The following is a 243,793-nucleotide window of genomic DNA, read 5'->3' on the forward strand; positions in this document are numbered from 1 at the left end:
ATATGTATGATAAAATGTATACTTTAGTTTTTACAAAGAAACATTACACTTGAATTGTTGTTGTAATTGTAACCTTTTTAATAAAAAAATATATTTACAAGGTAGATGTAAACAAACTATCAAAAGGTAAATATAAGCCTTTTCTTTAAATAACTTTTATTGTGTTTTATTATTGACAAATTTGGGGAGAGGATAAATATTCCAAAACTGAAAATACAGTATGAGAATTAACTGCACAATTACTAGACATGTTTTCCTTGGATATTATAGGCCAAATTGCAAGCACAATATGTGAAAAAAAAAAAAAAAAAAATATTGCTTCCAACTGTTGCTCTTGCATTCTTGTGGCTCAGTGACTCACCTGAATGAATGGCTAATTAAGTATGCAGGCCCCATTGTCTCCTAAGGTGCGAACCACTACATATACATGACCGTTGACGCCCACTCCGCATATGGCCTTTCCAAACAGAAAGTGCTTTGCAAAATTCAAATCAATGTATTGTGTTATGTGAATGATAAGGCAGGGTGATTTTCACTTTATTTTGAAGAAAAAACACTAGGCGATGACATCTTTTCGACAAAAGTCTTATTGGCACATATTTCGAATGTGTTTTATGGCCTAATTTCAGAAACTTTAGTTTTTAGTTTTTTCAATAACCATGCATAAACATTATTCTCTCAAAAATGCAGACATGTACATTCTTGTTGCTCACATTTCATGGTAGCCCTGTTTGTGCTAAATAGTGTGTAATTTTTTTTTTGCCATTAACATGTTTATAAGCAACTGAAAAAAGCAAAAATGTCAGGGCATGTCAGAACATCTCAAGGACCCCAAAAACACCTTAGACCCCAGAGGGTTAAAGGACAAGTTCGGTATTTTACTCTTAAAGCCCTGTTTACAGATTGTTTCTGATGAAATAGAACGGTTAAGATTAAAATTTGGACACATGCTGCTGTCCCGAGAATTTTAGGTTTATTTCGCTTTCCCCAAAACCTCTAGAATGGGTGTATAGGTGCACTGGAACAATCCTTCATAAAACGCATTAAACTTTCGTTTACAAAGACCTGAAACTCACCGAGTGGTCAGGGGTGTTCACTGATATGCTCACACAAAAATCGCTGCAAAAGATGCTTTCCAACAGGTTTTATCGTAGTTTTTGTCCAACTCCATTGACTTGTATTGAATGTGCTGTGTGAGGTACGGAATTACTCCTCCGCTTCTTCTTCTGCTTCTTCTGTGTATTCAATGAAATGCCAGTGGTTTGCTTGCAATTGACAAAGGTGCATTATCGCCACCAACTGGGCTGGAGTGTCTATTATTCAAGCTCTCAACGGAAGAATCTACGGGTGTGAGTCGTTTGGAAAAATAGGTCCACAGTTTTACAACGAATGGTAAAACACCTGTTGGAAAGCATCTTTTGCAGCGATTTTTGTGTGAGCATATCAGTGAACACCCCTGACCACTCGGTGAGTTTCAGGTCTTTGTAAACGAAAGTTTAATGCGTTTTATGAAGTATTGTTCCAGTGCACCTATACACCCATTCTAGAGGTTTTGGGGAAAGCGAAAGAAACCTTAAATTCTTGGGACAGCAGCATGTGTCCAAATTTTAATCTTAACCGTTCTATTTCATCAGAAACGATCTGTAAACAGGGCTTTAAGTGTAAAATACCGAACTTACCCTTTAAGTACATGAACTACTGACATATAAATCATCATATAATGTTTGTTAAAAGACCTGCTATTTAAAGTCAATATAAGGTGTAGCACTGTCTTTTTACAGAAACATGAATCAGTGTTTTGGACTATACGATTGTGAGTGATTCAATGACTCCCTCATAAAGAGTCACTTGTTTCATTCTAAAAATTAATCAGTGTTCTAAAAACAAATCAGTGAAGAATTCAATGACTCACTCACTGTTTTGTTCCTGAATGAATGAGTGATTTAATCACTTAAACACTGATACACTGATAAACAACTCTTTGTGAATGAATCATTGAATCATTTATTCAGTGACGCACACATAAAGAAAGTCTTTTGTCGCACCAACTGGCATAATGTAACTTGCCGAAAGAATCACTGAAAGACACTGACTGTGTGAAAGGAAGACAGAAAAGCTGAGTGATACAAATCAAAACCATTGCATACTGAGGTTTTTATAATGTTCTTGAATTCAGAAAATCACAAACCAGTATTCTAAACCAGCAGAACTGACCATACCACAGCGGAGATTCAACCTGCTCATTACACACACACACACACACACACACACACACACACACACACACACACAAACTGATATGAATTATGTTCACCTAATAGTTGCTTGACTGATCGGAATCCTGTTCTCTGGGTCAGAGAAAAATCACCCCGTGAAATAGACTTGGGATTTTCATTAATCTGATATGGGATGACCATTCCAGCTTCATGCTCCACTACACAACAAGCTTCAGCTCCACATGGTCAGTCAGCTCTCTGTTCACAAATCAGCAACAGAGAACACATTTGCCTGTTATCACCTTAAGTACAAATTCAGTGTTTTGTTTATCAGACAAACGTCAGCGGCTTTTTTTATCCAGTTATTTAGAGAGCTTACCGATCATAAACTAATCAGCTTGCAATCCGACAAACCAGGATCAAGTCTTCCAAATCACACCATCCGTAACATTAATCCTAAAAACCATTCCGACCCCGAGATGCCCTCTGTCAACGTTTTGAGGAGGGCTTCCTTAGCGTCACTAGATGCACCGCTGCACTAATGAGACTACAAAGCCTATTTTAGAATCTCTTTATTGCTGGAGAAAAGAGAGGAGAGCAGGAGAGGGCAGTCACAAAGTGTGCTATAACAGGGCTTTGTGGGTAGATATTTACGGCTAAAGGCCAAAGAATGCAACGCTTACATGGCAGTAAACACATCTAGCTACAGAGGCCACAAATTTACAGAGAAATGGAGAGAATGAGGATGAACATATCTGCAAGGGAGGGATTGGAGGAAATAGTGACATAATATGCCAATATGAACAGCTGAACGGTGTTGAACTCGGCAGAGGGAGGATGAGGAGGGCTTGATGAACTGACAAAGGCTCCCAGGGGAAGCAAAGAGTGCCTGTGGGTCTATAAAGATGTGAAAACCTGATCTATGGATCTATAAAAGTGATACACACATGCACAAAACCCACAAATGCACTTGCCATAGTGATTGGGAGTCCTGAAACTCAAAATTACTCCAATCCAATTTCATTGTTATCACCGCATCCAATCAAATATGCAATTATGTAGGAAATCGACCTCATATTCAACATAAACTTGGCTAGGAGTACATTGGATATCACACAGGTGAGCCTGGATTGATGTGCAACTTAAGGCAAAAATGAAAACATCAGATCGCTCCTCTGCACGCTCCGATTTGGTTTGGGCAAATCAAGCATGAAAACCCATTACACTAAATGTCAAAACAAACACAATGAGTTCAGTGAAATCATTACAACCGTTTTTAGCGAGGGAAGGATTTAAAAGGAACAGAGAAACCAAGAAGCAGAGATGTTTTCCTAAGGGATGTGACACTTTCGTTTGCGGTTGACCCTCGTGTGATCTGCCATCAGATCTTCTGTTGTGTTAAAAAAGGACTCAGGTGATGTAATATCCCATCTCTGGAGGTACAGTATAGTTCTAGAGGTGCTACACTGACAATCTAAATCAATAGATTACAAAAGTAATTCTGATTAACAGACAAATCGAAGGTCCTTTCATTTATGTCTATGGGATTTATGTGTACATCTGATTGGTAAAGTAAATAGGAAAAGTAATGAATTTTTTGATAAATACTTTCAGCAAGGCTGCATGAAATGTATCAAAAGTGACAGTAATAAAATATATCTATTTGAAATAAATGCTGTTCTTGTGTATAAATGTACTATATCATGGTTTCTATAAAAAAATATTTTTAGATTTGATGGAAATATTTATACTTTTACATTTTCTTGTTCACTAAATCCAATAATTTATGTTTGCAAGGCATAACAATCGATGTACAAGATCAATAAATCTTACATTTTTAGTGGCAGTGTAGCACTGGTTCTAAAGGGCCAATTTGTCAAAAACTCTCACATTTAACTTTTTAACAATTTTTTAACAAATTGTTCAGCCCTGCTAACAAAAACACATGACTGTGATGCTATATGTTATTAAACATATTATCAACCATAGCCAAATAAAAAAAATGAAAACAATTCTACTGTATCCTTGGAATGGCATCTTCAGGAAAACAGAATACAGTTCACACTTTGACATTTTGCTAATCATTACGGGGTTTGTTTGTTTGTTTAGATTTTTTTTCGATACTCGTACTGACAGACACATCTTCTTTCTTCATTTACTTATTTAATCACAAAGGAAAATTGATTCATGGCAAGATCTAATGATAGCGGAAATTGAAATGATCCAGCACTAAATCTCCTTGTCTTTTGTGGTCATTGAAGACCTTCTGTAATAATCTCTTGTATCTGCCTCAAATCTTTCAGAGCAAAGCCACCTCTTCCATAGGAGGAAAAAAGCCCATCGATTCATCTGTCAAACGATGAATAAAGCATTCTGCGATTCTGTCAAGATGCTGCTCCTCATTATTGGTTTACAAATTCAGAAATGACAAGGACCTCATGCATATGAATGTGAAGATTACATTAATATTAAATATATTCTTCAACACAGTTTTAGCCATTTAACGTTTTTATAAGCTAGAGTCCATTTTTAATGAAAAATATGTTGTTATATCTTGTGTTATAATACATCTAGTTTCTATAAATGTTTCAAAGTGCTGTGGTTGATTTTAAATATAATACATCTTTCTCTGATGTCAGGTAGAAGTTCTTTCAAATGTACTGAATGAGCGATTGTAACCATAACAACCACCCATAGGTTAGTGGCAGCAGAGCACAATTGTTTAAGTACTGTTTTACGCAAAACCAAGGGACCAAACACTCAAGCTCTGACACTCAAAGAGAAGAAAGGAGACAAGATTAGACGAGGCAAGACAAGATCCCATTCTATGTTCCACTATTCAATAAAATGGTAGCGCAAATCGATTTAATTCTCCTTTTCACAAATTCACACAGAGAAATGCACTTTTTATAAAGCCTATTCATAAAAAGACACATTCCAATGTCTAAGAAATAGCACAGTCGAGTCTAATCCTCTTCTATGTATTCTCTCTTTGTCTCTTTCTTACATAGTAGATTGTCCTGTATTCTCTCTCATTGAGACAGTTAGTAAGTGTTTGAGTTCGTCCTTGATATTTAGAAGATTGTGTGTACATTAGCCGTCTTCAAAAAATGGGTTCTGATGTTGTATTTATCCTCTGAAGGTTGTATTGAATTTTTGAGACTTTGAGAGCAATTTTAACATGACAACCAGGGCCTAAAACTTAAGCCTAAAGTATACTTCAAAAAGAATACTATATGCGCATAATATATTAAAGTATATGCGCACGCTAACGATAAACCATTAAACTATTGTTTATCTGCAGTTTTCTACAGTATTCCTCACATTAAGCCATCAAAACTAAAGTATGATCAAGAAAATCATGAAGGATTTTATGTCTTAGTGACAGGTGCAGTCTTAACCATCACAAATCACTGGTCAGGAATTCAGCAATAATTGCACAAAAACTGTAAATAAACTAACTTGCAGACATCTTTTTACAGGAAGAAGAGTCATTGTTGTTCCACTCAATGTTAATGGCTTTAAACTGTACATGAGTAGTTGAAAAATATTTCCCAGTTTGTTTAAGTTAAACGTGAGACCAAATATTCACTATATGGTTCAAATCTAGACTCTGACCAGTCCAAAACATGAGCCTGATGGACTTGTTATCAAGCCACATCTTGGTTGTCTTTGCAAGTTTGGCAGGAGCATTTTCTTGTTGAAAAATAACATTATCATTTCTCTATAGATAACTTCTCATTTGTCATGGGAAGCAAGTCATTCTGCAATATTCTCCTGTACTCCAAAGCATTAAATGATTTTTCACAGTGAAGTAGCTTGCCAATACCAGCAGCACAATGACACCTCTTCCTCCATGCTTCACTGTGCTAGAGATGCATTTATTATTATATTTCTCCGCAGATTTTTGAAGAGACCGCTCTGGAGCAACACCATGCAACTCGTGTTTCATTGTGATTCATCACTCCACACAGCAGAATGGCAATACAACTCACTTGACATTACTTGAAATAATGAATTCTGTAACTTAACATTTCGGACAAATTAAAGAAAATCTAAAAAGGTGTCTGTGAGGGTTAGATTTCAGTCAATAGAAAGTCCCACCAAAATAGAAGAACAAACACAAGAGTATGTGCATTGAATTTAAAGCATCAATTGCAAATTCAATAACAAAGGTTTCTGAGATAATGATAATGATAATTTTACCTGGAAAAGCATGTGCATACACTTACTCGCATGAGTATTATTAAACACTATGTTCAACACACACAAACACACACACATCTTGTGGTAAGAGGATCTAATTTAATCTTCCGAACACAGTTTTGAATCTCTGAGAGACAGCTTAAACTTCATGCTAAACATGCACAGTAAGGTAGCAATATGTAATCTGTGCTTTCCTTCCTCAACCATAGATGTTTTATTCATGAATATTATATGCATAATGCAGACATTGACATATGCTTAAGATACTACAGCTCAGTATTATTTAAGGTGCAGATATGTTGCAACTAATGAGGTAATAAGCAAGTCTTGAGTGTAGGCCGGTACTGCGTTTAATCCTAGTGTGTGTCTCTTTTACTCAGGCATAAAGAAGTTCAGTTACACCATTGTTAAAAGAGTAAAAAGTCAGTAAGATATAATTTGTTAATGGTGCAGAGACAAATACGTATCTTCTGCCAAGGCGTTTCAGAACATGCCAATATGGTGGACAGCCAACAGATATATTCCATTGAAAGTTGGAAGAGGGTTGTTCATAAAGTCAAAAGGTTTCAGTGATTCTCCCCTGCTGCTGAATCTATGCTGTCGCTGCTGAATCTTCAGCTCAATGGAAAAAGAATAATCATATTTTGAGTTGTGAAAACTGAACCCCGCAGTCAGTTTTGAATATAATGCAATAAAATGCTGCATGGAAAAAACAACGCACAACAACTAGTGTTGTCTGATTTACAAACAAATGACTTATGAATACATTATTTTTAGAGAATCAAAAACATACAGAGAGCACATACAGAGCGACTAGTGCAGCTGATCAAACACAAACACACACACACACAATGTGTGTGTGTGTGTGTGTGTGTGTGTGTGTGTGTGTGTGTGTGTGTGTGTGTGTGTGTGTGTGTGTGTGTGTGTGTGTGTGTGTGTGTGTGTGTGTGTGTGTGTGTGTGTGTGTGTGTGTGTGTGTGTGTGTGTGTGAAACCAAATGGAGTGATCATTGTAGCCGAATTCGAATGAGTTTTGTGAACCAGGTCTTTCATTGAATCAGAAAATTACATCACAACCAGTGTAGCCTGATTCCCGAAATAAATGATTTGAGCCATTTCTTTTCCTTCAGTGAATCAAAACATACACATACACCTAGAATGTACATGTCCAATGTAGCTGACTTCCTGAAACAAATGATTTTTATGAACCGGTTATTTCAATGAATCAAAAATACAGCGTGACCAGCGTAGCCCGATTCCTAAAACAAATAACTTATGAGCTGGTTCTTTTAATGAATAGTTTAAAAGACAGGTTCCTGATTTGAATCAGTCTGAAAACCTTTAGAATTATTGGTCTCAATAGCAGAGAGAGAATCTCTTTAATATGCAAGCAAAATTGTAACAAAAAAATACCCAAATAAATCAGTCCACATCAAATTGAGAGCTTGTGAATCGAAATTGCATTGAATTTGGAAATCTGTATCCATATCTAATCTTAGGTCATTTTGAGACAGTACCAGGCTGTCGCTTCACACTTGCGGTGTTTGTTTGTCTTTTCTTGTTTTTCTCTTTATCAACTGTATTCCAATTTGTATCCTACAAATCAATAAAAAACGACATTTTCAGGCTGGATCCAACTGAAGCTTCCTTTTGTTATGTGCCTCCAGTCGAGGAAGAAGATGTTCCACTGGCCTGCCATGGGCTCTCTCCCAGCTTCCTCTGAAGCGTTTGCTGAGTGGCTTCTGCCGACGGGCCGATCGTGTCTCGGATAGAGGGCTTCTGTTGCATGGTAACTGTTACCACTGGGTGTTCACACTTACCACTTGGGAGCTGTGGGTCATCTCGGGTTGCTTGCCGCCCCCGCTGCACTTGTCGCTCCGGCAGGGAAACTTCATCTATTCCACTCTCATTCATTCTGTTCGGACTGGTGAATTGGACACAGTCGGATCAACCCCATCAAGTTAAAGACCCGACATCATGCGGCGGCCTATTGCACTGAAAATCCAGACCTGCAATGGTTCACAGTATAATCTCCATCTCCTATCTGTGTTTGCCTATTTTCCCAAACTCTCGGTGAGTCACACTACAGCTTCAAACAGGACTTAAACAGGTAACTGAAACAGACTTTTGAATTGCAATGGAGAAGTAGAGTGCACTCGCTAATAGCGCAAAAACACTGCTATGATCTTGGAGAGAATAATTATGAATAATTTACATAGACCCAGAGTTCTCAAAGAGACGCAACAATGTCTTTTCTCTCCCACACATTTATTACCGCGAATACGATGTTCCTCAGCCAATAGAACTTCTATAAATCATTCATGTTGCTACAGTAAATCTTTGTCACCTCCTGTATGCGTTCTCTATGGGTTTCTAAAGAGCGTGGGGTTGTTAGGGGAAAAACACACTTAACAAAACTACAATGCATCAATCTTTTATCCTAACGTGCTCTCAAACAGTGCATATGCAAACTGCTTTTGACAGCCAAGAGGTGTACACAGCACATGGCACATTGTTTTAATGAGCACGTCTGGCGTCCGGTAAAGGAGGCATGCCCTTAGCAAACATGCACATTTAAGAGGTGAGATGCACCTGACAGGGTCAAGGGTTCTGGTGGGGTTCTGTCACCCAGAGCCATATTTTTGAAGACTCAAAGAATCTATTTTCACCTGGTTAATTACTAATCCTGAGTTAGAGGACACTTTTATCCAAAGTGACGTTCAGGGACACTTAGTACAGGGACGTTCCCCTGGAGCAACCTGAGTATAAGTTTCTTGCTCAGTGACACAATGGTGGGTTGACTTCTGTCCGACTTCATCTAGTGCAAATCATGGATAACCCTTTTGGGGTTTACTACTACAACAATCTTTTGGTTAGCTGTACAGATTTCGACTACAAGCTATAACAGGAGAAGAAAGGGATGGCCTGAATATGAGTAACAACTTCATTAGAATAACAGAAAAAATATTTGTTAGCCTGATTATCCAACACGCACAAGGATAAAGCAATATTTTTTGTTGCGAGTGAAACGGATTATTGAACGCAGAGCTGGTCTTGGTTCAGTCCATCTGTGGTGGATTGGATGGAGGCATATCTGAATTCAAGCTTGTATTTGATATTAACAAAGTGGCGGGGTTTAAGAAGACTGAATGATTGGAGAAGTCCGGTATATGTCACAAAAGAGCAGTCTATCGTTTCACAGAAAGATCGATTTGTTATTTTTGATTAAAATGTCATAAGGTCGAGAAAAAAAAATGAAACATGCATGGACGAATCATTTACAATAAGATTTAACATGCATTTCGACTTTAAAGGGCACCTATTATGCAAAATACACTTTTACATGGTGTTTGAACATAAATGTGTGTTGGCAGTGTGTGAGCAAAACCACCCTAGAATGATAAAAATCCACCCAGTGTTTTTTTTACAATCTCAATAAATCATAAGCACTGTCTCAGAACGAGCTGTTCTCAGATTCAGCGCAATGTGACGTAGAATTGAGCAGGCTCCTCCCACGACTGTTGAGTGACACTTCAGTTTGAGCATAGACCCGCCCTGAGTGAGCTGGTCACAGAGTCCGCCATTGTTCGACGCTTGAGCAGTTGTAGACAAGAATGTCTCCTAAGCGATTGAGGTGTGTTGTTGTTGGATGTAAGAATGAACACAGCAGTCTTCTTGATTTACTCTCGTTGTTACTCAAGGATGGATCTGTACTGTTTGTGATCCAGCTTACAGTCTCCGGAGCGACAGGACTAACGTTACTGACCACGGCAGAAATGAAAGTGAGAGCGCGCTCTTTATGACAGCTCATCGAGTCATTTTACGGATATAAGGTTAACCAGTTTATTATAAGCACCCACTGAAAAGGTGTGTATATATTTGTTTACTGTTAGTTCTAAGGAGTGTTTTTTGTACTTCGCTGCGTATGTTGATGATAATGAAAGGGAGAGAGAGAGAGGGATTATGGATAAGACTTTAATGCGCACTTCTTATACTGTGATTATTCAGCTCTTACTGTGATTCTCTGGAGTAAAACTAACGCTTCATCTTTTGTGTGATGTACAATAAACTACACTGAACTCGTCAGTATATTTTGGTCATCATTTGGACGGGGTTTGCTACAGCAGGCTTGTATTAGTGGATAAAGCAGATGACAAATAAGTTATAACCATAATTAAACTAAACTATACCTGTTCTATCTCCATACAGCATATATTCTCTGGCTCTGTGGGCATTATTGTCCGACTCCAAGTCGAAATGAACACCGCAACTGAGAGTTTCTGTTCTGATATTGTCTTGGCTCTGAGCGCGAGCTCGTGAGGCTCCGCCCCCTGGGCCGGCAGCAGCAGTTCATTTGCATTTAAAGGGCACACACTAAAACAGCGTGTTTTTCTGAGCCCCAAAAAATGACAATTTAAACATGCTGTAAAAAATGATCTGTTGGGTATTTTGAGCTAAAACTTCACATGCATACTCTGGGGACATCAGAGAATTATTTTACATCTTGTGAAAAGAGTCATAATAGGTGCCCTTTAATGAACATCTAAAATTACAACTCAATGGTGGGTCATAACCTTTTTTTATTTTTTCATAATCTTTAAATTAAAAATGTATCATTTTAAATAGTACATAATTTTACTTTTATTATTTATTTGAATCATTTTATTAATTATATAAGGCATATTTGCTATTTGAAAACAATAAATGGAATAGAGTAACATAAAAAATGGTCTTTTCAGCATAGAATCAGACACTATTTTAAGCACTGCCCACATCCTGTTCTATCCAAATACAGATACAGACAATTTAGTCATTACATCAAATACAGAATTATATACAGATAATGGCTTCGCTGCACAAACCTATTAAGCAGACAGGTGCTGTGACAGGTGTGTATCATCAGCGTCTCAAGTCTGCGCTGAACTGGAGTCTGCGTTGAAACACATTCAAATCCTTCATCTTTCAAATTAACTGTCAAGAGATGAAGGTATTAAAAAAAGAGATTTGGTGGCAATTAAAATATATTAATACTGAAATGATAGACAAAAAAAGGTGATTTAGAACACAGGGCTTGAGACTCTGATGATATTCATCATGACATCGCAGATCAGACGGCCATGTGAGAGAGCAGATGGCATCTGTGAGAGGTGTCATGCACAGACGTGACACTGCCAAAGATCTGTAGAGTCATGTTGATTGGCAGGTTTTAGCTCCATCAAGCTCCCAAAACTTCCCTCATTTTCCTTTTTCTACATTCCATCAGTCAGTTCAGTATGTTGACTGACTGGTGGTGGCTGTGACCAACATAAGTTGTACATATAATTGGCCTCTTGTTCTCTTTTAAAGCTTTATGATGTTTTGTGATGCCAATGTATTAGATTTCTTTTAATAACACATACAAATAAGTAAGCTAGACCTGTGGGCCTTTTGATCTTATGTTGACCTTCTTAATCCTCACCCTCTCTAAAAAAAGGGGGGGGCTATGCTGTACATCGATTACATTACTTGCCCACCACCCCACCGTCGTTTTGCATTTTTATAGAAATAAGATAGTTCAGTTGGACAACGGACGCTACAGTTATAAAGTGAGGCGCGTCTGCTCCATAGAGCAAGAGAAGCAGCGCAGAGCTGCAGGAGTCACGTTAGTTGGGTAGTTAGTTAGTTAGTATACTTTATTGTCCTTTTTCAGGAAATTTGTCTGGACTAAAAGCTGCAGTAGTACACAACATACATACACACACAACCAAAGAGAGCAAAACATACATACACACACAACCAAAAAGAAAGAAGGAGAAAAAAAAGAAGAAAGAAAACGTGACGAGAGTGACAAATGTTTTGCCAAAACATACAGGGTGATCTCGTTGAGACCTCCTGAGATAATCACTGAAAGTGGGATCTACAGGAACATGCCAAGAAGGATCTTCAAATACTTCTGAAGATAACCCAGCCAACAGATCAGTTTACAAACACAGATTTAATGCAGATTAAAAAAAAAAAACTTTTTGACTTACATAATCCTTCAATATCCTGATTCAAGCATTAAAATGTGTCCCCACTGACTGAGTTTGAGGAGATAACCTGATCAGAAATGAATATTATTTGAACCTTTGTCACCCCCTTGGACTTTTCCCGGTGCCACCATCACCTTCAGTCTCTGTAAAGCTGCTTTTGTAGCAAGTGCCATTACTTCAAGTGTTGCACAAATGATTCAGAATTGAATTGAATGCATATTTAGCTGAGGACTGTGACTATAGAGGTTGTTTTACTCATTTACGCAGCAGAGTTTGAGTGCAGAGAGTAGAGCCTCTCACAGCCACGGTGAATGAGAATGACGTAACCCGCTGTAAGGTTTCTGAAAGCTGCACGGCTTGATTGGCATGAGAGATTTTGGGATTATCTACGAATATTTCTTTTTCTTTTTTTAAACTCTGAATTCCATTAATGTCACTCCTCTCACTTCCTGAGTAGCTAAAACACTCTGTCTCGCTCTCTCTGGGGTCAAGTAAACAAGCAGATAAGAGTGGAAAGAAGATCAATAGGTTAGATTGCTGAACCAAATCTTCCTGATGAGTTTGACCTAGGAGTCAAGATTACATCTATTCAGCATTATATTACTCACACACTCATGGCATGAGAGTTCAAGAGGTCAAGCAACCAAATGCACAGAATTATATCGTATCATAACAAATAAAGTTTTGACCTTTTGAGGTACTTAAGCTTTATGTACTATGAAAATACACCGGAAATTTCAGACCTCAACCTTAATTCCCAGTCTAAAAAGAGCTTTAATTAAAACCAAACATTTAGCTTAATCAGAAATCCTTGGACTTCTGTCTTTGGAAACCCGAATACATCAGCACAAGTTAATGTGTGTGCAGATCCGTAGAAAACTAGACCCGTTTCTCCCTACACATATGAAGGTGTTTCTTAAAGTCATAGCAGCAAAACCAGACTAATTCTAAGAGTCCATGAAAAGGTGAAACTATAGAAAAAATAATATAGTATATCAAAATAATTTGTAGGAAATAAAATGCAAAAAAAAAAGTCCTGAAATGTATCCAACGCCTCAGGGGGATCATAATAATAATCCTGACTTGAAAATGATAGAATCTGTTAAAATATGACCATATGGACTGGAGTTTAAACACTGATATTGCATCTGCAGGACATATAAATATGTGTCGGGTAAAAAAGAGGGGGAGAGGGAGAGAATTTGCTTCGGTAATGCAAATGTAATTGTTTGTCATGCCAATTAAGCACACTAAATAGAAAGTGAAAATCTAATTGAATTAAGAGAAGATTATTATAAGATCATTATGACAAGAAAGTTTGTGTTCATATTTGAATCAATCACAGCCAATAACACTGTTCATGATGCAAGACATAGGACTGGCATGTAGTATTTCTCCTCCTTTTGTCAAGCTGAGCCCAGAAGTTCAGCGAGCTTAGGGCTAATGCAGGATATAGCAATTACTGTAGGAGGTCTAGTTGAAATCCAAGCTGGTGGTGACATTTGGAGAGGAACTCTCACATTGTTCAGAGCTGAAATATCTCCAATGATTCTGCAAAAGCAGAAAAGGAACAAACGCATGGCATCCGTGTTTGAACAAAACTCCAGTTAGTACAGTATATTCTGAGGATCTCCATTGATTTTTTGAGATGCATACTGCACTTTCCACAGGCAGACTTGAAACAAAGTACAATCAGAACATACACTACAGTTCAAAAGTTTGGGGTTGGTAAGATTTTTTTAATGTTTTTTCCCCCCATCAATAATATTATATTATTATAATTTAAAATGGCTGCATTCTAATTTAATATTTTTCAAATGCAATTTATTCCTGTGATGGCAAAGCTGATTTTCAGCATCATTACTCCAGTCTTCAGTTTCACATGATCCTTCAGAAATCATTCTAATATGATCAAGAAACACTTATTATTATTATTGATGTTGAAAACAGTTGTGCTGCTTCCTATTTTTGTGGAAACCATGATATTTTTGTCAGCATTTATTTGAAATTAAAATCTTTTGTGAAATCAGAAATGTCTTCACTGTCACTTTTGATCATTTTACTGACTAACGGCAATGAATAAATGGCAAAAACACTAAGTGTAAAAAGCTAAATGCTTATTAATTGAGATGTATCACTCTGCTTTGAATTTGGGCAACATGTTGCTACTCATAATGTCCATTACAGACAGATTTTCCACTGAACTTCTACTTGTACTTGTAATGAGTTGAGTATTTCAACGTGAGTATTTGACCAGTAGCTTTGTAGGAAAGAGTGTCTCTCTGTCCCATCAAATCCCTTTGCGGTCTGAAAAATTCTGAGCAGATTTGCCAATTTAGGCTCTTCCCCGTCAACAAACAGATTTGAAGTGCACCAACACACATGCAAAAGAAAACCCAGAGTGTATTACCTCATAACCACAGCACGAGGCAAAATGATGAAATATGATGTATTCAATTTAAAAATCACCCAGACAGCCCATTATTCAATGCCTGCTGACAAAATCATCAGAGCATCTCTCAAAACTACTGCACTGCTATAACAGACAAAAAGCACAGCTAAATCCGTTTCAAATCCAAAAGTCCTGTAGTTTTCTCTCTTTAGAGCTGAAAAGAGCGCTGCATTGTGGAAGTTCTCAAACTCAGCACCATTATGCCATTACCCGTGTTGGCAACAAGATTTTAGATAGACAATACATGCAAAAAAAATATTACAATAGCAGAGTTTCCATCTACATATTAATGGCAATTTTAGGATCTTACATAAAAAAAGCTGGATATAAACGAGGATCAAATTTAAAACGCTCTCACTTGAGGTGGATTTACATTCAGTAAGAAGAGTGTAAACTATAATAGAAACCAAAACTACCAAATAAATCTTTAGATGCGCTTCAAAAAACCTCATGTGACTTTGCCTCAACAAGTTTGTCTACATGCTCTAAACCTAATGTCATTTATTACATTCGATAAATGAGCAACAGTGGCTTCAATTTAATTTTACTTTTCAATTTTGCACCAGTTTCCACAGAAATTACTATTTATTCATTTTGAACCCATGGAACCTCTGATTCAAAGTGCTGTCACATTAGTACATTTCAGAAAAATTTTGTGGGCAAAAAAGGGTCCATTATCTATTGTCAAAAGTGGAGCAATGTATGAAGCACAGCTCACACAGAAATCAAACCAAGCATCTTTCTTTTGCTCAATGTTGTGTATGTTCATGACCAACTGAACCCAATTCGAAATCTGCACTGGGAAATATTTTATATCTCATGGATTGCTATTGAAATGGCTGGATTTCACCCTCAAAAATTCACAGAACAACAATAAATGTGACAGCACAAAAAGTTTTTTTTTGTTTGTTTTTTTTTTTGTATACACAGAAATTGATTTTGCAACTTGGATGAAAACATCGCAACTATAATTGCTTTTGTTTACTGGTTAACAGCCCTGATCACACTCTCACATCCACATCTGGATTCTCGCAACGCCTGTTTGCACGCTCTTCCAGCACTTGCATCACTGCAAGGCCATTTCAAGGACAATTTCCTTCATCTTGTAGAATGGAGCAGCTCAAACTCTCTGACCATTAACTCTCCCAGCTGTTTCAAAAGAATGTCTTATAAATCACATGACTCGAACCGCAAGCTTACCCAGACCACACCACTAGAGAGACAACCATAATCCTTTTAGCCTAATAACCATGCAATGCAAATCTGCTTAATGAAAGCATATCAGGATACTGTACTTATTAAATACAGAGTGAGTGAGAGAGAGAAAGATAGATAGATAGGGGAGGGGGACTGAGGCAGCTCTTTTCTCCAGGCAGCTAATTATCTGATGGTTGTTTTTTATTCATTGTAATAAAATTGAGCAGTTCATGGCCAGTAACCTGGTCACTCGACAATGATAGGAGAGGCTCTAGGGCCCTGAGTGGATCTAACCAACCGTTCTGTCTCCAGAACTCGCACTTATTAAACAAGGTTCTATCCATATTCGTCCTTTAATCAAGCATGCTGTTTACACAGAGATCATGGTGCCGAACGCCACGAGAGGCATGAGCTTTGTCCTCGCGTGCACGTGGCCTCTGTGAAAAGCAGGTGATTAATACTCACTCCCTAGTGTGTACTCGTGATGACCCCATTATATTATTCCCAGGGCACTCATAAACATCTAACACAGAGCACTCAGATGAAAATATTCATAAGCGATGTAAACTGAGACAATATCAGTAATGATTGTGTATATTGTTTTCATTTAATATAAGAGTTGTACTGCTGTTAGCTGTAACTATGTGGTCTCTTAGTCTGGTGACCACTAGAGGTACACAAGGGGATGCTTAAAAATGTGGTCAGTGAAAAAAAAAAAAAAAGGCTGTATATGTGTTATTTAGGGCTGTCAAAGTTAACTTCAAGATATTTGTTAAACAAATTAAACAATATGTTAAATTACCATTCTTTCTGTCATGCGATTAATCATGGTATTATTGTACTGACAAGTTCATAAAGGTAGAATAAGTAAATAATATTATAATAATTTGCTTCAGTACATAAAAAAGCCAATTATGGTATAACGAGACTCTGTAAATATAATTAATATCTGTAAAATATTTTATTAAAATGTCATCTGAATATTATCAGGAAAATATTTACTTTAATAAATTAATTTGGAAAATATATTAAAAACATTTTTTATTATTAATTTTATTATGAAAATCATTTAAAATCTTTTTACATTTTCTCAAATTTTCTATGGAGACCATTGAGGCCCCCAAGGGGTTTGAGGATCACAGTTTGAAAACAAAGCACTTTATCTAAAATTTCTCCAGGGGAGATGTCCCAGTAACACAAAAAAATGCTATGGTTAAAAAATATGACTAAATCAGAGTAGACCATTGAAGGTGGGTTGTTAACATGAGCATTAAACAGAAGAATTCGGTGGTACTTGTGAAATCAAAAGGTCACTACGCCAAGATCAGGATACACTTCATGCCTTAGCAAAGCATTGCTCTCACTTAAGGAGTCTTCAGACTATTACAACAAGCAGCTCTGATTATTGAGACCCATATATAACCTTGTCATTGTTGTCAATTAGTGCATTTACATGCACCCTCATTATTTAGATTATAATGTTTTTTTGGCAATATTGCGATTAAACTTTACCTCGCGTAAACGCAATACTTCGATCAAACTAATGCGATTAACCAGTAATAGTAACCATATTTGCATTAAACTATGTGGTGTACGCCGATTTTAATTGCAATAAACAGGCTTGTATACACCTTAAACTCATTATTATCGTTCTGACCATAGTGCGCTTGTGTTCGGTTCTACACTGATTCCGTGTGTTGTTTACACAACTTCATGGATGAACTGTGACAATATTCTCAAGACAACTCGCTGCACAGCCTCTGCTCAGTATCTTCATCCAGACGGTGCAAAAAACGAGACGGCAGCGTATGCAAACCCGGCATTGCAATGTTCATCATGACGCAGAATAATATCCAGTACGTCTATAAAAAATTATTTTGAATTTGATGTGAGTAGATTAAAACAATGGCCAGTAACATGCATACTGTATGGCTATATAAATGGGGTATTAACCATACTTATTGAAGAGTTCTGCTCGTGTTATGTAAACATCTTATAGCGATTAAGACATCACTTTAATTATTAGAAATAATTGCATTTTTGGAGCACATACAAACATTGTTTCCCATCTGAGGCAACAGATATTTGAGATCTGATATGAATGAGATGTCCAGTAATTTGAGGCTTAAACTACATTAAAAATGAAACCGAGTTCCTGACAGTAGCCATTTTGTATCTTATTAATATGAGACACTTGCCGTAGCTGCACTGGGGACCCGGAGTAGACAAGCAGCCATTTTGAAAGGGCACGTCAGAATGTGAATTGCCAACTAAGACCACCTCCTGACTCAGCTTTAGATAAGACACAGTGAAAGCGCAAGAGCGTGAGCGAGACAACTTGAACCCATGGACCGTTCTTGTACAGCCGACTAGGAAACTTATCTCTAATAGTTCAGTTACCAAATAATCTTAGGTGTCATTTGAATTTATCTGTGTGAATACGTAAGAAATAATGTGTGTGTGAGGACAGGTTTTCATCAAAGCCCATTTCTGTCTCAATTCTAGAAATTGTGACTTTTCTGTATATCTGACAGTAATGACATTTTTGTCTCTTTATTCCTCACAATTGCACATTTACAGTTCATTAAGAAATTATGACTTTACTGTGTGTCTAGCAATTGTGACTATTGTTTTGAAATTGCAATTTTATTCCCCACAATTGCACATTAATCATTCGAAACTGCAACTTAACTACATATCTAACAATTGTGACTTTTTTTAATTTCGAATTGTTTTCTCACAAATTCCACTTTATATCTGACAAGTGCAACTTCATAGCTCACATATCTTATAATTGTGCCAATATGCCCACCTTGGTGAATGCTGCATTTTACTAGAATGAGGCAATGTGACAAAATTTGACCTGTGACGTTTAGCCAACATGTATCAATTGTTACTTACCCTCACACTCAGTAGCGGCTCCTGACCGTAAATTTAGGTAGGGCAGATTCTGGGTCTTAGTGCTAGTTTATGATAAACATTTTGTAAGCTTTATATTGTATTCCCTGAACTCACGCAATTCTATCTTAGTAATTAAGCCGTAATTTAGTATTCTCATTGCCTCTGAATGTTGTTTTAAAATATTACAAGTTGTGGAGGAATTCCAGTGAGGAAAAGAAAGCCATGTCTATTCTCAAACAAACACAACAGAACTATATAAAGGCTATTCACATGAGCATGTAAACTAAAGGATTTATGCTTTCATTAATTTGATACGCTGCTCCACATAGGAAGAACAGACATGTTACTAACCTAATGCAGTCTAATATGCACATAGCTGAATCGGACTGATGTCGTCTTGGTCTGGAGCGAGGTTTACGTAAGGTAACATGAAAATTTGACTTCCAAAAAAGGAAAGCACCACAAACAAGAGCAAAGAATTAAGGAGAAATCTGTGATCTTTACAAGGGAGTATCAAACCTTTTGAGCAAAGAAAGATCTTACAGCATCCAGGATGACCATTTCTCTTTCCTGAAGCCTAGAAGCCAAATAGTTCAAATCAGGGCTTTAGAAAGGCTTAAGAAGAGAGAAAAAGCAGAAGGGGTGAGAAATTGAAAGGGACAGGATAAATAGAAGAAGAAATAAAAAGAGCCGTTCAGAGGACTCCAATGTGACGCTAAAAGTTGTTTTCACGCAGGACGTGACCTTTTTCAAGTGATTTCCCCTTCAGGTGACTCTATTTCTCCATGTCAGCACTTTTTCCCCAAAAAGCACAGCAGGACATAAGGACACTTTTGCCTCTTGTATTTTAGCTTGACTCGTCACAACAGGAATCTGCTATCTTGCATTATTGTCTCTCTCACAAAAAAAAAAAAAAAAAAACTGCACTGGTTCATTGTTATGCAGTAGCACAGTCTCTCTCACACACACCGGGGGAAAAAAAACCTTCATCCTCTACTACACACACACACACCTCTGCACCCACACACGCACTGACCTACTGTGTGAGATGTCTGTGTGGGTGAATGATTTAGTCACACAGCTGTAATGAGTAATTAGACGTAATGCCCATAGCGGCACAAATGCAAGTGAGATAAACACACAGCTGAGTCCTCGCAATACACACTCTCACCTGAGCCTCAAGCTCACGCTGTGTGTCATCTCTCGATATACAGGATCTTAAGTCATTTTATTGACTGGTGGGTAAAAGCCTGGAACTATGCTTTGCCAAAAGTCTATGTGTGTTGCTGATAGAGAAGATTAAGTGGCTGTATGTGACTGTGGGTGTGCACTTGTGTATTTTTGACAGGTGAGTTTCTTCTCAGTAGGGTGAATGTGAGCTAAAGAGCAAAGGGAAAGGTCATCACCACTCAACTGTCACTCAAAACCAGGGAGGCTAATCGATCCCAGAGCCCCTGGAAACAAGACAGAAGAGCAATACTCAGTGTCCTCAGGGTGGCCAATCATTCCCATTGTCATCTCTAAACACTCTGGAGCTGGATTCAACAAGCATTCTCAAGAACAGAATTCTGCTATTTTCTTATTATTTTCTAACTTAAAAGTGCCCCTTACTATGCTTTTTCAGATATTGCTTTTCATGTATGTTATTGTCAAGCGGATTCAACAAGCATTCTCAAGAACAGAATTCTGCTATTTTCTTATTATTTTCTAACTTAAAAGTGCCCCTTACTATGCTTTTTCAGATATTGCTTTTCATGTATGTTATTGTCAAGCGGATTCAACAAACATTCTCAAGAACAGAATTCAGCTATTTTCTTCTTATTTTCTAACTTAAAAGTGACCCTTACTATGCTTTTTCGAATATTGCTTTTCATGCATGTCACAGATGTCTGTAAACGTAAAATGTCTGCAAAGTTTCAAAGATCAATGTGCACAAGAAGTTGAGTTATTTTCTCCCAAAAGAAAGAACCGAACTTCCTGAAACAAGTTGTCAGCAATTCCAGTCCTTCCTGCATGAACCTACGTAGGTTTGTAACACATTTGCATAATGCCAGCCAATGGTCTTCATTGGCTGCCCGCGAACAACGTCTACTTTGACCTGTCCTCAAACACTGTAGTTGTAACTGAGGCCTAGAAGAGTTTGGTTGGTGTTGTCGACAAGTCGAGAAGACACTGTTTTCTGCACTGCGAGAGCTAATCCACTTTGCATTCACTTCCACTGGATGAGGACTCAAGCTCAAATGGATGCGGTAAACTGCTCAAGAAGCCTCTGGAGCAGAAATTCAGATAGTGGGCGTTTCGTTTTCAACATGCGCCGTAAGCACTAAGCAGTAGACTAATCAGACTGGGCCATCTGACCAATGAGAGGAGAGTAGGCTCTCGGAAAGTGGTTTAGAGAGCAAATCCATGAACTAACTGTTTCAGACAGTTTCAAAGTAGGTGATGCTGCAATGTATATCAAAGAAAATGCAAGGATTTTTTGACCTTGGATGCATGTAAACCTATTGTAGGAGAAAGTAGCGAACCTTGACTCTTGTACCTCTCACCCCTTCCCTCGTCTGGAAAAAGTAAATTCAGCCTAAAATCAGCCTAGCTTACTGTGTCCTCTTCTGTAGTGCTGCATACATTACCTTTGACAAGTAATGCAACAAGCAAACAGCACAGTGAGTGTGAGAGTTTTCACCAAAATAAAACAAAATTTAATAAAATGCAAACCCTCATTACAAATAATTGCATCATCTCCCAATTGTTAAGTGCATTTCAGTGCATTCAGAATATGGTGACAACTGGCTGGGTTGCAAAATGTATGACACACAAAACCAATAAAATATTATGTAAGCTGATACAACATGACAGCGATCAGAACAGACACTTCTGCATCATAGACGGTGAACAGCGATCGTGGCATTTTGGAACCCACCACAACAAACAAGCAATGTTGAAAATAAATAATATCATAAGACTGGCACAGCAGCCGGTTAAATGTATGTAACAGACGGTAATAAACTTATGGTTTATTTGGGAAAAAATGTAACTATTATGCAGATTTACAACAAAGGGTTGTTGAGTTAATAAACTTACAGATTGACCAGTAATTCCACAAAATCACTGTTTTCTCATCTAAAATAAAGCATAACATATATAAAACAGTGGCAGTGGCGGCCAGAATAAAATCAGTTGGAATATGACCTATTAGATTTTAAATAACTTACTGCTTACAATTCAAGCAGTAAAGCTTTAGCTTCTTGGCTAATGCTGTCATCCAGGGATCTCGCTTGTTATTGCTGGGGTTGAAACAAGTGTCCCACACACGTCCTGAGATCTGAAGCCAAAACATTTTGGTCGCCCCCTGGTGGCTGGCTACAGTATAGGTCTTAAACCCCGCCCTCTCAATGTAATCAAATGGGACACTAGCCAAACTAAAGAATCCAATTACACTTCAAATCACTTTTTTCCAAAGATGGCTCCTGTCATTTTAGGTACTTATCATGCAGATGAATGTGATACTTATCACTTATTTTTCCAATTAGTTTGGTTAGTTAGTTATTTGATGCTATAAAAACAGGGTATAACGTCATGTTTGACATCTATGCTTGCGACTGAGTCTACGGGTGCGGGAGTGGGGGCTGGACCAACTCATGCCGTTCCAACTCAGGCTTACTACTGTGCAGACTTGGGCTCCGAACAACATAATCCGCAAGGACCGTTACTGGATATTTTGGCTTCATTTTTCTACAGTGAAGAGAAAGCAGAGAGGCACAGACAGTCCACCTTTTTTTACAGTCTATGGGTTGAAATGCTTTCAAAAGCTTTGGCTTTCTACACCAAATTAAGCTCTGGTGTATGTCTTCCTTCAAAATTTGCATTTAAAGTTAATCTTGAAAACAGCATGGATAATAAATTAGCAACAATGTCCTTCTCACTAATGTTATGCATTTTATCAGAGTCCCAGCCATTTAGAGGGACAATTCAACTGGTCCATTTTCCTGTCATTTGCGATTGTCTCTCATTGACTAGCTATTGCTTGGCCCTCTGTATTTTCATTGCTGGATCACCAATCACTGAGCTAAAAACGTTAGGCAAAACGGGCATCTTTCATTTAACCCTTCACATTCCAGCACAAGCTGAAAAGGCAGATTTGAAAGGTTTATTTCCTCAAGAAGATTTAGATGTCAAATAATGAATTCCTAAAATAACATTAGAACTGATGACTTTTTATTAAAAGTTTTTCATTTTTAAAATGTTTAATATAATTTTTACAATAATGTAATGCGCTCTTTGAGGGAGCTGACTATTCCCCTCTGGTAGGAGACCTCCAAAACAAAACTAGGAAGCTTAATAATAGGGGCACTTGAAAAAAAAAGTATATTCCCAAAAACATTTCTTAAAAATGTTCTTATCGTTGTTTTTAACATAGTTCTAAAGACAAAACTAATTAAAAAAAAGTTATTTAAAGGTATTAAAGTTTAAAGAATTGCTTGGGTTGTTTCAAATATGAAGCATTACAACATAACAGCTACTTATAATAAATGTCTTCAAGTACTCTATGCAAACAATGATCATCATTACTATGCGTGACATAACTTACTCAATAGCGACCTTGTTTTAAATTTTATAATTATGACATAATTTACTCATAAACAGTAGTAGTGACGTTTGGAGATACCGGACACATTCACTCTAGAGAGAGAAAGGGAGCGCAACTGAAAGCAACAGACCACTCCAATTTGAGGCTCTTTAAAAAGAAGTATTTAAAATACACGGCGCATTTAAAAAAATGCAATGTCAGAACTCCCACCAAGCCAATTGCGCCAAAAGTAGTGTGCGTAATTATAATGATTACTATGATAATCTCAAGGAAGTGCAAAAAAATGGCCTTTGAGGTGTTTTTTCATTGAGTTTCATTAAGTTTGACAGCAATTTTGCCACATAATCAATACAAGCAGTCTATTTCTCAACTTCTTCAGAAGATTTTCATGAAGCCGGACCATGGACCCTTTCTGTAATATGAGAGAAATTTGTTGTGATAATATCTGTTTTTAAAATTAATCTCAGGTAGCCATGATCAAACTGAAGATTTGCTTATATGAGGAAGGGAATCAAAATTTCTGAACTGGACAGATGAAGACAGCTGGCCTTCATGCTTGATAACATAATCAAGTCCTGCTACATTCATACATCACTGTCTGTTAGTGGCACTGCTGATCCAGCTTGCTTGTGTGACACAAACACCCTCAGCATGTTACCTCATATGTTCTCAGCACATTTCCACATGGGTACACTTCCACTGGATTCTGATTCCAAGAGGTGCTTATTTAGTTTGTTTGAAAGGCAAAGAAAAAGATTTCAATCGAATTACAGACAGAAAGGAGGAAATCAACACTTGAAAGCCCTGGAGATGCATAAAAATAAATGGAAATCCCACACTTGCTGCTATTCTACTTGTTGACGTCAGAGCCCGAGAAGGTCTGACGATATCGGGAAACTGCTCAAGCAAGCGGATCTGACAGAAAGAACGGTGTAAAGTAGAACGGTGTGGTTAATCAATTGTTGAGAGATCCCAGTCACTCACTCACCTTCCTGTACTGCCTGGAAGGGGTTGTTGGGCTCGATAAGTTTGATAGAATGGGTAATCCTCTCGCTCTGTAGGATGTCGTCATTCAAACTCAGGTCTGAAATGGCAAGCTGAAAAACCTCGTCGTCCCGTACGGCGTTTTGTTCAAAAATAGCTCCTGTTGAATGAAACAGAATGTATGTAGCTATTAATATATCATTCACATTGGAAACCATTTCACAGTTATTACAAACTTGCCTGTCAATCTCGAGGTGTAAAGCTGAAGGGGGCACAGATTCATAATGTGCATTAAAATGTTCAAACTATTTTATACCCTTTCAGGTTATAGAGACTGCACCATATAACCATCAGACACAATTTACAGCAACTTCTTCACCTGTCATTAGCCAACAGCACTTTAGGAGTGAGTTCAGCACCATGGAGAGCGCAATCACTGGAAACGCTGTAAATATTCTATACGCATCCTTAATTTGTCAAGGGCGTTTTACAGTCTGTGGAAACACAGTGGGTTGTAGGCCTACGGGAAGATATTTTATGTCAAGGGGATCTTATACATGATAAGGTGCATCCGTGGCAAATTTGAGCTGTTTTTTATATGTTGTTAGAGATTACAGAGTCCTTGAAAAGTCATTCAAATTCAGAAAGTGGACAGGCCATGCAAAAATCCTAGACAGATGAATGAAATGGAAAAATAAAGAAAAGGATTGTGCTCTTACTGCACAGCTACTTCCAAAATACATAAAAAACTTGATATGAAGTATTGATTTGAGAAAATTATTTTATTATCTTACTGGTAGATTACCTTAAAGCTTCCATATATGAAAACAATCAGCCTAGCAACAAGACAAACACTGATGCAATATTAATTTAGATACCATTAATTTGCAATCTAAATGTTTTCAATTGCATGATTATACCAACGTTCAGAGACTGGAAATAATACAATATACATGGTTTGAGCACTAGTTTTTTGCCATGGCCATTGAAAATTGCCATTAAATATCCTGTTTAGAGGTCATTATACAAAATTGTTCTGTTCAATGCCACGACTGACCTATCAGATTCAAGAATTTCAGAGGGCCATGTACTAATAAGCAGGGCGATTTTTTTTTTTTTTTATGCAGCTGCTTACAGATTAATACTAAACATAATATTGCACAGATCAATTTAAACGTTGCCTGAGTAACCCATTCTGTTTCACTAACAAGACCATGACACTTGGAAATACAGCCCAGTATTAAATTAAAGTGTGTCTGGATGCAATCAATAAGGCTGATTTGTGCAGGACTATAAACAGTGACCCATCAATGATATGACACATTGAGATCAAGGCGACAGTGATAAAATGCACAGAGCAGCCGGCCTGAAGTGCCAAAGGTGTAGGAGAAGCAAATAGGGCTTTATTCAAGCCATGCACTGAGGCAACAATAGCACGCTCATTTTAATCACTTAGCCAACACATGCAGGTAAAAGACAAATAAGATGTTTAAGGAGAAACCTTTTCAAAACCTAGTTAAAAACACATGCGTTAAGCTTTTATACTGCATGCAAGCTTTGCATTTGTATAGATACATACATATAATACTTTCCTTTAAATGCAAGGTCATTAAACTTAATTATTTTATTTTATTTTTACAAATTAAGGTATTTTTTAACAAATATCCTACATTTTTTAATCATGAATAGAAAGACACTTTCTTTAAGTCACTCTATTTGACATGAACAAAATGTCTTGCAAATAGATCAAAATACACAATCGTGAGGGTCTAAAAGTGAACTCTCTATTTTAGTTTTCTTGTCACATGACAACAAAATGGCTTCATGCATGTCCGTTACACCAAACTGACTTTGGCAGACAAATAATATTTTAATACAAAATATATTTACTTCTTAATTTTAAGGATAAAGGATTATAGGTCAATTTGTGCCAACATTTTCTTTTATCTTTTTTAAATTGAATGCCTTTTTTAATAACTTAAATGAAAAAAAATAGGGTTACCTCATTTGCCTATACAGTAGCCTAGAAAATTAGAAAATAATCGTCCATCACCTAAAACCACCTATAGCCAGGATAAAGTTATAATCTATACAAAGGATAAACAGTTATTAAAATAGTGTAGACCAAACCTGAGAAGAATTATAAACAGGTAACAGGTATTAACTAAAAAGGGGACAGTTTAAAAACTCAGTTTTTCTTATAACAGTGTCTACGCTACAACATAGGGGACTTAAATCCACCCTTCTTTAAACTAAGCATCAAATCCAATTTTGAGTGATCTTTGTGGTGAGGAGCCAAGAGCCAAGCACACCGGATGATGGAGAACATCCACTGCATACAAAAGAGAGCTTCCCTACCAACAGAAGAGCACCAGAAGCACCACATAAATCATCAGAATACGGCAAGAACCAGTTTTATTTATCCTAATGCTAACCCACATTTCTCAAAGTAACACATTTACAGGTGTTTTGAGCCAATCTATACAAGACAGCAAGCAAACCAATTCCGTTCCCAGTGTAAGTTACCGGAGAGGACCGAATGCAGCATCTTGGCTGCTAAGCTTACTAATACAAACGATTGATAAAACAAAAGCGTCTGAGAAAAAGATTATTCGATCAATAATAATTAGACACTAACACAAGTTGAAGTTCAGTTAAGAAACGCCGAGCAAACATGCACGAGAAGAGACTTGTCGCGCGCTCATACCTCACTGAACGGAATTAAAATTTCCGTCACGTTCAACAGAAAGTTCAGGCTTAAGGGTGGGGAGGGGTGGACTGGAGTCAAAACTGAAAAAGACTGAGAATAGACGTCTCGATTTGATTTCGTCTCGTGTAGCTAAAATCACTACGCGTTCGCCACCACCTGAAATGCACTTTGTGAACCTGTTTGCTAATGTTTCTTGGCAAGTTAAAGCCATTTCTCAAATGACAAACTGTTCAGGGGAGTGAATGTGTCTTCTATCAAGTCAAATCTGCACGCTTTAGACTTTAAAAAGCGATGTACTGAAGAAAGTCTTCTGTGCATCGGCGCATCTGTCCACCATACTTACCGATGTGAATAATGGAGTCCGCGCGAACTGAGCGGCACTGCAGGATCCATAAGGAGAGGCTGATCACGAGCAACTCCATCTCCAGTTCTCGCCTCGGTGTATCATCCACGCGTCCACGTCTTTTCAAAAATCCAGTTCCAGAGAAAAAAAGAGCGTGCGCGAGAACGACCACTGTGGAGGAGATCAAGGATGCGTCACTTCTATCTTTCTCCGAGATCTATTAAAATTGAGAGTGAGAAAGGATATTTCGCGGAGGGGAAAAGAAGCTCTCAAGGGAAGGAAAGCAGAAGAGGAGGGGTAGGAGAGCAAGGGAAACGACGGGGGTACCACGGTCAGAGGCAAAGCAACGGGTCCGCGCGCTCCAGCTCTCACTGTGGTTTGGATACTGCTAACTGCAACGCAGAGAGTCCCCCCTCTCTCCCCCCTATCTCTCTCTCTCTCTCTCTCTCTCTCTCTCTCTCTCTCTCTCTCTCTCTCTCTCTCTCTCTCTCTCTGAAAGCTCGCAGATCTTTGCGTTTCGCTCCACCACGTGACCTAAGAATCGAAAGATCGGGACGGTACGGTAAAAACCAAGGAGAAATGAAACCTGCGCGCGCCAGAGAGAGTCGGCACAAGCGGAGTGGCGGCGGGAGGTCTAGCGCAGCCCTCGGCGCGTGAAGTTCAACCGACCACCAGGAAGAAGAATTTCCTCAAATATTTCATTCTAAACAATTTTTTCCTATTGAGAGACAGACACAAACCCTCACTAATTTTGAATTAGGGCTGCTGGAGGGAAAGAAAAGTTGGTGATACGGACAATTAAAATCCTCCACAGAAGTTCACCGAACAGCAACTCCAGAAGTGGTAGAGAAGAAAAGGGCGACCTCGGGCTGGATGGTGGATGTTTTGTCCGGTACTGAATAGACCCCGCTAGCACACTGAAAAAGAAAAGAGGTCTGTAGCAACCACGGAACGAAGAAAAACACGGGAGATGAGGCTGAAATGACTGTGAATAGTATGGTTGACTAACGTCAAATCTATACTATGGCATATATACGCATGTCACGTTATACAAAAACATTGCACCGATAATCAGGTGAGTCGTTTGAACGAGTCTGGCAGCTCATTGAACACATTCTTTATCTCCAACATTTAAAAAACATGAAAATGCGACTCTTAAGTTTTTTTCCAGCATATGTTTCTGATATTTTCCTCTATATAGGATGAAGAATGATAACCTTCACCTTACAATTAAAGGATATTTCTTGAGACGACACTAACAGAAATATCTCTTAATTGTTTGGTGAAGGCTATCAGATCGTCAGCTTGGATCACTCGGACGTGGACAGCGCCACAGCGCCCCTATGGTGACTCAGACGAACTGCTGTCGCGAGGCTCTGAAAACCCTATGATTAGAAATGAGTTCATCTGTTTAATAAACTGAGCAAAATGTAAACTTTTGTATGCAGTGAATGTATTATAATGTCATTGACGTGATTTTCAGGTAAATTATTTAGTTTTTCTTTTCAGTTTCGTTTCCTCAGGTAATTCTTAATCTTCTTTTAATAAAAATAATTTGCCATTTGAAATACCATATTAGCTAAATGACAGAAAATGAATGATGATGTGTAGATCTAGTTCTAGTAGAACATTTTCACTCCCACAGAATTATTCTTCAATGTGCTGAATCTATCATATAAAAATCTAAATATGTTGAATGGAATTAGAGGAATGGGAACTAAATTGACAGCATCTGTGGCATAATAAATAATACAATAATTTCAATTCATCCCTCTTTTTTTAAATTGGTGGTTGATTATGATTTCACTTATCTAACTTTAGTTAGTGTGTAATGTTACTGTTTGAGCATAAACAACATCTGCAAAGTTACAACGCTCAAAGTTCAAAGCAAAGGAAGATATTTGCTTTTGAAATCGTTTTTTTTTAAGGACTACGACAAACAGCTGGTAGGGACTACAGTACATTCCACCTGGGTTAGTGACATCACTAACCCTAATATTTACATAAACCCCGCCCCCAGGAACACGCAGTCCATGTTGAGAAGAGGAAGAGTTGTTGTAGTACACCACATTTGTGAGTCTGCTCAAGCTGTCGCATCCGTCTTTTCAGATTTATTGCAACACGTAACACATCTTGAGTCTCTCCATTATTGTCCGACTCCAGTTCAAACATAAAAGGCAGAACAGTTTCTGACATTTTAGTGCTTGTCTGAGTGAGGTAATCAGAGCTGCTAGAACACATGCGCTGTTGAAGCTCCGCCACCCTCTGTGCCGGGAGCAGCAGCTCATTTGCATTTAAAGGGACACACACGAAACTAGGGCTGAACGATATATCGTTATCGTATCTATATCGAGATATGAACTTTCAAGATATTACTATCGAAAAAAGCAACGATATAGACGATATAGATTTTCCCTCTCCGCGCTCGCCCTGCATACAACTCTGGCAGTCACAACAAACATCAGTTTTACGATTGCTCTTGAATGCACCGCTAAAGCCAGCGCGCACACACTACCAGGGACGTGGGAACTATATTGTGAGAGGGGGGGCGGCGTTTCCATGGTGACGCGTCATTGCTTGTCACGTGACACACCGCAGCAGCGCTGAATGAATGATGATCTTCCTTTATGTCATTTTTCCTTTTTTATTCAGAATATTCACAAATGTGTTAGCTATGGCATGAAATATCTGATATTCCGATTGTCAAATACATGCAAGTGGAAGTATATTGTTGTTTAAACACCTTTATAACGATCGCGTTAGTTGAGCTGTATGCGCGATGGGCGCCGCCGTGTTAGTTTGTGCCGCAGACGCAGTTCAGAGAATCGGATCTGTTGGATTTACAACCTCTATGTTTACAACACGTGAATTCATCCACTTCTCCCGAAATACTTAAAAGTAAGTGGCTGGTGAACTGGGAATAGAATAGAGTAAACATTGAACTTACACAATGTGTATCTGATATGAATAAAACGTGTCGAATTATAATGGAAAGGATCATTATTACCTCTTCCATAGACATCGGTGTGTATTTTACAAACTCTAAATGTATTGTTTTTTTAGTACTTACATAGGCATATAGTATTGTATCGATATCGAGATATCTGGCATGAAAATCGAGATATGAAATTTTGTCCATATCGTTCAGCCCTACACGAAACGACAAGTTTTTACTGATCCTCAAAAAGGGACAACTTTAACATGCTGTAAAAAATTATCTGTGGGGTATTTTGAGCTATTTTACATATTGTAAAAAGGGGCATTATACCACCCCTTTAATAAGGCACTTATAATGGAAGTAAACAGGGCAAATACATGCCTCACGTAAACATAAAACTAGTGTGAATAAAATCACTTACTTCCAATATATACTTATATCCAATATAATTCAACTTTATTGTCATGACAGTATAATACTGGTGACATAACTTCCTTATTTGTATGGAGCTGAGCAGGTAGTCTGTCAGACCGTTGTCTTGAATCAGCGAAGGACATCAGCTTGTCTCCTTTTTGTTGCCTGCACATATTTGAAATATCTGATGACAAAAACAAGACATGCTACATCTTTACCTGACACCGGTGGGTGAAGGCCTCTGTTGATGTACTGGAAACACCTATAGGAATTACATCAGCGATGAATATCTAGATGAGCTGTAGATCTGGATACAACAGTAGTTTCACTGCAACAAAAAGAGAGAGAGAGAGAGAGAGAGAGAGACAGAATTTAGACTTTACATTTGAAAAGCATACAATACTTTGCATACAAAAATTTGGGGTCAGTAAGTAATTCAGTAATTCAGCAAGGAGGCATTAAATTCATCAAACAAAATATTTCTAACTTTTTTAATAAAAAAAATAAAAATAGGTCATGGTTTCTTTCCACACACAAATATCAAGCAGCATATCAAGCTTTTTTCAACATCAATAATAAGACATTATGAAAGATGTAAGTTTTATTGTAAAAGATTAAGAAATAAATAAAACAAACATGAACATTATATAAATTATGTAATATAGACATAAAGATGAAGTAACATGCTGACAGAGTTTACTTCCAAATGCTTCCAAGTAGGTATAGCTGCAGACCGGAGATCTCCAAAATGGGGGGTGAACTCCAAAAGTGGGAAGAACCTCCAAAAGGGGCAGAGTCTCCACGCACAAAGACTTGCTCTATTTGGCTCTGGTTTCAGCCAATTGTCATTGACTTACATTTCAAAATAAAAATTTGTACATGAAACATTGTTTCTAGTTGATCTAAAACAAAACATAATTTTTACATGTGGTAATGTTTTAATCTGTTGCTTTGTTCTAATCAACAGGGTGTCCCGGGGCTCGAGATTCACAGGGTAGAAGAGGGCAATGACACTGGGAGCAAGGTCCCATTGTCTGGTGAGGTCCGGTTGGGGAGTTACAGACGGCCTGGCTCTGCGATCTCATTTCGTATGATCTTATTAACTGCTTAACTCCTGAACTGGCATTTTCTTTACCACACTATTCAGTGCAAATCCCGACATGCAGTCAGTTTCATTGGTTAAGGTTAGGGTGTAAGGTAGGTTTAGGGTTAGAATTTGTTGAAGCATTGTGTAGGAAATCAGCACTGTGACTGACAAGACCAATTAAATCTTTAGAATCGGCTGTGGGCGGAGTTTGCACTGAAATGGTTTGGGGGGGAAACTTACACATGCATGGCATGTGTCTGTCTGTCAATAGCAGGAAGCCACGCCCTATTATGGAGCTCCCACCCTGTTTTGGAGTTCCCACCCGATTTGGAGACCTCCAGGCTGCAGCTATACCCTTCACAATGCTTTACTCTAATTCAGATTTTTTTCTTTGAATCCTGAGTTTCTGTGGAAATAAACATTATTGCAACAAATGCAGTCGATTAGCTTAACTTGTGTTGAACCGGGAGCATTCCTTTAACATTCCGTTCATCCCTACATAGAAAAGACCTCTCTCATCTTAATTGAATTGGCACCTGATACTTGTACAGATGAATATGTGATTGTATTCTGAACTAATGATAATGAAGAGCTTCCCTGTGTTTGCTGAAGCATGTGGTGAGTACTGAATCTGACTCAGAGCTGCTGATTGTTAATGAGACCCTCCATCCTCAAGCCTCAAGGTTGGATTAGTTCACTATTCTGAGTTTTGGCTCCACTCCAGCAAGACTCTGGGTGTTAACCTAACAAGATAGAACAGCGTGTGTCACAACTTTTTTGGTCAATACTAGACTCCTGCCACTGAAGGGACTTTGTGAGAGGGCAACGAGCAGAGACCAGTCAACAATACACCAAAAATAGGATTTGTATGATCTAATTTATGTTCCAAAGGATTATGATAATTTTAATTGCTGAGAGAAAGAACAGCTTAAGATTTATCGTTGTTCTGTGAATTTTCACCGTCAAACTCCAGTCATTTCAATAGGAATCACACGATTGGAATTTCTTGAGGAAGATTTCGCAATAGTTTCAAATTGGTCTCTAGGCATTGACCAACAGAAAGCAGCTTGATTTGAATGTGACTTTTGTATAAGCTGTGCTTCATTCATCACTAAACTATTGACAATAGACAATGGACCTTTTTGCTTAAATAATTTTGCAGTTCTAAATTGTGTAAATATGTAAAAAGACGAGACACTACAGGGGGAAAAAACCTGTTTTTTTTCATGCACCTGTCAATATTGAGATTTTGCACTTTTTGGCTTTTCATAAAGTGTTTTTTTTTTTTTCGGACTGGTGAAAAAAACATCCAAAATACACTTTCAAGTGTATCTTTTATAGCATTTTATCTATTTGCATCTGTAGATTTCAATTGCAGTAAATTTCTTTAAAGGCCATTTTATCAAAATAAGTTTTTTTTTCCTGCACTGAGCCAGACATTTCCACTTCAGTAGCACTTACATACAAACTTTACCGTTTATTCCTATCTATATTCTGATGGTTTTTACAGAGGGGGTTGTTCATAAATAATTTGCCTGATTTTACATATCATTTTATTCCTTAAAATCCTACTTTTCTCTGGCTGTTGACAGTATTTTCTGATTTATGGAGTGCTAAAAAGAGATATCCAAAATCTCCGCTGTTAAAACCTTTAACTCTAATATGTCAAAAAAATGGATCAATAATTTTAAACCTGACTTCATCCAATATTCATTTTTTTTGTTCTAGAAAATTATGCAAATTATGCCTATTTAATTAGATAACACCTAATTTGCATATTTAAACATAACATTTCAGAAAACTTGTAATACAAAAAATGTTTGCAATTCTTAATGTAACCAATCAACTGGGGAAGTATGGTGATATCAGTTATTATTATTTTTTACCCTATTGTGGTGTCTTGCCTTAAGATGATCAAACCCTGACAATCAAAGATAATCAAAAAGACAACAAGAGCATGAAATCAACAAGACGTAAGAGGGTTTAAAGGGTAAGATCAACGCCTCGAATTCAAACCCAAAAAAGGGACATGAGAAAACAAGCCGCGAAGATGAAAAGAAACGGAGAATATGGAGGAGATGAAGTGTGTGAGCTGCAGTCTGACCACTTGTCAGAGATCTCACGAGCCGTGACATGTAAATAATTAAAGCCGATCAAAGGGAAGCAGACATGTTCAGCTCCCCTCCAGCTGTAGCCTCATTAGTGAACTACCATTACGAGAGAATGAAAACATTACAGTGCATATTACCATGATTACACAAAACACAAGAATCTCAAACAACACATTAAACAGTCACAAAACGCTGGTTAAAATTTAATTCAGGTCAGACGGTGACTAAATTTTAACATTTGTCTTATTTGGGGCGAGGACGTCACACATGGTTTGAGGGAACAGAAAATCAAAACAGCGGAAATCACTGCAAATTACAAAGGAACACAACAACAAAAACATTAACATTGCTTAATATAACCTTATGCAACAATGTGGCCATACAAAACTCACCCCAATTAATTTATTGTCTGGGCCACTGATTATGCGAATTATGTGCTTGACGATATTTGTTCAATTAAGCCTATTATTTTTACATCTCATCATGCCATCTGTAATATAACGCCACATTTTTTTGTCCCACAATGGTTTCAGATAGGTAAAAATAGTAGAGAAACACAGTTTGTGTCACACTTCAACCCAATCCCTACCGGACACTTAACTGAGATGCTAATTCACAGATAAGGCCATTATTTGATTTTAGTTAGACTGGGAATGGGAATGAATAGTAAGTGTAGGAATACTGCAAGTCGCACTGTATGGATAAAAGCAACTGCCAAATTGCATATTAGTAATTAGAACTGGGGTTAGCAACAGACAACCAAGATTAAGTACTTCCAAACACTCAAGTTCTATGGAGTCTGTTTAACAGGAAGCCTGTCAGCTCTTGTTAGTGTATAAGCGTACCAGCACAGCGGTTCATCCACGCACGAGGCAGGAGCAGAGAGGAGATCGTTGTCACATGTGCTCCAGTCAATGACCATTCAGCACTCAAGCAGCCGTTTGAGAGAGAATACATAGTTCCTCTCGGTCTCATCTTCAGACGAAAGCGCGAAGTCGTGATTTAGATGAAGAGAGACTGTCACTTCAAGCTCTCAAGATTTCCTGGAGAGAGTAAATAAAACTGGCATTTGAATAGATCAAACATGCATGAACGACCGCTTCCAGGTACCAGGGCCATTTTTCCCAATGATATGTCAAGCATTCTAGCAAATGAGCGCTGCCTTGCGCATCCCAAAGTCTCGAAGCAAGAAGGCTGCAAATAACATTAACTGTCATGAAGGTGAACTTTTTAGAAACAATGGCAGATTCCTTTTTTATTCTTTGAACATCTCTGTCTGAAACTACTCTTTCTCTGTCTATCTCATCACTAGTGCCTTGTTCTTGGCTTCTGAAATACCTTGTAAATCGGAACTAATAGCAATATTACCATCAACCACAATTCTCATAATACTACTATGATGACAAAGAAAAAGAATGGATGCAAACACACAACTTGTGTTTTTTAAATAATAAAAATGGTTTGTTTAAAATTGAGATGCTCCAGTTGTTCAAAGCTGATCTGAGACACAAAAATGATTAAACTGAACAGAAAGTTCTCCAGAACAGAAAGCACTTACTGTTATAACTCTTAAATGCACAGTATACGCCTGTACTTCAGACATTTGTTAGAGTTTTTTTTAGAAAATGATGGTCTTAAATGTTCTTAAAAGCACACAAATCAATGGCAAGCTCATTCTTTTGTATTTGTGGTGCAGTGATTTTGGTCTGCAATACTGTATCCCTTAAACACTCAATATTAAAAATAGGTTTGCAAAAAGGTCAAAAGTCATAAAGAAACAACATGTTCCTTTTTTTTTTGTCTTGTCCATGCACTTGTGTATTTACCCTGAGTTTGATTTCACAGCGGAATAGTGTGGATGAGTTTCTGTGACATGCCAAACACATCATTTAGAAGTAGCAGCAGCCAACCTTAAAATCCTCCTTGTCAGAAGTGTGTCCAGAGCACACAGAGGCAGTTCACCTGTACTGTCAGGTCCGTAACAGAATCTGACAGAGATCAGATTCACGCACAGCCCAGCAGGGGAAGATTGACGCCCATATGTTATTATGAAACTAAAATACATACTCATAGCCAGTCATTTTTCTTCCTTAAAGGCACATATATAGTCTCCACAGACAGAGCAGGATGATCATTGGGCTAATTATCGTTTATTTTCCGCCAAAGCGACATCTAATGAATTAAAATGAGCACTTATTATAGCTAAGTAAGGCTTTGAGAGTTTCTTTGACTAATTTCTAATGTCTAATGTAAGAGACTAATTAGTCATCTCAGTCTGGGAAGAGGCCAGGCCTGCAGCTAGACACAAGCACATCAGCAGGACAAACCCAAATGGACCAGTGCTCTGACAGACAGTGAGAGTTTTAAGCAGTATTAATTCCTTTTTCAGTCAATAATTTGTTTTATTTGATCATTTTTCTTCTATTTTTGGGGTCTGTCAGCTTAAAACGAATTACATAGAATATAAATACAATTACATAAAAGCTAAAAAAAAAGGTCCCATTGCAATTTATTTATTTATTTATTTATTTTTTGATTGAGCTTAACCTAAGAACATACACTACTATTGAAATGTTTGGGGTCAGTAAGAGTTTTTAAAAAATGTTTTTGAAAGATGTCTCTTATGCTTACAAGCCTGTATTTAAAATATGCAATACACTAAAAATACACTAAAATGAATAATATTGTGAAATATTATTACAAATAAAATTTAAAAACTTTTCTATTTGTATATATTTTAAGATTTCATTTATTCCTGTAAATGAATTATTACTTCAGTTTTCAGTGTCACAAGATCCTTCAGAAATTTTTGTAATATGCTGATTTGGTGCAATTAGCATTTCTTATCATCATCAATGTTGAAACAGTTGTGCTGCTAAATATTTTCATGAAAACTGATACTGTAAACTAAAACTGATTTTATTACAGTTTTATTAATGAATAAATTAGAAAATAGATGTTTAATACACGCATTACACATTTATTAATGTAATTTTACTGCACATTACTGTTCAAGTTAAATTTATTTTAAATATATATTTAATTTAACATAACAAAACATGTATTTGTATAGTAAAATATTGCGGAAATTATTTAAAATTAAATGATAAATAATGATTAAATAATTAATTTTTAAATAAACAATAATTCCAACCTAAATGACATACTCATTGGACAGCTTCGGGTTACTTCCGTCATCTGTCCTCCGTCCCAAGTCTCTCCTTCATTCTTAATAGTTCATGTCCATATAGGGCCCATCGAACGATAACTCATGGACAAGCCACACTTGTCAATCTTTTCCTCATTCTTCTTCCACATTAACACGGACGTGAGATGCTGCTATGAGATCAACCTTTCAGGCTCGCACTCGAGGAGTGATTTACAATCCGAGATGCCGAGGCACATCTGGTGGGACATCTATAAAGGGAAACGTGACCTTGACGTGATGATGTCAGAGACTGCATGTTTGACGTGAGTTCATCTTTAGCGTTCCCTACTCCCTCTTTTTCCCTCTTGATGCCACTAAAACTCATCTCCTGCTGATCCCGCTCATATTTTGCACACTAATTTCATTTCATGTTTGTCTTTAAACATGCTTCCTTCTCTCTCCTTCCCTCTTTCTCTCTTTATGCATAAAGAACCCCGACAGCGAGAGGAAAAATGACAGTATTTCATCTGTATTGTTGCTTAGGCTCCCAGCATGCATCTAAATAAAATAACAGTAGAAAACACACACAAGAGGAGTTTTGCAGACAGTGTGAGATGAGGTGCACCTGACGCTAATAGCACTTTGTCACTGGCGCTTCGGCTGTTCTATATTCTGTAAGAACAGGATACATTTCAATACATTTCTGCACTCAATGCATGTCTAAGTGTGTGGCATGCTCCAGGTTATGATTGTTTATGAGCTAATTTACACTTCATTGCATGTCATTTCATGCATATTGTAAACAAACCGCTGCCTAAAGCAGGCCACACTCAACTTGAGTGGTAAGCCAGAATTAAGCCCCATTACCGGGCACTTCATTAATTCACCATGGAAACTCGGGCAAGAAGAGAAGAAAGTAAAGAAAAAAAGAAGCCAAGACTTTGTTTACAATGGCAAACTGCTGTTTTATCTCTGTTAAAACTGTTCTGAACTGAACACTGAGGCAAGACTCTTCTACATTATTGATGAGGTTTTTGCTATTTTCAAAGAAAGCACATGAAAAATGAGATCTAAACACCAGTTTCAGTAATCCCAAACTCTCTTTAAAATTTCTGGGGATAAAATGTTCTCACAGTTTCTAAGCAAAATGCACTAATATTTAGAAAAATCAAAACTAACCTTCTCTTTTTATGAGAGCTGAAGTCTACAGAGAGTACCTTTGCTACCTTCACAACCTGCTAATTTGCTCTGCTCATCTCTCTGAGGCCACGTCTCATTCTCAAACAGTCCAGGGGCTGCTGTTGCCAAAAAGTGCTAGACTAAAAACCTGTTAATTGGATAACTATAATTCAAGGGCAGTACATGTAATTATTCTGAATATTTCTGTAGAAAATGCTAAGTATTTCCACCTTCCTAATATCGTGTAGGTCCCCCTCATTCTGCCAAAACAGCTCTGATGTGTCAAGACACACGAGACTCCACAAGACGTCTGAATGTGTCCTGTGGTATCTGGCACAGAGACATTAACAGCAGTCCTGCAAGTTGCGAGGTGGGGCCTCCATGCATGGAGAGAACATTACCCAGCAGGGCATTGCCCAGAGCGTAACACTGCCTCCACCAATCTGCCATTGCGGAGGAGTTTACCCAGCTGGTGGAGGACTGGATGGCAGTGCCAACCGGACCCAGATTTTTTTTCCCTTTTCCTCTGTCTCCTCTGGTCCCTCCTTATCCTTCCGTATCCTTTTCTTTCGCCACGTCTGCCCTTACCCCACGGTAATGTGGCCACAGTTTTGTTTATTTTTTTACCTTATTGAAATCAAAAATTAGGGGTTTAACAATATATCATGTCACAATATATCGCAATACAAAAATGCAACTATATGTATCGTGGATAGTTCACCCAAAAATAAAATTACTGTGTGTGAAAAAATTTAAGTTTACAGTTTTAGTGTCAGTACTACATTAAACTACTATATATATAATATTGAATATAATGTAGAATGAAGCAATGGGGGAATATCTGTGGGTCCTGATAATGCCAAATGTCTGATGTTACCAGTAAAAAGTGGCCTAGATTATTTTAAATATATCTAGCCAGTGACAGAGTACAAGCATGTTTGTCTAAAATAATTCTGTTTTCAGCTTCAGCTTCAGAATCATGAATATTTTTATTCTGGTGTCACTATTGCCCCTTGCATTGGGTTATCAGCACCAAGTCCAAGCCTACTCATTTACACAGCCAATGTAATACCAAATTTAGCATTTTAATCAACAGTTATTTTTTTTTAACCATTTATCATATGTCATGGAGTATCACAATAATATCGTATCGTGAGTTCAGTATTGTGATATGTATCGAATCGTGACATTAGGGTATCTTTACACCCCTAATGAAAATTCAAATGATACCCAACCCTAGTCCTGAGTACGGAGGAGCTCCGAAAGGATAAAAGGAGGAGTGATGACAGTGAAGGACGAGAGAGGACCAGGCCTGGGACATTTATGTTGGTGTTCTGTTTTAGTTTATGCAGCAGTCGTCTGTGAGGGGCTGCCACTTTACATTCATTTTGTGGTTAATGTTTATTTGGTATTAAAGTTGCGCATAACGTGTGCCGGTTCCCGTCTCCTTCCCTTATCAACAAACCAGTTAAAATGTTAAAATGTTAAAGGTTGTATCAGCGATTTCAGGCCCAACCACCGACAGGGGTGGGTGTTGTGAGGTTTTGCGCTCGTGCACGGCTGCCTATGACGGCTGCACGCGAAAACCTCACAACACCCACCCCTGTCGGTGATTGGTTGGAACACTATTTATTTTGGTTTTGAGTGTTGGTGAAACCAACTGTTTTTGTGTGCAGATTTCAGAGCCTAGGCTGCCTACAGAGACGCGGTTTTTTGACGACCTGCTTATGGAGCGGGCAGCTAGCGGATCGTTAGGAAAGATTAGATGAATGTGATCATTTATGTTTAGGCCTGAAATCACTGATTCAACCTTTAAGGGCCGTACACACCGGGACGAATATCGGCGCGCGTTATTCGCCAGCGTTTTTCAACGCGTTTTTTGTGTTCACACCCAAGCCATTTTCGCTGACGATGAGCCGAGTGAACATGCAAATTCATTCCCTGACATTAGATGGCACTTAATGTAAAACAGAAATACCCCGGTACACAAGGTGGCGCTGCGCAACTTTACGCTTCTGACACTCGCTTGTCACTCAGAAGAAGAGAGCAAGTATTTACGCGCTTGTCAAAATCATACAAAGAAAACATGGATATTTCAAGCACCAGTAGCTCCAGCTCCAGCTCCAGCTCCAGCGATGAAGAAATTATTGTTCTGTTGAATGAGGAAAGACGTCGGAAAAGACGCCGATATTGGATACATCCCAACGAGACCAGCAGCTCTACATTTATCTTGCCTTGCATCTTCCTCGTCTTATTTCTTCCCGGCAGTGTAGACCATAGACAGTATAAGAAGTGGACCGAGCCATCTCATTGGAACTCAATTGAGACAAGTGAAGCTATTTAGCGATTTTTTAGGACTTCCATTCCTGACGCACAGACTCAAACCGACTCAAACAGAGCTTGACGACGTAGATGTGACGTGAGCAACCCGTCTGTCTTCTAGTGGCTGTGGCATAAGAAATCTGAATCATTCCCTTCCGAAACTTGCAGAGACGGAGAGTGTGAGTAGGAGGTGTCCATGAGCTTGGAGCAGGAGAAACTTTTGCTAGGTATTCTGATTAATTATTTTGTCATTTTCCTTCCACATCTCCCCGATTGCACGCGAGCTTCTCCTCCCGTCCATACGGTAATCTCTCTACTGTGCGACAGAGAGTCGCGTGGTTATGACGGAATCGTTAGCCTACTTTTACAAAAACTGCTTCTACGGGGCCATAACATAAGCTACAAGGTAATGGAGCATTTTATACATTGTCGTGTTTCTTTAGAAATAAATAATGGAAAAATGGAGTCTTCAAACGCCTCAGATGTAAAGTTATTCGCTGTCAAAGGGACGCCAAAATGAATGGGAGTCAATGGGATGCTAACAGCAGGTGAAGTTCTGCTACAAGATGGTGGCACACGGCCGGCTTCAACTTCCGGTCGACTTCCTTCCCGCTTGGTCTAGACGCTACTAGGCATATATCTTCTTCGCCGTTACGTATGTGTGCTCGGCAAGACCGTTTTGTGTTTGAGTGCCCCCAAGTTGTGTTTTACTGTAACTTCAGAAGCTCCAGACACGTGAACAAAAGCACCAATCTCATTGGTCGGATAGTTTTTGACGCGGCGTGTAAAACCAAAAAAACGAACCCGAGGCGTTTTTTAAAAAATGATCACGTCATTCACACGCTTTCATGTCAGTGTGCACACTCACATTGGCGCCCTTTGTTTAGTCACGAGGCGTTAAACGTCGGCGAATATCGGGCGCGAAATTCGTCCCGGTGTGAACAGGCCTTTATTCACTTTAACTGATGCCAAAATGTCATCCTAAAATGCCTGAAACATTGTCACCACCATATTTTTATGGTGTATTTCTGGCAATCACAGTTACCCATTTATTTTTAAAGCAAATTTCACAAGGTTTTTTGCAGGGTTTAATCATGCTTTCCTTTGCTCTCTTGTTGTATTTGACCTTCTCTCCCTGCAAATGTGAGGCTGCTGTTTGGACATTTCTTCTGCTCTGCTCTAATGAGTGTGAAATGAAAATTACACTCAATGTGATTGATGTATGCGTGACATCAAAACTGTGCTTAAAACTGTGAGGAAAGAAAATGTGCAATCAGATCACCCAGTGACTAAAGCAAGAGAGAAATGTTTTTCTAAAGAAACTTTATAATTAATCAAAGCATTGACCTACATAAACACTCAAATATGAATGTTTAATTGTATTTACATACGCACTGCAACCAAAACTACATTATATTTGCCAAAAACACACAGCCGAGATATGTGCTAATATACAATGCTATATAATAAATATATTACCCATATATGGTGTATACACCCATGGTGAATGTGATTTCACCAAGTACAACATATTCCTGCATGGAACAACATTTCAATCAAAACCAATCAGATCTGAGGGGCAAGTTTACAGTTTATGTCAAGTTTAGGCTTACAACCAGTGTTAGGTGTCATTCACCTTATTCACCTATCCCTCTGATTTTAGGGATAAGTTATGGGTAGGGTTAGGTTTAGGGGTAAGGATATGGTTAGGACTATATTTTCGGACAGGAATGTTGTTCCAGGATCAACAAAATATGTTGAATATGCCTTACTTGGCCAAATTACGGTGACCATACACCCATAGCATATATTATATATATATATATATATATATATATATATATATATATATATATATATATATACACACACACACACACACACACACACACACACACACATAAACAATGACTCATATAAGAATGTTGTAAGATATTGGACAAGACACAAATAAACCTGACATTTCCTCTCTGCAGGCACAGAATAAATACATCCGGTATAGATCCTATATATTGTTTTAATAGGGTTATGCTGCAGTTTTTAAAAATACAGTGCACACACATGCACACACACACACACACACACACACACATACACAAACACACACATACACAAACACATGCTTGTACCATATGGCCAAGACAGCACATTGCCTCCTAAACTTTTTAAAACATTTATGATTGCAGACTGCATGCGCTGTAAAACACTAAACACAGACGTGAGCAGATTCTAGGACATTTAATCTGCTTCTGTGACTAAACAAGGTAAATACATTGAAATAAAGAATTCTTCAAATATGTGACAAGATATGTATATCTTATTCACAATATATTAAGATTATGACAGGTTGTGACTCTTATTTGCTACAGCATAACATACTACATGTTATGAAAGGCCTTATAGTAAGTAACTATTATTAATACTTTCAACTCAAGTCAAATATGTTGCATAGAGCCGAGTGTGAGTGGTGTGTTCATTTTCTCGGAAATCAAAGAGATCCTCAATTTAAAACTGAAGTAGAATGCTTTAAAGGAGCATTGCGTAGGTTCTAAAATTTCTAACGGTTACTGACACCAGTGGCCGTTAGAGGAACTGCAGCCAGTCTCATGCTCGTTCTCGGTGCGCACACGCGTCGCTCATAGAGCACGACCAAATCAACCAGGGTTGCCGTAGCAACCACTGACGGCTCATCGAGATTCACCAGCATAATGTTTGAGGTAAGAAAACACCATTTGAAAACACTACCGATTGCCGCTGCTTACTAATAATGGCTGCCGTGCCGTACGGATGTAAGCCCAAGTAGACAAGAACGCGCATGACGTCACATTTTGTGAATTTTCGCGCCGATTCGGGCCCGACTCCTCCACACAGTTGAGCCTACAGCAGGCTGTTAGAGGCAACCGTGGTGGACAGTCAAGGTGTCATTCTTTTTATTACATCATGGTTGGCCCATACATGTACAAATTAAAACTCTATCTTAAAGATTTTTTTAAGTAAAAACCTCCACATAGCTCCTTTAAGAATAAAGACTTTTAAAAAACAGAAATTAATTAATTGCATGTGTGTAAGATGTTGGATTTCTCTCTCTATGTATACATCTAACTTTATGTAGGCCTATTATAGAGTGAAAACTATTTTTAAAAAATATTACATTTAACAGTACATGTAATTTATAGAATATTACTGTAAAAAATGTATGTAAAAAGTATGGACTACCTCATCATTTATAGTAAAAAAAAAAAAATTATATGTTTATGTTTGAGCTCTAAATAGCATATTAGAATGATTTCTGTAACCAGTTATTTTAAAGCAACACTAAGGAACATTTTAAAGGGCACCTATTATGCCTCTTTTTAGAAGATGTAATATTGGTCTTGGGTGTCCACAGAATGCATTTGTGAAGTTTCAGCACAAAATACGCCACAGTTAATTTATTATAACCATTTGAAAATGTCATTTTTGGGGCCTGTTTTAAAAAGAGCTGTTTTGGCGTCTACCACTTTAAATGTAAATGAGCTGCATATCCCCGCCCTGCTGCTGGACCCAGATGATGAAGAGACTCCAGCACAGAATAAACACGAATGAGAATGGACTAAACGTCTCGGAATGGTTATTTGATACATTTCTGTACTTACAAAGTTTTAATCGCGTCCCTTTTGCCATTATGGATGTGCAACACACACACACACACACACACACACACACACGAACTGTGATAACGTTCGCGCAATTTTTTGAAACTACACACACACACACACTACTGTGAAGTACAAACGAATTTTTTTATTTATTTCTTAAGGGGAGGGAGATAGACGTTTATATAGCCTACTGTCTATGGAGATAGAGCAGACCTTAATTTATTTACATTTGTAAATGCTGCAAAAAAATGCCTACGTGACATAAAACTGTCTGACGTTGTTTGTTGAGACATCCTATGACGAGTTGACGACGACAATAAATAGCTTTAGACGCATTTGTTGTTGAACTTGCTGACATCGATTGAAATGACTATTTGCTCAAAAATCATAAAATACACTTACTTCTTCTGGAGGTGACGTTGGATCGCGAACTATAGGCAACGATCCACACTCTAGGATTAACTTTGACCCTCGTTCACTAAACAGTCAGTCAGAAAATGAATCTCGTATTTAGGAAGTTTAAGTGGTGCCTTTTCTTCATAAATAAAATCCATCCGCTGCGTTTTCAGTGGCTCTGATGTCAGTGAAGACTAGTATGTCCATTCTTACATCCCACAACACACTTCTTAGGAGACATTACCGGCTGTCGCTGAGGATGCAGATCACCGAGGGCGGGGTCTATGCCAAAACCAGATGTCAATCAAATCACGTCGGTGGGGCTTAGCTCATTTCTACGTCACAATGAGGAAAATCTAGAACAGGGTGTTCTGAGACAGTGCTTATGATTTATGGAGATAGTAAAAAAACTACTGGGTGGATTTTTATCATTCTAGGGTGGTTTTGCTCACACACTGCCAACACACATTTATGTTCAAACACCATGTAAAAGTGAATTTTGCATAATAGGTGCCCTTTAAAATAATGTTTCCAAAATCGTATCAGTGGTTCATCAAGTCGTAACAGGGTGAAAGGCACTTCTGCATTCGCTTTGCAGCCCTATATCTGCTATAACCGCACTATGCAAGTTTGCCAAACCGGGTCGCGTTTCTGTAGTTCGAATGAGACATAAGAAAACTACAAATTTGACTTGCTTTACGGCAAACATTACAATAGTCGTTATTTAGTTTTTCTTCGTTTCTGATGTCGCAATACATCATACTTTCATGAAATCATGCAACATACTCTAGGCAGCGGGCGGCGAAATTATTTACGACAGCGGTAATGGACAATTCCCCTTCCAACCTGTAGGGGGACCGAAGAGGAAAAGTTCCTTAGTGTTGCTTTAAATTGTAATAATATTTCTCAATACTATTGGTTTTCCACTATAGTTTTGATCAAATAAATGCCTTTTTGAGCAACCTTGCCAAATATCTTTCAAAATCATTAAAAAAAATCTACACTTGTTAATATTTGTATTATTTTATCCATTTATTTTAATCTATTATTACATATAATATCAATATGGCATCAGCAAACAATCGATGCCAGGACATGCTTCTCATATACCATGTCTGAATATTCTGTACTAGTATGCCAAAAGCAGTGTCAAATAAGTATGTCTGAATATATAAGACAGTTGGTGAAAAATCCACAGAAATAATCTCCCTTATTAACAGTCAAGAAGCAAATTCTTCATGAAATTCAGTTTACACAAATAAAAAATGTGTATGCTGCTATGCTACAAAATCTGAAAACGTACTCGGTTACTAACGTAACCTCGGTTCTCTCTAGAGAGAGGAACGAGTACTGCGTAGAATACGCTAGGGGAAAATCCTTTTCCACGAGAATACTGAAGCCAAAAAAAATTATCCTTTAATTTTGTATTAATGTAAAACGCGTTGCGGCAGCATACAGACATAGGCGAGGCAGCTCGCGCGCCTATTGGCTGGTCTGCTGGCAACTGCTTAAGCCTATCGAGCGAGACCTAGAGTGACGTCAGACCCAATGAGGGCGCTTCGCGCCCTCTGCGTCACGTCCCGCCGAAACGGGCGTGGCTTAGGTCTATAAATACCGCTCGCAGGCATTATTTCTCTGGTTTTTCATAGTCGAAGCAACCAGAGCGCGTGCAGGCACGGCAGGATACGCAGTACTCGTTCCTCTCTCTAGAGAGAACCGAGGTTACGTTAGTAACCGAGTACGTTCTCTTACGAGAGATACTCTCGTACTGCGTAGAATACGCTAGGGGAACCTACTGTAAAACGCCGTGCGTGCTGGGATCTGATACCATAGACTCAAGGGCGACAGCCCGGAGTTCATACAGTACATAATCACCCAGGGGACCCACAGGGAATCCTGGAAGAAAGGGGGGTTAGCCACTATCTTCCTTATAGCAGCATAGAGCAAGGATTGCAATACTCAATAGCTGCATAACTGACAGCGCCAGCTATGAGATTTTGGCCATACTAGACCGACAGTAGTCTGGCCTGTAGTGCGGGAACCTCTAGGTTGTAAAACCTTATAAATGTAGACGGAGAGGCCCAGCCTGCCGCCATACAAATATCTTGCAAGGCAATCCCACTTGACCATGCCCACGATGAAGCCATGCTTCTCGTGGAGTGCGCTTTGACACCCAGCGGGCACTGCATGCCCTTGGTTGTGTAAGCTAGCGCTATCGCGTCCACTACCCATCTGGATAGGGTCTGTTTCGAAGCGGCTTGTCCCTTAGAACGTCCGCTGAACGAAACAAATAGCTGCTCCGTCTGTCTGAAAACAGACGAGCGAGACACATAAGCTCTTAACGCCCTGACTGGGCAAAGGGAGCTTTCGTCCATATTTCCTTCAGTGACCGGCAGGGCAGACAGGGAAATGACCTGTGCTCTGAACGGTGTATTGAGGGATTTAGGAACATAACCGTGCTTAGGTTTGAGTATAACTCTAGAGTCATTCGGCCCAAATTCCATGCACGTCGCGCTTACTGAGAGCGCGTGTAAGTCCCCTATGCGCTTCACTGAAGCGAGAGCCAGAAGAAACGCCGTCTTGAAAGACAGGTGTTTAAGATCAATCTCCTGCAAGGGCTCAAATGGATGACCTTTCATGGCTTCCAGTACCGTAGAAAGGTCCCATATAGGGACTGTGGGAGGTCTGGGAGGATTCAGTCTCTTAGCTCCACGAAGGAAGCGAATAACTAAATCATTCCTTCCAATAGACTGGCCGAGCGTGGTCGAAGAGAACACTGCTATGGCCGCTATATAGACTTTGAGCGTGGAAGGGGACCTGCCCTTATCCAACAGCTCCTGTAGGAAGGAAAGAACCTCCGTCACACCGCAATACAGGGGTGACACACCACGAGCTGTGCACCAGCTAGAGAACACTGACCATTTTGAGGCATAGAGACGTCGCGTAGACGGAGCTCTGGCCTGTGTGATAGTGTTTAGCACTCCCTGTGGGAGGTCAGCGGGTACCCGTTGATGGCCCACACATGGAGGGACCACAGCTCTGGGTGAGGATGCCAAATCGAGCCGTTGGCTTGAGAGAGGAGATCCCTCCTCAGAGGCACTGGCCACGGGGCGGTGCTTGCTAACTGCATCGCGATTGGGAACCAAGGTTGGCTCATCCAAAGTGGGGCTACAAGCAGCACTGAGCATCCTTCTTCCCTGACCCGTTCTATCACCTGAGTCAGGAGGGAGACGGGGGGAAAAGCGTAGAGAGGACGGCGAGGCCACTCGTGGGTCAGCGCGTCCTTGCTCTTCGAGAAAAATTCTGGACAGTGAGCGTTTTCCTGAGACGCGAACAGGTCTACTTCCGCTCTGCCGAATTTCTTCCACAGCAGCTGGACTGTCTGTGGGTGCAAAGACCATTCTCCTGTCGGAACTTGGTTCCTGGACAGTCTGTCTGGTCCTATGTTTAGGAGCCCTGGCACGTGCGCTGCTCTCAGCGAGAGCAGGTTGCTGCGGGCCCATATCAGGAGGCGCCTGGTTAGCCTGTACAGAGTCAGGGACCTGAGGCCGCCCTGGCGATTTATGTAGGACACCACTGAGACGTTGTCTGAACGTATTAGCACGTGGTGCCCCTGTATGAGGGGACAAAAGCGCGTGAGCGCTTTGCTCACTGCCAACATTTCGAGGCAGTTGATATGTAAGAGCTTCTCCCGCTTTGACCATAGGCCAAAAAACGGTCTGCCCTCGAGCAGCGCTCCCCATCCCGAGGTGGATGCGTCCGTGGACACCACCATCACTCTCGAGGAAGTCCCCAGGCTTACACCTGATTGGTACCAGTCTTTTGCCTCCCAAGGTTTCAAAGCTGCAATGCATGCTCGATTGACCTTGACGCGAAGCTGACCGGAGGCCCACGCTGAGCGTGGTACTCTCTTTCTGAGCCAGAACTGCAGTGGGCGCATGCGCAGAAGGCCCAACTGGAGAACTGAAGATGCTGAGGCCATCAGGCCGAGCATCCTTTGAAAGGCTTTGAGAGGGACTATCGCGCCGCAGCGGAACGCGCCGGCTGCGCGACGAATGTCTAGTGTGCGCTGAGATGACAGGCGTGCTGTCATTAGCAGCGAGTTCAGCTCTATTCCCAGAAAAGATATAATCTGTCTGGGGAAAAGTGAGCTCTTCTCCCAATTCACTGCGAGACCGAGATTCTCGAGGTGATCGAGTAAAATGGTCCTGTGCTCTACGAGCTCTGAGTGAGATTGGGCTAGAATCAGCCAGTCGTCCAGATAGTTCAGCACTCGTATGCCCCGTAATCTGAGGGGTGCGAGCGCTGCGTCCATGCACTTCGTAAATGTACGGGGTGCCAGGGACAAGCCGAAAGGCAGGACTGTGTACTGATATGCCTGGCCCTCGAAGGCGAATCTCAAAAATCGCCTGTGACGTGACGCTATCTGTATTTGAAAATACGCGTCTTTTAGATCTATTGACACAAACCAGTCCCCCTGGCGGACGTGCGCGAGGATTTTTCTGGTTGTGAGCATCCTGAACTGGCGCTTCATAAGCGCTCTGTTCAACTGCCGCAGATCTAGTATGGGTCTGAGACCCCCGTCTTTTTTGGGCACCAGGAAGTATCTGCTGTAAAGCCCCCCCTCGCTTTGAGCTTGAGATAGGGGTTCTATAGCCCCTTTGCTCAACAGTTTCAAAATCTCGGCTCGAAGTAGATGGGCTACTTTCGATTCTACCGTGGTCTCGACGCGCGCCATGAAGCGGCGAGGGCGTCGGCGAAACTGCAGCGAATAGCCTCCTTTTATGATGTTCAGCACCCATCTCGAAACCCCGGGAAGCTTTTCCCACGCAGGTGCGCGAGTAGCTAGGGGCCGGATGCGAAGCGCGCTCTGATCGGCTCGCGATACAGCGGCTTTTGTGTGCTGTGACATAAGCGTCGCGCTCATGACATCTGAGGCAGGGGGCGCGCTGATAACAGCGGGCAGAATGCCCGCGCTCGACTCCTCCGCAGTGTTTAGCTGAGAGGAGGAGGGCTGGGCTAGTTTCATGTCTGTGTGTGGGCGTGGGCGCGGAGCGGCGGGCACGTACACCACCTTTACAGCATTGCTCGCGTGAGCAGAGCATATGCATACGGGTCCTGTATTCACAGGGACCGTGAGACATGTGGGAAGTAGCGTTAGTGGGCACTGGGTAGTGGGCACTTTTGCTACATTTGAAGCGCAATCGATCTGAGTCGATTTTATGTGCGCGCGCCCTGTGTGAAGGGCTGTGCTTGTGTGTAGGAATGGGCGCTGAGTAGCGGGCATTTTTTCTACACATGAAACACCGTCGGCCGTGGCCGGGACACCAGAAAATACACTCTTTAAGGGATTTATCTGGGTAGCCGTAAAAACGGCTTTTGTGTGCAGGCAAGCGGGTAATGGAACCGGCTTGTTGGCTGCTAAATACGCTGGACCAGTCACATTTCCTGGAACTGGACGAGCGGCAAGCTTTGGTGGAAGTCCGGCCGCAGCGGGACTTGGACACCGTCGCTTTCCTAGGCGTGCTAGGATGATTTCGGGGCCTCTGGCTTCAACACAACCTTCTGCCGCGGGCCACGCGGTGCGGGGCGGCGGCCGGATGAGCGAGAGCGCGGTCTCGAGCTCTGGGCTTGGCGGCGTTGAGAAGAGGAGGCGGCGGGCGGAGGCTTAGGCTGTGAGCTCTGAGCAGACGGTTTCGCACGGCCTGCTGCAGAACTGGAGCGCTTCGGGAGGAAGTGCTTCATGGCCTGGGTCGCTTTCTGCACCTCAGCGAACCTATCGGCGAAATCTTTGACCGAGGTTCCGAAGAGGCCGGCAGGGGAAAGCGGCGCGTCGAGGAACGCGGTGCGCTCCGACTCAGACATGTCAGAGAGCGTAAGCCACAGATGTCTCTCAGACACGGTGAGCGAGGCCATGCTCCGTCCGATGGCCTGTGCTGCTGACTTGGTGGCGCGAAGAGCGAGGTCTGTAGCGCTCCTCAAGTCCGGCACACAGATTGCGTCAGGTCCTTTCTCGTCCAGCTGGCGGAGGAGATCGGCCTGGTATATCTGAAGCGTGGCCATGGTGTGCAACGCTGACGCGGCCTGCCCGGCGGCGGAGAAAGCGCGGCGGAGCAGGGTTGACGTCGTGCGGCAGGCTTTTGAGGGCAGCGCCATCTTAGCACGCCGTCCAGCGGAGGGCGGGCATAAGTGCGCTGCGATAGCCTCTTCAACCGGCGGCAGGGAGTGGTAGCCTCTGTTCTTTGCGTCGTCAACAGCGGAGAACGCCAAAGAGACAGAGGACCGAGTCCTGGCCGAAAAAGGGGAGTTCCAAGATTTAGCGACTTCTTCATGAAGCTCAGGAAGAAAGGGCGCTGGCTTGGATGCAGGTGAAACGCGCTCCCCAGGCAGGAAGTAGCCGTCCAGCCGGTTATGAGCAGGCTGCTCAGGCGTAATCCACTCGAGGCCGAGGCTCGCCGTGGCCTGAGTGAGCACGCGCATGAGCTCCGCCTCAATGCTCGCTCTCTTTCCCGTAGAAGCACGGGCAGGAGGGGTGGGGTCCTCAGAGCCCGCCCAATCCTCACTGCCTGATGCTATGAGAGAGCAGGAATCCTCCTCTCGAAGCAGCGCGTCGATCTCATCAGCGTCATCGACAGAAGCGGCGGCAGACCGCGGCCGCTGTCCGTCCGTGAGCGAAGCTGATGAAACCGGAGAAGCAGGCGGGCGCACCGGCGAGCTTTGACGGCTGAGAGAGGGCTCCGGGATCCGCTGAGCGCGGCGCTTCTTACGGCGCTTCTTACAACAGCAGGTGTGGGCGCAGTCTCGGTGAACAGTGCCAAGCGAGTCCTCAGAGTCGCTAAAGGCAACAGCTCGCAGTGATGGCAGCCGCCATCAGCGAGCGCGAGAGCTGCGTGTTCTTGACCCAGGCAGGAAGCGCAGATGACATGGCGGTCCCCGTCGCTGAGTGCGGCTCTGCACGAGCCACAAGCAGGCATCTTGAAAAAGACGCAGCTCTTTTAGATAGTGTGAGTCGCGCCGGCGAACACACACACACAGTGCAATGAAAAGGATATAGGCGCTGGATAGCGCAGCAGGAAGGCGATGAAGGCGGCGCGGCCAGCAGCTTCTTCGACTCGTCCCGCTGAGGTGCTCCTTCAACAGCGCGGCTTCTTCTCGGATCCAGCGATGTGAGTTGCTTCGCTGAAGGATGAAAAATCAGAGAAATAATGCCTGCGAGCGGTATTTATAGACCTAAGCCACGCCCGTTTCGGCGGGACGTGACGCAGAGGGCGCGAAGCGCCCTCATTGGGTCTGACGTCACTCTAGGTCTCGCTCGATAGGCTTAAGCAGTTGCCAGCAGACCAGCCAATAGGCGCGCGAGCTGCCTCGCCTATGTCTGTATGCTGCCGCAACGCGTTTTACATTAATACAAAATTAAAGGATAATTTTTTTTGGCTTCAGTATTCTCGTGGAAAAGGATTTTCCCCTAGCGTATTCTACACAGTACGAGAGTATCTCTCGTAAGAGAACCAGGAAGTATCCAAAAAGTTTATCTCAACTTTGAACATTATATCTGATGTTTTATCCTTTAAAATCCACATTGTTTAAATGTTTTGTTTGAAAGGTCTTCTTTTAAATAAATGCCACTTTCTTTGCTATTTTTACCAGTTATTAAATGCAGTGACATTCACACATTTTAAGTGTGACTGAAGTGGTCGAACTCTTTTTGGGACAACTGCATCTGAATCTCACAGTTCAAAGGTGGGAAAAGATGACAGAAAATGTATTTCTACAGGCTGAGAAAATATCAACCCATCATTCACAACTTTTGCAGCAGCTGAAAGTAGCCATCACAGGGTCTCTAATGTTGTTTTTAAGTTAGATTGTTTCTTTTCCTTTCAGAGTCCAGCTGAGATAAATGGTACGCCTGTGCCCAGCATGCGACTGAATTGCGAGCCAAAAATTTTTATAATAAATGCATTAATATTAGGCTCTCGTTTCAGATGCAGGAAGCTGTTTGTCTATTTCTTATAGAGAAATATAGCTGAAAGTGGCAGGCTGTTAACGCTATTGAATTGCAAATCTACTTTCAACAGCCCTGGATTATGAAGTGATATAAATCTTCACTTTGAACAGATCTGTGATAGTTTAGGCTACTCTTAACATACTGTTGAACCCTGAACTGCACTTCCAAAAGACCTAGTAACCACAGAATAACAAATGTACCTTTAATGCTTTATTGTTTTATGCATCTGAAAGCATTTTTGTACTCACACATGCAGGTTCCTGTCTAATGTTTTACCCGAGGGTTTCATTTTATTTATAGAACTGTTGAGTCAGGTGATTTTGTATCTCCATACCACTTTTCACTGCTACCTCTTTATTGTGTATTAATTTCTTTCTCTCTCATTCATTTGACCTTGCCTCACTGAGCTGTTTGGCCTGAAGTCCCAATAAAAGTTTGTAAAGGCTGATTATATCTCTCCTCTCTCCCTCACGTTCTCTCAGTCTCTCTGCCAGTATACACTCGGGATCTCAGTCATTAATTTCCTCTGATGGAATTCCTGAATCAGCTAAATGAGCAGAAATATTCCAATCACCATCTCCACACGGTTATTTACATAATAGCAATTTGGCTCGTGCATTATGGCAAAATAGCTTTTTTGCATAAGTACAAAAGGAATAATCTTAATGATTTTGCAGGCAAACAATTTTAGACTTAATTGTTTGGTGATATCCTCAAATTTCAGTGGAAAAATGTAATTGCTTGCAGGGAATATAAATGTCCTTTCCACTTGTCTTGAGCAGTAAAATAGAAGCCCAGCCAATCACACTCACATATACACATACGTACACACATATGGATACATACAGGTGTTTCTTGAACACCAAATGAGCATATTAGAGTTACACTGAATAATGGAGTAATGGCTGCTGAAAATTCAACTGCCATCACAGGAAGAAGTTACATTTTACAATATATTAAAAAAGAAAACTTTCTTTATTATAAATGCAACAATGTTAAAACTAATATTGTGGAAAAAATGTATTAAATATAAAATAACAGGACATTCATTAATTAAACCATTAAAGGGTCATTTCACCCATTTGAACATTGTTTTTTATTTAAAGTGGGTCATATATGTAGTCGAAATGTAAAATAATTTTTGAATTTGGTGCCTTCGTGACCGAGAAAAGACAAAAAATAACTTCAGAACGCATTTGTATGAAAGACAACAACTCCCACAATGCACCACATTGCACAGCTCCGCAAGCCACTCCCACTAATCCAGAAAGCGCATATCTGCCTATAAGAGAAATCACTCTTCCGTCTACAAGGCTAGCTACTACCAGAGCTTGAAATTCATTTCACATTCACACAAAATGTCTAGTTAGTTGGCGAACTCATATAGTGCATTACTCCTCGTTTGTATTTCTTTCGAAAAGGTGAATTATTGCATGGTACCTGGATGTTCAGTCAGAACATATGCGGTGCGAAACAAGGATAGTTCTCAACACAAACGTCCGTGTCCTCGTCTGATTCAGAGATTTCGTCCAGGAGAAATTGTCATCGTTGAAATTCTTTGCCGCAGACGGACTCTATCTCTGTGTTCGTAGCGGTTCGTAGCTGCATAGTGAGATCACCGGCGCCGCCAGTCCGCCCTAACTCGAGCCAGTCCGGGCTCCTCGTCCGCGGCAGGCAGGTCTTCTGCCTCGGCTGCTCTTCGCTATAATGCGGCTTGTAAAGGTAGCCACAAACACCTGATTCAAGCATCAGACTTCCGAAATCCTCTTCTATATCATATTGAGCACTCTCCTCCGCTATTGTCATAACTTTACATCTGTCTCCACAGCGCCTGTTAGCTTAGCTTCAAACAAGATGGAGGATATTGCTTTCAGTTTCAGAGAGTAAAGTCCCACCCACTGATCTGTAATAGGCCTGTAGCGTGAGCGGGTCCCGCCCCCTGGGAAAGATGAGAAACTAGTGTCTGTAGTCTTAACAGAAATCCCCCCCTCTAACACTTCCTCCTACAATGACGCAAAATGACGATTTTTGCGTCATTGTAGGAGGAAGTGTAAGAGGTAAATAACAGATTTCTCCTGTCTCAGGGGAAAATGAGAGAGTGTTGCACGACCATTCAATAGTATGACTGGGTTTCTAACAATGCAAAGCTTAATGCAAATGGGTGAAGTGTCCCTTTAAATGTTATAACAGGAGATTTTTTTTTATGCACAAGGAGTCTGACAACAGCCGGTATGATCCACACAGATTTCTGATCTGACCATCATCAAGTCTGTCTGTGATTACATGAAGAACTGTAGCAACGTCGCAAAACGCTTGAAGAAACCTTCCTGCAAAGCAGTATTGTGAAAAGCTTTAGGCACTTTATGCTGTAAAGTGTGGATGCTTTCCAAAATAAAGCCATAAAAAGATTTTATTTATCAATTAACTTCTATTAACTAAATCAAATCAATATTTAGAGTGACCACCCTTCGCGTTTAAAACAGCTTTTGTCATTAGTACACTTGCACATAGTTTTTCAGGTACTTTTGCAGGTTGGTTTAAGCCTCTTGGAGACGTTGCCTTTAGTCTGTCTGTCTCTGTCTTTTCCTGTTTTTAGATGTAATCCCAGATGGGTGTGATGATGGTGAGATCAGATCTCTGTCTGGAGCAAAGGCTGTTGTCAGAATCCTTGTACATACAAAAATCTCACTGGACTATTACAATTAATGGGAAAAGGAATGTTTGGAAATGTAAACTGGTATACTGACTGTTGTCCCCTATTGTATTTTGTAAATAAATTGGCATAAATGCAACAAAAAATAAACCAATACAAAAAAAAAACGTGCAGTGGAAGGTGGGTACTGTACTGTAGCTGAAGACCAAAGGTTTTGATGCATTGGCTTCTCAATGAGATGTTGAGAAAACAATATACCAACAACAGGAACGACAATGGACAGAGACAGAACAGTGTGAAAAGCTAAATCGATTGCTTCCAGAAGATTCATTGTTCTGATGTGTCATGAACAAAATTTCAACCTAAACTCCTTTTCCAAATGTCATACCAGTCTTTATTTAGAAATGAACGGTTAAAGCTATTGGTTTTTACAGTTGAGTGAGTTCACCCCACAAAAAATCTTTGTGAAAGTGCAGCATGTCGTGTCAAAAAAAATGGATTATCCTGGAATCTGTACACCCAGCAAGCTGACAGCAGCGTTTGAGCGCGTGCCCTGATCAATGTGACCTGATCTTAGAAATGCCATGGCTTTCTTTCCCCACAGCACACAAATATCTCTTAAACAAATGCCCCTGCTTCGGCTCATCCTCACAGCATCCACATTTTCGTCTAATTGTCACTTATTTGTATAATATTCCTTTGAGCTCCTCCAAATGAATTGTGAAGTAATTGCAAACTTGACATTTACCTTAATTAATAAATCATATGATAAACGGACGGGTCACCGTTCTGCTGTCAGCCAGACCCTGGGCAGTATTTTTCAGAGGTAAGCCCTGTCACTGAAGCACATCTAGAAGTGTTGGAGTTTTATGTTTGCAGTGTCTCCGGTCCTGCTCTTGCTCTTGGTCAGTATGCAGATCGATACAGGAAGGCTCATGAGAGTCATTTAATGTCTGTGTGTCAATTATGTTTGACTGTACTCCAGTGGCTGAAAGTTGTTTGCGACGATAATGAAATACATAATGCATGTTAGGAAGGGAGAAATAAAGAAGCTACTGTTCCCTCTAAACACCGTGCCCTAACTACACGCGACGCGCGATAAAAGGTATCTTTTGCATGTTAAAGGTGGTATCAGCGATTTCAGGCCCAAACATAAATGATCACATTCATCTAATATTTCGCTAGCTGCACGCCCCATAAGCATGCTGTCAAAAAAACGCGTCTCTCTAGGTAGCCTAGGCTCTGAGATCTGCACACAAAAACAGTTGTTTTCACCCGTTTTAGCCAAACACTCAAAACCCAAACAAATAGTGTTCCAACCAATCATCCACAGGTGCGGGTGTTGTGAGGTTTTCGCGTGCAGCCGTCATAGGCAGCCGTGCACGAGCGCAAAACCTCACAACACCCGCCCCTGTCGATGATTGGTTGGAACACTATTTATTTTGGTTTTGAGTGATGTAAACCGAAAGGTTGGTGGTTCAATCCCCGGTTCCACTTGACCAAGTGTCGAGGTGGTCATGAGCAAGACACCTAACCCCAGCTGCTCCCGACGAGCTGGATGGCGCCTTGCATGGCAGACACCGCCGTCGGTGAATGAATGAGTGAGTGAATGGGTGAATGTGAGGCTATGTAAAGCGCTTTGGTGGCCGTAGGTCTGTGAAAGCGCTATATAAATGCAGTCCATTTACCATTTTACCATTTGATGTTGATACCAACTGTTTTTGTGTGCAGATCTCAGAGCCTAGGCTACCTAGAGAGACGCGTTTTTTTGACAGCATGCTTATGGGGCGTGCAGCTAGCGAAATATTAGATGAATGTGATCATTTATGTTTGGGCCTGAAATCGCTGATACCACCTTTAATCAGAGTTTTTGTCCTAACCAGCCGCGACGGCGACACGCGACAATTCTATTTTAGAAACGGTTTCTATTTTTCTCTGACGTCGTGGCTGGAACAACAAACACAAAGTGTGGCAATGATAATCTCAGGTACTGTTTATGTGCTTTATTTAATGTTAAAAGCATGCAATGTGACTCTGAATATCATTTAGTGCTCCAGCTTTGTAGCTGTAAAAGCAACAATAGATAATTCACCTCAGATCTTGAAATTAAACAAACTAGTGCAAAATGCCCATGCAAAATCAGTTTTTAAGTGTGTTTTTAGTAATTGTTGGTTTGGTGTGTTTGAGTGCTCATTGTTACAATTACACAGCAAAAGTTCAGTGACATTTTTATTTGTGCATGGTAGAAAGCAAAAACTGATACTGACATAATGACAAACAATAAATGTGGAAAATGTAACTACATGATTCAGGGAGCAGGCTACACTGTGAACTCCGAGAAAACGCTAGCTCCGCTGCTTTCTTCGACCCTCTCTGTCTCAGTCCTGGGCTGTGCCCACTCAGTGTCAGTGTGAGAGGGGGAGTGGCCAGCGGCTAGAGCGGCAAAAGCCAGTGTGCTTCTTTTACCGATATATATTTAACAATATCTTTTCCATTTCTGATCCAAACAACGTCAAACTTGGCACTGCACTTACTCATGCCCGTAGCAAGACACCTGTCAATTTTGAAATCCATTGGACTAACGGTTCGAGAGATATGCAAATAACACACACACAGACAGAAAGACGTTCCGTAATGTACAGATAGATATAATATACAGAAGTAAATAGCGTAGGTGACTTACAGATTCAGTTAACATCCACAAATGAATAAGCGCGACGATTCAGGGAGCAGGCTACACAGTGAACTCCAAAAAATACTCATATAATAAAATATAATATTTAGAAGTAAACAGTGTAGCTGACAGAGTGTTTATATCAGAATGTTTATTTTTAAACCACAACCTTCTTGGGGCTTCTTTGACCGATATTGTCATGTATTAGAATGATGGTCTGTATCTTTAAGATGTGAGTGTACTAATATGTATGCAAGACCGGATGTAGAAGGAAGTTCACGTTAAGAGGCAGAAAAGTAAAGACGCCATTTGGAAAAGTTATCAAGCGTGTGACTGATTTAATTCGGCAGAGTGTGTAAGAGATATCTGATTACACAAGAAAGCAGATATATAACATTGGCGACGAGGATGCAGCAAAGTGGGTGTGAGCACTGATTGCACGCGATGGAAAAGTCTGGTATTCCTACGTTTGAGTGCTACAAAGATCCTGCGACTCTTGGTTCGAGATGGACGAGGTGGCTGACATCGTTTGAACTTTATGCGGACGGTAAAGGACTTATAATTGAAGAAGATGTCGCTGCTGCAGTTCGTCAGCGGCGCAGAGCACTTCTTTTGCATCACGCTGGACCTGATGTTCAAGATATATTCTCCACTCTGGCGGATACGGGAGGTGCTGCCGATTACGACGCGGCCGTTGCAGCTTTGAATGCATACTTTGTGCCACGAGTGAATACTGCGTATGCAAGGCAGTCTTTTTATAAACTTTCCCAAAACCCAAGTGAGACGATTCAACAGTTCACAACACGTCTCAGACAGGCAGCAAAGGACTGTGCATTTGCGGATGACATGACTAATCAAATCCGGGATGCCATCGTAGGCAAATGTTTATCAATGTACGTGCGTCGTAAACTTTTGGAGGAAGGACCTAATCTCACGCTCGATCGTGCGTTGGAGGTTGCTGCCCTCTGTGAACGGATAGAGGAACAGATGGCTGCATCATCGGTGAGTGACATATCAAAGCCTGACACTGAGTCTGTGAATCGCGTCTGGAAAAAAGGGGGAAAGATGAAAGGACAATTCAAGGGAAAACAGCAAGCTGAATGCAGTAAGTTGAACAAACAATGCAACAGATGTGGAAATACAGATCATTTGGGACGAGATTTAAAATGTCCTGCGAGAGGCCAGACATGCCACAAATGTAAAGGAAGAGATCATTTCTCAAAAATGTGCAAAACTAAAAATGTGAAGCAGCAAACAGTTAACCATGTTGAAGGGCAAGCTGAATATGCATTTGTCATTCAAGACGACTACATGGCTGATAGAATGAATATCTGCTTGGGAAATGTCAATTTGAAAATGCTTGTAGACTCTGGTGCGACCAGCAATATCATTGATGAAAGAACATGGGAGGAACTGAAGGCAAAGAATATTAGATGCCATTCGTACATTCCGGAAACAGAGAGGAAATTGTTCTCTTATTCGTCTAATCAGCCATTACCACTAAAGGGAGCTTTCAAGTGTGAAGCAAGAATGGGCAGCCGGTCGGTATATGCTGAATTCATTGTAATTAAAGGGATAGGAGAGCCACTGTTGGGGAGAGACACTGCCATGAAACTCGGAGTACTGAAGATCGGCACAAACGTTGAAGCTGTAACAGACCTCAAACAGTCGCTCCATTCACAATACCCAGAAGTGTTTCAAGGAGTTGGTAAGCTGAAAACCAAGCAAATTAGTTTATACATAGACCCGAAGATTCAGCCAGTTGCCCAGCCTTTAAGGCGGATTCCATTTAATTTAAGGGTTCCTGTTGAAGAAAAGATAAAAGAACTCTTAGAAATGGACATTATTGAAGAAGTGAACGGGCCTACTCCGTGGGTTAATCCGGTTGTGATTGTTCCAAAAGCAAATGCTGAAATTAGGCTTTGTCTTGACATGCGACAAGCCAATCGAGCAATCATTAGGGAAAGATACCCCATTCCCACTGTAGATGAGCTGCTACAAAGTATGAATGGGTCTATGGTCTTCAGCAAATTAGATCTTAAATGGGGATATCACCAGTTAGAGTTAACGCCAGAGTCCTGCCAGATCACGACGTTTGCAGTTCACAATGGAGTGTACAGATACAAGCGGCTCATTTTTGGAGTATCTTCCGCAAGTGAACAATACCAACATGAGATCGCGTCTGCCCTTGCTGGAATAGAGGGAGTTGAAAACATCTCTGATGACGTCATTGTGCATGCGCCTGACCATAAAACACACAATCACCGTCTACATGCTGTCATGAAACGTCTGAGAGAATGCGGGCTAACTCTGAATCCTGCAAAATGTCAGTTCAGTATGGATCGCTTAAATTTTATGGGGATTCTACTCACACAAAAAGGTATCGGGCCCACTGATGAGAGAGTCAGGGCTGTGGTGGAGGCTCGAGAGCCACAGTACGCCTCAGAGGTTCGGAGTTTTCTTGGACTTGTCAATTACAGCAGCAGATTTATTCCACAATTTGCAACCTTGGCAGAGCCCTTGAGACGTCTTACCAGAAAAGACTCCAAATTCATCTTTGGTCCTGAACAAAAAAGTGTATTTAAGGCTCTGAAAGGAGAACTTGCAAAATCAGGGACCTTAGCATACTTTGACAAAGATGCACCAACCCAAGTTATAGCCGATGCCAGCCCTGTAGGGTTGGGGGCTGTATTGACACAGTGTCAAAAAGGACAAATGGTGCCAGTGTGCTACATCAGTAGAAGTCTATCAGATTGTGAGAGACGGTACTCCCAGACTGAGAAGGAGGCCCTTGCCCTTGTATGGGCCTGTGAGAAGCTTCACCCATATGTCTATGGAAGACAATTTGATCTGGTCACGGACCATAAGCCATTAGAGACAATCTACAGTCCACGTTCTAAGCCCTGTGCCCGCATTGAGCGGTGGGTTTTGCGTCTTCAACCATACGACTTTAAGGTTGTCTATGTTTCTGGAAAAGAGAACATTGCAGATCCCTTGTCAAGACTTCTAGGAAGCACAGCAATGAGAGAGAAGCACTTACATGATTCGGATGAGTATGTGAGATTTGTAGCCATTAATGCCACCCCGAGAGCCCTAACCACAAGGGAAGTGGAGGAGGCGTCAGAAAAAGATCCCGAACTAATAGAGGTGAGAAAAGCTATTGAAAGTGGACACTTTGAAAAGTGTATGACATACGCAGCTGTTGCTAGGGAGCTATGCGTGGTAGGTTTTTTAATACTACGTGGAACACGCATTGTTCTTCCAAAAACATTACAACCACGAGCAATAGCACTTGCCCACGAGGGACACATAGGTATTGTTGGGACCAAACAGCACCTGAGGAGCAAAGTATGGTGGCCTGGCATGGACAGAGCTGCCGAGAGATATTGCAAATCATGCCATGGCTGTCAAATTGTCTCTCGTCCCGATGCGCCAGAACCATTGCGACCCTTACCGTTGCCAGATGGACCATGGCAAGATCTAGCAGTAGATTTATTGGGTCCTCTGCCATCAAAACACTCAATCCTAGTTGTGGTGGATTACTACAGTAGGTATTATGAGTATGACATACTGACCTCAACCACAGCAACAAAAGTGATTGACAGCCTTGAGGACATATTCAGCCGACATGGACTTCCTGCCACACTAAAATCAGATAATGGACCTCAATTCAAATCAGATGAATTCAGGAGTTTCTGTGAAGAAAACGGGATCAGACACCTGAAAACAACGCCTAAATGGGCTCAAGCGAATGGTGAAGTCGAGCGCCAGAATGCCTCCATCATGAAACGAATCCGCATTGCACAGTCGGAAGGACTTGACTGGCAAAAGGAACTCAGGAAGTATGTTACAGTGTACAGAGGAATTGTACATAACACCACAGGCAAAAGCCCCGCTGAACTTCTGTTTAAAAGAAAAATGAGAGGCAAGTTACCTGAACTCACATCAGTAGACAAAGATCTCGAAGTTCACGACCATGACGCTGAGAAAAAAGGAAAATATAAACTGTATGCAGATGAACATCGCAAAGCAGATTTCTCAAATGTAGCTGTTGGAGATCGGGTTCTGATCAGGCAGGACAAGACGGACAAGTTTACCACACTGTTTAACGCAACACCTCACACAGTGGTCAGCAAAGCTGGGAACAAAATAACTGTCGAGTCACCCACCGGAGCCCAGTACAGTCGCAACACAACATTTGTGAAGAAATATGTAGAAAGCGAGAAAGGGAATGCTGACTGTTCCACAGATTCAGATCAACAGACATTGTCAGAGGAATCAGAGAGACTTGTGCCTATGGTTGAGTGTCACCAAGACATTACATATGTCAAGCCCCAAAGACAAAAAAAATTACCTCAAAAATTTGCTGACTTTATCGTTGGTTGAACTTTTGGATGCAGATTAAATGCAGACAACGTTGTTGATATATTCATGGTTAATATTATAAGTGAGTTTAAAATAAGTTGAAGAAATGTGAAAATCATCAGTTAGATGAACATGTTATTTGTTTGGCAATACTGAGACAACAGTCAAGTGTTAAAGGTCTCTATCCGACTTTGGAGGGGATGTCATGTATTAGAATGATGGTCTGTATCTTTAAGATGTGAGTGTACTAATATGTATGCAAGACCGGATGTAGAAGGAAGTTCACGTTAAGAGGCAGAAAAGTAAAGACGCCATTTGGAAAAGTTATCAAGCGTGTGACTGATTTAATTCGGCAGAGTGTGTAAGAGATATCTGATTACACAAGAAAGCAGATATATAACAGATATATTTAACAATATATTTTGCATTTCTCATCCAAACAACGTCAAACTTGGCACTGCACTTACTCGTGCCTGTAGCGAGACACCTGTCGAGTTTGAAATCCATCGGACTAACAGTTCGAGAGATATGCGAGTAACAGACACACACACACACAGACAGACACACAGACAGACGTTTCTGTAATTTATAGATAGATGGAAACAAGAACGTTCAAACTGTGAACAAACAAGTGTATTCTTTGACAAAGATTGTTTTAGTAACTCAGTAGCCTATGTATTTTTCATAATGTTTAAATGGTGTAATATTTGTGAAATTGATTATTAAGCCACTTAACCATTTTTCTTGCGAGTGCCGTCAAGATTACTCTCTGGTGCTGTGGACGTGCCGTGAGTTCTGTTCTGACGCTGTTCTGATTGGCTGTGGGGTTTGGTTGATTTTGACGCATCTCGCAGTCGCGTCGCGTCTAGTGTGGACAGAAAAATTATTTGTCGCTGGAATCTTATCGCATCGCGTCTGGTTAGGACACGGCGTAAGCTGTGCGCGTGCGCGGCCGCACACTTCTGATGTCTCAACCGCGCAGAAGTAATAAAACGCCGCGCAGAGGACAGACGAGAATTGTGTGAGGAAATCCATTTGATTGTAATCTAATGAGAAATAATTGTAGTGCTCTGGTCAGCCACTATAGAGTTAGTGTCGCTATAAAGTTAGAACCGATGAATACGGTTAAAGGGTTAGTTCACCCAAAAATGAAAATTCTGTCAGTAATTACTCACCCTCATGTTGTTCCAACCCCGTAAGACTTTCGTTCATCTTCGGAACACAAATTAAGATATTTTTGATGAAATCTGAGTGCTGGACCACTCCTCCTGCAGGCTTATGGACACTAACTTGCTGGCCCAGAAAATGTATTAAAGACATTGTTAATATAGTCCAAGTGACTACAGTGGCTCAATCTTAAGTTTATAAAGCGACGAGAATACGTTTTGTGCGCAAAAACAAACAAAAATAACGACTTTATTCCACTTTTCATTTCCTTCTCTCTGGACCTCGAGTCTTTTTACGTAGTGTTTAAGCGTAGCGTGTCTGTGTTGCACGTCACCACGTAGGCTCACTATTGGGCGACTCTGGTCATGTGTGATACGATAAGCCAATAAAGAATTGATCTTACAAGTGGATTGTTTAGGGCGATTTCCATTAGAACGTTTGAAAACCCCTGATATAGACAGTCTTGCAAATTCTAAAAAGTAATGCAAACACCAATGCTAAATTTTCTATTATATCCTAAACATTTTGTTAACAACATTACTTCAATGAACTCACTGTTTCTTCCTTAAATTAATACATTGTTAGCTAAATGCGTGATTTGTTCATTTCTGAAATAAATAACTTGACAGCCACCTCTGACAACAGATCACTCTAAATTGCAATGTAGACATGCATTTTCTGTAAAGCTGCTTTGAAACCATATGTGTTGTGAAAAGCGCTACACAAATAAATGTGAATTGAATTGAATAAGAAATAAACCAACATTTTGATGATTGCATGCTGTCTGTTGCCAATAATTGACCGTACAAAAACATGGCTGTCTCAAACCACCTCATTGTAACTGCTTAATTGTTATATTATGTTATATTATATTATAAGTATTGAACTGTTCTGCCTGATATATATATATATATATATTTATATTAATAGAAATTCTTGGTTAACATGCTTAATTTAGTGATTTCTGAATTAACTGCTTGTTTTAAAAAATATGATTTAATATCACCAAGTCACATCAAGTGTCAGATAGAAAGAATAGAAATAGCACATTCAAGTTAAAAGTTACAACTGCATGATGTAACCACTTTTTGTGTGAACATGCGTTGTACGGGTCTGGTATAAAAAATGTTTTTGCTCAGGTGTTCAAAATGTCCACTCAATATTGAAAAGTTTTGCTCAGCAAGGAAAAAAAATAGAGGGAACATTGATGTGGTCTCTTACAAGAGAAGAAAGAGCTGGAAGGAGAGTGAAAGAATGATGGAGAATGCCATACTTCTAATCGGATGTTAATAATGTCTTGAGCGAGATGAGAAATGCAGACACGGATCAATCTGTTCTTAGCCATTTGTGAAGATCACAAAATGAAAACCGATACAGAAATTATATTACCGAACACGCCAACTGGCCTCCATCTGTTCGCATTTAATCATTCTCACGTTGCGTTTTAAAAAACGAGCAAAATAGTGCAAAACCTCATAACACAATTGAGCTTCCTGTGCTTTGAAAATGATTAAATATTCTTTTATTCTCCTTGGAAGACATCTGCCGAATCACTCTGTCCTCATGTGACCTCATTTAGCCTCAGGGCTCTGAATCCTCTGTGATTTGTTTGCTCTGCAAGGGATTTGATGTGTTATAAATTAGTCAAATGCTAATAAATATGAAGTTAAAGTGTGACATATTGTGTTTTTGCTGCATCTGAAAAAAGTGAAAGATCGTAGACGCATCAGTTTCTGATTCCTTTGGTATTTAATGCTATCTTCGGGCAATTATATTTATTCATTTGTATTGTTTGTTTATCTATTTATGTATTCAGTGTTGTTTTTCTTGTGAACAATAAGGGAATTAACTGATGTGCTTTCTTATATGTCTGAGGTAAATGCAACAAACCAACACAAACACACACACACACACACACATTATAAACTGTCTCAAGGGAGGGAAAGTGAGAGGAAACTAGAAGAGAGGATGAAAGAGAAAATTTAGATTCCCCCCTTTTGAAATCCCTATCAAAGCATATTGGTTTAAGTGAAGCAACTCTAAACTGCATGGCCTGAGATGATCCCCCAAACCTCTACTGGGCCATGGAGAGAGAACAGGAGAGATGAGGGGATTTAATAGACACTGCAATTAAATTAGGGCTCCCTTGTGGCACTGGTTCTCAATTTTTTATGGTGATGCCACTTTTTAAAAAAGTAGAAATATTTTTGCGGCCGGCCCCCAGAATTTGAAATCTTAAGAATGTTGAATAATGAAAAAACACATCATTGACATCATTAATTTGGCTGATACTTACAAACACACACACACACACACACACACACACACACAACTGTGAAGAAAAATGTATGGCGAGGCTTGATTTTGTCCATCAGGAATTGATTGAATCATTGGATGGTTGCTATTGCTGTGATGATCTTATGCGAGTGACAGGGAACGAATTCCAAACGGCGTTTTTGCACACTTGAAGGGAACTTCGGGAAGGGGACGCCATTTGTAGGAGGCAAATGGGCCCTTCCACAAGTCCGTTAGAGAAAGGAACACATGCGATGGTCACTTCAAGAAAGAATTTAATCATTTATGGTCATGTGACCCAGGGTGACAAGTCCTCCCGATTAATTTTAAATTTAGATCTGGCAGGAGAGTTGGAGTTAACGTATAAAAAGAATAATTTAAGTAGTTGTGTTATTACACACATTTTCATCATGCATTTCATATTAAGTTTAAAACAGTTTCATAGGTAAGAAATGTGTCTAATGCTTAACTTATGAAGTTAAGGGCAGATAAGGAAACCACACACACATATATATAAAATATATTTCAAAAACTTCACTAAAAAATTTACATTTATTTGTATCGTATTAACACCAATAATAAGATATTCCTGATGTCGCTGCACAGCCGCGTTGTCCTGGTTACATTCCATGTGAAGTTAATGAGGAAATTACGTGGTCTTTTATTGCTCCCTTCGCCAAGTGTGTTCCAAACTGCTTCATCGTGACACACAAGTGCCCTGCTCCCTCCAAAGTCGCCACTTCAAGGGCTCTGCACTTCGGAGAGAGTAGGGCATAAGGATGCTCACTTCCGATTGGAATTTGCCCAAGTTGTCCTGCCCTCGCAATAGTAAACACGTCATCAGAGAAGAGAAGAGAAGAGATGTCGTTGCAAGATGGAGGGGAAGTCATTTTGATTAGGGATGCCTGTATCGGCCAGCATATCGGTATCGGCAGATATTCATTTGTAATGTTATCGTTATCGACCCGATAAGAAAATTTGGCCGATACATTCAAGTCGATAAAAAATTTATTATTTCCTTCAGCTGAGACACATCAGATGTGCACTTGTTCACCATCATGGTTTTGAATTGCTTAAAATATGATTAGAATCACTTTGAAAAGGAAAGTGAAAAAAATAATAATCAAAAATTAGATTTTACACACAGATTTAAAGGGCTTATATTATGGGTTTTTTTTTTTCACTTTTTCAACTTTTGAGTAATGTTGCTGTTTGGGCATAAAAAAGATCTGCAAGGTTACAAAGCTCAAAGTCCACTCAAAGGGAGATATTTTATTTAACGGAATTCACTTTCCAAGAACTACAACGAACGATACATTTGGACTACAATGCATTTTTTCTGGGCTTCATGAAGTCAAAATGTTACTCATTTAAATAATCCTGCCCCCCGAATATGCAAAAAAGGGGACGAGGCCTGGTTTTGCTGCTGCTATGTCAAAGAGACGCTGTTTTTTCCACCGCTTTTCCAAAACTCATTTGTTTGACCTTCCTAAGGCTGACGAACTAGAGGTTAAAATTTATTTTAAACACTGTTCCTGAAGATTATAACCCCAACGTTTATCTGTGTGCAGCACATTTTACAGAGAACATCTTCCAGAACCTAAGATGAGTACAATGCAGGCTATGCACAAAAGCTTCTCCTGAAATGGAGCAGTTCCCACTTTGTTGGGACAAAGAAGTTGTTGTTTGTGGATCACAACTTGTAAGTATGTCTTATTTTTTGTAGTTGAGTTTTCTATTAACAGTTCCAATTATAATTTTTATAATTGCTAAGATGTAAACAAAGGGCAAAGCTGTTTGCCTCCACTAGCCTGCATGCTAAATAACATTACAGTGTTGATGTAGTGGCGTTTGTAAGTTCTCGCTTTTGTAAGACTGTTCACCGCCCCTTTGGAAAATTAACCATGATTTTGTGATTGATTACTGTTTGTATTACCATTGTTTTCCGCCAAATATCATGATCAAATGGTGTATAACATCTCATCTAAATAGCATTCGAAATTTACAGGGGGAAAAAACTCCCACTCTGAAACGTCCTGTGAAATCCGTGCTCGCAAAGTCTGTGGATGAAATCTGCCTCAGTATTCCACACTTTGAGGACCACTGCCCTAAGGGTTTTATATTTACACTCCGTAATATTACAAGAAAGTTACACTACAGGACTGCTGAACCGGTTTTATTGCCATTTATTGTCAAGAAAGTTCTATCGCCCCACTTGAAATATTTGGATACGGTACATAAAATAACATTAAGGGACAAATGCAATTTTCTGTTCATTTATTTTTAATGCACAACCTTTAACGTTGCTCCTGCTAACAGATTAAAAGATATTTGAATTTAAATTTTATGTTTTTCTAATGAAAAACTCTGTTTGGGTGACATATTTTTATGGTGAGGGTAATGTCACTCTCTTATGTAGCGTTCCTCATGTTCCATTAAGGGCCAAGTTCTAAAATTACATACAGATGTTTCTGAGAATTAATGATCTCATTCAGTTTAATGCTCATAAGACCTTCTTTGTTTCTTAAGAGCATGTATAAATGATAAAGTAAGATTGATTAAGCTTTAAAGTGTGTGTGAGTAAACGAGTGTGTGTACTTTTATGTGTGCTTTTAATGGTAGATTGTTAGATAATATCTTTTCATAAATGAAAGAAAATGGATGGAGGGGGAGAGTAATAAATAAATGGATAGTTCCCGTTGAGAGAAGAAGAATGCTTTATGGCTAAAAAACAATCCAATATAGACAAGCCCCTGTGATGAATGCATACTCACATACAACGTGCCTATATATATATCGCCCCACTTGAAATGGAATTGATAGTGGAAGGAGGTAAACTGCAAGTTATAATGTATATAATGTAGTATAATAATATACACTCACCTAAAGGATTATTAGGAACACCATACTAATACTGTGTTTGACCCCCTTTCGCCTTCAGAACTGCCTTAATTCTACGTTGCATTGATTCAACAAGGTTCTGAAAGCATTCTTTAGAAATGTTGGCCCATATTGATAGGATAGCATTTTGCAGTTGATGGAGATTTGTGGGATGCACATCCAGGGCACGAAGCTCCCGTTCCACCACATCCCAAAGATGCTCTACTGGGTTGAGATCTGGTGACTGTGGGGGCCATTTTAGTACAGTGAACTCATTGTCATGTTCAAGAAACCAATTTGAAATGATTCGAGCTTTGTGACATGGTGCATTATCCTGCTGGAAGTAGCCATCAGAGGATGGGTACATGGTGGTCATAAAAGGATGGACATGGTCAGAAACAATGCTCAGGTAGGCCGTGGGATTTAAACGATGCCCAATTGGCACTAAGGGGCCTAAAGTGTGCCAAGAAAACATCCCCCACACCATTACATCACCACCACCAGCCTGCACAGTGGTAACAAGGCATGATGGATCCATGTTCTCATTCTGTTTACGCCAAATTCTGACTCTACCATCTGAATGTCTCAACAGAAATTAAGACTCATCAGACCAGGCAACATTTTTCCAGTCTTCAACTGTCCAATTTTGGTGAGCTCGTGCAAATTGTAGCCTCTTTTTCCTATTTGTAGTGGAGATGAGTGGTACCCGGTGGGGTCTTCTGCTGTTGTAGCCCATCCGCCTCAAGGTTGTGCGTGTTGTGGCTTCACAAATGCTTTGCTGCATACCTCGGTTGTAACGAGTGGTTATTTCAGTCAAAGTTGCTCTTCTATCAGCTTGAATCTGTCGGCCCATTCTCCTCTGATCTCTAGCATCAACAAGGCATTTTCGCCCACAGGACTGCTGCATACTGGATGTTTTTCCCTTTTCACACCATTCTTTGTAAACCCTAGAAATGGTTGTGCGTGAAAATCCCAGTAACTGAGCAGATTGTGAAATACTCAGACCGGCCCGTCTGGCACCAACAACCATGCCACGTTTAAAATTGCTTAAATCACCTTTCTTTCCCATTCTGCATTCAGTTTGGAGTTCAGGAGATTGTCTTGACCAAGACCACACCCCTAAATGCATTGAAGCAACTGCCATGTGATTGGTTGATTAGATAATTGCATTAATGAGAAATTGAACAGGTGTTCCTAATAATCCTTTAGGTGAGTGTACTGTATAATGTAGTGTCAATTCCATAACAATATGCATGTTTTGCAGTACATGTGAATCTGATGGATATTCTCCTGACATATAATTATTAAAGCAGAAGAGACACTACCTAAACATATGTTTGCAAATATGTTTATATATTTGTGTTGTGCCAGCAATTTAAGCAGTGTATGGTGTTTCTTCAACTACAGGCACTTTTAGGGCTAATTATATTAAAAAATAACTAAAACCTAATTTCAGTTTTTAAGAAATTCATACTTTTATTCAGCAAGTATACATTAAATTGATCAAAACATTTACAAAAAAGATTTCTATTTCAAATAAATTCTTTTTTTTATTTATTTTATTTTTTTACTTTTTATTCTTCAAAGAATCTTGAAAAAAAAATGTATTACAGTTTCCACAAAAACAGCACATCTGTTTTAAACATTGATGATAATAGGAAATGTTGCTTGAGCAATTTTAAATGATTTCTGGAGGATCATGTGACACTGAAGACTGGAGTAACGATGCTGAAAATTCAGCTTTGCAATCACAGGAATAAAATATATTATAAAATATATTAAAATAGAAAACAATTATTTAAAATTGCAATAACATTTCACAATATTACTGTTTTTATGTTCTTTGATCAAATAAACGCAGCCATGATAAGCATAAGAAGCCTCTTTTAAAAACATTAAAAGTATAGTTCACCCAAAAATGAAAATTCTGTCATCATCATTTACTCACCCTCAAGTTGTTCCAAACCTGTATGAATATATTTCTTCAGTTGATGTGCTCCATTAAATCCCATAGTATTTTTTTTCCACACTATGGAAGTCACTGGGATCCATCAACTGTTTGGTTACCAACATTCTTCAAAATATCTTCTTTTGTGTTCAGCAGAAGAGAGAAATTCATACAGGTTTGAAACAACTTGAGGGTGAGTAAATGATGACAGAATTCAAATTTTTGGGTAAACTATCCCTTCTAAAAAAAAAAAAATCTCACTGACCAAACTATATGAAAGCATTCAAATCCCTTGTTGGTGAGTAAATAATACAATTATTTTGTGTTATTTCCAGTCCAGATGTGACTGTAAAATTATGCTAAAAGTGTGAAAAACATTTTTTTATTTTTTTATGTGCATTAGGAAATTTGATCTAGCAAGATAAATAAATGTGCCATTTATTAAAAAAAATAATAATAATTTCCAGCACAGAATGCTATTAAATATTATACATATTTTGAGACGTGGTGGAAATAAAATTTGCTGGTTCAAAAAAAAAAATGTTCCTCTAATGCATGTATGTTTAGTCTTATATTGTTAATTTGATAGTGGCCATGTGATATTGTAAAAAGTGTGGTTTCTTTTTTCAAGAGTTCACACAGCCAAAAGTGCCCATTGTTGAAGAATCCGCCGCACAAGTGCAGTGCCAATCAAATCTGACACCTCCTCCTGCTTGTGCACCTGTTCGGTGTCAGTCAAGTTGTTACAATAGAGAAGATTTTCTGCCACTGACACCTCACACATTCACATAGGCCTTCATACATAAGTGAACACCAAATGCTTGAGTGCAAAATATAAAGAGCATAATTAAAATAGCATAAATGCACAATGCATTTTTATCGCATCTAAACCAAACCTCAACATAGCTGCTGGAAAAACAAGGTTATACTCTCTTCTTAAGCTGGTTTTTGTAACATGCAAGCTGGTAAAACATATAAAACCATCAGGTGAGGTTAGTTAAAAAGTTATAAGAATGTTTTAAGTTATAAGCAAGTTATTAAAAATGACTAAGAAAAATAAGCCAATTCTCTTGCATTCTACCTAACCAGTTGTTAGCTACAGAAAACAACGGGAGAACAAAATGGCATGAACTATAAAATTATCCCATCATTCTCAATTGTCAACAAGTCAATAACACCAAATGCACAGAATGAAGAAAATACTTAGAGAAAATCAGAAAGAGGATGCTAATCAAACAAATGTAGAGTGAGAAAGCAAAGTGTTGCGTATGTTACATCACGTCTTCAGATCTTCTTCACCCGAATGTCACATCTACCTTTGAAACATGCTTTTATCCAAAAAATTTGGTTTATGAACACAAACAGTTTATACAATCTGACTGCACGAGAAAGTTATAATTATCTCAGAAAGCTCTGCCTTCTCTTCCCGCAGAAGTAGAAGCATCTGCACTTGCTTGAAATAAACAGACTGGACAGATGAAAGTGATGTTTTAATCAGGACACCTGCAGCTGTCACATCTGTGTGATTTAAAGAGCTGATATGCGGATCTGGACGGAGGGGGAGGGAAGGCTGAGGCAGATATATGTGTGGACACCACTTCAGTTCAAATGAGGAGACTGAAGACAATATCTCAGTCAACTGAGGACGTCAGAGAAAACTTGTATTCACGATGTACTTCGAACATGTATTCACCCTCATGTCCGGTATGACTTTCATTCATCTGCGGTACACAGAAACAAATTTATATTCTGAAGCACTGTTTGTGACCATACAATTAAAGTCAGTGGGGTCCAAAACAATCCAAACCCTACTGGCTTATTTTAAAGACTTTAAGCATATGGATTTGGAACGACCTGAGTAAATGATTAAATTAACTATTCTTTTAAAGTGCCCCTATTATGGATTTTTGAAAATGACCTTTCATGTAGTGTGTAACATAGCTCTAAGTAAATGTAAACATCCTGCAAAGTTTTAAATCTGAAAGTGCACCTTATATAGAGTTATTGTCTTTCAAAATAAGAGTCGACTCTGAGTCAATGAAATGAATTGTTTTTCAAACGAGTCATAAGCCGCTTCGTTGTGACGTCAAGGCGAAACATTAGCATATTGCCAGCGCAGACACCAGGGAAACCTTAAACCTCAAACTGTCAGCTGATTCCTGTGGATACTGGATAGCATCATGTCATTTTTTTTTTTTTTACTGCCAAAGGACGAGCATGTGAAGAATCAATGGTTAAAATTCATCTTTACCACGATATCACAGCAGTATAATCCTAAACTTTTGCGGTGTTCCCTTTATTTCACTGACGACTGCTTCTCAAATCTCAGAGTTCAATGCAGGATTCGCATATCGCTTGCTCTTGAAAGATGGTGTTCAAATACTTAGTTTTGAGTTTTATATTATGTAGGTCTCCTGCTAACTGGCTAACTCACGTTTCTTCCGGTGTTTCATCATCGGACTCGCGCTAGCGATATATGGTATATATTATATATTATATGCCATATTATATATGGTAGATATATTCAATATATGGTAAAATTGACTTCATTGTTCATTACTGTCTTTAGTTTACGGTGTAGGAAGCCTCAGGACAGCTGACGTTGTTATGGCAATGGGCGTTTTTGTTTTCGACACGCGCATTGTACGCAGTAAACCAATCACAACAGACTGAGCTGTCCGGCCAATCAGAGCAGAGTAGCTCGCAGAAAGGCGGGATTTAGAGAGATTGATTCATTTGACGAGTCGTTTGAGAATCATTGAAAATGTGGTGATGTGCAAATGTATATTATGAGGAAATTAAACAGTTTTTTGACCTTTGATGCATGTATACCTGTTGTTAAAGACTCCAAAACAACATTAGGCAACTTAAAAATAGCATTATAGGGGCACTTTAAGTCCATAAAGTGCAGAAGCTGAAATCATGTCAATTAATACTCTTGCTGGTTCTGTGCTTTGTATTTTAAGTCTCTCCATTATTCTTGAAAATTTCAACAGTATAATTTGTACAACCTTGCACCCACAAAATTATAGTGTTCTGCCAAACCCCTGTGGTAAACATTTGATAAACTCTCACACATATTCACATGTAAATGAGCTTTTATAGAAAACTCTTTGGCAGAAGCGGCAATTCTTGCCAAAGGTTTGCTGCAGGTTCACTGCTAACGCTACCTGAATGCTTCTGGCAATCAAATTTACCACAAATTCCATACAAGTTTGTCTTCACCAGCTTTTATTTGTCTGAAAAAACATGTGGTTTGGATTATTGATTAAATTAATGGAACATGAGTATTTCCTGAGAGTAGCACATTGTTTCCCTGTAGTCTAATGCATGTGTGAGAGAACCGTGTTTGGCTCAATAATTTCACAGTGAGCTGAAATTTGTTTAGTGTTGATGTCATAGTGCAAAATAGCACACTGTTCACTAGAAAACCTCTGGAGGTGTGAATGTCTCTCTAATGAATTTATTATCTTCTTTCTGCTCCCTCCCCTATATCCTTTATTACTCCCTTACCTTCCAATTTAGAGAAGCAGTATTGGCAGGAGAATCAAAACGCAATAGTGTTGAAGCAAATCAGACCATACTGAAAAAAAGAAAAAAAAGGAAAAGGAGGAAGCAATGAATAGTTCTTATTACATTCATAAAACATTGTGCATAAAGGAGAGGATAAACATTATAAAGCTGCCCAAACAAAAATAAAACATCAATTTATTTGAGAAGTACATTTGCATATTACAAACAGAGAATATATTTTGAATATATATGAATCTCCTACCCCAGTGGCAAATTGTTTTGTTATTACTTTAACCGTAATCCTTACAAAATTTTGTTCGATTTATCCTAAAACAAGAAAGAAAAGTATGTTTAGATATCTTCTACTGGAAAACAAGTAATTAAGGATTTTTTTTAAATGTTCTTCTGGTTCTTTCAGTGCCTTTGTGTTCTCAGCTCCATTTCTAGACTGCATCACAAGCCTTATTTTAATTAATTTAATGGTTTGGTAACTTGCCATTCTGTGGACCTGTTCAAGGTCTGCTAACATTTGAGTTTGTTGGAGGTAAAGGGAAGGTCTAATTCATTTTTCCAATATTACATCATCATAGTTTATCAAGTTTTCATTAAATTTGTTTAATTACAGTTTTGAGGTTACATGTGAGGTCTGCCTGATTGATTATATCACTAATTAAAACATAAGACCACAAGAGACGTGACTCTTTTCTGAATTCTCATATTAAGATCCAGTTCTGTCTTGCAGGCTTGCAGTTTATTTCTCCATGCCCTTAACGCAAATTTGTCTGTTAAACTTTGACCCAATTTTGAACATTTGAATCTGACATTAGATTCATTATTACTCAATTTACTTTTATGACTGAATTAAATAACTGAAAACTATATTTGTCCAAGATGCTTATGGCCAGCTCAGTGCTATAATCCTTCTTAGAAACACCTTTCCACATGCATGCACTGGTCCCCAACCCATTGCCTACCTTCGCATTTCTCCCCAAACAGCCACCCGATCCCTGCTGTTTGCTGTGTCTGAGTGTGGTCTGACTCCACAGCTCTGTGTGTGTGTGTGTGATACGCGAGCATGACTGCAGTGGAGAGTGCTGCTGCCTGTGGGAGGTCAGAAGCTGGAATCTGGTGTCATGCCATCAGAGGCTATTAAAGCACTGAGTCCTGGAGCGAGAGAGTCAATGAGCCCGACACTCCACTGTCAGCCTCTGCTCATCAGCCTGGAAGGGACAGAAATACTGCTGGGATTAACACACACACACACACACACACACACACACAAACACACCTGCAGTAGACCATTTAACACACACACACACCTGCAGCAAAACGTTTAACTCATAAGCACACGTATATACACACACCTGTAACATACCGTTTAACACTCACACATACCTGCAGTACACTGTTTAACACACACACACACGTAAGTAAACATGTCCCAAAAAATTCACATTTTCTGTTGTGCATATTTTATTAGTTGGCACGCCTGTATTATATATATATACAGCACGTTTCAGACAGCACTCGAACACCAAATCGATTCCTCTTTCGCGCTTACTTGCGCTTGAATGGACACATACACACAAAATGATATATATAGGACTTAAAGGGATAGTTCACCCAAAAAATGAAAATTCTGTCAGTAATTAACTCACCCTCATGTTGTTCCAACCCCGTAAGACCTTCGTTCATCTTCGGAACACAAATGAAGATATTTTTGATTAAAGCTCCAATATGTAACAATTTTGTAATAAAATTTCCAAAAATAACTTGCACAGTGTGATATATTTCCTCCAGTTGTGTACTTACAATATCTCAAAAGTCTCCAAAGATTTTTTATTTCAGAGAAATTCAGATTTTAAATAACTGTCCGTCCCGGAAAAGAAATGTCGCCTTTCAGTGACGCAGTGTCCGCACTATCCTTTTTTTCCGGTGTGGACCATGTGATATTCCACCACACCGGAATATCACATGGTCAAATGCGGAAGTGGTGGTTATAGCGTTATATCCAGGGATGTAGTGGAGGCTAAACGCACGTAAACGCCGTTTACGCACCTCCCAAAATTTGGAAATAGCGTTTGCCCACCTCCAAAGTGCGTTTATCCACCTCTAAATTTCACGTTATTTGAGTGGACTTTGCTTTTCCAGTGCGTGATCGCCGATCGGCACATGATTCGAGCATTTGGGCCATTAACAGAACGCGCAGCGCGTAAACACGGAGCAGAGAGCGCAGCGCGCCGACACACACACACACACACACGCACGCGGAACAAAGAGATTGGCGCACACACGTAGCAAAAAACACACGCTCGTGAAGTTACTAAACGAGCTGCGCGAGAATGAAACTTGATCGCAGCCGCAACAGGAAATCATTAAATTGATGCAAAAAATGTGATTTTTTTATTCATTACAGGCAGCTAGCTGGTTTAATGTAGGGAGCATGTCAAAACCCAACTGTACAAGTCAAGAGATTCAGAGGGAATCAAGCCTGCACCAGGTTAAAGACTTTTCCCTCTACACGGAAACACTGATCCACATTTTTCTGACAGACCAAACAACTAATCAATTAATCGAGGAAATATTCAACAGATTAATCAACTATGAAAATAATCCCAAATCCCTAATCATTATGCACAAGTGCATTTTATTGGAAGCCCTGGATATAAGCCTCCCTCTCGATCTCTCTTAATAGTCATTTAATCTCTCTGTTTTGTCATTTAGTAAACTTTATAGATTTCAACCATATTATTCTTTTTTGAGTCTCTTTAACAAGAACTTAGATTAATGTATGAATTGAATAGTGATTGTGTGACCTATGATGAGGGCAGGGCTGGACTGGGACAAAAAACCGGCCCGGGCATTTTGGCCCAGACCGGCCCACTATATGATCATAAACACCACCCATCTTTGCACGCCCTTAATTATATGCATACCAACTCCTATTCTTTAAAACCACTAATGCCATGTAATGAGTGAGTATAGGAACGAGTGAGAGTTAACAGATGAAACAAGTAAAAATTTGACATTTATTAATACAGTTGAACTATACTACACAGTGATGAATCCTGAAACAAGCTATAAGCTGCATTGGCATGGCAATACAAGTGTTTCTTACAGGATTTTTGTTAAAACTATGGTGGTGGGACCTCGGTCCTTCTAGGGGGATTCGGGGGCATGCCCCCCCGTGAGAAAATTTTGTGCATTTTAATGTTAAATTCATCAATCTGGTGCACTTTGAGAGTTCAAAATTAAAAGCTCCAACCCATAGGCTATTCAGTGTGCATATTAAACAAAGAAAAATTCAAACCTCTTTTAGTTACAGTGTCTATTTACATTACACCTACTACATAATAATAGTTATAATATTAATCCAATGACAGTAATAGTCATATTTAGTAAAACAAATGCAGTCAAATCCAGTGTCAATCAAGAAAAGAACCAATGGGCCGCTGATCTACGTGTTTCATGGGCTGGTCTGTCAGAAAAGAAAAAAAAACTAACACTGACTTTTTTTGACCAATGCATTACACCGCCACAAACCCAGCAATTAAGCAAAACAAAACAAATCAAATGGGCCGCCGATGTACAAATTTTATGGGCCATTAAAAATAAAAATTACAATAATAAAAAGTATGTATGAGTATGAGATGTATCGGCCCAAAAAGCACGTCGGCCCACCGGGAAAATGCCCGGTATGCCCAATGGCCAGTCCAGCCATGGATGAGGGAACAACCAGTGATACCCTTGGTAGTACCATCAAATGATAGCCTATAGCGATGTCATCAGGATACACATACACCGGTAGGCAGTGGCCCACCTTACCGGGTGACCAAGTTGTGGTCCACCAGAATTTATAGTTTACCCACCTCTTTTTTTACCACTACACCACTGGATATAGCCATAGACTGTATGGTTATAGCTGTTATGGATCACGATTACTCTTTGGCGAGTATTGAAGTGCCAACAAAACGAAAGCGTCCATATTCGGATAAAACGGAGGAATAAAACCCGGTTAAATATCGGCCAGGTGTTTTCGAGATGGAGAGAGCTGCGCGACAATCTTGGACTTGACAGAGACTCTGCTCTCGCGAGTGTATTGATAGACAGGTAAGCAAATCAATTTTTGTGATGCTACATTCCTTATATTCTTAGGAGGACTCCAGGTCTCATCTGGATTTGATAATTCCAGTGAGGATGTATCTGTGTTTCCCTGCAACACATGCAACTGTCAATAATAGCACTTATAAACAAAGTTATATTGCTCTTTGTACTTCGGTAAGGCTTTTTATCACGTGTGGTGACCGAGATTATGGCAGTACAATTAAATACAATCGGATATGTGTTGTTAAAAAAATATATTTAGTCATTACTTGCAAATGTTCGTTCAAATTTACTTTTAGAACGATTGGTTTGAACACGTTAAACAACACGGCATTAACCATAAACACGTAAAACTGCACAACATTAACCCAACAAATCATTTGACAAATAGCTGTAAGTTGTAACGGGATAATATAGCATTCACGTTCCTTGCAGTTCATTAATTATGATGACATAAAATAATACATTCAGACATACAGGTAATACAAAAACGAATAAATTACCTCATCCGTGATCATGATTCATTAATTCCATTTAGATACATCGCTAGATGGTGAAAACGCATTAAAAACAACATCTGCGCCCTCTTGTGGTGAAAAAATATTACATATTGGAGCTTTAAATCTGAGCGCTGTATCACTCCTCCATAGACTTCTAAGGGACTGAAACTTGCTGGCCCAGAAAAGTTATTAAAGAGATCGTTAATATAGTCCAAGTGACTACAGTGGCTTAATCTTAAGTTTATCAAGCGACGAGAAATTCAACGCCGACGCTGGTCATGTGTGTGACGCGCTGCGCAAAAACACTACGTTAACTCACTCGAGGCCCAGAGAGAAGGAAATGAATAGTGGAATAAAGTCGCTATTTTAGTTTGTTTTTAGCACGCAAAAAGTATTCTCGTCGCTTGATAAACTTAAGATTAAGCCACTGTGGTTACTTGGACTATATTAACGATCTCTTTAATAACTTTTCTGGGCCAGCAAGTTTCAGTCCCTTAGAAGTCTATGGAGGAGTGAGACAGCTCTCAGATTTAATCAAAAATATCTTAATTTGTGTTCCGAAGATGAACAAAGGTCTTACGGGGTTGGAACAACATGAGGGTGAGTAATTACTGACAGAATTTTCATTTTTGGGTGAACTAACCCTTTAACACATTCCAAAGTTTGGCTGAAATAAAGAGGAGCTGATTTTTATTTAGCATAATTTAAATTAGGTGTTAATAATCCAAATCACATGCCTCTTCATGTTCAACACCACAATATTTATCCGTTAATTTAATAAATCAATAAAAGTAGGGTTTTGGCTTAAAACAAATAATATTAATTTAAACCTACAATAAATATTTTATATAAATTCATGTGTAATATGTATGTAATATATTCAATTAATATTCTCAAGTATAATAATTTACTTACACAAGTATACATTATGTCATCATACCCTGGCCTAAACTCCTAATCTGCTTTGCAGAGCTTTGGACTGTGTTTAAAAATTACCCATGAGCCTTTGCACATTTAAATGTGCTGGTCATTCAGGACAAATCTAACTATAATCACCCAGACCAAGCAAACAAACACAGAAACACTAATTAGCCTTCAATAACCCATAAATTATATAACCTATAGGCCTACACTACACATTATAACAGCACATTTATGTCCGTCTACTGACTCCTCCTCTGTGTAAACAACATGTGCAAGTAGCTACAAGGATTTAATGTGTGAACCCTGTTAAACACAGCCAGCACAGAGACGTGAAGATGAAAACAGTAGAAGGATCTCAAGCATTTGAAAGACACCAGACTGAGTAAGACCTCAAGTAACTGCCCTAATGCAGAAGAAGCTCATCCAAAGACAGACAGACAGAGATCTTCAACTGGGAGAAATGTGAGGATCTAAGGATTGTAGAAAAGTGAGGAACATGAACAACATAAGTATGTCACTTATGAATAGTTTTTGAGTGGCATAAACCTGAAGAGGACGATATTGTCAGAACCTGCTGAATCCTCCATGTCTTCAATTTTCTTAATTAAAATGAGCTAATTTAGCACAAACATTAACTATTGCTGGGAGGTAGCCTACAGTCCCATACCGCTTTCAATTTCGGAATCACAGAATCCAATCACTAAAGGAACTTACGGTATCTATAAAACATAATGTCACCGAATTTTTGGATGAATAAATCAAAAGTAGGACTGTACAATAAATCAAATCAAATATATGTACTAGTGTCTGAATATTAAAGCTCAAAAAGACTGAAAAATCTGAAGTTTGCATGTTCTGCGTGTCTGTGAATGCATGCTGCAGTTTCATCTATTACACACACATACTGAAGCATGTGTGACGCTCGTGGTGTTTTCAGCATCTGCTATCACACATATCCACACAGAAACTCAAAAGACTTCACGACAACCCTTCAAAACAAAAGTTTGGTTTAACTTAAAGAATGACAACATAAAATATATATAGCGTACTTATTCAAGTAGTAGTAGTAATAATACTACTACTTATGCAATATATTTTTTCTGTTGTCATTTCTTCAAATTAAACCAAACTTTTATTTTAATACTAAAATAAATTTAAAACTAAAAGTAGTAATACTACTACTAATAATAATAATAATAATGCAGTTTATTAAAACACACAGAAACTCAAAGGTCCTCACTACAACCTGCCAAAATAAAAGTTCAGTCTTACTTGAAGAAACTATGAAAGAAATATATTACTATTGCACAGCAGAATGTACTTATTAAAGTAATAATGATAACATTTATTAAAACATTATTTTTAAAGAATTGAATTATAATTTGATTACATTTTAAGAGGTAAACTAAATTGTTTTTATTAATTGATTCGATTTTTTTATAAATTTAATTTGAAATATCAAAAAAAAAAAAAATTTAAAAAGTAAATTTCTATTTTATATTACGTTTTTATATTCTATATACGCTTGACAGTAAAATAAGCCACTGCAAACTTTCATAAAGGTCCAGTGCATGAAAAGAAATCAAATACTGTGATATAGAATCTGAAAAAATACTGTGTTACAGATTTTGGTCATACCAACCAGCAGCACTACACTGAACTTAATTTCATTGTGTACAATCCACTTTTCTTTTTACTTCATCTATTTGTGTTAGGACTACATGAATAATTGTTGTTGTTCTTCACTGAACTAAGGAGGGGACTTCTTGTTCACAGCATGTTTTGCAAGAAGCTGAATGGGGACAATAAATGTTGAAAGTGTTTTTCAACAAGATGAGAAACTTGTTAGCATTTAATGTTCTGTTATGTTGGGAATTACAATTCTTTCTGTTCATTTATGCCTCTAATGCAGGGGTTGTCAAACACATGTTTCGTCATGTGGGATTGGAATTAAAGTCACATCATTATTATTATTTTTAATTCATGTGCCCTCATAATCTTTAATCAAAAGCAATAACTTTCCCTTCCCCGTCAGTACTGATAGCCTCCTGGGCAGAACTCATAGCCTATAGCTCAACTGCATTACTGGGGACCAGAGTTCGATTCCTGGCTCAAGATCCTTTGTCAATCCCATTCCCTTCTCTCTGCACCTTGCTTTCCTGTCACATCTGTAACTATCCTTTCCATTAAAGGCATGAAAAAGAAAAAGCTCTCCCTCTCCCTTGCAACAACATCTCAACCGCACAAAAATAAGTATTTATTAATCATTAAGCTGCTCTTAATCCTAAAAATGTGTGAACAGGAATAAAAGTGGTTGGTTTCTCATTCCCTCTAGAGCTAATTTCAGCCGGAAACTGCAATGTATAGGTGTGTTTTTTGGAGTTTTGCAAAAATGTAGGTAGTGGCACGTCCAATTAGCCTAGGTTTAAATTGTTTGGACATGATGCCTATAACTCATGCCTATATTATAGCCTACATGAGATTGATGACCGAGAAACCAGGCCAGATTTGTGAATAAATCTACCAGCACCAGTAATGTCAGATTTAGCTTATTAACGGCCATCGTGTGACTGTGAATCTCAATCATCACACACACCTCTACATTTGCCTGGGAAGCTGGAAAATTCCCATGCGTGAGAATTAGTACACTGAACTTCCGCTGAAACCTTATTGTCGTAAAGCCTGCAGGTGATATTAAACTAGGACAGGAACTCTGCATGAACTTCCTAGCTTTTTATAAATGAGCTGATTCATTTCACAAGAAACAATTTCCTAAACTGTAATGAAAGTACAGCCATCTGTCACAGCCTGAGTTGTGACAGCAGTATACAACACGGAAGCAAACAACGAACCTAAGTATGCAGTTTATGAAACTTGCATGAATTTATTTGCATTTGTGTGTATGTTTGTGTAAGGGCATGTAGCAAATCATTTTTATCTGGGCAGTTCTGCTGAGAGAGAGAGAGAGAGAGAGAGAGAGAGAGAGAGAGAGAGAGAGAGAGAGAGAGAGAGAGAGAGAGAGAGAGAGAGAGAGAGAGAGAGAGAGAGAGAGAGAGAGAGAGAGAGAGAGAGAGAGAGAGAGAGAGAGAGAGAGAGAGAGAGAGAGAGGATGCAGTAAGATGGAGCACCTTTCTTACAGATTTATATTAATTCTTCTTGAATCACACACCTTAATATAAATATGAGAGCCTTCAGTCCCCAACCACCGCTCTGTAAAAACCCCTCTATTAACATCACTCACGTCTTATTTCACCCGCATTTATCATCATCATGCTCATTGCTCACACTCTCTCTCTCTTCACTCTACCCTCCTCTTTAGACCTGCAGTATGAGAAACAGGAGCCATTGCAGCACACAGCAATTGTTCAGAATTGTTGCATTTATTCAGAATTTACTCAGTATTCATACCATTTTAAACATTTTTGGAGGTATTTTAATGCATTTTAAAATAACTTTTTAAATAAAAATAGTTTGATTATGACTGTTTTCATACCATGTTAAAACAAAAACAACACGTTTTTGTGTTTGTATAGAATTTTGACTATCTTCAAAATACTATTACTTTAAAATAAAAAATTTCTTGAAACTTTGTGATAAAGCTTATGATAGTATTTTAAAACATCATTACTTAATTCTAAAAATCCTACATTTTTTTATTAATGTGGCATTAAAACAGCATCATTTTTTTTAAACCACTGGCACTCGCATTTTTGTTGTTTACATGGAGATGATAACGGTATCGTTTTCAATAACGTTCTTTGAAACACGATTTCAAAAGCTTGTGTTTTCAGGCCGCCAAAACGCGTTGTCGTGTAAATGAATGGGCAAAACACAAAAAATCCGTTTTTAGTTGAAAACAGTGTCATGTAAACAGCCCCTTAAAGTCGCAATGTAGAAGAATAGTGACAGTTTTTTGTGATGTACATCTGAGCGAAATTGATTACCAAGAAGAAGAAAAAAGTAGATTGGGGACTTGGTTATATTCATCGGTTGTCTATTGGATAGAGGCAAATCTAAATGTGAGCTTAAGGTTGATTGTCAGAAAGGGGCAGGTTTAAGCGAACTAAATGACATTTAGGGTGTGTTCACACTTGTAGTTCAGTTCTCTTGGTTTGTTTGATCCAGACCCTCTGAAAAGGGTCTCTGTCCGCTTATTTGGTGCACACCAAGGCATTCACACTTATTCAAATGAACCGCACTAACAGAGCAATAACACCAGAGTGTGTGACCCTAGAAGTCCAGCATACGTAACCAGAGAGAAGTCTTTCATTTACAATAAGATGGATTTAAAAAATATATGTGAATTTCCATTTAATTCCAACCCTTTTAAGCCCATATATGCATAAAACTAGGGCTGACTTCTAATAGTCGAGGATTCGACGATTCGATTCGGAGAGGTCTGATTCGACTATGAACCTCATAGTCGAATACATGGGCGTCAGTTTGGTTTGAAATGTGCTGGGGACAGAGATGCATTCGCATTTTCAGAAGGGCTGGGTACCATTTTTATTTTATTTTTTCAGGTCATGTTTTGAAAGACGATATCCTGTAGCTTACTAATAAATAAATAAAAATGTATTCAAAAATCTGCTTCACATTTTCAGCAGGGCTGCGGAGCGGCTGTGAGTTGACTCCACACGGTTCTCATGTGCGTTAAAAAGCTTTACATGGTTTAATGTACCTAAACAATGATAACCAAATTCCCCTCTCATGTTGCTCCACATAACCACTTAAAATGATAAAAAAAAATCGAACCCAGAGTCCAATTATTATGGACGTTATCTGATATTAAGCGTTTCTGCTTCACATTTTCAGCAGGGCTGCGGAGCGGCTGTGAGTTGACTCCACACGGTTCTCATGTGCGTTAAAAAGCTGACTCCACACGGTTCTCATGTGCGTTAAAAAGCTGACTTCACACGGTTCTCATGTGCGTTAAAAAGCTTTACGTTGTTTAATGTACCTAAACAACGATTACCAAATTTCCCTCTCATATTGCTCCTCATAACCACTGAAAATGGTCAAAAAATCGAACCCAGAGTCCAATTATTATGGACGTTATCTGATATTAAGCGTTTCTGCTTCACATTTTCAGCAGGGCAGCGGAGCGGCTGTGAGTTGACTCCACGCGGTTCTCATGGGCGTGAAAAAGCTTTACGTGGTTTAATGTACCTAAACAACCATCACCAAATTTCTCTCTCATATTGCTCCTCATGTTTATGAAATGTTATGATATATGTGTGATATATATGTGTTTTTTTAGCTCTTTTGTTTGAAATGGAAAAAATCTAGCTGCTATCTAAAAAAAAAAAAGAAAAAAAAAAGGTTCGACTATCAGTCGACTACGGCAAAATCTAACGAATCAGATTCGACTATGAAAATCCTTAGTCGAAAACAGCCCTACATAAAACTGCTCAAATTAGTACCACATCAAGGAAAAAATAACAATATTAAATAATAATAAATATTAATGCATTAATAATATTCCTTTGAGATGTGTTCTTACTTGATATATAGTGAGATTGTACTACAATTGCCCTGAACCACTTAAAAAGACTTATTAAATACTGTATATTCAAAGCACTATTACTTATAGCACATATGTGTCTTACAGCAAAAGATGCCATCTAGTCTGCCCAGCCTCCCCTACATAGTGCGCTCTGAGGATTATTTTACTTCTGAATGCTATATAACACAGCTGAAGGCTAGCAGAGGCTTCAAACGCCCCTCTTCTTCAAAGATCCTCTAATACTGCCCCCTCACACACACACACACACACACACACTCCTGACCACTCTCTCAGAGATCACACACTCTTTAGGAATGGAGAAGGAGATTCGTCTCTTCCTATCCCCCCCCTTGGTCTCTTCATTAATGTCTCTCACTATCTCCAGGGCCCTTGTTCTACAGTGTTCATTTTTTGTGCACTTGTCCACTGTGTGTTGCTCTCCTCCAGTGATAGTCATCTTTAAGCTGTCCACACAAAAACCCTGTTGTTCCTTCTGTCATATAGCTTGCTCTTTACTTCCTGTCCTTCTCTCTCTCTTTTTCTCTACGCTCCAGGGTTGCCAGTAGTCTCCATTGGGAACGGGTGACTCACAGATGAAGGGGGGCTCATGGGTACAGGAAGTAATGAGGGAGCTGGCAAGGGCAGCTGATCAAATTAATAAAAGAAAGGAGTGAGACAGAGGGAAAAAAAACTACCAGCTGTGATGGAATGACTACAAATAATCAAGCACAGAAGAGACCGGGGCTAGTTGTCACAGGGGCTATAACTCAGTCAGTAACCACACTAGAGTTCACAGAGGCAAAGGATATATTGCAAAATAGCTATTGAAAATAGATTTTAACCCAAAAATTTGTTTTTAGTTTTTTTAATATACTGTTGTATTTCATATTATCGTTTATATTTCATTAAATTAGTACTTTATATTATTTATGCTCTTTATTTTATTATGTATATGTATTAATAAATTATTAAATATTATAAATTGGGACATGTTGTCACAAAAGGTCTACAGCACCACTCAAAAGGTTGGGGTCTCAAAAGAAAATTTTATCAAAAAAGAATAAAAACTAATATTGTGAAATATTATTACAATTTAAAGGGATAGTTCACTTTGAAATAAAATTTTGGTATGTTTTAGCTTACCTCAAGGGCATCCAAGATGTAGGTGTCTGTTTCCGCAGTAGTTTCAATTTTGATATTTTTAGGTCAAAACCGTTCTTGTCTGTCAGTCATATAATGCAGGTCTACGGTCACCACCTCAAAGAGCATGCACAGTGAAGTCCAAATTAAACAATTCCCCATCGTAAGTACACATTGATGGCCTAAGACACGAAACGAGCAGTTTGTGTGAGAAAACGAACAGTATTTATATCTTTGTTACCTCTTGTACACATCCGAGATCACTTCCGGCGCTTGCGCAGACTAAGCCAGAACGCGCGCACACGTCACACACCAGGAAGCGTGCGCGCCCTCAGATCACTTGGACGTGGTTGTGTACGTGGTTTTACAGAGGTAAAAACGATATAAATACTGTTCGTTTTCTCACACAAACCGCTCGTTTCGTGTCTTAGGCCATCAATGTGTACTTACGATGGGGAATTGTTTAATTTGGACTTCTCTGTGCATGCTCTTTGAGGTGGTGACCATAGACCTGCATTATATGACTGTCAGACAAGAACGGTCTGACCTAAAAATATCTAAATTCTACTGCGGAAACAAAGACACCTACATCTTGGATGCCCTTGAGGTAAGCTAAAACATACCAAAATTTTATTTCAAAGAAATAAAATTTCATAGAAATCATTCTAATATGCTGATTTAGTGCTCAAGAAACATTTCTTATTATTATCAATGTTAAAACAGTTGAGCTGCTTAATATTTCTGTGGAAACTGTCCCCCCTAAAAACATACATACAGGAAGAAAGAAGAGATACAAAGAACGAGAAATAGTAACCACGGTTTGACTACCACATGAAAGAAAAAAGTAAAAGAGTACAATACATATTATTTTTCCAATTGAGTTTCCATCAATATACACACTAAAGCAAGCTTGTCCCCAAGTTGCAAAGATCAATACAACCTATTACCCCCTCCCTCTCTGTCTTTTTTTTTTTCTTTTTTTTTTTCTTTCTTTCATATGGCACCCCCTCCATTTGAAGATAAAGTCCTAAAGAGTTTAATTTCTGCTATTTCTGGGGACCAAATGTTCCCACAAGGACAATAAAACCTCAAATTACCATTGTGTGGAGCAGGCAATGGTGCAACAGCTTAATAAATGTAGTAAATAATGTCTTAATGAAAATCTAAAAATGCAGAAAGGTTTGTGTGAAGGTTAGGCAATAGAAAATATAATTAGCTTGATATTAAAACAACAGAAGTAATGGAAAGTCCCCACCAATGTGTGTGTGTGTGTGTGTGTGTGTGTGTGTGTGTGTGTGTGTGTGTGTGTGTGTGTGTGTGTGTGTGTGTGTGTGTGTATCCCTGCTCCGTTATGGTTTACTTCAATATATCCCAGAGGATCTTCTGCTGCCAAGCAACAAAAGCTGAACAGAGGGTCATAATAAGGTTGAGTTATCAGTCACGTCTAACGCTATTAAATACCTGCATGCACTGAAACATATGCACATAACCATACAAACTTAGTTATTCTCAAAGACAGACAATGGCTTCCAGTTCCTGTAGAGCCACACACACATGGAGTGAAAGGTATCTAGATGGACATCTTTGATAGAGAGCGGGATATATTACAAGCAGGGCAAGTCATGGTAGAGCTCTCTCCTTTATGATTAAGCCTGTGAGACATTGATTTGAAGATTTTTATCTGCTTCAGAGCTTCAAATGAAGCAGGTTTGTGTGAAGAAGCTGTGATTTCTGATAGACATGGCATATCTGTCTGGACAAGCTTGCTCATTTTTGACAACCTCTGCTTCATTCCACTCATCTGCATTAATATTTCACTATATGGTTATGAATAGAATCTTTACACGTTCTGTTACTTAAAATTTGGTATCTGGAATGTAGTATTCCAGTAGTGAGCTGACAGCCAAATAGTTATCCAGTGAGCCCTATGGCCTACAGAATAAGGGAGCTCTGTTTCCGCAACCTAATGAGCTGCCCAGTGCCAACCAACATAACTTACCTAGACGGCAATATTATGGCCTACGTGCGCCCAGCCCAGACACGAAGGTTGTGCCAAAACATGCATCAAAATTGCGTATCCTTTAATAAAACAGCAATTCTAGTGTTCTAACAAGTTGGATATATTTGTATTTACATGGTAAGTTACATCAAAGTAACTTGCATGTCCAAAATAATGCCATACAATTTGGTGAGTTCGTGTAGGGACAGGGCCTTAGTATTCGATGATGTGATGGAAAAAAAATGTTTACCTGCAGTATTGAGTCGTTGCTTCAGACGCAGTGCAAATTCTTCATCGCTGATACGATGTTTTTTTAGGTTTATTTCGGTTCGTTGAAAAAAAATATACACTTTTACTCATTGTTCATCGTGTTCTGTGTTGATTTACTGACAGCGTTTACTGAGTAAGAAATCGTTCCAAACGATTCAGTTTGTGAGTGAGTTGTGTGAATGATTCTGAATCGCCAGCGACAATTCATTGCAAAGAACCGACTCAAAAGAGTGATTCAGTCGCGAATCGGGCATCGCTAGTTCTGATTCTAAAACAGTCGACAGAAAATACGGACACAAAATTTCACTTGATTTAATAAATGTTGTCATGGAAAATGTTTATCTGCTGTGCCCCTCGACAAACATTGATTTGTGAGTAAAATCACACTGGGGTACCAGACACAATTTGAACGACACGTATGCTTAATTTCTGATTGTTAAATCACCGCGCCAACCAGATGGCGCTAGGCGATTCTGCACAGGTAAATGCCGTAACTGGCAAAATCCATGTTGCGGCTAGACCCTTAAAGGTACAATATGCAAGAATTTTTTGCCGCTAGAGGGCGCTACATTCCAAACAACAACAACGGCGTAGCTTGATGACGATATGAAGGAGCGTGGAATGATGGGAACTGTCGTTTTAAATTCCACCGTGGATGTAAATCAGTCAGACGGGAATCGAAAAATCCTGTTCATGGATGGGGTAAAGTTCTATTTTTATAAATGTTGCGTTTAATGACATGCTTTTTGTGGCGAGGGGGGCGTGGTTCAGCGCGGTCTGTAACGGTAGAGAGAGAGAAACGAGACGAGCGGGACTCAAGTAGGTCAAGTGCAAATGACGAACACCTGTCTTATTGCAGTATTACTGCCGTGGAGAGACCGCTTATAAGCCGCGCTGGAACGAGAGAGAGACTGGAGAGAAAATTGGAGGAAGAGAAAGAAAACCGGTGGATCCGAGCTCTCATTTTTTAACGGTTTTGTGCGTCGCGGTTGCCACGGTGAATGCGCATTGTGCGCGACTTTTGTTTGTTTTGTTTTATTTTAATAAAGTTTAATAAAGTAATTGAGTCCCAGTCACGCCGACCACTGTCTTCTTCCTTCCTGACTCTTGAACCTCATCACACTTTTATTTCATTAAAATGAATTAACAGCAATAAAAGTAAGGTTTAATACTACATTGGTTATCATAGATGTTATTGTATGTCGAATTCATTGTTGTGATAACGCTGCGCAGTTTTGCGTGTTCTAAACAATTGTTGTAAAAGTACATTCGAACATACCCACATCATTTGCCAAAATACCGATTAATCTTTATGTATAACACATGCTATATTTATTTACATTGCCATAAACACCAGATATAAACAATGTCAATAAACTAACGTTAAACACAAATCTAAAGCAATAATACTTTCCTTACATAAACATAACCGAATGCTACATGTGGAAAATATAAAATTAAGTATGCTTTGTCGACAGAACCAGCGCTGCAATTGGTAAAGAATATTTGTGTTCCATAACGACTGCACGAAACAAGCTAACGTTTGTTGCTTGATAGACGCTACAACTACAACTTCCGCATTTGTCCAGGACTCCACGCAGTACGAGCGGAAACCAAGGGTAACGCGGATATGACGCAATTGACTGGCGACTCCCAGCTCCCCCCTGCTCTAACGCCCCGTTTCCTTGGTTAAAATCTCAATTTTCTCACGATTTAAAAATAGTTGGAAACATTTGGGATATTGTAAGTAATCAACTTAACAAAATATATAACATTGGCCTTGAGATTTTGGGATATTTTAATGCAAAATTCTAACATATTATACCTTTAATATTACTTATAAATCATTGTCTGTGCCCCAGTAAAATATTACTTTTAAATAAATCCTTGTCTGATTATAGATTATATAGTTTTTAGAACTTCCCTTAACGGAAGTTAGGAAAAGCAAAACAGGCCTAAATGTGAGCCAAATCACTACACATCATAATGACATTTGGATTTATTTAAATACAAACCATTATATTTCAGGATAGACATACATCGCTAGACAAGTAATGAACATAATTTAGCTAACATTTAATTCATTTACGGCTGAAATGTTGCACGTATAAGTATTTAGCGTAGGCCTACTTTAAATAACAAACAAATAGGCTAGCCTACTGTCAGTAAGATATCATAGCTGATGTCGTACAGTTGTGCTAATGATGTTGTACAATGAGGATGTTGCAGGAACAACATGACAATCTTACAAGAACCTTATTGTCCTTACCAGTGCCCAAATTTGTGTAAGCCTACGGATTGGGAGCTGATTGAGACGCACCCATTCTTCTTTGGGCTTGTGCGAGTGCTCTGGGCCCCGCGCCAAATGAACGCTCCTGAAAGTATCCATACACTGACAAAATCACAACTTATAAACACAAAATAAAACACAAATATTTCATGATATTATAGCAGATGTTTTACCAATGACCATGGACTACTAGAAACCAGCTACTTTTTCAAAACATGTTCCAGATACCAATTTGAGCTGAATTTTCCAGTAGGGTAAAATAGCCTACTGAAACAAAATTTGTATGTCTCATATTTTAACATCTTTTACCCGTGTCCAAAGAAAGACAGGAAAAAAGGATGGTCAAAAGGACTGATTAAATCAGGCTGAAAGAAAGATGGCTATGATAAGGCTGGACTGAGTGAGTCTGTTTCTGTTTCTTCATTAAAGTTTCATCGCCAGGCTGCTCTGATTTATTCCCTCCTGCAGGACAAACAGCAGACAGCTCCATCTCTCTCACATACACACACACACAAACAAGCAAGCTTCACCTGTTAAGCAGCAGCATTCACGTTTCATTCCCTTCTGCCATCCTTGGGGAGACTCTGTATAGTCTTCATTAGACACGCAGAGAAAGGCCGGACAATTATTATGACTGTGCTCCTGTTGCGGATACAATATCTGCTTTCTTCATCTTAATGCAAACTCTAATTATTACACAATAAATATCAGACCTGCCCACAGATCAGTCATTTAGCTCTTAAGCTGAGGACACACTTTACGACTGTAAGGCCGATTATGAATGTAATTTGATACTTACAACTGATCATGCCCAAACGCGCCTAGTCAGAGACAGTTGCGTTCAGTCGGTGTTTCAAATCTGCTCCAGTCGTTGAAAAGTCTGTGTTTTCAGTTCAGTCTTAGAATGTTTCAGCTAGTCGTTATGTGACTAACATCACTTGACCAACACACATGGCATTAGAGGTTGCAGAGGTATATTATATAAACACAAACTTATGTTAGATAAGATTAATTGATTTGACAGCACTATAAATTATATTATCAGTATAACCATTTGAGTAAAAAATACAAATAAAAATATAGCTGCGAGCAGCGATTACGGGCCCAAGCCGGTGGCACCGCAACCCCGGTGCCTTTAGTTACCTAAAGGCACCGGGGTGGCGGTACCGCCGGCTTTGGCCCTCCATCGCTGCTCGCAGCTATATATATATATATATATATATACATACATACATACATACATACATACATACATACACACACACATACATATATATGTGTATATACAGTATATATATATATATATATTATTGTTCAAAAGTTTGGGGTCAGTAAGATTTTTAATGTTTTTAGGAGAAGTCTCTTCTGCTCACCAAGGCTGCATTTATTGATTAAAAATACAAACAAAAACAGTAATATTGTGAAATATTATTCCAATTTAAAACAGCTGTTTTCAATTTTTAAATATTTTACAAAGTAATTCATTTCTGTGATCAAAGTTGAGTTTTCAGCATCATTACTCCAGTCTTCAGTGTCACATGATCCTTCAGAAATCATACTAATATGATGATTGATGCTCAATAAATATTCATTATTATTTTCAATGTTGAAAACAGTTGTGTACAGATTTTTTTTTTCAAAATGCTTTGATGAATGTAAAGTTCAAAAGAACAGCATATATTTCAAATATATATATTTTTAACATTATAAATGTCTTTACTGTAACTGTTGATCAGTTTAACTCATCCTTTATAAATAAAAGTACTGATTTATTTTATTTATTTCCCCAAAAAATACAATTTTAATTATTACTAACCCAAAACTTTTGAGCGGTAGTGTTTAACGTTACAAAAGCTTTAGATTTCAGATAAATGCTGTTCTTTTGAACTTTCTATTCATCAAAGACTGTACACAACTGTTTTCGACATTTAAAATAATAATGAATGTTTCTTGAGTATCAATCATCATATTAGAATAATTTCTGAAGGATCATGTGACAGTGACGACTGGAGTAATGATGCTGAAAACTCAGCTTTGATCACAGGAATAAATAACAGTTTAAAATATATTAAAATAGAAAGCAGCTGTTTTAAATTGGAATAATATTTTACAATATTACTGTTTTTGTTTGTATTTTTAATCAAATAAATGCAGCCTTGGTGAGCAGAAGAAACTTCTCTGTTATGTGCGCGCCACAGACTGCACGCACGTCCGCTTAGAGTTCCGCCTTTTGCCTTCCGTCAATATTACGTTATTAGAAAAATATTTTTTTAGAGAATCGATTTTTTGACATTTGTGAATCGATTCAGAATCGTCCACGTCCGCATCGCGATGCATCTAAGAATAATTTTTTTCTCCCACCCCTAGATTTCATACAACAGGTTAATAAACAGTTACAATTAAGTCACTTACATTTTAGATGCAATGTTGACTGTTTTTGTTCTGTTTCAGCAGCGAAAATAGTTAGACAAAGATCACGGCAGAACCATCACGCATCACGTGTTTTCTCATAACTGAACAATTCAGCATTTTTAACGAATCGGTTGACTCAAAGATTGAATGATCAATCCATAAACATCAATCTTAATCATGATCGACTCATTCGAACAAATCGTTTGAACGAATGAATCAATGACTCGATTAAGATGGATGCCTGGCGACACCTAATGGCGGTTTAGTGTTGTTTAAAAGCATCATTCTTTCCCACATGTGTGTGATTTGTGTGTGCAACATTATCATTATTTTTCTTACACTATTATATTAGCGATTTAAAAGCACCCACTCGTGTCACACGTCGATTAACCGGTGGGAAAATATCCTCAGACACATACCTAATAAATGTATATTTAAATACAATATTGGCCTACCTGGTAAAAAGTTTTATAACTATTTTGATGTCCTTTTGGACACAAGAGGGCAGTATAGCCCTATGTTTGCTTTTTTGTTGAACCAAATAGCACTAAATAGCCTGTTTTAACTTTTTCATTCTTCTTGAATTGCAAAAACAGAATAAAATGGGTTTAGTTGTGATATTTGTATACTTTTATATAGAAATAAATGGTATATAATTACATTTTTAGAAGATTTTTAGTGTTTCCTTTTTGGACATTATTTAATCCCTCGCCATAGCAAAACCGTTTGAGATATTTATTATCCATTCACAATTTAGCATATTTAATGTAGTTTCATCATGTTGAAAAAGTTTGGTACGAATAAAATAAATAGTTTAAGAGGAGTGGCTAAAAATTCAGAGGCTGATTTTGCAAAAAAAAAATCACATTCAGACCAAAATATCTGACTTCCTGATGGCCAGAGCTATTGAATGTAAATTAGAAAGTTGTCCGGCTTGATGAGAACAATATACAAACTATTTTTTCTTTACTGTAGTTAAAACTAACCCCCCCACTTTTGTCAAAAGCATGTTGAAAGTGACACACTTCCTGCTGCCAGTTGGTGGCGCTATAACTTTGACTCACAATAGCTACATCCATCTGATCGGCCTCTTACCACGAACACACTGCTGAAGTTTCATCAAGATCAGTTAATGTATGCAGAAGTTATTCCACTTCCGTGTTTCTCTTTTCTCGCCATAAATTCGATTCCTCGCCACAGCCAAACCGTTCGAGATATAAAAAATCCGTCCGCAATTTAGCATCCTCAAAGTCTTGACTACATGCACACCGAGTTTGAAGGGGACACGGTGAATTTTCTAGGAGGAGTATTTCACATTCCACAGCAAGCGTTTTCCAAACAACCCATAATAGCCGACTTCCTGTTGGGCTGGCGTAAAACTTGACCGGGGTAAAGTTGTTCGGCCCGATGAGATCTATATGTGTACCGAGTTTCATATTAATTCATGCGAGCGTGTTTGATGTATGGATCAAGTTTTAGAACCCCGTTCAAGGGGGCGCTGTTGAGCCCCCCAGCCACGCCCGGGTACCAGCTTCAGCCCGGCCCTGATGGCCGTGGGTTCTGACCTGTGTGCAAAGTTTCAAGAGTTTTTGAGCACGTTAAGGACCCCAAAAGCCCCTGAAACCTTGATTAACAATATAAAAGCAATAGTCAAATCCCCCCCCCCCCCTCACACACACACAGACACAGAGAGAGGGAGAGAAAATTCTTCAGAAAATCCATATTCAAACCAAAATATCTCTCTTCCTGTTGGTCGGAGATGGTTCATGTAAATTAGAAAGTTGTCCGTCTTGATGAGAACAATACACATACCAAGTTTTGTGATTCTAGGAAAAACTAAGCCCCCATTTTTGACTAAAGGTGGCGCTACTGAGCCATTCCACCACGCCCGTTTCTGAAACTTTGCACATGTCTACGGGCTAATAAATGTGATGTGTCTGTTGAGTTTCATGCAATTTCAAGTATGTTAAGAGTCTCAAAAGCATCAAAAAATAATATTAAAGTTTGATGCGTTGCCACGGCAACAGTATCTAAGATATCAATAATCCTTTCACAGGTTTACATCTGCCGTGTGTCTACATTGTACACATAAAGTTTGAAGCAAATCTGGTAAAAATAAGACAGTGATTTCAAAGCATTTTAATAGTGATGTACTTCCTGCTGCCTGTTGGTGGCGCTATAACTGACTCACAATAGTCACATCTTTGCGATCGGCCTCTTACAACGAACACACTGCTGAAGTTTCATCAAGATCAGTTAATGTATGCAGAAGTTATAACACACTTCCTGTTTCTTTTTTTCGCCATAAATTCGTTTCCTCGCCATGGCCAAACCGTTCGAGATATCAAAAATCCGTCCGCAATTTAGCATCCTCAATGTCTTGACTTCATGCACACCGAGTTTGGAGGCGAATCGATGAATTCCCTAGGAGGAGTACATTAAATTCCACAGCATGCGTTTCCAAACAACGCTAAATAGCCAACTTCCTGTTTGGCTGGCGTAAAACTTAGAGCACGAAAGTTGTTCGGCCCGATGAGATCTATATGTGTACCGAGTTTCATATTATTACATGCAAGCGTGTTTGATTTATGGACACGTGTTCGGATCTCGTTCCAGGGGGCGCTGTCGAGCCCCCCTGCCACGCCCGGGTACCAGCTTCAGTCCGGCCCTGATGGCCGCGGGTTCTGACGTGTGTGCAAAATTTCAAGAGTTTTCGAGCATGTTAAGGGCCCCAAAAGTGCCCGAAAGGTTGACAAAATAATAATAATAATAAATATAGCTGCGAGCAGCGATTACGGGCCCAAGCCGGTGGCACCGCAACCCCGGTGCCTTTAGTTACCTAAAGGCACCGGGGTGGCGGTACCGCCGGCTTGGGCCCTCCATCGCTGCTCGCAGCTATATTTATATATATATATATATATATATACATACACACACATACATATATATGTATATATTAGTGCTGTAGCGGTTCGTCGATGACGTCGACGCGTCGACGTCAAAATTACGTCGACGTCATATTTTTTGCGTCGACGCTTCTTTATTATTTATTTATTTCTTTTTTTGCACCATTCCCGGAGGTACAGCTCGCCACACTCACACCGCCCGCCGTGTTATTCTGCCATGTTTTCTCCCTTTCTTTCCAAACCGCGACAAACGCCAGTCTCCTTTCTCTGCAGAATGCCATAAATCCGCTCAACCAATCACAGCGCACCATTCCACGCATTGTAAACAGTAACAGTGGCGCTCTGACACCCGACATCCTAGTTTTCCTTATCTACTTTGCACTTTTTGATCAACAAACAAACAAAAAAATTAATACATTTGACGGCATTGATGAACCTGTGGTGGATTCTGCCGTAGGGAAGAAACGTAAGCCATCGAAATCTAATCATTTACGTGAGGAGATTAAGAAGATGAGGCACGCGGGAGGAAGAGAAATGCCGACTGTTGCTTGTTCTCACACGACAGCGTCAAACTTCTGTCGAATGCTGACACGTTAACCCCAGGGGATCTTTCAAAAAACTTTCAATTCTTGTACTAAAAGTCAACGAAAACCGAGCAGGACCTAAGCCATTTTACAGATGATCGCCGTCAAAAAAGAAGGTCGCCGTCGTTCAGAAGGTATTTCTTAGCGATGGCTTATTGAATGTAGCCTATGTTTAGTCCAGATTAGTATTGACCGAGTTCAGAGGCTGTCATATGTGGATCAACTTACTTTGTTGTGTATTTTCAACAGTTTCAATGTGAAAAATAACTTTGATTCAATGGATTAATTGCATTAAAAAAAAGGATTTATCACATTTATACTATTATTCAGAAGTAAACAGTGTGTTTATGTCAGAATGTTTATTTTTAAACCACAACCTTCTAAGTGCTTCTTTTACCGATATATTTGACATATCTTTTGCATTTCTCATCCAAACAACGTCAAACTTGGCACTGCACTTGCTCGTGCCCAGACAGCTGTCGAGTTTGAAATCCATCGGAGTAACGGTTCGACAGAGATATGCGAATAACAGACAGGATAAATAATTCCAATTAGTCGTTAGATTAGTCGACTAATCGATAAAATAATCGCCCGACTAATCGTTTAATTAATAATCGTTTACCCCAGCCCTAGTATATACAGTCAGGTCCATAAATATTGGGACATTGACACAATTCTAATCTTTTTGGCTCTATACACCACCACAATGGATTTGAAATGAAACGAACAAGATGTGCTTTAAAGGAATACTCCACCGTCTTTTCATATTAAACTATGTTATTCCCTTAACTAAGATGAGTTGATACATACCTCTCTCGTCTCAGTGCGTGCACTCAATCGCTCTGGCGCGCGGCGAAACTTTGTTCACTCAGTTCATTCAATACGGGCCAAGCAGAGAAGCTACCAAACACCTCCACGGTTTCCCTATTTAAACACAGTTACTCGCGTAGTGTAACTCGACCTAGGACGGTGACACAAAACAAAACGTTGCGCTTTTCTAAGCGTGTAAAATGGATAACTATATTGTATGGCGGAATACCATAGCAAGGGCTTGTAAGCACTTCGTCTTGGCGGAGTAATATCTTCACCAGAGGGAGCGGGGGCCGGTGAGAGGATTTTTCACGAGTGAAGATATTACTCCGCCAAGTCGAAGTGCTCATAAGCACTTGCTATGGTATTCCGCCATACAATATAGTTATCCATTTTACACGCTTAGAAAAGCGCAACGTTTTGTTTTGTGTCACCGTCCTAGGTCGAGTTACACTACGCGAGTAACTGTGTTTAAATAGGGAAACCGTGGAGGTGTTTGGTAGCTTCTCTGCTTGGCCCGTATTGAATGAACTGAGTGAACAAAGTTTCGCCGCGCGCCAGAGCGATTGAGTGCACGCACTGAGACGAGAGAGGTATGTATCAACTCGTCTTAGTTAAGGGAATAACATAGTTTAATATGAAAAGACGGTGGAGTATTCCTTTAACTGCAGACTTTCAGCTTTAATTTGAGGGTATTTACATCCAAATCAGGTGAACGGAGTAGGAATTACAACAGTTTGTATATTTGCCACCCACTTTTTAAGGGACCAAAAGTAATGGGACAGATTAACAATCATAAATCAAACTTTTACTTTTTAATACTTGGTTGCAAATCCTTTGCAGTCATTTACAGCCTGAAGTCTGGAACGCATAGACATCACCAGTTGCTGGGTTTCATCCCTGGTGAAGCTCTGCCAGGCCTCTACTGCAACTGTCTTCAGTTCCTGCTTGTTCTTGGGGCATTTTCCCTTCAGTTTTGTCTTCAGCAAGTGAAATGCATGCTCAATCGGATTCAGGTCAGGTGATTGACTTGGCCATTGCATAACATTCCACTTCTTTATTAACAAAATTAACAAAAACTGTTTTCGACATTTAAAATAATAATGAATGTTTCTTGAGTATCAATCATCATATTAGAATAATTTCTGAAGGATCATGTGACAGTGACGACTGGAGTAATGATGCTGAAAACTCAGCTTTGATCACAGGAATAAATAACAGTTTAAAATATATTAAAATAGAAAGCAGCTGTTTTAAATTGGAATAATATTTTACAATATTACTGTTTTTGTTTGTATTTTTAATCAAATATATGCAGCCTTGGTGAGCAGAAGAAACTTCTCTGTTATGTGCGCGCCACAGACTGCACGCACGTCCGCTTAGAGTTCCGCCTTTTGCCTTCCGTCAATATTACGTTATTAGAAAATATTTTTTTAGAGAATCGATTTTTTGACATTTGTGAATCGATTCAGAATCGTCCACGTCCGCATCGCGATGCATCTAAGAATATTTTTTTTCTCCCACCCCTAGATTTCATACAAATAAACAGTTACAATTAAGTCACTTACATTTTAGATGCAATGTTGACTGTTTTTGTTCTGTTTCAGCAGCGAAAATAGTTAAACAAAGATCACGGCAGAACCATCACTTATCACGTGTTTTCTCATAACTGAACGATTCAGCATTTTTAACGAATCGGTTGACTCAAAGATTGAATGATCAATCCATAAACATCTGTCTTAATCATGATCGACTCATTCGAACGAATCGTTTGAACGAATGAATCAATGACTCGCTTATTAAGATGGATGCCTGGCGACACCTAATGGCGGTTTAGTGTTGTTTATTCTTTCCCACATGTGTGTGATTTGTGTGTGCAACATTATCATTATTTTTCTTTCACTATTATATTAGCGATTTAAAAGCACCCACTCGTGTCACACGTCGATTAACCGGTGGGAAAATATCCTCAGACACATACCTAATAAATGTATATTTAAATACAATATTGGCCTACCTGGTAAAAAGTTTTATATACTATTTTGATGTCCTTTTGGACACAAGAGGGCAGTATAGCCCTATGTTTGCTTTTTTGTTGAACCAAATAGCACTAAATAGCCTGTTTTAACTTTTTCATTCTTCTTGAATTGCAAAAACAGAATAAAATGGGTTTAGTTGTGATATTTGTATACTTTTATATAGAAATAAATGGTATATAATTACATTTTTAGAAGATTTTTAGTGTTTCCTTTTTGGACATTACTTTAATCCCTCGCCATAGCAAAACCGTTTAAGATATTTATTATCCATTCACAATTTAGCATATTTAATGTAGTTTCATCATGTTGAAAAAGTTTGGTACGAATAAAATAAATAGTTTAAGAGGAGTGGCTAAAAATTCAGAGGCTGATTTAGCAAAAAAAATCACATTCAGACCAAAATATCTGACTTCCTGATGGCTGGAGCTAATGAATGTAAATTAGAAAGTTGTCCGGCTTGATGAGAACAATATACAAACTATTTTTTCTTTACTGTAGTTAAAACTAACCCCCCCCACTTTTGTCAAAAGCATGTTGAAAGTGACACACTTCCTGCTGCCAGTTGGTGGCGCTATAACTTTGACTCACAATAGCTACATCGATCTGATCGGCCTCTTACCACGAACACACTGCTGAAGTTTCATCAAGATCAGTTAATGTATGCAGAAGTTATTCCACTTCGTGTTTCTCTTTTCTCGCCATAAATTCGATTCCTCGCCACAGCCAAACCGTTCGAGATATCAAAAATCCGTTCGCAATTTAGCATCCTCAATGTCTTGACTTCATGCTGACTGAGTTTGGAGGTGATTGAATGAATTCTCTAGGAGGAGTACATCACATTCCACAGCAAGCGTTTTCCAAACAACCCATAATAGCCGACTTCCTGTTGGGCTGGCGTAAAACTTGACAGAGGGAAAGTTGTTCGGCCCCATGAAATCTATATGTGTACCGAGTTTCATATTAATTCATGCAAGCGTGTTTGATATATGGACCAAGTTTTCAGACCCTGTTCAAGAGGGCGCTGTTGAGCCCCCCTGCCACGCCCGTTTCTGAAACTTTTCACATGTCTACTGGCTAATAAGTGTTATGTGTCTGTCGAGTTTCATCCAATTTCAAGCATGTTAAGAGTCTCAAACGCATCCGAAAAGAATATTAAAATTTGATGCGTTGCCACGGCAACAGTATCTAAGATATCAATAATCCTTTCACAGGTCTACATCTGCCGTGTGTTTACATTATACACATAAAGTTTGAAGCAAATCGGGTAAAATTAAGAGGGTGACTTCAAAGCATTTTGAAAGTGACACACTTCCTGCTGCCAGTTGGTGGCGCTATAACTTTGACTCACAATAGCTACATCCATCTGATCGGCCTCTTACCACGAACACACTGCTGAAGTTTCATCAAGATCAGTTAATGTATGCAGAAGTTATTCCACTTCCGTGTTTCTCTTTTCTCGCCATAAATTCGATTCCTCGCCACAGCCAAACCGTTCGAGATATCAAAAATCCGTCCGCAATTTAGCATCCTCAATGTCTTGACTACATCCACACCGAGTTTGAAGGGGGCACGGTGAATTTTCTAGGAGGAGTATTTCACATTCCACAGCAAGCGTTTTCCAAACAACCCATAATAGCTGACTTCCTGTTGGGCTGGCGTAAAACTTGACCGGGATAAAGTTGTTCGGCCCGATGAGATCTATATGTGTACCGAGTTTCATATTAATTCATGCGAGCGTGTTTGATATATGGATCAAGTTTTAGAACCCCGTTCAAGGGGGCGCTGTTGAGCCCCCCAGCCACGCCCGGGTCCCAGCTTCAGCCCGGCCCTGATGGCCGTGGGTTCTGACCTGTGTGCAAAGTTTCAAGAGTTTTTGAGCACGTTAAGGACCCCAAAAGCCCCTGAAACCTTGATTAACAATATAAAAGCAATAGTCAAATCCCCCCCTCCCCTCACACACACACAGACACAGAGAGAGGGAGAGAAAATTCTTCAGAAAATCCACATTCAAACCAAAATATCTCTCTTCCTGTTGGTCAGAGATGGTTCATGTAAATTAGAAAGTTGTCCGTCTTGATGAGAACAATACACATACCAAGTTTTGTTGCTGTTGATAAAACTAACACCCCCACTTATGACTAAAGGTGGCGCTACTGAGCCCCTCACCACGCCAGTTTCTGAAACTTTGCACATGTCTACTGGATAATAAATGTGATGTGTCTGTCGAGTTTCATGCAATTTCAAGTATGTTAAGAGTCTCAAAAGCATAAAAAAAGAATATTAAAATTTGATGCGTTGCCACGGCAACAGTATCTAAGATATCAATAATTCTTTCACAGGTTTACATCTGCCGTGCGTCTACATTGTACACATAAAGTTTGAAGCAAATCTGGTAAAAATAAGACAGTGATTTCAAAGCATTTTAATAGTGATGTACTTCCTGCTGCCTGTTGGTGGCGCTATAACTTTGACTCACAATAGTCACATCTGTGCGATCGGCCTCTTACAACGAACACACTGCTGAAGTTTCATCAAGATCAGTTAATGTATGCAGAAGTTATAACACACATTTCTGTTTCATTTTTTCGCCATAAATTCGTTTCCTCGCCACGGCCAAACCGTTCGAGATATCAAAAATCCGTCCGCAATTTAGCATCCTCAATGTCTTGACTTCATGCACACCGAGTTTGGAGGCGAATCGATGAATTCCCTAGGAGGAGTACATTAAATTCCACAGCATGCGTTTCCAAACAACCCTAAATAGCCGACTTCCTGTTGGGCTGGCGTAAAACTTAGAGCACGAAAGTTGAGCCCGATGAGATCTATATGTGTACCGAGTTTCATATTATTACATGCAAGCGTGTTTGATTTATGGACACGTGTTTGGATCCCGTTCCAGGGGGCGCTGTCGAGCCCCCCTGCCACGCCCGGGTACCAGCTTCAGTCCGGCCCTGATGGCCGCGGGTTCTGACCTGAGTGCAAAATTTCAAGAGTTTTCGAGCATGTTAAGGGCCCCAAAAGTGGCCGAAAGGTTGACAAAATAATAATAATAATAATAATAATAATAATAATAATAATAATAATAATAATAATAATAATCCTACCGAAAACAATAGGGCCTTCGCCCTTTCAGGGCTTGGGCCCTAATAATAATAATAATCCTACCGGAAACAATAGGGCCTTCGCCCTTTCAGGGCTTGGGCCCTAATAATCCTACCGGAAACAATAGGGCCTTCGCCCTTTCAGGGCTTGGGCCCTAATAATAATAATAATAAATAATCCTACCGAAAACAATAGGGCCTTCGCCCTTTCAGGGCTTGGGCCCTAATAATAATCCTACCGGAAACAATAGGGCCTTCGCCCTTTCAGGGCTTGGGCCCTAATAATGTCAAACCAGATGATCATGTGTGACCAAATGTGCAAAAAGCTGACCTTCATTAGCTTACCTAAATTCTGTAGAAATTTTAACGTTTTTTAATATATATCATAATATTACAAAGTGATCAAAATTTTATGTGTATATTTAGGTTTAGAATCAAAAATCAAGAGTTAATATCTCAAAATCTTTAATTAATGAAACAGCTTCCCTAGTGTTCCAGGAATGAACTGCAAGGCACAACAAACTCACTAAATGAGAGACAAAATGTTTGATAGAAGGCCTGTAGTCTACTGTGATTGACAACTGTTGTAGGTAAAATATTGTAAGCCTATTATTTATTTAAATTGACAATTATTCATGTTATAATATTTGTTACAGGGTTTCTCATACTATACAACGGCCATTATTCAGAAACTGTCTTGAGAGGTGAAACAACGATACAGCTCACATTATTATCTGGCATTCAGCGGAATGGTAATGTTTCTCAGCGCTACTTTAATGTCTATCACACCATGGAGTTGCTTAACGATTACTTTAACTTAGCGATTATGTTAAGTAGCTTAATGATTGCGAAAACAACCTTAGAGAACTTCAGTATTAAAGTCGCCATGAAACAGAAGTTGCAATAGTCTTTTCTTCCCTATTGTGACGGATATTGTGACGAGTGAAGTGGTTTCTGGAACAAGATAATCAAGGGTGGGATTTTCCAGATTTTGTCCATCAGGAATTGACTCGATCATTTGATGGTTGTGGTTTGCTTTTGCTGCGATCTCATCAACGTGCGTTTACGCCATGTAATTACCGTAACGATTCTGAACAGTAAAAAGCCTTCACGTGCTGGATGAACTTGTAATTACAACGCGCAAACTCGTAATTTGCTGAGAGCTACAATTTGCACCACCTGACCACTGCAGATTTAAAGTGAGTTTGACTTGAAGCGGTGCTGTGCAGACCGATCGGTGAATGACATCAAAGTACCGCGAGAGCGATTCGAAAGCAGAGCTTTATTTACGGTAATTACGACATGGCGTGAACGCAGCATTGTCTCGCCCTCATGCCAGTAAACACGTCATCAGAGAACAGATGTCGCTGCAAGAAGGAGGCGAAGATATTTTAATTAAAGATTATGAGGCCACAAGAATTAAACAAATTATAATAATGTTCACGGTTAAATCATTTATAATGAATACTGCAATATTCCATAAAAAAATAAGAAGTGTCCGTTTTAATTTCATGGTGACTTTATATATTACTGCAGTTGTTGCTAGTTGTTCATCTTGTTGCTTGGCAAGTTTTTACGTTATGTTGTATTGTACTGTTTTTCTTTTTGGAGTATTAAATACTACAGGTATCATTTTAAAGCAATTATAAACTGAAATCACTATCATGTCAACATATTTATTTATTTATTTGGCAAGTACTTTCATATTGATAGGCTGATCACCCTGTCTGGGTTTATTTTGCGATAATGACCGGCTGACTGTACATGGTCCATATGTAATTAAAAAGCAACTTTGAATGTCAAGTAGGCCTATTGAAACAGGCAGAGAAACTGACATTCCAGCCTTATCTGCCCCAGTTTTACCTGACATCCCCCTACATAAAACGATTTCACACACACGAATATATTTCACAAGAATATGCCTAACAGAGCTCTAGAAATCCATACACGTCACTGCTACGAAAACACAGCGCAGCCGCTACTCCCCGCAGACTTGTTTAAATTCACAGAGAGAACAAACAGCGCCTGGGAGAACTTCTACTGTTGAACCCTGGAGTAGGTGACCCTCCAGTGAGAAGCAGGGCAGAACAAGCCTCTGGCCCTGCAGCACAATATCTGATCCAAACCAGTCCTGCTGCTGAGTGTCACGCTGTAACCTCAGCCTCTCCGTTCTGCACAGCGATGTGGAAGGTATTCCTGATTCTCCCCCAACAGACATTCTACTGACTATAAGCAACTACATGTCAACTTACATTTATTCATTTTGCAGACACTTTTATCTAAAGTGAACTTAATAACCTACCAGTCTACTAATACTCGACTAACACTCTAATGCGAGTTAGTACACGTGCAACGTGAGTCAACAGAATGTGTTAAAGGGACTATCAAAACAAAATGAAACCCTTATCAGGACTAGATGCTTTCAGAAAATGAACATCAGTGCCCTCACTGACAGCCATGAACTCCACAGCACTGCCAGGTAGAGACGAACATCGCTGTGGAATAGCATTAATCATCAGCGTCACTGTATTCAGCAGAACAGCATGAGAGACTTCAAAAGTTCTTCATGGTGGGCATATCAGCCATCAGCAGTAAAGCAAAGAGAACACATTTCTTAGGACATGAACCTGAGCAGTAGTGCCCTCTTCTGGAAACCAGCTGTGGCAACTGTCGAAAAACAGAACTTAAACTGAGAATGTCACAAGGTGAAACAGATTGTTTGGCAAACTTGCATCGTGACAGAACCAGCAGAAATCTGTTTCTCGCAGATGTGCTTTAGGACAAAAATATTCAAACTTTTTTAAAGGGTGTCAATACAATTCTGACCTTCAAGTTGAGCTGTCAGAATATACACACACACACACGTAGCGCTCACAAAGCAGCACATATTATAGAAAGGCCTTGAGCACATTAAAGACAACATTCATTCAGAGATCACAAGATATGACTTTCTTATGATATGACAAGATATGACTTTTTTTTTTTTTCAAAAAGGATTTTGCTTTTTAAATGTGAATGTCTTTTCTTTTTTGTGGTAAATCACGGTGGTCTTGCATAAAGCCCCAGCATGACACTTGACAATTTTTTTTAAATCTACATTCGATTTAAAATCTTTATCTACATTTTAAACAAATTGCTATGAACATAAAAGTATTTTATAACAAGGCTAAAAAATATATCATAAATTAAGGGTGGTACGGTACACAGAAGTCGCGGTTCGGTTCATACCTCGGTTCAGACATCACGGTTCGGTACGAGTTCGGTACAATGGAGGGAAAAGCAAAACAAAAATGCAGAAGGCTTGTGCATGTCTCAGGCTGTACCACCAAGGGAAAATAAATTAAGTAATTTATATAAGTTTTATTAATAAAGTAAAGGCATAGAACCAGTTTATTTGTAGTGCACTGACAATAGTTTCATATAATTAGTTTATTAATTAAATTAATAAAAAGAAAAAAAGACCTTGAGATATGTTTGGTAATTGTACCTGAATGAACTGAAAATTAATTTGCTACATTTCAGATTAATAAATTTGTTTTCCTTAAAATTTTAATTAACAGTAACTTAAACACTTTGCAGTTTGAATGATGTCCTGTATAAACAAAATGACGGAGTATGTTTTTTATGTTTCCACTGTTCGATCGCGCCCGCGCCACACGCACACAAATATAAGTAAACACTTTGCGACTTTTCGATCGCGCCTGCAGAACACGAAATCCAGGGGGAGGAGTTGGATCCGGATCCAGATACTGTGTATTCTCCGTGTAAATTTAAGCACCGAACCGTGACGCCCGTACCGTTTGGTTCAATACGAATACATGTACCGTTCCACCCCTATACATAAAAAAAATAAATAAAAATTACATAACATCCCTGGAGGTTGTAGGTGGTATTTAGATTATGGAGAGCATTTAATCTGACAAAAATCTTTGTTGCGCAAGATGTCATCATCAGTATTTTTGGTCTGATTTCCAAGCACAAATTTGTCTATATATCTACTGCAGTGAATTTTGTCAGTACACTAAGATACTATAAGTAATGACTATAAGTCAAAAACCTTATATTTAGATTTCAGGGAGTCTCTAAACATGGTTGTATTTTCACCATGTAGGTTGGAATCACTCAGAAGACGTTATAAAACAGTCAACAAGCACTGAAAGTAGCAAGTATTTATTCAAGGTAAAATTATTTACATTGTAACCAAAGACAACATCCTGGAAAATGGTACAAATTGTTTGTCCTTTAATATATATATATTTATATATAATATTTATATATTTCTTGTAATTGTACTTTTACCTTTATCTAAAATAATGCAATAAAGGTGGGTGGGGGGGGGGGAGAAGTATAAAATAAACAAAATTCAGGTTTGGTGATTTGGAAGTATTCTTAGCAGTCTAACATCAAATATGTACAGAAATATTTACAATTAAAAGAAAAAAAGAAAACTTCAGATCTGTAAATTAACTTGTCGTAAAACTTGCTTCAGTTTTACAAAATAGAACAAGCTCTATTCCATATGGCTCTGCTTCAGTAAAAGATCTGAAAGGAATAGAGGACACTTTTGCTTAATTCAGTCTGAAAAATGATGCACTGCTTTTTTTTTTTTTTTTTTTTCTGTCTAAGACCTTTCAGCAGCTTCCAGCCATTCTGCAGACACACGGTATAAAGTAAAAAAAAAAAAACAATGGAGAAACATTTTCCTGAATAACATCAACAAGTAAAGAAAAACAATTATAAAACAATAAATCTCAATTGTTCTATTATATTAAAATCAGAGTATAATTAAATTAACAGAGGATGAGTCATTCATTAACACGCTAAAACACATTGAAAACACTTTTCAAGTGCTGTCTTTTTTTCCTTTTTTAACAATAAAATAGGCCTCACACAGCCCAGACTACAAAACTAAAATAGATTAAAAACGGAAAAAAATTAATGTTTTTTTTTTTTTTTTTTTATCATTGGTAATGTCAGGTGATTATTCTTCACACAGAGAAAAACTAAAACTACAGAAGCCAGAGGATGATCAAAGAAACCAGAAACCTCTACAACCCTTCCCACATATCCAGGTAAATTCATCAAAACTTCTTGCTTACTGTTATCACTGTAATTTTAAAAGAAATTAATCATAATAGCTTGGTTTCAGTACATGTGAAATTAACAATGACACTGTCGTAAAACATCATTCTTTAAGCAGGACACGAAAATTCAACTTGTTTTCATGTTTGCGTTTATCTTTGGATCATCAGGCATCTTAGACTTTCTTCAGACCGGAAACAATATTTTTCCTTTTTTTGCAGTCAAAAACCTGATCTACACCACATCCATGTGGCACACATCTGTCTGAACGGTCAGATCGAATCTGCACTTGGAACATATGTCATTTGGGATACAACATGTACCGTTCAAAAGTTTGGGGTCCGTAAGATTTTTTTTTTTTCTCCAAAAAAAATTAATACTTTCATTTCTCAAGGATGCATTGAATTGATGAAAAAGTGACAGTATTAGCATTAAGCAGTAATTAAGCAGCACTACTGTTTTCAACATTGAGAATAATAATAAATGTTTCTTGAGCACCAATTTTCTTCTTTAAATTATCACAGTTGTACTGTATTTTTGATCAAATAAATGCAGCCTTGGTTAGCGTAAGAGACGTTTAAACGGTAGTGTATGTAACACCAGATTTGGGAGCAGTATATTCATCAATTATGCCCTGAGAAGAGGCAGAGTATCCAGTTTCTACAATTATCAGTTACTGTATGAGAAAGTTTTTTTGGATTGTGCTAACGCTTACATCATTACTGATGTAAATGCATCGGATACCGACTGCACTGTCTGAACAAACATCATGTGCAAACAGTCAGTCCTAAAACTGTGAACAATGCTTTAGACCTCAGTGTTTGAAATATCAATAAGTTACTACGTTTAGTGTAAATCTTTACAATACAAGCAAGGGCAACTAGCTTAAAATCGCTTGTTTTAAAACAGCTTAGTTTTTGTTTTACATGGGGATCAGTGCTTCAAAAACCAAATATCATGCAAACACACCGCTGAGTGAGTGTGTGAGAGAGCATGGGAGAGAAAGACAGCATTTGAAAAACACACAACGTAAAAACAAGCAAAAAGAAAGAGGGGGAAACAAAAGTCTCTGCAGTGAGTCGCTCAGGCAACGTGACCGTAGCGACGCTTAACCACCTTTACCACCGGAACTGCTGCCTCTTGTCCTGAAGGGCCTAAGGCACGTTGCCAGGTCCAGATTTATCCCACGGAAGATCTGCGACACCTCTGCTAACAGTGCTCCAAATAATCAATCACCCGTGAGATAGATTTCTGTCCTGTGGTTCCAACAGAACACTGGTGTGATGGGAAAGAAAAGAGAGAAGTGAAATTCTGATTTCAAATGTCATTGGCCAGACATCAGAGCACAGCCACACATTTTGTATCAATAGTCACCTGGCATTACATTGCTATCCAGTTGTGATCTGGTCACATTAAAGGGGTCATGAATTGAGAAATCAAATTTTCCTTGAGCTTTTGACATATAAGAGGCCATCATACTATGAGAATATCCTGTAAGTTTCAGAACTGAAAACTCCCTTGTTAGTCCAAAAACAGCTTTTATTGAAACCAAGCCCAGAGAACGACTCGGTTTGGAATTAGGGCTGTCACTTTTGTGAAAAAATCCTGTTCGATTTTTGAGACATGTGTTCATTGAATCGATTGTAAAATCGATTTTTCATGTCTAAAGACGTTTCCATTTTAAACGCCAAATACAGGCAAATCCACGGACAACTAACAGGCATTAGGACGAACGTAAAGAGGGCGCTTGAGACGCGCACAAGTCAGCAAAATTCCTGTTGATTTATTGGCGTGAAGTTTCGTGCACAATGACAAACAGGAGTGCAACATTCTCGAAAAACAATAAGCAGAGTGGACTGCCATAACATCAATGAAAAACATTACTGCAGTCTTCAACGTGCCTGTGTTTACGGTTAGAAAAGTCAAACAAATGTTGCCTACGTAGGCGATTGTTGACCGTAGCCCGAATCTGTATCTGTATGCATGAGACTGTCTAAATACCGGCAGAATTCACATTTTTGTAGTAAAAATAGAAACATTATGCAGAAGTATAATGTGTGTTTGTCATGGTGTGTTCACAACGGACGCGAATAGCGCGTCAGGCGCGAGTGATTTCAATGTTAAGTCAATGCAAAGACGCGTTATGCGCGTAAAAAATTCCTGCGGGAATGAGGCGTCAGAGTTGCTGTGTGACGCGCGTTCGCTGCGGGCGTATCGTGACGAGCTGGACGCGTTCCGAGAAAAGACCGTTAAAATCGATTCCCTATTTTCGTTTTCGAAACTTGTGTTGGTTGGTCCGATTGATTGTGCAATCGATTTTCGAACGTAAAGTGACAGCCCTATTTGGAATGTGCCCATTTATGACGTCATATTGTTACCACTGTAGCCCCGCCCACTGATTCTCGCAGGACAGGTAGTAGGTAAATAACATACGTGGCGCTAACACTGTATCCAGCAATAAACATGCCTTTGGAAAGTGCAAAATGTTGTGCAGTGCCAGGTTGTGGAAAAACAGTCGCTTCTTAATATTTCTGATGCTGGATCTGCAGCATCAGACTGAAAAAAAAAACAAAACAATGCTGTGCCTTCTATATTGGATTCTACAGGTATGGCGCAACACTGTGAGTAAAATTGCTTTGCTACAGATCATTTGATATATTATGTTCCGATTATGTGTGCGTGTCTAACCCAAATCACCAGTAATATGTAACGATTAATGTACAGTCAGATGTTCTTTGTCTCAAAATAGTTTATTGTGGTTTATGTGTCAGAAACAATGTGAAGTTGACCGTTTAGTCACTGGTTTGACTTACTCTTAAAGGGTTAGTTCACCCAAAAATGAAAATTATGTCATTAATGACTCACCCTCATGTCGTTCCAAGCCCGTAAGACCTCCATTCATCTTCGGAACACAGTTTAAGATATTTTAGATTTAGTCCGAGAGCTTTCTGTTCCTCCATTGAAAGTCAATGGACGGCATACTGTCCATGTCCAGAAAGGCAGTACAGACATCATCAAAGTAGTCCATGTGACATCAGTGGCTCAATCTTAAGTTTATAAAGCGACGAGAATACTTTTTGTGCGCAAAAAGTAAACAAAAATAACGACTTTATTCCACTATTCATTTCCTTCTCTCTAAGCCTCAAATGAGTTCACGTAGTGTTTTTGTGTAGCGTGTCTGTGTTGTACGTCACACGCATCACACATGACCAGCGTCGGCCAATAGTGAGCCTACGTGTGACGTACAACATAGACGCGCTGCGCAAAAACATTACGTGAAATAGCTCGAGGCCCAGAGAAAAGGAAATGAATAGTGGAATAAAGTCGTTATTTTTGTTTACTTTTTGAGCACAAAAAAGTATTCTCGTCGCTTTATAAACTTAAGATTGAGCCACTGATGTCACATGGACTACTTTGATGATGTCTTTATTGCCTTTCTGGACATGGACAGTATGACGTCCATTGACTTTCAATGGAGGAACAGAAAGCTCTCGGACTAAATCTAAAATATCTTAAACTGTGTTCCGAAGATGAACGGAGGTCTTACGGGCTTGGAACGACATGAGGGTGAGTCATTATTGACATAATTTTCATTTTTGGGTGAACTAACACTTTAAGCTATGTTCAGATTGTCAGTCCAAATCCGATTTTTGGTTTGTGTGAATGGCTAAAAAATTAGTTTTGAGCTACAATCATATGTGGTTTGAAATCCTATTCCTATACAGTCTGACTGCTCTGATCGGATTTCTCGTAGTTTATGTGGCTTTCACACGCCACGTTAAAGTCAGACGTTGTTACAGGAAACATGCTGAAGGTCGCTGCAGAAACAATGTTGTGTTGTTGCAAAGTGCCAGAAGAGCAAAAAATGACAATATAACGGAGACATGTTTTGAAACTGGCAGAGACGACAGCATGGAATTGCGTAATAAAGCCACGCATACCAGCCTACGCTTCTCTGCCGCTGCCTCAGAAGACAGTAGTCCAGCACGGCGGCTATTTCCATGTTGTAAATAAGACAACATCTCAGTGCAAACCACTCCATGTTGCGGTTGTTGTTATTGGCGTATACCTACCAACCATTGCCATAGAAACCAATGCAAATATTAAGGAAAACGAAAGAGCAGCATGGACACACAAATCGGATTAAAGAACGCTTTCTTTTCAATTGGTGGAGCTGTCAATCAAACAGCGCAAGTGTTTTGGACTCTCACCAAAACTCCCGTTATAATCAACAAATCTCTTATTTACATTGTGTTTGCGTTGTTAGTTATAATGAAAGCATCCGTTAGTGTGCAGAAATCGAGTAGCAAAGACGAGATCACTGCATTCATGTGCACATCATGTTTGTGATGCTCATCACTGCAACCTTTCATGCCACGATCTAAATATGATGCTATAGATCTAAATGTAATGCTATAATCAACACTTTTCACGAATAGTTAACCTTGAGAGCTGTAATATTAAAAACATGTTCAAAGTTGAGAGTTCCACATGTCATACTTAGCTATTTCATATGCAAAGATGTTAGAAGTCTCACAGTAGTCACACCCCTTCAAAGAGAGTGTTCAAATAAGGGGGCTAAGATCAAGGTAGGAAAAATGCCTTTTATTTCTAAATAATTACCATTTTTGATTTAAAGGGCATATTGCAGTGAGTCATCTGCCAGGCTCTGCGGTCTCGTATCTCTCACGGAGGAGCGGAAGCATAAAGGAGGAGCGGCGACAGTGAAGATCAAGAGAGGAACAGGCCTGGACTTATGTTATGTTTTATTATATGTGACAGCAGTCGTCCGTGAGGGGCTGCTGTCTTTTACTTTCGTTTTGTATTTGTTTATTTTATTATTAAATTGTGTGTTGAACTTTCGCTGGTTCCCGCCTCTTTCTTCCCACATCTAAATGTGTTTTGTGCAGGTGAAGAGACGGGACTTCACTTCTGCATCTGCTTCGAAAAACACAGTAGTGTGTAGTATTCACCATAGACCAGAGGATTATAATCCCGGCGATATAATGGGGTTCAACATGGGATGCCGAAGCAAGAACCAAGTGAGACTCCGGGCTGGTGCGGTTCCTTCGGTGCACACTGTCCCAACTCCTTCATCAGGTCCGCCGTCAGCATGTGGCTCGGCCGGCGGGGAACTAAGAACTAAGATCACTTAGTGTACATCTGTTTTACAAACTGTGCCTTGTCTTAATTTAATTCATGAACATATCCTACATAAACTTGTAGGCTAATGTAATGCATTTATGTGTTTGTAGTCTGCAGCCAAAACTTATTATCATAAAAAGTTCTATAATTCATTTTCAATCTGTACAAAACCACTTTAATGTTTGTGTTGGCTGTTTCTACATATAAAGTTTGTATACAGTAAGACAGTTGTGATTGTGATTTTTTTTTTATTCATTGTCACCAAAATGGGGCCATTCAAAGCCTTTATAAAGTCCCTCTTCCTCTGGAAACTGTCTCCTAATGGCTGACACAACACATGGAGGTAAGGGTCCAATATTAGCTTTGCTATTGCCTGATACATGCTAATAATCTGTACAATATTGTGATCTGATAATAGCGTTTTAGAAGTATATATTTATATTTAAATCTAGTTCCTACATTATTTTTCTATACATTGACTCTCTGTATAGTGTACTCTAACCTGCAATATGCCCTTTAAAAATCTTAAAATATTGCAGTTGATGATCCCTGAAACCCTTTTTGGATGCTTTTTTCATGATCCCCATACAAGCAAGTAATGTGCACTACAGAATTTGCACTACAATTACTCTTTTACTTACAAACAGCTGTACATTTTTGTCATGCTGTAATATTCAAAGGTCAGTAAAATATTGGAACACTTGCCATTTTTAAATGTGGAATGCAAGGTGCAAAATGTTTGATGTCATTGTAACACTTACCGTCAGGTTCATGAAATTAAGGAATTTCTTCAGCATTTCTGCCATGATAGAGAAATCTCCCTTAGGAAGATTTTCCCGTACGGTTTTCACATTCATCTAAGAAAGAGATAGAAAAGATACATATTTAATTACATTTAAGTATTTAGTTTAAATATTTTAACAAAAAGGTCTTTTTTTATTATTATTATTAATTATTTAATTCTTTTTAAAGCATTCATCAATTATTATAAAACTGCATTTTCATTCTTCATGTCATTATCACATGCTACCACTCAAAAGTTTGAGGTCGGTAAGTTTTTTTTATGTTTTTGAAATAAGTCTCTTATGCTCACAAAGGCTGCATTTATTTATTTTTAAAATACAGTAAAACATTAATATTGCTAAATATTACAATTTAAATAATTGCTTTTAATTTCATTTTAATTTATTTTAAAATGTAATTTATTCATGTGATGGTAAAGCTGAATTTTCAGCATTATTAACCAGTCTTCAGTGTCACATCATCCTTCAGAAATAATATTTAATATGCTGATTTGGTGCTCAAGAAACATTTATTATTATCAATGTTGAAAGTAGTTGTGTATAACTGCATAACACACAGTATATATGTATTTATATGAATATTTGTATATATATTATATATATATATATATATATATATATATATATATATATATATATATATATATATATGTATATATATGTATGTATGTGTGTGTTTAATATAATAAATGTATTTACTTTGATCAATTAAACACATTCTTGCTGAATAAAACTATTAATTTAAAGTTTAAAAAAACCTTGACCCCAAATGGCAGTGTAGATTTTCCACACTTTAGTGATCTTCCACACGACACCCTTGGATTTTGTATTTTACGACACTTAACTTAGCTTTTTTGTCACTGATCGACAGAAAAATACAATAAATGTCAAACACAAATAAATAACCTAAATTATCAGTGGTATGATCAACTGTGTAGTCACAGGGTTTCAATTGATTATAGTACAAATAAACATCTATCTGCAAGGTTCAACTTCTGGTAAATCATTATTGTGGCAGATCATAGACCGTGAAGATAAAAAGAATACTCCAAGTATCTCCACGAAAAGGTAATTGAAAAGCACAAGGCAGGGGATGACTACAAGATTTCGAAATCACTGAACATCCCTGGGAGTGCTGTTAGATCAGGTAAGAAATGGAGTATTGACACAGCTGTAAATCCACCCATGACGACCCTGAGGGAGCTACAAGCTTCAGTGGAAGAAATGCGAGAGGTTGTGCAGAACCGTTACCGAGGTGCTGCACCACTCACACCTTTATTGGAAAGTGGAAAGGAGAAAGACACTGTTAAAAAATATCGACTAGAGCTTTCCAGAAAGCATGTGGGAGACTCTGAAATCCAGCTGGAGACGGTTCTGTAGACTGATGAGATCAAAGTCAAGTTTTTGGCCATCAGACTAAACATAATGTTATGTGTAACCTACACACTGAGTATAATCAGAAACACACCATCACCATTGTGGATTATGGTGGTGACATCATCTTGCTGTAGAAATGCTTCTCTGCATCAGACCCATGAAGGCTTAAGGCCCGGGTAGACTTCATTTTCCACGTTCCGCTCTGTCTCATGCACAGTTGAGCATGCAAGCCTTTCAAAGTATACTCACTTTGGGAGTAAGCACGGAAAGAAGAGTTCAGCACTATCTAGTGGACTTTGTAGTTCACTAGATACAAAGTTTGTAGTTCACTAGACACTAGATAGTTCAGCACTATCTAGTGGACTTTGTTTTCAAGCGTTCAAGTCACTTGAACATGTGCAGATGACAAAAAATTACATCACACGGACAATCGCAGAACGCGGATGGCTTAAGTATACTTTGGGCTTTACAAGGGTCAGATGAATGCAGAAAAAAAAAAGGAAAAAAAGGAAAAAAAAAAGAGGGAAATTCTGAAGGAAAACTTACAAGACACCAGTAACCTGGGAGAAGATTTGTTTACCAGCAAGACAAAAAACCCAAGCTTAAAACCAAAGCTAGTGGAATGGCTTAACATCAACGACAACAGCAATATTAATACCCTGCCAAGTCAAAATCCAGATTTTCAATTGAGAATTTGTGAGTGGCCCTGAAAAAGAGTATTTTCTACTGCAACCTGACTGAACTGGAGCAGTTTTACAAAGAAAATGGAGAACAATTGTAGAGACCCATTCCATCTGAAGTTACACCTACAAAATACTTGTATACTTGAATGCTTATGCAAATTATTGTTTTGTATTAAATAACTGCAATAAAGTGACCAATTCGTAGCAATTTGTTTTGTTTTTTTAATGTTTTTTGTTGATCACGGTCAAAAAATATAATAATTTTTGGTTCAAAACTAACCAACTGCTCTTTAGAGCACCTAAAGAGTGACAGGAAGTGATGCTCACCGGACTCTCCTGACATAGACACCCAAGTAAAAGAGCTGAGTATGACGCCACAATGCTGTCCTCCATGTGTTTCCCAGCATGCTGCAGGGCTGAAAAAGAAAGACAGGAAATTAGCATAAAAGCTTGCCCTTTAGTAAACAACTGGTTCTCAAATGGTTTCGTCATGGGACCCTCATTTTCACATGACCATTAAGCTGCAACCCAATTTTTTAGGAATTTGAACCAAGCAAACGTATTTATTAAAAATGGTTATTCATTTTTGAGGCAAGATACTTTTATCTAAAAAACTACCTCATCTACCTTTACTTTTTAGCTAAGAAAATAATGTTAGAATAATGACACTGACATATAGCCTGCCTGCACCTCATCTGACAGCAGATACTGAATCAGGACAGCTTTACTTAACTGCATCTGACAGAAGTAAACAGCTTTCAAAATAAAAGTCTTGCATCAGAAAAACTTTTAGAATTACATTTTTTTTAACTACACACTCCATGACCCACTCAAAGCAGTCTTGCGACCCACTTTGACCCACACAGCAGAGTACAAACACAAATTACAAAAGAATAGGAAAAAAGTATTATGTTTATGGAGCCTTCATGAATAATTTCATATAACAATTTAATGTCAGTTACAGTCACATTAGAGAAGTGTTTGTGAAATTCTGCCAACAAAAAGGTTCAGTGTCCACTGTCAATGGTGTAGTGATTGCGAAGCACCACTTACACAGAAATCACGTTCAAACCAAGCAGCATTCTGTTGGTCAACACGGTGAATTCGCGCAAAACACCAGAACCCGATGTGCCCTTATGCGAAATTTCAGATAACACAGATTTCTATTGAAATAACTGTAAATGTGACTGCGCCAAGTTAAATCCAAACAAGTCATGAAAAGGGTTTGTTATATATTGTCAATTCATCAGTGAATAATTGTTACCTTTATTGAGGTCAAGCTCCTCTTCCTCCTCCTCTTTCTTGTCGTTTGTTTCATTTGTGTCATTGGTTTCCGAGGCGACCCACTGGATCTCTCCGGATGTTTCCTTCCACTCTCCGCTCTGGTCTGCCTGAGGTTTGGGCGCCTCGCTTATGAGATCATCAGTCTGCGCCTCAGCTAGCACAGCTGCTTGCTCCCGTTCAAGGAAGAGCTGCACACACAGAAACACTTGTGTTAAGTGGCTAATGTTTATCAGATTTAAAGGGGTCATATAATGGTACATGCACTTTTACAAGTTGATTGTACTGAAATGTGTGTTGGCAGTGCCTGTACACAACCATCACAAAATGCTAAAAATCCATCCAGTGTTTTTTTTTTAATCTCCTTATATGTTTGACCCTCTCTGAAATCAAGCCGTTCGACCGTGTGACGTCACACGGTCGGACGCCCCCCCACGATTGTGATTGACAGCTGCAGCGTTTCAACACAGACCCTCCCTCGCTCATGAGCGAGCTGTCAATCATAGTCCGCGCGTCATTGTTGATACCCTCACTGGAGCGCTGTCTATGAGCAGAATGGCGTCTGCGATTGTTCTTCGGTGTAATAAGGAACACAGCAATCATTTGGATGTTCCTAAATCCGAGCCGTTGAAGACGCAGTGGCTGAGTTTTGTTTTTGAAGGGATATGCCCAAAGGATTGACGCAGGGATTCCCTCACGGGGATTCCCCACGATCGTCTGCGCTTTCCTGTTTGCGTGAATCATTTCACACCAGACAGCTTTACAAACGAGAAAAAACGGATCGGTACCAACGTGTTCCTGCTGAACCTGCAGAAGTGAGTGTGATGTTTTATTAACCTTTATATTAATATTTATATTAATATTAATCTTTGCAAATTTGCAAACCTTGCTGCACGCTTCACGATCAATGCATCTAAGGTTTACACTCCGGGTACATTACGGCATGTTTTCTATGTACGACGTTCTCAATATAATTCATAATCCCACGTTTATAATGAACAACGCGTGGTTATTGTGTTAGAAACGGTGTTCAAACAGAACAGAGGGGCGGGGGGAGCAAAGCTCATTATCATTTAAAGACACATGCACTGAAACGGCGTGCTGAAAACAGAGCTGTTTTTGAGCAGGTGAAATTAGTGTTTTCTTACAATACTAATGAGAATTTTTAATTAAAGTATATTACAAACTTTTAATTTAGACCCTAAAGAATCATATTAGCTTGTACAAAAATGGCATTATATGACCCCTTTAAGGATAAACACTTGAAGCAGGTCAAATGTGGAGACTCCTGCTAGTCACCTGAACCAGAGCAGCCAGGGCGTTTGACGACTTTAGTGTCGAAGGTCCCTTCTCGCCCTCCGTCTTACTCTCCTCCTCTCCTTCTGTCTTCACGTCGTTCTCCGTCTTCACGTGTACCCCCGTCTCCATCAGGTAGCTCAAGTCCAGCTCCATCTCCACCAGACAGTGTCTGTTTCTGGCACTGTACTCCACCAGATTTATCAGCAGACCAAGACCCTGCGCACACCCATTCACATTCATGTTTCGCCACACGTCAGTAACTAAGCAGACACTACACTAAATAACAATCCCAGACAGTAGTACAAACTCTGACAGTTGAATGAAAATGATGATACATAAAGAACAAAACATTTTTTTTCAATGCTTCAACGTTTAACTTCATACTGCTGTTAGACATCTAAAAAACCTTAAGCACTGTCATTTGCATTTTTGTTCTGCTTTTTTTATTCAGTCATTTGTTTTACTTTTTATTAAATATTCAATGCATGTATATTTGTATATTAAATCAATGTTTAAATAACTGATGACAACTTACCGGTGTTTTAATTTCCTCATATTTATATGAAATTTGTACTTCTATCTTAGGGCTGGGAAAATGATGTGTTAATTTCTGTGATTAATATTTGCATTTTAATGTTTTAATGCATTAAAATAATTACCGCATCATCCATTTGTATATATATAATCATCATCCACTTAATATTGATAAAAAACAGTATTTTAAATATTTGATATTTTACATATTTGTATCATTTCCACATTAATTAGGAGATTCAATATATTTATAATTACAAAAATATGATTCTGAAAATATATTTATGATTTCAAAAATGTCAGGTGTGATTCATTGTGATAAATGATGGATTATGTTTGAAAAACATCTAATAGACCAACAGCCTAAACTTATATGATTCTTTTTTTTAGAAAAAGAAAAGCGCCATCTTACCAGCACACGGATGTCGAATCTCTGCTCCTGAGGCAAATAACGCGGGACCTTAAGAACGCAGTCCAGAGCCGTCATTAGGAGGCCATCCTGCTCACCTGTTTTAGTGCTGCCCCACTCTGAGGGGTCACAGAGAGTGTTACATTACATTCTTTTTATTACATTAACACAATTACAGTTATTTTATATTGCTTCATTCTCCAGTATGTGTTGTTGAGCAAGGCTTGAATTCTTTGTTACACGTCTCACCGTTATCATGTGTGAGGTTGAGCAGAACTCCGATAACGGCTCTCATACAATCCTCCACGGCCTTGCCCACATTGCTATGACTACTGTGCGGGAGGGCGGAGCTTGATGAAGGGACCTCTCGGCTGTAACGCTGTATCATCTGCTCACAATGCTGCAGGGCCCTACACACACACACACACACACACACACGCACAAAGCACAACCTCAGAATGACAACCGTCCTGCCACACAAAACAACACTGTGACTACACTTTCCATATCATCACACACACACCTTGCTGAGGACACTATGAGCTGGGACTCCTTGTAGGCGATCAGATAAGCCTGGTTCTCGAGGTTGTGAAGTGTAACCTGGATGTGAAAGAGAAATATGTTTTAAATAAATTACACACCGAAATAAAAAGCATTTTCTTCAAGGGCTGTCAAAGGTAATGTTAACTTGCAGTAAAACATTTTTTAAAGCTGTTAATTAGCTTCTTTCTGCATTTATTAACTTTTACATCATATCATCCTGTTCGGTGTGATTTCTAAAATCTGATTAGATTCACAGTGTTTCAGAAGTCTGTCGGTCTGTGGCATAATTACATTTAAAATTGTCAATAAAGTCCATGCTATAATTTTAATACTGCATGTTATTTAATTATTGCAGGTCTTTCTTTAAAGGAAATCAATTCAAAGTATTAATCTGGTGTCCACTCACACTCTCCAGAACTCTTAAGCAGCGCTCCGCTCCCCAGAGTGACGCCACCAGACTCTCTTTATCTTCTTCTTTACTTAAGTTCTCCACACACTCTTTCACTAAAGGCAAAAAAAAACATTTCTAGGCATTTCCTTTAACAAATGTACAAATCAAATACAGATATACTCAAGTAGGGTACCTTTATCTACGATGTGGTCCAGTCCCCCAAGTAAGCGCAGCTCCTCCTTAAACCAGTCTCCAGCTCGCTTTGACGTCAGAGATAGTAGCGTTTCCATCGCTAAGTGACCTGTCTGAGATGCAGAAAGAAACAGTTTGGAGAATTGCATTCAAGCAGATGTGCATACAAAGTAAAAACTCCAAAAAAGGTTCTGGCTATTTTTCTTTAAATAAAAGGATTTTCAAAAAGTTTTAATTTTAAAAGCAAAGCAGCACTTATGACACAAATAGAAACTTTTTTCTGAAAGGCCTGTCAGTTCTGGAATAAACCCCAATAAAAAAAATAAAAAAAATACAATAAAAGCATTTACAGTTTTGTTATTTTGATCTTTCTGTCTTTAATGTATTTTTCATCAAATAAATGCAGCCTTGGTGAGCATATGAGACTTGAACTGTAGTGTATGTAAAATATGCAATGTTTATAAAGGAAAACCCTTTCTGAAATAAAAAGCCCAAGTTGCAAAGATCCTTTGCATTTGATTTCCTAAGCTTTCTTTGCTGTACAGACTACAAACAACTAAAAACAAAAACAGATTTCTGCTGCCTGTCTGAACAAAGCCAAGGTGACTGGAGGTACATTTCTTCTCAAATATTCATGGGTTTTCTGGTTCGGTTCTGACATGTAAATGCGAGAAACAGGAGTATGAAGGTAAAAGAGTAGCAAAACTCGAGAGCATGTAGATGTGAATTTGAGAACTTGTACAACTCAACATTCACCTTCAGATTTGTATTTGACAGGTTTTCACATTCGAGCTGTGAGTGTAAATTTTAGCGTACAAGAACGAATATTTATCGTACAAGTTCTCAAATTCACATCTACATGCTCTAAAGTTTTGCTACTCATTTACCTTCATACAGGAGTCACTCACTGTGATGTTCTCCAGGTCCAGATGCTTGTTGTGGACTGTTTCGCAGAGTTTGCGGATCTTCTCTTTAACTCGGCTCATCTCTTTAGCTGTTAACTGGTCCGCTACAGAGTCATCCTGCTCTAGTTCCAGCAGCCTGATCATCAGCTCCAGACAGGAACGGTCCAGATCCATATTCAGCCGGTCTCGGCTCAGTATGTACATCAGAGACGCCGTGCAGAGAGCCAGATTCTACCAGATCCAGAAGAATGGGGGAGAGAGAGAGAAGGAAAACATTGCAAACATCTGACCATAACTTATACGCCAGCATGTAGATAGCCTCGAAAGTTAAGAGAAATGAACTAAAAGCAACAAAACTTTGGATTATAAAAAACATCCCTTTAACTGTAAGGCATGGCCTCTTGTGACTTATAAGCCGCTTTCCGACCGGAGGAACCTTTTCACAGTTCCTAGAACTATTGGCTATAGTACCCGGATGTCGGCGTGTTCGCACCGCAGGAACTAGGAACGATTTTAGTTCTAGGAACTCCATTTGTAGGAACTAATTTAGGTCCTACTTCAGAGTAGGGTCTAAACCAGCACTATAGGAACTATCCGTGACGTTAGTGTACGCTGATTGACCGAATGCTCGCGGAACACCAGCACCCGCCATCTTTAAAACAGCTAGAATGTAAACATACAGATTATAGCCTATATATTTACTCCAGAATCTAACTATACAAACATGGAAAACAGTGATAGATGGGTCTCTAAACCTTAAATGCTGAAGAGAAAATCCAACGCAACTTTGAGGGGACCAAGCCAAACATGATTATGTTTATCTGCCCAGATATCAACACTGGACATCAACCACACGGCATAGGCTAATAACCTTTTTTCATATACTGTCTACTTTCTATAACAGTTTTATCTAATAAGATATTAAACAGTACTGTTAGACAGATCGCTAACTAATAAACACAGAGAATGCGAGCATTGTTTGCTCTGGCGTTCTCAGCGCCGGCAAAATAAAAGTCTGTCGCGCCGTCAAAATAAAAGTGACAGTGCTTGCGTCACTCCCTTACCCCTCCTACCAGTTCCTATGGCCACTTGGCCAGTGCGAACGCAAACAGCAAAACCGAGTTTGGGGGAGAGTAGTTCTTAGAACTGTTTAGAAGTGGACAGTTCCTAGAACTAAGTTCCTGTAACTACTTGGTCGGAAAGCGGCTATTGCTTCTAAGCATCTGTCTTGACTCATTAAATGGATTTAGTTTATTTTTTTACTGAACATCCTTCAATACACAAATAAATTCAAGTCAGGCCAAAAGAGTCAAGGCAAACTTTGTGCACCATCTGTGTAAACTGAACTAACAAGATTTACAGAGTAACGGCTCAGCGTCTGTTTGCATTTCTTCCTTGTCTGCCAGCGGAGATGATTACATCTCCAATTAATGTATACTAATTAATTAAACAAACTGTTGTTCCACACAGCATTGTAGCTGTGTTCATAATGATAGAGCTGTGATTGTTTAGAATGATGCTTGGTAATACAGATTAGTTAGTTTGTTGGTAAATTAAAGACGGTTTGGGTGATTGGATTGGTTTGATGGTTAGGTACTGGATGAGAAACTCACTGGGTGCTGTTGGGCATCACTGAGCATCTTAAAGACCTGGGCCACCTTCCCTCTGGCCCTCAGGTGCATGCGGAAACTTGGCATGGCACAGCGCGTGGCCAGACTGATTATACTGCAGTCAAAAATGGAGGGGGAAAAAAAGATTAGTGGTTGTGTGTTATAAACATGTCTTTGTGTGTTCTTCTTAAAAATGTGGGGGTGCTAGTGTTCAGTGTAGTTATTGTTAACTAAAACTATTCAAAATAATTTTCATTAACTAAAAGCTGAAATAAAATAAAATATAAATATTAAATTAAAATTTGAGCGCTGAAATAAAAAAAATAAAGCTAAATAAAAAATAATAATAAAAAAAAACACATAAAAAAAGGCTAAAAATGAAATAAAATGAAAGTTTCACCAAAAGTGAGAAAAGAAAGATTGTGTTGTACTGAGACAATTTCATAGTTGAAATCATTATGCATGATAATTAAAAGAATAGTTCACCCAATGCATTCTGACTCATTTACACTGTTAAAGAGGTGGATTCTCATGCTAAACATGGCCAAAGTTGTCAGTGCCGATAGCCTCGTGGGCAAGTGTGTCAACATGTAGCGCTGTTGTGCTTTGGGAGACCCAAGTTCGAGTCCCGGCTTGTGGACCTTTCCTGATCCCGTCCCCTCTCTCTCTCTCACCTCACTTCCTGTCTAGCTACTGTCCTATCCTAATAAAACACAAAAACGCTAAAAATAAATCTTAAAAAAAAACATGGCCAGAGTTAAAAAAAAAAAAAAACTAGTTGGAGTATTTCTGTTACTCCTTCAGTATTTGAATACATTTCAGAAAGTTTTTTTCGAGTATGGCCCTGTATGACGTCATATGTACACATCAAGCAGAGTGAGAGCAAGCCCATGCCCATCAACGTGCTTCATTCGTTTCTTTGTTCGTTGCTCAAGAAAGATTTGTCATTTTGTTTTTAGATCACAAAATCAACAATGTCACCAAAGAAATGTGTTTTTGGTAGGGATGGCGAAGTGCAGCTTTCTGAACCAGCAAAGCTTTACACACAATTGTATCAGAAAAAGGTTCATTACTCAAAGCTTTTCAAATCAGAGCTTGACAAGTAAGTGAGAGTCGCAAAATGTTTCACAACCAACCAGCGCATTAATCTTAGAAGCTAAAATTAATGAATGGATAGATGAATAAATTAATGAATCAATATATTAAATATTGATTACATGACAAAAATCTGTTCCATTGCATAATCCTAGTAACTCAAAACAATAAAGATAACATTTTGTATTGTGGATGTGGACATTTTTCCTGCTTGTAAACAAATAAGTAAATAAATGCAGGTGCATGCACACATGCCCCGTGTCACGCATTTTTAAACCTTTGAATCAGAGTACGAAGCAGGCACGTGGGTGTGTGAAACGCGCATATAATGTAAACACGAGCATATAGTGAATCAAAAATTATCCATGGATAAAGTGATGATGTATTGTGTGTGTATTGTATGATGTATTCGTTTAGCTGACCACCATAAGTGTTCATTTGTTTATTCTAAAACCACTCAAACAACAGAGTGACTATTTAGCTCCACCCACGGCACGCCTCCAGTAGCTCGATTGTTTTCGGAAAAAAAACGGTACAGCTGTATCTTTTATAAATCTGACAAAACTAAAAACTCTTCGGAGATATGAAGGATGCAATACTACTCTATAGGTACTAAAGATTAACATGAGATTGGCAGAAACTGTGTGTTATGTCCCCTTTGAATTGAGCGGTTAAGTCCAATTTTTTTGAAGAGACACAATCGCTTTTAATGATGAACAGACTGAATTCAGGCTTTTATTCACATATAAACATTGATCAGCAAACATAAACAGAAGCTCAACCGATCCTGCTTGACGTGTGAGAACAAACATCATTGGTTCTTGATGAAGCTCAAACGTGCTGCATAACACACGGGAATGAACCTCATTGGCTCCCACACATCAAGCGAACATTAGTGGTGCAAAGGATCATCATTGATCCGTGATCCGTTCGGATCAATATCTTCGGTTCGGCACACACGTGACCCGCGGATTCATTTATGAAAAAAAAAAAGTTGTGCGCATGTTCAGTCCACACACAGCGTGGTCATGGCGAGCGGAGGGAGGAACGGAGGAGCTTGAACGCCCCGCGTCATTTAAATCCCCTGTATGGGAGCATTTTGGCTTCCCTGGAACACGCGTCTATTTCGCTTCAAACGCTCGCTTTATCATTATACGCGCGCGGCGCGTCCTATTCGCTTTGGACGCGCGAAAGGATTCAAACTGTTCAAGCATCGAACTAGACGCGAAGTTGACGCTCTATTCGCGTATGGTGTGAATGCAGCAAAATGAACAGGCTGCGATGTATGCTGGAATGTGTGTGTGTGTGTGTGTGTGTGTGTGTGTGTGTGTGTCAGAGAGAAAGGGAGAGAGAGAGAGAGGCACGGGCGCGATCGAACAATTACACACACACACACACACACATGCTGTTTAAAAGCAAAAATTATCTCATCTTTTGGACATTCATTATATTGCATTGGTTTTCATTTCTTGTCCTCAAACAGAGTAATTTGTTTATTTTGAAGTTACACATTCTACATTGATTAAAAAAGAAAATCAAATGTGTTTTTAATGGTAGTAGGCCTATCATTTTATACAGAAATAAATGATTTATAATTCAGATGAGAATAACGTTAAAGTTAATTAAAATTTTAAGGAAACAAATATATTGATCTGAAATATAGCAAATTAATTTTAAATTCATTCAGGTAGCCTGCAGTTACCAAACATATCTCAAGGTCTTTTGAATAAAGGGTGACAGTCTTTCATTATCAACTGTTGTTGTGGACTATATAGGCTACTGGAGAAGTATTTGTTCTCCATTTGAGTGAGATGTTTTTATGTGGCTAATTGAGCAAAGTGCTTCCATATATTTTATTATTAGTAGTATTAGTTCAAGAATAAAATAAAAATATCGGATTGATATCGGTATCGGCAAATAGCCAAAGCTGCGGCATCGGTATCGTATCGGAAGTGAAAAAGTGGTATCGGGACATCGGTGGAAACACATCAAGCATGGCCACGCATTTGAAGCGACATCACCCCGGTGTTTCGCTGACAGGAGTGAAAACGAAGGCTGCTCAACGTTCATCAGACCGGGCTAAAACCATCACAAACGCTATCAGTGTGTTTATAGTCACGCTTCATGAAATGAACCCGTTGCGCACCCACTGTTGATTTTATATATTTTAATTTAATATTTTAAAAATGTTAATAAACAAAAAGACAAAACTTGTGTTTATTTGTCTTGTCTTTTTTTTTTTTTTTTTTGCTGATCCGAAAAACGATCCGAACCGTGAGTTTTTTGATCCGTTGCACCCCTAGCGAACATGATTGAGCTTTCTTTAACCACAACTGATGAGTTGATGAATTTTTATATGTGAATAAAAGCCTAAATAAATTAAATCTGCTGTAAATCTAAAATATCTTCATTTGGGTTTCGAAGATGAATGAAAGTGAATGCAAATGACCCAGAACACTCCTTTCAGCGTTTGTCTCACCTAAGGCAACGTGTGTTGAGGGGTTGTGTGCTATTCAGGCCCGTCTCCAGATACTCAAAGTCATCAGTGAACTCCTGATTCTCCCCAAACTCCACCACATCATTAAAGTGCTTCACATGTTGGACCACTGTGTACAACTACACACACACACACGGGACAAGAAATAAACATTAAAATATAAGCATGTCTTTTGTTAAAGTTAGTGTTGTTGTTGTTAACTAAAAACATATTTTGCTAATAGAAAATATAAAAATAAAAGCTAATTAAAAATATGAATAAATGCTATAATAGTATATTTTATAGCTGGACAATGAATCTTTAAAAGATTGCGATCTCAATTCAAACACCCACGCAATCTTATTACTAAATGTCATCGATTTGGAACAAAATGTCTATTAAACCTTTGAAAAGTACGATCACTGCGGAACATTCAAGTGAGCCAGAGAGAGCAGTTGTCATGAATAGATAGAAAACCTAACAAACAGTCTTTTCAACCACATAGTATCTAACAAAAATTAATTTCACAGAAGTACTGGGATAAAAGTTTATAGTTCAGTAGCGATCAAAATAGTAAAGCACCTTTTAAATATAAAAACATGACGCTTCAAATAAAGATTGTACTGATTAAATTGTTACACCAGTAGAGATACGTTTATAAAAAAAAAAAAGTTTTGCCATTAAATCATTCATTCAAGATTTTTCTCAGAACATACTGATTCATCCAGTAATGAAACAAGTGAAGTCTTTATGAGTGAAGTCATTGAATCATTCATTCATACCGATTAAAAAAAAAAAAAAAAAAAAAATCAAATTAATTAAATACTTTTTTTAGTTGTCTGTTCAGAAACGTTAACTCTATTTTAAACAAAAACAATAGTGATTCTTAATTTTTCCAGAATCGTGCATCTCTGTAGTTTATAAATAATATTAAAATAACACTGGTTTAAGTGAACACATTTCAGAAAGAATCATTTACATTATTTCTCAGAGTGCAGTGCTCACCTCTTTGTGCTCCTTCCTGCATTTTAGTGCAGTGACGATGTCTTGGTATGGCACAGTGGGAATTGTGACAGACTTGATGACTTTAGGAGGAGGGGGCGGAGCTTTAAACACTCCATCATCTTTATGGGAATTTGTGTCTTTGCTGCTGCTGGACACACTGGCCTTCTGTAAAAATAATTAAATAAATAAAACAACATTATGGTGCGCAAAGAAAATGTCAGGGTATAAAGTTCAGAGTTCATGAATGGAGTATTTTACGTACAGGTACAGCCACAGTATGAGAGGAAGCAGGATGAGGCACTTCCTCAGGCTCGGGTTGATTCCAGTGACGAGCATTATATACGGCTTTAGCAGGAGACTGCATTAAACACACACATAAAACAATTAAATAACAAATTTATCAAATTAAAACAGTAGCTTTTGAAAAAGTTAATCTGATTCTGTTAAAGCTTTTTTAGCCATACTTTTTTTGGCCCGCTGAAGATCTTGCGTCCGATCTCCTTTGACTTGTCGGTTTGCTTTCCATGTCGTTCCTTCTGTGAGCCTGAAGCTTCCATCTCATCCAGCGACTCCTGCGAATCTGAAAATAGGTAGAGAAAAAAAAAACACTGCTTTACAAATTATCATTATTTATAATGACCCTTTAAATTTCCCATCTCGCTAAAAATGAAAAGATGAAATTGTGCATTTATGAGGAAGCGTGTTTTGTTTGTGAGTACCTGTACTTAGGCTGCTTTGACTCTGTTGACTCTCTTGCGAGTCGTTGAACTGGGGACTGCCCGCACTGGTGGCCAAAGCTTCCATTGCTGCCTTCTTATTCTTCCTTCTCTCTTTAGCTGCTGAGTCGTCCTCATCCTCGCTGTCACTCTCACTCAGCTCGTCAAAACCAAAGTATTTGATCTTGTAGCTGGTGCTGCCAGATGCAGTGGCGTCTCCATCTGCGGCTTGAGCCTCAAAGCCAAAAAACTCCAGTTTCGTCTCCTTTTTGCTTTTACTCTGAGTGGGTCTGAACCTAAAAAAAAATTAGAGGATTAAAAAAAAAAGAATGACAGAATAAACAAGTTTTTTGTGGTCTACAATTTTCTGTACCATAAAACATATTAATCCATTTATAATTGAGCTCATAGTTATGAGCAGAATTGCAATATAAGACCATGCACCTGCTTCCAATACCAGCCTAATCAAACAAATTACAAATGCAAATAAAAAGGCTTGATTTGTACCTGGTAGGCTTGGCAGGTTGTGTGTCTGTTTTCCTCCTGAAGGTTCCCGCCTCTCCCATGTCAGCTTGCACTGGGGTGACAAAATCATCCACGCTCCTTTCAATAGAGTCCTGTATGGTCACATTACACACAGACACACAGGATGGGTGAAGAACCGTGTAGTCCCTCACCCGACCCCGACCTGCAGGCTTGACCTCAGAACTCCCAGCGACCCCTGCACTGGCGCTCTTCACCGGCACAGAGGCTGGTGTTGGACTCACAGCAGGAACCGGCGCATCACCGGCTCCAGAACTATCCGTGCCTTTATTTCGTGGTCGTCGGTAGACTCTGTTGCTGGATGGTTTGAGAAGCGGAAGCTGCTCAAAGTCAACAGGTTCCACTGTAGGTTCCGGTTCAGCGATGCACTGCTCTGAGCTCTTGAGCCCATCAGAAGAGTTCCCATCTTGGGTGGAACTCCCCTCGCCGGCCCCAGGAGGAGAGTCCTCCCCGAAAGAGTCCCATTCATCGGAAACGTTACTACTGTGGGTTTTCAAGCTGGAGACCTGGGAAACTGGTTTGCTTACTGTGACACTGGATTTGCTCCAGGCTCCTACAGTGCCAGTGGCATGTGATGAGGCTGGATACGTTTGAGCTGCAATTGAGATAAAAAGTGTTGGATTGTTATGAAAAAAGAAATTGGTGGAACATCAAAACACAACCACCAATATTATATATAACAATATTGTTTAAAAACATACTATAACATTATAAACAATGTGCGATATTATATAAAAAGTGTTGTTTACATATAAACTATTGCAAAATATAAAATAGTATTAAATGTATACACATTATAAATACATATATATATATAAAAATAGTATATAACAGAGTAAAGTTTTAAATCTAAAACAAATGCTACAACCCAGGATTCTTACAGGGATAGTTCGCACAAAAATGAAAATTCCACCATTTAATGCCAAACCCATATGACTTTCTTCTGTTGAGCACAGTGAGAACTCTACAACTTGATTGTGAATGATTCATTCAGCGGCTTTGTGAACTGAATCAACCAATTCATTGAACAGACAGGACTTAAAAGAACAACTCGTTCACAAATCAGAAATCACTACTTTTCTCATGAACCCATCAAGAAAAAAGGATTTTTCAGTTAACAATGACTTAAAATCCACCCTGTAGTCAATAATTGTATCCCTTAAAACTCATCTTTGATCACCAAAATGACATATTTAAAAGTTTTTTCCTTTGAAAAAAAAATTATTCATGCCTTAAAATAGCTTGAATGTAACTACACCCTTGCCTTATTTAGTATACACAGTTCTATGAATATGCAAATTAGCCCCGCCTCCACTCACTCAGGCCAGTTCAGAGATCCACTCGTTGACGATCACACGTTGAACTGATTGGTTACAAGGTAGTTTGAGAAGTCAGAAACACCAGCGATTTCAAACCGTGTTTTTGAGACTGTTTTTGGTTCACTGCAGTTTTAAGGAGAAAATACTCAGCAATGGTGTTGACTTCTGAATTTGCACATGGTTTGTCTTAAAGCATATTAAAAACACTACATAGAAATATAAACAACATTAAAAGCAAGCATGATTTTCACCACAGGAGAACTTTAAATTTAGGTCTGTTCCTCACACAAAGCTAAGACACTGGTCATATGGACCATTTTATGGTGATTTTACTGCAACTGCATGGGGAAAAAAGCAACCAGCATATTCTTCAAAATATCTTCTTTTGTGTTTCACAGAAGAAATAATGTCATACCGGTTTGGATCAACAAGGGTGAGTAAATTTCTTTCAAACCCCACACTAAATGTTTCCACAGTCGGATGTAGATACTAGATATAATTAATATTACTATTAGAAGTTTAATGATCCTTAGAGGGTCATCACAACCTGAGCCCTTGTTTCACTGCTCCTCTAATAGGCGTAATTAGCCTTGCTAAAGAGCCAAGGGAAAGTGTGGAACTGCATTGGGCTGAAAATATCCTGCTGAGCCCCAGAGTCTATGCCAGTGTGCTTACATGAGCACCTCAACTTCAGCAGAGCTACTGCTATTCTCAGCACTGAATAAAACCAGTATAACCTGCTGCAGAAAGACACAGTGACTTCATCACCCCACATTACACAATGGTGTGAGATCGATGTAATGACTCAGACATCATAATATGGGTCTGACTCAAGTGATCTAGAAGGTCATTTTAAGTAGCCAGTATTAAGACCAACAAAGCACCCTAAATTACTCAAAAGCCAAGGGCTTGGACTCATTACAATAGCAGAAGCACAATAATAATTGTGTCATGACAATTTCTTGTGTGATTATGATGATTGTCCGTGATCTAAAAGAAAATGAAGTCATAATGTGGTCACCCCAATAGTTCCCATGGCATTATTATAGACACACTCAATGGCACCTATTTACACCTGGTTTTAAAGGGATAGTTTACTCAAATGAAATGTCTGCCATGATGCCATCATTTATTCACCCTCATGTCATTCCAAACCCAAATCGATAGTCTCTTCAGAAGACTTGGATTAAACTGCTTGATTCTTTTGAATGTATTTATGAACCTAAAAATTTTGGTTGCGTGGACTTTCAATGAGTGGGCAAAAACCGTAATTTGAGTTTCGAAGATGAACAAAAGTCTTAGGCCTGGTTTCAGAGACAGGGGGCTTAGATTAAACCAGGATTAGGCTTTATTAGTGTCCATTTTGAGACAAAACAATGGCACTGACATATTTTAAGATATATTAGAGATTTAAGATATATATCTAAGATGAATAGGAGAAGTAGCCATGCCTGATTTGTGAACCGAGTCCAATCTTTTCAATTAATTAGTTGATCCAGTTCACAAAACCTCTAAATGGATCATTTATAATCCAGGTCTCACCGTGTTCAACAGAAGAAAAAGTCATATGGATTTGGACCAACATGAGGGTGAGAAAATGACAGCATTTTTGGGCGAACTGAACCATCCCTTTAAGGTTTGCTCCGGTAATGCACTCATAAGTATTTCAGCATGAATGAGGTGCTCCACAAAAACAAACTTTAAGCATTTAATTTCTTACCTGGGCTATTCATACCAACCACCCCGCTGCTGATGTTTGAGCTGCTCCCCAAGGAGAAAGTACCCATACCGGTCACCGCTGTGCCCCCACTGGGAGTATTTATCAGCTCATTCCCAGATCCTGTTGCATCTGAGCCCATCTCAGATTGAGGAGTACCTCTGGAAGTGACCGTTTTGGACTCATCATCACTGTCAAAGCCAAATGGATCCTCTGAGCTGTCATCATCATCAAAGCGGGGTCGTTTAGTCAGCTCAGGAACCTCTGGCTTGAACGAGGGCCGTTTGACCCCCAACTGTGCCTTATAGGTGGTCTCTCCCCATTTGGTGCTGAGCGTAGCCTTCTTATTAGAAAACACCTCGTCAAACTTCGAGCTGGCCTCTCCTCCCTTACGTGTATATGTTTTACTAAATCTGGACGTCATGTTGACGTTTGTTACATATTATCTATAGGAAACAAGAGACATGGAGAAAATAAATGTAACGTCAGCATCTCAGTATGTAGGAACAAATAGAAGATTTGTAAGTATTGCACCTTGTTTTAAATGCTACAATGGAACTAAAGTAGATAAATATGCAATAAAACGTTCATTTTAACCATATAAAGCCTACTGAATCAATTGATACGTGGTTTTCTAAATGATCAACATGATCAAAACTCAGCTGAAAAATCCTGTTATACACAATCTTCTACATGTATTCTGCCCTCTAATTGATATTTCATACTTTAAGTTTATTATAATTCTAAACATTTCCCCCTTCACGTTGTGGTACACGTGTCTTTGTGCTGTGAAGTCTTTAATGTTTTTTAGTAACATTTCAAGATAACAATTTTCTGCACTGAAGCAACATTTACTTGATTATCTGGTTAAAATGTAAGAATCATATATGCAACAGGCTTTTGAATATGTTTATTTGTACATTTCTCAATCGTCACTGTATTACATTACATTATACATTTTACTCTCAAATCACTCAATTTGGACCTCTGAATAAAATTGGGATGTTTTTTTTTTAAATGTGAGCTCCACATTTGAATTTTTCATCATATCATACTAAAAGGGCTATTAACGCCTGATGTATCAAATATGAAATGAAAATATGAAAAAAATGTTTTGTCTAAACGTTCAATAAACTGTTTTCTAAAAATGTAATTTTTTTCATGACTATTAGCCTAATCCACATGACAGGCGTTACAGAGCTAGCATAGTAAACAGACTAAAGATGGTTTAAAAGATTAACGTTAAATAAAACAAAACGAAACGAACTGAGGGGCATATTTCTAGCACTCAACTTCTTAATTTCATGAACGTTTTATGATGCACCTTATGTAAATTAAACGGATTGTTCACCTAAATATTATTAATAATAATAATAATAATTTCAAAGACGTATGAGTTTTTTTGAGAGGAGCACAAAAGAAGATGTCAGGAGGAATGTCAGTCGCAGTCACCATTCACTTTCAGTCCCTAACATTCTGCCTAACATCTTCATTTGTGTTCTGCGAAAGAAATTAAGTCATGCAGGTTTGAAGCAACACGGGTGTGAGTAAAAGATGACAGAATTTTGAGTTTTGGGTGAACTATCCCTTTAATGAGTAACGTTACGAGCAGAAACATTGTTCATTTACCATGTTTGCACACTCACCGATCCTCCGTCTTTCCTCTGGGCCTCTTGTGCTCCGAGCAGCCGCTAAAAAGAAGCCCAGCCGATCTGTTCAATGAGCAAAAGTGCAAAGCGCGGCTGCAGCGCCGTGGAACTGGAAAAAGTAGAAATTAGGCCAGATAGTGAACTACTGCTGTTGTTTATTTGTGGAGATCTGGATCGGTCGGACTGCGATGCGCCATTAGAGTCTCCCCTCCCTCTCCGCCCCCAACGTCGGCGTAAAGCCTAGCGTCACACCACAACGCCGCACGACCAATCAGACGTGTGCGCACAGAGCGTCCGTGCAACAAACGTAGTTCCGGTTGGATGAAGTTAAAAAGAAGGAGCGTTCTAATTGGAGGACAACGGTGACTGGAAACAGTGGAAAGCGGGGCTTCGTGGTGAGGTCGACAGGTCTTTTTATTTATTTTTATTTATTTTTTTTTTTTGAACTTTCAAAATTACTAAATTCAGCAAGATTTTGAAAAATGTCAAATTTCACAATTTGCGAGTAGAAATTGAAATAGCAATAATTAAATAAAGCATAACGTTGAACTTGACATTAAAGGGCATCACAAACACGTTAAATTAAGAGAAACAGATCTTTGGAATTATTGGAATCTAAATAAACTTTAAAGGCGGTTTGAAAATAAGAGTTTGGGGTTTGAATTACTCAATTTATTCTGATGAATATACAATTTTCCTAATGACAAAAGACATAATATATATATACATATACTGTACATATACATACATACATACATACATACATACATACATATATATCTTTTTTTTTTTGGAAAGTCATATTCATTTGAATGAAGTAAAACGGATGACATATTTAAGACTAGGTTGCAATTCATTTTCACACTTTGAAATTGTGATATCTCATACCAAAAAAAAGATGAACAGGGATGTTTTAAAAAATAATCTATATCCTCTCTAATGTGTCTTTCGCAGAATATACTCTGTTAACAAATTGGTCTATGTTAATAGAATTTTTAGTAGAATAGAATATATTTCTATGTTGTAGAATTTTTGTATTGTTTTCAACTTGTATTATAATTTCTGCCTTTGCTCACAGAGCTTTTAGATCATTGGGAGTTTCTTGTATTGTAGTAACCAGACAACTTCCACAGCCCTTAAAATAATGAGACGCTATGGAATACAGCATGTTATTCTATGCTTCCTTTTTTTTAAATAGAGTTTTTGACATAAATCATCTTTCAGAGGGGAAAACTGAAATAAACAAATAATTTCACCTCTTAAAATCTAGTAAATTTTGTTCACAAATGGTTCACATTCTGCCACCTGTATGTTGTCTTCTCTCTTTCACAAACTCCATGGTGTTTGTTTTGACACCTGTTGTTTGTGACTTGTTAGATTTCATTATTTGCACTCATATTTTACAGAACATAGGACAAACAAACAAACTTAACTTTATATTTTCTGCAAAACTAATGTAGCCTACAATGATTTATTTATGTACTATAATTTGAATCACTTGCATTTATTTGCCACGAGACATCCGACATTCCCTATCTCACCGGGAGATGGCGCTAATGTTAAGCTACCGTTCTTGACCTGTGTGTGTTTATTGACTATTGCATGATCGATTGTGTGGAAAGTCAAAATCATTCGAAATTACATGCAAGACATTTTGCTGCCGAGAGCAAATTTTTATGAAAACAGTTCAACAAAGCCATCAATAAACTATTATAGAAAGTTTATTAATAGGCTACACATTTGAGTGATTCTGAGAACGTAAAGTTGATGAAAAATGAAAAAAATTAAAATAAAAAATAATTGAAAAGATTATTCTTTTCAAAAGTCAACCCCAAAAGTTAACATTTGTCCAGAATCTTTTATTCTTTATAACCTCCAATAAATGCTGCCTGTACTGTAAGTGCTTAGAAGCTTCTGTGCAGAAGTGTCTCAGCAATCTTGGCCCATTCCTCGCTTGAAAATGCATCAAGATCACTGATTTTGACTTTTTTTTTTTCACATTACCACTGCTTTCTTCAAATTCCACCAAATATTTTCAATAAGATTTAAATCTGAAGACTGTACAGGCCTCTCAGGAACATTCTATGACTGATCCCTGAATCAAGCTTCAGTATATTCAGATATAGCCTATACTTTGGGATGGTTGTCCTGCAGGAAAGTCCACTGATCATCAAGCTTCAGTCTCATCAACATCTTGATGAGCAAAAAAGGCTTGATACTACAAATAATTCATGATGTCCTTCATACAGTCAAGAGTTCCACTTCCTGCAACACCAAAGCACCTCCATAACGAGACTGGAGCACCTCCATGTTTGACCATGGAGATAGTGTTCTTCTGCTCGGAAGCTTTGCCTTTTTTGCACCAGACACACCGCTGATCAATGAGTCAAAAGTTCCAGTTTGGTCACGTTATTCCATAAAACATTCTTCCAGAACTCCACAGGTCTAACCAACTTAATTTTAGCATAATCAAGTAGGCTTTTATGTTCTTCTTGGTCAAGAGATGCATTCGGTAAGATGTCCCAACGTGTGTGTGTGTGTGTAACAGCACAAACTAATTCAGTTTTGTTATAAGGTTTCCAAAGGCTTAATTGTTTTGATGCAATTTTGTACCATACCATACAAGTGACAGTAGCACTGAATAGGGGTTGAATAATTAAGACATAGCTGTATTACTCAAAAGCATTACATTATATATTGACATTATTACTTTTAATGTGCCATTAAACTGCTAGATGCAATTTTTAAATAAATCTGTATCTTTAGAAAAGCCTACATTTGTAAATTATTATAGTCTCTGGGGGGTTGAATAATTTTGATTGCAAATATTAGTGCTTTATATTAGAAATTAAGAAAAAACAGACGCCATATAATATATTTAAACATTTTTAATGTTCAAAATAAAGATTTTTTTATTTTCAGAAAATCCTAAGAATAAAATAGAAACATTCTTCCACATACAATATGTGAAGCATGTATATCATTGTCATTTTAGTATTGATTGAAAATTAATCAGTTATGTCATGTTTATTTTGTCATAAACATTAGGAAATTAAGGCATAAAACTCCAAAGAGGCTTCAAAGAAAACAAGGAGAATATGAGAGAGGTGAGATTTACCTGAAGACAAACTGATCGAGCACCTTAAAAAATAAAATCATCTCTCATGAACAAAATACTGATGTTCCACAGAAAATCTCATCCAGTCTCTGCCTACAGGAAGGACACTGTGCAAAACGGTTCATGTTTAAAAAGATGTTTGTCCAAGTTGTACAAACCTCAAGGATTCAGGTGCATGTTTCACCACACATGAAATTGCCAACATTGTTGCTACTCTCACATTTACACGTGCATTAACTGTCATCACAGTATCATATTCATAGTTCCTCAAATTAAACGTGGCAACATCTCAACAGTCTTTTTCTACTTCTTGGTTGCTTGATTTTTGTAGTGTTTTTGTGCCTCAACGATCTCTGAAAGGACAGAGGGGTCGTCCAGCGTGGAGACGTCCCCCAGGTTGCTAGTGTCCTGCATGGCGACCTTTCGCAAGATTCTCCTCATGATTTTTCCAGAGCGTGTTTTAGGAAGACGCTTCACAACCTTAAAAGAAGAGAGCAGAGATGCTTTCACAGCTGACAAAACAAATAAATCTCAAAACCATCTGTACAGACAGTGATGGTTTAGACACCACATTTTGGTTGATTCTATGATCAGTCATAATCGCTCTTTGTAAATACTCCTGATATAAATGTTCTTGCATAAACATAATACATAAATATAGATCAAACAATTAATACTGTAAAACAAGTTTAAAAAAAAAAGATGTTACTGATTTTACCAGGAAGTGATCAGGGACGGCATATTTAGCTATTTTAGTAGCCACTAGGAGCCTCAGCTCTCCCACAACAGCCTGCTGGTTCCCAGTAGCAGATTCTTTTAAAACTATAAATGCAAATGGAACTGGTGAAAGAGAAAGACAGGATGATAAAGTGAGAGAAATGTAAACAGGCAAGGTAAAATCCCATTACGTTTGCTTTAAAAACTGAATATTTTGTGACAGTTAAAGGAACCATATGTAATATTGTGGCCGAAACTGGTACTGCAATCACTTTCAAATTACTGTAGAGCGGTGTATCCCCTCCCCCTCCCCCCTGAGTCGAGGTTGCCAGCTAGGCTGCAGGAACTAGGCTGCTACCAGTCACGTGACCTCTAGCCGCGTGTCAGCCATTTTGACGGAATACTTCAGCGCACCTACATACATGAGAATGCGGATTATCACATGTTTTATGACTGCGAATTGATTAAAATAATATAATAGTATATAATGGTCACTGTATTAATTATCTTGAGCCTGCTGTAATGTTCCTATAAATATATTTTCTTTCCAACTGTGCATTCTGAATAATAAATAGGCTAAATATATTTATCCACTAAGCTGCAGCAGTCATATGCTCGTCTTCCCATTAACAGTTTTTTTTTTTTCTTCTCTTTCTGACATTTCTTACCTGTTGGGTTTACATTTTTTAATTAAATTGACTATAAAGATTGCTTGTGTGTGCTGGTGTTTATTCCAGTCTTTTAAAATAGTTGAATGAATGCTCGCGATTGTGCCTAGTAACGATGTTAAATAGGCTAACGTTAGGCTATTTAATCAATAACGTTAATGTACACAGGATAGAGGAGAATGACAGTCAACTACTTTGAATATTATAGCATTTTGGGCATAAACATGTAAATAATGAAAAGATTGACATTGAAAATGACACAGAATGATTAAAATTTAATTTTTTTATTAAAATAAATAAATGTTCGTGGTTCACACTGATGTTATTCATTTGTTCTCACGCACTTCAGCGACGAACACTGACCATTATCTATTATTAGCACAGCGGCCGTCAGCTAACTCTTCACGTCATATGTCATCACAAAAAGAAATATACAAGAGGAAGATAAAGGAATTAGTAATCATAGATCCTTATGAAGCACCACAAGTTCTTTTTACAGACATTAAATGTGCAGAAAAACTTCCTGACATTGAGTTCGGTGACATTTACAGCTAAGTTACCTTATTCACTTCCCATCACGCTACACCGGAGCTTCATTAAAAGCATACACAAGCTTAGCAGGCTATCGGTATCACAGCATCGCTCGGGCATGATAGAAAAATAGGTGAATACAGAGCCATATTAGACATTCTCTGGTGAATATTTCACGACGACCTGTATTATAACCAGCGGTTTAGGATTTTCTATACCGTCAAAATGGCTGCTCCAAATGGCGTGACGTCACGCGGGACATCCCTATACAAATCCTTGTTTTATTTCGGACTTTGTCACAACGTATTTCGGATTCATATCGAGGTCTTTTAGGTTTCGTAACGTTAGACATTTTTTATCCGACAGGTTTGTAGCTGCAGCTGTGGTAACTAGAGCAGAGCTGGCAACCTGGATGCCGAAACACTACTGGCTTTGTGATTGGTAGATCGGTGGAGGGTGGGGCATCAGGCCAAAACACAACATGACAACATCAACATCATTTGAGGGCTGCAACTTCACTTTTAAATGACAATATCCTGGCCAGACTACTGTTGTCAGTGATATAAGTATTTGAAATGATGAACATGATTTCTTAATGTCTAGTGACATATCAGGGCCATTTTATGATTAATTGAAATACATTTCTTACATATGGTTCCTTTAATTGTGTCTTTATTATTTTTGTTGTAATGCACACAATGAATTGTGGATCAAAAGGTCTCTGCTTGCTTGGGCGGGTGCATGCGTTCCAGATGGCTCATGAATGAAAAAGGGTGAGATCGTCGGAGGCCTTACCTTCTCCTTTGATCTCATGAGGAATTCCGATCACTGCAGTTTCAGGAACGTCTGGATGTTCATCCTGATGCCAGAGATACACAAAAAACTTTCATCATGCTCTTCCGTTCAAAAGTTTGGAATAGAAGTTTTAAAATGTTTTTGAAAGCACCAAATTCTCACCAATGCTGCATTTATTTAATCAAAAACAGTAATATTGCAAAATATTATATTAAAAGAACAGTTTTCTATTTGAATATATTTTAAAATGTAATTTATTCCTGTGATGGCAAACATTGGCAAAAAGCATTTTCATGAACCATTATTCCAGTCTTCAGTGTCACATGATCCTTCAAATATAATTTTAATATGCTAATTTGGTGCTCAAGAAACAATTCTTATATTTGTATTATCGACATTGAAAACATTTGTGCTGCTTAATATTTGTATGGAAACAGTGATACATGTTTTTCAGGACTCGTTGATGAATAGAAAGTTCAAAAGAACAGCATTTATTTGAAATATAAATCTTTTGCAGCATTATAAATGTCTTTATTGTCACCTTTGACCAATTCAGTGCATCATTGCTGAATAAAAGTATTCATTTATTTAAAAAAAAAATCTTTCTGACTCCAAACTTATGAACAGCAGTGTACATTTGCTTCAGCTCTGTAAAAGACTCTCTATAGAACATTTTAAATCATCATAATAATATAGGTCCCACTTTATATTACGTGTCCTTAACTACCATGTACTAACATTTAAAGTAATCACTTGATACAATGCACTTATTGTGTACATACATGTTTTTACATTGTACTCATATTTAAAAAACAAAGCAAAAACCTGCATATAATTAATTTCTGTAATTACGAATAATGAACTTCGGGTCTCACCAGTGCATCTTCTATCTCGGCGGTGCCCAGCCGATGCCCACTGATGTTGATGACGTCATCCATTCGTCCTGTGATCTGGTAGTAACCGTCTTTGGTGCGGTGCGCCCCATCACCCGTAAAATACTGACCTATGGGCATGGCATCAGTTAACACCTTAAGATCAACTTATACCTCTGATCACTATCTGTCGACTTTGATTTCAAACTTTTTATGAAGTGAAAACTTAAATGGAGTTATTGTGAGTGCAATTCACAACAACAGAAAGCACATTTGAAAATTCAAAAAGATTTTCCCAGCCAGGACCCTCACTTTAAAGACAAAGTCAGAAAGAACATAATTCAACAAGTATCAAAACCTTTTCCTTTTCAAAACTTTTCGAGCTTCACGAGCCCCAGAGGTCTGGCTCACCTTGGTACGGTTTGAAATATGCATCGACGAATCTCTGGTGGTCTCCAAATATGGTTCTGGCCATTCCAGGCCATGGCTGGCTGATGCACAGAGCTCCATTGACATCATTTCCTGTTATTATCTGCCCCTGTTGAAGAACCAAAAGGTTGGTGATTATTCCACACGGCTAAAAACACGTGCATTTAGATGTCTCTCAGTTGATCTTCATGGGAGGGGGTAAAAATCTCTGTCTCTCTCCCCAGAGTGTAACAAAAGAGTGCCTTGACGTCCATCAAGGTCTGTAATTCAATACAAAGCTTTCTTTAAAAAACACAGCAAGAGAAGCTAAGTGCATTGGATCCAGGCAGAGCAAAAGACAAATATTACCCTTGTTTAGGACCCTGAATAGGACAGTCTGCTTACTGTATCTAGAACAAGTGTAGAACAAACTACTATAGAAAACACAGAAAAATCATTGAGCTTACCAGGAAGTAAAGTGCTAATAAGAACTTGTTTTTTATTTCAGATTATGAATATATCTTACTATTGGGACTTTATATCTAGCAATTATGACTTTTATTTTTTTACTTTTTTCAGATTATGACTAAATCTTACAATTGAGGCTTTATATTTCACAATTATGTTTTTTTTATTTCACAATAATCTCACAATGCCACTTCATATCAGTCATATTACTTTTTTTGTTGTGAATTACAATTTCATTTTTACATATATATTTTTTTTACTTAGAGTTGGGCATTTTTCTACTAGTATTGTGTAATTGAGGAACAGAAACTGCTATAAATGCACCCTATGTTCCTAAACAACAAGTGAACAAGCCGTGAGTCAGGAAACAAATAAACAAGTATAAATCACCTTCTCCCCAAGCAGTGCTGGCTGGATGCCAAAAAAGGGTCTCATAGCCATGGCAGGCCGGATCTCTGCTCCCGGTTCAGCTGGGAGTGGGGCGATACACACACCGCCAGTTTCTGAAAAGAGAGAGAGAGAGAGAGAGAGAGAGAGAGAGAGAGAGAGAGAGAGAGAGAGAGAGAGAGAGAGAGAGAGAGAGAGAGAGAGAGAGAGAGAGAGAGAGAGAGAGAGAGAGAGAGAGAGAGAGAGAAACTGAGGGGTGAACGATATTTATTTCTGAATAACGTCACGCATGGTAAATCATCTGACCAGTGCTGCCAGACTGAAAATCAAGGGTATGTTATACCGACGAGAACAGATGCAGCGATTTCCTTTTACCTGTCTGCCACCATGTGTCCACCAGAGGGCATCGTCCATCCCCGACCACATTATGGAACCATTCCCACGCCTCGTGATTAATGGGCTCTCCAACTGCCAACAGATCACACATTCACATTGTCATTTATATAGACAAATTCATCGACCATAAACACTGCACTTAAAAACATGCTCTCTAAGTTGCTATAATGGAATGACTTTGCATTTCAAGGAAATCTTAGCCCTATCTTTTCAAGTGGAACTGACGGGTACTAAAGGGGCCAACAAAACCCAGACCGGCTGTGCACACAATCTAGTGTCCTTGATGTTTGCCGCAAAGTCAGATTTTCCAGTGTTGTACTCAAAAGCTGTGTGACTAGACTCATTAAAAATAATCTAGAGTAAGCAGGCTAAACTTTAACTGTGTCTGAATGTTCTCCCTTGGTGGAAGTACAATATCTGTGCTTGAAACACCGGCCCAGATATTGTTCTTCTTCAGTTCAAACCCTGAACATGGTGACCTTTGAACTGGAGAGCTGATGAGTTCCCCATCCCCATTGTGCCATTGCAATGCACTTTTCCCTCTTACAACAGGAGCAATCCACCTCAAGTTTATTATGTTAAGTCGTAATAAAAAGTGTTAAATGATAAATAACACACTGACTTTCACACTGCTGTAACTAAACGGCAGTGAAACATTTAAGATGTATTTACACTGAGTAAAAAATCGTACATTTTCTAACTATATAATTAAAAAACAGTTTATTGGAATTTGAAAGATAATTTTTTTGAGTGTGATAATTAACAATACAATTCACATTGAAATGCAAATTTTTTTACAACGCAGGTCAATTTAGATTTTGTTGGCTGTGTGGAACTAAGGAGACAAATATCATAGTAAGCAATTCTATACAAAATGGGTGTTTAATACACCCTGCCCTTTAAAAGTTTGTAGTCGGTAAGTCTCTAATGCTCACCAAGGCTGTGTCACATGATCTAATGGTCTCTAATGCTCTCTCTTCTGTGTCACATGATCCTTCAAAAATCAGTCTAATATGTTGATTTGCTGCTCAAGAAACTTTTCTTACAAAAGAACAGGATTTATTTAAAATAGATTTTTTTACTATATCTTTTGATCAATTTAATGCATCCTTGCAGAACTTGCAAACTTTTGAATGGTAGTGTACTACAACAAAAAAATATATAACTCCATATATATATATATATATATATATATATATATATATATATATATATATATATATATATATTATTTATTTATTTTTTGCCATTAAACTTTTGAAGACTCACCAGATGCAAGTGTCTTCAATGATGACCTGTCATATTTCTTCACCCAGTTATCCTCATATTTCAGGAGTAATCTGATGGCAGTAGGAGCTCCATAAAACTGGTTTATTCTTAACCTCTGAACTGTCTCCCAGTAACGACCTAAAACAGTCACAAAACACAGTCAAGACAAAGATAATGAAGTGTTTGATTTACAACCGCATAGCACTTCAACAAAAAACATAAGTTATGAGATTACAAAAAAAATGAACATCAACAGTAATTATGACTAATTAAAACCCAATATTACACAAGCACATTGTCTAATGGATACCAGCACAGAAACAGAGGATTTCGAAAAGCAGGAAAACATAAATGGAAAAGTTTCCTGCGGAGGTCACATTGTAAAGAGCACTGCTTTACGACCACTCATGAAGACTCATTTCCATTAAAATACACTCATAAAGGCAGATAAGGCACATTATACAGGTTAATGTGTCACCTGAACAAAAGAAAAAAAAACTTCATTCTGAAGGGCTGGGAGGGACAGTAACCCTATCTGACATGATCTAGAGGGGTCACCACCTCATTCAGAATGGACGAGAACAGGAACACAACTTACACAATTATAAACTTAAGGAATGAATAGTTGTGTCTCCCAAACACTTCACATATTGTTTAATTATCTTTGTAGAGATGCATTTTAAATGTTTTGAAAATTTAACTTTACTTATTGTCTGCAAATGCTTTGGCAATACGAATGCACATTTTTTTTATCATGCCTATAAACCACAGTAAAACTAAAACTGAAATTAAAACTAAAAAAGAAATAGATAAGATAAGGATAGATAAGAGTGCATGTGCATTATACATACTGCAAACCATTGCTCATAAGTACATGTCATTTCTCCTGATATTTCACCTGGATTGGGGTACACGGGTGTACTCTCAAACAGAACAGAAGTGGCTCCGTTACACAGGGGTCCATACACCACATAACTATGACCCGTAATCCAACCGATGTCAGCAACACAGCCAAACACATCTCCAGGTGTGTAGTCAAACACATACTGTAACCACAGACAGGTATTCAGTTACACAAATGGACAAAAATGACACCCTCTAAATCAGAAAATTGATTGCTGAATGTATATTCATTGTGCATGTTATTGTTAATGTGCTATAAATGTGGTATGTAAATGTAATATAAAACATTTCATGTAGGTTGTCAGGTTGTACACACAAACTACAATGCAGGGCAAGGAAAAAAAATGTAATTGTATTTTATTATTATACTACAAAATATTACATTTGGTTAAAGACACTGTAGGTTTAATAAAAAAATAACAGCTTGAGTAGCATTATTATAAATATCGTGGAATATTTACCACGTTACCACCATCATTATTCTGTTCAGATAGATATACGACAAAGAGCCAAAACATTATGACCACCTGCCTAATATGCTGTTGGTCTTCCATGTTCGGCCAAAACAACACTGACTCACAAAGGCATGGACTCCACAAGACCCTTGAAGGTGTCCTGTGGTATCTGGCACCAGGACATTTGCAGCAGGTCCTGCAAGTCCTGTGGGTTGCGAGGTGGAGCCGCAATGGATTGAGCTTGTTGGGGTCCTGCACATCCCACAGATGCTCAGCTGGATTGAGATCTGGGGAATTTGGAGGCCAGAGCATCACCTTGAACTCTTCATAATGTTCCTCAAACCTTTTTTGAACAATGTGTGTAGTATGGCAGGATGCATTTGGTGTACCTGGTCGGCAACAATGTTTAGGTAGGTGTCACGTGTCAAATTTGTTCCACGTGATGGCCGGACCCAGGATTTCCCAGAAGAATATTGCCCAGAGCATCACACTTCCTCACCGGGACAGTGCATCCTGGTGCCATCACTTCACCAGGTAAACGGTGCAAACGTACATGGACATCCACGTGATGTAAAAGAAAACAAGACTCATTGGACCAGACAACCTTCTTTCACTGCTCCGAGGTCCAGTTCCGACATTTGCGTTCCTATTGTAGGCGCTTTCAATGGTGGACAGGGGTCCTCACAGGCACTCTGATTGGTCTGTAGCTACGCAGCCCCATTCACAGCAGAGTGTGATGCTCTGTGTGCTGAGACACATTTCTCTCATAACCATCACTAAATAATTTTGTTTGACTTGTGCCACAGTAGACCTTCTGTTGGCTTAGGCGAGAGAGAATAGCCTTCGCTGCCCTCATGCATCGATGAGCCTTGGGCGCCCAATAACACTGCTGACCGGGAGGAACCCACAAACTGTTTACTCTGACCCAGTTGCCTTGCCATAACAATTTGGCTCTTGTCAAAATCGCTCAGATCTTTATTCCGACTCATTTCTCTTGCATCCAACACGTTGATTATGAGAACTGATTGTTTGCTTACCATCAAATATACTCAGACCTTAATATGATCAGTGATATTGGCTTCATCTGTGACTGGTCATAATGTTTTGGATTACCAGTCTGGGTGTGTGTATACTGTGTACACACACACATACACATGCAGTACATATATCCATATGTATTTTTGCACTTTAAAGAAACCCTTCCATTTCAAACTTTGCTCAGTGTTGTGATCTTCACCCAGTGTGACAGCATTAGTGTGATCAGAGAAACACAGTGACATACCTGATGTGTGAGGGAAGCGTAGAGCAGGTAACCAGCCTGTGTGTGCACGATGCCCTTGGGTTTACCCGTACTGCCTGAGGTATACAGCATGAACAGCATCTCCTCGCTGTCCATGGGCTCTGGAGCACACACTGAAGACTGTCTCGCCATCACCTGACACAGACAGAAAAAGTACACTCATTAGACCATTTTAAATTCTTGTATTATTGTGTGTATTATAAAAATAGTTCATATGAAACAATCAAGTATGGTGTATATATATATACAGTAGTCAACACTTGAAGTGGATCAAAAAAATCAAAGACAAGAATGGGTATTGTTCAAAATTCATGTTTAATTTTGATGAAAGGTTTTGATCCACTTCAAATGTTGACTAATGTATATAGTGGGTGGTTCCATGTTTAATATTCTTAAAATTTATTGCACTATTTTATGATTAAATGCAAAATATGTATCACTGGAAAGGTCTAAGACTCAAGGTTTCATATTTGGTGAATTTTTTATGATAGAAGTGATATTCTGACAGAAATGTATAATTTTTTTGAACACATCAAACTGAGTTGCTATTTTTGGTATAGCGCCTAAACAAAACCACATAGGAACCTAAATTGTTGTGATATCAACATCAAATTTGGAACACAACTTGAGACACATGGCTTTGATTTTAGACCAATTTTAGAGCCTATGACATTAATTATCAAGTATTAATTAGTAATTGATTGCTTTATTAAGAAACTAATTTTGTGCTGTTTTAATATTTCATTTAAACTAAAATCATAACATGTTAATCGTGTAAATACAAGCTCAATGGGGGAGGATGCGGTGTGAAGTTCATCATCGAGGGGTGCTGCAGTGAAAATAGCACATCTTTGATATGGAAATTACAAACAGTAGGAAGAACAACTTTCCACACCTTCACAAGCAGCTGTGACTGCAGAGCTTAAGGAAGTGTCTATGGTGTTTTTCAGAATTGAATTAATAATCACTCAAATGCAAGCTAAATTTTAATAATCACCTGGACATCTATTATGCATTTTTCACGCAGGCATAAATGTGTCAACTTTCAGTTATGTGCTTTGTTGTTATTGGCTTTTATCTGTTGTATAATAAAATTATAATCTTTGTACAATCTAAATGGATTTTCCGCTTGTTTTACCACCATTAATGTTGAAGGCGAATGCGTTTCCTGCCAATAATGAGATTAAATGAGATATTGACCCTGCACCCAAAACATGATATCTTAAAACATAACTCTAAAGCCCATTTAACTGCATGTGGAGAGTTTACAGACTAATCTATCATGTCTAATTCAGTATTTCCAAAAAACTGCCAAAATGGCAGAGCATGTGCCAACCAATTCTAGACAAGGACAATGTGTGCCCTTGAACAGAGTGGGTGAACATCACCATAGAGACAGGCAGACATAGACAATTCTGGCAAGACAAAACAAGATTACTCAAATGAAGTGGAAACAGAATTATACTCCTAGTCTTCTGTCTTAATTGGGTACAAGTTATGGACACATTCCTTCCCCACTTCACAAACTGAAAGCTTTGAAAAGCCTTGTACCTTCTAAATGAAATCTTACTAACTGTAAACCTAGCAGAAAGTGACCTACACACTGCAGAGGTATAAAATAATTGGAAACATGTATGCATGTTTTGATGTAAACCCTTTTAAAATTCTGCTTAAGCTAAACAACTTCTCCTTTGTTGCAGTCATGTTACTTTTATCTTTTATGGCTGAACAAATTATCTTTCAACAGCACATTTTGTCTGGCACATTGGAAAAAAACAGATAGAGCTCAAAACAAATAAAGAATCATTTTTCTTGCCTGGTCGAGCCAAGATCATTTTATATTTATCTTTTTAAATTTCTGGCTTTGAGTGTGTAATTTGTTGATTAGATTTTATTAATATTTAATATTTATGGTCATGTGCGTATTGTTGTTTTAAAAAAATAGTATTTATCATAATATATTTTCCCACACATAAATGTATCTTCTTTTTTTGTTAAGTTTTCTTTATTACATTACATTGCAACAATAGCTGGAAATTATAAGGTATTCTACTGGCCTTATTGTTGAGCTCTGGCAGAGAAAAATGCAACAATTCAGAAAAGATTGACTAAATGTTTCTAGTTTGGCTTCCTAATCTCTGTATACTGCAGGAGGTCATTGTTGTGTGATTTACCTCATCTAATGGAACGTCTAGTTTGCCCATTGGCAAGGTATTGTTAGTTCTCTTGGCCACAAACACATGCCGGACAGACGGACAGCTCTTCACTGCTTTGTCCACCGTGGACTTCAGATCGAAGTGACGGCCGCCCCTAACGCCTTGGTTGCATGTGATGACGAACTTGCACTGGGCTGTGTGTATTGGAGAGAAAGATAAAATGAAACAGACACTAGAACAGGCATACACTGACAGTGTACAGTTGCTGATACAGCCACTGAGCTGATGTGCTTGTTACCACTAACTGGGAGCTAAATTTAGATATGATGACACTGTATGTGTAAACATAATTAATTTAATGTCATTTATAAGAAAGCAATTGATAAGTTTGCAAAATTTTAAGAAACCTCTCTCAACTGCAACCGCTGTCGTTGGACTTTATTTGTTCATATTACATCAAATAAGATCAGAAAGAAACATCTGCTCAGTGTCTGTTTTAATAAATAAGATAAAGACAGGCAGGTCTGAAAACAAACGCCCTCTGAAACTTATCTCTGTCCAGAACATCACGTACACACACACATCCCAAGATGCTCTACGTAGGGTTTACAATGCTCAAATGTAGTATGTATAAAACATTCATAACATGGAAACACACCTGACTTTTCAGTCAAGCTCAGTATTCCCTGAAAAGCATGCAGGACTTTTACTGGAATTGAGTAACTAGGAAAGGACTTTAAAGTTTCAATCAATTCCAATAGTCAACAAGAAACTAAAATTGACTGTTTATATTTTAAACGTGCACAATTCATTAGTGTATGTAAGAGAAAAAAATCATTTCAAAAGCCATTCAAAAGTTTAGAGTCGATAAGATTTTTTTTCTTTTTTTCTTGTCTTTTCTTTATTTTATTTTTATTGTAAATATTGTTTTTGAAAGAAGTCTCTTGTGCTCACCAATGTTGCATTCAATTGTTCAAAAATTGGCAAAAAATAATTTAAAATAATTGAATACAATTTAAAATAATTATTTTCTATTTAAATTAATTTAAAATATAATTTATTCCTGTGATGGAAAAGCTGATTTTTTCAGTAGCCAATAGTTTCACATGGTCCTTCAGAAATTCATAAGAAAAAAAAAAATCTTATTGACCCCAAACTTTTGAATGGTAGTGCAAACTATTTCTAAAGATACCTGTGTATTTCTGTAGAAACCACTTTTTCACTAATAATTTAACATTTAACAATTCATACATTTTGTCATTACAAATCCTCATAAAAAAGGTTGTAAATGCCATTTCATGCTTCCTTTATAGGTGCAGTAAGCAGTTTCTGAGAACATTGTTAAAAACTGTTGATATTTTAAATCAATCCAAACAAACACACCTCTCCCTTCATTGCTCCGTCCCCAAAATGCACAAACATGCCTTGCAAAAGTGGACGTCTCTTTTTCATAGCTGAAGCGAAGCAAAATAATGCTTCTTGAAAAATAAAGCGAAGATGACGAATGAACGACAAGGACATAAAATTAGCATACACAAAATTAGCATGTTAGTTGCCAGCAGCACGCCAGCTATAGACAACAATGACACTCAAAACTGTCCTGTTTTACTATAGCTAAAATGACAACAAAAGCATATCTTGGTTCTTCAGTGAAACATAGCTACTGCTGCTGATTGCTACAAATGTGCGGTGGTGCTCAGTCTGATCCACTTTTTACAGCATTTCTGTCAGGGTTAGGGTGATGGGATGAAGCGAGGACTCGATGCAGAAAATGGCTTTTTATTTCATAAAAAATTAAACAAAAACACAAGCTGCGTGCTGCACAGCATACAACACCCGGACAGAAGAGCCTAAGACCCAAGCGAACTTGAAACCGCACGCTCACAGAACAAGACGGAGCGCACGAAGAATGAGCGAATGCTCATCCTCTGCGCTCAACACAATAGAAGAAAAACATACAGAGCATGAATGTCCGAATCCCAACAGAACCGAAGCCAAACTAGACATGAGTGCCAGAATCCGAATATGAAACAAGGCACACAGACAAGAGCGCACGGCTCGAAACCGCACACTCAGACAAAGACAAGAAAATACAGTTTCAGGACAGTCAGGGCCTTGTCACAAAACAAAGAATAAACTAGACCGAAGTGACAGAACCCTGACAGTTTCTCAGAAATCGCTTCAAAATACCCCACAGATATTTTCATGCATGTTAAAATTGCCACTTTTTGAGGGTGAGCAAAAACGCACCGTATTTGTGTCTGTCCCTTTAAATGCAAATGAGCTGCAGCTTCCGCACAGAGGGTGGAGCTTCAACAGCTTGTGTGCTATTACCTCACACAGACATGCACAGAAAATTAAAAAATATTAGCCTTTTATGTTCAAACTGGAGTCAGACAATGATGGAGAGACTCAAGAAGAAGTGGCAACATATAGAATGCAACAGGACATTTTTGAATGGTTAGTTGATGAATTTATGTAGCTTATGTGTAGTTATCTTCTAGTCATTGATTAGCATATTCTGTCATGATAATCTATAAATAGCGTTCCGGGGGTGGGGTTTATGTAAATTTTAGGGTTAGTGATGTCACTAACCCAGGAGGAATGTCTTGTAGTCCCTACCAGTCGTTTGTTGTAGTCCTTAAAAAGCAATTTCTTTAAAAGAAAATGTCTCCCTTTGCATTGAACTTTGAGCGTTGTAACTTTTCAGATGTTGTTTATGCTCAAACAGTAACATTACACACTAACTAAAGTTAGAAAGATAAATCATAACAACCACCCCTTTAAGCCCCATTCTAGAACTTTACTGACCAATCCCACCAAGGATGGCACATAATTTTCTCAGTGCTCCTCTCCAATATCTGTGTTTAGATAGTTTCAAACTCAATTTCACAAAAAAATAATCCAAATATACAAGAATTTGTTCTTGCCAGATCATATTTAATAGTGACACATGAGATGGTAAGCGGTATAATTAACCTCAGGTTGAAATAACATGAAAAAAGCTGTTAGTTTAAAAACATTTATTTTTTTGCATCAATTTGTAGTATCACTCTAGCAAAAATGATTTTACAGCTGGAAAAAAGCCCACATTATTTTACTCACCATCCTGAATTCTGCCAGCCAGAGCCTCTGAGCTGAACCCTGCAAACACCACAGTGTGTATGGCACCGATACGGGCACAGGCCAACATCGCTGCCACTGCCATGGGAGACACAGGCATGTAGATGGCCACCCGCTCTCCCCTCTGGACTCCATGACTTTTCAACGTATTGGCAAGACGACAGGTCATCTCCAGAAGCTCCCTGAGATTTGAATGTTTTAAAGATATAAACATACTGTTGAGTAAAAGGAAATAATGCGGCTGGGAAAGTAATCTGTGATGGTTCAATTTCAAGTGGTTCAAGTGCTGAACCGAAGTAGACTGAACATAGTAGTCACATCATGGTCATTATGCACATCTGATATCAAACTGCCATTTATGGGGTGTAGTTTAATGATGTATTTATTTATACTATAATAAAGTACCGGCAAGCTTTTGTTGGCCTGCTGAACATATCATTACGAGGAAACAGTTAATCTTCATTCAACGGATCATAAATGAGAAACAGACACGTGTGTGTCTAAGCAGAGAACCCTACAGTACAGCCTGCACTGTACATATGTCAGGCCTCAAGTTTTTTTTTATCTCCTCCATATGGTTGTGAGATCAGAATCAAAACACTATCACTTTCATACTAATGTGAATCAATGTCTTCTAACTTCCTGTTTACCCACAGAAGCAGGAAAGTGACGCGTACATGCGCTGTGCTAACTGTAAAATCCTTTACACACATGACTGATTGTGCAATCTGACTGCTGCTTCACAAAACACCCTGAAATGTTTCCCATCTGACCTAGAACAAGAGATACTGGGGAAAAATAATCTTCACATCTCCGTCATAAAAGATGAGAAATGGTTAATTTTCAAGGTTCAGTGAGCAGGCTAGTTAAGAGCAAGCTGGCCTGCTGACCATCGTGTTTTGGTAACAGTGAGGACAGTAGATCCTGTAAATATTTAGCCTACTGTTAACAGCAGTGATCTGAAACACAGCCAGGAAAATTCAATCTTCAGGCACTAGAGAGCGGGGGAACTCACATTCCATCAGAGGAACCTCAAAACCAGCCTTTGTTCAACCCCAGAAAGTGCATGTGAAGGAATCCCCCCCCCCCCCCCCTTCAGTAGTGTGCACTAATACCACGTTAACCCTTTCTATCTCTAACATTATAAATAACAGTATGAACAACGGATATTCTTTTTGATATTTGATAAAGATAGATTACATTTAACTGTCTTATTAATTAAATCATTAGTGTTTTTAAAATAACTTTAATCAAAAGGAAAAACTAGGGGAAATGAGCATACTACATACAGTCCTACTCTTATGTGAACATAATTCAATAGCAAAAATGTGTAATTTGTTCTCAATTCCACTGGAATAGTAACTTGCAGTGTTCTCAATAACTTGCAGTGTTTTCAATTCTTGAAATAAAGCTGAAATAAATATAGATATTAGATGAAAAATGAACTAAAATAAAATAAGCTGTGATAAGGCCACATGTGAATTTCTCAGGAGCAAATGTACCTGTATGTGATCCTTTCCTCTGTGCCAGGCTCATCTTTCTCCCAAATCAAGGCCACTCTGTCTGGATCCTTTGCCACGTGCACATCCAAACAATTCACTGCCAATCATTGTAAGAGGAAATTACTACTGCGCTTACTGTTGACAAGAAAGTTGTGCTTTGTGCAAATACAAAGCAAGGGAAAATGTAAACAATTATCATCTCAGTTAAGAGAAAATACACTCATAACGTTTTGTTCAGATAGAAAGAAATGTTGTTTCATGCGTACTGGGAAGTGGAGTAACCTAAGAGTAAAGAAAAGGTGCGACTCACCCGAGACATTCAATTGCCCTCCAAGAAACCAGTTGATTTTCCCGCTAGACAGATCACAGTCCGTCACTTGATAGAAAGGTTTGGTCCATGCCAGCCTTTCCTTGGCGATGGATCCCCAGAAAGTTTCTGGATCTTTGACTGACAGTTCATATAGGTCTGCGTAGGTCTTTCCAGCGAGATGCGAGCTGAGGTCCGGTTGAGCCGCGCTAATGCTCCTGCTGCTGCTGCTGGACTGAGACCTCGCATGACACCGTGAGATGAACACAACACTTTTGCGCAAACATTTCTTGTTTCTAAAGACAATGTTTTCCCTGACCAAAGAAGTCAGCAAGCTTGTGCTCACACGTCCAGCCATTTTCCCGCACGGTCTGTGCTGGAGTGAAGTTTGCTCAAGTTTCCACAGCCCGTGACCGTGACTGATCCTCCGAAGAAAGAGAGGGAGGAGGAGGAACCTTGTTGACAAAGAGCTGTGCTGTGCCTTTTACAATCGATTACAACACTGCTATTTCTTTTGACTGGGAGTTTTGAATGTTACATAATAATTGATTGTACGGTCGTCATGCACTCACACTACACAACAACACGAAACGAATGATTAAACATGCTTAAACATGTTTTGTTTTCAGATTCTGTTAAATTATAGTTTCAAAAGCAGCCGCATATTATCACATACCGTCTTTATGTCACATAAACTGTTATATTTATTATGACGTTTGTTTCGCATGATTCACGAGCCTCTGAACGTTCTTGCCTACCTAACTACCCCAAAGGCTGGCTGCCCCCTAGTGAAATATTCACAGAGGGGCAATTTAGACATAGATAGCCTCTTCTCGCTTTGCCTACAGACAGATGGATGGATAGATGGCCATTTCTTTAAAGATATATAAAATAAAGACCTGGAACATGTACCACTCCTGGATCAGAACATTTTGAATGAACAATGTCTTCTCTCTGTCTCTTCTGTGTGGCCCAAACAAAACGAATTAAGGCACCTATGGGGTTAAAGGAAAGCCGCCGACTCAGATATTACGTAGTAGTTAGAATAGCCAATCAGGATCCGGGGACGTGACAAATCTCGGAAGCATAGGGCGGAGCTTCACGGCAGCGTTTAGCGGGCACGAGAGTTTTTCTGTTTGTTGATTGTTTATGTGAGTAACTGAAACGTTTATGCAAATATTATAGTTCAGGAATTGTTGCGAAACTTGCGATATGATCATGTAGATGGCTAGCTTGTGTAAAGAAACCATTTTATCTGTTTAAAGTCTTGAGTGACTGTTTGAGCAAATACATCTTGATGGACTTTACATCCCAATTGAATTATTGAACAGGATTTTCATTGTAACAGACCACAAGCTCGTCTTATTTCGGGGTTCCTTGATATATAATCGAGGAATTTGTAGAGTTAATTTTGGTATGGAGTAAAGTAGTTCATAAAACGCATTTCTTTTAATCGTATTACTGGTGAATGACATATTTTAGATATAATAATCCGTAAATTTGACAATGCGGGATTATTGTCTATGAAACACCTTGTCACATCCACCTAAATACAGTTTAATCTTATTTGTAATCAAATTTGATTAACTTATGCTGCTTTATTTGAAAAGCATGATGTTTACAGGGGAAAAACTCCTAGTCTAGTGACTTACCAATCACAGTGCATCTTCCTAACCTGTAGGTTCAGTTTCCATGACACAAAAATGGGAGCTGGTGTCTCTACCTCGATGGGAGATGACGGCCTACTGGATTCTGTCCTTCTCCTCTCATCTCTATTCTTTCTACCAGCTGCACATGTTTTCTAAAGGTGAGCTGCCTTTCTGTCCCAGAACAAAACACAAACGTCCCAGGTTATAAGAGAGGGTCTCAGGAATCTCAGTAACTCAAAGATCACCCAGGTGTTCAACTGTACAGTGTCAATTAACAAGGGAACACAGATTCAAATCCCAAACCTAAAAAAATCCAAGAAAAATCAGTATATCGCATGCATAATGCATGACCATTAGACAACCACCACTCCACAACTTTGTCAGTTAGACATATAAAACATTATTAAATTGATATTAAATGAGTATTATATACCTGCTGAATCATTTATTTGGATTTATTCAGAATGAATATCAAATAAAATTTAGCTGCATTTTCAGTGTACACATGGACTGACTTATGATGTGTCAGTTTGAAAAGGGCTGCTGTGGTGTGTGTGTGTGTGTGTGTGTGTGTGTGTGTGTGTGTGTGTGTGTGCGCGCGCGCCTCGGTTAACTGCTGACTCTAAGGGCTCTGAAAAGGTTGTGCTGTCATGTGCTGAGGGATGACAGGATCTCAGGTCAGCAAAAGGCAACACACAGCACCCATTTTTATCTCTTTCAACCAAAACATGCCAGTCAAAAAAGTGCAAAAATAAAGCTTTAAAATGGGGCCTTTCCTCATGCTCAAAAAACTGCATAAATAACAACAATAAGTGAATCTGATAATACATTTAAAGCTAAGTATTTTTGCCATCAGAAAACAGTATTTTAAAAGACACTATTTAGATGACTTTAGGTTCAGCTCCATATAGTTTTCATATTAGTAATAGTAATAATTTTGAAAAAATTCTGAATACTTGAGGAAACATTCACTTTATAAGTTTGTGAATAGTAAATTAGTCAGTGTTAAGTACTGACAGGCTATTGATATATGTTAGATATAGATAGATAGATAGATAGATAGATAGATAGATAGATAGATAGATAGATAGATAGATAGATAGATAGATAGATAGATAGATAGATAGATATAATATTGCATTTTGTGTCTCATTGTTTGGCCAGGTGTAATTTCTTCATCTTAAAGACACTTTAGGCACTATTAATCACATCGTTTCTGATGTGGGTTTCTATACAAAATATAACTCCAGATCATGTCACTTAAGATCTGTATCACAGCAAACATGCCCATGATACTTCTTTCTGCAGTCTTTGTGTCTCAACACAGTGCAACCACCAGATGGCAATGTGCTCTCACTTCTATTTCTATGTACACTTTCTTTTCTGGAAAAAGTGTGCGTGTTTATGACAGTGTGAATAGATCCTTGCCTGCCATTGCACCCTGCAGGAAAACCGTCTGTTGAGGTGACGAGAGGTCCATTCTAAGAAACTGGATGAATAAAGAGATGATGGGAGAGAGGGGAGGGGTGGGGAAAACAATACCAAACTGACACTGCATTGCAGGGGAGAAAGAAGAGAGTTAATGCATGTATGCAGGGAATATTCAAGAGATCTTAGCCTTCATCAAAATTTATCCATGAGGCTCTTATCCATGAAATGAAAGTGGATAGGGCTGCCAAGTTTACTTTCATTGTAATAGTGAAAGTTCTGCTAAATGTTCAGAAAAAAAATTAAAACCATAAAGGTTTAGAATGACATGAGAGTGAGTAAATAATCAGAGAATATACATTTTTGGGTGAACAATCTCATTGAAACTGAGAAGGTGTGTCTGGAACTGACACAACTGGAAGTGTGCAAGAATGTCCCAGGTCTTAAAAATGACAACGCTCGGTGCCCTTAAGTTAACACACACTAAACTCACTATCCCGAATACCACTTTATAGACATTCTACTGTAAGTTAAATTAATTAGATATTGCATATGCCCCCTGTTTCACAGACAAGGCTTAAGATGCATGTTTAAACAGTCTTAACTGAAAGCCTCTTGCACTGACATATCTATCTTAGTCAAAATATATCAGTACCATTGTTTTTTCAAAGGCATGTTTATAAAAGCTACTTAATCCTGGCTTAATCCTAAACCCTCTCTGTGAAACCAGGTAGTAAAACATAGTGTTGCACATTTTATTGGTGTAAAGATGGTGTATTTTGTACAACATTTGCAACTGCTTTTTATCACTTAATTAGAAGCACCACAAGTACTAAATTATGTTGTCTGTTACATAGGTTCTACTGAACAGACATTTAGAAGTTTATTTTAAAATGCAAAGTATTGAAAATCAAAGTAAAACACTTGGGTCCCATCGGGTAATGAAAAGTTCTATTCACACACACTTGCAGTCTTCATGCCCATTTGAACACTCGGGCGAAAAACAGGAAATACGTTGTGTAAGTAGTGTGGTAGATTTTTCCCTAAACCTAACTATCTGGGTCGTCTCCAATTGACGTTCCCTATATAGTCTACCTGGGTCGTCTCCAATTGACGTTTAATATATAGTCTACCTAACTAACTTCCTTCCCTAACTAGCTTTCTTTCTGCGCAGCAATGATAAACAAACAAACAGACAGCAAATGTCCTTTAAATGCTTTAATCACGGCCAGAAGAGTTCCCGAGCAGTTCTCAGGGAATCTCTCCCAAGAAGAAGCAAGGCCGGAGGATCTCAGACAAATTCCGTTGAGAATCCCACCAGCTAAAAAAATACAACAGTTTTTATAGAATAAGGAGGTATGGCAAAAATGTCATGCTTCATTACATAATTTCCCCACAATTTGATTGGTTTTCATAGACAAACCCTTCTGTTATTATGTAAAGCAAACTTTGTTTTAACGATTACTTCATTGTTAATCACAAGGTTCAAACCTAGTCATCTGTCTAGTTTCATTTCCCATATTTGTTATTTTTACACTCACACAACCAAAGTAAAAGGGGTATGGCAACACAGCATACAACATTCAAAAATACAGGACAGAACGTTTTAGTACATTGTGTTTCAAAGTGTTAGCAAGTTAGCCCTAAAAAAGAAATAAGGTTAGATGTTAAGAGTTAATATTAGTTTGATATACAGTTTACTATTTTATTAATTAAAAATCCACCACAGTAGACAAGTGGTCAAGTTCAAAGTCCGCAGGTGTGGGTATTTGGACAGGCCCGTTGTGTGTTCTATAGTTATTGTGAACTAGATGTTTGAGATACCTTGCCAGGTATAATTCATCAAGGTGTAAGCTAACTTGGCCAGTAAACCTGAATTCTGATTCTAGTTCCAAAATAGTCCCGTGTATTCCTCAAGAATATTGTGTGAGAAATGTGTTTTCCTGTGTGTGATTGACAGAGCATGAGGTCAGTCTGGACAGAGAGATGCACCTGCAGAGAGGATTCCTTATATGGGGATTCAAGAAGGTGAGAGAACATGGTGATTATGTTAGTGACTTTAATCAGGATGGCACAATTGGCTGGTGCACCCCACCAAGGCTAATTTCCTGTTTCCTGCTCAATCAACAAGTTCCTTTTATACAGACAAACAAAACTCTGTGTGTGTTTTGTGTTTTTCCATCTGTGTGTGTTTTTAGGACCCTACTGATTTTGAATGGAGTTTTTGGAATGAGTGGGCATGGCGGTTTCTTCTGTGGTCTCTGATTGGCCACGCTGTGGTGTCCAGACTGGCAGCCTGTTATCTGCCTCAGGTCATTTTGATGCAGAGAAGATGAATTTCAGCAAGTCATCAAATGTTTGCATGTTTCATCATCTTTCCTTGTGCACTTGTGTTACAGTTCCGACTGGCAGTCTTTGCAGTGTATGGCTTGCTCTCTGCTTGTTGGCTTCTCGGTGTGTGGGGCGTGACTCTTTTGATGCTGCATCTGAGCATCTCATTGGTGGTTGCTCAGCTACGTAGCCCCGCCCTCTCGTGGTTTTGCTCCCTCCTGCTGCTCTCCACACTAAATGTCAGTGCCCTCCAGGATTTACAGGTGTGTGAATCTCTGTGCGCCTGTAATTGCTGTAATCCATGTACGTGAGGCATCAAAGTTGCCTCTCCTCTGAGGAGAAGCTGCATAAAAGTGTCCAATTTAAAGGGTTGTTCACCCAAAAATGACGTGATGTGCTAACCCAAAAATGTCCTCATTTTACTCACTTTCATGTTGTTCCAAGTCCAAATGGCTTTCTTTTTTCCCCTCTTAGAGCACAAAATGAGAAATGTGAATGATGTTTTTTTTTTCCATTATCATGAATGATGGCGAGATCTTTCATGCTTCAAAAAGGATGCAAAACCACCATAAAAGTATTGTGCAAAATCATAAAATCGTTCGTCATACTCCAAAATCATGAGGGAAGTAGCAATGCTTGAACAAATTGTTCTTTTAAGTCAAATCTTTTCAGTTGGTTGATTCCAGTGTTATTTTAGTCTTACTTTTTATACTATTATAGTATTTATTAATAATTTGAATTAGTTTAAGTTTTAGTAATTTTGTTCTTTTGTCATTTATATATTTTTTTTTTATATTTCTATTTAGCTTTAAATTACTTTTATTTCAGTTTTAGTTTGAGTATTTTTAGTATCTCTTAAACTTATTTCAATTAGTTGCCAAAGCAACTCAATTTCGTTGATTTTTTTCATCTAATTCGAAGTTTTTCATCTAATATTTATATTTTATTTAATATTTAATTTCACCTTTATTTCAAATAGCGAAAATAATTTTAATAGTTTTTCTTTTAGTTAACAATAACAACACTGGTTGATTCAGTTCCGAACACCAATCTGAATGCTTCATGCAGAAATCAAACTGATCTGTTCACTTCTTAAGTTAAAAGTTACCCGGAGGTGATTATAAGTGAATAACTTAAATTTTGGTCGGTTTCTCACAGAAGACTTGGAATATAAAGCAGTCATATGAAGTGCTTTTAGGGTGCTTTTATGTCCTGTTTTCGAACATTGAATAAAAACTTAAGTCCCCATTCATTGGAATTGCATGGAAAGGTGTGACCAGCACAGTCTTCAAAATTTCTCCTTTTGTGTTCTATGAAGATGATTATTAATTTTGGTTGAACTACCTGTGTCTCTTAAAAGCTTTCTGTATTGATGAGCAGGAGGTGTGATGGACAGAGTGAGGGATTTGTCCGGTTCAGGATCAGAGTCTATGCTGTCTCCTTGGCTCTCAGAGCACATCTGCAGTGCTCCACAGAGAGAATGAGGATGAGACTGAAACAAGTCCGCATTAAATGTCACCATTCTCTTCACACAAACACAGTGATGCATACACTTTCAAACAGTCTCTCAAGCAAATATTCAAAGTCAAACGTTTACATGCACAACAGTGCTTGTTTTTTTTGTTTTTTTTGTTTTTTTCTCACACAATAGTTTCAACAGTACAACGAAAAGAGTCAGCTGGCTTCCAGAAGGTCCTGTTTTTGTTTGTTTTCTTTATCTGCTTAGTCACTTGACACAGTGAATGACTGATTGACAGCTGTCATTAGATAACTGACTGAAGGGGAAAGCAACGAGATCAACAAGCTCAAGCAGATAGAGGGGACAAAAGAGACTGAGGGAATATTGATCTGAGTGACAAATGAGTTCCCTACTTTCCTTGAGTTTCTCCTTGATGAATTGTGACACCCCTTCTTAATTAAACCTTCATCTAATCATTATTTATTACTCAGCAGCATTTATTAACATACCCATCCGAAGAACAATCAACTATAATTTAATCTATTGTGATCTTCATTATCTTTTAATGGTATTTTTTGTTCTGTATATCTCTGTTTACCTCAGTTACTTATGAGCTGTGAAAAACCCTCAGGAAGACAGCAATACCCATGCAGCTGTACCACTGAGACTGCCATAATGACACACAAAGAAAAACAGCATCAGCCAGTGACTAATTTCAGAACGCTGCCCTGTCATTTAGTGTAATTTAGAGGTGGTTATAGCTTTATTTTTGAGTGGCGATAATGAGTTTTTGAAAGTGACTGCTGCTGTGTCGGCTGGCTGGCTGGATGCCAGCTGTCTTCTGAGCATGCCCAGTAGATCATAGTAGTTTATTTTCAACACAGAGGATCAGTGGATGCTGGCCTGAGGTGGAGTTATTTAGAAAGATGGAGCTGTGGTTTACACGCGTTGTTTATCACTTACAGTACATAGAAGCCTACTTAAAGGATAGTCCACCCAAGAGTGAAAATTCTATATTACAGTGACTGAGTATAGTGTTAAAGTGATAGTCCACATAAAAATGAAAAGTCTGCCATAATTTACTCACTCTCGTGTCGTTTTAAACCGATTTGACTTATTTCTTCTGTGGAACACAAAAGAAGATATTTTAAAGAATGTTTATAGCTAACCGTTTTGGTTTATTGAATGCACCAAAAATACAACTGGGAACCGAAACTGTTTGGTTACCAGCATTCTTCAAAATATCCTCTATTTTGCGCGGAAAAAGGTCTTACAGGTTTAGAACGGCATGAGGGTGAGTAAATGATGGGTAAATGACATACAAAGGACATTTTGGACACGTTTGGCCACTTAAAAGTGCCTGAATGACATTGCATTGGAAACAACATATCAAACTAAGTTGTAAATGGTTCCAAGATGGTTTTTAGTAAATGTTTGAAAGTCAATTATATCAGAGCAACCATATGTGTAGTTTATCTAATTAACTGGATATGTTCCACTAACATTGGATAACCAGTCTAACGAGGCTACATTTTGTCTTAATTTTAAAAAATATATCAATAATTTCAAACCTAACAAACTGTATGGCTGTGCTATATTTCTTCAAAATAAAAAAAGATATTAAGTGCAGCAGTTTTACAAGTGAAGTGTGTCCTTTCTGTCTCATCGGTGGTACTAAACAGAATTGAAAAAATAATGACTCTTCAAACACGCAGAGGCTCACAGAGGCCATAAAATAAGTTGTGATCCTCAATAAACGGTTGAACGAATGGGATCGATCTTTTTTCAGTCTGCCATTTTCTTTTGCTATGAATTTTGTAGATTGTGGTCCTGCTTCACCAGTTCTGACAAGATTGTATGGTATAAATGAAATCCGGACATGCTGCATCTCCCATGTTGGTTTTGTCATGTGACCTTCATTGTCAATTGTGTCGCTTCACTGTCTTTCAAATCTCCTTCCATGTGGCCTTATGGAATAGTGAAGTATCCACTGGATTTTCAATTCAGAATCTCTCCAGGTATTTTTTATGAATACAATGAATTTGGACATACCCCTCCCTTCACTAACAATTTTTTACTTACTATGTAGTAGGGAAGGAGGCGAATTCAGATGCAGGGATAGTCTTCCGGCTGCTACCACAGTTTTATTTCAGGACCTGTTCATTGTCTTTTGTTGCACATTTCATTTATTGTCCTGTAGCCACTGATTTTTAGCTTTTTGTTGTTTAGTTGGTTAATTTAAATGTTTTTTTCCACTCTTTTTTTCTCTGTCTCTAGCGTGGCTGGTGTTCTTCTGAGGACCAGTTCTACCTCTTGCTCTTCAGTACTGCTGTTTGTAGTTTGCGCTGCATTAGCTTTAGTCTGGAGCTGTGCTGGCACCCTCTTCCAAATCAGGATAAAGGACTGAAGACTCTAATTCCTCAGTTCTACAAGCTCACTGCCTACTGCTTCTATCATCCTCTGTTCTACAACGGGCCCATCATGACCTACAAAGACTTCAGCGAACAGGTAGAAGAAAATGAGGTTCATAAAAGGGTGCAGGATCTGTTCTTTATCCAAATGTACTGTAAATGTCTTTCTCTGCAGATAGAGAGGCCGGTGTGTAAAGTGTCTTTGGTGTATATCTTAAGTGGGATACTGCGCGTGTTTGTCTGGTGGTGTTTAGCCGAATTCATGATCCACTTCATGTACATGCACGCCATCCAGAGCAACGAAACCTACCTGGAGATGCTGCCGCACTGGGCGTTGGGTAAGTATCTGGCTGCGTATGAATTCTTGTACTTTCATAGTATATACTGAATTCAGTGAAGGAAGTCTTAACCGTCTTTAGGGATGCAAGTGTGTAGTGTAATACACACTTCGCTATTCTACAGATATGCTTCATCCATAATATTGGCATTGTCTTTTTGAAGTTTGAAGATATGCTAACAGCAACCATAAACTCAGTCTTCTCTGTTAAATAAGTACATTTCTATCCAAAAGTTCGGGATTGGTAAGATCTTTGAATGTTTTTGACAAATAAGTCTTATGCTCACCAAGATTACTTTTATTTATTCAAAAATACAGTAAAAACACTCATTTTGTGAAATATTATTTAACATGCTATTTTTTGCACTGATGGCAAAGCTGAATTTTTATCAGCTTTTACTCCAGTCCTCAGTTTCACATGATTCTTCAAAAATCATTCTTGCTTCATGCTTATTTGCTGCTCAAGAAATATTTCTTATTATTATTATCAGTGTTGAAAACAGTTGTGCTACCTAATATATTTGTGGACATTTTTTTTTCAGGATTCTTTGAGTAGAAAGTTCTAAAGCATTTACTTGAAATAGAATAAACTCATTTTAACAATTTCAATGTCACTTTTGACCAATTTACCGCGTCCTTGCAGAATAAAAGAATTTCTTGGAAAAATACAAAATCTTACTGACATAAAATGTTTGACTGGTTTTGTATACCTGAGGAACAAGTTTCTTGGTACCTGCATCTCACTTTGAAAATAACAACCCTTTTCAAATTTGCTCCTTGACACCTATTGTCTTATAGCAGGAGTGTCCAAACCTGCTCCCAGAGGGCCACTGTCCTGCAAAGATTAGCCCCAACCCCAATTAAACACATCTGAACCAGCTTATCAAGGTCCCACTAAGCATACTAGAAATGTCCAGGCACATGTGTTGAAGCAAGTTGGAGCCAAACTCTACAGGACAGTTTGGACAGATACTCCTGTCTCATAGGATAACAACAAAGTGTCCAAAATCTCATGCAGTACGTCATCTGCAAATTATTGTGAGCCTATGATATTTATTAGTTTTTAGACATCATACTTTTGCGACATACTGCTGTTTGCATAGTGTGTAGTGGGGAAATATGCATATAGTTTTTAAGCAAATTCTGCAGTTTTTATCCAAATTATGTATTTCAGAATTGATGCAGTCTGTCATTGTATATGGTGTTATTTTGGGTCTTAAAGTGGTTATTATATTATTATCGTGCACAGATGTTCGCAATGAAACACACACACTGAGTTTCAGCCTTGTGTATGCGCTCTCCATTGCAGCATTTTGATTCTGCACTTGCTGTCTATTGATCTGTGAAAGTTGCTGATTTGTGCTGCCTGAACTTTGATTCATAAACACAAACTCTGCAAGAGAAAGCGGTCTGTGCAGCAGCACACTGGAACATCCAGTCATTATTGCCTTTTTGTACCTGTGTTTTGTACAGAAAGTGCTTGAAGAAATTCTGTCCCAATTTTTTTTTTTTTTTTTTTTACAAGCTTTTAGCTCTGTAGCAGTGGGATATGGGAAAAGACAAATGCTGTTCTCAGTTTCCACTGACACACACACAAAGACTGAAAAGTGAATAGGGAGATATGACTAGAAAGGATGATAGAACCACATTATGAAACCTGATTCTGAAATCTGATTAAAATCATTAAATCTGTGGTTCTTCTCAGCCACAATGGAATGAAGGGCCGAAATGAGCTTCACATACCCTGCATGGCCATAAGTACTGCATGTAGGCACCTGATATGGCTGAAGAATCCTGTCAGTTCACATGTCTTTGTTTTATGTCATGTAACCGCTCTCTTTTTCACCTGCAGGTGGTTTGGCCCTCGCGTTAGTGCAATTTTTTTACGTAAAGTATCTGGTCTTATTTGGAGCGGTGTCTCTGCTCGTCAGGTTGGACGGACTGGAGCCGCCCACGTTACCACGGTGTGTCAGCATCATGTACAGCTTCACTGGGATGTGGAGGTAAATATACACACTTCTGTGTTTGTTCTGTCAAACTTCAAAAGCTCTGACCTTTGACTTCTAAGGCACTGTGTCCTCTGTAGCTGGAATGATTTGAGGTGGTTTAACTGTCATCTACAGTACATCTGTGAAACAGCAGGGGGCAGAGCTGCGCTGCTGTTGCTTTAATTTATTTAAGCCGTGATATGATTGGAACAGGTTTAAGACTCACTTACACCATCTAGAAGCACATTACAGGAGCATAACAAGATTCATGCTTTCTGTTTGAAGCCACAAACATCTTACCTCTAAAGTATGGGAATGAGTGCTGGGCTTCTCTGATGGAGTTGAGCGCTCTGACGTCTCGTGAGGCGATGTAGAACAGGCTCATACATGCAGGCTTCCTCCCAGACAATTGAATTTTACTCTAAAAGCTAGAATGCTTGATGAAGGTACGCAGCATTTCAACTGGAATAGTCTTGAATGGTCTCCTAGACCTAGGCAACACCAGTCTGGAAACAAAATACTTTTTTTTTAAAAAACATTTTTTATACTTAGTAAAATGTTTGTTTTACTACTAATTATTGCCTTCTATTTGCTTGCTTTTATAAATCCATAGTACACAAAATGACTATGGATGTACCATGCTCTTGTTTCATGTAAATACCATGAGATATATACATAGTAATTATATAGTATATCAAAATCATAATCATTAAAGGAACATTCATGTCTTTCTCTCTCTCTCTCACACACACACACACACACACACACACACACACACACACACACACACACACACACACACACACACACACACACACACACACACAGGAATATCTACTGTAAAATTATTTAATAATTGTGATACAATTATTGTTGTATTTTTTTTCTACAATAACTATTTGATAAAATATTATTACAATTTAAATGAACAATTTTTTTATTTTAATATATTTTAAAATGTAATCTATGCATGTGATGGCAAAGCTGAATATTCAGTGTCATTATTCCAGTCTTCAATGTCACATGATCCTTCAGAAATCATAATATGCTGATTTGTTACTCAAGAAACATTTTTATTAATGTTAAAAACAGGTGTGTTGCTTAATATTTTACAGGATTGATTGATTATTAGAATAACAGCATCTACTTGAAATAAAAATATTGTAACATTTATTATTACTGTTACTTTTGATCAATTTAATGTGTCTGTTGAATAAAAGTATTAAATTCTTTACAAAAATCTTACTGACATGTAATGAAAATGAAAAAAAAATAATAATAAACATAATGACAGAAATGTTCTGAAAGCTTTTTTAAGGAGTTAATCAATTTATCGTTATTTTACAGTAATAAAAACAACAACTAACTGTATAACTATATTCACCATGGTATTTTTTTGTATTTATCTTGTTATTATCATGTTATTTTTCTTAACCCAGCGGATAATTGTCACTCCCCGTCGCTTGGAGAGAGTGACTCTATCTTCTGTATCCTGTGTAACTGTGCATGTTTTGAGTGTATCAGCAGATCTACAATGCAGACAGCTGCTGAAGCTCTCCGGAAAGGTTAAGCACTAGTGTGTGTCTCTGAGTGGTGTTGAAGGTGATGGAGTTTAGAGTGTGATAAATGAGAGCTGTAAGGAAACAGATGTATGCTGGAGACTTTAGCTGGACCTGCTGTAAGACCCCGTCTGGCTTCAATCCCACATGGAGCAACAGAGCTCAGCTCCTCTGAACCTGAACCTGACAGAGCGCGCACACGCATAACTTTTTCTAACAGCTCAGCATAGCCTCAACACACTCACACGCACCGATAAAATCCAACTCACATGCTCCTCTCTGTATTTAATGGCTTAGAACCGCCGGATGCTACATACCGCATGGAGACAGTAGCCCATACTGTAGGACAGCAAAGTCTCTGATTACAGTACAAATGTCCTACAGGGAGCGAATGAGATTGAGAACAACAGAGAGAGAAAGAGAGGCTGAGATGTTGCTCTCGGCTGCAGTTCTGGAGATTTTCTTAGTGTGTGTGTGTGTGTGTGTGTGTGTGTGTGTGTGTGTGTGTGTGTGTTGTGTGTGTGTGTGTGGCTGCAGTTAAATCTGGAGATTTTCTTTGTGTGTGTGTGTGTGTGTCTGTGTGTCTGTCTGCACTCTGCACACGTGTTTGGATGTACGAGTATTGCTGTGTGTGCATGTGTGATTGAGTACGGTCAGTTGCTATCATAGACTGGGTTTACGGCGGTTGAAAGGTTTATGGGTTGCTGTAAAACACACACACACACACACACACACACACACACACACACACACACACACACACACGTTTACCGACCGTACTCAATCACACACATGCACACACAGCAATACCCGCACATCCAAACACGTGTGCAGAGTGCAGACAGACACACAGACACACACACACAGACACACAAAGGAAATCTCCAGATTTAACTGCAGCCACACACATACACACACACACAGACACATTTTGCTGACTCCTGCTGATAGCTATCTTATCTTATCTTATCTATTGTTTTTATGGGTCAATGACACAAGGCTCTTTATTTCGGATCTGTTAATTTATTTAAAAATTTGACATTAAATCAAAATTCAATCTGTTTGTTTTCTTGAATGCATGTTACTGGTCTTATTTTGAACACTTCATCCATGCATTTTTTTGGGAAGACGTAAAGTAAAACATGTCAATTATACAACTGTCCTGATACCATAGTAAAGAAAAAAGCCTCATTAAAAGAATTAATTATGTGCATAATTGCTAGTAAAATGTTAAAAAGTTCTGTCATCATTTTACTCACCCTCATGTCGTTCCAAACCCATCAGACTTTCGTTAATCTTTGGAACACAAATGAAGATATTTTTAATGAAATCTGAGAGCTCTCTGTCCGTCCATTGACAGCTACGCAACTGACACATTGACGCTTCAAAAAGCTAATGTAGAGATCATACATCATACAAGAGACACGATTGCTTTATACACTGAGCAAGTTTAATTTAAGCATTTATTCGCATGTAAACATTGTTTTTTCAAAAACCATATGAAACACTATGAATACAAAGATGAATACAAAGACTGCATTTCTAAAACATTTGAAAACAATGATTTAATATATATATATATATATATATATATATATAGTATTTATTTATTTTTCTTTTTTCTTTATTGTGACCATTGTCATTGACCCTATAATACTGAGCTAATGATCATTTCTGTCCTTTGTCCCTAAACAACCCTCACTCATACTTATATTTTCATTAGGACATTATTTAGTATGTTCATTAAGACATTTCCTCATGTGGACTCTTAACTGGTGTTTTATTACCTTTTTACCCTTGATCTCCACAATGTAGGCATAACCTCTCTCTCACATATGCAGTGAGAACAAGGCCAGGTTTTATCCTGATCTCTGTTCTCTTCATCAGCTCACCTGTAGTGGGATCATGAGGAAAACTCATGAAGTGTTTGCACAATGTTCCATCAGGCCTGCTTTGCCAGATGATTTCTGAAGTACAGAAGCTCAATCTGAAGGAAACAGCAGAATATTGAGTGAATCTGTTCCAATGTGTATCTCATTTTCACCTTCATGAAGCACCATCTGACTCACAGAGCTCATAAATGACATAAGACATGAGATTCCAGCTCAGTATGTTCACTGCATCTGTTTTTATAGCTCCTTGTTAATGTGCCACACGCATCTAGTAGAGTCAAATTGGCATTTCAGAGGGATTGCTTTCTTGGAGAAGCTTTCCTACTGTGGCGTTTTAGGCCTGAAATGTGCAAACAGGCTGTAGTGCAATGTAGTGATTCCTAAGGGATTCCTTTTAGCTTTATTAAACCTATAAAATAGAAGAATATTTTTTTATATATATATATTTTTTTTTGTTGACTTGTAGCAGAACTTTTACTGCTTGTAGTTTTTATGCAATTTTAAGAATGATTTAATGACGATGACAAAGGACATAATTAGATTAAATATTTCTGGTTTAGTGTTCGTAAAGGGCTGCTTGAGCCTATAGTGTCGCGTAGCCAGACCTTCACACTGACTGCAGAAGGTCTGGACTCCATAGCAGCTTTCATTGGCCAAGGATCGCCCAGATGCCATCTGACTGACATGAAAGCAACCAATCATAGTTCGTTTTGTTCCTCGTCATGTTTAGGGGCGTGAAAATGTAACGTCGTTGTCCCTACAATAACAGACTGGTGTATACATTTATTGGATGTATTTTGGTTGTATTGGGTGAAATCCTGTAGAATTCAACCAATCAGATGACGACTTTGAAACAGTGTTTCCAATTTTGTGTGCCATGTGTATCAGACGTTCAGTCAACGGTTTGTTGGCGTGACGTCTGATGCTGAGACTAGCTTAAGCCCAACCGAAACAAAAGTTTCATTGTTTTGGATTAATTATCTCTTTAAGTAGGCCTATGTACAACAGGATTGCATTGGACAAATATTGTGTGTTTCTGGGCTTAAACAGTAGAGACATGCACAACTGCATGTCTCTTCATAATGGTTTATTAATATAGAGTGGAATTTCTTCTGCTTCATCTGTTCTCCTGGACTTCCCAGATGACTTTATTTCCCTAGAGCTGAAGCACATTTCATCAATAGTTGCTAATGAATGCTGGGAAGAGCTGGAATGAATCAAATGGTTCTGGACAATCTGATTTAGGAGTCATTATGTATCGTAGACCCCAGACCTAATCCATTTCTCTCCAGGCACTCTCTCACTTTTGTTTTGTCTCTCTTTCTCCAGATGGATGTTTTTTGTGGCATTGAAGTTTTTGATAGTTTCTGTGGGCTCATGAAAACTTCATGTCAGGGCTTTTTGACGTGTTAGCAACCATCTGCTTGCATGTGACTGTTTCTCCTCATCCAGGCCGTAAAAAAAAAAAAAAAAAATTCGAAGCCTAGCGGCGCCAACTCTTTACTGCTGTCTCTGGGGTCTGGGTTTATTTGGACTCAATAAGTGACAGACTACATTTGAAAGCTTTATGGACAGAAAACCATCTGTTGGTGTCAGATTACGATTGTGTTTCCTCTAATTGGATGAGATGATGATTTCTAGAGAAATCCATATCATTGCCCGCTTCCTCGTTTAAACCTTAATCCATTTTTTACTGTGAATTTTAAAATTAAAATTTTGACCTGTCCATTCATTCACCAATCCTAACCAGCTGATCTACAGAGGGATGAAATGTGGATAGATGGATGACTAGAAGTAAAGTGAGCATAACTATAAGAGAACCTGTGGCTATAGTGATGACTTGAGGACGTCTGTTCACACCTGCTCAGAGGAACAGGTGGAAGAGAAAGTCCTGCAGAGAAATAAATTGAGAGTTACAAAGGGCCAAATCGATATTTTGGCTGTCATGATGGTTTGATACAAACTACATGTCAAAGAGCGAAAGAGAAACCCTGTGTGATCAGTGAAACAAGAAAGAGCTCAATGTGGCTTTATATTGTTTGATAGAAGCATACAGTATTGGATAAAGTTGAGATCCAAACCTGTTAGATGTATAGTTTCTAAAAAACAGGCTATTTTTGTGAACTATATTTACTTAAATTCATTTTAGTTGAATGTGATTTATTTATTTATCTTTTATTTATGTATTAAAGGCCTAGTTTCACAGACAAGGCTTAGAATAAGCCAGGATTAGGCCTTAGTTTAATTAGGAAATTTAAGTAGCTTTTAAAAACTTGCCTAAGAAAAAAACAATACCGGTGTGTATCTTGGGATAAAACAATGGCACTGACATGTTTTAAGATATGTCAGTGCATGTTGCTTTCAGTTAAAACAGCTCAAACATGCATTTTAGTCTGGGACTAGTCTTAAGCCTGTCTGTGAAACCGTGTTAATATTTATTTATTTTTATCATTATTTATTTATTTATTTTTTTATATATGATTAATTATTTAGAAGGACATTTAGTTTTACTACCCTTGTGAAGTAAATGTATTTATATTATTTTTATTTATTTATCTTTTATAATTTAATTATTTAGATAAGAAGGACAATATTTATTTTCCTCATGGGGACTATTAGCTGGTGTTTTACTACCTTTGTAAATGTATTCATATTTATTTATTTTTATGTTTTTTATTTTTATTTATTTATAGATAATTTTATATTTAGATGTAATAAAAATGTTTTACTACCTTTGTGAAGTAAATATATTTATATTTATTTTTGTGATTCTAATTTTTTACTATTTTTATTTATATTTTACTTTATTTAGTTTTAATATTTTATTTATTTTTAATTAAAAAAAACCAGAGCCATACCTAGTGAACAAAATATCATATGACTAAGGCTGGTAAAAAGCCCCCTTGCATCCACCCCAGAACACCCTAGCAACTACATAGCAACTCACTAAAACCAATTGGAACACTTTAGCAACCAATGCCCTGACAACCACCTGACCAGTGACACACTAGCATTGTGGTGGCAAGTTTTGCATGCTGGCAAAAATAAGTATAGTTCCATATGACTGCATGAATATTAGTTCTGTCTCCCAGATCAATTTTGTGTGTCCTAGACCTGTCACAAAACCCAGTGTCAGGCTACAGCTCAACTAGTCAAACAGCAAAACTGTTTTGGGATCAGCCGCTTTGAGAAAATGTCTCCCGGTACGACAACCGTTTCAGCAAATGTCATTTGCCCATAGAGATTCATTAAAATGGTTTCTTCAAGCATCTCATTTATGCAGATTCTCTTCTCTTTTTTTTGTCTGTTCTGGATGTTGACTAATTAAACACATGTTTGTGTTGTGTCATGTTCTACAGAAGTGCGTGTGTTACCTCAAACCATCTGTGTTGAACCCCTGAGCTCACTCGTTACTGTCTTTTTGCTTTTCAGACACTTTGACGCGGGACTTTACAAATGGCTCATCAGGTATGATTCCTCAGTTTCCTCTAATTTTGAGTGGTTGTGCGAGAGAGAGATATTTTGCACAGCTACACGTTTTTTCTCTTGTTGCTAATTGAAAAGAACATGATTAATAATAATAATCAAAAATTACACGTTTCAGATACATCACTTTGGCATAATAAACGAACATTCTTGCATCTACTTCCCTTTGTTCTTGCTAGATTCATATCTTTTTTTTCAGCTCTCACGTTCTCATTTTAGTTTTTAGGAAATTTACTGAAACATAATACACAAATGAGACCTTTTATGAGGTTCATATTTAGCAGCAACATCCCATTTTTAACAGCAAAACCATTTAAGCTGGAACATCAGCATACTTAGTTGAAGATAAATGCAAAATTACGCAATTATCCATCAAAAAGAAGAATGTTGCTGTTGTTGCATTGTTAAATGTACTTTAAGCCATCATGGTACAGTTTGTTATTGCACTTATGATATGTGACAGTGTGATCTGCAGATTTAGTGCAGTGGGAAAGACTCACACTAAATATAATAGCCCTGTAAAGAATATAATTTCACCAAATGAGTCATTTAAAGATACATGCAAATCAGTTAATTACATATTTTGGCTCAAAATGATCCAATTTTATGCAGATGAGCTTCATAATATATAGAGTGTTTTCCACATTCTTAAGCCATCTGGCAGCCTAAAATGAACAGTTTATTTTACAGCAAAACACAATGAATAAATTGGGCACTGGTCATGATTGGTCACCCAAGATTCTAGAAACATGGCTCAGCTCAGTCTCTCTCGCTGCTGAGAATGTTGTTTGATTACAAGTTTTTTTTTATTTTTTACAAGTAGTTCTCTTTTTTATGCCAAAGACCACTTGATTTTTCTGTGATTTGGTTTAGACTCTGATAGGCAGAATATTATGAATATTACCAGTTTGATGTTGCCTTTTCCATGCTATAATATTTTTTAGATTTGTTGTGATATTTGAAATCCAGTTGCTGAATGCTTCCAGAAATACCTGATGTCTCAGAGTCTCTGGTAATTCCTTAATGTTACAGACATTATAAACAGCTGTTAATCTGTAAAAATATTGTAATGTCTGTTGAATAGGAATAGAAAGTTCAGCTCTGATTGTTACTATTATTGTTATTAAAAATATTATAAATGGCGTTTGACATGCTGCTACATTATGTGCTGTTAGAAGCGATTTCTGATCTTTATGTGTTTTATACGTGTTTGTACTGTATAAGCCTCCATTTCTTTAGTTAGCATGAGTGGTCACTTTCCTGGACAGATAAAAGTCAGACAAATAATTCTCCAGAGCAGCTGGACAGATGTTTTCAAGCGTGCCACTTTTGCATTAATGATATTTTTCTTTGTGTTTAAATACTCTCAGGGACTAGAACGGGTTGGAAAACCTATTGGAATATGGAAACCCTTTAAAAAAACAGCCTCTTCAGGTCCTGGCGTAACCTTGTATGCTCAGCTGTTGCATTTCCTGACAGTTATTCATATTCTAATGTCCTTCAGCTGTATGGAGAGATCATTGTGGAGATTTTGGAGAGAGGGCCCAGGTTGTGGGTTTTTTTTGTGCTTGGTTTGGTATTGTCAGTCTTTGGCAGGGCTGCGATCTCCACAGACAAAAGATGTTTGATCAGGGTTGTATTAGCATGTATTTAGCGCGAAGAGCATCTTATTCTATCCCATTTTGGAAATTCGCCAGTCTGTGTGAATATGTACATTGGAAATTAATATTAAATGTGATGATGCTTGGGCCAATAACACAGACCCAGAAGACCATAAATTATTTCTTATTTTATTTGAGAACATCCGGGCAAGTGACAAGACACTATGTGTCCTGTCCTGCTGTAAATGATGTTCATGAAGCTTCTTACAGAAGAAAGGAAATCCAAAAGAACGAGTAAATGCTGTAAATGCCACAGCAAATATTCACACACTATGCATCACAGATCCATTAAAGGGATGCATGATATATCCATACTATATTGGTTATTTAGGGCCCTATATTAATTCAGTTTTATTGTTTCTCAAATTCTGCATTTTCCGATTTAAATTGTAATAATAAAAAAGCTGTCCATGTGTTTTCCTTCATCATAGGGCCTTAGTTATTTATCTGTTTATACATACACACACTCAAGAAAAAAAAAATGGCCCAATCCCATTGGCTAATTATTGGTCAAGAAATCAGCACAATTGTAGCAAATGCACTAATGCATGGGAAGTTGTGTGTGGAGTGATGAATCACAATGAAACACGAGTTGCATGGCGTTGCTCTAGAGCAGAATCTTCGAAAATATAATAATAAATGCATCTCTAGCACAGTGAAGCATGGAGGAAGAGGTGTCATTGTGCTGCTGGTATTGGTGAACTGATTCACTGTGAAAAATCAGTTAATGCTTTGGAGAACAGGAGAATATTGCAGAATGACTTCCTTTCCACAAATGAAAAGTTGTTATCTAAAGAGAAATGATCAAATGTTATTTTTCAATGCTCCTGCCAAACTTGCAAAGACAACCAAGAAGTGGCTTGAGAACAAGTCCATCAGGCTCATGTTTTGGACTGGTCAGAGTCCAGATTTGAACCAGTGAATATTTGGTCTCACATTAAACTCAAACAAACTGGGAAACATTTTTCAACTACTCATGAACTGTTTGACAACCCTGACTCTTCTTCCTGTAAAAAGCTGTCTGCAAGCTGGGGAATGCGTTTCTGTGCCAAGTTACTTTATCTACAGTATTTGTGGAATTGTTGCTAATTTTCCTAACCAGTGACTTGTGATATAAAATGGTTAAGACCATTAATAGACCACTAAATATTTTGCTATTTTTGGCTTGGCCCTTAATGACCAATTTTAATTACCTTAATTTACTGATTTTATGATCAAGTCGACTTTGTGATTGTTATAAATAGGATATCCATCCCCTTTGCCTTGTATTGGTTTAAGTATAGTTTCCACAGACCCCCAAATGGGAAGTGTCCCATTGCTCCCTAAATGCCACTATTCAGAAAGCTGAGCACTTCCATAATTTTCAAGCTGGAACTTTGAGTATGAATTTAAGTATGTTCAGTATTTGAGTGATTAATTATCCGTTCATTGCGAACAGAAAATCAAAAACATCTCTGTCTCTTTCTGAGTGTATCTTTTCCATCTCTCTCTCTCTCTCTCTCTCTCTCTCTCTCTCTCTCTCTCTCTCTCTCTCTCTCTCTCTCTCTCTCTCTCTCTCTCTCTCTCTCTCTCTCTCTCTCTCTCTCTCTCTCTCTCTCTCTCTCTCTGCTAAAATGTGTAGTGATTGCATTGTGGCAGAGAGAGCTGATCTGCATAATTGGAGTGTGAATGTGGGCTGTGTATGTGTGTGTGAGCGAGTGTTGCAAAGTGCATTTGGAGAGATCTTAATGTGCTTTTAAATGTGCAGTAATTGTGAAGAGCTGGATTTTGGAGTGAGGAGATGTGGGAGAGGATCTTGTGACTCACCGCTGATCTTAAAGCATCCACAGACACATGCCGCGCACCCCTCCTGTCGCGCTATTGTCTGCTTGAACGCCTCGCTTTTAGCCTGTTGAGTGTCATCTCCTGTCTATTGAAATGTGCTCACAACAATCAAATCAAAGACGCAGTTCATATGAGCTTATATAAGGGCGAGAGAGGGCTGAGATTATACTGCGGTGGCCACAGAGCCAGAACGAGACCTTATTGTTTCTGTTCATAATGAAAATGCGCCCATAAACACTTTTCTCAGCAGGGCAACGTCTACGCTTGGGCTTTAGAAAGCAGCTTAACAAAAGAAACCGAAACAAAATGCAAGATCCATTGGGATTGCTTGGTATACCTGGTCATGTACTGAAAAAGTACCATGTTACTATATTATCATGTCGCAGATTTCATTACCTTGTGTGGACAATAATGTGTTCAGTTCAGGAAGTGTGATATGAAGGTAATGTGATTAATTAAGTGGGTGTTTAAGTGCATTTTGCTGAATATGACATAACTATTTAATTTCGTAATTTATTTGTAAATCAAATCCTAATGGAATGTTTAACATAAGAAAGATTATTCTACACTTTTTTTGTGGTAGAACATAATTATCACCAAAGCTCTTTAAGTATGAAATCTCATATTCATGTAGAAATATTAATGAGAAGCCTATCAGACAACAATTGCAAAGCATGATGTAGAAATATTAATGGGAAGCCTATCAGACAACAATTGCAAAGCATGTTTGTTGCTTGTAAGAAAAGTTGTTATATTATTTATTATTATTATAATAGTCCAGTGTTTGAATTTCCAGTGTGTATTGATGCAATCTGTGAAACAGAATATCTATAAACAATATATATTATGTATGTAGTATGTGTATATACAGTATATATCCCAAGTTTCATCAGTCACTCAAGGCTGTTTAGGTGTTGTCCAAGGTATCTATTTAGTCAAGATACCGAGGACCAGATGCTGGTATTGCACCAAAGCCAAATTTTTGGTATCAATCCAACCATACTGACCAGTCTAATCAGTTGTCATGATGTCCAAACTTTCTTTAGAATATTATATTATTATTTGAAAAACAGACGATTGAAGATTCTTACCTTTAGATATGTGTCTCTTCAGAGTTTTTGAGCTTTTAGATAAAGAGAGTGATGTGTTCTCTGTGTAATCCTGCTCTGAGAGCAGAAGATTAGTGGAATTGTGGGAATTTCACAGTCAGATGAACAGAAGTTGAAAATGAAGCTGGGTGGTTGCATCTCATTGACTACCACAATGCAGTTACTTCACAAAGTTGGTAAATGAAAAATGAAAGAGAGTAGAGTAGAGTATACTTTATTGTCCTTTTTCAGGAAATTTGTCTTGGACTCAAAGCTGCAGTAGTACACAACATACACACACACAACACGTGACAACAACATTAAAGGGGAAGAAATAATAATTAAAACATTAAAAAGAATTCATAACAATGACTAAATTGTGACAACTTACCATTTAAAATATTACTAGATACAGGTATATTTATACAGGTAAGTTCTATTACAAAGTGGGACGCTATAACGCTTCCCTGATGGCAGAAGTTGATATACATTGGAAATAAAACATGGCTTGAATCTTTTTCTGTGCATACTTAACGGTGACATATTATGCCCCTTTTCACAAGATGTAATATAAATCTATGGTGTCCCCAGAATGTTTCTGTGCACTTTCAGCTCAAAATACCCCCAGATTATTTATTATAGCTTGTCAAATTTGCCCCTGTTTCTGTTCGTGTCCCTTTAAATGCAAATGTGCTGCTGCTCCCCGCCACGTTCAGAAGACGAGATGACGGCAGATCCTTTACACGAGAGCTTAGTTCGGATACAATAACACAACGCGAATAATTTCAGTCAGCCAAAATCTCAGAAATAAACAGTAGCTAAGTGCAGCCTTACAGAGAGACTCAGGAAGAGGTTGCGACTTTAGACTGCACCTGGATGTTTCTGAATGGTTAGTGGATACATTTATGTTGCTGTGGAGTTACATTCATTGATTTATCTCGTCGACATGTTTAATTCTTTGGTCAAATGGTATTCTGTGCACGTCTGTGCTGCCAACAACAGAACAGTTTGCATGCTTTGCTCGAACTTTTGCCATTGCGTTAGAACTGGTTACACTGTTGTCGCTTGCGAAAACCAAATGGCGGTGCCGTGGGTGGAAACGTGCAGATTAAGGGGCGGTTATATTATAAAATCCCTTTCCTAAGTCAGAGGGGGAGCGAATTCTGATAACTGACTAAAAATTTCAACTGACTTGAAATCTAAAACTGTAATCACCTAATCATTTTATTATTATCAAACCTTATAAAAAAGTAATTCAAATCATTTGCTTTCTTAAAATCGTCAGTAGTAAGGAGATGTTGTTTTTTTAGAATCCATGTTAGAAATAGTTCTCAGAGTTCCACAGTTTTTTGTTGTTCATTGAGGACAAGTTTTGTTCAATGTAGTTTTTGAACGATTTATAATTGTTTGGTTTAATAAATAACAATACATTTGTGAGTATTACTCACTTGGCTTGTGAATTAGCACAACTTGCACGCAGCCACTTCAACAAATGACAGCCAAAGTCAAACCATAGAAGCTTGTGAACAGGTTTGAAGTAAATTTAAAAAAATATACAGCTTGTTGTTGTTTGTCCACTGAATGTGACCCTCCAATTCTCCTCCGTGGTCATATGGGAAAGTAAATATTTTACCTTTCCAACAAAGAAATGGATGGACTTCTGTCATTTTGTTGAACACAATTTTTATTTAGACATTTTCTACCATATGATGGCTGAAGCAGCAGCAGCGCGTGACTGTTTTCATGATAACCAGATCAACATTGTGAACGGGATTGTACAAAACATCAGTGAAAATAGCAAATGATCATGCAATGGGATAAAATAGCTTCTGTTCCCTGTAAACGATACCATGAGCAATGTGAATATTTAACTAAGTCAAAAGCAAAACAAAAGGTATAAGCAGGTATCCATATTAATTTCAGTATCAGCAGACGGAACACAGCAGTGACATCATGTGCAAACAAGGTATTCGTCCCCTTTAATGTATTTTAAAATATATTTTTTTCTTGTGATGATAAAGCTGAATTTTCAGCATCATTACTCCAGTCTTCAGTGTCACATGATCTCTCAGAAATCATTATAATATGCTGATTTGCTGCTAAAGAAACATTTCTTATTATCAATGTTGAAAACAGTTGTGCTGCTTAATATTTTTGTGGAAATTTTACATTTTCTCAGGTTTCTTTGATGAATATCAAAAAGTACCTAGTTCTGGCATGAAACTCTAGATGGCACAGGCTGATAAGTCTCTGACTCATTTGGTAGCGATCACATCATTATCTACATAACACAGTTAATTGGTTGCTGTTGCTATCAGCGTCCAATGAGCTGCGGCTCAATATTCAAACAAATATTGGGGTGTTGCTGGTAGCAGTCTGCAATGTGCTTCAGAAACCCTCCCCTTTCCCCAGCTCCACCTGTAGGCTATAGATCTGCTATGGGGGTTTATTCATGTATGTTACATTTATGTGCAGCAGCAGAATATCTTACATGCTTACAGAAGCATGTCTGTGAATGTATTGGCAGTAGCAAGTCTCAGTACTTGCTTTGCAGCAGCAGCAGCAGCAGTGTAGCAGATCTATACCGCCAAGACCAAATACATTAACATTGCCATATCCATTACCACGCCAATCTCTATTACCATACCAATCTCCTGAGAGTTGTCATGACAGAACAGCATTTAAGTGAAATAGAAATCTTTTGTATCATGTAAATATATTTACTGTAACCTTTGATCAATTTAATGCATCTTTCCTGAATAAAAGTATTAATTTTATTCAAAAAATATTTATGGAACGATAGTGTATATGCTTAAAAAAAACTTGAAAATAAGTCTTGTTTTAAGAATATTTAGATAATTTTGCAGGAAAACCAGACTTATTCAGAGCATAATATTGCTTCTCTTTTATTGTATTAGATGAAACTGGCAAAAAGCCTTATCAGTAAGTCCAGTTAACATATCAGTGAATCCACAAAAACCCATCTATCCTATTAGTGGTCCTATAGAGGAGAGACAGACACATGAATGTTGAAGAATAAAAAAAGAAGAGCAGAGATTTTTTTTAAGTGAGATAAAATAAAGCACAGTTGATCTTTTTTTCTTGATCTCTCTACATACGCTGTCAGCTGGAGCCGTGGTCAAGAACTAATCTTATCCTCTTCACTATCTCTCTCTCACAGACACACACAGATGAGTCAAGTCCTCCACTATCCCAGCAGCCTCATTAGAACAGATTGGTGCTCTCTCAGCCCTGAAATGGAAACTCTACTATACTGCTGTAGAGAAAGATCGGGTTTAGTTCAGAATTCTCTCTCTCTCTCCTGCTGTCATTATTATTATTAGGGGAACGGTAGCAGTTTTACAGACAGTAAATAATCTTTTCCTCTTTTTTCACACATTAACACACAGAGAGAATGCCCCCTTAATTAAACACATTAAATAATGTCTTGATGCAAAAATGCTTTTTGAAGGATTAAGGGTTTAAGGGACAGAAAACAACTCAATATTAAAACTACTTAATTATTAATTGTCAAAGCTTAAAAGAAAACAATTTTTTAGTCGTTCATATGTGTGTTTTTGTATGTGCTTTTAGGTACATATATGTGCCGTTGGGAGGCTCACGTCATGGTGTGTTTCGGAAGATTGTCTCCACTGCGCTGGCGTTCGGGTTTGTGTGTTTCTGGCATGGTTGCCATGACTACCTGCAGTACTGGGCCTTCCTGAACTGGATCGGGGTCTTGGTGGAGAATGTTCTTGCACTCCTCTTCTCCTCTCGTCCTCTTCATCACACTATTGTGAGTTCACACAAACGCTCTCTTGTTAAGTATCGGCCTTAGATAAAGTTCAGTTATAAGATCACTCAATAAATGCCACATAGCACAGCGTAAATAATAACAAGCACTTTTGGTCTGGTTTTAGGTGTGCTGTCTGTCACCTCGGATGCAGAGACGTGGCCTAGCTCTAATCTCCGCACTCTCCACGGCTCTTCTGATTCTTTCCAATCTGTTATTTCTGGGCGGGATCCATGTGGGTAGAATCTTCTGGAAGAGGGTGTTTGTCCAAGGTGGGTCATTTAAATGTATGCACTCTCTTAGAGATTATCATTTAGAAAAAGTAGTACACTTTAGCATACTTTTAATAAGATTACTACAGAAATAATATGTACTTAAGTGTGAACAGAATGTAGTGTTTTTGGACACTTAATTACATGTTATTTACAATCAAATGAAAATGTTTTAGTTTAAATATATATCAAAGTTTAACAGTTGATTTTTCAACCTGCTTTGTATTGTTACGCTGTCGGTAGTATATAAATGTACAATGTTTACATGTCCTCCATACCTGGACAGAGAAATTTACGTTTATTTGTCAGCAAAAGCATCAGCTTTTTGCATCATCAGGCAGATTTTTGACAGCTCTAGGGCTTGAAAACTACTGATTATACTTTTGCATTTTTGTATCCCCGCCTACAGACAGTCAGATTGACAGAGGGTAATTAACAGAACAGTTTTTGTAAGGGTATTGTATTGTATTACAATGTATATGTCACCAGTTGCATACAGGTTACAATGTCACCTGTACGCTACTGCGTTTTTCTTCCTGATGGAATGGCATTTTCACTTTCAGTTTTTTCTCCTAAACACTGTGTTCATCGTCATCTAGTTTGAAATGTTGACTACAATCATGGAGGCTTTTCAGACTTTCCCTCACAGTGTTCTCTCCATATTTACTATTTTTTGGCTTTTAGCCACTCCCTACATTGCGCAGGATCCTTCACTGGAAACGGAAAGTAACCCACTCCCGCTCAACGTTTACTGAATTCTTGCACCCGGGAACAATACAAGTCGACACCATTATAACTAAAAGTTTGCTAAGAAGTATTTGCCAATAAAGCAGGGCCGGCACCACGAGGGGGCAAAACAGGGCATTGCCCCCTCAGTTTCAATTTGTTCCCCCTCCACCCTCAAAATGTGATTGATTTCAACCCTTTGATGTGTACGAACACCGGTGCAATTAGAACGTTCAGTTGCGTCACTGATAAATTCAGACGTACAATATTCCATATAGGCTACTGATGGAAGCTGCAATAATAATCCTTTCAATTATAATTTGGCAATTATAATTTAAAATGTTTTATTCATATCAGATACACATTGTGTAGGAAACTATAACATTTACTCTATTCTTCTCCCAGTTCACTGGCCACTTACTTTTATGTATTTTGGAAGAAATGGATGAATTTACGTGATGTAAATCCGTCAGATGCGATTCTCTGAATTGTGGTGCAAGCTAACATGGTGGAGCCCATTGTGCGTTATAGATCAACTAACATGTTCATTAAAAGGTGTTTAAACGACAACTAACATGATTATTAAAAGGTGTTTAAACGACAAAGCACATTCACTTTCACATATTTGACAATCGAAATATATACAGTATCATATAGTTCATGATATAATTAACAAATCTGTGCACTGGTTACTGCATAGCCAGCCAAGTTTTATGGTAAGCCTGTTTTGTCAGCAGTGAAGTACCCCTTTAAATAAAACTTGAGTACATCATTATATGTAATTTCATAATGACTTGATTGTCCTAAATATGACTATTGTCTTAAAAATATGAACTCTAAATGTAATATTCTTTAGTATGTTATTTCACACATCAAAATAAGTGTTCTTCTTTGAAGTGTGACAAAAGATTTTTAAATCAATCATTAGAAAGTGCACTTTTTTAAAAGCGAGTTAAGAAACCATCATGAAAGTGTACTCTCTTTAAGTAGATTTAAGTGGTTTTTTATTTAATTAATTTCATATTATGTTCAAGTAAAGTTTTTAGTTAAAGTTAAGGCAGTAATTCAGAAGGAAACTGTAATGTTGATGTGGTACTGCCTGACATTTCATTCAAAATCAGACATAAATGAGATGAAATGAACTGATTTTGAAGTTCTCCAGGACACATTTGGTCACTGTTTTGTGGTGTATAAGAGATGTTTCAAATTATTTCAAAAGATTGTTTTTAGGATTGAATTGGTTTATGAATTATGCCTTTAATATAAAGTAGGGTTTAAAAGTCTTGCACATTGAAAAATCTGATTCAAAATCATATTTAATCCTCAACTCTGCCCCGTTGAGGTCCATTTTCAAGCAGAGTTTTGCTCCTACCATAATCAAGCACATGTGAACAAGCTAATCAAACTCTTCAACAATACTAAAAAGTTATACAGGCAAGTCATTTTGATTTAAACTCTGCAGAAAAGTAGATCTTGATGGCCAGAGTTGTGAACCCCTGATCTAAACAGTTTTAGGATTTTGAAGACATTTTTTAATCAAGAAATGTTATGAAATAAAATGACATAAAATATGAATTTAGGATTCTGCACTATTCAAATAAGTAAATTTGTGACATTGATCATGTCACTCTCTGTATAGATTATCAGATGTTCTTGCTTCCATTAGGCACAAGTGGCTCTCATAGCATGCTGGATAACATGTTCATCAGGTTTGAACCTGTGGAGTTTATGCAGCTACAATGCTGCAGCCGTTGATAATAAATTGTCTGAAATCAGCAAAATATGGCTTCAAACTTTTGAATCCCTATGTAAATTCATTAGAAAAGATCTTTGCATACTGCTTCAGAATCATGGTAGTATACTTGGGGGCATTCATTGGCAGTTGAAGCACCAGTGGGCATCTGGACATAAATCTTTAAAGAGTTAGGCTATAGAAAGAGAGAGGAATTGAGGTCTTTTGCATCTTCGAGTTAAGGCTACTCTAAAGCTGCTCTGTGTCTGCTCAGAATTCTGTGTAAACACACAATGCCGCATAAAAGCAGACTTAAAATATGACGGGTCTGACCCAACTCAGCCCTAGTATCAAAGGTGACTCGGATACTGTTTTGGTTCAGTGTAAATGAACGCGAACTTGTGCCGCCCTGAATTACGTCATTGTCATTACAACCAAAAGCACGCCTGACAGCTCAAGCGGCGCGAGAACCAAGAAGTGGGAGACAAAACAGGCCTAGGTCCTTATTGTTTTGGAAAATGTCTACCAGCAATGTACAGTGAAGTTAAAGAGTCCTGTACTCACATCGTGAAGCAAACCATCAAACTATACAGCAGAGAGTTGCGGACTCGCCGTTTGTTATCTTCCTTTGAAGAGACATCAACCCTCTGCTACATTACTCTCAGATACGGTAAATGTATCTGATCGGTGACACCCAATCGGCGGTGTCAGTGTGATTGTGCATTGTTATATTTTATTCCGAAAATCATCTCCTTGAGGACGATATTTCACGACGGTCTGGTGACATCTTCTGTCCTGCCAGAAACGCTTAAGCTAGCAGCATCATTGTTCATGTGTTGTGCCAAGTTCTCCAAACTCAAAATGGGGACGTTGAAGAAAAACCTATTTTAATCCCGCGGTGATCTACCCGGTCTAATAATTCTGAATTTCTTTGTAGCAAATGTCCCAGCTGGAACAATTTTATTAAGAAATAGAAAAAAACTATTAACTATTAACTAAATTTAAACTCTAAATTTAAAATTTAGAGTTCCAACCGTCTCCATTGACTTTGTATTGAGTGAAGGTGCCTCCATCATTTGACTTATAACAAAAAACAAAGCTATGTGACAGGGTGTACACGTAGGCCTACAGCAAACAAGCTAAAAAAAAAAAAACAGAACTAAGTTTTTATAAGCTGTCGACCCCAAAAAACGAGCGTTTGAAGACACAAAAGTGGATACAAGCAATTGTGACAGAGCGCAAAGTGTCATATAAAGCTAGGTTTATACTCGCCGCGTCCACACGAGCGCGAAGGTGTGTGCGGCAAAAATGACGTAATTGCGGTGTGGGCGGTCGTGCGCGTTGGGTGCACAAGACACCATTTGCTTTCGGTGACGTGAACTCCATTAAACCTGCATATAGCGCGGGAATTGAAGATCGGATTTTTATCCGTTTTGCAAAAAAACATTTAGGTGTAAATGGAATCATTTTGATTAAACAGATCCGATCTGAGAAAACGCATGAAGTGTCCAGGTATAAACAGCCCCTTGGATATTTGACTTACCAGTGACAAAATGTTTGCTGCAAGCGTAGTGTATTTTTAGTGCATAGGCCTACTGAGTGTCATGATCCCATTTTCCCCATCCCAATTTCCCCATTCTTCCATCTGATGCTTCACGTCTTATTGCCTGCTGTATCCACTTTTTTGTCCTTAAACGCTTTTAAGCTTTTATAGACGTTGTTTTGTTTTTTTTGTTAAGAAATGACAAGCAGGCAGCTTCACTCAATACAAAGTAAATGGAGACTTGTGGATTGTTTTCCCCAATCCAACAATTGTTTTCATATTATGACGCGCGTCGCTCTGTCTCTATAAACATTCAGTGTAAATGCACATTTTTGTGATTTTATGCCACTTCAGATTTGGCCTTTGAAGCAAAGATTGGAAGGCAGGTGAATGTCTGTCTGGAAGTTCTGCTATTTATCTATTTGCCACCGGGTACCATAAACACCACAGAGCCTTAAGAACGGTCGCCATGGTATCATTCACTCTTGACATCTCTGAAAGGTAGCCCTGCTGATCCCACCCGCCCCCTACAGCAACTGTCAGTCAGACTCTGACCCAAAGGTTTTGAGGAGCTGCGGGATACAGTAAAGCTCAGAGAGAGACCTGCTGGGCACAGACAATCACAGAACCCTGAAGTTATTCATTACTTCGTTCAGTTCAATTCGCCATTTATTTTAAGAACCATATCCTACTACTTTAGTTACATTTAATTTGTTATATTAATTAAACTTATTTGCACCTTTTTTGACCATTTGAAGTAGTTCAGGTCTTACATACAGTCCTGGTCAGAATTTTTGGCACCCTTGATAAATATGAAAAAAGAAGCCTGTGAAAATAAATCTGCATTGTTAATCCTTTTGACCTTTTATTCAAGAAAATCCCCAAAATATAACCTTCCATTGAAGTAAAACAATTGAAAATGGGGGAATTTGCTTCATTATGAAATAAAAAAAGTTCTCTAATACACATTGGACACAATTAATGGCACCCTTTTATTAAACACTTTTTGCAACCCCCTTTTGCCAAGATAATGGCTATAAGTTTTCTCCTATAAAGCTTGATGAGTTTGTAGAACACCTGACAAGAGATCAGAGAACATTCCTCCACACAGAGTCCAATAACGTGTATTAGAGAATAATACAAAGCTGTGTATTACGAAGCTGTGACTCTAGCACCTGAAGGACAATGAGGTGTAACCAAATGTAATCCACAACCCCCTTCTTTCATTTGCTCTTACTTACTTTTTGTTTCATCCTTCTGTTCTTGTCCCTGATGCAACAAGGCAGGTCCTTTTAATGAACCCACAAGAGACACACACACACCTGTCTGGTATGTTTTAACTGCTTCGGGCTCATAGTGGACATGTTGAGGGTAGCCATGATTATAAGCATCTCCTCATATATAGCCTATAACATATATTGTACACTATATCTGTCACTGATAATAATTTGGTAATATATTATTTGATAAAATATATCTCATTGATTATTTGAAAATGTATAATAATTTTAAAATTATTTAACATTTTATTTGCATCTTGCAATACATTTATACATCTTTTATAAACGACAAATGGGAGTAACACAAGCAAAATCAATTAATCCAAGGGAGGGAGAATATAACACAAGTACTGCTACCATAACACATATCCATAAGTACTAGAGAGGAGCAGACATAAGTGCATTAAGTGAAGTGCTTCCGGAAAAGGTGTTTCTTCAGCTTTTTTTGAAGATCATAATGGGTTCTGCTGTTCAGGTGAAGTTTGGAAGGTTATTTTACCACTGGGGTATATTGAGTGTAAAGGTTTTAGAAAGTGACCCTGTGCCAATATGGACGGTTCATTTACTGACTGCAGGGGGCAAATGCAGATGTAAATGTGATGAGTGAATACACCCCTATGGTCTAATAAGATTTCATTTTTTATACCTGTTAATCTGTGTGAGGTTATAAATTGGAGCTTGTGTGGGGGAAATGATCCCTTTATACTGCAGTAACCTCTTGTAAATGCTGCTACATAAGCAATTCTGTACTAAAAATACACCAGACTTTCATGTGTGTGTGTAAATTTTGAAATTGCAGGGCTCCAAGGTGCAACTTAAAATGAGTGCAAATATGGACAAAAAAAAAACTATCTAGACAATCACTAATGCTTTGTTTCCGTCCATATGCTCAATCGGACCAGAAAGCCTTCATGTAAACACTTAATCCTATCCAACTGAGCTCATTTTAAAATAAATTTCAATTGGAAAGGGTGGCATAGACCTGAAATAAATATGTTTGTTTATATATAAATAATTTATATTTATAAATTAAGCACTTGAAATAGCTGAACACAGGTGCAGTATTTGTGCTCTTCAGGCATACAGTATGTCATCTTTCTTTTTTGATATGTCATCAAGGCAAGATTCGTGAACCATTAACTCTTATGAACAGGTGTAACAATGGATTTTTTGACCTATCAAATTCTGTGACCGTAGTAGGTGCTGTAATAACGATAGGGTTAAAGGTGCTGTAATTTTTTATTTATTTTTTACTGTACTAAAGCATAAAAATACCATAATATGTTTACAGAGATTTAGGAAACATGCTAAGTTCACATACTTGTGTCTCCGAAAAACAATTCTACAGCCAGTTATTTTACTGAAATGTGCGTTCTGGGTCTGAATGTCGGTTTTTGTTTTAGTCTGTGTGATCCCGCCCACTGCCAATTTACCCAATAGTATTTCGACACCCTGGTTTGCCAGTTGGCTGAAAACACCGGTAATTGCGGACATGAAAGCCAGCAAACGAACTGGCTCAGAGAATTCAGAATGTACTCAACCTTAAAAGCTTCGTCATCCATCTAAAAAGCTCTGACACCAGAGGAATATTAAAACAGATAAATCAACGGATCATGGAGGAGGGATGGGGGAAACAACTCTCTCCAATATTTTGAATTTGGACTACAATACTAATTTCAAGCGCTAGCTGTCAATATTATATACTGCACCTTTAAGAATAAAGTTGAGGTTAGTGTTAGCGTGACAACAGTGCCTACAATGGTCACAGAATTCAAAAAGTCATATAATTCGGTATAACACATTTCCTTTTAATCAAATTAAAAGAATAATTAAAATCATTTGCTTGATAATTAGGACAGTTTGCTTGAGAATTAGCCATTGGAATCATACTCGTGCAATAAATGAATCGTTCAGATCCCTTACTGAGTTTACAACTGACTCCCTTAAAGAATCATGAGTCATTTTTCAGGTATATCCAACAGGGAACTGGTTAGTAAGTAGACAGATTAGGTTTGTGAAACTTACATTTGTCTACTTACTGGTTGCTTGTATGACAACATGTAATAATTAAAGATACATATTTACAACACAGATTTGAGTAAATTAATGTGTTCTATAAAAATCCTATTCTAGAATAAAAAAAGACTCTATTCTAATTTGTGGGATAAAAATATTATTGGATATTGTTAAACACACAACACTCCCTTTTTTTTTTTAGCCCTGTATGTGTCTGTCCAAATACTGTTCAGGTGCCCTCAGGGAATTGACAAATTCAGATACAGCCTCACTTCCTGTTTGGTTTCTGCTTATTATCTTGTTTGTACCATTCAAACTCTCTCTTCTCCTCTATTTCTTCAACAGGCTGGTCTTCTGTGGCCGTTCCAGTGGTTGCTTTTCTCTATTGCTTTGCTCAAGTTGGTATTGAGTGGGACATGAGATGACAACACCGCTCAGGGTGGAATCATGGGAAGGCAGAAATCACATGGTACTTAAAGTTTTACAATAGTTTCGACCAGTCACAATGTGGGCAAATATAACATTCTTTTCAACTCCTCCAATATCATGTTTGTTTGGCTATGCTGTATTTGAACAGTGTGTGTGTGAAAATGAAATGGTGTGAATGCTCCAGGTGTGTGTTTGATTGTTAATCCTGGTTTATTTATGAGTTTGTCTGAACACTGATGGTGAAACATGCCTCTGATCATTGGCCAGGATACAGCCTTGACCATTGATCTCGCTCTCTTCCTGTCCCTCCATCTGTGTATGTTTCCATCCTCAGGTTCATTTTGTCCCTCTGATCTTTCTTTTCCTGATCTCTCGGTCTTGTCTCATTCATTCTCTCTTTATCCTTGTGTATCTGTACTTCAATCTTCTTACTAACAGCTCAAGCTGCTCTGTGTGGTTAATTAGATCAGTGATCTGCTAGCCTGGAGTTTCTCCTTTATTAGAGAGAGGTAAGACGTGCGTGTGTGTTTCAGTGGTTGGAGGGATTACACTTTAAAGAGCTTTATCTCTGCAGCGTACCTTTATCAGCATCAGATTAATCTTTCATAATCCCTTCACTAAATCTCTCTCTCTCTCAAGTTCAATTTTAGTGTGCTTTATTGGCATTATGTATTACCATATGCTTAAAAAAATGTCCATATTGCCACCGCAGCATAAAAGCAAAGAGAAATTTTGCAAACAAAATAATACTGAAAGTTAACAAATAAGCAAAATACAATAAAAAAATATATAAATGTAAATAATCATTATTATAGTATATATATTATTAAAAGTAATTAAAGGTGCACTTAAAGGTTTTTTATCGATTTTGCTATGATTGCAATCCCTGTCTCTTTCTCAGTGATATGATGTTATATTAGTCGGTGGTATGGCAGAGGTCATGTTTGACCTGCCCTTTCTGTGAGTCATGCTGAAACTGCTTACTGACACCACACATTACACAGGTCCTTAATGTGCATATGTGTGTGTGTTTCTCAGCACAGGTCACTCTGCTATTAATGCATGTTGATTAATTGTCATGTAAAATTACACACTCATCAGAGTACATGTGATTGTACAGTCAAGTTCCCTCTGCTTAAAGTCAGCATGAATTGGCCATTTTTTCATAATGTGGTATTTTTGTTATTGAAACAATATTTAATGAGATTTTAAATATTATGGATTTCATTTTATTAATTGGGAATAGGATTGGATGATGAAAAGTGGGCGATGCATACCATAATGGAGCTAAACCTGAAGTTTTGCTAAATAGCTTTTGAATATTGGTGAACATGATCACCTGACAATTTGATTTCTAAATAAGTAAACCATTCACATTGATTTCATGCTGACTTCAAAGCTTATGTGCTTTCAAAAGTAGCTTTAATGTTCTAAAAGAAAGTGAAATACTTAAAGTAAAGAGAGTATGGGCAAAAATACGTATATAAAATATTTTATTGTCATAAATAATATTTTACAGCAATTTTACAAATTTTGTCTTTGTGCTTTACAGTAGTAGTAATGTCCATGTGAAGAAATGATTTCAGTGAGGATGTTTCAGTCAGTGTATAATGGCCATGCTGTCTGCTGAATACATATGAAAGTGTTAAGTTCTTAATTAGGGCTGTTTTTAAAGAATGACCCTTAGAAGGACCTTTGTGTGCGTACAGACATGTTTGTTCTTACAGGCCCTGTGCTTTTATAGAACAGCACAACTCCGTTTGGACTTCAGTGTCAGTGTTAAGGACTTATTAAAAATACTAATTGTTCCCCAAAATATTGTACCTTACATGTCAAGTTTCTAGTCAAACATATACGTATACGTACATGCAGCAACACACAAACTAATATGCTGTGTGTACAATTGCGTTTGGTTGATTCTCACAAAATTGGTCAAAAACATGTTCAGTTCATATTTCACCCCAAATTCAAAAGGAAAAAATAAGAAATTATATTTTGCATATATAAATACATGCATTAAGATTTTAATGTTTGTTTTTATAGTTTTACATTAAATTCATAATTTCATGCTCAGTTCTCAGTACTGTAATGCAAGAAAAAATACTTATGGTGGTATTCTAAATTAATTGTGTAATTTAGGTTCAATATATTTAATAATATTTCAGATTAATTGTAATATTTAATATTTTATCAATTATTATTATTATATTTCATTTAATATGATAAAACAGTCCTAAAAAATTACTTCATGTACTTTATATAAAATGTGATTTTTCTTCTTTTTTCTTTTTTTTTTTTTTGATTTTGGGATAAATAGGATACTTATGTAGGCTTCTGTCAAAGAAACTCGACCATAGAAAAGTTTATTTATCATGGACTGGTCTCTAATGATGTAGTGGCCTGTTTTGTTGAGATGCGATACTTTGGTTCTCAAGTCTGAAAAAACCTATTCAAACTGCCTAATGCGAGTCTGAGATCTGTGAGGATTCATATCCCCTACTAAATGCAAATTTGGACTCACTCACTCACCAAGAGTCAGACAGGTCTGCTACAAAGACTGAATCCATTAGCTCTATGGGGTAAGAGGCAGGAGATTAAATACTCCTGCAGTAGAGGAGTACTTCTTTTTAATGATAATTTATTCCAATTTTCCTTTGTATTTACCATGCATGTCTTAACCTTATTTTAAGTGCAAATCAAGCCATGCTGTTGTCGTATTTGAGAAAATCGGTCACGATCAGATGGTAACGAATCTCTGTAAGTAAACCATGCTAGTATCTAAGGGCTTTGCATCTCTGCCTAAACGAATTAACTCTGTACAATTCTCCTCAATCTCATTCTCTATAATAAAGAAAAAGTGCATTCTCTGAATGTTAAAACTCTTATTGCTGTGCTGCAGAGGCATGCAGTGACATCAGGGCTGCGTTTGTTTCTTATTCTGTTGATTACATCATGTGGTTCAGGTTAAATGTTGTTTCTGAGCTGGAGAAGCGTGGCAGGAATAATCCGTGTGAAATACAGCAGCAATGATTATTGCTTCAGAATCAGCTCAGGCTGATGCTTTACATTCCAGTTTACATGGATTTGCTTGTCAGTATTGTTATTAATATTATTTGTAACATTCATATGTCTTATTTAAAATCAGTTCTGGGTTGCCAGATACAAATGCTAAACCTTTTCCAATTTCTGCTCCGTATTTGGAGTCTAAGCAAATGACCCATAATATTAAAGCTAATTAAGATATCATTATTGTAAAACAAGCTCTGAAGCATAAAATAACCTTAATGGGAATTGTGCCATTTAATACTGTTCCTCTGGTGTCTTGCTGACAGAGTGAGATAATCACCTCTTAAGGGCAAAATATATATATATTTTTAAAGAAACTAAGATTTTTTTTCTTTGTCATACAAAATGTTCAGACTGTACAAAATGTACCTTTGTTGTAACAGAAATAAATCTTCATGTAGGAAAAACATGACGTGTGGAGCTTCTTGTCTTTCTTTCCCCAACAAAATATTTTTTTAATTTCTGATGTGATGTTTGATATGACCTTGGTAGCTTTTTGGTTTTATGTGATTCTTCTGAGTCGTGTTTCTTTCTCTCTGCTCTCAGGTAGTGGAGAAGCAGTGAGGTGAGGTGATATACTGACCTCAACAGATCTCATGTGGACCTGATAATGACCTCTCTAACCTGAGAACATCTCACAGCATGCTAACATGTCCCTTAACCGCTCATCTGACGCACACAGTATGTTCATTACCACAATTCTCCACACACACAACGCATTTATCAGAGTTTGTATGGTCAGGCACTCTCTTTCTAAGATACAAATGAGAAAACCTGAAAGATTAAGCATCATCTTAGAATATATACAAGTTCATATATTCTGTGACAGAGATAAAGATAATCAGGTTTGGTGGTGGTGTTCTGAATAGAGAGGCTAATACACGAGACTCGATCTCTGTGTTCCCCCCTGGACCTCGTTATGGAAATTAAGATGGAGTTGATATGGGAGAGGGACGCTGGAAAAGAGAGCAAAATAAACAGCTATTTATATCTTAGCCATGTGATTAACAGATTAACTCCTAACTTGCATTGCTTTATTTAATATAATAATAGGGGAGACTGGGACTACCTGTCACAACTATAGTGAAATTTCCCAAGGTTGTTTTATTTTTTACAAGGTAATTTCTCTGTAGACACATACCTTTAAGTCTTGGCTACCAAAAAAAAGGCTTTTGACAAGCAGCCCCAGTCTCCCCTGCTGACCAATGAAAAGCTAAACAGGGCTGGTGTGAAGATAATGCCACATCTTCAGTATTGAATATGTAAAAACATCCAGGAAGGGGGTCAGAATGAGCTCTCAGACCATCACCCCTCTTCATTCCTGAGATTCTTTGTGTTTTGATGTTTGTTGTAATACTGAAAGTTCCTTGTAACTGTGTTATGATGTACTGTGGTGTTGTGACAGAAATCATGTGTATAGATTACATCCATCATTTCATTTTGGATAACAAAGCTACAATGCACATCAGGTCGGAATAATAATAGTGCGGCCGTGGTATAATATGTTTGTGTGCTTTCTGGAAGACCCAATCATTGATAAAGAAACCACATACATTCTTTTGTTTCACTAGTTCTTTCAGTGATATTTTATAAAACTTGGCCACTGCAATCCAGCAAGTCATTAATGAACTTGCTTGAAGATGCCTATTGTCGACCAAAAAAAACGTGAAGATTCTTTCACATGACTTGCATCAACATCTACAACTGCATTAAACTTTATGCTATAGCATTACCTCTGAACAACATTGTGAGAAGGCCACATGCTGTAAAACGACCATGTCAAAGGAATATCCATTGACAGTATGAAGGGGAGAAGGACCACTTGTGTAAATGAAAATCCTGCTTTTCAGTAAAAAAAAAAAAAAAAAAGGCTGTTTCCTCACATTTAGGGTGTTCACACTTGTAGTTTGGATTGTGTGGTCCAGACAAAAAAAATTTTTTAGTCCTGGTCCGATTAGCATTTAGATTGGCATTTTTATCACTGAAACCAAAAGGGATATGTTCACAACCTGATTGGTCTGCTTTTATGACGTATTTCCTACTGTATTTTGAGACGAAACGTGCTAAACATTTAAAACAGTGGTGTGTGCTGGGATAAATGCGCTCGTTGTGTGTGCATAGCCTACACATGATGGTATTTTGACCAGCTTGTGAAGATCTTAAAAAATGTGTAAAGGAGTCAAAACAGTGGCTGGAATCCCTCTGTTACACACACAAACAAAGATTTGTTGCATGGAGATGTGGTTCCAATGCCTGTACTGAACTATGATGGGCAACATCTGTGATGAGAAAAAAACGATGTGCATGAGCATTCTGTCTTTTTTAGGGTCTTTTTTTGGTTTGTTTACATGTATTTGGTCTGTGTTGAGTTCATGTATCATTCGAACCGCACCAGAGTTCGTTTGGAAGCGGACCGAGATCCATATTTTTAAGGGTTTCGATCCACTTGTTTTGGTGCGCACAAGGGTTCGGATGGCAGTGTTCACACGTTCAAATGAACCACACTAACAGACTAATTGAATCGAAAATGCCAAGTGTGAACACACCCCAAACTGGACCATCTTAAAAAAATCGGGTGTAATTTCAACAAATTTGATAGGGATGCACCAATATTAATATTCTGATGGATATTTATAAGTCGGTAATTAAAGGGTTAGTTCACCCAAAAATGAAAAGTCTGCATCATTTACTCTCATCATTACTGTGGTTTCAAACGACGTTTATAATCTCCGATGTGCTGTCACGCAAAAACGTCTGCTCTTGCACACATGCATTGTGAAGCTCTCGTGAATGCGCATTGGAGATATTTTGTAATAATTTGTCAAAGTGGTAAATAATAATAGTTTTTTTTTTTTTTGTGAAACAAAGCACTTGCGTTACCAAGTTCATAACATTTTGGTTAAACCACTGGTGTACTGGCCTCATCGAGTCTACATTCAATTATCCAGCAAATTAAACTCCATCACACAATAATTCTCAGAACCACGAAGTGATGTTGAGAATGTTTTGAGAATGTTGAGTCACGTGGATTACTTTATGTCTCTACTACCTCTCTGGGGATTGAAAGTTGTGTAGGCTGTCAATGGAGGAACAGAAAGCCCTCAAATTTGATTAAAAATGTAATTTGTCTTCCAAAGATGAACGAAAGTTTTATGGGTTTGGAACGACGTGAGGGTAATTAATGACAGAATGACAGAACCCTTTAATTTTGATGTTATGAATGATAAGTGAAAATGGCGAATATTACATTTCTATATTTTTTGTCTAAATTAATTAAAAATAAAACATTAAAAACTAAAATAATTTTAATGCTAAAAGTGAATTTAGGCATCACAACATTATAATGTACACAATGAAAATGGGTTTTCATTTCAGAATTTGCTACAATTACAATTAACAGTCTTGTTAAATTAAGTTAAAGACTAACTTCAAGTGAGCATTAGATGATGGCAAATGAAATGTAAACAAAATATGGGAAGTGTACATGTACTGTACAATTAAATATCCAATATTGGCTTATATTTATCCAATAAGTCTGTAATATGAACCAATGACCAATATGGTACCGATATATTGTGCATCCCTAAACATGTAGTCTACCACTGTTGTCAGATTTTATTTTATAGTTTGTTGAGATGTGCATTGACGCAAGTCATGGAAAGGACCCTAACAGCTGTTACACTTCAAAACCCCCTGAAAAGCTCATTAGTTTCTCCAGTTACATTTACAACTCTTGGGATAGCAGTTGATTTGTCGTTGTACAAACATGTTTATCTGGGGTTTCCATGGTTCCTGGGATGCGCTCTTTGCTTCTTCAATCTTTCGGCTAGCAGCTCATATCCACACCGTCACATTATTGGGCAAGATGCTTACTGTAGCTCTGTGATTCCTGATAAAGGCTTGTGTCTGGCGGTGAGCTACCCAACAGGACGGTGCAGAATGGATCTCTATACCAGAAACACTGCAGAGTATGAACAGCAGTGTGTGTGTGTGTGAGAGAGAGAGAGAGAGCTCGAAAGAGAGAGGGGAAGACATGCTACATGAGCGGATCTAGAAGGGCCCGCACTTGCAGTTGGGGACCGTGCATTGCCATGACAACCATCAGTCAGAGTTGGCCCTGCGGCAAGAGTTCTCACTGTCTGTCAGCGTCGCAGGACTAAAACAGGGAGCAGTTCGACACAAAGAGTGTCTGTGTGACAACTAACACACCATCACTTTGGTATCGCAGATGCGCTGCCTTGGGATGAGACATCCTCTTCTCCTTTCCAGTGTCTTATTTCATCCTTTCCCTCACTCATTCTCTCTCTCTCACACACACACACACACACACAAACACACACACTCACTCTTACAGTGTCTGTCATGCTTTTTGCTGGCACAGATGTCAAAAGTAGTTCCATTTTTTTTTTTTTACGTTTCTCAGAGAAAGTCTCTGAATCATTTCCCTTTCAAGAAGAAAGAAGCTTACCTCTCTCTTTTTCTTCAAGGGAATATGTCCTCCTTGTCTGTGTCTGGTGATGTCGGTCGTGAGATCTGGAAGAGCGACATGGGAGAGGTCGGAGACTTTCTGCTCCTTAGCAACCTCAATACCTCAGCAACCTGTGTCTCCAAGGCAACCATTCGGTTACCGAGCGCCGACAGCTCCTCTTTAAGTTCAGTACGGAGTTCCAGGAGTGAGGCATGCAGCGTGTGTTCGGGAATAGGGGGGATAGGTGGGATCGGGGGAGTTTTTCCGTCGGGTAGGACTGGGCTTCGGTCTACAGGGGTGCGTGCGCCACCCTCGTCCAGCCGTAGGTCGCTTTTGGTGATGCCGCTGTCGCAGGAGTCGGTCTTCTTCAGTCCGCTGGGCTCTGAAGTCTTTGTGGAGCTGCTCCGCTCTGGGAGAGTCTCCATTGATTCCGCTTTAGGAACGTTCCCCCAGCTCTCCGGCTTTGCAATGCTCTCCCTAAACCTGGCCCACCCTCGTGCGCGTGGCTCTGATGTCCGAGGGATGTTTGGGACAGGGGCACTGAGCTTGGCCTGGTCGAAAGCACCCAGGATGCGGTTTTTGTTAGGGTGGGATGGGATGGGCGTGGCTGGGCTTTCCGTTACTGTGACGATGCTTGTGGTGGCGACCACATCTTGGCTGATGACTTTGTTGTGGATTTGGCCCTTCTCAAGATCAGGGTCATCGGGATTGGGCTGCCCAACGGCAAGACGGGCTTCCTTCTGCTGGCGGAAACGCTGGAACAGGCGGCGGACAGGATGATCAGGAGGAAGATTCAGCGGGGCCTCGTTCTTCCTCCTCTGCCTCTCCTCTTCCTCACGCTTCACATCACTGATCTTTCTGAACACAAGCTGAAAAGACACAGTTAAACATTAAACATGCATAATACAAATTATATAAATATTATATTATATATAAATTATATACAATATAAATTATATACAGTTCATGCATTCCCTGGGGATCAAACCCATGGTATTGGCATTGCTAGTGCTATATTCTACTGTTTGAGCTTCAGAAATGCTTTAGCATAATATAGGTCTAAAATATGAAACATCATTTTTAGATATCTAATATAGTTCTAATGCGGCCTTATGTCTCATGCGGGACGAAGAGGATTAAGTAGTATAGTTCTAAAAAATGAAAACTATTATTTAACAAAATATGCAGATTTAATGTAACTCTCACTTTTTTTAATCAAACTGACCCCTTTCTCTACAGTTTTTGTCCATAAACAAAGTAAAGGTGGACTATCCCTTCACCATAACATTAAAACAAAATGTGGTCACTCACTTTATGTACATTGTGCAGATAGCCTCTTTTAGTCTAAATAGGAAGTTCTATCCAGGATAAGCTGTGATGTTAACTAGTCTTTGCGCTGATAGTCATAACAAGTCAGGCTCTGCAAGATTATGCAATATGTAGACTTCAGCAGGAAAATTACAACCATTCCCGGTGTCTCCTTTATAGTGAGATTACACTCGCTTTCCTGGAGACCCTGTGCCAGGTGTTGTGAATTTTGCGAAATGTTCTAAGTTCTAACTTATTTATTGGAGCTCATGTACAGGGTGGGCCATTTATATGGATACACCGTAATAACATGGGAATGGTTGGTGATATTAAAGTCCTGTTTGTGGCACATTAGTATGTGAGGGGGCAAACTCCTCAAGATGGGTGGTGACCATGGTGGCCATTTAGAAGTCGGCCATCTTGGATACAACTTTAGTTTTTTCAATAGGAAGAGGGCCATGTGACACATCAAACTTATTGGTAATGTCACAAGAAAAACAATGGTGTGCTTGGTTTCAACGTAACTTTATTCGTTCATGAGTTATTTACAAGTTTCTGACCACTTATAAAATGTGTTCAATGTGCTGCCCATTGTGTTGGATTGTCAATGCAACCCTGTTCTCCCACTCTTCACACACTGAATGGCCCCCAAGGTCTCCCGATCTGACCCCCTTAGACTTTTATCTTTGGGGTCATCTGAAGGCAATTGTCTATGGTGTGAAGATACGAGATGTGCAGCACCTGAAACTACGGATACTGGATGCCTGTGCTGGCATTTCTCCTGCGGTGTTGCTATCAGTGTGTGAAGAGTGGGAGAACAGGGTTGCATTGACAATCCAACACAATGGGCAGCACATTGAACACATTTTATAAGTGGTCAGAAACTTGTAAATAACTCATGAACGAATAAAGTTACGTTGAACATCCTTCTCTCTCTCTCATATGCATACACACACATACTGGCCTTCAGTTTTAATTGGCCAAGACAGTTCGTGGAAGGGTTTAATAATTATTATGCTGAAAAAGCTTGTTAAAAGGTGTGTGTGTGCTGTGTGCACACCTCTGCATACTGAGACAGTTTGTTCCTGTCACTATTACAAGCTGGACGATGCATTTGTATGACTCTATCTTCAATATGTTAATATTCATTATGTCCTGAATATTCATTAAGTGGGACAGAGTGCCCAAGCATCTGTACCACCAATCTGTCTGTGAAATTACTTGGAACAGAACAACACATACATGCTCTAGTCCTCTCGTGTGTAGTAGAAGAGGATGGGCTGTGGACACTTGCTTGGTTGTGTGGAATTATTTCTATTTATTTGATTGACCATGTGTTGTTAGTTCATTTTAATTCAGCTGAGACGTTTTAGCTAAAAAAAGACGACTATAATCTCATACAGTATACTGTGAAGGTTTTGCAAAGACCGTATAAACGTGTGTGAACAGGCCATCAAAAGGTGTTTGTGAAAAGTTCAGATGTAGCTTTGGGGTTTACAAGTCATCCTCTCCTGAGACAAAAGACAGACTATTGCTTTCCAAACATATCAAACACACACACACTCTTTCAAGAAATGACACATAGGACCTTGTATCAACATGTCTAAAGTGATCTAATCACAAGTGGTCAGGTGAGACACATGGCCGTATAAACCTGGTAGATATGTGTCCTCTGTGACTTTGCAACTTTATATCTTCCAACGTTGATTTTATATATCATGATTTGACTTTGTATATCAGAATTTTGACTTTATATTCCACAGTTTTCACTTTTTTCTTACAATTTGACTTTATATATACATTTTGAATTCATATCTTCCAGTTTGTATTATATCATACAATTCAGTCTTTCTTATTTTAACCTTTATCTTACAATTACATTTATTTTATTTTGTTTAATTGAACTTTGAATTGAAAACAGGCTTTTGATTTCAGAATTTTTACGTTATATCTCACAATTTTGTCTTTATATCTTACTGTGGCTTTTTATAAACATGATATCTTACAATTCAACCTTTATCTCACAGTAACATTTATTTTATTTTAATTTATTGAACTCTGACGTGGAAGCAGGCTTCCATAAGATTTTAACCTGCCCTGATATAACTTGTTTAAGCTAAAATAACAGCTGTACTGTACATCAGTGGCCATATAGCAGGAGTGGGGGCACATTTGTTTAATTTTGATTTGTGATTTCATTAGAATGGATAGCAAGCCGGCGAAAGGGAGGTTGAGCGCATGTCTGAGTGCTGTGTGTGGGAGGGAACATTGCTGCTGTCACTTTCCAAAACAATAACTCAGTCAAACATTAAAAATGACAAATTCCAGCAACAACAATTGGAAAGCGTTCCCCTTTACATCTAGCCAGTAGCCACAAGCAATTTCATAAAGTGGTGGGAACAAAATCGACCATGGCAAAAAAAGGTGGCTATGCACAAAATCACATTCTTTCCCATTTTTGAGTTTAGGCACCTCAAAATGATCCTCAAGCGATGTGTATTAGTGGGAGAAACAGAGCGTATTAGGCATCTCCCCATTATATCTCACATAAAATTGTTTCATTTTGGCTTTAAATGCTCAAATTTGTCATATTGCCACTTTCCAGCTGAATGTAATGTTTTTTTGTAATTGAACTCTAAATAACTAATAATGTTTGGCAGTAGGTGGAGAAATATACCGATGCCGCTCCCTCTGAGAATCCAGGCTGAATGAGAGAACTGAACAAATCAGTCAGACAAATAGACAGCCTCAGTAGATTGCATTTCTGAATGACGTCAAGGGTCTTGCTTCTCTTTGCCTTACAGAGATGATGGACAGTAATGACCAGACCGCTGCCCTCCCATTCAGCCGTTCCTATCCTGGACACAGACACACACAGGCCATTCCACTATCCGGAAATAAATCCACCCTTATAGCCATCATTTATATTTCTGAGGCACAGTATCAGTACATACGCATGTAGACAGCTTTAGCACAAACATTCATACCATATCTGTCACACTAGAATAAGGGGTTTTTTTGTCCATAAAATGAAAGTCAGTGGAGTCCAGTGGCCAGATGTATAAACTGAAAGTCACTATGTTAAGACTGTGTCTTAAGAACTAGCCAACTAGCAGTTAGTCAAGAGGTAATCGGTCTAACTTTTCGGATTCAAAGTAGACCAATCTGCTTTTTTAACTGACACAAAATTTTATGAAAGCCATGTATGATTAACAGTACATGTATATGACAGTGTTGATTTGGACCACATTGACTTTCACACTGTATAGACAAAAATAGTTGAAACATTCTTCAAAATATTTCATGTTTAGAAACAAAAAAAAAGTAATATTGGCTCAAATAAACATTACAAATATAAGAGTCTGCATATGTAGCAAACTTCATCCTCACAAATTACACCAGTACACACAATTAGTCATATCCACTTGTGAAAATTATATATCTCAAAATGACAAATAGTTTTGACAAATTTACTGTATGCTTTAACAAACACACAAGCTTCATATTTGTGCTTTCAAACCTGGTTCTAATGTCCTATAGACTTCCATTGTAAATGCATCCTGTAAATAATTTTACAAACTGAAGGCAGAGTCCAAACGATTTTCTGATAGTTTAAATTGTATTTGAAATATTCCTTTAAATCATAAAATACTCCACACTAGACTTCTAGAGTGGATATTGAGCCTGTCAGCACTCTGGCTGACAGATACAGGGGACTGTCATTGTTTCTAGTGTTTTGTAAACCATCGCCCTTGAAGGATATACGAGAAAGGACAGACATGCAGAGAGGGATTACATAACAAAAGCTGAGGCATTACACAAAGGTGCGTGTGTCTGCGTGTACGAGGAGGATGGTATTATGTGCTCGCACCTAGATTCCTAATGGTGTATTGTTAGAATCCTTCTGTTGCCACGCGTCCCTCGCACTCCCGCGCACACACAGCCCTCTTGTGTATTCTGCGTTTGCTTTTCTCCCCCTAAATATATCATCATCAAACAGGGAAACTCATTCTGCAACTCTCAAAGAGTTCAAAATGTGTGTGTGATGTTGGAGGTGTTAGTCTGGGGATAGAACGGTAAAAAGGAGGGGACGGTAAGAGACAGTAGGCGAGAGGGAGCACTCACATCTCCACTGTTTCATAATTCAAACTAAAAGCTGGCTGTGTGCACATCGAAGCAGAAAAAAAATTCCCATAACACTGTAAAACTATGAAATAAAAGCATACGCACACCTATTTTACTTTCTCTACCTCAACTGCACACTATCCTTGTGTACTTTTACCTATCACTAAACCTCCATTTGCACCCTGTCTGTAATAAAAGTTACAATTTCATGTTTAATTTATGCTTAAATTTAAACAACACGCGTTTGAATGCTTATTTGCATACTTTATATTCTCTGTGGGGTCACGTTTGTCTCGCTGTTGGTTTGGTGGTCTTGAAACAACCAAATTATATGTTTATGATTGATTATCCTGGTTATTTTAATTGAGCCCGTGTGTATAATACTGTATTTGTGGCAACGATGCTGGGAGTGTTTTCTAGTATGATTTGTAATAAATGTTTTATTTAAATTTTAAGATGCTTTTGTGTAACATCTCTCCACCTGTATACTACTATTTAAAAGTTTGTGGTTAGAGATTGTTTTTTTTTAAAGAAATTAACACTTATTCAGCAAGGATGAACTAAATTGATCTAAAGTGACAGTAAAGAGTATTACATTGTTACAAAAGATTTATTTTTAACTGCTGTTCTTTTTAACATTCTATTCATTTAATTAATCAAATCCTTAAAATGTGTCAAGCTTTCCACAAAAATATTAAGCAGCACAACTCTTTTCAACATTGAAAAATAATGATTGACTAGAAATGTTTCAGCATATTAAAATATTTTCTGAAGGATCATTTGACACTGAAGACTGGAGTAATGGTTGCTGAAAATTCATCTTTGCCATCAAAGGAATAAATTACATTTTAAAATATATTAAAATATTATATATTATATTTTTAATTAAGCCTTGGTAAGCATAAAAGACTTCTTTCAAAAACATTAAAAAATCATTACACTCACAACAGACTAACATTAATAACATACGTATATTCTTGCCTCACATCCCATTATTAATCACTGCCTAAATATGCACCAAAGTCTGAGTCAGAGAAATAAACCGGAACAATCCGTACACATTCAAACAGAATGACTTAAGAAGCATGTGTTTAATAGATTATAAGTAATATTAACCTCAAATGGATGTTTATTTTTATCAGCACTTAGAAGATATTTCAGTATACTAATATTTATATGCCTTGGTGTTTTGAAATGATGTTCAGAAAGGGTAAATTATTCTATTAGGAAAACAGAATGAAAAGACTGATGCTTGTTAATGATATGGTTTCTTGGTTGGTAAATAAGCTGAAGGTTTTTGTGCCGAAATCCTGCTGTGAAGTGAATTCACTCCTGCGTATCTTGTGCTTTTACTGTGTGCCTCATGCTGACTGACTGGTTTTATGTCACTGATCTGATCAAATTTACCACACTCATCACAACCTCACAGAATCTGATCCCTCAGCAACGACTGATTCACTCACACCTGCCAAACACACACACGGATCGCAGGGTCATAAAGGGACATATTGAGTAAATGGCAGTGTCAAACCAGTGATATACATCTGACTTTTTACCACGCATGACTTTTGACAGCAATTCAACTGCAGTAGCAAACATGCATGTTAATGGGTGCTGAAGGGTGTGAAATGTGAATGCCTTTACAGTTATGTGTGCATGAATGTGTTTTACCCATTAGAGCTGCATAAACTGTAACCTTAATCAAAGCTAAAATAACTCTTGACACAGCAGCATTGAGATGAAGAGGGTTTTACAGTGTTACCTTGGCAACCACTAACATGCAGAATCAGGAACAAATTGGATGGACCATTTAAGCATTTATTAATGCAGCTGTGACAGAAGACAGATGTACTGTATGCACTGTCTCAGCATCATGGGAGTGTGTTTGTTCGGATTTTACATAGAAAGATGCCAAAACTGTGGTGCTATGTGCCTGTTGTGTACAAATTCAGTTTCCAAAAATGTATTTTTTTTATTTAAGACCTGCAGATGTTTTAGTACAAACATTGTTTGTGACGATACTGATTTCTAATTTATGTTTCTCAAGGTAAAAATGTTAAGGAATGTTCCGGATCAATACAAATTAAGTCAACAGTGGTGGACAGTATCTTTGTTAATGTACAATTTTCAAGTATTTGTTCTGTATAGATGTATATGTATTGTTTTTTTAGGAAACTTTTCCTTAACTGTATTCCGAATGATTGTCAGATTTGTGAACGTTTTATAGCTCGCACTGAATGATTCATTTGTGAATTTGGCTGGTCTGATTGCAGCTAAGTTGGTTATATATAACTGCTCAAAAATAATAAACGATCTATTGATCAGTACTTTTACTTTTGATAATTATAATACCATATTTAATGCACCTAAACAAAATATTACATATAAAATGGGTATTATAAGTAAAATGTGTAATATTTTGTACTTTTACTCAAGTAAAATTTTAAAGGAATACTTAAGTTTTTCTGGAATAGTATTTTATTTGAATATACTGTACGTATGTGGTGGAATATACAGTAAGTCGATTATGACAGAATATGTCAAATTAATTTATGCCTTAGTTAAAAAACTTTTTTTTTGACAGTTAGAAAAACAATGTTCATTGTGGTATTTAACCTCAAACAAATGTTGTTGATAGAGCTTAATTTGAGTTTAATTGAACCTGAGAATATTTCTGTAGGGCTTTGAAAGAAGTAACTTGTCTGAACACTTTTTTTGGGAGTTGTTTAGTTAGGAATGAGGACTTATGAGTATATTAAAAGTAAGAAAACAGTCCCGTAATCACAAATAGACTGCAATGTGTACTGTGTATTCGCTGCTGCTGTTATATCTAGGCCAAAATGGCCTATTTGACCACTGTATAAGTATAGGTGAATATAGAATGTGTCCAGAAATATAACATATGTAGGCTTCCTGTGACATATTTTTCCATGTATAACAAGTTTTTTTTCTATCTGGGTCACAATCCAACAGTAAACATCATGACTAATTCATGGAGACATGAGCTAATTAAAGGCTCCCATTTGGCAATGGTGTCAGAGAGGCATTAATGTAACCACATTTTGTGTTTTCATATTTCAATGTATTGTTTAAGAGAACAGTTAGCGTTAAAGCGCTAGCAAAACCATATTGCACTGATCCAGCTATTTTTCGAACAAGTGATGCAAACATGAAAAAAATCCATTACAAACAAGTGTAGGCGTGGAGAGCTCGACAGAGAGACTATTCACTGAAGCTCTTACCTGTACCATTATTGTTTAAAATATATTAATAGTATATATTTGTGCAGCAGATGAATTTGTTTCTCCAGCTCCAATATGAATGTGTTTCCTGAAGTATATGATATATATTTAACCCATATGGATAAATATAACTATACGTAAGCCATTCCAATAAAGAGGCAGACGCTCACTGAGCTATTATTAGTCTCTTCCTCAGACCCAGTTCCACTGAGAAACAGAACTCAGGCAGAGATTCAAAACTTAGACACACTGAGGGCCATTTTATCATACTGAGAAGTCTTTTATTATACTGTCTTTGATTGGAACTGGTAAGGAGTTTATAGGTATGATAACGGCTGCATCTGGTTTATGGAGTGTTAGTTATTTTAAACACGATTTAATGTGATAAAGTCAAAATAATGGGGACAATCAGGGATGTGGCCAGGCAAGTGGTTTGAGTTCTCTGGTTTGTATATGCGGGCGACCCCTGACTTTATTTTTCCCAATCCTAGCCTATCGTTTCCTGTCCTGTCACTTCTATATTATCCTCTTCAATTAAAAACAACAAGGTTTAGAAAAAACCTGCATGTCCTTTAATCCCTTAATCCTCCTCTCAGTCATTTCTGGCCATTTAACAAGTCAGTTTAGTGTTGTTTGTGTTTCTGATCAGAATATTTCTCTCTGTTTCTGTCTCCGTCTGTCTTTTTCTTTGGTTGAATTTGGTTGATCTTTCTCTTTTCTGTCAGATAAATGGAACACAGCTCTTCAATTCAGCAATAAAGTATGTATTAACAGCTCCCACACACATGTTATCACATGTTTGTATTGGCACTTCCATGTAAACCTACACACACCTCTTTTCTTAACAGACTTAACATTTTTTCTTAACATTAAGCAAAGCAGCAGCACAACTGTATACAGACGGCTTGTGTTGTGCCTTTCCTGCTACATACGATGCATCTCTGTATAGGCAAAGTGATTTCTGGGTTAATACATTCATTAGGGCTGTCACATTATCAGATTTTTCATGACACAATTATTGTGGATTCACAATCAAAAAAAATATTATCGTGGGGAGTTTTTCTCTCTTTTTTTTTGGCTGATGAATCACCCTCAAAATACTAGTGTAGGGACTAATGCTTTGGTCTGTTGTCTCCGACATGAGTTTGTTTGGCAGTAGTAGCTACGTAAACATGGCGTCATCTTCTTCTTTTTTCTCCATTTTAAGACCGTTGGCAACCAGCATTAAGTTGCCATACTGCCACCTACTATGTTGGAGTATCAGCCAGTTACTGGTGCTGAATTATTTACAGTATTATTTATAATGTGAAGTATATCAACTCAGTATCAACATGAAATGAATTGGGTGGCACTGGGTTATTTACGATATTATTGTATGTGTAGTATTAAGTCAGTATTAATATAATTTTTTATATATCAGTTATTTCTTTATTGTGATAACCATAAATGTCCATAAAATAAATAAAAAAGTTATCTGGAGTGGACAATTTAAGAACTTCTATAATTTACACTAGGAGATGGGGTACATTTACATCCATATGGTGATTAACCTGCACAGAATAGATAGTGTAGCTATAAACTGCTTAAATCATCTGGATTTACTCTGATTTAATAAATAGAAAGTGTCTGTCACTATAAGTAGTATGTGATTATCTAGATGGCTTTAGAGAGCTGTATTTATATTTTCCCATGAGTTCAGTGTGCTACAATCTACTTCCAGCTGTGCAGTGAAGTTTGAATGCAGTAACCTGTAAAGTGGGTCCTGAGAAATTCTGCTTACATATGCGGTCTGACATGGGCCAGTGGAAATTGAAAAAGGACTGAGAGGGAAAGAGAATGGCAGACAGCATTCACTCACCCGTTTGCGCAGGTTGTACGTAAGCAGGAGATTTCGTGAGAAGTGGTTGGAGAAGGCGGTGTAGAACTCTAGGACTTTCTGAAGCGCGTCCCGTTTGATCACGTGCAGGTCACAATATGTTAGCGCTCTCACATTAGCGCACGCCTGAGCTAGCGTCACCTCCTTCCAGAATACGTCCCCAAACACATCACCTTTACCTGCGGAGATACACAGACACTTTCTTACACACACAAACAGGCCTGGCTTGTGTTTCTCGTTAATGTTAGAGACTATTGGCGGCAATGGTTCTATACTGAGGCTTACAATGCTTTTGGGAAACACAGCCCTGAATGGTACATTTATAGAGGACTGTGGCTGTCTAAATAACTGGCAGATCGATACTGTATGTTTATTCCAAGTAATATATTAGATGGGCCTCTTTATTTAAACTGAACAGCAAAAAAAAATAAAAAAATAATCAGTATATTTGTTTTGTTGTCCTAAATAAGCCAAATTGTAAATTGTACACTGGCATTCAAATGTTCAGTGTCAGTAAGGTGTTTTTTGATGAGGAGGGGTGGTTGCCAGTAAATACATTTATAATGTTAAAAAAAAAAATTCTGTTTTTCTGAACTGATGTATCAGTTCCACAAAAATATTGAGCAACTGTCAACATCATTGATAATAATAAGAACTGTTTCTTGAGCAGCAAATCAGCATATTAGAATGATTTCTGAAGCATCATGTGACACTGAAGACTGAATCACAGAATAAAATTAGAAAGCTAAATTTTTCACAATATTACTGTTTTACTGTATTTTAATCCAATAAATGTAGCTTAAATGTTGCATAAGAAACCTATTTCAAAAACATTAAAAAATCAAACAAAAACCTTTGAACGGTAGTGTATTATGACTTGTTTTCAATAAATATCTTGATTTTTGGTTTCAAGAAATTTCTTCTAAATTAATTTCTTATTTTCTATCAATTTTTTGCAGCAAAAAAAAGACAAAATACTGCAAATGCTCTTTCTGTTTTTTTCTTTCCTCTATCTTCTGTCATTCACAACAATATCCTGGCAAGGCAGCATTCTTTTGCACACACAAACACACTTTTATTATGATTGGTCAACCCATAGTGCTACATATCATGAGCATGTCTGACAGAGGAGAAATGATGATGAGACATATTCCCTCATTCCATTACTGAAATGAACAAATGCACAAAAGTCTTGTCCATCCATCTCTGTCTGCTCACATCTAGGATACGTTGGAGTTACAGAGCCAAAATGCCCACTCAGATAAATTATTTACGGTTGTCTTAGTAAACACAGATTCCTTCCTGCTAGCAGAGAGAGAGATCTAGTGTCACATTTGGTTACGAGACATCAAGAATCAATGGTGTTTGACATCTATGATGCATCTTAATACACTAAATTTATACATTAAATATTCACTATAAATGCTGTTTGTCAGAACTTTCTATTTATCAAAGATTTCAACAAAAAAAAAAAGTATCACGGTTAAAAATGATTAGGCAGCACAACTTTTTTTAACATTGATAATAAGAAAGAAAAGGCTGGAGTAATGGCTGCTGAAAATTAAGCTTTCCTATCACAGGAATACATCACATTTTAAAATAAATTATAATACAAAATGGTTATTTTAAATATATATAAAAATATATATATTTTTAAATAGTTTAGTTTTGATCAAAACAGTCTTGGTGAGCATAAAAGAGACAAAACATTAAAAAAATCGTACTGAAATACAGGTTTGGAATGACATAAGGGTAAAGAAATACATAAGAAATGACAGAATTTTCTTTTTTGGGTGAAATGTCCCTTTAATATATTTATCTATATTTATGGACCAGCAGTATCATTATTTATAACTCCAGAGGTTACAGTGTAACACACACCAGCCTAATGAGAATTCAGACACACGTACACTAACCTCCGACCCACAGTTTCGCTCAATCTGCCCACTTGAGAGATACAATTGGTCAGATCGATAATCCTTTTTATTCTGTCTACATAGTATGTGTGTGTAAATTTTAAAAGCAAAAGATGACATTTGTGGCCTTCCAGACTGATCCTAAATCAGTTTAACAGCTGCGGCAGAGAGCCAAATTTAGCAATGCATCGTTAGCTTGTCAACAGATAAATAGATGGCCATTAGATTCTCAGGTCTGTGGCTTCATGAGGCGAAGTAGCCTAATTTTCTGTTGTGAGACAGACGTTACATCTGGAGCTGTATACATCTATGAGTCGCATGTCTGACCTAAGATCACTGTTTGCATTTTTATTTATTTTTTTTAAGGATGTTGAGTCGATACTAAACTAAGGAAAATTATATAATGATACCAGTATTTCTGCAGTTTCAGCTAGCAAGACCTAAAAAATATTATTTTGTATCAAAATATCAGATCTATGCATTGGGTCTCATAGTATATATACATTCTATCAGATACTATTATGTCATTCATTTTAATTAAACAATAATTTTGAAAAGAAAAAGAGAAAACCACACACTGCGTACCTAAATTTACCACAAAACCTAAATGTATGTTTACTGACAGTTTACTTGACAAATTACTGGAATAATAATTAAAAATTGAGAAGGAAAGTGTGTGTGTATATATATACACATCAATATTAGTATATTTGGTATTGTGACTACTCAATTTCTATTTGTTTTTTGTCATTTCATTGAATGAAATGATGTGGAGCCAACGTGAGAAGTCATTACAGTGTTTATAGGTAGGTTTATAGGTATAAGTAATCATTTAAAAACACAGGCGTTTAAAGTTTATAGTGCAATAAATCACAGTTCATTGTGCGGCAGAGAAAATGTTGTTTGAACAGAAGACATAAGAAGTCTACAGCAAGAAAGCTGGAATGCTTCCAACTCAATTGCTGCCAGAAAAGGATGAACTGATACTTAGAAAGGATCTTAAAAACATACTTTAGAACTGACATTTTAAATATCTTTTTAATGTTATTTTTTTATCATCAGCTTAGGCCATATTTTGCATTATTTAACATGCAGTTTAAACTTTTTCCTCTTCATTTTATTTTATGATGTTCCCTGAATGTTTTACACTCAGAGAAATAGATGAACACCTTGATCAAAGAGGATACAGGGTGCAGGATGTGGGAAGAAACAAAAGGGAGAGGGATGGCACAGTGTGGTGGAGATATACGATCACATAGAAGCTCTCCGGATGCAAATAATCTTCCTATAGGGAACTAAACTCGAGACAGAGGGATGATGTCATGATGTGCAAACTGCTAAAGATAATTAATGCACTTTTGCTAAAAATATATCAAAGAAATAATCAAATCCCTATCCATACCTAGTCAATATTCTCTTACCCAGAATGGCGACCACTTCGTCGTCTTGGATGACCTCCAGTGACCCTGACACCACAAAACATAGGCTGTCCACGCTCTCGCCCGCATGGTAGATAAGATCGCCTGGAGCGCAGTGGATGGTCTGGAACTCCATGGCCAGGGCCCGCAAACAGCCGTCACTGGCCAGACGGAAAGCAGGATGTTCCTTAAAAACCTTCCGGTTCAGGTGCACGCATATATCAGCACGCATGTCTTTAGGACAGATCTGCAAAACCTGTAATAAGAGAGAGAAATATCAGACTTAAGTGGTTATTCAGCTGCAACTTAGTAACTAGAAACTTAAATTTGGGACCTAGGTGGTTATAAAACGCTGCCTACGGCCCTGACTGTGTGCTGTTCCTGCAACGCACTACCAGATTTCCTCTGAAAGCCTCTACCTCCCCCAGCTCCACTGATGTCCTTACACAGCTCTCTGGTCTTGGCCATTGTGGAGAGAGTCTGTTTGATTGAGTGTGTGGATAGGTGTCTTTTATACAGGTAACGAGTTCAAACAGGTGCAGTTAATACTGTTTAGATCTGCTATGAGATTCATTTATGCCTATTCATACAGCAGCAGCATTTCTTACATGCTCACAGCAGCATGTCTTTGTATATCTACTAGCAGTAGCAAGTCCATACTTTCTCTGTAGCAGTAGAGTGTGCAGCAGATATAGTCCACCAAGACCAATTACACTGACATTTTCAAATCCATTTACATGCTAAAACTATTATGAGAGATGTTGATTGAAACGAATATATCCCATCATGGAAAAAGGCAAAAATTATAAAGAATTTTTTTTTTTTAATATTATTATTTTTACAATTATTGTAAGAATTGTTCTATTTGTATGAGCCGAGTAATGAAATAAGAGTAAGTTCAACTTCCAGCTGTTTTTGAATGCATTGCTCTGATGGCAGGAAAATCCCTTATTCTGGAGATTCATGCACCGGCCATGGGCATGATTAAATGCATTAATTTTTCTTTTTTATAACCACTGTCTCATGGCCACCCAAATTTATGTTTACTGTCATGTCAATGAAGCATACTGAGAGGCTGACACAGAGAGAGAGGTACAGGACATGTGTGCTGGTGTGTATGTGTGTATCTGAGCGCATTAGCGTGTGATATGTCCCTGAGCTGCCATTCCCAGCAGCTCCTCACTTTTCCAGAGCATCTCCCTTTCTGCATGTGGTTGTCACTGAGACATGGAGGCTGGCTCTGGGGAGCACAGTGCAAGTCTGTGTGTGATGAGACGGCTAAATCACGAGAGAGAGAGGAGACGACAGCTGGAGCATTCTGACAATGTCCACCCAATGGGGACTTCATATCCACAGAGTCATGCTGTTCCCCTCCTGTGGTTTAAGTATAAACGACAGGACGAGTCTAAACACACAGCGTGAAAAAGCATCTTGCTAAATAATCACACTAATGTTTAAAAATACTTAGCCAGACACACACACACAAGACAGAGCAGAAGCGAATAACACATACACACATACACACACGTTAGACAGGAGGGTGGCTGCTGCGAGGTGTCCCGAGTTGCATGCTGGCCAATTGAAGTTGGGCATACAGGGTGTTCACCTTTTCAGTGTCAATACCGTGGGACATGGACCAGGTGGAGGCGATATAATCCATAACTCTCTCGCTCAGGCCTTTGGGCACCTGGTACAGCTTAAGGAAGTCCCGCACGCTGTTAAGCATCTCGTGATAGCGGTTAGTGTTGGCATACATCTGCTGGAAGATAGTCGTCACATTACCGAAGATGGTGGCGTAGAGGAGAGCTATAAGAAAGTGAGAAATAAACTTTTTGGGTTAAGGGACAACACAGAGGAGGCACAGAATAATTGAAATAAATAATGATAATAATAATAAAATGATAATTATATACATACAGTGGTCTTCAAATGTTTACATCCACATTAAATATTGAAAGTATTTTTTTTAAATAATTTATAATTTATTCATGCATATAGAAAAAAATGTATTGCAAGAAAGAAAATCAAAAGAAGCCCCAAATAATTTTAGAGAGAGAAAGAGAGAGAGACAGTGTGTGTGTGTGTGTGTGTGTGTGTGTGTGTGTGTGTGTGTGTGTGTGTGTGTGTGTGTGTGTGTGTGTGTGTGTGTGTGTGTGTGTGTGTTCATTATCTGACATGCATTGTGTAGTTGCCTGTTACAAAAGCTACATGGAAAAAAATATTCCAAAAGTTACCAGTTTCAGAAGAGAGAGAGACAGAAATGGTGATGATAAGTGACAGAGTGAATTGTAAACGAGTGAAAGCACAGGACAGAAAGAAGAAAATTCAATAAAGGCGCGTGAATGTCTCTTTTAAACTAATTTATTCGGCCTGTAATGGCTCTGCAAACAGAAGAAAATCTAATTACGCATGTAGGGACTCTTAGGTGTATGTGTGTGTGTGTGTGTGTGTGTGTGTGTGTGTGTGTGTGTGTGTGTGAGTGTGAATCCCCTCCTAAATACCTTCAGATGAGAATTATGAGCTGCCATTACTCTACAATCATGTCTATCTCATGAACTCAGGAAACACTGCCCTGATATATTAAAGGTATAGTTCACATACAAATAAAAGTTGTTATCATTTACCCACCCTCATGTCATTCCACACCTGTATGCTGTTATTTTTTTGAAAATTTGTGCAGCACTTTCTGTGCAATAACAGTTTGTAGAGACCATTTGTAGTGATTCATGCTATTCCAAATCTTCTGAAGTAACTTCTTACAGTTTTGTGTGAGAAACAGAAAGAAGTCATTTATTTTAGTCTGATAATCTTCCCCTCCAGTGAGCTATTAACTCAAGAGCTGGATCAGTCTGACGCATGAATGAATCATTCAGTCTGATTTGTGAACCGGTCGGATCAACTGGCTCAACTATTCATTCATGTATCGGACCAATTCGGTTCTTGGGTTCAGCTCACTGACTCAGTGATCTGCATATATTGACCACTTTTATAGTGTGTTTTTGTTGTTGTTTTGACAGATGGTCACTATGTAACAAAAAGATCTTTGTGAAGATTCTTCAAAATACTCCTTTTGTGTTCCACTGGAAAAAAAACAACAGCATACAGGTTTTGAATGACTTGAGGGTGAGTAAATGATGACAGATTTTTCAACTTCCTTGAATTAGAAAAGCTCAAATTAGAGCAAACAATCATGTCTGCTATTTATCTCTTTAAAGTCGGCACAAAACGGAAATTGTGATAGTGTTTTCTTCCCTATTGTGATGTATATACGAGTAAAATGGCTTCTTGAACAAGAAACAATGTGGGGCGGGATTTTCTCCATGGGGAATTGACTGGATCATTGTCGTTTGCTATTGCTGTGATCTACAGTATTGCGAGTGACAGGTTTTCCCATTCTTGCACCGATAAACACGTCATCAGAGAAGAGATTTAGTTGTACAAGGGAGGGGAGGTTATTTCAAGTAAATATTCGGAGGGCACATTAACTCTTTCCCCGCCATTGACGAAAATTTCCGTCATTTATGAGACAACGCTTCCCAGCCATTGACAGAAATTTCCAGCTTTCCATGTTTTCACTGTTATACGGTAGGGGGTGCTTGATCATCATTCTGAATCCGATCTAGATATAGTCTTTGATGAAAACGCGATTTTCTCATCTCAAATGTTGCTTTTTTTAATGAAAATTACCCAGTGTTGATTAAAAAAAAGAATGCATTAAGCTAGAATAAAAAAAAAATTGTGTGAGTGTTTAAAAGCAGAGGGTCTGTTCTTTCTTTAGATATATTGCATATTCAGATATTCATAAAACAAAATATTCTGGGTGCCATGAAGATTTTGTGAATATGATCAAAAATGCTGGCGTTTCCTGGCAACTTTTTCCAGAGAGTTCATAAAAAATGTGCACAGATCATTCATATATAATAAACACAGCAATTTTAAACACTGTGACTTTAAATAGTCTTTTATAATAATACTGTCATTTAAATTTGTGCACACTTCCAAACTATAGCAGATGCTGATGTTGAAAAAAGTTCAAGGCTTTTTAGTATTGTCAACTACCCAGCTGCAGTTTTCTGGGACCCCAGCCATTATTATTAGAGTGTACGAGTCTTGTAAGTGTATGTGTGTGTGAAATCGGTGATGTACATATATGCAGTGTGACAGTCTTTTCTGATTTGGAGACAGATTTGGCTCCAAGGTGACAATAACGTGGAACAGAGCTGACAGCGACTTTCCTACAGAAAACATGAGCACACTCTAGATGGTCTGACATGACACATAGGACACAGACACGTCCAGATGTATCAATGTGTGAGGTCACAGGGTGGGCGGTTGTTAACCCTGCAATCTAAAAGTTCAACTTTAACTGCTTTCACGCTTCAAGATGAACTGTCCTGTCGAATCACACGCACACATTGGTTTTTGATTGCAGAGATAGATGAATGTTCATTAACAAATGAACAAATAAGTGAGCCAGGCAGCTTATTACACACCCTCTCTTTACATTAACTGATGTACGCTCTTTAATCGTGTGGGTGAGATAGAGAAAGTGTTAGTATTTCTATTGAGTGTTTTGATCTTTGAGATTGCATAGGCAGCTCTTGACTGAATGCTCTGACCTAAACGTATGGTTATATTTCACATCACGTGTTTAAATTGTTCTGAAGTTTTCAAATGTGCTGTCAAGTTTATATCTATATATATAATTTATTGATTCAATTTTATAGTCACACACATGAAATGTCCCTTTAAAGTTTTCAGTGCAGTGCAAAAATAAATGTCTATTATCTTGTGCAGCTCTCATGACAGTGTAAGGCACGTCGGTCGGTGCAAGGACCCTGTGCTAGTTTGGCAACCGAATGAACGGATACAATAACAGTAAAGAGTTAAATAGAATAATCAAATGCGTAGCTAAACTATTATATAAATGATCAATAACCATTTGGCATTCCAACCTAAATTTGAGGTCATGATAAAATGGAGTCAGATAAAAGTTTAATTGGAATTAAACTACTTTGCCACACTGAAAAGACAGTAATTTCCAAATGTCGTTTTCAAATGCGGTTTCCAAATGCGGTTCAACGACATTTGGAAATTACTGTCTTTTCAGTGTGGCAAAGTAGTTTAATTCCAATTAAACTTTTATCTGACTCCATTTTATCATGACCTCAAATTTAGGTTGGAATGCCAAATGGTTATTGATCATTTATATAATAGTTTAGCTACGCATTTGATTATTCTATTTAACTCTTTACTGTTATTGTATCCGTTCATTCGGTTGCCAAACTAGCACAGGGTCCTTGCACCGGCCGTTCATTTTTATGCGGGCACACGATCACAAACTCGCCAGTCTTGGTCACTAGACAGTGGTAATTGACTGTTTAGAAGGCTGCCTTCACTCTTGCTCTATCTAAAAGTATTTTGCTTAGTCCCCATTGGTCTGTACACTTGACACTGTACACTTGAATTAAAGCAACACTATGCTTTTATTCAGAGGTCATGATCACTACTACAGATATAAGCAGACCAATGGTACTTCTCTGATAGTAGCTTTGGTTTGGTTATGCCATGGTTTCCCATGTACATTAAGCTACAGTAACATTACATCAGAGGTAAGGCTCATCCTATTTAGGTTGGTCGATCAACATTTTATTGTCCTAAATGTAAATTCCCTTTTTAGCCTTTACAGTCTAAGTACACTTGAACTAGTGCCAAGTGTAAGCCGGAGCTCTAAAACTGCAGTTGATGTGCCCTATGCTCCACTCAAAACTGGACTCTAGTCCGTTTCTAACCTACAACGACATACTAACTTTGTCAAAACGATCCACGTTCATTCACTGTATTCTGCAGCCAGGCCAGTAGTTGTCGAAGTCACTTTGTAAAGAAACACTAAATGCCTGTAGACCCCTTCAGTTTGTAAACATGGTGACGTTTTTTTGTGGGCGGAGCTTAGGTGGAACGATTCCTTTGGCTGCTTCACTAACGTAAGTTAGCAAGTTTTGTTAGCTTGTTTTGTAACAATGACTGGAGAAAATCTGATTTTATCTTAAGGTCACTCACTGTCCAGGATCGCAATTTGTTATTTGCAAAAGTTAATTTTAACGGACAGAAACAGATTGAACGACCCATTCACACTCACTCAATGGATGGACGATCTGACAGGATTACCTCCGGTTGAGTGGCCTGACATCTACACTAATAGAGAAACCGAGCATAAAGAGAAACTGAGGGCGTATAAATCTTTAGATGTCTATAACTATTTGCTGAATGGTCACGTACATGACTTGTGTGGTACGATCCGAAGTTCTGCCAAACCAGCGCCAAGGCCAGAAGATGACCATTTAAAGAGTCATATTACAGTGCAATTTTAAAGATGTGAATATTTTAGAAAATTCCAAAATTCCAGATACATCAAATACATTTTTTAACTTTATGCATATGATTATTCTGTCTTACCAGGTTCTTCAAAAAGTCTAGTCACAATCAATCACAACAATGGATACAATCACAGATGATTCACAAATAACCACAATAGTTTATAATTTATATTTTTTAGATATAATTTCAAACTGGAGCCTGTACTCCGTCAATTCTTGCACCCAGCAACACAACAAGAATATCATTTTAAGGTCCGAATCTGTGCTGGTTTGTATTGGCTGCCTCCAGTTTTTCCTTTGTTTTGCCCCCAGCTAACGCCGTGACGTAATTGTGATGTCGGCGCAAAAAGGGTCTATAGACTGAACATGAATATGCATGCGCATGACGTCACCGGTTTCCCTAAAATTCAAGTTTTTGTTGTTTGGTGTTTTGACGATAACAGTATCGCTTTCAAAAACTTGCGCTTTGATACCTGATTTCAGAAGCTTATTTAAAAAATACTATAAAAAAAATAACAAAACGTTTTTTTTAACTGTGTTGTGCACGTCCCCTAAAACTATATGACGGACGCATTAAAATTCCTCAATCCACTTTCTGTCTCCTCTCTCTTTCACCCTCTCATTTTCTGTTCCCCTTAGCACAGCTAAATCTGAGGTTTCATGAATTTAACATATTTTCTAAAAATAGCCACATTCGGGTTATTCTGTTCCTTCTGAAGTACACAACAACTCAAACTAGGAAACGGCATGTGATTTAGAGTGGAAACAATGGCACAGAACCCCATTAATCTTCCTTGCCTTCATAAAGGAGATTTAAATTCATCAAACAAAACTGTGTTTGTGCTCATGGACTTTCTGTGTGCTCCGTTTAAAACATGGAAGCACACAAGTGCAAGTTCAAGTCATTAGAAGAAGAGCAAAAATCAGCACTAAACCTCAGGGGAGTCTGTACTGTAAAGCAGGACTCGTTAGTGGAAACATATATTTTTTACAGCACTGATGTTTTTTACACCTCCTCTGTTCATTCAAGTTGCTGCGGCAATTGTCTTTGCATGACACATTCATAACATTGTTTCGGTAAAAGACGAAACATCTCGCCAGCTGCTTGAGCTGAGCCGCTGCCAGAGATGGTGTGAGACAGAGGGGTAATGGTAGAGCAAAGAAAAACATGGGGTGGAGGAGATAAGCCTGTGTTAGTGTAATTTGATTAGAGCAGGTGATTAATTGTACTGCCAGCATTATACTTGTGCTCTTCACTCCATCTCTCCCCCTCTCTTTCTTTTTATCACCCATTTATTTTGACTACACAATATGCAGTATAGCAGTGTTTTAAATCAGTTCAAATAGTGAATACTTAATACTGACAGTAAAAAACAATGTAATTTATATTCAAGTAAATCATATAAAAATCTCAAATTTATGATCTGTCAAATTAACTAGATGTGCAATTTCTGAAGAAAATACCAGTGCTTGAATAACAGCAATAGAGTAGGGTTAAAGCTTTGGGTAAGTTTTAGTTTTAGTTCTGAGGGTTCTGTAGAAAATTAAATGCTGTCAAAAGTACCGGCATGCTGGTGGCAAGTCGATACTTACATTTTTAAAATGTAACGATACAAGCCTTTCTGCAGTCCCAGTAGTACTGAGTACCGGATAGGCAGCTACTTTCATATTGGTTTCATATTGGAGTAACTTTTCATTATATCTTTTTAATGCAATATTTACTTAACTGGTTTAAAGCTTCATGTTAATGTATTATTTATTAATTATTAACTGATGTCATTAATTAAATTTGATCAATTAAACTATTATGGTACATAGAACCAATTTTACTGGTATACGACCTATTCATAACTAATACAATGGAAATCATCTCACAAATGAAACCCAAGAATTCAGGCCTAATACCAAAATTCAGATCTCTCTTGCCTTCTAATCAGCAATAACTAATGCATCCTTGCCATGACTGATAGCATCATTTAATCTGTTTGTTCAGAAGTACCAATTATCCTCACTGGGTGCTGAACTCATTAATTAGAGCCACAGCCCTGTGTTTTTGTAACGGATTGTTTATTTGTGCTGGTTTATTGTGCTGTTTGTTAACTGGGGTGTACCAGTTGAGCACACTGGTATCTATTGACCCACCATCTACTGGTTATAGTGGTAATTATTGTCTTTTTTATTTTTAAATAAAAGTGTTTTCTATCAAATGTTGTATAATTATAATATATGAACAAAATTATAAACGCAACACTTTTGTTTTTGCCGCCATTTTTCATGAACTGAACTCAAAGATCTAAGACTTTTCCTATGTACACAAAAGGGCTATTTCTAAATAGCCTAAATCTAAATCTGTGTTAGTGAGCACTTCTCCTTTGCCAAGATAATCCATCCACCTCACACGTGTGGCATATCAAGATGCTGATTAGACAGTATGATTATTGCATAGGTGTGCCTAAGGCTGGCCACAATAAAAGGCCAGTCTAAAATGTGCAGTTTTACTGTCTTGGGGGGTCTGGGGGTCCGGGGGGTACCAAAAAAAAAAAAAGGTTGTTGATTGTGGCCTGTGGAATGTTGGTCCACTCCTCTTCAATGGCTGTGCAAAGTTGCTGGATATTGGCAGGATCTGGAACACGCTGTTGAATACTCCGATCCAGAGTGTGACATGTCCGGTGAGTATGCTGGCCATGCAAGAACTGGGATGTTTTCAGCTTCCCGGAATTGTGTACAGATCCTTGCAACATGGGGCCGTGCATTATCATGCTGCAACATGAGGTAATGGTCGTGGATGAATGGCACAACAATTGGCCCTTAGGATCTCGTCATGGTATCTCTGTGCATTCAAAATGCCATCAATAAAATGCACCTGTGTTCGTTGTCCAAACCGTTGAGCAAACCGCTCACCCACACGACGCCATACACGCTATCTGCCATCTGCCCTGTACAGTGAAAACCGGGATTCATCCGTGAAGAGAACACCTATCCAAAGTGCCAAACGCCATTGAATGTGAGCATTTGCCCACTCAAGTCGGTTACGATGACGAACTGCAGTCAGGTCAAGACCCTGATGAGGACGATGAGCATGCAGATGACCCCCACCCGGACCCCCCCAATAAAGTCAAACTGCACATTTTAGAGTGGCCCTTTATTGTGGCCAGCCTAAGGCACACCTGTGCAATAATCATACTGTCTAATCAGCATCTTGATATGCCACACCTGTGAGGTGGATGGATTATCTTCTTGGCAAAGGAGAAGTGCTCACTAACACAGATTTAGACAGATTTGTAAACAATATTTGAGAGAAAAAGGCCTTTTGTGTACATACAAAAAGTCTTAGATCTTTGAGTTCAGCTCGTGAAAAATGGGGGCAAAAACAAAAGTGTTGCGTAATTTTGTTCAGTGTATATATATATATATATATATATATATATATATATATATATACTGTATGATGTATACTGTCTTTGTTGCCAACATTATTGTGTGTTAAGTATTGAGGATCTATATGGTTTTTCACACTTAAAATAGTTAATCCTGGGTCATTGTAAAACCCCAGTAAACGGAATCCTGGGGTATGCTGCATTGCTTTCACATTGCTTATAATTTACCCGGGGGCTGCCGATGTGGTGACAAATCAGATCCTCCTCAAAATAAAACCTCTGTTAGGACCCCAAGCGATCCCATTGGCTCAAATTACTTTTAATAGGTACTTTCTTTAGTGCCTGATTACAATTCCTACAAAATCATTTTATGATAAATGCTGTTTGAACTACGTTATAATTACCATTAATGTCTGTATTAGTTAGCTTATGTACTAGCATAGCACGCATTTACACTTGCCCTACATGTATTCACAATCATCTTTAATGTAATTACGTGTTAAATTAAGTGTTAAATGTCCAAATATTTCAGTTAAAAAGAATGTAATGATGTTAATTTATTCACTTAATAAGCTATTATTAATTTATTAATTAATTAATTAACAGTTTATCAAGTGAAAGAAACATTCAATTTGTTTTATTATGCACTATATAGTAACCATACATTTTTTAATTAATATTGTTCGTATGTATTTAGTATAATCATTAACTGATGGTTGATAGAGATTTGTCATGACATCGTTTCATACTGTACATTCATAAACCCTGGGTTAACGTCCTTAATTGCATATTTGCTGTGTCACTGTTACTGATTGGACAAACGCTGCATGTGATATGTTTACATAAGGCTCTAGCATTTTCATATTATATATTGCCGTGAATGCCGACTGTACTGTGAAGTTTTTATTATCTGAATGGACTATAAAGGTCGTAATGAAACGTTTTCAGTCACTATTTGACATTTTTCCCCTCGAACGCTGAAACTACTGTTTATACAATGTGCTGTTTCTGTGACTGTCCAAAGCAAGTGAATATGAGGCACGCTATTGATTGTTGGTTGCTAAGCATTTAGTTGTAACATTCTAACATTGCGTCCTTTACCCAGGGTTAAAAGCGATATTTGAAAGCTCAGTGTGAAAAGTCCTTATGTTTGTCCTCTTTATCTATAGTGAGTGAGTGGTAACAGACAGAGAAAAAGAAAGAAAGAAAGAGTTGAAGAGGGGAAGAAAGTGTATCTGATCAGATGAAACGGGTCCTTGTCAAAAGATTCCCTGTGGCTGTGACTCTATTACAGGAACATGTGACAGAATATTTAATATCTCAACATCTCTGCTTCCAATTGAACTTGCATCATTGCCTACAAAGGGCCACGTGACGGCAGGGTGAGACTGAGCTCTTTCCGTTTGACATTTGCAAACACTGTAAATCCGTATCATTGTTAGTTGAAAGGTTAGGATACTGGGGAATTTGGCCAAGTTAAATTGATTAAGCACCAAATCTACTGGAAAACAGGCTCACATTCACTTAGGCAATAAAGAACAGATAAGCCGTCCAGGTTCATTTTAGCTTCCCATTTCTGGCTGACACGTTCTGTTCACTCTGATGGTGATGGTGTCAGAGGATCAGGTTCATCAAATATTCTGGCCAATTTTATTAGCTTGTAACTCTCAAAGTCACTCTTCTGGCTGAAGTTTGAAGTTTTCTTTCTTCTTCATTTAGTTTTAGTTTTAAATGGAACCCATTATGCAAAATTCACTTTCAGTGTGTGTACACAACTACCCTATAATGGTAAAAATCCACCCACTCCTCTTTTTATTAATCCATATAAATCATAAGCAGTGTCTCAGAACAAGCCGTTTGCAGATTCTAGCTTTTGTGACATCACATATGCCTAGGCCCCGGCCACGACTATTAATAGTTTAAGTTTAGTTTTATTTTATTTTATTTTTAGTTACCATTTTTCAGTGCTAGTTTTCATCTTCATATATTGTTTTAGTTGGTGAATTCGGGTGAATCAGAAACCGGAAACCTTTGCACTGAGCTACAAAACCCAAAGACAGTGTCAGATGTAGGATTGAATTTGCCAAATAAAATATCTAATTTGAGCACTTGAATCGGTCAACATTAATGATAGCTCCATCAGATCACTGTGCAGTGAGAACATAGGACCTGAATGTGCGAGAGAAATTGTATCTTATTGGATTTTTCATAATGTTTTGATTTACATTTCACTTTTGACTTGGAAATTATCAAACTGTCCTGATACCTGATACTGTACATCACAGATTATTTTTCAAAACATTAAAGCATCATCTTGTTTAAGGATTTGTGCATAACCTAATCAATATTCATAAGCCTTCACACTTGTGCACATGCAGTCTAAAAACACGTGAGGAACATTAATGCCTGGTGCTCTTGCGTAAATTAATCTGAAAATAAAGAGAGAAAGTTAAGCAATCGATCAAACATGGCAAAACACAAATACTTAACAGTGTTGAGATGAATTTGCCAATGCGTGCCTTATGAACGCATATCTAATATGTATGAAGTCATTAGCTTACAAAAACTCCTGCAGGAGAAAGATGAAAGCTGCTTCATGGTTTTCACCATCTCACGTGTACATCAGCACATGCACAGGCGATCTTCAAAACACTATATGTGAAGAAAACAAGCCAGGCATGTATGTCTCAACCTGTTAGACTGTTTCAGTCAGATTTACATTTTCAATCGGTCATTAAACTAGTGCCCCAAGCCAGGGGTTGCCATGGCAACAAAACAGGCATTCCAGCACCTGCTGCCAGCCCTGTTCCCCGAGCAACCCATGAAATCAGCATCTGCACTTCTGTTTTTGTTTCAAAAGAAGAGACTCATTTCTCTCACAACTTCTCTAGACTGTGGAATAAAGCCCTTGAGAATGATGCAAAACGATGCTCCAATCAAGTGTTTACTCTCGGCGCCGTCACTATAAACATGATGAAACATCAGCAGGCTTCAGAAATCTGAAATGCGCTTGTGCAACAAAAGCCTGTAAGTTTTCATCACCTTGAAGCGTTTGAGAACAGACTGCTATGTGATGCCAGTTGAACATTTTCATTAACTGTTGTTAAATGAGCATAAAACATGACATATAGGCTATTATGTAATGCAACGTGAACTGATACTTAAGCTCAGAAGAAATGCCTGCAGCCTTCATTCCTTCATATACTGTACTTACATTTAATATGTCATTTTTTATTTCCTTTATACGTAATTACATGATACGCGTTCATATCACATTATTGTACAGAGATGTCCAGTGATTAATCATTAACATTTTATAATCATTTTCCCAGAATAGAAATAAATAGATAAATAAATAAATAAATAGAGTACAATTAAATGTTCTATGGATACACTGATACAGAAATTCAGGCCAATATGAATGAATAAAATGCCATACTATTTTGTCTAAATAAATAAAAGTAGTGAAAAATGGTAAAGTAACAGTATGAAAACATTATGAAAATGGGATTCATTTTGAGGTTAACTGTGTTATTTGATTATTATTGTTTTTACAGATTAACTATATAAGAAAATTAGATGATGGCAAAAGTAATCTAAAGGAGAAATGAGCATGGACAATTAAATATCCAAATCAATGTGGAATAGGTAGTTTCCTTTCATGTAATAAAAACAGCCTCGTCCTACATTATAATATTTTGTTTATTGGTTTAAATATCTTTTGATTATTTAAATTTTTACACAAATTCTAGATCCCACCTCTTTCTATTTAGTTCCCAAACCTAGTTATGTAAGATGCTGACCCAGCAAACTTAATGGAGAGTCAGCTGGACAAACACTTTTATATTGAACTTTGGGGCTATTTACTATTTATTTACTGGTTATTGTTTTACTGTTCAGCTGGTTTTATTTCACTGGCATTGTTGTTGTCATCACTGTTGTGCTGTGATGTTCAGTGCTTTTTATTTTTACTAAATGCTGTTTGTTGCCACCGTAATTGACTGATATTGAGGTTTATGTGTTAAGTGTTGATGGTCTGTGTATCCAAGTTACAGTAGCTTTGTAGGACAATTAAACAATGCATCATATTGATTTAGCTATTTCTGGTTTTATATTTTCACTACTGTATGTTTTTTTAGCTAGTTACTTGGGTAAAAAATCTTTGCGTCATGTTGCCCTGATATGTTCCAATGTGAACTGATTTGTTTCACATTACCAATTTAAATCTGTTTTGATTTATTTGTCACTGTTTCTGCTGACTGAGACAGCTACCTTTCATTTGGTTCTGTTTGCAAACAAAGATTTGTTAGACAGATGAGCGAAATAATGGAGTGTTGAATCTAGAGACGACGCCTACAGGGTCATCCACGGCGGGGCTCTCTTAGATCATCCTGCCATTGAGCTGTGATTCACCACTCAGAGGAAAATGATTCAGTTTCACTATATGTGCTATTAAACATGACCAGCTAACATGGCCAGTGCGCTGTCATTTATATTGTAAAACTCCCTCAGGAGAGCTTACCAGAGTAAACATACTGCTTTCTGAGCAAACAATCATACGGGATTATTGTTGTTCTAATGCGTATTTGTATGTACGTTTCACACACGTTTTCACAGTGACACAATGAGTCACTCACATTTCCTAGTATCTCTTCAAGAAATACGGATCTCTGTGCATGGTAGCCAAATATTCCTAAATGGTCTCAACATAGAACGGTAGATTTAAGGCCATGTCCACACTAATACGTTTTCGTTTGAAAACGTATATTTTTCTCTCCGTTTTGGCCTTCCATCCACACTGAGACGGCTTTGAAAAACGCACTCTAAGTGTGTGCATAGAACTAAATCCCTAATACTGACAAGCACAATCCCTTGTTCTCATATGAATAGACTTATATGAACACTATTTTTCACTCAGGTGTTTATGGGGAGTATATAAAGCTTTTCAACTCACATCCGATCATCATCATGGCCACGGCGAAGATCTTCTCCCCATCTGTGGTTGGAGCAATGTTTCCAAAGCCAATACTGGTCAGGCTGGTCATGGTGAAGTACAGAGACGTGATGTAGACAGAATCTTTTGTAGGTCCGCCTTCCCATCGTCCTGCACTGGCGTTGAAGCGGTAGGGTGACCCAATGGTGTCACCCAGCATATAAAGCCAACTGTCCGTACGTATTGTGTTACGATCCTCGTCAATGACTTCATAGTCTCCAATGCTGTACCAGATGCAGGCCAGCCAATGGGCCGCCAATCCAAACACGCAAACCAGCAAAACCAAAACAGCAGCTCCATACTCAATGTAGTGATCTAGTTTACGAGCCACCCGGCCCAGACGCAACAGCCGAACCACCTTCAGTGAACTAAACAAACTACTGATACCCTGAGGGAGAGAAAGAGAGATAGAGAAAATTAAATGTACAGTATAATCGTTTAAATGTGTTTTTATCCATCCATCCATCCATCTATCAAACTATAAACATAAAAGACCAAAGCAATTCTACAGACTCCTTTTCTTTTCTTCAGTCAAAATAAAGTTCATTGTCTCTCTCTTAGCACAAATTCTCTGCATTTATAAATATGTACAGGCGTCTGCCAAGCCAGCCTTCTGAAATCAACAACACAGAGAGCTGAAACAGAACCTGAGCAGCCAGAACAAAGAGCTCCTCAGATCTGTACAAACACGCTGGAATGTATCCATAAATAACCAAAGTGTACCATTTTTTTTTTTTTTTTTCAAAAAAACAAAACAAAAAAGTGCACTTCTGTGTTGTCAGAGTATGCTTTTTCCCTCTTATTCCTATTTTTGTCTTCTTATTTCTTGACACCAGAGTTACTGCAATCATTATTCTGAGGAACAGAGCAGGAAATGGACTACTACTAGTTGTAGTGATGACTACATTTTAATATTTGGCTGAACTATTCCTTTTTATTTTAAAATCCTTAACTGTGTGAAGTATAAATGTGTGTTCATGAATAAATCTGCTTACTTAAGATCACTGCACACCAATCAAACAAAATACTATACACATCAATCAATACACACATTACACACTATAGCTGAAAAGTAGAGACTTGCTGTGGGGGAATGGCCACAGCTATTAAATATGTATAATGTCTGTCTTAAATATTCAAGCCAAAATCACCCTGTAATTCTGGCCTTTGTATATGTGTGTATTTTTTAATCAAAGACTTTTTCAGATCAGGAATAAAATCTTTTTATCCAGGGATTTACTTGGTTAGATATTACAAATACAAATTGCATCACTTCAAGTGATTTTGTCAGTTCTCTACGAACAGACACTGAAAAAGAAATGAGGCACTATCTTTTTTTAGCCAGTTTGCTGTACTCAAAAATGAAAAAGGACATTTTGGATAGAATTTGGACTGCTGCTTTGTGATACTACTGTAATTCAGGTCAATGGGTATGAATTCTTTATTAAAGTGTTAGTTCACCCAAAAAAATGTAATTCTGACATTATTTCCTTACACTCATGTGTTTCCAAACATGCTGTCATTTTCTTATAACTTTTCATACAGTTTTTATGCTTACAGCAACAGTTCATAGTCAGGGACAGTATATGTATATGTTATATATAATAGCTTTGCATTAATTACAGACAGAAATTTAACATTTTATTCATTGATAATCTTTCCCTCAATGAATCTTTAACTTGAGAACCGCTGAATACTAAGTTAGTTGAACTCAAGAAACAGATCAGTGAATAAATTATTCTTTTAAGCCAATTCCTTTCAGTGAAATGGTTATTTGGGTCTCAAATTGTTTTAAGACTGATTAAATCATGAGTTCAATGATCCAGTTTTATGAACTACTTATAATTTGGTGTGTTCTTCGCACAATTTTTTTTTTTGAATGACTTCTGATGACCTGAAATATAGTGCACAACAAGAAGCATGGACTACTTTTATAGTGCTTTTTTGGCTTTTTGAAACTTAACCGATGAGGTAACTATAAAGTATTATCTGAAAAAGAGCAATGCAAATATGTTTATAAAACGTATAAAAATTCTCCATTTGTGTTCCAGTGCAAATCACACCAGCAAATGTTTTTTTTTTTTAACAATAAATAATATCAGTATTTATATTTCTGGGTGAATTACTCCCTTACATACCGATCAACAAATCCACGGAGTTACAAACAGACACATGCACACAGACAATACAGTTTAATACACAACAAGCAAATGTTTAAATGACAAAAATTCATATGAAAAATAAAATTCTCTTGACTGATTTGATTAGAAACATGAAATAATAATAGGGTAACTTCTAAAACTGTTTTTGGTTTACATCAGTGTCTGATTGATGCCCTTAGGCACAGCATATCAATCAAATGCTGAGTTTTGAGATGAAAGGCCTACTTGAGTGACAGCTCGATGATTCCAGTTCTTCATTCGCCCACAACAAACACAGGCAGTGCAAGGGACATGCAAAAAGAAAGAGGGATGAGGAGGGAGGAAAAAACAAAAACAAAAGAAAGTGACAATGGTCAACAGAAGAATACAATAACAGTCAGTGCAAACAAAAGCATGGCGCTTTGAATCAAGAGTGAAAAAGCTGAGCCTGGACTGTTAGTGAGATCACAGGCATCGCAGACATTAATAATCAAGCTTCCGCTGCTAAGGCATTAAAGGCAAAGTGAAACGATGACAGATCTGTGAAATCATATGAGGGTTATGCAACATAAGATAATTATGCAAACAAAAGTTTTGATATTAAACACCTGAGGAGGATTTAGATTATTAAAAACCACACAGCTCTCCCTGTAGACCATAACAATATGCACCTGTACCGGATGATGGAACAGAGAGATGTGTGTGCAAGTATGCTTAGTCCTTGTGAAAAAGGGAAAAAGAAATATTGGTTGCATTCCAATTTGCATTCTTTTATTCACTAAAAGTATGTCATTTGCTGATGAGATTGTGCACAGTTTTGTGTATGTATAACAATATACCATAGTGTGTGTTACAGTAGTTTGAGAAAAACATGGATGCACACTTCCCATCCAAGTAATTCCAGCATATGATTATGCACTAATGCTGCCTTTAGGTTATGTCGAAATAATGATGTATTTATGAGATGAACGCCATAATGTCATAATTACCAATAAAAAGCTGTGGATTTTCTTCAGGAGTTGACTTTCCAAGTTTGGGGGCATGTTAATTAAAGAATTATGGTGGAAAGCTCGTTGATATTGTTCATAATAACTCAATGAAGAATAGTGATAAAGCTTGGAAGACAATGCTGCTCATTGAGGCATTTTAAGAGGATGACAGCCAGGCCTGTGAAACAAAATGAAAATATTCAATTCTATCATTACCTGTAGCAGCACTAAAAACATATACTATTAGTGCCTGTTAAGGTTCACCTCAGTGTGAACTTTAGTTTACCAGCCATTTCCTCCGCTGTTTCAATACAAATCAGCCAGAAAGCAAACACCAGACAGCGTGCATTATTCTCCATCAGAAATTCGTCACCTTGGGATCTAATTCGCCTTGTGTTGCATAACTCTCTAAGGATGCCGTTATTTATGGTAGTGCTCTGTTCTTTGGGCTGATTCTGCTGAGCTCAAAGCCCGGCAGCATGCGCAGACAGATCTGATGAGCTTGATGTAGCTGATCATGGTAAACTGGTGCTGACAGCCCCTCTGAAAAGCCATATGCCCAGGGGCAAGATGAAAGCTCGGATCCTGCGTGTGTGTGTGCGTGCAACGGTGAAAGTGGGAGGGAAGAGCGTCTGAGTGGGTGAATGTGCTGGTATCATATTCATTTGTAACTTGAGTTAGATTGTGTGTGTAAGTGTGAGTTGCGTTTAAGAGGTCTGGTATACATTGCCAGAGAGAACTCTGTTGTTTTCACCGGAAGGTCCAGTTATGATATTTTGATCAAACAAACAAAAAAGATAAAGATAAAAAATGATTTTGCATGGATTAATTGCTCACATTTAGACTTGAGTAATGTGATTACACAGTTTTCATTTTTAGGTGAACTCCCTTTAAGAACAAACAATTGTTGAATGCTGTGGAATGCAGGTGTGGGGTGTGACGGCTGTTAACATTAGGCAGAACGATTGCGCTCATCCTCTGTGCAGTTGCGGAAATTGATTGTGAGTTTAATTAAATGCAGACAGACAGCTCACTTTAAATCGTTATATGGTCAGAGATTGATCGAGAGCAAAATCTTCATCCTAGTACTCAGACTCCAACCTCACCACCACAGCGAATCACGCACCAGTCCCCAACTTTACCATACCATCACCCGTATTCAGCGAGCGAAAGAGAGAGAGAGAGACATATAGAGAATTAAAATGAGAGAGACGCACCAATAAAGATCTACCTTCTACTCAAAAGCACTCATATGCTTTAAATAAAAATTCGAAGTGTAAATATGATAGCATGGAAAATAACTCTTAGCCCATGATCAATGAAAGGGTTTGTGCGCTCCGCTCTAACGCATCCCGATCAATATTAATTAGCACCAAAGATTTGCTCCATCACAAGCTCAAATACTATCCCTCATACAAAGTACTCAGACAAATGATTAGTTTAATGTTGCAGGGCTGTTATACTGCCAGTTGTCAAGATAAACACAGGTTTAATAGCTATTCTGAACAGGTGTTTTGAGGTTAATATGGAAAAAAGCGAGTTGCGAGTGCCTACATACAAACACTTTTGGATATAGTTTTGTTAATTTGTTGCCGTCCTTTCCCTTGGTGCATTTCAAATCAAAACGAAGGACAAACTGGACCCTAGGTAGCAACTTATTAAGATCTCCCCTAGATTATTGAGTTGTAACATCAATGTTATAGGTTTTCTCTGTAATGAGAGCCAGCAAGATTGCCCAAGGCTTTTCTTCAGTTTTTCCTTTCTAAGGGGCATTATTCATGTCTATTACCAGGCCCACACGGGACAATGTTCTCCACTTCCCCTATCCATTGCGTGTTTGTTTATTGTTAAGTATTCAGATATATCTGATACCCATACAGTGTGTAGTACTCACAGCCCCATTTTATCACATTTAAAGCCATTCAGCTAATCAAATCAGCACAGAAATTCTGTGCATAAAGGCCACAGATATTAAGCAATCTTAAATATAATTAAAGACTTATTATTAAAGAAATAAAGGGTTGTTTATAAAATTGAGTAACACACATTAAATGTGGTACAAGCAATTACTTGTATGTACTTCCTATTTGGATCTGTAGTGAATATCAATATTGTGTCAAAGTTCAATGGTTAGGCTGTTGGCTTGGGCAGTGTGTGTGGACCAAGACACTGATCTGAGATACTGTTTAACTGCAAGTAGACTACATCAAAAACAGAGCAGATGCTACACAGAGAGTCTGAAGACATCTCAAAACAAACAATTAGCATAATGAGTTTAAAGGTGATCCCTTAATTTTATAATATCATCCCAACTTAGTATGGGGACAACTATAAACAAGCTATTTATAGACAGATTTACCCCAAAAAAAACATCCACATTGGCGCTATCAATGAATTGCTGTGTTTGTTTGAGCGTCCAGACCAGGGTAGGGTTGCACCAGCCGTTCGTAAGTTCTTTCTTAAATTGGAACGTAAAGTCCACACTAGAGGCTTAGTAACTACTAGCTAGTTTGTAACTAACTCTGTACTTTATTCCGTTGCACCATTTGTTCGTAAGGCAGAACGTAGCTAGTAGGTCGTAAGCTCTCCGTAAAGTAATTCGTAGTCGCATAATATGACGTTTAGCCTCGGTTATCCAATAGCAGCCTTCAAACACGTGAGCAGATGTTGTGTTGAAATGCTGTGAATTTCAGTTTATCCTTCATTCTTTTGCCTCACGTTACTAACGGTAAAAATAAGTTTCCATTAAATACGATACTTGATCATGAATAGCATAAGTGTTTTTATATGTAACATTCAGAAACTTTATTTGAAATGAAATGAATAAGGATCAATAAATAAATATTGATACAAAAAGCATAAGAAATTACGTTTATTGACTATGACTGATAGGCTATTTGACATGCACACCATGGACCGATGCACACAGCGGCGCGCTGTTTGGGATGGGTTCGTGTTAAAGATAGCCTCTGACAAAGTAATCTTTTCACATAATGTTCTCTCTCTTAAAATGTAAGCGAGTGTAAATGTCTGCATTATATATGTATTAAGAATTGAAGTCTGTCAGGTAAAAGAATAGCTTATTGATGCAGTTCAGTGTGTTTGATATTTTATACCAGCCGTTACTCCTGATCGGAGGCTGCCGTAAATATTTAGTTTAAACGTAGAGTTACGCTTCAACTAAGTTTAATGGTGCAACGCACAAATATTTAGAAGTGCGTAAGTCGTAACTTAGTGTCCATTTACGTCAAAACTAGGCTAAGTTATAACTTACGCACAGCTGGTGCAACCGGCCCCAGCCCACAGCAAAATTTTAGACGCTTATTGACTCATGCGACTGTATTGTAATCCTTTAGCTTTTGCTTTTTACCTCTGCCTATTGTATTTAGGCTTCAAAATTCACAAAAGTTTGCAACATTTGCAACATCCAAAAACCAATGGAACTTTTTGTACAGGGAATCAGGGTGATGCTAACTTCCAGGTTGGCCTACAAAAAAAAAAAAAAGTCACCCTTGAAGCACTCTATAATTGTTAGTTGTTTGTCTGTCCAATGGCAGAGGGAGAAACCAGTTTGCAGACAGTTATTTTTTAAATTGCACTGTGGCGCTAACAGAGCAAAAATGATGAATTTCACCTTTACTATTTTTGTAACCGAAAAATATTCTTTAAGTTTACTTGCAAACTCCTTGACCTGACGTATTACATAAACTACATGTTCCTGCCTCTGAAATTATTGCAGTGTGCTGCTTTATTTAAACACTTCCTATATATATCTTCTTGCTTTAAACATTGTGAGAAACAAGTACTTCAGCATACTGGAAAACCAGAGCAAAAACAATGCCATAACTCATCACACAGACATATTGATTGGATCACTGATTAATCCTTTTTCATGTTTGTGTGTCTATATGCAAATAAATTTGTCGTACTGACCTCATCCACGTTCTCAAAGGCATTGATGACATCATAAGGCAGGCAGGACAACAGGTCTATCACAAACCAGGTTTTCAAGTAATTCATGCGAATCAGTTTCGGGTCTGATATCACTTCCCCGGCTGGGCCCACAAACGTGGTGTGGAAATTTAGTACAATGTCCACCAGAAAAATCACATCCACAATGCTGTCCACAACCAGCCAGGTGACGTTGTTCTGCTTGGTTTTGAACGAGACATTGTAGGGGACCATGATGGCGGTGTAGAAGGTGAGAATGAGGATAACCCAGTCCCAGGTGGTCTTAAAGGCACAGTAGTGCAGGATGATGTGAGGGGGGGTCTTGGGTGTCTCTTGTTTATACTGGGGGAGGATATCTGAGCCCAGCTGGAGAACCTGCATGAGAGAGAGAGAGAGAGAGAGAGAGAGAGAGAGAGAGAGAGAGAGAGAGAGAGAGAGAGAGAGAGAGAGAGAGAGAGAGAGAGAGAGAGAGAGAGAGGCAGTGGACTCGTTTATGTGAGCGGAGAGGAAGAAGAATGACCTGTCTTGGCTGTAATGCCCAGTACAGGAGACTCGCCTCTAAGAAAAATCACATCCTGTAAAACATCTCATCTCATCTCTTCTGTTTAACAGATACCAATGAAGCCTTGTCACTGACTAAAATGGACTAAACCTTGCTAGAATAAATGTTAAGATTATATATTATTGAAGAAAAAATGGAAACATACTATGTAAAAAAAATATATATGTACAGTTACCTTCCTTTCATTCAAATTAAACAATGTTGAATAAAAATGTGGATTTGTTTAACTGTAAAATGTAGGTCTGGTTACATGAAGCATTTCAATCAATATATTTTATCATTCCATTTAAATTATTCTAATACATTTTTAACATTTACTTACCGGTAATATGAATTTAACCATTTCAATTTTCTGCTATAATTTATTAGTACCTGGATCTCTACAATACTTAATTCTGATTGGTCAATCATGGTATTGAGCTGTGAAATATTTTTGAATAATGACTGTTGTCAAAGGCAAACATATACTTCTGACCAGTAACAGTGTGTTACACAGCTGTGGTCATTTTCAGTCTCTCTGCAATCTCTATATTTAAGATAATAAAATCATTTAAATTCAAATCAATATTTCATATCCATTCATTCATTCATTCATTCATTCATTCATTCATTCATTCGTTCATTCATTCATTCATTCAAGTGGCTATGCAATACACCAGTCTTTTCTTCTTTTACTCATTTACTGAATATAATTGGCTGGGGCAGATTATATAGTCATTTTAAATTGCTCATATTAAATTGTATATTTATTGTCTACCACCACCATAATCTGGCATCTCCATTGCATGACAGCTTTTATGTGATAATTGTATAATTAGCCCCGCCTAGAATAGAATTAGGTCTAGAATTTTGTTATTTCTTCACATTTGGTGGCATTTTGGCCCCAATACTGTTAATTCTTGCCCCTGGTTTGTAGACTACTCAAAAACACCCCACATATCTGATTAATCTCCCTGCAGAAGGTGTGTGTACTGAAAGCACAAAGTGAGAGAGGAAATACGTCCTAGTGTTAGTTTGATCTTTTACACTGATGGATGCGAACACATGCTGACACACACCAGAATCACTCACAGGCGTAAAATGAAATGTATCGGTCTGATGTGCACACACAGATGTACCTCTGCAAGGCGCGAGTGCTTATGTACATTCTCTCCTTTATGTACGGTGGGCTGCAGTTGCTGCAGGACCCCCCGACTGCTGGTCAGAGCCCTGGTCAGACGAGCAAACTTCCCCCAGCCTGAACACAGAAATGACACAGTTAACATTCACTCACAAATACACTGATAGTATACACACTCAAAATACATATGAACGACACGTACCTTTGGAGGAGTCATCTTCGATTGGCTGTTTGAATGCTGTGATGTCACTAAACGTACACAGGAAGAGCACAACCTTCTCCTGTTCGTTTCGTATAGGTGCTATTTTCACAAAAAACCATACCGGCGTTCCTGGAAAAACACACCCGCGTACATTTAAACATGCTGTAAATGTGTGACAGATAACATGTCAGAAAAAAATTCTATTGAAGTAAAAACTGTCTTGGCTCTGTTTTACACCTTTATGCATATTCATTGATAAATTAGCATCACAAATTTATGCACCAGAATTGCTGGGTTGCTCAGTTGTGTGTGCTTCTGTTTGTGCGTGTACGGGTCTGTATGTGCGTAATGCTCACGGTTTTTCTTGTACATCAAGATCTCAAATGAGTTCATCTCATAGTTATCGAAAGTCAGCCGAACTTTTTCAGACGTGTCCTTATCTGTGAGCTCTCCGTACATGAAGCTGAAAGAGAAAACAAATACAAATCACAATCAGAGTTTTCATACAGGTTTTGAGAATGTTGTGTAACTATTGTATCATTTACTCATGTTATTCCAAATGTAGTTGACTTTGTATCTTTTGTGGAACACAAAAGTAGAACTTTAGCAGAATGGTCATGCTGCTTAAAATAGAACTGAACTGTGACCAGGGGTGGTCAAACTTTTGAGTATTTTGATTACCATTTGAGTATAGTGAACTCAAAAGTGACAAAAAGTGCCATAATAATTGTGTGATTTATTATTTTCTCATTATGTTCCACGGAAGAAAGAAAGTGACATGGGTTTGGAACAACCTGAGAGTGAGTAAATGGTCAAACATTCACTTATTTTTTATTTTTCATGTTTGATCTCTAGAGATTTTACAAGTGAATTAATGGGTGGGTCAGTCTGTTGCTTAATTGATTTGTTGGTCATGATGGGCAGATAAAGGTTTACTGAAAACAAGTTCAGCTTTGCTTTACTGTGATGAAAGAAGCAAAGAGGAAGGGATGATATGTTCAAGAGACTCTACAAATGTGTCTTTCTTTGAGGCATCTGAAACTGTGACTCTAATGAGCTTGTCTTGTGTTTGGCATATCAGGGAAAAGTCAATTCAAAGCTTGCTGGCTCAATAACTAAACTACAACTCGCCAGAAGACAGCCAATTTCACAGATACAATTCTATTTCTGACATTTAGCACCTGCAACAAGTAAAATGCTCATGTAACAGAATGCATACTTACAGGTTAATTTATATGTTATTAGACTGTGCTTATTCTACCCCATTCAAGTCAGTAAGATTTTTTTAACCGTTTTAAAGCAAGTCTGTTATGCTCACCAAGGTTGCATTTATTTGATCAAAAATACATTAAAAACAGTAATATTGTGAAATAGTAGTACAATTTAAAAACATTTTTTGTATTTCAATATATTTCAAAATGTAATTTATTTCTGTGGTGGCAAAGCTGAATTTTCAGCATCATATCATTCTAATATGGTGGAAATCATTTGGTGCACAAGAAATATTTCTTAATATTATCAATTTAATTATGATTTTTTGTGTGGAAACTGTGATACATTTTTCAGGGTTGTTCGATGAATAGACATTTCAAAAGAACAGCGTTTATTTGAAATAGAAATATTTTGCAACATTACAAATGTGTTTACTGTCACTTGTGAACAACTGAATGCATTCTTGCTGTATAAAAGTTATTTTTCTTCTTTTCTGCTGAAAAATATTTATTTTGCACTCTTACTTGCCCAATTTCCACACATAGGGTGAAGGGTTGTACTGTACTGTATTGTATTGCATATTGTAATACAATATTGCACTGTTCATATACTGGTTGTATTGTAGGCATACTTCATTACAAACATAATTCAACTATCTTGTACATTGTGTTATCCAATACTACTGTAAATTGTAGATTGTATGTATACTGTAAATCTTCAAATTCAAGTGCAATCCTACATGAACTGTCTCTACCTTCCTCTCTTTTATAGAGAAAATATCATCAATATGATGTGATATAAAAACTAGTACATGAAACCATCATTAAGCTCTGCGTGAAGTCTAATACCTGCAAGTGCTGCTTTTCTGCATGACCTCAGCACGATGGTAGCCGGACAGCTTACAAAAGCCATCATTACTGTAAACGATGGGCCAGTCTACGATCTGGGCATTCCCCAGCACAAAATTTGTGTCTGTGGAAAGAGCATAGGAGGGTATGGGGAGAAAGCAGGTGAGAGGAACCAGGCACAAGGTCAACAGTAAGAAAGCAAGGGGTCAGCCAATGTCACATGAGGCAAGATGAGTGGACAGTGTCACGGCAGCTGAAAGCCACTGATCTGACATGTTTATGACAACACTGAGTATTTCAGCCTTATTTTATTGGTCTGTGCCTGAGATGGTTTTGCACAGCAGTACGTGTTGCCTTAGCACATAAAACACTGCCACATTATACTACTGTACAGCCCCATTCAAAATACAATGACAAGTTTATCTCGAAATCTTCCTTCTGCGATCCCTTGTCCACATACAGTTTCCTGCCTTAGGTTTTTTTTTTTTTTTTTTTTTATTGTTAAGGTGAACAGAAAGAAACATAAAGTAGCCTCAGCCTCAAACAGCCCACAAACAACCCAAAGACTATTGTGATCCATAGTGCATAAAAAATGTAAAAGATCTGCCTAAAACATTGAGTTCAAATATAATTGATGACTTGTCTAGTCAAAGTGCATAGGTTTGTACAAGTCTAAGAAATATCTATTTGCTGGTGAATGTGCCAAGGTTTGCAGGGTTGTAGCATCAAAACTTTTAAAGATATTTAAGTATTTAGTTTGAGACACTTATAAGCAAGTAAATGATATATGCTTGATCACATCTGTATATTCGACGTAAACTTCCACTGTTACATCAGTTTTTAAATACTTATGTCTCACCAAAATAAACAGATGTGTTTTATCATACACAGTGTGCCTTTCCTGGGTGTCTTTTGGCTGTACAGTTATGAACTAGCTTATGTTTTATTCTACTGTTCAAAAGTTTCAGTAAGATTTTATTTCGGGGGGTGGGGGGGTTAATACTTTTATGCAGCAAGTACACATTAAAATGATCAAAAGTAGCAGTAAACATTACAAAATGCTAAAAAAAAGTTTTATATTTCAAATAAATGCTGTTTTTTACTTTCTATTCATCAAATGATCCAGAAAATGTAGCATGGTTTGCACATTTTCACGTTTTCAACATTGATAATATTAAGAAATGTTTCTTGAGCAGCAAATCAGCATATTAGAATGATTTCTGAAGGATCATGTAACACTGAAGACTGTAGTAATGATGCTGAAAATTCAGCTTTGCCATCACAGGAATAAATTACATTTTAAAATATATTAAAATAGAAAACAGTTATTTTATATTGAAATAGCCTAACATTTCACAATATTACTGTTTTACTGTATTTTGGATCAATTAAATGCAGCCTTGTAGAGTATAAGAGACTTCTTTCAAATACATTTTTAAAATCTTACGCCAAACTTTTGAACGGCAGTGTATATAGAACCAAAATTCTGGCTGAACAGAATTATATGATCTGATACCCATAATACTGTGAGAAAGTGGCTAAAACACACATTTTGAAACCCTCAGTATCTTCACAAAACTTTCAAACACTCTGCTATGTCTCTTTTATGTCTTTTCATGGTCCAAATGCACTACGGGAGTCTTTGCAGAGATAGTTTCTGCAATTCAAGGTTGTCCCCCGTCATTCCCAATTATACGCCAACTTTTACGTCTGAGTGTATTTTCCAAAAGTGTGTTGAAAAGAAAACTCTCTGTGCCAGGGTCCTCTGTAGTGGGTTTCATCTCTGTAACCTTGCTTTAACCTTTCCTGTGATGTCTGTCAATGTTAGTGTGTTAGTGGCTAGCTTGTTAAGCAGGCTATCAAGCTGATTAGCTGACAGTAGTGGTTTAGCCACTGCTGAGTAAGCCAGTAGCACTTTTAACAAATGTATCTCAAAGCTTGAGCAAGCTCACGGTAACACTATACAACTTGTAATCCGATATAAGAGAATTAGTCAGTTACAAATGAGGGCCAGTGAAGACCCTTACAGTATTTAAAAGCAAGAAATTGACTTAAAGCGTTGTCCTTTGTAATATGAAGATTACAAAAAGTATGCAAAAAAGAAACAAAATATTGAGTTTAGATGTTTTTACAGTAGAAATGGTTTAGACAGCATTCATAAAAATTAATAAAAGCATTCATAAAAATGATAAAACTATATTTCAAGTTAAAATTTTGAATTCCAGATTTTGACCCCAACTGTACAGTATTTCAACACTAAAATGAACTCATATATTGTCAAATAAGCTATAACAAAATAAAATAAAACATGCAATCAGCTCTAGTACTTTTTTTCATTCTAAAATATGTCCATTGCCTCATTCAGACATACCATGAATGGCAACATTTTTCACTTGGACTGCACATATGACAAACACACAGACAACAAATAATCTTTCTATGGCTAATGCTTGTAGAGGGTAAATGTGAGATGAGTAAATGTCCTAACAAACAGAAAATGGAGGGGCAGCATCGGAATAAGAAGTGAAGGATAAATCAGGTCCATGACATCAATTCATGTAAGAGCATGGTGGTGGATTTGCCACAGAGCACAGTTCTCCTCTACTGAGCATAAACACGGGAAGTGCACTCCACACTGAAACAAACACGCACACGTGGACTCACACGCACCACTATGAAGGAAAAAAAAAAAAACGTTCCATGCCAACATTTGTTATTTTACAGCAAGTGCTGTCAGCGCTAAATGAGGACCAGGGAGCAACATCTGCATGGTTACTTTCACCACAACTAAGCAGCTTTTAAATATCAACAGCACTGTTTAAACCACTTTAACCACAAAAGAGTTTAATCAAGCTTATCATTATAGAATTCAGACTATCGGTTTGTAAATTAACAGAAATTGGTATAGAACAATATTTAATGTCAAATGGGAAGTAGAAGGGGGAAAGAGAGAGACAAAGAGGGAGGATAGAAAGAGAGAGGGAGAGAGAGAGATAATGTAGGGATGGAAGAGGTTAAAGCACAAGTATTCTGCTCAGTGAGGTTTATACCTGTGTGTCTATGTGATAATGTCCAAACTGGAAGTTAAAGAAAACAGAAAAAGAGTTAAAATAACACAAACACACCAGAAGGTAGAGGAATTTGTCCTCCTGTTCTTCTCCAAGACGGCCATCCATAACCCTATATGACCAAACAGGTCATATACAGACATCAATGTTTGTAGAATATTAGAAGTCCTACTTAAATGAGAATTACATATTTTCAATATTTTTGAAAGCAGAATACAAGTTTAGAGATCTCTGAACTGTTAAGTGCTCAAGTGGATGGGGCAGAGGAGGTGTCCACTGGGCATTTGTGGACAGCTGAGGTTCAGTCAGCTTTAAATGGACATAATGCATGTTTTTGCATATAACCGAACTTCATAAATAAGAAAAGCGGTCCTGATGGATAAACATCAATAAAAGAGATCTTTGATTCTATTTTAAGGACCTTACAGTAGGGTGCAAAAATGCCATAGTGCTGGTGAAGATCCTCAGACAGTTTTCAACCTTTCAGCACTCTTAAATATTAATTGCTATTAAATATTAATCTAACCTAAACTTGTTCTCTTTCCCACAAAGCTTCCTGATGGAAGGATGAATGAGAACAACTCAAATGGGTAAAGGCTGTCACGCAGAGAATAGCCTACAGAATAATATCTTCCAGCAGCCCATTACTCTTTTTAAAGATTTGTATAATTTTTATAATATGCAAATAAATTATGTATTTGATATAAGTGAGATGTTTATGTTTATAGCCTATATAAGAAATCTAGAAAAAATAGGACTTCGGCTAAACAGCTTATTATATATAGGCTATTTAACGTTTGTTCGAAAAATAAATAAATAAATTTGCTATTTTAAAACGTATTCACTACAGAATTCACCTGCATGTTGCCAGACACATTTAACTTTTTAGTGTGTACAGTATATTGTCAAAAGTAGCCTACGTTGTCTTTATGTAAAGGTCTATTCTAAGTCTCTTGTTTATTTACCCAAAGTTTTCGCTTGCTTTCTTTTTATCTGCGACACTACCGCTGATATTCTTTCTGTTTGTGCGCTGTATTGGATGTGGAGGTGCGTCTTACCGTTAGACCGTCGGACAATATTTTCCAGAAAAGTGTTTTGTGGGGCCACCAGTCCTCTGCGTCCCCCGGCCATCACGGCGGGTCATGCGCTCCAGTGTGTGCCCGGACCGGTCAACATGAAGTACCCGCACACGTCTCCGGTGAGTCTGTCGTCCACATGCCGCTGCCGCATCCAGTGATGTGTGGACCCGGGGCTCTCCTCACGCACTCCTCTCTCCTCCACCCCATTGATTCTCCACCATCGGCTTAATCTGCGAAACAGCGCCATCTATTGATTTACATGTGAAGCAGCAGGTGTTCCAATGTGAATCAATAGATGGCGCTGTTTCGCTATTCGCTGATCAGAATTTGCAATGCGTAATAACATCCACTATCTGTCCAATCTTTTAACGCCATCTGCTGGTGGGTAGTTTTGCAAACATTTTTATGTCTTTGAAAACTTTTTTTTGTCAATTAGGCTAAATAAACGAAAAGTCGAGGAAGAGACGATAATTATTCGTTCACTTAACAAATCTAACTTAATTTCCAAAAAAGGCCTGTAGGCCTAGGATTACAACATCGTCATCATCACAACAATTTAGATTACAGTAACAATAAATGTGCATCAAAACATAGTTCACTTACATTGACGTTACATAATTAAAAAAATTGTTATCCTCTTTCTGCCAATGTTAGCTCAGGGTTGAACGTTTATCTTATCAATGAGAGAAGCTGTAAATCTCCACAAATCTTAATGACTTTCCTCATTCAGTATCTATATCATATCTAATCAGATTTGAGATATGCTCTCCTGATCCTCAAACACGCATGGTGACATAGCATGGTTATATATTGGTTGCCTATAACTGTTGAAATAGAATAATTGGCACTGAAATTAAAGTTTTTAGTCGGAACTCATTTATTGCCAGTGTAAAAAAAACGATATATTTTCTAGTTTACTGGACATTTTGTGTAACAAAGACTAAGAAATGTGAATTGAATTGTGAATTTAAACTACATCCATGTTAGACCAACAGAATTCCCCCAAATGCTGTCACAGTCAAACACAGCTGTCTGAACAAATTCGAACAAAATTGCTGAAATCTTAAGGGTTGTGAGTTCCCAGCATGCACTGAAGCATGAATAAATTATGTGATTACTGTTATGGGATTATTGTTAGCTCTTTGCTGACATTTTTTTTAAGAAAACTTGTTGTTTTGTCATTATTGTTAGTTATTTGTTGTATTGTGATGTTAAGAGCGTATCTTTTTTACATTTATTGATTGTCATAGTTTTTAAGGTTTTCGTGTCAAGTGTTTGCACATAGCATATTTCTCTTAACATATCATATCTGTATATCCTAATATTCAGTATAAATAGTTGAACAAGATCTCTGATCTGTAGTTGCTTTCTATGTGTTTATATTGCCAAAACAAAGAAGTGTAACTTTTTAAGACAATAGTTAAGAGAACTTAAAAATCTGAATGCATCAAGTTGTGTTGAATTTAATTTATTTTACAGTGTATTCTAAAACAGATTTAGGAACAAAGAATAGTACCTTTTAAAACTACTCTGCAAAGCCTTTCCAATAGCCACTTTTCACAGTCCTCTGATGGACCATCAGTTTTATGAACATCTTTCTTTTTTTCTGCGAATTTTTTTTTCTTTGTTATATCATCCTAAAACATAGAACTATAGACTTAGTCAATGTTATACCAATAAAATCCTTGATAAATGAGAGGACAGATCTATAATAATAAATCCCATCTACCTTGAAACACGCAAACTAACAGGAGGCGTGTCTGCGAGATTGAGGAAGATCACAGGCATATACCAGAGCAGGTGTCACTAAACGTTTGAACAGTTTAGTTTCAGAACTGCTCTTTTCTCCAGACGGCTCAAAGCAGAGAAGTGGATTGATTCTTTCCATCATGGGAATAAAAGATAGAACTTTCTCTTCCTTTGCACAGATTATGATCCTGGCCCTTCTAGCATGCATGTGTTCAGCAGGTATTTAATATCTCTTGATATTCTGCCTCTATTCTTTCAATTGAATGCATAAAGCTTCCTTAGATTATTATCATGACACTTTATTGATGGTATTTTAGAAATGCATGGGGTGATTTCACTTTTTTCGAGAAGTTAATCTGTCAAGGAGCATATTCAGTCTTCGAGTTTGTAAAAAAAAATCCAAATCATCCAATGCAATTTAGGAAATGCTTTTAAAGAAATGTATTTGTCACTCCAAAATTGTGCTTCCATGTGAACGAGTCCAGTTTGTCCATGTGTGTCAGTGGCTTATAAGGTTTTGTTTTGTTTCTGCAGTTGAGTCTGGTCCCCTGTATTGTGCTGATTCATCCCCCTCACCTATCACTCCAGTTTCTGGTAAGAGAATCTACAAGAATCTTATAAATAAACATCTAGGCTTGGTTTCAGTGTATAAATTGTCGTATTATCCTTCTCACAGTCCATTCTCTGCGGCCAGCTGATGTGGATGTGGTCTCTGCTCTGGTTTTGTCTGATGTGGAGAGGTATGTCAACATTTATCACAAGTGCATTAAAATATCAGTTAAGCTTCATTGGAACTGAGGCAGATTTGTAGGTATGAAAAGAGATTAACATACTATCTGCACTTTAGTTTAACTAAGTTGACCCATTTAATTCCTAAATTTAGGTAATTCTCTTAATTTAATAGAACGTTAGCTAAAAATGAAGCACACTTTTTGCTGCTGTCATAGTCCTTCCCACATTCTCTATTGTTAAACTGTCTAATTTTTGTTATTTCATATTTAAAACTACACTCTTAAGGGGAAAAAAGGTTCAGTGGGTTTTCTAGGGTTCTTGACTTGATTTTAAAGAACACTTTATGCCAAAAAGGTTCTATATAAGTTGAAATCCTTAAATTAATACTTTCACATTTAACATGTTATTTAATAATTTTTAGTGATAAAGTATGTTTACGGGCTGTTTCATTCATAACATTTAATCAAAATAAAACTAAATCCATAAAATGATCCCATGATGGGAACCTCTAAAAGGTTTATGAAGTGCCCGACAGAACCCTTTAAGGTTCTACCTTTTCTTCTAAGAGTTTATAACATATTTTTATACAATAAACAGCATATCAGCATTAACAATTCATTCAAATGATTAGGTTTCTTTGATTCATTCAGTGCTATTATAATGCCACCTAAAATGATTAATTTGGGTGTTTTTTTATGGCAGATCTGATGAAACCAGAGCCCTGAACATGTTATCTGGTAAGGCAAATAAACAAATAATATCTTTACAGAACCTGCATTATACTCAAATTGCATTAGAATGTCATTATTGAATTTGGTTACACTTTATTTTGATGGTCCACTTTAGACTAACTGTAAGTTTGAAGCTACATTTCAACTAACTCTCAGTAGAGAATTAGACTGTAAGGTTAGGTGTTTGGGTTCTGGGGTGCGTTTCCCGAAAGCATCGTTGGCCAACTATGGTCGCAAGTTCCGTCGTTACCAATAGAGTTCAATGGGCATTGCGATGAACTTGCGACCATAGTTGGCCAACGATGCTTTCGGGAAACGCACCCCTGGTTAGTAGAATGTGTAGTAGAATAGTAGAAGTTGATATGTAGTTGCAAATGTACTTATAGTCAGTAAAATGTCTGTTGGGGGAGTATCAAAATAAAGTGTTTTGCAAATATTAAGCAGATAGTCTTTTAATTTAGTTGATATGTAGTTGCAGAGTTACTTTTAGTAGAATGTCTAATGTGAACAGTCGTATAAAAACTATTATCCTGAATTTTCTCTCTTCCCATCTTTTTTTTTTTTTTTTTTACTGAGTAACATATCGATTGCCCTTCACACATTTTTCTGTGATTTTCAGGTTTGATTAAACCAGATTTGATTAAACTAGAAAGGTTTCGGAAAGAGTTAGTCTGAGTCCTTGAAATGAAAGTCAAGGCCAGGGGAGAGATACACACAACCATGTATCTGAACAATTACACTACTGATTTTTAGATGTTCATTTTCTGAGATATGATAAATTATATATACAGGATCGCTTTTAGCAAAGTTTTTCTCTAAAAGTAAAAACTAAAAACCTTTTATTACAAGGAACCTAACAGGAAGTCATTCAAACATGTCCCTAATCTCAATTAAATGTGATAATATTGTCTTATTTTAGCATGCACACTTAAGTACTTTGTTTTGGATTGATTCAGTTGGCGTGATTCTATTGGTCTGTTTACTACTGTTTGTGATAGGGTTATCAACATGTCTATTCTGATGTCCTCTGGAAGACCTCTGAAGATTGCAGATTTATTTATTTATTTATCTTTATTTCGCTATGTCCTTTAGTGTTTCTGGACATTTATCTTAAGGAGATAAGGTTTATTTGTATAATTAGTCTAATAATGTGAATAATTTCTCAATGTTTGTCATGAAAATGGCTAACTGTTCAAAGATGGAACGAAAGAACGGAAAACAGAAACTGCACTGATAACTGATAGTCAAGTCAATAAAGTAGCACT

At 38.0% G+C, this 243,793-nt stretch overlaps 4 protein-coding genes across 7 annotated transcripts; 1 reads left to right on the forward strand and 3 right to left on the reverse strand.

The window, feature by feature from the left end:
• Positions 1 to 107,542: 107,542 nt before the first annotated feature.
• Positions 107,543 to 133,932, reverse strand: wapla (WAPL cohesin release factor a). 2 transcript variants are annotated; one of them, XM_081394135.1, is made up of 20 exons: positions 133,697 to 133,932; positions 132,054 to 132,496; positions 128,979 to 129,609; positions 128,475 to 128,767; positions 128,220 to 128,335; positions 128,018 to 128,113; positions 127,756 to 127,920; positions 126,754 to 126,890; positions 123,183 to 123,294; positions 121,573 to 121,800; positions 120,666 to 120,777; positions 120,488 to 120,585; positions 120,062 to 120,138; positions 119,788 to 119,948; positions 119,542 to 119,657; positions 118,596 to 118,811; positions 117,280 to 117,487; positions 116,343 to 116,431; positions 113,914 to 114,009; positions 107,543 to 109,282 (listed from the first exon to the last, which is right to left on the reverse strand). In XM_081394135.1, the coding sequence occupies exons 2-20, from the start codon at positions 132,472 to 132,474 to the stop codon at positions 109,217 to 109,219; spliced, it is 3,438 nt and encodes a 1,145-aa protein (XP_081250261.1). In that variant the 5' UTR covers positions 132,475 to 132,496; positions 133,697 to 133,932; the 3' UTR covers positions 107,543 to 109,216. The 2 variants fall into 2 exon arrangements, with proteins under 2 accessions (XP_081250261.1, XP_081250262.1); XM_081394136.1 differs by having other exon boundaries at positions 133,680 to 133,916.
• Positions 133,933 to 136,570: 2,638 nt separating this feature from the next.
• On the reverse strand, positions 136,571 to 154,046 carry acss1 (acyl-CoA synthetase short chain family member 1). The gene is made up of 14 exons (XM_081393999.1): positions 153,078 to 154,046; positions 152,768 to 152,864; positions 151,248 to 151,447; positions 148,161 to 148,336; positions 145,969 to 146,121; positions 144,227 to 144,374; positions 143,329 to 143,466; positions 142,039 to 142,131; positions 141,667 to 141,779; positions 140,812 to 140,938; positions 140,404 to 140,531; positions 139,529 to 139,592; positions 137,536 to 137,657; positions 136,571 to 137,297 (listed from the first exon to the last, which is right to left on the reverse strand). The coding sequence occupies exons 1-14, from the start codon at positions 153,430 to 153,432 to the stop codon at positions 137,121 to 137,123; spliced, it is 2,091 nt and encodes a 696-aa protein (XP_081250125.1). The 5' UTR covers positions 153,433 to 154,046; the 3' UTR covers positions 136,571 to 137,120.
• A 61-nt stretch (positions 154,047 to 154,107) lies between these two features.
• Positions 154,108 to 193,287, forward strand: hhat (hedgehog acyltransferase). 3 transcript variants are annotated; one of them, XM_081394002.1, is made up of 13 exons: positions 154,108 to 154,225; positions 154,756 to 154,881; positions 158,112 to 158,179; positions 158,350 to 158,463; positions 158,551 to 158,745; positions 162,219 to 162,449; positions 162,528 to 162,690; positions 164,542 to 164,692; positions 171,561 to 171,596; positions 179,782 to 179,983; positions 180,108 to 180,252; positions 187,895 to 188,018; positions 191,591 to 193,287. In XM_081394002.1, the coding sequence occupies exons 2-12, from the start codon at positions 154,767 to 154,769 to the stop codon at positions 187,972 to 187,974; spliced, it is 1,500 nt and encodes a 499-aa protein (XP_081250128.1). In that variant the 5' UTR covers positions 154,108 to 154,225; positions 154,756 to 154,766; the 3' UTR covers positions 187,975 to 188,018; positions 191,591 to 193,287. The 3 variants fall into 3 exon arrangements, with proteins under 3 accessions (XP_081250128.1, XP_081250127.1, XP_081250129.1); XM_081394001.1 differs by lacking the exon at positions 191,591 to 193,287 and having other exon boundaries at positions 187,895 to 190,100; XM_081394003.1 differs by lacking the exons at positions 171,561 to 171,596; positions 191,591 to 193,287 and having other exon boundaries at positions 187,895 to 190,100.
• A 134-nt stretch (positions 193,288 to 193,421) lies between these two features.
• On the reverse strand, positions 193,422 to 239,368 carry kcnh1a (potassium voltage-gated channel, subfamily H (eag-related), member 1a; the record flags this gene model as incomplete). Its single annotated transcript, XM_081394000.1, has 12 exons — positions 193,422 to 194,991; positions 195,513 to 196,381; positions 206,046 to 206,242; positions 209,401 to 209,653; positions 211,004 to 211,203; positions 224,106 to 224,532; positions 231,208 to 231,600; positions 232,906 to 233,024; positions 233,110 to 233,238; positions 233,466 to 233,572; positions 235,170 to 235,293; positions 239,296 to 239,368. The coding sequence occupies 11 exons, from the start codon at positions 239,366 to 239,368 to the stop codon at positions 195,527 to 195,529; spliced, it is 2,877 nt and encodes a 958-aa protein (XP_081250126.1). The 3' UTR covers positions 193,422 to 194,991; positions 195,513 to 195,526.
• Between the last annotated feature and the right edge of the window lie 4,425 nt (positions 239,369 to 243,793).

This window comes from Scardinius erythrophthalmus, assembly GCF_964197995.2.
Source record: "Scardinius erythrophthalmus genome assembly, chromosome: 19".
NCBI lineage: Eukaryota > Metazoa > Chordata > Actinopteri > Cypriniformes > Leuciscidae > Scardinius > Scardinius erythrophthalmus.

Coding starts and splice junctions, on each gene's coding strand:
- wapla (XM_081394135.1), bottom strand. CDS start 132,474: ATGACGTCCAGATTTAGTAAAACATATACACGTAAGGGAGGAGAGGCC. Junction 128,768..128,978: donor CAACCTGCCAAGCCTACCAG/GTACAAATCAAG, acceptor ATTTTTTTTTAG/GTTCAGACCCACTCAGAGTA. Junction 119,949..120,061: donor CTCATAGTGTCCTCAGCAAG/GTGTGTGTGTGA, acceptor GTGTGTGTGTAG/GGCCCTGCAGCATTGTGAGC.
- acss1 (XM_081393999.1), bottom strand. CDS start 153,432: ATGGCTGGACGTGTGAGCACAAGCTTGCTGACTTCTTTGGTCAGGGAA. Junction 148,337..151,247: donor GGCTGGCAGAATTCAGGATG/GTGAGTAAAATA, acceptor CAATACACACAG/CCCAGTGCAAGTTCGTCATC. Junction 146,122..148,160: donor TAGACGTTCCATTAGATGAG/GTAAATCACACA, acceptor TGTCTGTGTCAG/GTGATGGCGAGACAGTCTTC.
- hhat (XM_081394002.1), top strand. CDS start 154,767: ATGACACAAAAATGGGAGCTGGTGTCTCTACCTCGATGGGAGATGACG. Junction 162,691..164,541: donor GCTGCCGCACTGGGCGTTGG/GTAAGTATCTGG, acceptor TTTCACCTGCAG/GTGGTTTGGCCCTCGCGTTA. Junction 179,984..180,107: donor GTCCTCTTCATCACACTATT/GTGAGTTCACAC, acceptor GTCTGGTTTTAG/GTGTGCTGTCTGTCACCTCG.